This window comes from Castor canadensis, chromosome 18 (assembly GCF_047511655.1).
Source record: "Castor canadensis chromosome 18, mCasCan1.hap1v2, whole genome shotgun sequence".
In the NCBI taxonomy this organism is placed as follows: Eukaryota; Metazoa; Chordata; class Mammalia; order Rodentia; family Castoridae; genus Castor; species Castor canadensis.
This window is the reverse complement of record NC_133403.1, coordinates 38835149-39119207: the sequence shown is the minus strand read 5'-3', so window position 1 is coordinate 39119207 and position 284059 is coordinate 38835149. Positions and strand designations below refer to the sequence as shown.

At 51.9% G+C, this 284059-nt stretch overlaps 2 protein-coding genes across 10 annotated transcripts; one reads left to right on the top strand and one right to left on the bottom strand.

Moving 5' to 3' along the window:
- Positions 1–41556: 41556 nt before the first annotated feature.
- On the top strand, positions 41557–266758 carry Cux2 (cut like homeobox 2). 8 transcript variants are annotated; one of them, XM_074060940.1, is made up of 23 exons: positions 57845–58078; positions 159017–159361; positions 181728–181838; positions 185157–185204; positions 218162–218240; positions 234448–234582; positions 237277–237373; positions 239059–239135; positions 239791–239857; positions 241250–241298; positions 244961–245065; positions 247170–247361; positions 247455–247513; positions 248382–248430; positions 248504–248624; positions 249341–250009; positions 250760–250861; positions 255451–256130; positions 256583–256742; positions 259249–259518; positions 260580–260768; positions 261779–262052; positions 263746–266758. In XM_074060940.1, exons 2-23 carry the CDS (start codon positions 159242–159244, stop codon positions 264545–264547), a joined length of 4455 nt encoding a protein of 1484 aa, XP_073917041.1. In that variant the 5' UTR covers positions 57845–58078; positions 159017–159241; the 3' UTR covers positions 264548–266758. The 8 variants fall into 8 exon arrangements, with proteins under 8 accessions (XP_020033509.2, XP_073917042.1, XP_073917041.1 ...); XM_074060939.1 differs by lacking the exon at positions 57845–58078 and adding an exon at positions 88856–96167; XM_020177920.2 differs by lacking the exons at positions 57845–58078; positions 159017–159361 and adding an exon at positions 41557–41719 and having other exon boundaries at positions 248525–248624.
- Positions 266759–271419: 4661 nt separating this feature from the next.
- On the bottom strand, positions 271420–277747 carry Pheta1 (PH domain containing endocytic trafficking adaptor 1). Of its 2 annotated transcripts, XM_020177921.2 has the most exons (4): positions 277571–277747; positions 275826–275906; positions 274644–274781; positions 271420–273283 (listed from the first exon to the last, which is right to left on the bottom strand). In XM_020177921.2, the coding sequence occupies exons 2-4, from the start codon at positions 275885–275887 to the stop codon at positions 272626–272628; spliced, it is 858 nt and encodes a 285-aa protein (XP_020033510.1). In that variant the 5' UTR covers positions 275888–275906; positions 277571–277747; the 3' UTR covers positions 271420–272625. The 2 variants fall into 2 exon arrangements, with proteins under 2 accessions (XP_020033510.1, XP_073917048.1); XM_074060947.1 differs by lacking the exons at positions 275826–275906; positions 277571–277747 and adding an exon at positions 275118–275819.
- Between the last annotated feature and the right edge of the window lie 6312 nt (positions 277748–284059).

Sequence of the window (284059 nt, the reverse complement as noted above, 5' to 3'; positions counted from 1 at the left end):
CCCTCCTAGTACCATTGAGAGCTGCCTGCAGTGATGCCATTGGAGACAGAGAGGACAGGAAGGAAGGAGACCTGGGGGAATTAAAGACCTTGTGTTTTATGACAGATCTACCTCTGAACTTCCCAGCCCAGGAACCAGTAAGCATGCCCTGCGGAGGCCAGCTTGAATTGGGTCTCTGTCACTTACCATCAAGAGTCCTGGCTACTGTGTTCTGAGAATGATCATCCACCTACAAAGGGAAAGGTGCCTCTTTTTTTCCTCTAATGACACATTTGTATCTCAAACCTCTATAAAGACCTACTCTGTATGCAAGGAGCTTGTCATTTCCTAGGCAGGCACTCTACCACTTGAGCCACTCCTCCAGCACTTTTTTTGTGATGGGTATTTTTGAGATAGGGTCTCATGAACTATTTGCCCTGCTTGGCTTCAAACCTTGATTCTCCTCATCTCTGCCTCCTGAGTAGCTAGGACTATAGGTGTGAGCCACCAGCGCCCGGCCAGTTCCAGTTCTTACGAGCTGCTGAGATTAGACTAAAGAGCTGTCTGATCCCTGGGCCAGTTCCACAGGCTGAGATGACACCAACCAGATTCTGTTGAGAGTCAAAACAGAGATGGACTGAGCTGAGAGCAGGGTCACATCTGGGTAGAGGGCACACTAGATGGAGGGGCATGTGCTTGGCAGGCTGGTAACTCCCAAATTGCTCTGCTCGCACCCTTTCTAAGACCCAGGTCCTTTTAAGAAAGCACCTTAACCTTGAACTGGTTCAAGCAGGTCTGTCCTTAACAACCAAATATGCCTGGCTAAGATACTTCCAAAAGCCTGGAAAGTGTTTTATGGACCAACCAATTCTATTTCTAGGAATTCACTTCCAGAAATAATTGAAGGCTTAAGTGCAAAGATTTAGCTTTGAGTATATTTAATAAGCTTATCCTAGTAAGACGTGGGGAAGAACTAGCTACAATTCAGAGGCTTGGGTCAGGGTTTTTTTTGTTGTTTTGAGATAGGATCTCACTATGTAGCTCAGGTTGGCCTTGAACTCACCATCCTCCTGTCTCTCTCAGCCTCCTGAGTGCTAAGATTACAGGTATGTACCACCACACCCAGTGTTCCAGAGGCTCAGTCATATACCTTCTCAGGCACAAATTTAAGAACTCAGCATTTCACAGATTAAATGAATGAAATACTAACTAGCCATAAACTGTGTTGGAGAAGTACATTTAGCATGGAATATAGTCATGAAATATTAAATGAGAGAAATGATAAGAAACAGTATATTCTGTGTGACCCCAGAATTTTAAAAAAATCAATATACACATGCCTAGAAGGAGGTTCAGAAAAAGCACAGGTCAAGGTGTGCATAGCAATGTTTTCTGGGTAGGTGGAGCTGGAGGCTTTTCCCTCTGTCAGTGTTTTTTTTCTGCCTGTGTGCTTAGGGTTCACTTTGATTTTCGGTGGTAAATGGTGCTTTTGTTACAAGAAAGTACTGGGTGGCTTCCTCCTCCCTTATATAAAATTATTGAATGGTGATGTTTATATCAAAGCAGTGTTAAACCTTCCTGTGAATTTAAGATCTGGGGCAACCAAGCCAGATTTTCACTTAGTGCTGACACCTATGGAATGACATTCCCCACCCCCAGTCCCATTGCCACTGAGGCCATAGGAGTCTTACTGGTCCAGAGCCACTTCTGGGGTTCAAATACCTGCTTCACTGCATCTCTCGTGTGCAGCTGGGGCAAGTTGCAGAAGTTCTCGGTTTCTTTACCTGGAAGACAGGAGCGATATGTGCATGTTCCACAGTGAGTTCCCGGCGAGTCTGAGACACTGATCAGGATAAAGGGGCCCACGTGGGGACTGGCATGGAGCTGGGGTGCCATGACCATATTAGTGCCACTGCTGGGGGGAGGTACAGAGTGGGAAGCAGAATTCCCATATGATGGGGTTGGGGATGTAACTTATTGATGGAGCACTTGCCCAGCATGCACAAGGTGCCAGGTTGATCCCCAGCACGGTGCCCCCAAAAATCCACCCCCCAAAAAAAGCCCCAAGAATTCCCGTATGACCCAGCAGTTTCACTCCTGTGTACACATGCCCTGAGGTGGATTGAAAGCAGGGACTCCAGCCCACACCTGTTCACCATGGTCACAGCAGCACTGTGCACAGTAGCCCAAAGGTGGAATCAGTCCAAGTCCAGCAACAGATGAATGGATAAATACAATGTGGCACATCCACACAAAGGAATACTACTCACCCATCAAAAGGAATGAAGTACTGATACATGCTACCATGTGGCTGAATTTCAAAATGTTATTTAAGTAAAAGAAGCCATACACAAAAGCCACATATGATTATATGATTCCATTGGCATGAGATGTCCGGAAGAGATCAACCCCTAAAGACAGAAAAGAAAGTAGAGTAGAAGGGACAGGGATTGAGGGGTGGAAGGAAGAATGGGAGGAGTTGTTGCTTATTGCAGAGTTGCTGGTTGGGTTAAGGAAAGAGAGGTGATGGCTGGAACACTATGCATGAATTTAGTGCCACTGAATTGTGTACTCGAAATGAGGAAAAAGGTAAATATCACAGTTATTCACCATGCTAAATTCTTTCCTTCAAAAACAGCTGGAAGTTGTGTTCTAAGAGACTAATGCCTGCCTCACACCTGCTCCTTGAATTTCACAGCCCACTTGGTGACCAGATCAACACTAATTGCCAAATGCAATCGGACAGTTTACCCCAAATCAGGTCCTGGCAGTCCCTGTAGGGTAGAAACATACAATTCAGCCTCACCAGCCAGTGAGGCGTTCAATGAACGTCCATGGTGGGTGGGCACTGAGTGAGGTGCTGGAAACATGGCGGGGATGTCATGTCCTACGTGGACATCCCAGTCAGCTAAAGGAGGTGAGAATGAGCACGATCCCAGGGAAGTGGCCTGGGGGAAGCCGCTAACCTTGACCTAGATGAAGGACTGGGGTCACGGGAGGTTTGCTGGGGGAAGTTGCATTTATTCTAAAACCTACAAAACAACAAAAATTGCCTGTCACCCCCACCCCCGCCCAGCTACTCAGGAGCAGAGGTAGGGGGATCATGGCCTGTGCAAAAGCATGAGACCCTACCTGAAAAGCAACTGAAGCGAAAAGGGATGGGGCCTGGCTCAAGTGGTAGAGCACCTGTGTAGCAAGCATGAGGCCTGGGGCTCAATCCCCAGTACCACCCCCACCCCAAATGAAAGCGTAACAAAAGTGAGCCGGGAACAGTGCCAGGAGTCAGGGCCATGAAAACTAGCTCAAGTATTTGGAATCTTTAATGCACCTCTTTCCCGGCAGGAACCAGCATGGTTTACAACGTTGGAACAGAATTCCAAACGCTGGGAACAGCGAGTGCAAAGGCTCGGAGGCAAAATGGACATGGCTTCTAGGGATTTTCAGCAGGAAGAGAGAGCAGCCCGAAGGAAGCTGGGCAGGTAGGCAAGACTTGGTCACAAAGGGCTTGTAGGACATTTCAAAAGTTTCAGTTTGACCTTCAGGTGACGGGAAGTCATTGAAAGGGTTTAAGGGGCCGTGGTATTTCTGAACAAGATCCTCTTTCCCAGTGAACGTAATGCGGTATTATTAGCCACAGTGGCTAGAGAACTCATTTTAAAAAAAACCCCACAGGCGCGATTTTTAACTTGACGGCGTTTTGCAGACTTGCCGGGTCTGTTTCTGTTTTCTTAATTCGTTATGCCGACGTGAACTCTGAAACCCCATTCCCGGGAGCTCAGCTGTGTTGTAGCTGAGGGCTTGCTGACGTGTTTATTGCACACAGCACCCAATTTCCAAATCTGCAAATTTGCCCTTAACGGGAAAATACTGGGTACACAGCGCTTCCGCTCCACCCAAATTATCTGCCTGGGCGTGCGCTGGAGTCTGAGTGTGGTCGCGGCCCTGTCTTGCTGAGCCTTTGCAGAGGGACCAGGGGCCTTTCCTGCTTTCACGTTGTCAATGTCACAGGTTAGGGTCCCAGGGCAGATCAGTCACCCTCTGTCACAGACAGGAGAGCCTGGGGTGTGCCGCAGTAACAAACATCACCAGGTCTTCGTGGCTTGTCACCACACGGGCTGACCTCTGCCTCAGGCTGCAGTCATGTCCTCTGCGGGCAGACGGTGGCTCTGGTCCATGGCTGGGATGCAGGACGATGGGGTCACCTCCACCTGGGGCATCTGTGGAGCCTGATGCAGGGAAAGCACATCATTTCTCCATCTGGTGCTCTCCTTCTGGCCTTCTTAATGACATGCTGGATAATGATGATGATGGTGGTGAAAATAATTATCCGAGGCTCCGGCCACTGAAGACCTCCTTTACCCCAGATGCTGCCACAGTGCCCGTGTGCCTCATCCCCCCTTAATCCCAGTGACGGAGCTCACAGGAGCGTGGGACCGACCTCGTGCACTTCGTAACTCTCCCTCCTCTTGTCTCTGAACAAGTGAAAAAGAGGCTTGCCAAAAACCCACCACTAGGATGTGGGGCAGCCTCAGTCCAGAGTCCACACTTCCAATTTCCAAGCATCCGTCTCTTCCTTTCCATCAATTCCTCTCTCTTCCAGGCTCTTGACACCCATTGGTCACATTGTTTATGGCATCCATCACCTCCTCTCTACTTCTTCAACTAGCTCAAGACTTTTTGCTTCTTGCTTGGGCTATTGCAAAATTCTCTAACTTGGTTTGCCAACCTCCCAGCATTGCCCATCTTGTACGTACAGCTGTATTTCTCGTTGGGGAGTGTGTGGGCTTCATCATGTGTGCTCCTCTTCTGCTCAAGAACCTTCAGTGGCTCCCCATTGTCCACTAAAACAAACCCTGCATAATCTGATGCCAGCCATGTGGACCCCACTTTGTTCTTCCTGTGCTCCCGCTAGGTTGGACCGATTGTTCTGAGCTCACTTTCCTGTTCTTGCCTTTGTCCTGAGAGATCTCACCCCTCCCATTTTCCATTAAAATTTCTCATCACTGTCACTTGAGGAGGAGTCTTAGTGTCCCTCCTTGATCATACGTTCTGCCAGGGAGTGACATCATCTTGGGGGACAATATACAAACACAACTTAACCAAAAGGTTTACTTAAGAAAAAACGCTGATAGAAACAAAGAAAAATATTTTTCTGCTAGCAACGCAAAGCCAAGGTACAAAGAGGAGCAGAAAATAGAGGAAGGTCAGCACTAACTTGTGCTGGCAAGAGACTTGATTGTGTGTGTGGTTTTTTTTTTTTTTTTTTGTGGTACTGGGGATCGAACTAAGGGCCTCATGCATACTAGGCAAACACTTAACCACTGAGCTACACCCCCAGCCATGTGTGTGTTTTATTTATTTATTATTTATTTATTGGTGGGATTGGGATTTGAACTCAGAGCTTCACACTTGTAAAGCAGACACTCTACTGCTGGAGCCACACCTCCAGTCCATTTTGTTCTGGTTATTTTTTGGAGATGGGGTTTCAAGAACTATTTTCCCAGGCTGGCTTTGAACTATGATCCTTCTTATCTCAGCCTCCCAAGTAGCTAGGATTATAGGCATGGGTCACCAGTGCTAGGGTGTTTATGTGTGTTTTTTAAAATTAAAATGTAACATGCATGAAGAATGCTACTAAAGTTTCCTTTAAGAGGTAATTAGGTCATGTGCACCACCCTAGGCAGGGATTAATGCTGCCCTATCAAGACTGGGTTAGGTCTCTGTAGAGTGAGTTTCTATAGTGAGCCTGGCTCTCCCCTGGTCTCTCGCACACATGCTCCTGATTCCCCTTTTCGCTTTTACCATGCAGCTGCTCAAGGCCTTCACCAGAAGCAGAGTGTATGCCCATGCTGAGCTCTTGGACCTCCAGAACCATGATTTAGACCAACCTCTTTTCTTCGTAAATTACACAGCCTCAGGCTTTTTTGTTATAGTAACAGGAAATAGATTAAGATAAGCACATACTGAAGTGTTCAATGCCCTGAATGCTGATAAGTGTATGCACCTATGTCACCACCACTCAGATCAAGATGTCACAGGGGTGGTCTTCCCCACCTCTGCCCATCAGTGGCCACCCATCTCAACAGAGGGTGTCATCACGTGACCTGATTCCTTTCCCTGTCCTTACCCTTCCCATAAATGAAGGCATACAGTGTCTGGCTTCTTTTGCTGGACATGTCTGTCACCCATGATCTAAATGATAGCATAAAGCACAAACGTGAAAGATAAAGTTATGAAAACGATGGTTTCAGCAGGTAAGAATGTGGAGGACCCAAAGAGCAGAGGACATTTGGGGTCCCCCACAGTGTGCTGAGCAGTGATTGAGGAGACCGGAAGTTTGGGCTTCAGCTCGTAGAGGCTTCTGGAGGAGGTTAGGGTGAGAGCTGGGAGGAGGGGACAGAGGGAAGAAGGGGCTGTGGTTTTGCCACCCAAGGCCCTACAAGGAAGCTTTTCCTTCACAGGAGCCCCACTTGGGTGACGTCAGGGGAGGGAGGAACCTGGCCCAGCTGACATGAGCAGTGAGCTGGGGGCAGAGGTGGCTGCCCTTCCCGAAGGAGCCATCCCTGGCTAACAGGAGCATACTCTTTGTCACAGGGCCATCAAAAAGCCACATTGCCGTCCGGCCCTGCACCCTAGCTCTTTCTTAAATGACAGTGTTTCAGAGTGGAGATTACTGAGGAGGGATGAAGGTTGAGGCCAGGGAGTCTGGCGGCTAATGCGTGAGACTGTCTGGAGGGTAATTACAGTTGGCCTCATAGAAGGTCACTGTTTCTCCAGTCTGGGGGCAGTGCTGGGAGACAGGCCAGCTCATGTCCATGTGGGTGGTTGGGTCACACCTAGGCCTGTCCTGGTGATACATGTACTGTATGTGCCTACTACAAGCACAGGGGAGGAGGGAACACAGGTGGGAAGAGGGAAAAAATGGAGGAAGAGACACGAGGATGGAGGGAGGTGGCCAAGGCTGGTCAACCCAGCACAGGGCCAAGAGTCTCTCCTGGCAGTGCTAAGTGGCTGTAAGCCCTAGTGTCCAGGACCATGAGGGCCAGTGATGGCTCTTGCCTCACCCCTCAGTAATATGGACCTCTCTTGTCTCCTCAGGGGGCCAGCAGCCTTGTTGGCTTCCCAGGAGGTGCTCCAGCATGGAGAGGCTACATTGATCCCAAACTGCTGAGATCTGGGACAGGTTGCTTCCAGTTTTGAGCCTTTGTCTCCTCATCTGTAAAGTAAACATCCAGGGGTGGCTTCATTATGTTTTTGTTCTACCCTGAATGACAAGGGACCTACAAGAACAGTTAGGCGAGTTTGAAGGTTCTACACAGACTTTATTCAGCCCTGATGTATTCACTTTTTATTTTTTTAGCTGTACTGGGATTTGAACTCAGGGCTTCATGCTTACTAGGTATGTGCTCTACCTCTTGAGCCACTTCACCACCCTTTTTTGTGTTAAGTATTTTTGAGAAAGGGTCTCGCAAACTATTTGCCCAGGCTGGCTTCAAACTGTGATCCTCTTGATCTCTGCCTCCTGACTAGCTAGGGTTGTGGTTTATTCTTTATATGATCTTCACCAAATACTGGGCAGATTTGTTGTTTCTGGAGTATTCTGTGAAAGAGAACACTTGTTTCATTGGCTTTATAATTCAAGTGCTCTTTGATTCATATTCACTTCTCGGTTGACTGGAGCATATCTTTAAGTAGCTTTCTCAAAAGCTACTTGAGTATTACATGCTCTGAGCCCTTAATTATCTATGATTCTTCTTGGTTGCTTTCACATATGAATAATAATTTGAGTATAAAATTACTGAGTCCTCTACTTTTGCTTCCATAATTTTGAGGATGTTGAGCTTACCTATGAGAAATCTGATTTTTATTTTGCTTGGCAATCAGAATCTTTACAGGTTTGCTCCTTATTTTCAAGGGCATGTCTGTCAGTGAATGTGGGAACTCGGTTCCAAGATGGTGCCATCACTTCCTTCCTTCCCTGTCCCTTTCTCTGCTGGGAAGCAGAATCTCTTTGCCCCCCTCTCTCATTTTGGACAATAAAGTGACTGTTGGTGTGGCTTCTGAGGTGAGGGCATAAAATGTCAGAAGCCTCTGAGAACATTCATTTTGGAGAAGCCTGACATCATGGGAAAGTCCAGACACTGTGATTATGGAGGCTGCCATGCTGTGAGCAAGCCCAAGCTAGCGACACTGAGAGGTCACCTGCTAGTGTGGCTGTCCCAGCCCAGTGCCTCACATTCCAGGGAAGAAGCCTTCAGCCAGCTGCACACACAATCATAGCCTTGACCAAGGTCACCCGCTGTGCCTGGGCACCCATGGAACCATGAGAAAATTGATGCAGTTACAAAAGATAAACATAAAATAATTTCCTGAAATATGACAAATCACTTGTTCTGTGTACCTAGGCTATTTTTTCTGACCCTCAATGCTTCCCATTATTTTTATCATTGTTTGTTATTTTGTGTTAGACTTTCTTTCCCCTTGTGAATAGCCACTTTCTGAAGCCAGTAATGTCATCACAAATAATCTTTCTGCTCACTATGTCACCATCTTAACATTCTCTGTCTTACTCTACAGAAACTTCTAAGCTGGACTTCCCCATTCCTGATGGTGATTTCAACAGGGTCAGCTTTGCACTTTAACTGCCTTGACTGGGAGTTCAAGGTGTTGATGGGACTGGAGTTTGAACTCAGAGCTTTGCACTTGCAAAGCAAGTGCTCTATCACTGGAGCCACACCTCCAGTCTGTTTTGCTCTGGTTATTTTGGAGATGGGGGCTCTTGAACTATTTGCCCAAGCTGGCCTCAAACCTCAATCCTCCTGATCTCAGCCTCCCAAGTAGCTAGGATTGCAGACGTGCCCGGCTTTACTGGGAATTTAAATTCTGCCATTATAATTACAGTTATTCTTTTTTTTTCTTTCAAATTTGTCTATATTGTCTAGAAATATCTGTGCTTATTGATTCAACTTGTATCTATTTTTACATTCTATGTAGTATGCAAAAATGACTTCATTTTTTTTTTCTTCTGGGCTACATGGTAACTTTTCTTCAGATGCAGGTTCTTCCTTTTTCTCAGGGTGTAGTTATTTTTCTGTACCCTCCATTCATTTAATTTGGTAAATCCTCACTGGTCACCAACCAGGTCTTGTGGATTGTCCTTGTCTCTCATTGTTTCACCACTTTATAATCTAAACCTGGAGAGGTTTAGAAGGCCAAGCAACTAAAAACTACAACTCCCAGCATGCAGTCTGTTCCAGATCTTTCCTGGCATATAGCTTTCTGGGAGTTGTTCCTCCTTGCCTTTCATCCCTCTATCACACAATCCCCATTGTGTTCTGGAAACTTCTGCCTCTAAATGGCAGAAGTATGTGCCAGTAAGAAAAAGAGGATGTGGTCTACAAAACCAGTCGCCCTCTCCCTGCAGTGCAGAAGCCCCTGGCCTCCCTCACCCCAGTCTTCCAGCTGTCCCAGGCCCTGGGGTGATGGCAGGAAGGGTTGAGTACTCTGCTGCCTCCTGGCCTGGAGCAGCCCTGTTCCAGGAGATGGAACTTGAATAGGATTCTGGTTGTTTATCACCACCCAGCACAATCTGCCTTATATTTATGGACATTTCTCCCAGATTCTGTTGACAGGCACCTGTCAGTCTTGGGTGTCAGCTCAGTGACTTTTCAATTCCACGGTCTTCTTAAGTGTTTTAGTAAAAAGCTGGGAAAATACATAACAGAGGCGATGTTGAGGTTGCCACAGCAACTCAGCAACTCTTCCTTTATAGTTTGCCTCCTTTTTCACTCAGTCATGCATTCAATCAACAAACATCAGGTACCTAGTGTGCTGGGTATGAGACTATAGTCAGGAACAAGGAGGTTCTTGCCTGTGAGAGGAGCTATGTTTTGGAGAAACCAGATTCGTAATTTCATTAGTAGCAAAAGAGTAGTGTGCAATGCTGAGACATACATAAACTAGAGAGGTCAGGGGGCCTATAAAAGGCTGCACAGTAAATTGGAGCAGGGTCCAAAGAAAGGCCGGTGTCCCTGGTCTTCAGCCATGTCCTTCTGCTGGGTTCCCAGCCTCCTCCTTTCCATCCCTGAGTTCCCTTCTCCTTGGCCTCTGCTCCCTTCCTCACAGATATGCACAGTCCCTTTCCCTGCTATGAAAACCTTGTCCACAAACTACAGAAGGTGTCCAGAGTCCCTCCTCCCTCACCACACCTCATTTTGGTGGCTATGGCTTAACTTTTGACCCTGGAGTCCTTAGCACTCACCTGTGAAGCCCGCGATTCTGAGATCAAAGCCCTCACAGGTGTGCCCTTGACCGAGCTGCTTACTGTCTCTGATCCTCAGGCCTTCGCCTGTGGAACGGGGCAACAGCACACATTTCCCTACTGCTGTGTTTAAATGAGTGGCTTAACCATCAGCCCCGTACTCAGCATGCAGCAAGGGCTCCCTAAATGATGGCTGCTGCTGTTCTTGCCAGTGTTCTCCCTCCCCCTGTTCCACTAAGTGCCTCTGGCATGCTGAGTGCATGCGGGTTCGAGGCCACCCCGAGCACTAACCCTGCCAAGTGTTCATCCTGTGTTTTTTTTTTTTTATTATTGTTTTATTATTCATATGTGCATACAAGGCTTGGGTCATTTCTCCCCCCTGCCCCCACCCCCTCCCTTACCCCCCACTCCGCCCCCTCTCTCTCCCCCCCACCCCCTCGCTACCCGGCAGAAACTATTTTGCCCTTATTTCTAATTTTGTTGAAGAGAGTGTATAAGCAGTAATAGGAAGGACCAAGGGTTTTTGCTGGTTGAGATAAGGATAGCTATACAGGGCATTGACTCACATTAATTTCCTGTGCGTGGGTGTTACCTTGTAGGTTAATTCTTCTTGTGCTAACCTTTTCTCTAGTTCCTGGTCCCCTTTTCCTATTGGCCTCGGTTGCTTTTAAGGTATCTGCTTTAGTTTCTCTGCGTTGAGGGCAACAAATGCTAGCTAATTTTTTAGGTGTCTTACCTATCCTCACCCCTCCCTTGTGACATCCTGTGTTTTGATTGATACCGGAAGCCCCATCAAGGTGGTCAAGCTGCATTCTGAGCTGTAAGAAGTGAACTTGGAAGTCATAACCCAGTGGTTCTCCAAGTGGGATTTCTGGGACCCTCGTTCTTTAGATTGTGCTGGGGGAGAAGAATCCCCTATGCTCATCTAGTGGGGACACTGAGTCCTCTGCCCTTCTGTGGAAAGTCAAGTGAGCGTTGAAGGTGTCAAGAAGGCCGGCATGGAACAAACCTATGCAGATGTGCTGACCTGCCTGTTGTCTGTACCTTGACATGGAACCCTTTTCTCACAGGCCGTCTCTCACAGCCCACCACCTCCAGGAGCTCCCGGTGCACACCAGTCCTCAACCCCAACTTGTCCCCCACAGAACATCTGATAGGGCAAGGCACACAGCTGCAGTGTCCTTCGGGGGACGCTGCTACCGAGGGCTCTGCCATGGTCCTTCATGGGCCAGCAGCCTCCCAAGAGGCCAAATGCACAGTGGCTTCTTTTTTTCAAAACTCGGTACTTTTTTGTTTTGTTTTAATTCTCAGTTTACTGGTTTATAGTACAAACCATAAAGTGCAAATGGTTTTCTTTAGAGACAGAAGAGAGAGCACTCGAGGGCATCCACCTCAGGGCATTAGAATGACAATGAACCTTGGTCTTGCCACCATCCCTGTGAAAATCCCACGCTCTTTCACGGCTTGGTGGAAGTCTGTGCTCCTTGTCTGCTAAGAAACGTAACAAGGAAACTGCTCTGGTCAGATGAGGTTGGAAGATCCCGAATTCTCTCCTGCATCTCCCCTGTAACATCCAGCCTGGCAAATACCTGTGGGACATGGCACACACATGTCCCCACCTGGCTCTTGGCCATGCCTTGACACTTCCCCTTACCTGTGGTAGCGATAACATAAAAATAATAGTGAATAACCACCATTGGTCCGTTGTCCACTGTGGGCCAGGCTCAGCGAAGAGCTTTTTTTTTTTTTTCCTTTTTCTTTTATTATTCATATGTGCATACAAGGCTTGGTTCATTTCTCCCCCCTGCCCCCACCCCCTCCCTTACCACCCATTCCGCCCCCTCCCTCTCCCCCCCCCGCAACACCCAGCAGAAACTATTTTGCCCTTATCTCTAATTTTGTTGAAGAGAGTGTATAAGCAGTAATAGGAAGGAACAAGGGTTTTTGCTGGTTGAGATAAGGATAGCTATACAGGGCATTGACTCACATTGATTTCCTGTGCATGGGTGTTACCTTCTAGGTTAATTCTTTTTGATCTAACCTTTTCTCTAGTACCTGTTCCCCTTTTCCTGTTGGCCTCAGTTGCTTTTAAGGTATCTGCTTTAGTTTCTCTGCGTTAAGGGCAACACATGCTAGCTAGTTTTTTAGGTGTCTTTCTCAGCGAAGAGCTTTGACTTATTTAATTACTGGTTGACAGCTGGGGAAACTGAGGCAGGAGAGGCTAAGGAACTGCCTGGTTCCAGCATGCTTTCATCACCCTGGAGGACCCCGCCCCCGCAGGATCTAATCCCCCTCCTGAGAAGGAATTGTCTTTTTCTCATCATGAACAGGAGGGCTGAAGTGAGGCCACCCACTGCTCAACTTGTCACCGCTTGTGAAGTGACACCAGCCTGATGCCCCCTTGCTCCTCGCTGGGGTTTGTCTGAGACCCTGCTATGTGCTGCTGTTTGAATCCTCAAAATCACTGTAGAGGAGCCAGGAATGATGGCCTCCACCACCCAGAAGGAGAAACTGAGGCTGGGTCCTCTGTGCCATCATAGCTGCTGGTCCCTGGCCCCAAATGCCCTTGCAGCAGGTTTTCCCTCCCAAGGCCCTCGATGTCCCTCGCTCTCTCTGTGGGTCTATGTTTGCTCCTCTGGTATAAAAGGCAAAAATTCAGCTGTGCTACTCAGGAGCAGAGATCAGGAGGATCGTGGTTCGAAACCAGCCCGGGCAAATAATTTGAGAGACCCTATCTCAAAAAAAAACTCATCACAAAAAAGGGCTGGTGGAGTGGCTCAAGGCGAAGGCCCTGAGTTCAAGTTCCAGTGCTGAAAAAAAAAAAGGGCAAAAACTTGACAAAAGGTCTTCCACATTTGCCTTCCACAGGGCCACTGGGCTGTCCCCACACCCAGTGCCTGCACTCCTGGCTGGGATCCCTGTGCTTCTGCTACCCGAAAGCCCTGCTCTGCCATTTATTGTCTTTGATGAATAAAAGATGGAAAATGAATTAATTATTACTTAATAAATTCAGTTCCGTTGACGAAATTTTTTCAAAACAGAAGGCCCTGAAGTTGGAGACAGCCCAGACGTCCATCAGCGGGGGCTGGGCCAGGAGACAGCAGTGGCTTCGCCCAGCGGATGCCAGGGAGGGACGGCTGTGGGCAGTGACGGGGCGGTGGCAGGACGTCACGTCAGAAAGGGAAGAAAATCTCAGAGGAGGCTGACGGCACCGACTCACGCCTGTGGACAGAAAGGAAATACACCTGCAGGTGGATGGGAAAAGAGTCACAGAGAACATTCTAGAAGAACACCAACTTTGTACCAGATCTCTGGGTGACAGAGAGAGTAGAAACCAGAGGGAGATTTGCTGCTTTTCCCTCCTTGCGGATTATTTGTTTTAAATACTAAGTGAGAGGATCAGCGTGACGACTTTCAAACATTACAACAGTGCATAGGTTTTCAGAAATAACCCCATGCCTTAGGCAGTATAGCCATAGCCTGGAGATCTTGCTTCACAGTTCTTGCCTCGCCCACATTAACACAATGTGCACACGAGGACTGGACTATGGAACCGTGTACCTTCTTCTGTCTGTGGACAGCACCGTGCACATCTTACCAAGTCAGAGGGTGGGGTCTGCTTTGTTCCTTTTTAACTGCTCCGTAATATTCCACTGTGTACAGGCTCCAGCCCTCTAACAGGGACAGTTAGCAATTAGTTTGTTTCTAGATTATTCTTTTTCCTTTTTGCTGTTATAAACTGTGGTGAGCATTTATTTTTGCACCAAGTGAGTACAGCTAGTTGAAAGTTGCTACAGTTTGGATCTTGAATCCCCAAAAGGCCCACATGTTAAGGGCTTGGTCCCCAGGGTGGTGCTCTTGGGAGGTGGTGGAGCCTGAGCTTCTCCTTAGGTACGGATGAGCCCTTCAATGGGGTCGTGGGACCCTCTCCCCTCCCCTCTTTGCTCCCTGGCTCCTGAAGAGGGCAGCTTTTCTCTGCCACGCGCTCCTGCCATGATGTGCTATCTCGCCACAGGCCCGGAGGTACTGGGGCCAAACTGACCATGGACTGGAACCTCTAAAACTGAGCCAAGGTGAACCGTCTCTCTTTATAAGTTGAGCAGCTCAGGTGTTTTGTTACAGTAATGTGAAGCTGACTCAGACCAAAGGTAAGTTCCCAGAAACAGAATTGCTAGGTTGATATGGGTAGGTGACGCCAGACTGTCTTCAAAAAAGAGATTCTGGTGTACCCCCATCCTCTGTGTTAATGAGAGTATTTTCCCATGGAGTGTTCACCCATAGTTTGTTTGTTTTTTTTTTCTGGGGTACTGGGGTTTGAGCTCAAGGCTTCATGGTTGCTAGGCAGACGCTCTACCACGTAAGCCACTCCCAGCCCTTTTTGCTTTTAGTTATTTTTCAGGTAGGATCTCATGTTTATTTGCCTGGACCTTGGTCCTCTTACTTACACATCCTGAGTAGTTGGGATGACATGTTGGCACTACCATACTCAGCTTACTTGTTGAGATGGGGTCTCACTTCCTTTTTTCCTGGTGTCAAACCAAAATCCTCTGTAATCCTAGCTACTCAGGAGGCAGAGATCAGGAGGATCACAGTTCAAAGCCAGCCTGGGCAAAATGGTTCCAATGGACCCTATCACAAAAAAGGGCTGGTGGAGGGCTCAAGGTGAAGGTCCTGAGTTCAAGTCCCAATACCACAAAAAAAAATCCTCCAGATCTCTGCTTCCAAGGTAGCTGAGATTACATGTGTGAGCCACTGGACCTGGCCAAGACTTTTTAACTATGGTTTTCACCTGCCTTTTTTGTGTGTGGTGCTGTAGTAATGCAGGGCCTTGAGCATTCTGGGCAGGTGCCCACCACTGAGCCCACTGCTGCTTCCCATTCTAAGCAGAAGTGACTTCTTTTGTGGTTTAGCTTTCAGCTGACTTCTTTCTGTTCAGGTGACTTTTCTGAGTCCTTGGGTCTCCCTGTCTACCTGACATCATTTGCTTTCTTCTGACCCTCCCAGTGAGGGCCCAGAGGCCCTGTGACCAAACCGCCCACCCCCTGCACCAAGCAGCCAAGTGATAATCAGGAAGTCTCAGAGCCGGTTACTCAAATCACCCTGTCACCAGACGTGGGGCTCCTGAAAAACGCAGTTTTCTGCGCTTTGGGGATGACAGAATTTTGACAATGGATCGTGGACCCGTGTGGATTCTGTTTGCAGGAGGAAAAAAAAAGATTACTTTAAAATGAAACTGATAGTCACACAGGGAAGTGAATGTCAAGTGATAAGACAGGAGCAGCAGATGCGAGGGCACAGGCAGGTGCACGGTGGGGTGTTTGTGCCCTTGGGGTCAGGTGCACATGCCCACCATGGTCACATCACCTAGCAAGCACCAACCCTCTCCCTGCCACCCTCTCTCTGCCCCATGCCTGTGTCTTGGGCACAGGGTCCAGCAGGGACACCTTCCCATAAGTCCCCTCCTGCCTTTCCCTTCACTCACTCCAGGCCTGAATGCAGGTAACATTAATTGAGTCCTGGCATCCGAGCATAAGCCAGACGAGGGCCCTGATGCAAATTCTTCCCCAAAATACATCATCCCAGGTACTTCCAGGAACTGTAAAATGATTCTGCTTTAGGCTTTTGGCTGCTGTGGAATTGATAATCATAAAAGATACTTCTCCCCACAGAAATGTGTGCCTTTCATGCGTCTCCACCCACTTCCTCACTGATAAAAAGCCGTATTTTACCAAATATATCTCCTGTCAGCTGCCCTGGAGCACCGCACTAACTGACTGTGTTTATTGGGAAATGATTTTCCATTAATTTCAGGCACCTTCTTTTTTTTCACCTGCACACCCATGTTTATCAGGCCCCTTCCCAATACTGTATTTATGGCAAGGCCCTCCCTCCATCCCAAACGCTGCCTGCACAGGAAGAATCATGAAACCCAAAGAGGCCCTCTTTGGGAAATCTGTTCATCCTCCTCCAATCATGTGTCTGTGTGTCTGGAAGCTTGGAGGCCCCACCCGGCTCTGAACTCTTACCGTCCCCATTCTCATCCTAGGAGTGACCAGAGTCCTTCACGCTGGGGACACAGAGCAAAGGGGAGGGAGAGGAGATGGAGGTGCGTTTGCTCAGTGAGTCCATGTCCTGTGGCCCCAGGCAGTGAAGGTGGGCACAGCCCAGAAAGCAAACAGCCAACTGTCAAGGGGACAGTGTGGCCTTGAACCAGCCAGAGCCTCAGGATCTCCATGGAATCTTCACCTGTTGTGCAGGGCAGTGGACACTTACACACACACCACTACAGGTGCCCTGGGGAAAAGGGACAAAGGACTGTGCACCTACATGGGGCTGCTGGCTCTGGAGATAGCTGCTCCCGCCTGCTCTTCAACCCCAAGTCTGGGACCAGCACCCTCGGCCTCCCTCACCACAGCCCTACAAAACCAGGGAAGTTCATCTCAACCTTGGCTTCAAGGATGGGCAGGTGACCCAGGCCTGGCCATCACAGCATTTTCCCCACCTCTGCACCATCATTGGTTCCTGATGGCCGTGTGATTCAGGTCTGGCCAATCAGAGCATATTATCATCCTAGACACAATCGTTGGTGTCAGATCTTGCCAGTCAAGCTTGCTTACCTGCTGGCTCCAGTGATTAGTTCTGGGGTTGGCACATGACCTAAGACTGGCTAATAGGAGCAGCTCATCTGCTGGGTGCCATGGAACACACCTGTAATCCCAGCTAGTTGGCAGAAGTAAGAGATGACATTCCAGGCTGGCCCAACACCTTCTCAGAGGAGTAAACTAAAGCAAGAAGAGCCAGAGTCATAGCTCAAGTTGTAGAAAGCTTGGTGGCTGAGTGCCAGCAGGAGAGCAGGCAGGCTGGCCCTCAGGTGACCTAGCTGCCATGCCCCATTGAGCCTCAGAACTGGGAGCTAAATAAACCCCTTTTCTTTATAAAGTCATCCAGCCTCAAGTACGCCTTTATGGTAATTGAAAACTACCTATTCCATCCCTTCATCCCAGAAGACACCCTCAAGCTCCAGAGACTGCAGACACCTCCTCCCCATCCTGCAGCTCAGCACCATTGACTCCCAATGGCTTTAGCGACACTTGGTGGGACAACAGTTCCATGTGTGTCCTGTCTCCAAGATGGCCACTTGGGCACCACCCTTCCTAGTACCTCCCCAAATGAAAAACCACATTGCCATTGTCACTTATTTTATGCTTTTCTTCAAATGGACTCAGCTTCCCTTTTCTTTTAAACTGTAAGTCTGTGTATTGGGGAAGGGAACTTTATGTTGCTGCTGTAAATGAAACACCAGTTTTCCTTTGTAGAAATTGTTGGAAATGTAGGCCCCCAAAAGTGACCACGTGGAGAGGAGTGATCTGGCCAAGAGATTCTTTATTGCCGGGTGGGAGAGGGAGAGAGCCAAGAGAGCCAAGAGAGAGAAGCAGGAAGGGCAGGGGCTTAAATACCCCTCAGTGAGACTCAGCATGATCTGATTGGTTAGGATCTTATGGTTCATGCTGATTGGAGGTTGGGGCAAAAGGAGGATTCAAGCTAGACTTGAGGCAGGACTGTGACCCTGGAAAACAGAAGCTTAAGGGTGCAGTAAGAACCAAAATCTATTGGCGCCATTATTGCCAACATTCCTCCCTTTTTTCCTTGTTAAGGAAGGGGGTGTTGTGTTCGCTCTGGCTTCTTTGAGCTGGCAAGGGGCAGCGTAGGGGAAGGGAGGGTTAGTTGGCAAACAGTGTTGGGGTGGTGAGCTGACATGATGGTGTACACCCAGGCTCCGAAAATGAAAATTTCCTCTTCCCTGAAGTTGATGAAGGTCCCTTGTAGCCATAGGTCATAAAGAGTCTTGAGCCAATCCTCCGACCTCTGCATGGTGGGTATCAGCCACTATCCTGGCGTTTTGGAGAGGTTGGTATCCCTGGAGGTACAACTGGTTAAATTTTTGGTTAGCAATAGCAGACATGCAGTATGATACAAGGGAGGAGGCTTAAGAATAGGAGAGCGAGAACATAGGCATCAGGACGGGCATTGGCCAGGAGAACCACTGTGAAATGTTGTTCCCTAGACAATTTCAAGAGTCCTCCAACTACAGAGAGAGAAATGGGTAGCCATACATTATCTAAGACCCAAATAGGAATATTAGGAGGAGCATAAAAAGGTGTCTGTTCAGGGACTACCTACCTAGGGATCTAAATTCTGCAAAATCCTATAACTGCCAGGAAAGCTGTAAGCTGTCCTATGGTATGGGGGTTGGGAAACAGAAGATTGGGTTGATGCATTTATGACTCAGGGAGTGAGTCTGTCCCTTTAAGGCCACACCTAGGTAGGTGACCTGTGGGAGGCAGGGGCTGTCAGGATTTAAATGTAACACTCTTGGATAAAAGAGAGCTTTAGCTCATTATTTTATATAAATTGACACTTCTAACCTTTTAAATGTTTGTACCATATTCAGATAACACTGTTACTAAGTGGTCATTTAAGACACATAAGCAAATATGTAAATGAACTCTGATTTAATAGTACTTAAAAGCTTGACAAGATCAGCAGAAAACACAAATAATTTCTTTGATAAAATCTTTCTCTGTAATGTTTTTTGTAAATGTTACTCAGAGCAGAACAATATTAAGGCTTGAGGGGATATTGTTTTGGGTGTGGAAACTGTGAGGGATTTTTGAGTTTTATTTGAATAGGGAGGACCGTCCTGGCTCAACCTACACTCATCTCATCAGTCCACACTGTGGAATCTTCTTTGTTCCTGAAGGAGGGGGCAGCAGATTTAGCTGCCTGGGGGGAGGAGAATTTGAGCCTTTAATTGAGATAGTAAATCCCGTCCCAGCAGGGATACTGGAGTTTCAGGTACTATGAGGAAAGAGTGACAGAAGAGGAGGTCTCCCCAAGAGCAGGCCAGAGGCCAGGTAAACTAGCGCTCTAGAGGCTGGCCAGATTTGCCCGAATGATAACTTCTGTCATTGGATGGGGGACCAGGAGAAAAAGGTAAAACAGAGAAACAGGCTCCACTGTCTAGGAGGAAAATGACCTTTTGTTTTTCTGCCATTATGGCTCCTCAACATTGATGCCAAGAAGTGGAGTGTGGACGGGGGCCAGGACCCATCAATCCATAGAAGGTGGCACCTCACCTTCCATCTGGTGATGGGGGGCACTTAGACCTCCAGTGGTTACCCTTGCAGAGGGCAGGGTCCCGGTTGGGGGCGGGGCTGTCTCCCAGGCTGTCCCCCCTTAAGCATTCTCTGCAGAAGTGCCCCTCCTGTCCACCATGGTAGCAAGTTCAGGATACAGGCCCCAGTTGGGTGGGGCCCTCTCTGAGAGCAGCAATGAGGCCATGGTGTCTCTTATCTTTTTCTCTCCTGTTAGTAAGGTCCCGGACATACAGACATAGCCGTAAATACAGACATGGTTAGCTGTATTACTTGGTTCAGTGACTTTTCCCTTCAGCCACAGTCTGAGTTTTTTACGAATATCTGGGGCTGACTGTTAGAAATTTATCTTTGAGGAGAACCGCTCTCACCTGTGACTCTGAGTCCACTGTGGTATGCTTTCTGATAGCGTCCTTAAGATGCTGTAGAAAGGTAAGAGGATTTTTTTTTAAGTTGTTGCTGTAAAGTAAAGTTGTTATTTTACATTGACACCTGACACTCTGGAGAGCAGGTCTCTGAACTGTTCTGGGCCTCAGTTTCCTCACTTGAAGAACAAGGGATCTGGTCTAGGTTAAACTACGTTTTTCTTGGCTTAGAAGGTAAAAATTTGTATAGGAGACCTCAGTTTACTTGGCTACTTTTATAGAAAAGGTCTAATTTGAGTATAGTATTGTAATTTAAGGAACCCTGTGAAGGTCACTTCTCTTGGTCACCCAAGGCATACTGAGGCCAGGCCTCAGTACAAAGCTTCCGGCATCTACCAGCCAGAAGACTGGAAGATGCAGGTCCCATCTAGAAAGAACAAAACGTTAGGATCCTGTCTTTTAGCTAAAAGCAGGCAGCCTCTTTAATAAAGCCTACCTTTTTAACAAAGAAATCATTTGTAAAGTTAGAGAAGGGCATTCAGAGGGCATTTCAGGCCAATAACAGTACCATATGGGACAACTAGTGTTAATATTTGGAGGGAAACATTTATGCTGAGGCCAAAGGTATAGAAAATTCTAAATGAGAAGTTTAGAGACCACAGTAATGTCTATTTTGTTATTTCTGGAACTATAACCTCAAGCTAACAATTGGCTTACAAGGGCTGGATCTGATGCCCTGAGGTGTGAGGTGGGGCTAGGAGCAGAACTTGTGCAAGGTGCCATTCCCTCCACACACACCTGGGACAAATGACCCTGACTGCCTAGGCCTGGTCCTGCGGCCTGTCACCCCTCCCCCCTTCCTGTGTACTCTGCGTGCGTTTATTCTAGGGGAAGTGGCAGTGGGCCACAGCCATCACCATGTGTGACTGGAGCCCAGGATGTACTGGGTCCTCTCTATGGATTTTCTTAGCTATGGCAGGTGTTTTTGCTGTGTCCAGAAGCTGGCATCCTGTGCACAGGTGCGCCTGTTTGCTTTCCCTCCTCCCCTTGTGGGGGCGCAGTTAGAGTATAAGCATGGCAGCCGCAGTTTTTTGTAAGCACTTTTGTAAAGTAGCTGACTTAAAGTTACTTTAGACTGAGAGGCCTGGTAAACTAGTTGGAATAACTTAAATCATAAGGTACCATGCTACGAGTTTTTCATGGGAGGCAGGGTCCCAGTAAGCCCAGGGAGGGGAAGGCAGATAGAGACAGAGAACATGTGGTGAGACCATGGAGGAGGCAGAAAAGGTGAGCTGACATCTTAGGTACAGGAGGGGAAGGCAGAGCCTGGAGGCATGACACACGCCTGAGGGATCAGCCATCACCTGTGCCTCCAGGTTGCTCCCATTGATTGGTACTGGCAGGCTTTCAGCGAAACAAAACCTCTGTTCTCCGGTCGCCAAATAAATCCGGGGCTTGGTCTCAGCCCACAGGAAGGGAGCATGAGCTCTCCCAGAGCTGGAACCGCCTTGAGGCCAGAATTGGCAAGGAGTGGCTTGCTTAACTCCATGATGGGGAAAGTTTTTCAGGAAGATAGGAGGAGATAGGTATGGTAAGCAGTGCAAGAAGTCTGTTTATAAGGGGAAGGAGGAGGTTTGGAGAGGAATTGGCTGATTTAGAAACTGGTTTACAGGCTGATAGTATCTGCTCAGGGGAACAGAAAGTACAGAGGGCGGATTTGAAGTCAGAGAGCTGGATTTAGATGGAGGTATGAAAAGGCTTGGACATAATGGAATCTCTCCCCATCATCCCTATCACTAACAGTAGTTATATGTCCCATAAAACATTGGGATTTAAAGACCCGAAAAGGGGCCAGTGACTTTGGTTGTCTAAAGGATAAGTGGGCCAGATTTGAGTGCAAAAGTGGATTAAATTTTTTGGTTTTATGTCTGGGGTCAAACCCAAGGTGTCTAAATTATTGAGGAGGCATCTCAATGGGGAGTCAGACAGCAGAGAAGATGTAGAGGCACCCTTTATGAGGGACCTGGTCCCAGAATGGGAGAGGAGGATATTATGTACTGTGGAGTGTCCTCACGCAGCACAAATATCTGAGAAAATGTAAAGCGCATGAGAATCAGCCGTCACTGAGTTCAGGTGGTTTGCAAGGCCGCCAATGGGCCGAGGGCTATGGGTCACCTGGGCCCAGGCTTTTTGATGACGGGTCTCTGAGACCCATGACAAAATGGATCCAAGCCCGACAAGGAAGGGAATCCCTCTACAGCCTGAGCTGCCCAGAGATAGCCAAACAGGGGAAGTGTTTGAAAACCCCGGAGACACCAAAGGGAGAGACCGCACAGGGAGCCTGAGAAGGGTATGTGGACTCACCAAAGAATGTCCAGTGTTGGATGCAAGCAGGGCTATCAGGAGGATGAGTCCTGGCCAGTCACGTCCTCAGGGTGGTCGTGGGGTGAGTTGGAATGGGGTTCCCACCAGGATTAGTGGGGAGCCCCCATCCAAGTCATGGCACCAAAATGTTGGAAATATAGGCCCCAAAAGTGACCACGTGGAGAGGAGTGATTTGGCCAAGAGATTCTTTATTGCCGGGTGGGAGAGGGAGAGAGCCAAGAGAGCCAAGAGAGAGAAGCAGGAAGGGCAGGGGCTTAAATACCCCTCAGTGAGACTCAGCATGATCTGATTGGTTAGGATCTTATGGTTCATGCTGATTGGAGGTTGGGGCAGAAAGAGAATTCAAGCTAGACTTGAGGCAGGACTGTGACCCTGGAAAACAGAAGCTTAAGGGTGCATTATCGGTGCCATTATTGCCAACAGAAATAGAATGCAACCCAAAATAAATAATATTACAGTTCTAGGAGGTTTAGGATTCAGCACAGCACAGTCTTAGTGTTCCTCTATCCCCTATCGCTTTCTTATTCCCTACAGAGGGGACAAAATCATAGTGGAGGGACGTGGCCGGGGCTGCCCTATCAGAGAGGCCGGGTTTATAAACCCCAGAAACAGGACACAATGACATCAGGTGCTTCCTGCCTTGGTCAGTTTGTCACTCCTGTGGAATTCCTGCCCCAAGTGCATAACTCAAATCCAGTCTCCAGATATCTTCAGGCAAACCCAATGAGGGATATCCTCAAAAAGTGGCCCTTAACAGGTCAGGGTCAAGGACAAGAAAGATGCAGAAAGGTGGGGGAGGGGAAAGGAGCACTTCCAGACTAAGGAGACCAAGGCGGAGATGAGGCTCCTTCCAGTGCTGCTCCAAGATGAGCCGTCGTTGCTGTAAACATGGGATGAGGGCCGCTGGGGAACTCTGAAGACAGAACCCACAAGTTGGGATTATAGAACTGTCTCTTGCGGTGATTATACAGTAACGGTGGGAGGGGGACCCTGTCCCCAGCACAGGCACACTGCACTGTGTGCAGAAAGGACTGTGTGGTGACAACTGGAGGGTAGTTAACCAAGGGACAGAGGAAGCGCTGTTAAATGTTGCCCTCTGGCAAGCCTGGAGATGGTGGCTGGGGAGAGGGTCTTCCTTACTGTCTGGCAACATTTCTGGAATAATTGTTTTCCGCAAGAAAAAACATTGGGAAATGTCCTCGTGTCCACCCAAAGAAAGCAGAGTGCTGGCCATCAGCAGGGGTGGGGGACCCCATTTTGGGGTTACCATGGCTAAGTCTTCCTCTTTTGTTTCTCTTCCGTTCCTAGCTCTGCTGCTGTGCCTTCCTCTCTTGATTCATGACCCATCTTAGCATATTAAAGGCACTTAAAAGTCCTGCATTCCTGAAGATCCCTGAAGGTGGTTTTTGTTGGGGCCCCTGGGCCTGTCCTGTGCTAGGTTGAGCCCTAACAGCTATGCTGAGAGTCCTGGGAGGGGGACATGTTTCTCCCTTCCTCACTGTGTCACACCTGTTCAGGGGGGTCACAGGGAAATTGCTGGAGGAGGTCTTCCAGCCAAGAGGAGGTACTGTGCCCTACGAACCCCAGCTGAAATCCAAGTTCAAAATTCGAGCTCTCCACTTGCTGGCTGTGTGACCTGGAGCAAGTCACAGCGACTAACTCACTTAGAGCTGTGCCAGGGAGACATGGAGACTCAGAGAGGGTGGGCAACTTGGTGAAGGTCACACAGGGAGCAGCAGAGGCAAGATTTGAACCCAGAGCCCCAGCTGCAAGTCTGTGTCTTATTGACCCTGAGTTCGAGTTGGCGTGTGAGACATGTATTAAGCGAAAGAGAATAAAACAAGGACGAGGACGGCGACCACAGGGTTGAATCCATTTCCGACTAACGGGTATTTTACACAATTGGATAGGTTTGACTAAACTAATGCCTATGTATGGGGCCAGTGAATTTGCATTCAAACCAATGTAAATTCCCTTTGACCAATATATTTTCCTGGAAATCAATGCATTTTAACACGAGATAATATTTATGAAATTGAATTTTTTATTGAAGCTAATGCAATTCTATTCTATTTTATGCATTTTTATTAAACTAATGCATTTTAAATTAATCCATTGTATATTAAGTACAACAGACATTGGTACTTACAGTAAAATAATATATGCCCGCCGAAATCAATAGCTTCAAAACCTTGTGTTTTCCATTTAACTGAAGGATGTCAAGACCACACAGCTGTGAGTCCAGGGCCTGGGAATGCAAACGCTTGTCTTTTCTTTCCTCTTTTTATAAAAAAATCATTTTCGTGTCAAAGACGTCGTGCTTCAGGATGTGGCCAGAAGCCTGAGGATTTAGAATCAATTCCTGATTATAAAGCCAAAAAAATCAGACGTGGGAGTTGATTGACTTTTTGACCAAGTGGGTAAGCGATTCCTAAAATCGCTATTGTGACTAGCAAAATATTGAAATTTGCAAAAACTGACTTTGAAAAAAAAGTGTATGTTTTTGTGTTTGTTGTGTGGTACTGGGATTTGAACTCAGGGCCTTCACCTTGAGCCACTCCACTAGCCCTTTTTTTTGTGATGGATTTTTTTCGAGATAGGGTCCAGAGCACTATTTGCCTGGGTTGGCTTCAAACTGCGATCCTCCTGATCTCTGCCTCCCGAGTAGCTGGAATTAAAGATGTGAGCCACCTGGACCTGGCTCACAGGTATGTTTTGAATCAGGCTCAAGCAGGAAAAAAATGATAGGCGCTGTGATTGGGACCTACAGAAGAGCTGAGTAAAGAGACTATTAAAGCAAGGGTTAGCTCAGAAAAGGCTCGTCACCGGGAGCCACCAGGAGTGGATCCCATCTGGCTTTCCCAGGGACCCAGGGCTGGCGGAGAGGGAGGAGCTGGTAGTGGAAACACTCAGCCCCTGCAGCCGCCCAGGGACAAACACCTGCCCTCCTCCCTCCCTCTGCTCTCCTGCCCGTGCCTTCCCTTGGCCAAGTCTGCCAGAAGCCCGTGGACAAGGCAGACTGCAGGTGTGAGCCTGGAACAAGCTGGGGAAAAGTGTAGAAGGTGAGCCTGGACCCACAGATGGAGGCCATCACAGCATCCAGTGAGGGCTCAGTGTCTGCCAGGTGCTTCCATGTTTAACTCTTGCAACACCTTGTGAGCAAGATATTTCAGAGGGGAATTTAAGGCTCAGGGAGATTCAGTGCTAGAGCTGGGGTTTGGGACAGAGGTTCATCCAGTTCTGCTAAGGAGAAGATCTTTCTTGGAAGATAAGGCTTTCTTTAGCCCCACCATGTTCTCTTCCTTGCTGCATGGTCTCCAAAGGGAGGACTTGATATCTGGGGTGTGGCAGCTATCTTCTGACCATGAGGGCAGACTTCCCCATCATACTGAAGTCCAGGAGAACAGAAAAAGCAAAGGATTCTGGATCCTTGTGGACATTCTTGAGTAGTTAAACCAAGCCCAGAACCTCCCACCTTCAAGCTTCTTACTAATTAACAACAAAAACCTTTGTCTTGTAAACCGGTGTTGGTAGATTTTGCTGTATCTAGAAGCATTCACGACCGACAGACCATTCAGTACGCATGGCTTGAAAGCTTCATCGTGAATTTGTATTACCTTTGTGAACAACAGGAAATCAAAGAGTGATTGTTTAACAGTACCCCCATCCACTTCATCGAACTGACAGTGGGTTGTTTTTCCTTTCAGGACAAACCCATATGCACACGACCCTTTCCGGTTAAACTCACAGACCTATTTGAGCCCATTTTGTACAGGTTAGCAGCCTGAGTGTGCATCTCGGCGCCTGTCTCTGGGGATCCCACGTGCAGCTCTCCTGGGCACAGGGCTGCTGTTCTTGTATTTCCTGCCAGCGGCGACACAACCAGGGTCTGTCCAGAGAGACTTGGGGGGCTCCCCACCCTCCCGATCTCTCCGTCGACACCAGCACCTTCCTTCTATGAAGGGAGATTTCTGTTGTAAATTCCCATCTTGCTCCTGTCTCTGAACACTGGCTCGGAAGTCCTGAACCTCCAGTGTCTGGGACAACTTGCTCCTCCCTCCACCCTCCCCAGTGGTGAGATTCCCTGATCCCTCCTCACCCACTCGCCTGAACCTCAGTTTCCTCATCTGGAAAATGGGGGGTGAGGCTTAGGGCCTGTCTCCTGGGGTCTCCGGCTCTGGAGCTCTGGATTCTTGAGAACACCTCGGTGGTTGCCTCTCTGAGAGTTCATACAAGGTCCCCTCAGGTCCTCCCCTTGTCACAGCGGCTGCTGTCTCAGGAGAAGTCTATGTTGTCCTCATGGTGTCTAGTTTCATAATTCATCCCCAGCCCTGATGAGAGAAGGGGAACCCATGAGAGCTGAGAACTTTGACTTGAAAGCTGGAGAGACCTGGGTTCAAATCCCAGCTGTTTGACCTTGGGCAAATCACCTTGCCTCTCTGAGCCTCAGCTGCCATGCTTGGAAAATGGGCTGAAAAATTGATGCTTCCTGAGCTGGTGGGAGGCTGATGGAGGTGACATGTGGACAGCCTTGAACATGGGGCACTGTAGAGCATCTGCTGTCTCTCTTTATAGCAGTCTTTTTTTTTTTTTTCCTCTTGCCATGCCCGGAAATAAGAAGGGAAAGCGTCTGTATTCTACGTGCTGTTCTGTCTCCAGAGACAGATGGAGAGAGGAAAGAGAGCAGGAGGTTATTGGCTGAGTCGGAACTCTTTCCTTTAATAAAAGTGGTCACAAAGTTACAGAAAAGTCAGGACAGATCCGTTATTAATATTCAAATGCAGCTCTAGGTTCCAGGCTCTTTGTGGGCTGAGACTCAGCTAACGAACGACCCTTAGTCCTCTGCCCGGTGCCAGGTACACAGCAGGTGCCCAATAAACACTCATTGCTCTACACCGCTCCCTGCATCAGTCAGCTGAGGTGGCCATAGTGAAAAAACAGAGCGGGGTGGGGGGTTGGGGTGGCGCCAAACCACAGGAATTTATCTCTCAGTGTTCTGGAGGATGGAGACTTAATAGGAAGGCACTAATCCCGTCCCGGGGCCCCACCCTGGTCACCTCATCAAACCCCGATTCTTGTCCAGAGGTGTGGTCTCCATGTATATCACATGGGAGCTACGGCCGGGTGCTGGTGGCTCACGCCTGGAATCCCAGCTGCTTGGGAGGCTGAGATCAGGAGCATTTAGGTTTGAGGCCAGCCTGGGCAAATAGTTCGAGAGACCCTATCTCAAAAATAACCAGGGCAAAAAGGACTGGAGGTGTGGCTCAAGCAGTAGAGCGCCTGCTTTGCAAGTGTGAAGCCCTGAGTTCAAATCCTAGTCCCACGATTAAACAAAACGAGCAAAGAAACAAAACCCCATGAGGACTAAGGCTTTCACACAGGAATTTGGGAGGAGCACAATTCAATCCAGAGCAATGCTGCAAAGTAGACCAAACCTCAGGTCAACAAAAGTGTGTGAGGACCCTGGATCCCAAGGATGAGGAGAGAAAGGGAATTTAGTAGGAATTCCTGAGCCCTCACATCCCCTTGGCTCTCACTGCCAGGTGGTGAAATGGCTCAGAGTGCAGGAGCTGGAGGTTAGTGCTTTGTATGCACTGCTGTGCAGCCCAGGGCAAGTGTCCTGCCCTTTCTGGGCTGTCAGCACAATGAAGACTATAGGAGGCTGTGATGATTTTCCTGCACACTTTCCCTTTTCTCAGAAAAATAGCCTCTTGATTTCCTTTGTTTTATGTCCTTGTGGTTTACCCCATATTACCACCCTGCTCGCCTGTAGAACTGGACGTGTGACTTGGGTCTGGGCTTGCAGTCATGATGGGAAGGAGAAAGAAAGGAAGGAAAGGAAGGAGAGAGGGAGGAAGGGAATCCAGCATTCTCTCCATCCATCAGCCTCTTTCTCCAGTTTAGCTTAGCGCCCTGGCATGGTGACGAAGCCAGTCTGGTCAGTTTCAGGTAGCACTACCACCTTCAGCAGGAAGGAGGCGTCTATGTGTCCACAGAGGGGCAAAGTCCCCCACTGAGTCTCCCTGGGTGGCCCAGGGCCCCTTCACCAGTTGCGGGGGGGGGGGGGGGCCTTGAGGTTGCAATGACAGACCTTGGTGGTGGCGGGAGGGCAGGGGATGGTCCCAAGAAGAGAGAGAGGGCGGGGAGTGATGGATCCCAGAGAAAAGGGGCCGTGCCAGAGGCAGCTATGCTCAAGTCCAATGTCAAATGTGCTGCAGCCACACTGCCCTGTCCATGGTCCTCTCCAGCGAAGCCCACGGAGGCCCGACACACTCAGCATCCACCCCTGGGTTTGCATAAAACCCACATCCACGAAGTAGCAACTGCAATGTTTTTCAATCACACAGCAAAGATATTTAAAAATATCACCCATATGTGTTTTAAATACAGGCAAATAGCTGGCACGGCAGCCGCTTCTCACACGCGTGCCATTCTGAGTTATCTTGTTGCTTGAGCTCGGAATCCACGTTGGAGGCCAGACAAGCCCAGATCTTGTGGAGGCCGCTCCAGCTGCCCCCACCCCACAGCCCGGATTTCTCCCCTGCTGCCGTCCAGGAAGGGAACAGAGAAGTGGAACCCACCCTCTGTGACCGGCCTTAGTGCCAGCCCCCTCCAGCCCGAGCCTGCCCACCATGTGTCGTTGATTGCATCTTGGTCTGTAAAACCAACTTGCTCACGTGCCATCTTACTACTTGGGATCACCCCGTGTTCTTGCCTTGCAGGTTTATAGTTTCCTTGAATATCCAAATTCATAAATAATCGCATTCCTAGTCACACGGGCTAAAAGTGTATTTTCGTGAAACAGTCGTGCACTGCTTCATGATGGGGTGCACTGTAAGAAATGTGAGCTTAGGTGTGGTCACGATTGTGTGAACATTGAGCGTACCTGTGCTAACTAAGACAGCAGAGATGTCACAAGGCAATATAATCTTATGGAATCCTGTCTCATGTGTGCATGGTTGACTAAAACATTGTTATGTGGTACATGACTGTATTAGGAGAGAAACGTGGAGGTAGGCAAGTCCAGGTTTTGTGTGATCAAGTGGCTATGTGACATCAGCTCCCTGTATGCCTTTACCATCAGCCTGCTTTCTCCTCATGGCCTCAAGAGGGCTGCCCCAGCACCAAGTATCACAGCTGGACCCAGAAATGTCCACAATAAACCTTCCCTAGAAGCCCCTCAGCAGATCTCGCTCATCTCTCTGGCTAGGTGTAAGTCACATATCCAATCATTAGTCACCCTGCCCGGTCCCCTTCTCCTCTCCTTCAAGGGCAGGCTTCCCACTGTCCAGTGATGGGGCTACGGCCATTGCCAGGGGCTCTCACCAGCTGCTGGAGCCCATCTTGCCCACCCCAGGAGTGAGCGCCCCCCCTGGGAGCCGCCCTTGGCCATGACTCATAGCCCTGAGTGTGTAAACACCCCAGCTTCCTCACTCCTTGGGTGGGATGATGCCAAGGGGCTGTGTGACGCCACCTACCAGGGTTTCCTGGTCCATTAAACCCAGTTCAGTTGCCTGTGGTGGCGACTGGATTAGTAACCCATTGTTTTTAAGGGCTTGCTTCTCCCCAGCAAACTGCCTGCCTTTGAGTTCTCTCATCTCGGGGTCGGCTGCTGGGGCTAATCAAAACAAGACATGAAGTGTGGGCTGGCAGACTGGCTCAAGTGGTATGGCACCTGCCTACTAAGTGTGAGGCCCTGAGCGCAAATCCAGGTACTAAAAAAGAAGACAGATGGGGAGTTCTGCTGCTGGAGAATCAAGATGGAAGAGGAAGAGGGGGAGGAAGAAGGGGAGGAAGATGGGGCCGGGTCATAGAGAGGAGATTTCTCAGACATTTGAGACACCCTTATAATCCCCCCAATTCCATGCTGCAGCCTACGCGGCTCTCTCTAGACCCTTCATCCTGGCTCTAGCTTCTCCCTGCTTCCCATGCTCCAGTGCCCCATGAACTTGACCAAGCACCAGCTCTGTGCCAGCCACGCTGGGGGCTTTACCCTTCTGTCACGTAGTCCTGTTCAGTGCCACCTGCTGCACACCAGGCTCACAGCCCCCGTCTGCAATCTGACATCTCATGCTGTGGATGGAATATAAAAGGTTTTACCTTCAAGTCTGTGGCCAGTTCCTTTGGCCAAAAAATCTCGCCCGGGCTGGTGCATTCTTAGACTTTTTTTTTTTTTTTTTGGAAACCCCACTTTCTGAGAGCAGCCACACATTTTGCTTGGGAAATATCAGTGTGACTGGTCACAGGAAGCTGGTGACCCTATCACATCCTAAAAACCTGAATGGTTCTGAATTCTAGGACACAGCTGCCAGGTCCCAAGGGGTTTGGGTAACCCTGGTTATGAAGCTTGGCAGAACTATGATCACATCCATTTTCACAGATGAGAACACTGAGCTGGATAGATCGCCCAAGTTTATACAGCAAGTGAGATCTGGGTTTAAACTTGGGAGGTCCAAGGTCAAAGTCAAGGTGGTTTACCCAGCACAGCCCTTCAATCCTCCACATACACACACACGATCTCTGCCATACTCACAGACTCTCTTTTTTATTAGTTACTTAATATTTTCTCTACCCCGATCACTTCTTACTTAATTGTATTTATAAAGGAAACTTTCCTCTATGTACAAAACTGGCATCTCTTGCTGTAAATAGAGATTAGATACAGAGAAATAAACATGTAAAGAATTGAATTCCCACCTGACGGAGGAGCTGCGTCCAAAACCCGCTCTCTTTCTAGTTAAAAGAGATTTTCTGAGGGACAGAGGCAAGGCAGACTCCCCAGCGCCTGACTTAGACAGGTGCCTTGGAGAGACCAGAAAGACTCAGAGGACTGGAAATAGGGCCAGAGGAAGGGGACATCAGATGGCCACCACGGAATGTTCCATTCCGTTAGCCATGGAACGCGTTTGAAGTAGAAACTGGGTTGCCAGCCCAGTCAGTCTTCCCGTGTGGGGGCAGAGGCAGAACAAGACAAGTGAAACCTCCAGAGACACAACTGAGAGCCAGAAGCCACCACCACTGCCTCATTGCGTGGGCTAAAGCAGGTCACACGGCCCAACCCGAGACCTGGTGGCAGGAAACACACCCTACCCATGGCAGGAGGTTTCACCCTAGATACACGGCACTGGGCATGAACGGAGGACAGAAGGGTGAAGGGTTGGGATCAGGGACCACAGCTACTGCAAGTAGGTCTTGCCCTTTCCATTTTCTACAGGAGAAAGCGGAGGTCCAGAGAGGCTAAACATCTGAATGTAGCTCACACTGCCAGGCAGCCGCAGATTCAGGAGCCATCAAACCCACTACTGTGGCGCTCCACGCCTCCTCTCTCCTTTCCCGTGGCCTCTTGTCTGGGCTGCCATGTGCCCTTTGCTCTGCTGTGGTCCTTGTGCAGCGGGCAAGGCCTTGCCACCTTCTGCCACTAAGCAACATCCAGCAGACGCAAGGCTCCTGACACTGCTCCCATGGAGAGCAGATGCTCTTTAATTAGTGTAATTTTTATCATGTTTATTGCCTCCCTGAGATTGTCTTAATTCCACAGCCCCCTGGGACGCTTGAAGATTCATGTGACCCTCTCCTCCCTGGGGATTGGGAGGAAGGGGGGACTGTGGGGGACTCTCGTGGTGCAGCCCTTGACCTCTAAAATCAGACTTTAGCTCCTCAGGAAGCTTCCAGACTTGGGGATGGGGTGGGGTGGGTCAGAGTGAGTATTGTGTGGATGTGGAAAAGAAGAAATCCAGAAGGCTCTGGAATGGGCCCACTTGGATTTAACTGTGCTGTTTGGCTCCATGACCTTGGAGCTTCAGTGTACACATCTACAAAGTGGGGACAATACCTCCTGGGGATGTTGTGAAGTTACAGAGTGATGAGTGCTTAGAACAGCGCCTGGTACGGAGGGATGAATTTATAATTAATTATAATTATTACACCGGGTGCTACCACACCCAAGAATCCCTCATTCTCCCAAATATCAATGCCCATGGTGGTGGTCAGTGCCACACCCCTCCATGCACATAGAGGTCCCATTGTGCAGATGGGGAAACTGAGGTTCAGAGAGGTGGAGTGACTTCCCTAAGGCCACGGCTAACAAGTGGCAGAGCCAGGGTTCAAATCAGGTCCCTCCGCCCCTGCTTCCGCCCTGCTCCCCTCACCCCTGAACCACCTGTGTCTTCGCTTTGAGAGACATGAAACCAAGGGTGCTTTGCTTCGGTAACGTTAATTGCTCACTCCAATCACCCTGGTGGGAGTTTTGGCCACAGGCAGCTGAGGGAGCAGGGTCAGGAAGGGGTGACCTCCTGTGGTCACATACCTAGGAAAGGACAGCACCCTCGTTAGAAACTGGGGCTGGTGGCACCTCCTTCCTAGGCTGTCAGCCTGAGGTACATAGCAATTGCTTTGCACCCACAACACTGTGTGCTTCTTCCAAACATCTGTTTGCAAACTCTCCTCTGTCCTGGGAGGAGAGGCCAGCTACCGTTAGAGCCCAGAGCCGTGATTCAGGCCCTGGCCTCCCCATCTGATCCTCTTTTCCACGCCTATGCCCAGCGGGGTTGCTGCCTAGGGAGGAGACAGGAGGAAAGACAGGCGTAAAGGGTGGAGGTCGCCAAGTCTCCTGTGGGCCCACTCAGTTGTTGGCAGCCAGAAGGGGCTGCCCGGCACTCTCACACCGGGCAGGGCTCTGGGCTGTGGAGTGGGGTTGGTGGATACACAGAGGGTCCACCAGGTGGGGCTTTTGCCAAAGGCCAGGCTCCAGGAAGGAGGGACAATCTGGCACACACACCCTCCACTCCTGTGTCCACACAGTAAGTGTGGGGAGGGGTCTTTGTTCTCTTGCACCCTGGGCTCCTTAGTCTTCAAAGGCTTCTGGAGAGCCAAATTTCAGAGTTGAGATTCTAGAACCTTCATCCTGAACCCTTAATGTTCTGCTGAGCATGGCTAGAGAGTGTGGGACCAGGGAGTCAGCTGTGCACCAACCTGCCTCAGCCCTCACTAGAACCCCATGGAGGAGTCAAAGGGAAGGAGTAGCTTTAAAAGCCACGAACTTGGCAGGGCATGGTGCTCCACACCTTTAATCCCAGCTACTCAGGTGAGAGCGAGAGGATCGAAGTTTGAGACCAGCCCAGGCAAAATGTTAGCAAGACCCTATCTCAATCAATAAGCTGGGTCTGGTGGTATGCCCCTGTGATCCTAATGAGGTTGGGAGACCATGAGTAGGAATGTCATGGTCCAGGCAAAAAATGGGAGCACCTACCTGAAAAACAGTTGAAACAAAAAAGGACTGGGGTGTGGTTCAGGTGGTAGAATGCCTGCTTAGGAAGTATGAGGTGTTGAGTTCAAATCCTGTACTACAAAAAAACCAACCAACCAACCAACCAACCAAGAACTTGAACCCAGCATTGAACAAACAGGATTTGAGCTCCAGCTCCATTGCTCACAGGCTGAGTGACCTTTGGGCAAGTCTTGCCCTCTCTGAGCCCTCACATCCTGAGGAAGTTCGCAGGCAGAGCAAGCCCTGAAGACATATCTCCCCCCTGCCACCACTTCCCGGCTATTGGCTCTGATCTGTCTTGAGGGCACCTTCACCCCCTTCCCTCCTGCCCTGAGCCCAAGGCCAAGGTTACACATTTCCCAGCCAGCTTCCAAGTTGTGCTCAGCGTCGTCCTGCAGAGTGAACGTGGCCAAGTTATCCTGCCTTTCCAGCATCAGTTCGCTTATCTGTAAAACAGACAGAGCCATGCTAGGTGTGAGACTTGGGGTGGATGCTGGTGGTGCCCTGGTGCATAACAGGTGCCATTATGGTGACAGTGACCACGGCATAATGATGTTCAGACAGAGACAGAGACTCTTACAAGGGGGTAAAACAATCCTTTCTTTTTTGTCTGGCTCCCAGCCTGCTTGCTGACTAGATTAAATGTGAGAACCTCAGCTTTGAACAAGGAGGCAGGAGCTGGGGAAGATGGAGGGAAACTGAGAGTGAGCCAAGCGTGAGAAAAGACAGGTGAACAGTGGAGGGAGAGAAATTAAAAACAGAGACTGGAAGCCAGGTGTGGTGTTGCACACCTGTAATCCCAGCACTTTGGAGGCTGAGGCAGGAGGATCATGGGTTCAAGGCCAGCCTGGGCTACTTTAAGGAATGAGAGAAGCAAAAATGTCAAGAGGGAAAGCCCTGGTGCCTCACCCTTGAGAACACCTGCAGGACGCTCTGCATTTTGCACCCAGGTTTTGGGGGCCCATGTGAGGGTTTTGTTGGGGCAGACAGGTAGGGGGTACTGGGGAGCTCAAGTCTTTTCAGATCACAGCTGCCCTGGACAGGTGACTACTCAAGCCAGAGGTTGGGATCTGGGTAAGACAGGGAGCCACATGGATATCCTGGGTCCCATTGGTGGCTGTTTCTGAGGACTCCGTCACTGTGTGGTTTGAATGCTCAGCTGCTAAAATACGGACAGGAAGCCACAGGTGGGTTCCTATCCTGTGGTGTCTCTGTGACACCGAGGAAGAGCCCGTGCCCATGAGTAGCAGGCTCCTAAGAACCCTCCTAGAAGCTGCCAACAGCCAGTGGTGTTTCCAGTGGTATTCAAAGAAAATCCAGCCCAGGGTTCTGGTTACAGATTCAGGTGTGGAAGGAATCTGGGCTGTCACATGATAGGAGCTACGACACTGTTGAAAACCAAAAGGACATGGAGTTTGTGTATGAGGGACCCAGGTGTTCAGTTGAAATATGTTGGGCTGTCATTAAAAAGGACCAGGCTGGGTTTTCTGCTTTAAGTCCACGTGTGCCTGTGTGAAGTGTGAGGCAGGGATCTGATCGTGCCTTTCCCAAGTGGATGCCAGCTGGCCCGGCTTCATTTGGAAATGGAAGCTGTCCTTTCTCTAGTTCTAGTATCAGCTGTGGCATCATTTGTGTGTGCCTGTTCTATATGTATGCGAATCTGTTTTTGGGCTTTTCATTTCGTCCCTGTCCTTCTGCCTCACTCTGTGTTACCACTGCTTTATAGAAAGTCTTGATATCTGACTGGGAGAATTCGCTCCTACCTTGTCATCCTTCAAATGTGCCTCGGCTCCTCTCCACCCTTGTGTTTTCAGAAGTATTTAAAAATGGGCTTGTCAAGTTCCAGGAAAAACCTCACCGGGATTTTGATTAGAACAGCCTGAAATTTATGGACTAATTAGAGAAGTGACATCTTCACCTGTGAGCCTCCCAGCCCTTGCCCACGGCAGCTCTCTGTTTAGTCTGGTCTGTTGCAGACATGTCCGATGGGTGTGGTGTTCTGTGGGACGTGTCCAGTCAGGAGCCCAGAAGGAAGACCTCCCTCCACCCCAACCAGATGAAGAGAAAAGTAATCTGGGCTCATAAAAAATGAAGGCCTGAGGGTGGAGCTCAGGGATAGCATGCTTGCCTGGCAATTAAGACAAGAAAAGATCATGATGAGGAAATTGTAAGAGGCCTCTAAGTCTGATTTTCAGAACTAATATCTGTTGGTCACTGGATATCTAGTTTTCCTTGACTTTTTTTTTTGGATTTGAACTCAGGGCCTTGTGCTTGCTAGACAGGCACCCTGCCGCTCGACCACTCCCCAGCCCTTTGCTTTGGTTGTTTTTGAATAGAGTCTTGCCTTATGCCCAGGCCACCCTGGACTGTGATCTTCCTATTTTTACTTCCCTTGTGGCTGGGATTATAGATGTACCTAGCTTCTGTTGGTTGAGATGGGGTCTCTAGAACATTTTTGCCTGGGCTGGCCTTGAACTTCGATCCTCCCTGGTCTCTGCCAATCAGGTAGCTGGGATTACAGGTGTGAGCTACTATACCAGGCTTTGTTTTCCTTGACATTTTCTCCAATGAACCACAGTTTAGGCAAAGATGAAAATATTCTGTGATACTGTTCTATAATCTGCCTATGTCTATTTTACCATATATCATATATATATATGTGTATATATATATATATATGCCTTAACACATAAATAAATAGCCCTCATCATCATTAACAATTGAGCAGCCCCCTTAGCCAGGATTTTTTAATGAGGAGACCACATTTTCTCCCCCATCCTTGGTGTCACTTTCCATGATTTCAGTCATCCATGGTCAGCCAAGGTCTGAAAACATGAAATGGGAAATTCTGAAGTGAGTGTATTCATATAACTTTATTATAGTGTATTATTAAAATTTTTCTACTATTTTGTGATTAGTTATATTAACCTTGTACTGTGCCTCGTCAATAAATTAGGCTTTATCATAGGTATGAATGTAGAGGAAAAATGTAGCCTATGTAGTGTTCAGCCATCAAGGGGTGGGGGCAAGGCATTGTTGAGGTGTCCGGTATTAGCAAAAAGGGGAAGCCACCCCCAGATCTGAAAGGGGAGGGTAAGGGCAGTTCCTGAGGCTCAGAGAGAACAGGGGAGGGGAAGCTAGGCAGGGGCTGTGAACCTACCCAGTCACCTACCAAGACTGCAACAAAGCAGGGAGGGAGCTGGGAGAATAAATACCCCAACCTCTTTTCCTCCCACCTACTTATCTCCTTTCAGGCCTCCCATTGGCCAAACTCAACTGACAGTCAGAGTGCAAGGGAGTCTGGGAAATGTAGGCCAGTGAGGTCACTAGGGGCAGAAGGAATGGGGGCAGGGAGCCAAAAGGAGAATAATCAACACAGGAAATCCACAGTTGTTTCTTTGACTAGTCTGTGACATTGAGGGGAGTCCCCCAGAAAGCCTACCACTTATGTCTATTCTTCTGATTGGTTGTGAACAGCTGGCACATGGTTAAGGCTGCAGGCCTAGATTTCTGGCACTCTGATGTTCAGCCTGTCCTTCCTCCTCATCAGAGTCCCAGCAGCCTGAGGTGTAAAAGCCCCAGCTTGCTGTGAGTGACTCCAGTTCTGCTCCTTTGCAACCATGTGACCATGAGGCAGCCCCTTCTCTCGGGAACTCAGTCTTTCCATCTGCATTATGGGAATATGTGCTCTGCACATCGTGAGGACAGTAATGCTGACAGCTGGCAGATACTGTGCATTTACACAGCATTTTACGCAGATTAACTGACTGAGTACTCATCACTCCCACACATAGGGAGCAATTTGATCTGGCAATTCCACTATCAGGATCACTGCATAAAGAAATAAGATACAGAGAGGTAAAGTCACCTGCCTGAGGTCACAGAGATTCTAAGTGGCAGAGTTGGAATCACACCTAAACTACCATAGCCACCTCCCCTAGCCTCTGGTTTACCTGAGAACCATAGGTGCTTAAAAGTGGTAGTGTTGCTGGCCTTGTGGACGAGGAATGGCAGGCCTGGTCCTTGTTCCTTGTACGTAGTCACTCTAGTCAGCCTCAGGATTCTCAGGCCAGCCTCCCGGAGCGCATCCTGCAGGTGTCTGCCACGCAGTCCCTTGTCCCTGCCCTCCCCTTGGCTGTTAATTCTTCCAGGCTGATTTGAAGTTCAGTTGTTTCTTCCCCCTGCCTGGCAGCTTCCGTGGCCTCCCAGAGCTGGGAATAGCATTTTCTTTTGTCTCAGTTTTGATGCTGGGAGTTCTGTATGTCATTGAGCTTGTGGGTTGGGACCTACCATTATATTCCCTGGGATTGTTACTTTCTGATTTTCCTAAGGGATCCTGGCTCTCAGGTGGCTTCCCCTCTCAGGGTCCACTGCCCCAAGCTTCCCTCCCTCTGCAGACTAGGGCGACTTCTTCCCATTGCGATTCTCCAGTGCTCATCTTGGTGTGGGGCCTTTGGAGTCAGGAATCAGCCAGGAACCTGTTAAAGTTTTTGTATATCTGTGTACGTGCATTTATCAGAGAGGAGTCCACTAAAAGCATGAAAAGCAGCTTTTCATCAAAATATTTAAAAATTTGTCTCTTTAGCTCCCCAACCCAGGCCATTGTCTACAGAGAAATTCTGAATTTCCTGGCTTAGCATCTTTCATTAAGGACCACCCATAATAACATCATTTCTCCCAGCTAACTCTATTTAAGGGGTAAACACTTAACTGCTTAATTCATTATTGCTGAGTCTGAGACGATTACAGATGTCTTTGGAATACAGGCCCCCACATGTAATAAGGCTCAGTCTCACAACGCGCTTAGAATATGGTAGGGAGAGATGGCTGAAATTTATTTTGTGAATAAAGCAATAAGCTACTAAGCAAACCTAATATGTTTCAGGCCAGACAGAAAGACACGATCATTCAGTATTTATGTAGCAGACCGCTCCTCAGTGGGACTGAGTTTCTACCATTAAAATTGTCGGAATTCTTCTGAGACCAGCTGCATTAAGTCATTTAAAAATATCACAGACTTAAAACAATCTGAAGTATTGGATTTTCTCCCTGCTCCACGGTAAGCATGTTTGTGGTGGCAATTTCCTGCTTGGTCAAAGGTGGCGCCTACCTCAGTGGGGAAAGAAGAAAAGTTGCAGGCAGGATTTTTATTTGGGAACTCAATGGCGCCCAACAGCTGAAACCAAAGCAACCAAGATTTAATTAGTTTATTTTTCTGTTAACTTTTTTTTTTTTTGGTGTGTGTGGGGGTGTGTGGTATTGGAACTTGAACTCAGGGCCTTGCGGTTGCTAGACAGGTGCTCTACCAACCACTTGAGCCATGCTTCCAGCCCCCTTTTAATGTTGACATAATGTCAGATTTCCAGAAATGCCACAAGGAAGGTGTACTATCTGGGTACTCTCTATGTAGCATTCTCAAATGTTACATTTTGCAACACTTTCCTTATCAAGCTATCTATCCAGATAAATAGATACATATTATTTCCCTCTGCTCTGTGTGAGTTACCCAGAGAAATGATGTCTAGTTATCCCTGAATACTTCAGTATGCTCCCTAAAAACAAAGCTATTTTCTTATATAGCCACGGTATAATGATCACAATCAGGAAATTAACATTGATACAGTACAGTTATCTAACCTATTGACTTTGCTCTAAATTTGCCATTGGCTCCAATTAATGCACTTTATAGGAAAAGTAAATCCCGGAGCATACATTTTAATCCCTTGTCAAATCTCTTTAGTTTCCTTTAATCTGGTGTGTTCGCTCAGCCTTTCTCTCTGTTTTATGTGACATTGACATTTTGGAAGAGAACAGCCTGTTTATATTGTAGAATTTTCCCTTCATTTAGAGTTGTTTGATATTTCTTCACAATTAAATTTAGATTGTGCACTTTGGGCAGGAATACCACTGAGCAAAGTGTCCTTTTCCTTTTCAGAACATGGTGCCAATGTGTCTTTTTACTGCAAAGTCAAGGAGAAATTTAAAATAATCTTTTATCAGAAGCAGGGTTAAACTTTGCTTGGAAGGATTTCACACTCACTCTAGACTTTTTTTTTTTTTAATTACGGGTCTTTAAAAAACATTGAAAGCTGGGGAAGCTACAAACTTTACAGATACTCCGGAGAAAATGTAGCCATTAAAACCCCCCTGCAATGTGTTAGTTATGAAATTTCCCTAAATTCATTTTGTAGAATGAGAGCTATAATTTAAATGTGAAGTTACTGAGAGCTGAGCTAAACCACACATGGGGAGCAATTTAATCTGGCAGAGAAACAGGCTCCGCAGAATCCCTAATGAGGCCTAAGTCATTACATCATGGTGAACGCCACACTTTTGGTCTTAGGACTCTTTCAACTGTGGCATTGATACATTTGCCCAGACCTCGCAGAAAATGTATGGTGACGGGAACAGAAATACTGTATCCTTGTTTAAATCATATTACATTTTTAAACAGCTCGAATGATTGCTCTGAGATCACACCTTCTTCCGAAGCGTTTGTGAAACAATTATTTACATTACATTAAAAACTTTAATTGCCTCTAAGCACGTGCTTCCAGACACAAATATTGGAAAATCATCAAAAATATCCATCATGATTCTCTCTCCTTTACAACTCTTCTAAACTTCATCTTTTTTATAACCCACCATATTGATCTATTGTTCCAGACCAAGAGTGATGTCAGAAGTCCAAGCCAGGTCATAAAAAGAAATATAATTTCCATTTGCTGTCCATAAAATCAGAGAAAAGGGAAACCATGTCCCTTGTTTTGGGTGGGGAACAGAGTAGGGTGGTACCGGGTGAGGGTGGGGGCCATGCGAGAGGGTACCCCAGCGTCAGCAGGGACTTAAGTGAGTTGCGGTGTGTGTGTGCACACATGGGGGTTTGGGGTGGGGTAATTAGTCCCTGCTGGAGGGGACTGGGGGCTTTTGGATGGCACAGAAACAAAAAAGGAGGGAAAAATGTCTAATCTGGTCACCCCTATTGTCCAGGGTCCAGGGAAATGCAAAAGACCAGGACTTCTGAAGCTAGGCTACATACCCTCTCCCTAAGACGACAGTATAGCAAAGGACTCCCCAGTAATAAATATGATAACAATAGCGCGGTATCCACAGTCCTTATGGACCGGAGGTCCCCCCAATCCCAAAGGCTAAGGCCCCCTCAACACATCAGAACAATAAACATGGGCAGCCGGATGGGGGCCGAGTCAGAGGTCAGCCCAGAACCTCCTCCAGCAATAAAACAGGCCTGGTATTGCCAAGCTGTGGGAAGGACTTGCAGTTAGGTCCCCCTCCCCCAATAATGATACCAATTCCTATTGTAAAGGACCTGAAGTGTCCCCCCACCCCAGTCAAGCTATGGCACGACCACCCCTCCAATAATAACAGCATCTAATGGAGCGCAGAGCGCGCGCCTAGGTGATATTTCCCACGACTCAGTGGCGCCCCCCGGCGGTCCCCACCCGCCGGCCGGTCGGAGCGTCTATGCAGCCCCAAGTGCAGGCTGCGACCCTCGGACCCCGAGCCCAACAGGCGGAGGAGCGGCAGCAGCCGGAGGCCCGAATTGTCTGTGCTCCCATTGCAAAGGAAAAAAAAAATATATTGCAAACTATTAACTTTTTTTTTTTAAGTATGCATCGCTGGGAGCGGGGGCAGGCAGGTGCGGGGAGGGGGCAGGTGCGGGGAGGGGGCAGGCGCCCCGCACGCCTGTGCCCCCTTCCGCAGCCCCCCCTCCCAAACTTCCCTTCGCATTGATTAGCACGTTACGTCAGTATTGATAAGTTTGCAAAAAGCCAAAGTCAAGTGCAATCGCGCGCCACACCGACCCCGGACTTGGGGGGGAGATGCAGCGAGCGCTCCGCGGGCCGGGAGCCGGCTGCAGGCAGGGCAGCGGCGGCGCCGGCGCCTCTCGGAGAGGCGGCCTCCCCCCCTCGCCTCCCCTCCCACCCCGGCCCCGGCCGCCTCCCCCGGGCGGGCGCCGAGCTCCCCGCCCGGCGCGCTCCGCCCGCGCCCTCCGGGGGTCGGGGGGGCGCACGGCTCCGGGGCCCGGCGGCGACGGCGGCGCGGCGGCGCCGAGGGGCAGCGGGTGGCAGGAGGCCGGGGGCGCCGGGAGGGACCCCGGGCGGCGGCGCGCAGGGCCCGGGCGGCCGGCGGCGGCCCCGGGGCTGGGGGGAGTCCAGCCCGGATATTGAGTGCAGCCATTGAGAAAAGCCAAACTCTTGTGTGCGCGTCTCGAATAGCCCCCAAGATGGCCGCCAATGTGGGATCGATGTTTCAATATTGGAAGCGATTTGATCTACGGCGACTCCAGGTTAGTGCGGGCAGCGGCGGCGCGCGGCCCTGGGGAGCCGGGCGCGCCCCGGGCGCACCGGGGAGGTCCCCGGGCTGGCGGGCGGGCGGGCGGGTGGTCCGGGGCGGCGGGCGGCGGCCGCCGGGGCTCGCCGGGCTCGGCTGCCCGCTGCCCATCGATAGGTATTAGGAATTGATCTCGTCGCTGCTCTTTGTTCGGTTCAGTCATTGATTAGCCGCCGCGACCATGGAGAAGCGCTAGCGAGCCGGCGGCCGGAGAGCGGGCGGGGGGCCGGGCCGGGTCGGGTCGGGGGGCTGCGGCCGAGACCCCCGCGCCCTCCCCTGCGCGCCGCACTTTGCGCGCCTCCCAACTTCGCGGAGCCTGGGGAGGCCGCGGAGCGCGCCCGCCGCGTGCCTGTCCGCGCCCGGCTGGGGCTCGGCGAGGGAGGGAGGGAGGGAGGGAGCGAGAGAGCGAGAGAGCGAGCTGGCGGCTGGAGCAGGAGGAGGAGGAGAGAAGGAGGAGGCGGCCGGGGTTGGCGAGGAGGCGGCTCCGCGCCCCGCCACCCGCCGGCACCTCCGCCGCCACCACCGCCGCCCGCCTGGCTGCGCAGCCTGGACGCGCCGCCTCCCGGGGCCCGCCGCCGCCGGACCGCCCGTCCGGGCTCTCGGGGTTCGTCTTTGCTTCTTGCTCCCTCCTTGCCCCTTCCCCAAGTGCAGATGTAGGCAGACGCGGAGAGGGGGCCCGGGCGCGCAAGTTTGCGCTCCAGCCTCCGCGGCCCGGGCGAGCCGGCAGCGGCGCCGAGCAGGTGACTCCTGGCTCTCGGGCCCTTGGGAACTTTTCAATGGGAGATTCCCTCGCTCCGGGCCGCCCCAGCTTCTCCCGCCGCCCCAATCTAATCTCCTCCCCCCTACTCTCTTTTTCTTCTGGTTCCTTCTCCTTCGTTGGGGCGACGACTCCCAGCTAGACCCCAGCACTTTCTGTCCAGTCCCCTTTCCTGGGAGGCGCGATGTCTCCCCCCAGATTTGGGGGTGTTTTCTGCCCACCGTCGGCGAGCCGGGGCTGGAGGGTGGAAGCACAGGGCAGACCACACTGGAGACAGCTTTAGCCTCTGGCTTTCCCCCTCCCCCGGGGGTGTCCAGGACGCCCCTGGCCAGCACCCCAAGACCTGCAGTCAGCCAGTGCTGTTGAGAGTAAGGGGCGGGGAAATGGTGCGGATAACCGGGAGACTAGAGCATCCTGCTTTGGCCGTGACATTCGCCCACGACGTGAGAGCATCAGTCGAGATAAAAAGGGACCCACTTTTTTTTTTTTTAATTCGTCTGCAGACCTCTCCTTAAGTTTCTTTTGATAAGTGGTTCTCGCAGCCGCTCCTCCTGGCTGCTTCCCAGCCCCTCTCCTTCCTAACCCCCCCACTCCGGACTCCACTCCTCCCCCAAAGCCATTGAGCTGGAGAGAAAATCGGAGCACTCAGGCATGCAATTAATAACTGCAATTCCAGGTCCTCGCTCCAGTTGAGGCTACACAGTTTGGTGGCCGGCTGAGATGGGCAGGGCTCTGAGCAGTGCTTGCCGTTTTAAATGACGCTAAAGTGGCCTTTCTGGAAGAGTAGGGGCTGTGGGGTGAAGGGGGGAGAGAGAGAGAGAGAGAGAGAGAGAGAGAGAGAGAGAGAGAGAGAGAGAGAGAGAGAGAGTGAGTGTTGGGCAGCCACCTTGGGCTTGGCACGAAGGCCAATGGTAATCGTATTCCCTGCTAATGTTTGTAAATGAGACCCGGGCACGGCTGGGGGACAGCGTCTTTATTTATGATTGATGTTCTGTAGCATAAGGAATGACAAGAACGTGGCAGACGAGAGGAGAGGAACCAGAAGCGCTGGCGAAAGCCCTTCGCAGGGTCCTATTGTTATTCTGGGCTGGAGAAAATTTCCGCCGTGAGATTTACAGCACTGGTATTTGCTCCCGCTCGGTCGGAATGTCAGTTAACACAGTGTTCACTAGATAACTCGTTTTCAATCCGGGGAGCTAGGGCTGCCAGCAGCGGGGGAGAGGCGTGGGGGCCGGGTGCGCAGGGGTGGGTGTGGCTCCCAGGGGTCTGATTCCAGAGCTGGGGTGGAGAGGGGCTGGAAGCTCCCTCTTTTTCTTCTTTGCTCAGGGCTGTTTTGTGGAGCTGTTGAGGTCACCCCAGTGCTGATTCCAGCCGGACTCCCTCGGGTCTGGGAACCCTTTGTTAGGGTTTTAGAAGAGGCCGAGATGGAAAGGCAGATTTGAGCTAGGGAGGAAGGAGGGGAGGCCCCATGCAGGTGATGGGGCAGAGGACACCAAGACCCGTCCCCGGACAGGGGAGGGATGCAGGGGGTGCTCGTTAAGACAATGGCCTTGTTTCTGGCACAAAACGCAAAGGCTCCCCGGGAGGGGGAGCTCATTTACATCGATATTAAGTGGCGGGGGTGTCCCCCAGGGAGTTGGAAAGACACTCACAGAGCACTGGGAAATGAATGTGGCAGCCGTGGCGTGCAGACGTTTAGGCCGGCAGCGCACATCTGCCGGCTCCCCACCCCCCTCAGGAAGCTTTCCGTAGTCCCTGTTGTCCTCGTTCTCTGCCCACCAGCACAGCCCTGGATTCTCCCAGTATGTTTTTGTTGGAACCGGGCGATGGACCTCAGCAGTGGCGCTTGTATCTGCTCTGGTACCTAATGCTAATGACTCCTCCGCCACACTTGCCTTCGTCTGCCATCTCCCTCTCAGAGCTCCTCTTCTAGGGGAGGAAAACTTCTGCGGGTAGGAGACGCAGGTCCCCAGCCTGGCCCTGTGCAGACCAAGAGGAGAGCCTGGGACCCTCCGGCCTGCCTGCCTGCCTGCCCCGCAGCCCTGGCTCATGACTTTAGAGTTGGATGGTTTCTTGTAAGCCTGGTTGCTGAGAATTATAGTGGCCTATGCAGTAAAGGTGCTCCTAGTCCCTGGGCTGGACCAGTTTGCTGACACCACCGCACCGTGGGCAAGAAAGGTGACCTTGTGCCAGTCCAGCGTGCAGCTCTCCGGAAGTGCACATTTTTCAAATATGAAAGTGGCTCAGTCATTCCCTTCTGCAGACTCTGAGCCCTTCAGGGCTGGCTCCCATGGGGTGGAAGTCAGTCAACAACCTTAGGGACTTGAGGCTGGCACTCCAGGTGCTCCCACCTGGGTTTCCCACTCTGCAGTCCAGATCCTGCCTCCCCCCTTCTTCTCTTCTTTCTCTCTCTCTCCATTCTAGCAGCTCAGGAGACGAAATAAAATTCCACCCAGAGATAATGCTGGGCATATTTCATTTAGTTATAGGATTGCTTTATGGTGAACATTACTAATGCAGTATTTTTTATGGCTTTTCTGTGTATCATCCTGGTAACCAGATTTGTGCCTTTTATGAATACTTGTTCTTTTTCTGCTTTCCTTGGCCTTTTTCTTTTTTGGAGGGACTGAGGGTTTAGTGCCTCAGGACCCTCTTCCCCGCCCCCCCCCCTCCAAGAGGTTCCTTAAGCTAACAAGAGCCTAGGTGAGGTACCCAGCCCAAATTTGCGCCTGTGTTTCCAGCCCACATGGTAGCATTGGGCAGGAAAAGGGAGATTCTGCTGGAGGTGTCAGTAAAAACCAGAGGACAAGCAAGAGAGAGGCCCAACTTTCCTAAGAGTTTCCGAAACATTTGGGGTGACACGGTCTCTTAATGTAAGAGCTCCGTAAAACGGAGCTTGATGGAATGTTTTTCCCTGCTCAAAGTTTAGAAAAGAGCGTGGATGTGATTAAAATATTATAACCTTATGATATTCTGAAGTGCATAAATTTTACATATCAGCCACCGAGAGTTTAGACATCCATTAGAGCCTCTGACAGCTTGACTTATCTAAATGTGCTATCATTTAACAGTGTGTCAAAATTCCTCTTTCTATAGATGACAGCAGTAAATAAGCTATCAGCCTTGTTGGCGGGATCCTAACTTTGGAAACTTCGTTGTAATGCAGTAGCTGCGGGTGGGGAGCCGAGTAGAAAGCGCTCTGTGTGGCTCGTGGCTCCTGGCTCGGGGCCAGGAGCTGGGTGGATAGGAGGTGAGGACCTTGGAGGAGGATCGGAGGGGACAGAGGAGGGGCATCTCTCTGGGAATAAGACCAAAGCATTGGCCAGACCTCTGGACACACTGACAAGTCCAGCCCATAAGTGACCGTTCTGTCTAGTTCCTGAGGACCCCAGCTTGGGGGCCTTTTCTGCAGAAGGAGCTAGAAACAGGTGTTGAACTTATATTTAAGGATCACAGCAGTCTTTTCTGGGTATCCCTCAATTCTGCTTCCTCAGCTCGTCTGAAATTGCTTCCCAAAGCTGGGCTTCCCCTTGGAAGACACACAGTGCCTCAACGCACACCACTTTTGCTGTTGGGAGGGGTCTTGATATTTTTTTTATTGGTACCCAAGCCTGCTGTGGAAGATGGAGAAAGTCCAGACCAGCACTTCAGTGTTCCAGGGTTGTTAACCAATGGTCAGGGCTGTTGTCACCAGAAGGAGCTGTGTTTCTAATTTCTGATGGGCTTTTTTTTTTTTTAACTCCCCTTTTCTTTCTTCTTCTTTTTTAAACTTGCCTGTTAAAGAGAGGATTCTATCTTCGAACTTGACATTCTGCAGCGGTAACCTTTCTTCCTGCAGATGGGATTTCACACGCGAGCACCTTGGCTGGTGCTAAATTTGGGCCTGGTTGATGGCGGGCAGATCAGGTTGCCCAGAAACTGTGGTTTTCCAAGCTGCTCCCTGCCAGGCCTGAACTTTCAGCTGCTTGCGGACCATCCTCCTGATCCCCAGCCTGGCACAGGCAGAGCACGAGAAGGGGGCGAGGTGTGGCCAGCCTGCCTGGTGTCCTGGCCTTAGGCTGTAGGGTCTGTGTGGCCTTTCTCTCAGGGTGGAGAAACTGGTGTTTATTTACAACTTCGGCATCCCAGCCTTCCTGTGCCTGGCGTCTGCTACAGTAAAGATGAAGGATGCTGATGACCATGTGGGCCCAACCCACCCCACGTGGTTGGTGGTGGTGATGGTGAGGGGCCCTTTGCCTTTGAAGCAATTGTGGTGGTTTTTTTTTGTGTGTGTGTGTGTGTGTGACTAGGGTTTGAACTCAGGGCTTTACACTTGCAAAGCAGGTGCTGTATTGCTTGAGCCACACCTCCAGTCCATTTTGCTTTGGTTATTTTGAAGATGGGGTCTTGTGAACTGTTTGCTCTGGCTGGCCTCGAACTGCAGTCCTTCTGATCTCAGCCTTCCAAGTAGTTAAGATTACAGGTGTGAGCCTGGCTGCAATTGTGGGGTTTTTTTGATATAAGAAATTATTAGAATGGAGTTCCTTGCTTTCTAAGCCTCCTTACGCCCTTGACACATGGTTTACAGGGTTTTGTAGTTCTACCATGGCTTCTGTTAAAAATCCTAATTCCTTTCTTCTGGTGTATCCCCTGCTCTCTCCCCGGCCCCTCACTCTGCTGCAGTTATGATGCACCTTCCCACCTCAGGGCCCTTGCACTTGCTGTTCCCTCTGCCCCCATGTCCCCTTTATTTTGTTCAGTCTCACATGGCAGGACTTCTCAGCCTAAAGAAGGGTAAAGATTGCCACAGTGCTTTCCCCTTCAATATGCAAATTCGTGTCCTCATCTCTAAAGACACCACAGGTCCCCCTACCCTCAAGTGTTTTGACCTCAGAACCTTCTGGGGTGTGGTATCTCTAGACCTTCTAGGCAGTGTTGGTTTGCCATCTGACTTGGTACCTTTCTGCTGTGAGGCCTTGGATGATAATGTCTTTAGGCTTTGTGGGCTTTCTGATCTCTGAGGCAAGCAAAAGACTGTGTCGGTTGAGTGCAGTCCTAGTCAATCAGAGTGAATAAAGCTTTGTGCTAATAAAGCTTTATTTATAAAAATAAGCTGTGTGCTGTGTGCTAATAAAGCTTTATTTATAAAAATAAGCAGAGGGCCATGGAGTTGATCTGAGGACCATTGTTGCTCCCTGGTCTCCTAGCCTGTGTGATGGCTGCCATATAGGCTGTGTCATGTGTGCAGTTTTCACTTTTCAGTTGTGGTGAATAAAGCTCAGTTCCAAAAGCTTTACCCCTTCCCTGCAAGGGAAGCACAAATGCCCAGGCAGTGAGGGGACCTGCCTGGCTTTCAATCCTGTCTCCATCACACCTGCCAGCTGTGTGACCTTGGGTGAAGTCACTTAACCTCTCTTTGCCTTACTCTCTTTCTTTATAAATGGGACTGGTAATAGTCTCCACCTCTTAGTTGTTCAGGAAGATTGAACCACATTGAACATGGCTATGGTTAGCCAGTGTGGGGCACCCAGTGAGTGCTTTCTAAGTCCTTCCTTCCCCTTGATGGTTTTAGCGAGGTGCCAGCCAGCCAAGCACAGCTGCAGCTGGGACTTGCTGCCCTGAAGGCTGCTTGAGGTTTCTGGGCAAGTTTCCCCTTCTCTCTTCCCTCCCAAGGGTTCCTCTGTTAATGTAGCACTGACATTGTATACAATGTCTTGTGTTTTTGGAGCTTTGACTGCAGAGGCTGCCGACCTGAGCCGTGTCTGGCCCATAGATGTGTCTGTGTGGATTATCGCAGTGTTTAAGATCAGTTCTGTGAAAGTTGTCAGCATGTCAGAGATGGGAGATTTTACCTAAGCAATCCAGATGTCCAGTGCCCCTTACAGACAGATCTGGAGCTTTGCCACACAGCAAGTCCCACTGAATGCTGGTGAGACCTGGAAAGGGTATTCCAGGGAAAGGGAACAGCCAGTGCAAAGGCTCTGGGGTGGCAGGGGATCAAGAGGGGGTCAAGGTCACTGGTTGTCAAGGTCACTGGCTGTCTCCTGAGTATCAGAAGTGGCTGTGTTTCCAGGAAAAAACAAAAGGCTCCTAGTGCTGTGAAGGGGGATGGTTTGGGGTTACAGAGCTCCCTGTCTCTGCTTCTCCCCAGTAGCTCAGTCACCCCCAAAGTAAGCCTGGGCTGCCTGCTTGGACCCCTCCCCACCCCCAGGCTCTGCTGTCTTTCAGTTCAGCCAAACAAGACTGCACTTCCCGGAGGCACATTTGTCATTAGAAAGAAAGAAAGACAGAAACAAATCAATGTTCCTCTCCAGCCTGAGCTATAGTCAACCCCCCTCACCAACCAGCCGCCAGACTCGGGCTGTTCCTGTGGATAGCCTGGTCCAGCGGGTCTTTGGATGTGGTCACTGGGGCCACCCAGGCAGGGACAGGCCTCCTGAAGTAGGTAGTCACTCAGAGGCCGAGCTGCTGGGGCCACCAGCCCAGATCCTTGCTGTGAGGACCTGGGGTTCCGGGAGTCTGCATGAGTTCAGTGTGGGCTGTGACCCTTCCTACCACACCATCGGTTAGTATGGACTCCAGAGTTGCAGCCCTGTCCTGTCCCAGCTGTGTGGCTTGGGCTGAGTCACTTCCCCTTTCTGAGCCTCAGTTTTCTCGCACGTAAAATGGGGATCATAGCAGGAGTCACCTCCTTAAGGATGGTGGTGAGCCTGGTGTGAGATCAGTGCTCTGTGTCTGGAAGCCACATATGTAATGGTAAGACTGAAGGCTGGCGGAGTGGCTCAAGTGGTAGAGCACCTCCCTAGCAAGTGTGAGGCCCTGAGTTCAAATCCCAATACTGCCCCCCCAAAAAAGATTACTAATAAGTGCTATTATCTTAACACGGGGAATGTGTACTCACCACTGTCTGCTATTATTTATGTAATTAGTAATTATCATTACATCATATCCATCATCAATATTAATAAACTATTATCATTGTATCATTAAATCACACCGACAATAATGATTATATAAATAGTATCATATATAATAAGTAACACAAATGAAACAATGACAGTTGGATGTCGGGTGTCACAATGGACAGAGCTGGCCAGATGCCCGCTCTCACTAAGCCCACGGACAGTGGGGAAAGTGGACATGTGCTGTTGGACATCAGGTTTGCAGTCAGACTTTGGGATAACTTCTGAGACAGAAGGGCAAGGGAGCCCTTGAGTCTGGTTTCCTGGGAGGAGTGGCTCTGCAGCAGATGTCCGGGGTGAGGTCCAGGAAAAGCATTCCAGGAGAGGGAACACCGTGTGCAAAGGCCTGAGGTGGGCAGACCAACTGTGACCACAATGAGGCCCCCCATCTTCACTTTGCCATCTGTCAACTGGGGGATAAAATCAGGTAGTGTGTACATTGCTGCCAGAAACCCGCTCTTGATGGCACTTAGTAAACTATCAGACTCCAAAAAAACTTTGGGTGTCAGTTTTGTTTTCTGCTAAGCCCACTTCCTGATCCATCAGAAATACCTTTCCCCACCTCCAGTCTCTGTCCATGACCCCACCCAGCCCCTTCCTGCTCTGTGTCCTTGGGCAAGTGATTTCGCCTCTGTGGAAGATAGGTGCGGTAACGGGCCTCCCAGTGGTGGCCTTGAGAACGCATCCTTCAGAACTGACCTAGGGAGCAGGAGTGGCCCAGTGGTGTCCTGCCTGAAGCCCCAGTCCTTAGCCGGCCCGCCTGGGGACCCAGTGCTCGGGGCCTCCAGGCAGACCTGTCCCTGGGACAGCAGGGCTCATGTGCCAGCTTCCAGGAATCTTGGAGCTTCCTCCAACTACCTAGTCCTCTTTCCCTCTTTTCTCGCTGCCTCCCTGCCTCCCCCTCAGGGACTTGCTTGACCTTGACACATTTCTTTGCCACATATGCACCTCTGTCTGCTGCTCAGAGGCCCGCACACTCCCATAGGAAAGATTTCCCAGTGCCTGGGAAATGCCCAGGTGAGGTCCCTGTTATAACGCCTTGGATGTCGAGGCTGCCACTGCTGGCATCACCTCTTGCTGTGGCCTGTTCATGAGCTCATAGGCCCTGGAATTAGGTTCTTCCACCAATATCTCTCCCTTTTGTCTCCTGCCACTGTCCCCCTCTTTATTCAAGCCACTCTGGCTTCCTCACTTGTTCCTCAAATACACCAAGCTCACTCCAGCCCCCAGGCCTTTGCACTTACTGTCTCTCCTCTATCTGACATCTCCACAGCTCCTTTCCTCAGCATCTCCTGCACCCTGACTTCATCTGATGCACGTGAACCTAGTCATATGTAACTTTACTTAGTTTGCTCCCTGCCTCTCTCCCCCGGGACACCAGGGCATAATAAGTGCTCAGTAAATATTTGCACGATGAAGTGGCTGAATGCCACAGGAGTGGTGAGATAGAGCAGATGTCCCTGGACTCCACCTTGGGGGGCAGTCCTGGGGGCCTTCTCCTCCTGCCCCTCAGTTGCTTCGTCTCCCAACTGGCTCTTGAAAGTCACTTGGCCCCGGCCAGTGGTGAGCCATGGTTTATCTTCAGTTCGTTTATTCTCGCTGTAGAAACTGGTGACCCCAATTCCAGCTGGGGTTGTGGCTCCAATCCTAATTAATACTTCCATTAATTAATTGCCAGCATCTGCGAGCCATTAGCAGTGGTTTGGTGGCCTCTTATCACAGAGCATTCAAGGCAGGGTTGTGGGAGACACAGGACAGCCGGGCCACATTTCCCAACCTTCCTGACCCATGCCTGCTTCACGGCCACATGCTCAGCTCAGTGGGGTGGGGGTCTGGTGATAGTGAGATACTTTCCCTCCCAACTTTCTCCAGGCCCACATTTATAATCAGGGAGGAGGGAGACCAGGACTCCCCCACCCAACTCCCTTCTGTGGCTGAGGAAGCGCTCAGACCTCAGTTTTTCTGGGCCCATGGTAAGCCTCTCCTAAACAGTGGCTGTGAGGTGTGAGGGCCGCTCGTGCCCAGGTTCAGTTGCCCTGGGAGAAGGAAGCACGTGGTGTGAGCTGGGCGGACACTGTCACCCTGACATTGGCCGAGGCCTCGGGCAGCCCCTTGATCTCTCTAAGCCTATAGTGGTCCTTACAGATCGGGGTTAGGACCCACTGAGACTAGACACTGAAGCCTTTAGCACACGGCAGGACACGCTGCTTCCCTAGTGTCAGGACCTCTATGGGGACTGTCAGTGCTGCTGTCACTCTCCTGGTGGGCCTCTGGTCAGCTCGGAGGTGTCCTTTATGGGCTGCGTGGTGCCAGATGAGTGCAGCCAGGCCTTCATGGGTGCCTGCCACCCTTCTCCCTCAATACAGGACTCCAAACCAGCCCTTCCTTGGCAAGTGCCTGGGTCCTCATCCCAGCTCACTGTGAGCCAGCGGCCGCAGCCGTGTGGACAGGTGAGAGGCCACTCCTGGAGGCCTGCACAGGTCCCAGTTTCCTGTCCTGGCGCTTTTCCTGCCTGCCAGCCTGAGTTGCAGGACTCTGGCCGATCCCCGCTGATGCTCACACTCTGGGAAGGGACACAATTGCTGTGCCCATCTTATAGCAAACCAAGGTCTGGACAGCGCAGTCCTAGGCCATGCTGCCAGCAGACTGCAGCATGGACTCCAGCCCTGCACCAGGGCTGTCACCTCCCCATGGGCCTGCTCCTGACACACTAGTGGGCACGGTGCTGTCCCAGGGCCAAGGCTGCACTCCTGGCCCTCCCGGGGGCCCCCTAGCCACAGCCACCATGCTCACGTCCCCCCTTATTTTCTTTTTAAAGATGTCAACTCCTGTGGGTGAATTGGGCCCCAGGTTGGGCAGCGGGCGAGGGCATTTGTGGACATCCCAGAATGTTCCTGTCCACCTGGACTCATCCTGCTGCCCTCAGGTGCTGAGTCGAGCCGCTTGGCGCCCATCGCTGGGCCACGTTCCACAAGATGGAATTCTCGGCCTGGGCTGATAATAAGCAGGTATTGATTGGTGCCAGGGTCATTATCAAGATTTATTTAGTCAATATGGCCTCCCCGGTCAATAAATCGTGTCGTTGATAAAGAAGGAAGGAGATAGACTTGTAGGCTTTATTAAAAAAGTTTTTTTTTAGATTTTCTTAACAGCCAACTCCAGCCCTCCACCCTTGCCACACCACCCCTGCTACATGGCACGGCATCCTTGGCTTCAGAGCCCCTTTCTGTCACAGCATCATTTCCTTCTGGGACCTGGTTTAGAGCAAAGACAGGGAAGGGAATGGTCCTGGGCCTCAGACACCCCCTGGAGCTGGGGGTGTACCCATTCTTTCATTTAATCCTTATACCTCCTGGGTGAGCACCAGTGTCACCCCATTGTGCAGATGAGAAACTGAGGTCTAGGGAGGGCATTCACTTGCCCAAGGGCACCTAGGACTAGAACCTAGACAGTCTGGCTGGGGTCTTTGCTGTGGGTCCAACGTCCCCTCAGTAAATGGCAAGTGTTTTCCAAGTACGTGCTGTGGAGCAAGCTACACGAATGAAGGTGTAGTTGCAAAAGTGCAAAGAGTGGAGAAGGTGGCCTGAGCTGCCGTCCAGATAGAGGGCACCTGAGTATTCAAGGTGGCTGTGCAGGCCACCTGAGCAGGTGACCTTTAGGTTGTGAGAGTTGAGTGACAAGAGGGCAAAGTGCCACCCATCCACTCATTTGTCCATCCATCTCTCCCTCCCTCCCTCCCTCCATTCCTTCTTCCATCCATCCATCTCTCCCTCCATTCATCCACCCTCACTTCCTCCTTCCCTCGCTCCCTTGCTTCCTGTCTCCATCATCTCTTCCTCCCCACATCCCTTCCTTCCTCTCTCCATTCATCCTCCTCCCTCCATTCGTCTGTCCATTTGTCCATTCATCTGTCCATCTATGTATTTCATATGGAAGAGAGGGTAGGGGGTGGGTAGAGTAGGAAGAAGGTCCCCCTCGGCCCAGGCCCTCATAGACCAGGGCAGGGCGTCAGGTGCAGGAAGCAAGGGAGGACTGGATCCAGTTGATGTTTGGGTCCCCCTGAGTTCAGCCTGGTCAGGAAGGCTGAAGGGAGGTTGGGGACATTGGAGAATAGGTAACTGAGCTTCTGTGACACACCAGATGTTGTGATCTCCACCTAGGGAAGGGTCTTGGTGGTGGGAAGTCTTTGGGCACACTGGTGCATTGAGACCCGTGTTGGGGTCTGAGAAGTCACCATGGGGACAGGCTAATGCCCCCAGCAGGTGAAAGTGTGTCTCCTTGGGAGGGGAGCAGATGGTTGGCTTCCCAGCGCCCATGGCCACTGGTGTGGATTTGAAGGTCTTTGGTGGCAGGTGGGCAGCTGGTGCCAGGGCTGGGATCTGGGAAGGACTTTGCCTGCAGTCACTTAGGCCTGGTTCTAGTGTGTTCCCCAGCACCCCTTGTTAGGAAGCCCATGGGAAGATGACATGCTTTGGCTCTCAGGACCCAGGCTGTGTCCTGCTCCCGTGTGCTGTGATGCTGTGGGGCAGGAGGGAGCTGGGGTCAGGGTGTAGAGGCTGGAGTACAGATTAATGAGAAGCTTTTCTACCTCCAGTTTGTCCAAACCATGAGCACCTATGTGTGGGATGTCTTGCAGGGCCTGGGTGTCTCACAGGGGCTGAGTGATCACCCCCTACCATCTGTCCACCACACCACCCACCACCTACTACCCATCCAGTATTCTGTCATCTGTTCATTCATATATCTGCTCACCATCCATCTGTACCCATCCCCTCAACAGTTCAACTAGCTGTCTACTTTTCTGTTCCTACTGACGTTAACCCCATCTGTCCATCCATCCATTCATCCACTCAACCATCCATGTATCAATCCCATATCTATCCATCTAATTATATATCCATCCATACAATCAGTATTCACCCCCCACCCATCCATATGTCCAATTATACATGTATCTATCCATCCATCCACCCACCCACCCTCCATGTATCTAATTATATATGTAGTCATCCATCCATCCATCCATCCATTAATTTGTTTAGCCATCTAAAAACAGTCTCATCCACAGCTCCATTTATCCATACACCCAACAGTCCCTTCCTCCATGCCTGCATTCATCCAGCATCTGCTCAGCCCATACCAGGAATGCAGAGAAGAGGGAGCAACCCCTGTTCTCAAGGATTTTTCAATTAGCAGAGGAATCAACTGTAGAGAAATGACCCCAGAGCAGCAGCAGCAGCCTGGTTATCAAAGGCTGTATCAGAGCTGTGGGGTACCACCCCTGGTGCCATTGACCTGCAAACTGTGTGCAGGGCTGTTGGAAAGGCCTCTGAGCTTAAGATGGTTCTTCCTTGGCCTGGATTCAGTGACATACTCCTTGAGCCTCAGCAGTGGGGAGGTGGATGTCCCGGGGGCAGTCTGCCTCCACAAAGACCCCACAGTCATTGTTCCCAGGCCCTTGGACAAATCTAGATGGATCAACGTCTGTCCTGTGGCAGATTGGAGCCTAGCAAGGGATTTGAGAGAGATTTGGGTGGACGTGGGGGTCTGCAGCTACATAGGTGGGGCCAGTGGGTCTCCAGGTGGCTGCTGGGTGGAGCTGCCTGGTTCTGCTGTGCAACATGACTGGCAGTACCTCACCTCAGTGTGCTGCTCAGAGCCCAGCAGAAGTAGGGGCTGCAGGGAGGATGCTGAGGCACACAGTGTGTGGAGGGATGAGTTCTGCTTCCTAACCCCAAGAAGACAGGGCAGAGAAACCCACTACCATCAAGCCAGCTACATTTCTAGAACATCTGCTCACACCCTCTCCATTTTTGCATCTTCAGCCCATACTGTGCCCAATTCCAGCCTCCACTTGTCCTCTGGCCATATTCCGTTCATTCCCTATGTCTCTCCCTCCAAGGCCCGTCTCTTCTCACTCTGTCGCCTCCCTCTGTCTCTGTGTGACCTTATCTGTATTCACAACACCACTGTTCCACCCCCCTCTCCATTCTCTGTTTCTGGGTTCCAAACTTACCAACCCAATGGCTTTCTTGACCTCCTTCCCTGCTTCCCTCCCTTTCTTCCTCCTTTCTTTCTTGTACTGAGGATGGAACCCAGGGCCTGGTGCACACTAAGCAAGTGCTCTATCACTGAACTACATCCACAATCTCTCACTGTTTTTTATTTGAAACAGAGTCTTACTATGTAGCCCTGGCTGGCATCTGCCTCTCCATAGCTGTGGTGTGCCATCACACCCGGCTTTCTTTCCTTTTCTAAAAAGCCATTTTATCAGGATATTTTGAATGACTGCGCTAAAGATGTGCCAGCTCAAGATGACCAAAATTTAGCTTTCCTAACTTGGTCTCCATCTGAGGTTCACCCAGGTCTGTAGGGCAGAAACTAGAATCTGTCCTGACTGTGTCCCCTTCTCCCCATCACATCATTCTTCACTAATCCTGGGGACTTTGCCTCTTATAATCCCCTGCATTCCACCCCTTACCTCCTTCTCTGCCACTGCCACTGGACTTGTGCCCCTGTCACCTCCTGTGGACTTTGCTCCACCATTGCTTTTCTAGACTGTCACCAGCTCCCCCACTCTGTTGACACATGGCAGCTGGAGAGATTATTTACAGATCTGTTGAGAACTGTTTCCAATGGTTTCCCATCGCTTTTGAGGCAAAGTCCCCAACAGGACTTTCCAGGCTCAGCAAACACTAGTCACTGTGCTCTGATCTTGGTTTTGTTGATACCATACCTAGTTCAGTCCCCTTTTCAAAGCGGAATATTGAAGCCTCTAAGTATTCTAGTTGAATTGTGTACTTCACCCTCCATTTCTGTCAGTTTTTGCTTTGTTTTTTGACATTCTTTTATTAGGTGCATATAGGTTTATAATTATTATGTCTTCCTTTTTTTTAATTATTATCAAATGTCCCTCACTCTCTAGGAACATGTAAGAAGTTTTTAAATGTGTATTTTGTCTGACAGTTGAATATCCACTCCTACTTTCTTTTGACTGCTCTTTACATGATATATGTTTTTGGAGCCTTTTACCTCAATCTATTTGTGTGTTTGCAGCTAAAGCAACCCCTGTAACAACATATAGTTGAGTATGGTTTTTATCCTGTGTGAAAACCTCTGCCTTTTAATTAAATTGTTTAATCCATTCACATTTAATGTAGTATTGATGTAGCAGGATTTATGTCTGACTTTTTTTCTCTATGTGTTTGATGTCTTTTCTTTCTTTTTTTCATTCTTCTGTTTTACTGTTTTCTTTTGCATTGAGTGTATATTTAGCATTTTAGTTTCATTAACGATTTTTGTTTTACTAATTTTTGGGGCTTTTTTTTTTTAAGCAGTTGCACTAGAGTTTACCATATGCATCTTAACTTGTCAGAATCAGGTTCAGATATTATTAAATTCGTTTATGCCCACTATTTTTGCACATCCTGGCCAAGCATTCTACCTCTGAGCTACGCCCCCAGTCCCATGCCCTCTGTTCTTGTCTTCATCTTAAGCCATAGCCCCAGTGCCCTCCATGTTCCAGCCACAGGACTTCTTGCATATTCTCCTGCAAGAAGAGGCATGACCTACTTCTCCCTCAACATCCTCCCCACTCCCCCATCCTGCCCCCAACTTCTCTTTCACCTGGGAGCTTGCTCAGTGTCACCTCGGGGCAGCACCCCTGTTCCTCCTTGGAGAGCCCTGTGGTCTCTACAGCACTGGCCACAGTGATGTCAGACATATCTTTGTGGGTGTTATAGCCGGAATGTGAAATGTCCCCTACAGCTCATTGGTTAAAGTGTAGGTCCCTAGCTGGTGGTGCTATTTTTGGGAGGTTCTGGAATCTTCCCCCCCTCCCCAACTGGGAGTTGAACTCGGGACCTTGCATGTGCTAGACAGGCACTCTAACACTTGAGCCATTCCTCCAGACCTTTTTTGTGTTGGTTATTATTGAGATAGGGCCTTGCTTTATGCCTCGGACAGCCTGACTCCTATTTGTGCTTCCCCAAGTAGTTGGAGATGACAAGTGTGCACCACTGCGTCCAGCTGTTGATCAAGGTAGGTCTTGCACACTTTTTGCCTGTGCTGCCCTCAAACTGCAATCCTCCCAACCTCCACCTCCTAAAGTAATTTAGGATTATAGGCATGAGCCACCACGCCTGGCTGGTTCTGGAATGTTTAGCACATGGGGGCCTAACTGGAGGAACTAGGTCATGGGTGTGTGCTCTTGGGGGTATCTTTTCCCTGGCCTCTTTCTGTCTGTCTCTCTGCTTCCTGTCCACCATGGGGTGAAGAAGCTCCTTCATCACTCACTCCTACCACCATGATGTTCTGCCCAAGCATATGGGGCCAGATGACCCAAAATAGGCCCTTCCTCACTTGAGTGATTTCTGTCAGGTATGTGGTCACAGCAAGAAAAAAGTAACTTAACAGTGGTTACTGATTAATGCCTGCTTCCTCCAGGGACTTCATTCTCCCCAAGGGCACAGAAAAGATTGTCCCCAGAGCTGAGCAGCAGAGGACTGAGCACATAGTAGGCCTCCAAAATATCAGTCAGATGAACAGCAACAGACATGATGCAAGTCCTGGGTGACTGGATTTGTATACTTAAGTCTGCACGCCTGCATCTTTGTGGGTATGTACTTTGTGTGTTTGTGTTGTATCTCAGGATATTTTCGTATGTATCTGAGTGTGACTTTGAAAGTGGTACCTCCCATCTGGACATGTCTGTAGGCATATGCGTGTCACATGTGACTTTGTTCACATGTGCCGCTTGGTGTGTCTCAGTGTGAATGTGCGTGTGCTCTCCCAGGCTCAGCTCCCTTTGATGTCTTCTTGCTATGCAGTTATTTTGACTAGTTTGGCGACCTCCCTCTAGCAAAGTTTGGCACCCCAAGTATTGATCTCACTGCAGTGCAGGTGACACAGGGTGACGTGGGGCAACCGGCAGGTGCTGCCCTTGCAGAACTGGCTGTTACACCTGCTGCATGTCCTCAGCCACGACTTGGTCCCTGGGGGAAAGCCCAGGTTGGCAGCTTGGTATGGGGACAGAGTATGGCTCCTGACATACAGACTGGATCACAGCTGCATGAGGCCACTGCCCTCACCGTGCCTCAGTTTCTTCCTCTGTGAAATGTGGTCTTGATGTGGAGAAGTGAGCTAATCCGTGAAAAGGGCCGGTGCGGGGCCTGACACACCAGGTGCTGTGCAGTGTTAGAGAACACAGTACGCGCTCTGTACTGCTTGCCTCAGCAGCGGGAGGGGTGATTTCAAGTCACCTCAGTGACTTCTCTGGGGTGGCCCAAGGGCTGCAATGCTCTAGTAAAGGCAGTGTACACCCCCACCTCAAGGGGTGCCCAGAGGCATACAGCAGTTTCCAAGGACACACAGGATTTGTTCAACAGGAATAGGATTTCACTTCATGTTTCTGGTGTCTTGAGACCTGCCAGCTGCTTTCATAGTCCCCCAGCCTGAACTTTCTGTCCTGCTGCCCCTACACTCTCTGTGGCCACAGACTGCCGTAATCCTCAGCCATCCTGACCTCTGCCCTTGGCGTTCCCTCTGCCTGCAGCACTGTTCCCTGGGTTCTTTGCAGTCTCAGCCCTCCTTCCCAGCCCCAAGCTTGGCTGGGGCCCCTTCCTCCACTTCCCATGTTGACATCTCTGGTCTGGGATGTATTCCATGTCACCAGTGATCCCCGGTCCTTGCCAGTCTCCCATTCAGATGGGTTGCTGCAGGCATGGTTTGAGGATTGGCAAGCACTGAATGCCTGGTGACCTAACCAGAAGCTGTGGTTTAAAACTCATCAGGAGAGCTGGCGCCCATGGTTTGCATTTCACACAGGCCTGGGTTGCAGGGTATGGTTTTTCCATCTGCACACCCCTGAGCTGGATTGTCCTGCGGCCCCCTGGGCGGTCTCTGAGCTTATGCACATGGGCCAGCTGAGCTAGTGTTGTGACTGGGGTGGCCTTAGGGTAGCCAGTCCAGAAAATGGGCAGATTTTTTAACACATTTTAATTTAGCAAACTTTTTTTTTTTTGTGAGCACTGAGTTTGAACTCAGGGCACTGTATCACTTGAGGCACATCTCCAGTCCATTTTTTCTCTGGTTATTTTGGAGACTGGTGATATGCTAGAATTTTAGAGGCAAAAGAAATTTTTGCCCAATTCTTGATAGTCCATGGGGTCTCGTGGACTATTTGCCTGGACTGGCCTTGAACTAAGATCCTCCTGATGTCAACCTTCCAAGTAGCTAAGATTACAGGCATGAGCCATGGGCACCCAGCTAATTTAGCAAACTCTTAAGTGCTTAGTACTTCCTAAATACTACCACTTAAGTGATTGTGTTCCCATGACACTGTCACGTAGACACTGTTAACATCCCCTGTCTTCAGAAGAGGAAGCTGAGGCACAGAGAGGTTCCTCGCCCAAAGCCACACAGCAGAGCCAAGCAGTCTGACTGCAGAGTCTGTGCACATGGGCTCTCCTGCCTCTTATTTCTGTTAATGCCCAAAGTGGCTCCCCCTTCTCTCCCCTGGAGCTGCTGTGGGTACAGGTTTGTCTTATAGAGGTCTGATGCTAGGGTCAGTGGCTCGCAGGTGACAGAGCTGCTTGGCAGGAATGGGGTCATGGCCAGGCATCTTGGGCATGGACATTGGACAAGCATCAGATCCTAGACCTGAAGGCCCAGGGACCAAGGTCACCTAGCAGGAGACTCAGGGAGGAGTCAGACCATTCCCTGCCACTCAGTTCCTGGGTTGGGTGGCCCCAGGTCCCTCAGGTCAGCAGCCTGGGAGCCTCTCTGCACCAACCCTGTCCCTTGGAGGACGTCCTCTGCAGCCGGCACGAGCAAGGGGGTTGGTCCCATGGCTTGTGGCCTACTTTGAAATTCATCTCCTGCAAACAGTTATTCTCCACACAGCGCAGCGCCGAGCACTCAGCATCTCGTGCTGGGTGAGGCCTGCGGAGCTCTCTTTCTGCCTCTCCGGGGTGGCAGGGGGTCCCAGGCCCAGCTGAGGCTGTCTTGTGTGGCCACCAAGGTGGGGTCCTGAGGAAGGCAGCACCAGCTGCCCGTCTGAAGGTTTCCTTGTGCCCCACCAGGATGGTGGCCTGGGTGGGTGGGGCCAGCCTGGCCCCCCACAGGTGAGTGAGGGTCAGTGTCGTGGCCCTGTGGGCCTCTGTCCCTTGGGCTTCTGGGTCCTGTCGTGCCCTGCAGGCCTGGGGAGGAGATGGAGGCTGAGGATAGGAGTTCTTGTCCCCATGGTCACCTCCTTCTGGCCTCCTGGGCGGTGTGAGGGAAGGAAGACATCAGGGACCTGGCAGTTCCTAAAATAGTTTCAGTGGTATATGGCTGTGTGGACGGTTTTTTCATTCATTGCTGTGTAACAAGCCACCCAAACCTTGTTGGGGCAACAACTGTTTGACTCACAGGTCTTGAGTCATGAATGAGGATGGAGCAGGTGAAATCTGCTTGTCCCCACCCTGTGGCAGCTGGGCTTTAAGCAGGAAGACTCAGAATTTGGGTTGACTTGGGGTTCACTGGCTGTTGGCTGAGTCTCAGCTTCCCACAGGGGCACCAGTGCATGGCCTGTCCCAGTGGTGGCTCTGTGTGGCCCCTGGTGCCTCCAGGGAGAGGTAGGTGGAAGTAAGGCGTCTTCATGATGTGACCTTGGAGACTGATGGTCACTCTGTGTACTCTGCTGGCCAAGGAGCTGGCAGTGGTCAGGCCAAGTCCACCGGGAGGGGTCTAGACCGCGCTCCTCCACAGGAGTGTCCAGGCCACAGGCAGAGCCTGGGTGGAGGCAGCTACTGTGGCAGCCATCTTTGGCAGTGACAATCTCCTGTAGTGAGGGTGGTGGTTCAGAGTTGAGTGTGACAGGAAGTGGATGAATAGGTGTGACAGGAGTTAAGCAGGTGTGACAGGAAGTGGCCAAGTAGGGAGTGTGTGTAGGAAGTGAGTGTGACAGTAGGTTGTGAGGGGGAGAAGTGGGTGTGACAGAAGACTGTGCGTGGGGATGACAGGAAGTGTCCACAGTCTACCGTGATGGAAGTGACAGTGCCCAAGATGCCAACAACACTATCTTTCCTTGGTTTCCAAGATGCCCCTTTGAGGGCGTTGGGGTGACCTGGCTGGCTCCCACGTGGGTCTTGTGGGTCTGGCCAGTGCCCTCCGTAAGGGCCCATCTCCCTCCCTGCCCTGGCCTCCATCTCTGCCATCTCTCTTGCCACCTCTCTCCTGCCCGAGGCCGAGGCCCCGGCCTCCCCACGCCCACGCCCATGCCCACAGCAGCCTCCCCTTCTTCCGGAAAGAGCGACTCCCACCTCAGCAGCCTGGAACCCCTCCAGCTCCTGTACTTTTCTTCAAATAAAAGCAGCTAATTAACATTATTCTTTAATTATTGCCTTTATCAACAAGGGGTCTGATTTGTACCAGCAGGGTACTTGCTTTTCCTCCAACTACCCAAGTGAACGCTTCAGTTCCTGGTGCTGTTGAAATGAATTTGATGTCATCTGCCCAGAGTCACTTAATGGGGACGCCTGGGTAATGACTGAACGCGCTAACTCCGTTAGCAGCCCTGGAAGCATGTAATTTGGCCCCTCAGGCAACAGCACTTTTGAAATCTCTGGATAGTTTTGAACTCTCTGTTCTTAATTAAATATGCAATTTTTCACGGTAACCAGGTTAATTCTTTTGTGTTGTGTTGTAATACTGTTAGGAATTTTCATAGTTCTTATTAAACATTATTCAGGCATTGTGAATTCCATAATTAAAAAAAATGAAAAGAACAAAGCTTGATTCACTCCTTTCTTTTCCCTGGCTAATTTATCAAATGAATTTTGCAAATTTTTCTTTCTGTCCCCAGACAGTGTGGCAAGTGTTTTAAAGGGGAAGGATTTAATTACCCTGTAGGGATTGGCTGGTTGTGAAGGATTTGGTTGTTTGATTAGTAAACCCAGTTGGGAATGGTCTAATGCTCCATGATCTTAAAAATTGTCTGACTGCGCCCTCTCCAAGGAGGCCTCACTCTTCTGTATGTGGAGCATCGGCCTCGTGCAAGTGTGATTATGAGGGAGCTGAAAGGGAGAGAGAAACTTCACTGTAAATTGGGGATCTTGGGAGATTTCTACCCCCATTGCCTGGGTCGGGGAGGAAGGGAGAAGATGAGGGAGAGAGGTGTGTATGTGTGGGGGGAGACAAAGACAGAGACACAGAGTCACACACACACTGGCAGAGAGACAGAGACAGCAATTCTCAAATTTTAGGCACTAGAGAAGGAGGAGGTAGCGAGAGTGTGAACCCAAGGGGACATTTTAGTGTATCCTTGTAGATAATGGCCCCCACTTGGCTGGCCGGCTGGTCAGGCTGCTTGTAAGACAAGGAGACCCCACTTACAGGGCATCTGGGCAAGAGGGGAGGAGAGACTGCCATTCTGGAACTGGGCCTGGTGTTCGAAAAATGTGCAGCTCTGCCCTATGCTGGGCTGTGGGCCAAGAGGACTGGGCCCCCGAAATGTCCTCTGCCAGACTAGGAGCCCCTGCTGAAGGGGTGTTAGGCAGAGGAAGCCCTCACAGTGAGGGGCAGGACCACACCACCTCCCCCCTGAGCCTTTTTGTGTCCAGTGGGAGCCCCACTTTGACTCAGTTTCCCTAGTCAGTGTCTTAGTGGTATATATAGGGAGGGACCGGAGAGGGAAGCCTGGGTCCTGCGTGGCCTTGAGGCCATAGAGGAATTGGGGTTTTCCTAAGAGCCAAGCTGGAGGAGAGGTCTCGCCAAAGACAGGACTTGGGGCTCAGACCTGGCTGGGAAGGAGCCCAAGGGGGCCTTGGTGCAGAGGCTGAGCTCTGCCATGCAGCCCCACCCTCCTGACCAGCCCCTTCCAGACTCAAGGTTTCAGCTTTGACCTTGGACCCCAACCACACAGCATCCCTAGGAAATGGGTATGGAGGTGACCGTGACTTATGTGTATCACAGGTCAATGTCCCTGCTTGATTCTGAGGTTAAAGCCAAGACTCTTGGACTCTGACCTCCACCTTGAATGATCTTTACTGAAAGGCTAAATCAGGTCACCACACTCTCGCCTTCACTTAAAGATTTTCACCGGTTCCCTGTTGTTCATGGGAAAATGGCCAGACTTTGACCTCGACTTTGTAAGGTTTGTTATGACTGCCTCCTCCCTCATTATCCACCCCCACCTTCTCATCTCTTACTAAAACTTCCTTGTCCCCAACGCCACGGCTAGACCCAAAGTATTACCTGGCCCCCCAAATATACTTTCTGACTTCAGGACCTTTGCATATCCCACTTCCCCTGCCTGACAGGCATCTCTCATCCTTCATCTCCAGTCTGGGCTGCTTTCCTGGCCCTCCTGGCAGGGTGCAGGGCTCCCCCATGTTCACACTGCTTGCCGTCATAGGGACTGCTTGCCCGGCCTTTTTAATTCTAAGATCCATGTGGACAACCTTTGTGTCTGTCTGTCTTGTCGTCTCCAGTCACAAGTGTGGACCTCGGCATGTGCTAGATGTACCCACCCCTCTTGCTGCCCCCAGAGTTTCTGGGAGCAGATGTCTTACCCTGAAGCTGCCTGGGGTTCTTCTGCTGGCTTTCAGATGTTGACTGCGGCCAGGTCTGTTTGCCCTAGGCTCAGCTGGCCCAGCCTGAAGCTCTGGAAAGTTCTGTGGGAGCCGATGGCCTCCCTGCAGTGGGGATAAGGGAGGGTGTCTTCTCTAAGGGCCAGGTTAGTTGAAGCAGAATAAGGGAGACTTGCCATCCCATCCCTTCCTCGCCCCAGTCTGCTTGGCCCCTTGGATGGCTGGGTGCCAGGGATGGGGACCAAGAGGAGCAACACAGGTATCTCCCTTCCCAGAAGAGCCTGAGGCTTTCAGGGGTTGAGTGAGCTCTGATACCCGCCACTCCCAGCCTGGCATCCTGGGACCTGTGGCCCGCCCTGGCTTACCTGAGCCAGCCATGGGATGCATCCCACAGAGGCTACAGCTGTTGCAGAGGCCACAGCCTCCCTGACCATGAGACTCTGCTTGGCCACCTGCAGGCCCAAAGCACCCCTTGGTGCCCGTGTACACACATACATGCACACACACGAGCACACTTGCGTGTGCACACGCACATCTCAGGGATCCCCTGCGCACCACAGCTTGCTGCTCCCTTCGCTCTTTCTCCGGTCTGTTTTCCTTCCTGTTTTCGTCATCGTTAGGGGCCAAAGAGGAGCAGAACGAAGCTTTTGGGGACTTGAGTAGGAGCGAGGCCCAGACCACAGGAGGATTTTTAGGGACCCCAAGAATGCAAGGGAAAAGACTCTGTATTATTACCATCTCGTGGCTGTGTTATTGGAAGGTTTTGAACAGAGAGAAATCAGGGATGGTGATGCCTGGAACCCAGCCTTGCAGCCTTGGTGGTGGTCCCTCTCTTGTGCTCTCCTACTGCCCAGCCTGATGCTATGGCTGTGTGAAGGGACTGAGTAGGCAAGCAGATGGTGTTCACCCAGCCTGGCCCTGCCTGGCCTCTCTGGGATTTTGCTTTTATTTATTTGTTTGTTTGTTTATTTAAGCAGTTCTCAAGTTTGAATCCAGGCCTCAAGCTTGCTAGGCAGGCGTTCTGCCACTTGAGCCACTCCACCAGCCCTTTTTGCTTTGGTTATTTTTCAGGTAGGGTCTTGAATTTTTGCCCAGACTGGCCTGGACTGAGATCTTCCTACTTAAGCCTCCCAGAGTAGCTGGGATCACAGGCATGCGACCTCATCTGGCAGGATTTTGCTTTTCAATGTCCCTGTGCTCTGCTTCTGTGTCTTTGGCCCTGTTCTGGGGAAGGAAGAGAGGGTGCAAGTGGTTGAGGACCTGGCTTTTGAGTCAGGCACCAGCTGTGGGCCTCGGCTTCCTGCTCTATGAATGAACCCCTCAGAGCCTCGCTCCTGGAGACTGTGATCAGGGCCGGGGTGAGTGGTGTGGCCCGAAGCATTTAACTCAGGACCAGCACACAGTAGGCACCAAGTGTTAGCACCTCTCTCACTCCCAGTCTTCCCCTGCGCTCACTCCTTGGGTGTGGCAGGCACTCACACCACCAGGGAACATGGGTGTCGGTGCTTTCTGCCTGGGTTGGTGGGAGTTCCCGTGCACACACACATGTACTCACACAGCACACACTCAGCTAAACCAAAGGGAGCACACAGGGCTGTCCTGGTGGAGGCTTCGTGAGCATTTTATTGTGATTAAATATTTATCTGGGGCTTGTAATGTGAACGTGGCACCTCACAGCAGTGAAAACAATGTTACGTATAAAAGGCCTGAGAAGCTGACTGCACAACTCAGCACAGAGGCAGCTGGCCTTGAGGACGCGGCGGGAGGGGCCTGGGCGGGAGATCCGTTCATTCAGCTGCCTGTGGTGTATTCAACACGTTTCACCTGATACATACGAGGTGCCAGACCTAGGCCATGCACCACAAGGCCCCAGGGATCAAAATGGACATGCTGTCTGCCTTCTCATGGTGCTGTTGACCTCCACAGTGCTTAGAAGTAGAACCCTGAAGAGATCAACATAAATCACACAGTCATACTAAAGATGGCAGAGGAAATGAGTAGGGATGAGGGGCTTGTGTGACAGGGAGCAGATTTAGTCTGAGAGTCAGGGAAGGACTCCCGAGTTAGCCAAATGTTGAGGAAGCACGGCAGTCAGCTCAGAGAAAGGAAGCAGAATGTGCAAAGGTCCTGGGGCGAGAAGACAGACCTCTGATTCTAGAAAGTGAAGAGTAGCCAGTGTGGCTGGTCACAGCAGGAGTGGTGGTCAGGGTGTGGTAGGGGACAGGCCAGCTCAGATGGGGCTGGGCTGGTACCAGGTCCTGTTCAGGTCTTTGTCCTGGACAGACAGGTGACTGTGGAAGGTGGAAGGATGGAGGAGAAGGAAGACTGAAGAAGGTTGAGGGCTCAGGGCTTGGGGAGGGAGAAGTGGCCAGACGCAGAAGCCTGGCTTCTCCACCACTGTCCTCTGGCCCACCACTCATGCCTGGCTTTTCTGGACACCCCAGAAATTCCCCAGTCTATGAGAAACGGCAGGTGGGTGTAGATTTGGGAAGAATTTCTTTCCCTGGGCAGACGGGGAGAGGCTAGGGGCCAAATACATGCTTCCTTTCTGCCATTTAATTTACCTAGGGGCTTGTGAAAAAGAGAAAGATCCAAAAACCACAACCCAAATCCGACATTGCTACAGGCTCACAGCCTGAGGGGACAAGAAGTATTTCCTTCTCCAATATTTGTGCCTGTGTGCGATGCTATGCGAACACTCCAGGCTCTCCAGAACAGACAGCTCTGGGCCTTTGGGGCTGTCAGGATGGGGATACCCTTCCCCACTGGTAAAGCTGGCACAGTGGGGCTGCACTTTGCAAGATGGTGGCTTCTATTTGTCACCTGCTTGGCGTTCCAGAAGCTTGCATGTGGCTGGCCGCCTTGGGGCTGGAGACTCTCCGACTGGCTGGTGTCTGGCCTGGTGCGATTCTCTGACAAGAGTCTGGGAACAGGGACTTGGCGGCCACCCCTTGTGTGGTGGCTCCCTGTACCTCACACGTTCTTATTAGCATGGTAATCACTCCAAAATACTGATTCATGATCGCATTCCGAGCCGCAGGCGGAGGCTCTGGGTTTGATAGTTCCATGTGAGCCATTCTGGGCTGTTGAGTAAATATTGCTCATTCTGAAAAATTGGGTAAATGTGTATTTACGCTGTTGGCATGCGAGGTACCAGCCAAGTAGATAGCTGGTGTCTCTGGGCATGCGCCATGTGCCTTGATGGGGGAGAGGGGAACACACATGTTTCAAGGAATGCCCAGTTCAGCTCTGACTGGCTTTGGGATCAGCCTTCTGGACATGGAGGTTGGGATGAGGAAAGAGGTCTCACCCCAGAAGCAGGGCGGAAGGAACCTCGTGTGTCCAAGTTGTACAGACATGATTGGTTCAGAGCTGCCGGCTGGTTACTGCCAGCAGCAGGAGGCCATGTAACTGGAGGCAAGGGTGCCGGTGAGAGGGTTCCCTGTTCTGTCACTTGCTAATTGTGGGAACCCAGGCAGTTGTCCTAAGCCTCGGGGCCTCAGCTTTCTCATTTGTGAAGTGGGAATGGTGGAGAACCATCTGATCGTGGGATTTGAACAAGCACATATGTAGGATGTTTGTGTGGTGTCTGGCGTCATGCACAGGCAGCGGGGGTATGAATGTGAAGATGGCGTTGAGCTCTGGCTGTCTCTGCTGCTTTACCTTCGAGAAGCTGATGAAAGCTTGGGATTCTTTCTTCAGAAACATGATTGTAACACAGAATGTCATGCTCGAAGGATACCCCCAGCCTAGCCACGCTCCCAAGTTGAGAGTTCCTAATTGGTGCCAGGGATCACCTTGCTCTGGGGTGGAGGTGAGGTACAGTATTTAGAGACTCCTAGAACTCGGGTTCAGCCCCCGTCCTGGGCTTCATCCCCGCTCTGCCTCAGATTTGCTCTGTGCAGTTGGGCAAGTGAAGGCCCATCTCTGAGCCTTCCTCCCGCCTGATGTGGAGTGCCTTGCATGGAAAGGAAGGAGTTGAACTGTAAAGCCCTGGCCCAGTGCCTGGCACACAGTAGGTACTCATTCCTCTTTCAGACGGTCTCTGGTCTGCTCCGCTCCTGGTGACTCTGGATTCTCACACATCGTACAGCAGGGCCCCGTGTGTTTTGTAATTTTAGATTGGGAGTTCATTTTAGGTAGGATTATATCCCTGTGAGTTCTGTGTGACCTGGATCTACCCTAGTAAATCTTTTGGGCTTTGCAATCTCCATGCAGTCTCTCTTACACAACTCCTCGCTTCTGCCCTTGTGGAAAAGAAGCTGTAAACACTACAAAGACCAATGAGTGTGTCTGGGTTTGACCCACGGCCCAGGAGGTTTAGCCCAAAGGTCATAGTTTATTTACCTCTGTGCTCGAGAGATTCTGTATTTGCTTTTACTAAATGTCCAGTGGGATTACCAAGCGATGATGATTTTTTAAGTTGATTTCTTGGCTGAGGTCCTGAGACCAGTAGCATCAGCATTTCCTGGAAATCTGTTGGATGTACAAATCCTGGGGCTCCTTGTCCCCCAGGTACTGAGTCAGGAATGGTGGCAGTGGGGCCCACAGATGCACTTCAATGAACCATCTAGATGGTGCCGGCCATGCTACAGCCCAGCCATCCAGTGGTGGTATCGGTTTGAACTGCAGACCGATGTACTTACAGACCAGGTATACACAAGTGTAGGCCCGTGGTTCTACCCAGTGTAGACCCATGCACACGTAAGTGTAGAACCATGGTTCCACCCAGTGTAGACTTATGGTTCTACTGAGACCCATGGTACACACGAGTGTAGACCACGGCACCACCAAGTATAGATCCTTGGTTACACTTGGGTATAGATTCTGGCACATGTGGGTGACCTGTGTATACCCGCAGGTGTAGACCCATGGTTATAAATTCTCAGGCTTCCTTTCGATTTTCTGCTCTAGAAGCAAGGCCAACACTGGTGGAGCCATGACTCCTCTGGTGTCCATGGCAGAATGCTCTAGCTCACCGTGGCACGGCGGGGAAGGTTGCTTGACTGCCAGGAGGGGCGCATACATCAGGAAGCTGTCTACCTCGCCAAGGGTCCTGGCGCTTTCTAGTGGGAGCCGTTCCGGTTCCCTGGTCTCCGTATGACCCACACCAAAGGACTCTCGTGGCATGAAAAATTGTTTCTTCTCAGAATTCTTCATTAGAGTGTCGTGCAGTTCCTCTGCATCTCTGGTGACCAGACTCTTGCCACTTACCCTGAGGCCAGGCCCATGTTGTCACTCACAGGGATTTGGGGAAGTCAGGCTGGGGAGGTGGCAGACCCCTGGGTACCCAGAACAGCAAAAATTGGGCAACAGGAAGGGCCATTGTGTGGCAGATATGCCTTGGGGTGTCTGCCCTGCAACCCCCATTTCTATAGTGGCCTTTGTGCTTCCTACATCTTTGCTCAGTCATGTGACTGGGAGACAGGGGAACCGTCCATCCCAGTAGTCCATCCCCCTGGCTACATTGATTGGTCCAAGCGGAAGTCACATGACTCAAGGTGGGCCAATCAGAGAATTCCCTGGAATTTTTCAGCAGGAGCCAGAAAAAAAAAATCTTATTTTCTCTGTAGCTGAGATGCAAGAAAGAAGGAAGCCTAGAGCTGCCTGGAGCAAGGGTTACCAACAGCTTGGTGGGAACACAGTGAGAGCAGCCTGCAGAGAGAGGTCACTCCTGAGGCCCCCATCTCCTCTGTCTTCTTTATAGTTTAATGTCAGGAGCCACCTGTCCTTTTGCTTATTTGTTCAGATTGAGCTTCTGTCAGCTATAATTACCCTTTCCCCCAATATCTCCCCACAGAAGGTTCTGGAAACTTCTTGGGCACTTCGTTCTTCATGAGCAGATTTCTACAAAGGTGTAGACCCACTGTGCTCTGTTGTTTGAAGGATGCCATGTTGAGGACCACGGGACAGAGGGAGGCCACCCTGTGTGCCGGGGCACAGCTCGGGGCACAACTCCTTCGCCCTCGGGATTTTGAACATCTGCCTCAGGAACCTTTGGACAGTGACTTTTTCGGCAGTGTTCACGGCACAGTCCCACGCACAGCTTGGGCACAGTGGGCAGTTCTACCCTCCACTTGTCACTATCTCAGGGAAGCCCTTGGGACCCCCACACTCAGACCTCTCCCTGTCACTCTCTAGCCCAGCGGGTCTGCCTCCCTTGGCATGGATTTTGCCCCTTATTGAAAGTGGCCTGCAGACACCCACCAAGTCCCCATGTCTCCCTGAGCTCCCCACACCTGCCAGTGCTCTGCACGGTTTTTTTGATCTCAGAAAAGATTGTCTGGAACAAAATCATTTTATGCACACTTTGCGCACCTGCCCCTTTTTCTAATTTTGCCGAAGTTGCTCTCTCGCCTCTTCTTTTTATTTCTTTCTTGGATGTGCACTAAGCTTGGCTTCCTTGCACCAAAATAACTCACAATGCACAGGGAGAGGTGCTTCCTGTACACGAGTGACATGTGTATAAAAGCCAGCAAGCTGGCCGATTTCTGTCCTTTGAAGACGCTTGTCAGCGAGTGTCATGGTGAAGTGGCAGGCATCGCCCGGGGTGACTGTGGAGACGCCTGCAATAGTGAGCTTTTTTTTCCCAGAAAGCCTTCAGCGCAAACTTTGGGCTCCCCGGGGACGGGAGCTGCATCGGTTTCTGCAGACATGAAAGGCAAGGCTGGCGGGAGCAGCTGGCGTGTGCCACCATCCTCAGCAGGGCCCTGCAGCCGTGGCTTTGTAGCTCACTGGCTCTGCTCCCCCAGCTCCACTCTGCTGCCTTCTTTTCTCATTCATGTCCCCACCACAGGGCTGGCACCTCTGGGTGGAGCCCTGAGAGGGGACCTATGTCACTGTGGCTCTTCTGTGGGAAGGGAGGGGGAAGCTCAGGAGTCAGACTTGGTCTGAGTTCAAATCCCAGCCTTGCCGTCCTCACGGAGCCTCAGGGTTCCCATCTGCAGAACGGAGCTCTAGTATGTTTCAGCACGAGGCTTGACTCATGGTAAGTGCTTGGCAAATGTGAGCGCTGGTCACTGTAGGACTCCCCACAGCTGGGCACCAGCCACGATGAGGTTGGCACAGATTCCAGGAGGCGGTGTTACCCCCTTCTGTGCAGTGTCTCTGCCCACAGTAGCCAGCGGGCTCCTATTCATCTGTCAACACCTGGCGTCGGTATCCTACATCTCTGTGTAAGACTTCTCTGTTGGCAACCCCTCTGTCCCAAGGTTAACCATGACAAAAGCGTGGGGGTGGGGGTATGTGACTTGGACAATAGGAAGGCATTTTCTCATGGTGTGGAGGCCAGAAGCCAGGTGGAGGTGAGCAGAGTTGGTTTTTCCCTAGGCCTCTCTGTGGCTCGCACGTGACCTTTGTCTCCCTGCCTCTCTCTGTGCACCTCTGCGTCCTAATCTGTTCTTATAAGGACAACACCTAGATTGGATCAGGGCCTGCTGAAATGACCTCATTTTTACCTTAAATACCTCTTTAAAGGCCCGATCTCTAAATATAGTGACATTCTGAAGCAGAGGGGTCAGGACCTCAGTAGATGGAGCATTGCTGTCATCTGTTTCTACAGAGGAATTCAGTGTAGGAATTGGATGGAGGACACAGTTCAGCTCATCCCAAAACAAGGTCACCATTCATAAGTGGGCTTCAGTCCCCTCAGGACCTGAGTTTGGGTTTCTGGCAGCACAACGTCCAAAGTGGCCTCCGCTGACACTCTGCTTGGAAGAGGGGAGGGAGGAGTCACATTATGGGAGGCCCGTTGGGGGCTCCTTGCCAGCCTCTCCTGACTGACCGAGGCCTGATTCCACCTCCACGCTGTGCCTGCTGGTCTCGGAGGATTTTGTAAGTCACAGCCACCTGGAGGAGTTGGAAGACAGAATCCCAGGTACTCGGGGATTAGTCGGATCAAACTTGCTTCAATAAATTTGGCCTGCATTGTGGGGTCCCCAGTTCTCACTGCACCTATAGGGTGTCTTCAGACAATCTCTTACGTCCATGTAAGAAATAAAATGTGTTAACACCCCTCCCTCCCGTACTGAGGATTGAAATCATGGCTTTGTGCTTGCTAGGCAAGTGCCCTACCAGTGAGCTATACCTCCAACCCTTTTGCTTATAGGTTGTTTTAAGATAGGGTCTCACACTTTTGCCCAGGCTGACCTTGGACCACAGTTCTCCCACCTCTACCTCCCGAGGTTCTTGGTTTTTTTTTTTTTTTAAGACTCTGTAGAGCAGTTTTGGGTTCAAAGTATGGTCCACACTCCCATTTCTGTTTTAACTGCTGAATCCACCCTGACACATTGTAGCCATCTACACTCACATTAGGACACACTTTTGGCCTTATGCAGCCCATAGGTTTGGACAAATATATAATGACACGTGTCTAGCAGAAGTGTCACCCAGAGTAGTGTCACTACCCTCTGTGATCTGTACAGTCACACTCTCCACAACTCAGAGGCTGCCAGCCACTGATCTTTTTACTGCTCCTACGTCTTGTCTTTTCCAGAATGTCAGAGAGTTGGAATCACACAGTGGGAACCTTTTCTGCTTGTCTTTCCTGTTGGAAGGTGACTCTAAGTTTCCTTCATGTTTTTTCATGGCTTGATAGCTTCTTTCTTTCTTTCTTTTTGTTTTTTTAAGCACTGAATATTAGATCCCACTACCTGGGTGAGCCACGGTTTATGCATCCATTCACTTCTGGAGGGGACATCTTGGTTGCTCCCAAATTTGAGCAATTGTGAACAAAGCTGATATAAGTGCTGCACTCAGGCTTTTGTGTGGACAAAAGTTTTCAACTCCTTCTGGGTAAACACTAAGCATAATCACTGGATTGTGTATGAGAATGTTCCATTTTGTCAGAGGATGTCACACCGTCTTCCCTAGTGGCCGTACCAGTCTGTGCTCCCTCCAGAAATGGCTAAGAGGTCTTGTTGCTCCACGTTCTCACCACACATGATGTTGTCTAGGATCTGCATTGTGTTCACTTCAATTAATATGTGTGCAGTGATCTCTCTCGCTTTCTCTTTGTGTCTTTTTGGAAGGACTGGGGTTTGAACTCAGGGCTTCACACTTGCAAAGCAGGTGCTGTACTGCTGGAGCCACACCTCCAGTCCATTTTGCTCTGGTTATTTTGGAGATAAGGTCTCTCAAACTATTTGCCTAGACTGGCCTTAAACCACGATCCTCCCAATCTCAGCCTCCCAAGTAGCTAGGATTTCATGCATGAGCCACTGGTGCCCAGCCTTATTGTTGTTTTAATTTGCATTTTTCTGGTAAGATGTGGGGCATCTTTTCATATGCTCATTTGCATATGCTGAATATATTCTTTGGTGAGGTGTATGTTAAGGCCTTCATTCCATTTTTAATCAAATTATTTGTTTTCTTATTGTTGAGTTTGAGAGTTCTTTGTATACATTTTGGACAAAAGTCTTATGCCAGAGGTGTTTCTTGCAAATATTCTAGTTTCTTAACTTGTCTTTGCAGAGTAGAAGTTTTAAATTTTAATGAAGTCAGACTTATCAATTATTAATTTTATTGATCATGTCTTTGGTGTTTTGTCTAAAATGTCATCCCTGTGTTCAAGGTCATCCAAGCATTTTCCTGTTATCTTCTGGGAGTTTGATAAAAGTTTTGTATTTTACCTTCAGGTCTGTATCTCTCTTGAGTTTGTGAAGGGCATGAGGTCTGTGTCTAGACTGATGATTTTGCATGTGCATGTCTGGTTGTCTCCTGCACTGTCTTTGTTCCATTGTATTGCCTTTGCTATTTTGTCAAAGATCAGTTAGTTGTATTTGGGCAGTTTCTTCCGGTCTCTCTGCTACATTCCATTGATCCCCTCTGTTCTCTCTGCAGTGCCACTGTCTTCATTACTCTAGCTTTATTCTAAGCCTTGAAGTTTGGTAGTGTCAGTCACTGACTTTGTTCTACTTCAGTATTATGTGGGCTATTTTCAGTGTTTGTCTCCATATAAACTTTCCAGTCAGTTCATCAATACTCACAAAATAGCTTGCTGGGATTTTGATTGGAATTGCATTGAGTCTGTATATTAAGTTGGGAAGAGCTGACAACTTGAAAATACTGTATCTTACCAACATGAGATATCTTGCCATCTAGTTAGTCTTCTTTGATTTTATTCATCTAAGTTTTATAGTTTTCCTTTTACAGATCTGTACATATTTTGTTAGATTTAGCCTTGCTTTATTTATATGGTGGTATTTTATCCATGTGTTTGTGTTCCTGTCAAGAGAACAACTCCCCCCGCCCCCATCTACATTTCTGTATCACAGTAAGGTTCTGATGACAATATTAATTCAAGGACACTCCCAGAAACACAGGGACAGCTAAACTAACATTAATGGTGAATTTGGCACCAGTTAAAGCAGGAGGAAGTCTGTATGTATTTGGGAGGGGGGAAGTGACAGGCAGCTGGGGGGATTCAACCTGCCTTAGGGAGGGCAGATTAACTTGAACACTGGGTTGGACAGATGCAATACCCAACTGCTGGCTGAATGTGGTCCTTGAAGCTGCTTGTTTACAAACCCTGGTTGCACTCGCATCCTCTGGTTATTTTGGAGATAAGGTCTCTCAAACTATTTGCCTAGACTGGCCTTAAACCAGGATCCTCCCAATCTCAGCCTCCCAAGTAGCTAGGATTTCATGCATGAGCCACTGGTGCCCAGCCTTATTGTTGTTTTAATTTGCATTTTTCTGGTAAGATGTGGGGCATCTTTTCATATGCTCATTTGCATATGCTGAATATATTCTTTGGTGAGGTGTATGTTAAGGCCTTCATTCCATTTTTAATCAAATTATTAACCCCACAAGACTGTGACCGCCTTGAGGGCAGGAACACTCCCACCTCCCCTCCCAGTGTCCTGTGCTGAGATTAGCAAATTTTTGATGAAAGAATAACTGTATTTGCTGTCACTCGAGTCATTCATTTAAAAACTAAGATGTGCAGTGTGGCAGTCCTAGATAGAGAAGATACACAAAAAGAAGACCAAATCCATGCTGAGGTGACTGGCAGTTCCTTTAGTACCAAGCACACAGAAAAGGACACAGGTCCAGTTGTCACAGTTGGAAGCTCCTGGCCACCTAGAAGCCCCTTCAGTTCCCTTCCCTGACTTCTTATGGCCCAAATGAGTTGCCTGCTGGACCATCTGGTGTGCCGTTCTGTGTCTGACTTCTTCTAGCACTGTGTCCTTGTGGTTCACAGTGTTGGGTGGTGGTACAGCCATTCACACAGCCATTCACGCGCAGCGTGTGGTCTCAAATTCTGTTATGTGAATAGACCACAATTTGTTCAGCCAGTCTCCTGCTGACGGGTGATACTATAAGAAACAGGGGTTTCTGAGATTCTCAGGGTGCATAGGGCCACAGAGTCTCCTGGGTACAAATCAAAGTTTCTACATCTGGCGTTTGGAGCCAGGAAATTCTTTGTTGTGAGGCTGCCCTGTGCATTGTGGGATGCTGGAAAGCATCTCTGGTTTCTACCCTCTTGACACCAGCAGTTCCCCCAGGTCATGACAATCAAAATGTCAGGGTTCAAAATTAAAATCAAATGTCTCCAGGGTTCACCCAGTGTCCCCCAGAGGGCTTGCAGAGCTGTACTTGATCAAGGACCCCTGATGTATACCGAGGAGGGTCTTGCTGGGCTCTAGGCAGACACATGGTAAGCTTTGGTACAGATGCTGCCTAGTGACCTTCCAACGTGGGGCTCCACCTCTGCCACTGTGTGTCACCTCCTAGTCACCTCTGATGTGTCATATGTAATTTACATGTAAGGCTTGTGGAATGGAGTCATGCTTTAAACTCCATCTCACACCAGGCTGTATGGGCTAGTCTTTCATCTTTCATCCTTTCTTCTTTGATGAGAGAATAATACTGTAAATAGGTCTGTCCTGATACCTGACTCTGCCTCTTTCTTGCTCTGTGACTTCAGCTCAGTGGCTTCACCTTTCTGTGCCTTAGTTTCCTCATCTGTAAAGCAGGGACCCTCAGTTATTTGGAAAATTACATGAGTTAATATACATGAGTTAATTAATATCCTGGAAGCTGCGTTTTTGCCTGACAGCTGTTTGCCAACTTTGTTCTCACTGGAATCCTCTGGGAGTTTGCTAACTGTGGAGCCCTGGCTCCACCCAGGTCCCGTGAAACCCAATGCTAGAGACTGGGCTGAGGCTGAATTTCTAACCCCAGCATGGGTGGTTCAGAGCCCAGCTGAAGGGTGACTTCCTGAGGTGAGGAAATGGCAGGGTGGCCGTGGATTCGAGATATGCTGGCTGGTGACTGGCAGGCAAAGATGGGCCTGCTGTGCCGGCTCCTTTCCAAGACTCCCCAGCTTGGGGAGGGCCTGAGGTGTGGCCTCTGTGGGCTCCTGAGGCCTGCCTCAGCTCTGCCCCGCCTCTGAGGCCGCACCTCTGAACTTGGCCAGGGCAGCGGGCAGTGGCATGGGCTGCTGCATTGATCTGCAGTTCTTGGAAGGCCAACCTGAGAACAGCCAGCAGGGAGACAGCAGACGCTGGCCACAGCTATCAGGTCTACCTGGTCCTAGGACCTGGCTCACCTCGAGGGACTACCAGGGCTGTCTATCTCTGCGGGGACTTAGCAGCACTCCTTGGGCCCAGGACTGAGGCCTCCTGAGACCCTGCTGTCTGACAGGTAAGGTTGGGCCCTGAGCTCCCAGAACAGCTCTTTTACTCTGTCCCTACCTGGCTCGGACCTTGGGGACTTGGGGTTTCTTTGTTCAGCCCCCTCTGGACTGTGCCTGGGTGGTGAACAGAAGAGCTAACCAGTCCGCAGCCCTGCTGAGCGTGGCCGGCTTTGGAAGGCGGATCTAATTTCCATGTCACAGGGTAGAGGGGTAAGGGAGGGGGCGGGGGGAAGGGGGTTCGAGAAATGACACAAACATTGTATGCACATATAAATAAAAGAAAAAAATAATAAAGTATAGTGGTAGGATCTAAAAAATAATAATAATTTCCATGTCACCCCAGCAGCCACGGTGGCCCTGGAGCCACCAGCTGCAGCCAGCTGGACTGGCAGCCATCCACAGGGACTGCCGCAAAATGATGGCTCCACAGGATTGATGTGGACAGGTGGAGGGGCTGGCAGAGGAGGGCTCTGCCTTGAGGAAGGGTTGGGGGCTGTGGATCACAAATTTAAGAGAGGATTCCTCGGGTCACAGTTTGCAGGTCAGAATGTCAGCCTCTCTCTGACTTTTTGGTTGCTCCCTGGGGGCAGAACCAAAATGTCCAGGTGGCTAAGGCTGGGGTGGCCCAGTGTCCTCCCTCAGCAACCTGGGAGGAAGTCCCTGGAGGTGTGGGGAGGGATACACTCACCTTCCTGTTATGTCCTTTTGCTGCTGAGAACTCACGATGGTGCTGACATTTTCTGGGGGCTTTGAACTAATGCATTTCCTGTGGTTTATTTACTTATTTATTTGAATGTTTATTGTCGACCAGGCATTGCTCTAGATTGAGGGAGTGGGGTGTGCACTAGTCAGAAGGCGCTTACAGGTCTAGTTAGCTGCTCTGATTGGGAAGGAAGCCAGGGCTCAGAGAGGCTGTGTGTCTTGCCTAGGGTCACTCAGCAAGAGGTAGGATCAGGTTAACCTCCCACTGGTAAAAGAGCAGAATTCCCCACTGGCCAAGTGGGAAGCTGAGTTTGGGTGATGATGACGAATATGTGAGGCTTACTGTGTGCCAGGCTCTGAGCCGAATGACTTCCACGATGTTGGGATTCTTAGCATCCTTAGCTAGGAAGTAGTAGAGCTGGGCTTCAAACTGGGGCTTGGGCTTTCAAGCAAAGCCACTTGCTGGGGTCCCCGGAAGAGCCCTGTGCCCCGGTGTGCACAACCATGTCAGAGACGTGGTTGTGAATGCAGGCACAAGCATCAGGAGGGGCATGGGCAGGTGAGGATGCTGATTGGTGGCCGACTTTGTGAAGAACTCTGAGAAGTGCGGACACCTGGTGTCATCATGACAAGAAAGCCAGCCGAGGTGTGGCTCCCCTGTGCCTCCTGCCGTGTGGAGAGGGGCCTGGCCACCCCGTTGCTTTCATTCCCATGACAAGCAAGGTTGAGCGAGGTCGAGTTGCTGGCCCAAGCTCACACAGTCAGGAGGTGGCAAAGCTATTTACATGCTGGTTCTCCCAGAAGCTCCGAAGAGGGTTGAAGTGCCACCCCAGCCCCAGTCTCGTCCAGCTCCCAAGCCTGGCTTGTGACCCTCTCACCATCACCTCCTTCCACTGCCATGCCAAGGGTAAGCCGCCTGGCCACCTGTGGGTTTCCTGCGCGCTCAACAGGGTGAGAACTTTGGTGTGGACGTGTGTGTCCTCTAAAGAGAAAAGCCCCTTTCTCTGCTCTTGTTTTGATAAGATCGGGCTCTTAAAGTGGGTTTAATTCAAGGTCACAACACCTGGAAATTGGGTAGAAGGGCCCTACTGGACACAAAACCCACCGTTCAGGGACTGTTGTCAGTGTCCAGTTGCAACATAGCTGTTTCTTGCACGAGGAGGTAAAATATTTGAACTGACTGTGTTGCCTGTTCCTGTTTGCAAAATGCCACCACATGTCTCCCTCACACCCCCACCTGTCTTTGTTTATTTGTTCCCTTCCTGTAGTTCAAGGGAAATAATTTATTAACTTGGGAACTAGAAATATCCTTTGCCAAGTTCTGTGTCCCCCAAGGCCCAGACCAGGCCTGCCTGACCCACTTGGGGAGTCAGGCAAGGCCTTTTCGTCGAAGACACAGCCAAGACATAATACATGCACAGTCATGACACGCAGCCCCATGGGTCCTGAACCCCAGCCTCTGGGGACTGGCGGGGCCACGCCATCCACCTGAACCCCTGGACTCTGCCCCAGTCTAAATCCATCAGGCCGGCTGGCCTCAGTCTTGGCCCACTGAATAATTTACGGTCCCTGGGAACAGCGGGGAGAGGGTCACTGGAGTTCACGGGTTAATAACAGGTTTGGTTTTCGATGTCAGCAGCTCTCTCGATAACGTATGAAAGAATTCTATTCTGTTGATTAGATTTTGAAATGGATCAATTTTTAATCAGCCAAACACCTGACTCACTCAATAAGAGCGCATTGTGGAGACAGGATGGAGGCTGGCTTTATTTACAAGAGTGTTTGTTTTTTGGGGGCCATACGCAAATTCCCATCCTGCCCCTCCTCCCGGCACACATCGACTGGGTTATCTCCCGCCTCCAAGGGGAGCGTTTGATTCTTCTTCCGATTAGTCGGAAAATCCATGGGTCTGGTTAAGAGATAAGAACAGCAGCTAAAGGTTTGATTTAGTCATCCGTGGTTATTGATGGAAAAACCATTTATTTGCCAATGAAGAAATTTTGCTTAATGTAATAGCAAGCAAGAAAGGAAGGCACAAAGGCAATGTGCCTTTTTTTGCCGTGCCCAAAGGTGGTCAAAGCAGGTCAGTGCTGGGGGCCGGGGGTGCTGGCTGCTGGGGTGCCCAGCCCTGGTCTCTGAGATTTTACAATAATGGAAGGGAAATGGGTATTGAATTTGCCAATGAGTCATGGTAGTGGGGAGGAAGGGGTGTTGCTCCTGTCATTTTATTCATTCAACAAAATATTGCAGCTCACCCTGTGCGCCAGGCACTGTGCTAAGCAACATGGATGAAATCGTCAGTGTGGACAAGGTTCCTGCCCACCGAGTGCTTCTGTTCTAGTGAGGAAGCCAGGTGTGGAGGAAGGATGGTGGGGACAATAACAAGGCCTGCTGAGTGGGGAGGGAGGGTCTGCAGGAGGGCACAAGAGCACCCCTTTTATCCTGGGGTCAGGGAAGGGCCAGAGGAGCCAGGGAGGCTCCAGGGTCAGACAGCAACCTGAAGAGATGGGAGGTAGGGAAGGTGACCTGCACCAGGTGAAGCCTGGTTGGAGCCTGTGGTTTGTCCCCGGTGTAGAGCGGAGCACTGAAGGTGTGGCCAGCAGGGCAGTTTGGTGGAGTTTGGTTTTGGAAAGGGCTGATCTTTATGAAGTGATGGCTTTGATTTAGTGACAGTGGGCTGTGACCAGGGACAGCATGATGGAGGGTAAAAGGACAGATTCCATAGCTCTGGTCCATAGCCCCAGGTGGTGGAGGAGGAGGCCTGACCTGGCCAGCACAGCCTTCAGCATCCTTGATGTCTGTGGACGGAACCTCAGGCTTTTCTTTAAAAATCTGGGGACGTGGGCTGTGAAGTCAGAAGAGTAGCTTCCCGTCTTAGCACATCTTGTACAAGCTGGTGACCTTAAATTGTCCTTGGCATGTAACCGTTGGTATAGACCTTCTAGAAAGAGTCCACCGACTGCAGCAGTTGCCTGGGGATGGAAGTCGTGGGTAGGTGGGCAGGAGATTGTCTTTCTCCTTCTGTCAGGTAGAAACCGTCCGCACCGTTTGGGGCACGCTGCGAGACACACCATGTGGACTCATGGTGGCTTTCAAGCAGGGCCTGCGTTGTTGCCCATTTTACAGATGAGGCCCAGAGAGGGTGGTCACTTGTCTGTGCTGGCTCAGTGGTGCTAGGGCTCTGCCTACATCTCTGGCCCTCTCTCTCATCCCCCATTGCTGTGGTGGGAGCTGTGAACTTGGTGAAAGGTGGAGACCCGAGTGGTGATTTCTCATTCCTGGTGCTCAGCTCCGAGCACCATCAATCGGGTGGCTTTATTTATTAGCGTCATCTTTCTCTCACCTGCTCTGTCAGGGCACAGAGGCCTATGTGCACCTTTATGTGCATCTGTGTATTTATGTGTGCACGTACTGGAAGCCCTGAGCCTATGGGTGTCCAGTGGGAATGCCCTAACATGGCTTTGGTCCTGGGTAGAGGGGCTTCTCTCTTCACAATGCTCCATGTGACAACTTAGCTGCTACAAGCATCACTCACCTAGGGATCTCTGCAGGAAAAAAACCCATCTGATGTAGAGTTGGAAGTCCTGGCATGTCCGTCATCTGCTTTGTGACCTGAGCAAGCCACTTCTGATCTCTGGGCTTTGGTTTCTTATGTGTAATGGAAGTGACAATAATATCTGGTCTTACTTGTGAACAGGCTGAGCACATTCCTACCTCAGGGACTTTGCACTTGTCCTCCTGACTTTTCTCACACGTGAGCCGACCCTTCCCCTTCATTTCATCTGGTGATTGCTCAGTAGTCACTTTCTCAGTTTGGCCTCCCTTGTCACTGAAGCTGCACATGCACGCACCCGTGTGCACCCGTCACTTTCCTCCCCGCGGTATTTTTCTTCCTTAGCACTTGACGTGATCGAACAAGTGTTTTACCCATTTCTGTTGTTCACCAGTTCTTTCCATTAAAATGTCAGCTCTGGAAGGCTGGCAGCTTCTGGTTTTGGCTTATTGCTGTGTCCCAGGCACTGGAAAGGGCATTTGGTGCATAGTAGCTGTTGTAATAAAGATGTGTTGAGGAGTGGATGGAATCAGGAGTGGGCCTGGTACACAGCAAGCACTCAGTGAACATCAGTCATCACTGCTAATGTTGCTGCCAGCCAGCCTTCTCCAGCCTCAGTTTCCCCAGCTGGCAGGTGGCAAAACTGTTGGGAACAGCTCATAGTGGGACCTGTCGTGGTGTGGGTGTCAGGTTCTTGTGGTATTGAACCCTCAGTGGTTCCTGTAGCTGAAGGGACAAAGTGAGGAGGTTGCTGGAAAGAGGAGCTAGTTAGTATCTGTGACCCCAACAGTGACCTTCACCACCAGTCACTGTTCCTGGTTGACTACTGCAGAAGTTGGGGCATTCATTGTCTTGTTTGTCCCCAACTACTGTCCACCTGAAGGGCTCAGCCAAGGCTTGTGAACATCCCCTGGAATTCTGGTTTTCCCAGCAGCGTCTCAGGTTTTCCAAAGTTTGTTGATTTTCGTTTCTTTTTTTTTTTCAGTACTAGGAATGGAACCCAGTGCCTTGCGCATGCTGGACAGGCACTCTGCCACTGAGCTACATCCCTATCCCTGTTTGCATTTTTTAGAAAGGCTCAGGAATTTTCATGTGCCAGTGTTTAGGAGGGAGACCAGGTGACGCTACCATAAGTTAAACACTCAGAGCCTCCCTTGGGCGGGCGAATGCTGTTTGGTTACCGGCCTAGGCTTGGTTCACGAGCCTCACTGCTGGGATCCAGGAGGGACCCTGCCTGGATCTGGGTCATCAGCCATGGACCTGATCAGCTCCCCACGCCACCTATATGGAGGGGCTTTCTGCCCCCAGGAGGGGACCAAGGCTGGCTGGACTGAAAACATAACAGGTGGGTAACAGGTGGGCGACAGGTGGGCGGCTGGGGACAGGGTGAGGAGGGGCTCCCCAGTGAAAAGAAGTGGCAGTTGCTGGGTGTCACAGGAAATGGGGTCCCACAGTGTCAACCGGTGTCCTGTTCAATCAGATGGGGCAGGGAGGATTGGCAGGTGTCATCACTGTCCCCATAGTTTTTCACTGGAAGCCTGTGCCTGCTGGTGACTTTTGCTCTGTGCTGGACTTTTTCCCAAAACCACAAGAGCATTTTGCCTGGGAGCAAGGCTGGCTGGAGCATCGGGGACCCCCAGCTCTTCCCTCTTGGGATTCCCCCCCAACCATGGAAGGGTGGGAAGTCCAAGGATGATTGTAGGTTTTCAGCATTCAGAATGTATTTATTTTGTCATTTGAAATCAGTGTGCCACAAAAGAGCAGGAATGTTCCTGGGAAGGTTGGGGGTGTCTGTGGGGACGACAGGTGACTTGGTAGCATCTCTGTCACTGTTCATGTCGTGGAGAAAGTGACTGAGGCTTCTTCATGGAGCTGAGATGAGGAGGAAAGAGAAAAGTGGGAAGTCACCACACACCGGGAAGGTGAAATTGAAGGAACAGTCGTGGGCCAGAGTGGGCGTACATTCTAGAAGTTGTCTGAATTCAGACTCTGTGACCTACTGTGTGCCACGCACTGTGTAGGGTACTTTTGGGGACAGAGGAGAGTGAGACCCGGAGTCTGAGGGAAGGAGCAAACTGTAGTGCCCTGAGCTGGTGGGGGTGGCAGATGGCCTGGCTCCCACATCGGAGCAGGGATATGGGATATAGGAAGAACAGTGGGGAAAGGCAGGGCAGGCTGTCCAGGGCCTGAGCACAGCATAGGCAAAAGCCTGGGGGTGGATAACCAGGGCCACGCCTGAGACACATGGCTGGCACCATGTGAAAGAGCATTAAGGAAGGTAGACTAGGAGAGCTCAGGGGCCGTGGGAGCCATGGGGGTCATTTGAGCAGGGACAGAGATGTTTGGAGCTGCGTTCTAAGTAGTCTTTGACTGAAGGTGTCTCATTCTCCACAGAATTGGTGTTTCAGAATTTGGGGGGGGTGGGACTGTCCTATGCATTGTAGGGTGGTCACCAGTGCCCCTAGCCTCAGCAGGTTGCCTCCTGTCAAGTTCTGGCAACCAAAACTGTATCCAGATCACGAGTGTCCTCAGCTGATGCCATGGTGCTGGGTGGTGTGAGAGCTGGGGGTCAGGGGGAGGGCAGAGAGCAGCCAGGGTGAGGGGTCAGGACAGGTGGGATGAGGAAGCCGGGTTAGGAGGTAGGAGACCCTGGAGAGAGAGGCTGGAACTGCCCTTCCAGGCCCCTGGGACCAGCTCCTGGTGGGACCATGGGGCAGGGATGGGGGTAGTGGGGAAAGGGATGGGAAGAGAAGCCCTGGGGTTGGGGGACCCCTAAGCTGACCATAGGGCGACTCCAGGGTGTTACAGGTGGGTCTTTGGTGCTGGGAGGGGCATCTTGTTGAATGAAAGTGACAGATCTGAGGCTTAGAAGAAAAGGCCTGAGGTTGAGGACAGAGTTAGGAACCTTACCCTGTGACATTCAGTAGGCGCCTATTATATGCATGCTGAAGACAACCCTGGGCATCTGTCCAGGCTGGCATTCACCACTGTGGCTGAGTAGAGGAGGGCCCAGCGAGGGACACACAGGTAATGCTTGATCACGGATGGTGTCACATGCCAGTAAAGGGACACACAGGACGCATGTCAGGAGCCTGGGGCTGGCAGGGAGGCTGGGAAAAGAGGCCAGGGGCTTCCATCTCCAGAGTGACCCACTTTTGGCACAAAGAGCTCACTCAGTTAAGGTGGCTTTGGTGGGGGAAGAACCACAAGTCACTCTTGGCACAGAGAACAGAACAGAGAGCAGAGCAAGTTCCTTAAGAACTGGCAGGAGGAGGTAGTCAGGGAAGGCATCCTGGATGAGATGACCCTTGAGCTGAGAGCAGAAGTCTGCAGCAGGAAGGTCACCGAGAGCTGTGACCAACCTTGTCAGAGCCTTGACCTTAGACTGTACCAATGGTGGAAAGGGTGGTGGGGGTGTGTGGAGCATTCTCAGAACCTGGAGACAGAAAGGTCACCCCTTTCCCCATCCTCCCGTTCCTGCCCAGCACTGTCAGGTGCAGGGGCCCATGGATGTCCCTGCCAGCCTCACCCAGTGGCAACTTGAGGGTATTTCGAGAGGCGGCGTGATTTTCATTTTCAGTGCCTCTATGCACTGAGAGCAAACTTCACTCCTTTTTTTTTCTTTTCTTTTCCTTCCCCTTTTTAAGGCCAATTAAAAAGGAAGGAACAAAACCATTTCTAGAACAAGTTGCAGGCTATTATGGAAATAGTAAACAGGGGCAGAAGTGGCCTGCTTTAATTAGAGCTTTCAGGTATCTTAACGCTTACACTTTATAGTTTTGTGAACTTGATTATATAGCATTTTAAATACCTGCGAACATTTTAAAGACTCTCAGCGATGAATTATTTGCAGCTTCACAGGAAACTTCTATTTTAAAAGCAGGATGCGAGAGGGGCTGCCAGCTTGGAGGTGGCTCGCTGTATAAAGCAGGTGGCAGGGTGTGGTGGTGGGCGGGGCAGTGAGCTCTCTGGCGCCCCCTCCTGGAGAGGGGAGGCCTGGGGCCAGCCAGGGTCCCTGCTGCCACCAGTCACCCCTGAGCCTGAGGGCTCTTCCTCCTGAATGTGGCTCTCATGTCCCTCTGTCTCCCCCTTTCCTGCCCACTCTGGTGACCATGGATGCCTTCTTATAGGGCTCTCTGGCTTCTTTTGCCCCCTCCAGTTTCCTCCCCATTTAGGACCTCAAGACGTCATTTTGAAACACTCATCAGTCTTCTTGCTCAGAAACCTTCTAGGGTCTTCTTCTGTGGCTGGAGGAAACATCAAAGCTGTTGTCATGGTCCCCAAGGCCTTGGGTGATCAGTCTCGGGGGACCTTGCATAGTTTACCAGATGGGAAATAAAGAAACAGACAGACAAACAGCGTGTGTGGCCAGAGGATGAATGTTGGAGTTTGTAATGTCCCCCAAAGGTCCATGTGTTAAAGCTTGGTCCCCAGCCCATGGTGCTGTTGAGAGGTGGTGGACCCTTTAAGAGGTGAGGCCTAGTGGAAGGAGGTTAGGTCACTGGGGGCGTGACCTTGTAGGAGATACTGCCTCTGTGCCCCCACTTCCCGGCTGCCGTGAGGTGAGCAGCTCCCTCTGCCAGGAAGTTCTGTCTTGCTGTGGGTGGGCCAACCACCCAGGTACTGGAACCTCCAGAATATGGGCCTACATAAACCTTCCCTCCTTTAAGCTGATTCATCTCAGATATTTGTCATAGTAGCAGAAAGCTGGCCAATACAGTAAAAAAAGAAAAGAAAAAAAGTGAAATGGGAGGATGGAGTGGGACTGCTTTTCGTGGGGGATTTGGAGCAGTTTCTCAGAGGAGGCTGACATTTGAAGACCTGCAGCCGGCAATGCCCTGTGTGTGTTTGATTCCTGAAATACTCAAACTTTGTGCCTCAGGACCTTTGCACATGCTGTTTCCTCTGCCCAGAGTTCCAGCGGGCTCTTCTGTCAGGACCTACCTTCCCCAGGGGGCCTTCTCTGACCATTTTTGGTAAAGTCTTTATTCTTACATCAGCACCTTGATTCTCTTCCCCAGCATTTGTCTCAAGTTGAAATCAGGTATTGGGTTATTTATTTGAGGTTAGCGTCTGTCTCCTCAGTAAATTCAAGTCCTGAGACATCTTCTTGGTTCCTGCTGTGTCCTTGCTTTCAGCAAGGCCTGGGCAGAGTGGGTGCTAGGGGCACGGTCATCACATCAGGGAGGGCTGATGGAGATGGAAGATGTGACTAGCATGAGATCAGGGATCAGATCAGATACAGCGGGAGAGAACCAGAGGCTCCCGCACCCAGCCTGATTGCACCTCATCACTCCCTTCTGGCTAGCCTTCCACACGGTGGTGTGGTCTTTAACCATGGTGACTGTCCCTCACCACCCACCAAACCCTGCCAATGAGAGAGAGAGCATGCCTTCCATTCATGCCAAATGGTAAGATAAATACTCCTTTATGTGGCAGCGAGGGTCGGGGGTCAGGACTTCCCCTGTCGGGAAAGCCGTCACTGGTGCCAGTGCCAGGGACCAAATGGCCCCAGGAGTGTCCAGCAGGGAAACACTTTGATCAAAGGAGACTGGTTCAGCTAACCTGATGAGTTTTTGTTAACGATGAGAGCTTAGAACATACTGACTGAGGCTATCAGCGCTCAGATCTTTCATAGTTGATGAGGAACCATTTGATTTATGTGGGGAACAGTCCCTGTCTAGGGTGACGCCTGACACCGTGGGGCAGGGCAGAAGATGGCTCAGTTCCGCCTTACTTCCCTCGGTCCTTGGACTTCTGATCTTGGCTCTGCCCTTCCCAGCCAGTACCCTTCACGCAGTTACTCAGCCTCTTGGATCCTCTGTTTCCTCTTCTTTGAAATGGGCCTAAGTGTGTGGCTCTTGAGGGATGGTTTGTGGTCCCTGAGAGCTGCAGCCATGTGAGATCCTGTTGTCACCTGCGCTGTCGAGGGACAATGCTTCCGAAGCTGTGAAATGGAAGCACCATAGCATTTTCTGAACTTCCTAAAGAAAACGCACTGAACAGAAAGTCAGCATGGTTTCCATGCCTGCCGACCTGTTGTGTCACATCGAACTGGAGTTTTTCTTAGGAAAACGTCCTCCAAGGGGTCAGCTCTGGCCTTAGCTCACCCCAGTGGCTGCTAATTCAGTGGTCATTCAGAGTCTGTCTTGCTGTCGCACAGACTGCTGTGAATCATCTGTCCAGTGATTCGGTTCTGTGTCACATCCTCGTATCTAGAATGGCATCGTGCAAACTAATCAATATTTGTTGAATCAATGAAATTTTATGCCTGGAGAGGGGTTTAAGAACTAAACACTGTGTCCCAAAGAAATGGAACTTGAGTTCACACAGGACTCCTGCCCCGGATGCTCCCAGCAGCTTTAGGCACAAAAACTGGAGAGAGGGAACAGCCCAGCTGCTCTTCCCTGAGCTGCAGTGAAGTTGTGGTACATCCATGGCATGGAATATTGCTTAGCACTGAACAGGAACAGACCATCAGTACACGTACAGTGCAGACAAGGCAGGAAGCAATTGTGCTTCCTGTGCCCGGAAAAGCCGGGCCCAAAACAGTCACTCACTGTAGGATTCCCCTTCTGTGGCCTTTCTGAGAAGACAAAGTTAGGGACACCAAGGACAGATTCAGGGCAGGGCCGGGGGTGGGGAACAGGTGGGGTATAATAAATAACAGGGCAGTGGAGGTGGGGATGTCCCATATTGAACTGTGTCAATGTCAGTGTCTTGGCTGTGACATTATACTGCGGTGTTATAAAGTGTGCCCTCCGGGGAGATTGGGAACAAAGGGTCTCCGTTTTCTTTGTCACCACTACATGAAATCGTGATCTCAAGTCTTCATAGCAGCTGTGGGAAGTAGGTGAAGAGAAGAAAACAGGCTCTGAGAGGTCAGGGGACTTGCCTGGTCACACACAGCCAGCAAGCCGGGAGACAGGACTCAAACCCTGAGCTCTTCTTTAGACCCTCAACCCTACATCCCTGCAGTTTGGTGTTGAGCAGTCATGAAGCCTATCTGTCATGCATAGTCACCTGAAGTCTGAGTACATAGCTGGGTGCCTTCCTTTCACCCTGCGGGAGGATTGGGAGCCAGGAGTTACTCATACTTCCTGTATGAGCCACTGACATTGAGCCACGGCCCCTCTCCACTGCCCACTTCTGCCTTATGTCAGGATGTTGGTGTACAGTGTCGGAAGCTGTTATGCCTGTTTACAGCTGGGGAAACTGAGGCCCAGGGAAGGGACTGGTGTTTCAGGCAGAGATCTGCCCAGCTCTAGCTCTCTGGCTCCTTTGATTTGTCTTGGATGGTCTCGTCCTCCACGTCCCCTGCCCAGGGCACAAAGCCTGGCAGCCCTGTGATCGAGTCTTTGTCCTGCACGTTCAGACTGTGGCCTTGGGCATCTGACCTTCCTTCTCCAAGCCTCCGTTTCTTCATCAGAGAAATGAGAGTAGTAACAAAGATTCAATAAGAAAGCAAGTTCAATGACGTGTTTTGGGAACAAAGTCCCAAATGCACTTCCCTGGTAGTGCCTGAGCAGGGGAGCAGAGACTTGTCCAGATTATCATTCCCTCTTCCGCTCCCCAGGCCCGTGCGTGCCTGGAGTTGTGCTTGGCTGTGCTTTCCTGACCGGGCCGGCAGGGGAGGCTTCCTACAGCCTCAACGCCAAGCTGAAAGCAGAGACAACTGAGCGTTGCCTGGTGAGGAGGAGGGGGAGAGGCCATGACAGGTGTAAAGACTCAGAGGCCAACGAACTGACATTAAACTTGAGCATTAAACAGACACAAAACAAAACCCAGTCACTCTGGCCCTCCGTCTCTTCTTCTGTTAAAACAGCCCACCAGCTGGAGGAGTTTCAGGGGGCAGTGGGGAGCCTTGGTGGGTCTGGAGCAGAGATATGAGGTGGATGGAATTGTGGGAAGGGGGGGTGGCAGAGAGCCCTGGGTAAAGCCGTATGGGGAGGATGGGGACATATGGACATGCAGCATTGCTGGGGTGCCCTGGGGGACAGGGCAGAGTTGAGTACACACAGATGACTTCAGGATGTTCCCTGGTATGGAATTGACGGAGCTCTTCCAGGGCCAGGTGAGGGGGTCTTTGGGGGAGCAGGATTTCTACTTGGATGCTGGACTGACAGAGGGGGAGGCCCCTTCACTTTCCCATCCCTTGGGACCTATGACCTCAGTCCTGTGCGCATTCCCAGGGGATGAGGCCCTGGTGTTGGTGACACTAACTCCCTATTGGGCCATCCCCAACCTGACCAGCATATGGGATGTGGACTCAACTTGTCCTTCTCCTTCCTTGTCTTCACTGTGGAGGCTGGCATGGGGCTCTGCCCTCCCCGTCTCAGAAATGCTTCAGCAGGGCTCCAGCTTGCACCAGCGCACTCATAGAGCGCAGTCCGTGTGCTAGGACTCCAAACGTTACCTCTTGGGTCTTTCTAGTTAGGGGCACGGGTGACACAGCCAGCAGGTTTGTATCTGGCTGTGCTGCCTTGTCCTAACTAAGTGGGACCTGGGGCAGGGGCCATTAGCCACCCAGCGAAGGCTTGCACACCCATGTGAGGGATCAGTCGTCAGCTCGTGCCATGGCAGCAGTGTCAGTAGCAGACTCAGTGCCTGGCAGAGGCCAGCCTCTGTCAAAGGCAACGGGTGGGCAACAAGCAGCCCCAGGTGACCTCATTGTTCCCATTCTCAGAGGGAAGTGAGATTCACAGCCCCAGAGCTGCTGAGGTAGTGCTCCTGACTCAGCCATGCCGTTTCCACGAAGGCCTGGAGCAGACGGCTGGGGTCACGCTGACCAAGGTTAAGTATATCTGGGCGGCCTTTGCTCCTTCCCGTGCTGTCCCGAGTCCAGAGAGACACACCATGGGGCTGCTGAGGGATGCAGAGTGGCCACCTCATCCTGGTTGCCTAACTGACCAGGGTCACATTTTTATTTTTTTCCCCAACCCCACCAGGAGGCTTCAAAGGTCCGGCTAGTGTCACCTGGGTTCTATGTACTTTTATAGCTGAGCGTGATACCCATTTTGGGGGACTGCAGTAACATAGTGCCATAGGCAGGGTCTTAAAGCAGTGGATGTTTATCCTCTCGTGGGAGTGGGCGCAGGAGTCCAAACTCCATGTGTCCACAGGTCCCCGCTCTCTCTGAGGGCTCTGGGGACAGTCATCCCTGTCTCTTCTGTATCCCTGACCTTGCCTGGGATGACTCTTGTCTTTGCTTCTGTCCCCCTGCGGCCACCTTCCCTCCATGCACAGCTGTCTTAAGAAGAAGTCAGTCCTTGGACTTGGGGCCCAGCCCTGCCCCGTGTGTCTATATCTTCATTCAGCCAACTGACTGAAAAGATCCTGGGTCCAGATAAGGCCATGTCTTGGGGTTTGGGGTGGACGTGAATTTCAGGGGCCACGGTTCAACGCCGTGGGAGTGTCATTAGAGCAGCTGCGCGGAAGGCATCCTCCTCACTTGGGGCTTTGTTTCAATTTTTGTGCAGAAGAAAGGGGCTTGGCGGGAAGCAGGGGTCCATGTCTTTGTCCTAAATGGGTCACTGACTGCATGAGACTTGGGGTCTCGGCTGCCGCATGTGGTGGACCAGCAGATGATTCTGAGTGGGCTGAGCTGGGGTCCGGGTTGTCCCTGCTTCCTGGGTCTGGGTAACTCATTTCTTCTGAGCCTCTGCCTTCCTTTCCATAAAGCAGCATCTTTCCTGTGTGAAGGTCATTAAGGCATCTCTGGATTTTAGTGCTAGAGACAGACTTGCCCAGAGTCTCAGGACCTGGGACTTGGGGAGGAGCCTGTAGTGACCAGCCACTAAGAACAGAGCCCCTCCTCCCAGATCCAGCTCTGATCTTGCCAGCAGTGGGCTTTAATAATAAAGTGAATAAATTTGCGATCTGTGGGGAATGGACACTGCCACTCTGTCTTACAGGTCACGTCATCCAGGCTCAGGCAGGTCCACGTTACCTGCCTGTGGCCACACAGTGGAGGTGGCAGAACTGAGATTCAAATGCAGACATTTGAGTCCACTCCACCTTTCCCTGGGCTCCTTGGTGCCTCAGTTTCCCTGTCTGTAAGACGACATCTCCATCAGCTGTCACCAGAGGCAGCAGAACTGTGCCTGAGCTGAGGAACCTTATATAAACTCTGCTTGCCCCAGAGGCATCTCAGCTTCCCCTCTCCTGTCCCTCACACCACGGCGACATGAGACTTTTACACAGACAGGAATGGGTGTGGGGTGATGAGCAATTGTGTGTGTGAGTGTGTGTGTGTTTGCAACAAATATTTTATAATAGACTAGCCCTGTCTGCCACTTCTAAAAGTAGTGAAAAAAAACCCACTTTGAGGAAGTAAAAATAACCTAATGCCTGAGACGCTGAAGTCACCAAAGTCATCCGGAACCGGCTGCTCCAGCTCCCACAGGGACAACAGGGGGCCTGGGCCAGAAACTCGGGGGGACAAGTCCCAGAGGTAAGTTTGTGGGTGACATGACTGGCTCTCCACCTTTTATCTTTTAAGCTGTGGAGGAAACATCGCCCTGAAAGCTCATCGTTGCCGTCTTCCTCTTTTCTTGGTGACTTCACAATTGGCAATTTTGCCCTGGTGACAGCCACCTTAGAGCTTTTATTTCTTGGAGGCCAAACATTGATGTTGTGTGAAATGGGAGCTTGGCGGGGCCTTTGTGCAGATCTCAGGCTTCCTGAAAAATTTATTTACTGTGACTGTGATCCACAGGAGCGAATTGATGTTTATCTGTAGCCGGCCAAGCCAGCAAGGAGGGAGACGCATACCGCCCCTTCCCGGCTGCCGGCAAGGCTGCATCGCATCTCACAGCAGCCTCTCGATCACAGGCGGCCGCCTGACGCCCTGGGTACCATGCGATATTAACCAGGAGCGGCTTTAATCCCCCCATGTCGCCGTGAAGCTTCGGAAGCCTCCAGCCCAGGGATTCGTGAAGACCAGGTATTTCAAGCTAAGCAAAACCATCCCTGCTGTCGATAACTCAGGGAGTCGCATGAGGAAAGGCCAAGCGTGAGCGGCCCCTGCCACCATGTGAGTGCCCAAGGTCAGGAGGAGCTGGCAGGGGAGATGGGGGTAATTCTGGAGCTGTCGGAGCCGGTGGGGACGATGGAGTGAGGATTCAGGGATGCCACCTTCCCTCCACGTCCTGGTTACAGCAGAGCCTGGCTCCTGGTAACAGCCACCTCTGTAAGTAACAGAATGACAGTGTGATTATCCCATGTGGCCGGCAGCTGTCTTGTTTCCCACATGAGGCCTCATGGTCTTTGGGAGAAGGTGAAGTCCCTCTCTGTGATCCTCTCAAGTTCCGTCTGTAGTCCTTGTCACCTTGAGAGGGACAGAGCCCTCCCTGGGGCTTCATAGCAACAGCTGGAGGACTCACCTCCTTTGCCTCAGTCTCCCCAGCACCCTGGCATTTCTTATAGGCTCTGTCTCTGTTTGTTGAATGCCTGGCTGTGAGTTTTCCAGGGGAGGGAACAGCTGTGGCTAAGAACCTGAAGGTCAGATAAACTTGAAATTAAGTTCTGGTCTGTGGCTGGCTGTGTGTCCTCAGGCAAGCGGTCTCTCTGAGTTTGGGAAATGACTTTGCCGTTTTAAGTCTTGTTTCTTCATTTGTCAAATGAGAGTGATGATGCTACTTTCCTCCAGGAAGGTGGTGAGGGGCAAATGAGAGGGTGAGAAGGGCACCCAGCTCCAGGTCTGGCTGGAGCTGGTGTTAGGAAGTTAGAGCCATTCTTGTTATTAGAATTGCTATTGCTGACATTACTGTGTGACTGTCATCATTGTCTGCTCTGGACACTGTCACTCCTTCCAAAGCCATAACAGGACATGCTGGCACTGTGCCGTCAGGAAATTCTGGGCTCTACTGAGTCCTGGAGAATTGTGGGGGTGGGGGGCTCTCAAACATCTGCTTGGGGCCAATGCTGTGACCCCCCCCGCTTTGTCTTCCTCCCCCACTCCCCCCACAAGCTCAGGCCCTGTGTGAGGTTGAGCTTTCTCCAGCAGGGGCTCAGGGCCCTGCAGAGCTGGCCGTAAATCTGGAAGCAGGGAGGAGGAGGCTGTGCTGGGGGCTTGGCTGAGCCTGAGTGGTGCAACTTGTGGTGAGCAATAGCCCCAGGATACCAGTGCTTCTGACCTCTGGCAGCAGAGAGAACCGAGAGCTTCCTGTGCACAAAGCACTGTCGTTTCGAGAGCCTGGTTCACATTCTCAGGTGTAGCACTCACTGCGTGGATCATAGGCCAAGTTTCCTAACTGCTGGCTGAGGCCCTCCGTCCTCCCTGGGTGGCTGTTCCCAGATGCCAGCTGGGTCTTCCTGCATTCTTATCCCAGTGGGCACCATGTCTGGAGTGGAGTGGGAGGCCAGGCCACTTGCTGGTGCTTTCCATGTGGGATCTAAGCAGCTTTTAAAGACTTTGGCCCATTCTTCAGATGAGGAAACTGAGGCCCAGAGTGACAAAGTCACCTGCCTTTGGCCTCACAATGCTCAGGTCACCTGTCACTCTTCATGGATGTGTAAACCCCCTTCCTGCCTAGCTTTCCCTGCAGGGGGCGGGGCTGCGCTGTTGGCTGCATTCTGGGTGGAGCTAAATTGTCCAGGGGACCCTGTACTGGGAGTCAAGGGACAACAAAGATCATAGCCTCACCTCGCAATTCCCTCTTCTCAGAATAAAAAGGGTTAAATCCTAAAAGCATCCATCTGGCTGAACCCAGGACCTTCCTGCCACCTTCTTCTCCCGCAGACCCTGTGTCATGATTTCCAGATGAAGCCATGAAGGTGAAGGGGAGCCCTTGGATGTGTGTGCATCCCCGGTGCCCCCCACTGCAGCCTTGCAGTGAGATCCACGTTGCTTTGGGTTGGGCATAAGGGTCTACTATGCCAAGGCAGGCAGTCATCTACCAGAGGCTGAGGGGCAGCACCCCCCACCCTCACCTGCTGGTCCCCAGCCCCCCACCCCAGACTGGAGCCCGGGGAGCTGGGCAGGAAGCAAAGGCGCCTGGATCTTTCTTTTTGGCTTCATTTATTAAAAACTAATCTGAGAGCCGAGAGCCAGGCACCGGCAACAGAGAGAGCTTAAAAATTATATTAATCATAGCAGTGATGACTGATGCATGTTAATGTGTCTACTCCAGGCCAGATCGAGGGGATGCAGATAAATAAGACTGTCTGTTGCTCTCAGGGGGCACAGGGAGAGAAGCCCACCCTGTACGTGCAAGCTGGCATCGCCTACAGCAATGGGCACTGTGCTCAGCAGGTGCCCGGAGCTGGGATGCAGCTGCTGTGAGGCTGTTTGCAGCAGGACTTGAAGAATGAGTTTGACTGGCAGGGAATTCAGGGCTGTTTTAGTATAGCATTGGACCCTGGGCCCTGTGTGGGCATCTCACAGGGGATGAGAAGCCAGCTCATTTTATCTGGATCGTAGTAAGCATGTAGTTGTCAGTGGGTGTCGGATCAGAGAGGGCCTCTGGACTCTGCCCACTGCTCAGGGGGAGAATTGGAGGTTAATTTTGTAAGCTACTGGGGAGCCCTCTGGGGAACTGTGAAAGGGTGTAAGCTGGGGTGAAATAAGCCAGTACACTTGACCTTTTGCAAAGAGCTCTCAGGTCAGCCACAGAGGGGGCAGGTGTGGGGTAAGAGCAGTCAGGAAGCTGTTGGTCAGGCCTATGTTGTCCTAGGGTGGCACAGAGACTTCTGGGGAGAACTGATACAAGAGACATTTCACAAGGAGACTCAGAGTCCCCAGAGGGAGGATGCGGAGGCTGCCATAGCCATCTGCTGACATTTCTCTTCTCCACCCCACAATTGTATGCCCAGGGCCTGCAGAGCCCCAGTTGGTGGTAATACGCATTTGTGGCTTGGAATGGCCAAAGGGGCCAGTGCCTCCAGCCCCAGAGCAGAGTGGATGGGAGCAGGGGGCCAATGTCACCTTTCTCTCTCCAGACACCACATGCTATATCTCCTTTGCCTGGCTTCTCTCTGGAGCCCAGAGGGAGACTCTTAAGCCCTGCAGGAGGGATGGGGCCATGGCTCAAATACGCTGGCACTCGTGTATTCATTCAGCAACTGGCTGGTGGGCTGCTCTACCTGGTGCAGCAAGAATGGACCCCACAGGCTGTTCCCTGCCCCTGGGAAGCCCAAGGCAGGGACAGACCAGGGAAAAGCAGATAGAACCGGATTGGGAAGAGCTTTGGGAGGCCCCAGAGCTGAGGAAAAGTGCTCACATTGGCCTGGAAGGCCATGGCAGCTTCCCAGTGAACTGAGCTGTCCCATTAAACTTGGGATCCCAGACCCCCAGCAGTATGGAAGGAAGGCATTTGGAGGCTCAGGCCTGAGGGTAGCCAGGCACAGCTGTGGCAAAATAGCAGGCAAGTGCATTCAAGGTGGCAAAGGTGAGACGTGGGTCTTGTGAAGGCTGTGCCCACGCCCTGGGACATCCAGGGTATATGGGGCAAGGCTGGGCAGTACCTTAGGGTCTAGGCCTCAGAGTTGCAAACAGCTCTCTGGGCTTTCGTAGACCCTCCTGGCTTTGTTGTCTCTACAAGTGGTCTCCAAGGCTGGACGTCCAGGTTGGGCATTGCCAAGAGGTACAGGTGAGATGGTTTGCAGGCAGGGCAAGTTATGGGGTGACAAATGGACCCCCAGTTTGCACCTGCCCCCCTACTTGTTAGTGGGCAAATCTACCATGTGAAAGCCACCTTCCTCACCTTGGAGACCAGCAGTGGGGGCTGACTGCGGAGAGACAGAACCCCTGCGGGAAATTGAGGTGTCTCTACCAGATTGTGGGTTCTTGGCCCTCCTGACCTAGCTTCTTTAGTGGGTGTGAAACCCAGGGCCCACAGGGGTGTTGTACAATCAGACCTCGGTGGCCTGCTGGTTCTCGGCCATGCTGTGGCACAGGTGCCCTGCGTCCCCTGCACGCCCAAGCACAGCCGGCTGATGGACAGTGCTGGAGGCGAGGTACCGTCTGGCTGGAGCAAGAGCCAAAGAGGTAATGCTAATGTCTTTAAAATTAGACTGGAAATGTTTGTTGCAGAGCAGAACCTGCGTCAGCTCGGAGTCCTGTGGGAAGGGACGCCACGTCGCGCAGCCTTTCCATTTATTTTTGCACACTAGCCTTTTCTGAGCCGCTGCGGCTGCCGGCCTCGCTCGCTCCGAGGGGTCCCAGCTGCCAGGCTGGGCTGTGACCGCAGGGACACTGCTGGGGGCCTTGGACGGCTCCAGAGAGGACAGAGCTGCCCGGGTGAGAGCAAGAGGCCGTGGCCATTTGTGTATGTCCACCCGCTGTGTGTGGCACGTGAAGTCCTCTGTGGGTCTTTCTCTGTGCACACCGTGGCTGTGAGGGACACCTTCATGCAAGCCAGAGTGTGACCTTTGTCTTTGGTCATGTGTGTTTGTGAGTTGTGTCTTCTTGTGTCTGTGTGTCTTCAGGAGGCGGCAAGTGTGGGTCTGGGCCATGTGTGTCTTTTTCTATCAGTGTGTGGGTGTGAGTGAGTACCATGGGGTGGCACATAGGCGTGTGACTGTGGGTCCGTGTGGGTGGCCACGCCTCTGCGTGTGTGAGTACATGTCAGAGGGTGTGCATGCATGGGTGTGTGTGAGCGCACCTACAAGTGTGTGGCCGTGTATGTCAGTGTGTTTGGACACGTGAACACACATGGGGGTGTTGCTTGGGGAGCGTGTGGTATGCACGCACAGTGCGTGTGAGGTGCAGGGTGTGACAGCACACATGATTGTGCAAGCATGTGTGTGGTTTATGTGAGCATGTGTGTGTGCCCTTCAGTCTGGCAGAGCTGGACTGAGGAGGACACAGTGCAGTTTCCAGGACAGACTGGTCCTCCTGCACCCTCTGGGGGTCGTGTCCATTTTTAACCCACCTGCAAGGTCCTGTAGAGTGTTGCTGTCTATGGCTTGCATAGCAAAAGTGGGTGCTGTGGTTGTGGAGGGTGGTGTTTCCAAATATAAAAGATTTACAGAACATCAAGATGCACCCACCCGGGCCATAGGTTCCCTGGCTGACCGTGCCCATCTGTCCCTGTGTTCTCAGGCTGATCCTGTGAGAGTGGCTCTTCCAGCTGGGGGAAGGGGATGCTTGCTGGCCACAGCCCTGGAGACCTTAGCCCCCAACACCCCCCAATGGCCACACTGCAGTGGCCCTGAGTCCTACCACATTCAGGGTGTGACTACCCAAAGGGAACCTGCTGGGCTTCCCAGAGCCTCTTCCTAATCTCTGTTCCTGTCTTGCTTCCCACATTTTGGGGGGTCAGTGTTGTTGAGGTCTCATGCTCTACAGAACGGGGTGGCTGAGTCAGATTTTACAAAGCAGAAGCCAGGTGCTGTCAAATGCGGTAGCATCGGTGCCCGGCACAGCTCCGGGGTGTGGCTTCAAATGCTGGGTGTTCTTGTGCACGTTGCTGCTTCTCTGAGCCTCAGTCTTCTCACCTGTAAGATGGGGCAGCTGTGATAGTGCCAGACTCACAGCTGGGTCTCCCTCTCTCTCTTGCTGCCTTGGTGTCTTTCTTAAACATGGCCAGGTGGTCTGTGTTCAGGGTGTCCTAGCTATGTGTGATCTCAGGCAGGCCATTTTCTCTGTGCCTCAGTTTCCTTACCTGTAAAAAGGGCTAATGATATACCTACTGCTGCATCTGTCATGGGGTTACGTTCCTCACTGGACATAAAGGTTATAGGAAGTGCTGCAGAGCTGTTACTGTTAATTCTGGAGTGCCAATGTCCAGACACACGCATCTCATCAGCACGCAAGACCATCTTCGTCCCAACACGCAGAGCCCACTTTCTGCAGCCTTGCCCACTGGCACTGCAGACCCCTGGCCGGGCGTGCCCATGTGGCATGGTGCTGGCCATGGCCTGCATGTGTGGCAGGCTGCACCGTGCTTTTCTCTCCTCTGGCGGGTTGGCACTGCAGGCACAGCCAGGGGTGGGAGCAGCCGGCTGGCGTGAGAGCCACCTGGCAGCGTGCCCCTCCAAGGGCAGCCGCCACGAGCTTGGCTCGCAGAAGCTGTGGACACCCAGACTGTTGTGTGAGCTTTGTCTGAAGTCGACTGATATGTGCGCATCCGTGGCAGAGGGCAGAGGCTGGTGCCACCCCATGCCTGAGCCCGCCCACCTTAAACCACCCGAGGGCCATTTACTGATGAGGTCCTCCGGCTAGCAGAACAAAGTGCTGATTGTTACAGAAACTCCACAAAGGGGGTCCTACTGACCCCTGTTTTTCAAGGAGATCTTTCTACATCCTTTAGTGTAGAAATCCTGGTTCTTTCAGTTACTGGGTGACTTTGAGCCAGCTACTTAACCTCTCTGGGCCCTTATCCAGTTTATAGGATGACAGCAAGGATTCAGTGAGACAGGGTAGCTAAAACGTTTAGCTGGGCAGCTGGCATAGCAAGTCACCAGAAAAAGTTGTTATTATTGTTACATCTTTTTGCAGTGGAACAATCCTTGGAAGTTTAGCAGAGATGCTGACAAGATTCAAAGTAAAGCATTGGTGTCTACAGGGAGGGACTGTTTTGAGGAAGATTTGTTTTTTAGTACTGGGGTCAAACGCAGGGCCTGGAATTTGCTAAGCAAGCATTTTACCATGGAGCTGCAGCCCCAGCCTTAGTTTATTTTTCAGATAGGCCCTCACACTTTTGCCTAGGCCAGCTGTGCACAGACATCCTCCCGTCTTTACCTCCAGAGTAGCTGGGATTACAGGCATACACCACCACGCCTGGCCCAAGAATATTTTATTGTCAGCAACAGATAAGTGTGGTTGGAGTGATTCAGCCAGTAAGGTTGCCTGCCTAGCATACGTGAGGTGGGGAGTTCAAACCCAGCAATGTCAAAAAAAAGGTAACTAATGGTGTGGTTGTGTCCTGCACAGAGGGCTGCTTCTCTCATTCTGGGCTGTGGGGGTGTGGGGTAACCGAAAGGTGTGATGCTATAAGCAGACTCAAGGTCTGTAGACCAAGGCAAAGAGAACCGATTGACGTGGGAATTTCAAATGAATTTTCCAGGACTGGGTCATAGTGAGGGGATTCTTGGGCCACTGTCTACCATAATGAGCAGGACTCATTCTGCTTGAGAGAAGCTCCCCTGGAACCTACTTAAACCAAAAAGAACTTTTACTGGCTCAAGGGACCTGAAAGTTCCAGGGATGGATGGCTTCAGGCATGGCTGTATCCAGCCTCTCAGAGTTGTCTCACCCTGCACAGCTCCTGACTCAACTTTCTTTTGTGTGGGTGTCTCTGTTCTCAGCCTGGGCTCCCCACTGACAGCTCTTTCACCAGCTTGGCAACTCCTAGGACAAAACAGCAACTGTTTACCACTAGCTCCGATCCACACGATTGCACTGACTTTCTCCACGTACCTGGCAGCGCCGTTCTGAGCCCCCGAGTGACCCTTCTCCTGACTGTCCCAAGTCTGCCTGCACTTCAAGTCCTTTCTGGGCTCCATAGCTGCCTTTATTGTCTTCTGCACCTTTTTCCCTCTTTGGGACGACAGTCACCTTGTGTCATGCCTTGTATCCAGTTTTGTGACCTGGCTGTTCTTTGTTCATGTTTTGTAGGCCAGGGTCCTGGGAAGGCCAGAGCTTATTACTGAAACACAGTAGGTGACTAATGAGTGCTTGTTGGTGGGTTTCGTGCATCAGGAAAGATTGAATGTGGGAGCCAAGTCCTGTCATGGCTTCTGGGCCAAGAGAGTCTGAAGGAAGCCCAGGAATGTCTCGCTGGGCCTGGTCATTTATACACAGGCTCCAGGGATGTGGAAGACTCTCACAGGCTTTCCTGGGTTCAGGTCCAAGCTGCCTGTGTGACCTGGGGCAAGGAGCGCCCCATCTGCATTGCTGGTTCCATGTGTGGTAGAGGAGATCACTTACATGGTGCGTTGAGAGAAAGAGCCCAGCACACAGTGAGCTCATGTGAGCTCTTGGCCTCTGTCCTTGCTGCTGGCTGTTTGCAGGGTCACCAGGTGGGAAGGTCAGGAGAGAGTGGCCCAGGAAAGTCCCGAGATACCCCAATGTCACAGAGTCAGGAGGGTCAGAGCAGCCCTGCCTATCACCTTGACCCCAGCCACCCCTGCCCTTCACCTTGGCTGTCCCTCTTGGGATTCCCCAGGCAAGCCCAGGGGGATACTGGGGCTGATTGGGGAAGGGACAATGTGGTCCACACAGTCATGGTGGCTTTGCCTGCAGTGCCACATTTCTCCAGGTTCGGCTCTTGCTGCCACATTGTGACCTGCTCTCCTCTATGCACAGCCCTTGGCTGATTGGCCCAGTGCATCCGGCTCACTGCTGCCTCCAGATTGGCTCTGGGGCCACACTGAGGGCCAGGTGCAGAGACCATCACCTGGCTCTGTCCTCAGCCACCTTCGCTACTTCCACCTCCTCAGAAATATCTGGGGGTGATTAAAAGGAAATGTTCTTTGCGTTGTAATGGAAGGGGATCTGGGGTTCTGGAGTGATCGGCCCTGGCCTCGGGGGCTTGGTGCAGTGCTGGTTGATTTGACCGTGGAGCTGAGAGGCAGTGGGTATTGATTTCTCTGCAAGTCCTCCCAGGAAGGGGTTGGGAGGAGGTGACTCAGCGGAGGGAGATGCTTTGAAATTCAGGACAGGGCTGCTGGGCAAGGCAGGAAGCTCCGAGAGTGCGATGTGTGCATGCATGTGTGCACACACGTGTGCGTGCTCCACACCCCGCCTCCATGCCTGAGCCAGAGGTGGGCTGTGTGGATTCCACCTCCTGGCAGGCTCCTGGGGAAGAGGGAAGCCTTTCAGCCACACGGAGGCCTGCTTCTGTTACTTCTTGCTGAGGTGACCTTGTGCAAGTGTCTTTACTGCTCTATACCTCAGTTTCCTTGTCTGTCAAGTGGGCCAACAGTAAAACCCCTGCATGGGCTGTTCACAGATTGAGTAATTAACTGCACCTCTGACTTCAGGGATAATGTGAATAACTAATGATGAGTGTTTTTTTTTTTTTTCTTGTGGTGCTGGGGATGAAACCCAGGGCCTTTTGCATGCTAGGTCAGTACTCACTACTGAGCCACGCCCCAGCTCAAGTGACAGTGAGTGTCACTTGCTGGTGACACAGGAGCAAAGTGCCATGGGACTCTTAAGAAGGGAACCTAGCAGGTTCCTGGGAGGATACCTTGAATGTGACAGAAGGGGATGGGGCAGACACACTCTTCTGACTTAGGACTTTGTAGGCAGAATAGCAGGGAGGTCTGGAAGGCTGGAGGGATGGACAGACGGGAACAGCTGCTATTCAGTGTGATCTGGGGAGTTGCTGGGCTCTGTCAGGTGGCAACTCAGTGGAAGCCGTTTCTGGACAGTTGCAGTGATGGTCATAATACCACTCCCTTGGTTGACGTTGAGCATGCAGTGGGTGTCGTGCACCCCATCTCGTTGAACCCTCCCCTCTGTTTCCATTCCACAGGTGGGGAAAACATGGACGGGTACAACCAAATCGTTTTTTCTGTAACAGTGGCCCTGTCTCACTGAATCACATCCAAGGCAGGACTCTGGCAGACTTCCTGCCCTGGGACCCTTCACCCCGCCGTCTGTCTGGCCTGGGTCCTGCTTCCCAGAGTTCAGGTCATCTCCTCCTCTGCAGAAATGTCTGTAACACTCAGCTGGGGCCACCGTCCCTCCTCAGGACTCTTTGCCTAATAGAAAGGGGCAAAGGTGTCATATAGACGTCACTTAACAATTCTTTGCTGCATATTCCCAGCTGTACTTCTTCATTGCCTCTGGTTGGTCCTTGAGCTGCGGGTTCACCTAGGTAGGGCCTGAGGCGAGGCTCCCACCCTGGATCCTCCATCCTCCCTGGTGTGGGGCAGGCAGAGTTGCAGGGGCATTGGCTCTGGTGGGCAAGTTCCCTAGCAGGAACTGAGGACACAGGAAGGGGAAGATCCAGGAGAGAACTCGTGAGCTGAGAGAAGATGCAAGGAAGATACAGCTGCTGGGTGAATAGCAAATAAGCCAGGGCAAGAAGGGGAGGCCTGGCCTGTAGTTTTTTTACAAAGTGTTGCTTTCCTGTTTTTTAAGTTATTTTTTTCCAGTGCTGGGAATGGAACCTGGGGCCTTGTGCCTGCGAGGCAAGTCCTCTACCTACAAGCTACACCCTGGGCTTTAAAACTATGACTTTTTAATGTGTCATTTTGAGATCACTGCAAAAACAGGGCAAAGAAACCCCTCCCATGCCCCCACCGCCTCTGAATGTGAGCCACCCCCCCAGCCACTGAACACCAAGGAGCCTGCAAACTAAATCACAAGGGCACAACACTGCTACCTGCCCCACTCCAGCTGTGCCCTGCTCAGCTCCATCTGCCAGTTGTCCTGTTCCGCTAGTCTCCTTTATGTGGAACTGGTTCTTCAGTCATTGTTTTTCATGACTTTGATGCTCAGGAAGGGATCTGGCCATTCATTTCACAAGTGTGTGTCCATGTGAGGCCATAGGACCTTACTTGGGGTAAATCAGGTTATGCGCTTTTGGTGGCAGTGTTGCAGGAGGGAACCAGGTCCTTGGTATGTCATGTCAGGAGTCCCCACTGTCAGTCCATAGACACGGACACTGCTGATGTTAACCTTTGCCCCTCGCTTGGAGATGTTCACAGGATCTCTACTGAAAAATTACCTCTTGGCTGGGCACTGTGGCTCCTATCTGTAAGCCTAGCTACTTGGGAGGAGAGATCGGAAGGATCAAGGTTCAAGGCCAGCATAGGCAAAAAGGCCTGGTGGAGTGGCTCAAGTGGGAGAGCACCTGCCTAGCAAGCACAAGGCCCTGAGTTCAAACCTCAAGTAACACACACACACACACACACACACACATATGTTACTCTTTTCCCTTTATAATTAGTAAGTATCTTGTTGGGTGACTTTGGAGACAATGCCATGTTTCGTTTCTCATCGTCCCTTTGCCCTCTAATTTTACCATCCAGTGCTGCCGCTTGCCAAAAGTTATCTCATGCCGTTTGCCAAAAGGGAGTTTCTTGTTTCCATCTTTCCTTTGAGTGGAAGAGTTTTTCCTTTTCCCTCACTTCTTTTTCCATTCACTTGTTGATATCTCTGGACTCCTGGGTTCATATTTTAATGCTTCTCCTCCCTCCCTCTGCCCCCTATTGTCTCACTCTCCCCCTCCTCTCTGTCCTTCCCCTCTCTCTGGTCCCCATCCCATCTCCTTCTTTCTCTCTTTTTCTTTTGCAATTGTTTCCATGTCAAAGAAGCCAGACCACTTGTCCCCTAGGGTTTGTCTCCATCTGATTTGACTGTGCATGTCCCATGGTGTCATTTTATACTCTCTTCTGTCCCCAGGGTATCCTGAAAACTGCTCCTAGCTGAGAGGCTCACTCATATGCTAGCTTGGTTCGATACTTTGGCAAGCCCACATGGCAGGTGCCATTGTGTCAGAAGTCGTTCGAGGTCTGGCTGTCTCTCTTTCTGTGACATTGAGATCAATTGGTGGGTTCGGAGCTGTCTGCCTCACCCCTCATGGTCAAGTTTCTCCCTCATCAGCTCTCCATCCTCTGGGTTTGGTGCCCACTGACAGTCACTGCTGAGGTCCATTCATTAACTAAGGACTGCTCAACGCAGATCTGCTGACTCCACCTCTCCTCCTGACATTCTTAGCTGAGAGACAGCTCTGCAGAGAAACCACCCTTCATCAGTTATTTGCTTCCCTGAATGAAGGGAGTTGTGCCCAGGAAAGGGAAGATAAATGCTTAATTCTTTCTTATTATTTGCCAGTTTTCAAAATTAAAAAAAAAAGCTTGTTCTCAGGCATCCTCCCTTGGCAGCCGATGAAAGTTTTGAAAGTGTCATTTAGAAGCGTGTGGATGCCAGCGTGATGGAGGTGTCTCCATCCACTTCAGGTACCCAAATCCACTTCTGTTCCCAGCCTTACTCATGCTCAGATTGTCCATTCTCTGATGTGTGGGGCATTTGCTTGTCAGCTCCTGGACCCTGTAGACTCCTGGTGGCCTTGGCGGGCCCCCATGCTACTGGGAGGACAAACTGGTCCAGGCTCCCTGGTACATTTCCTGCCCCAGCCTGGGATTGCTAGTAGTTACAGGATACAGGCTGGGTGCTGACTGAAAATCCCCTGAGCATCCCCAACCATGCAGCGAGCCGCATCGTCCATGGGCTTAAGCAAATGGGACGATGGGCAAGGTGGTGGCTTTGAACTTGGATCTTATCTCTTTCGCAGCCCTGTCCCATGTTAATGACCCCTCAAGGGTAGAGTCTTAGTCATGGTTGGCATTTTCTTGGGGAAGGACTTTGAGGTCAAAGTTACCTGTAAAGAGGGTGGCCACCTGTGGTCTATCAATTTGCTGTGATCCACTTAGCACAGGGGGTTGTCACTGCTATTTGTCTCTCCCTATCTTTTGGGACAGGGACAACATGAAAATTCAGTGAAGGACTTCTTCCCTCATTAAATCCAGACCAGAAAAATGACACTAGTAATATCCCTACACCACAGTAACTTAAAAATTAATACAGCCTCCGAGTGCCACCCCCACTGCCATCCCAGCAGCCTGCGCTCTACATTTGAGATTAAAACTCACATTTCATTTTTATATGCTGTGCTTAATCCAATAATGATTTCATGTTACAAACAGCAATAATATCTTTCAGCATAGTTAATCAGAATAGACTTAATGCTGTCACTATTTATTAACCTTTGTTGAAAAGCAAGAAGTTTCTCTCTAATCTGTGATTGTTGATCTTGTCAGGCTCTATCAAGTGAAAAAACAGTTTTGGCATTCATTAAAGCAGTGAGAATCCTGAAATGACAATTGGAGCCGGATGGTATTTGGTGCATGAAATCTTTGCTGCGTTCGTCAGGATGACTGAGGAGGATGCTGGGGAGCAGCCAGGGAGGGGGACCCGTGCTGTCGAAAGACTGAGCGTTCACCCCCAAGCTCCTCTTGGATAAAGAGCCTGTTCTTATGAACAAGGAAAAGGGGCAAAGGAAGGGGTACAGGGGAAGAGTGGCTTTGGGTCTGCTAGTGCCTCTCTCTGACAGTCTCACCAAGGCAGTGGCTTTGAACCTGGCTTTTAGATTCCTCGTCTGTTTTTCCAGCTCCAGGTTTATGACCCACCAGGAGTCATCTGTTTCCTTTCATCCCTTCCCCATCCTCACTTGTTGTGAAACAACATTTAGGAAACAAGGGTGGCCCCTCCAGCCCTCATCTCCAACACCTATGCTGGAGACTTTCAAAACAAAATGGCAGCTGTCAGATGTCTGCTTCTGTGGAATCCGTGTGGCAAGTGGTCTTAGTCAGGGACCCTCAGACTTAGCGTGCGTAAGAATGTCCTAGAGGGTCCCTAATTCCTGAGGACTAAGTAGGTCAGGGGTGTCTTGAGACTGTTTCTAGAAAGTTCCCATGTGTTGCTGAGGCTGAGGCTGTGCAGGTTGATAGCCTGAGGGCCTCATGGTCTGGAGTTTTCTGCCCCATGCCAGGATGTCACTGCTGGGTCAGGGCCGTTGACCTTGGTTGGTGGCTGATCCGAAGGTGCTTTGCCTCAGAGTAGTGCCAGAGCAGGCAGGTGACATGAAGAGAGAGCAGCCTTCCTACCCTCTCCGTGGAGATGTCACCTCTCTGAAGTGGCCCTTCTGCCCCAACTCTTCCCAGCTTTAATGTGCATGTGGATACCGGATGTCACCAAAATGCAGACTGTCACTTACAGGACTTGGTGACCTAAGTTTCTGTGTTCCTAACAGACCCCCAGAGGGCTGGGGCACCTTACACAAATCGTGCTTTGAGTAGCAGGCTTTGCTGCATCCCAAGAAAACTCAACCATGCACTCAGCCAATTCCTGGACCTTCCAGAACTTGAATTACAGAGATGAGCCTTGCTGCTGCACCAACTCCACTAGTAGAACATCTGCCTTTATGAAAGTTGGATCTGCAGAAGCCTGGGAAAGGAAAGGAGGCCTTCTCCCCTTCCTTTTTTCACTTCCGGGAACCCCCAGACATGCTTCTCAGGCAGTCTCTGTTGGGGCATTACCTTCCACAGGTAATTCAGAGAGCAAGGTCATCCAGTAAAAAAGCCCTGGTGTCCGAGGCCCCGGAGGGCTGTTCTGGGACCAGTTGGGGGCAGCCCAGGTCTGTGGCTCATGGATCGCTCCTTTCCCTAGAGGGGTTGAGCTCTGCCAGTGTAGACTGAGGTGAGCAGGTGCTGTTAATTACGTAGGAAGAATTAAGCCGTCTGGGTGGGTGGGTTTTATGCTCTGTTGGTAATAAAGGTTGCTGCAGAAAGGAAATTTTAAAATTCAGTGTTCTCACTTGCCTCGTATTGCAAAGAAGCCAGGGCTGTCTTGACTGGTGGGAGCATCTGGAATTAATGAACCAGCCTCTTCCAGGGCAGAAATCAATGTGGACTGTATTAATTGCATGACGCTGAAACCCTGCGTTTTATTTCTGACTTGCAGAGCCTCAGCCTAAGAAATCTCTCTTAAGCAGCATTCTGGGGCTTCTCTGTTTCCTTAATCCATCTGGGCGTGGGGAAGGAATTGCTGCTTCCCCGAGGAGGTGGGACCCAGGGAGCTGTGGGGACCTGGGGGGAATGGGGCTGGCAGGTCATGGGATATTCACAGCAGGGCTTGGGGTCAGCCGTATTCAGTAGGTGCACTCTGTGGTCACTGCTGTCCCCTCACAGTCCTCAGCTGGTCATCCCTGTAGGTGAAAATAAGCCCTCCTGAGGATGTGCGTGTTTTCAGCTGGATGCATACCCTTTTGGAATATGGACCCCTGGATCCCTGATGCAGCTTGGCCCCCGTGGCCCTAAGTCCTCAGGCATTGGGTAGCGTGTATCTGCTCACCCTCGTTGGGTTTGGCATCTCTGTGGACCCAGCCTCCGTGCTTGGCCCTTTGGATGGCTACCCAACAAAGTGACATTTGGAGGAGTGGATAGGAGGAGCTGGCTGAGGAGGGAGGCAAGTAACGCCATCCCAGGTAGAGGGGAAAGCATGAGCAAAGGTCCTGGGGCATAAAGTTCCCCTTAACTTCCTGCTGGGTGCAGCAGTGTAGTATATGGGTAGGTGGAGGTTGAGGATCTGGCTGGGAACTTTCAGTTGGAATATGGATCAGCCAGTCACTCCTCCCCCTCCCCCAATTCCCTTGTGCATTCTTCTCTGTATTCAAACTTATCCTACCTTAACATCTGCAACCACCCATTTGTTCTCCGTCCTACAGTGCCAACTTTCCCCAACGGCCCTGTAAGCGCAGCAGTGCGGGGTGTTGTCTTTTGAATCTTGCTTCTTTCACTGACGACAATGACTTTAGATTCATCCATGACATCGCATGTGTCCACAGTTTGTTCCTTTTCATTGCTGAGTACTATTCCAGGGTATGGTGATGTCACAGTTTGTTCATTCGTCCACCAGTTAAAAGACATTGAATTATTTGCAGGTTCTGACAGTTACAAGAAAGCTGATACGAATGTTTGCATACAGGTTTGTGTGAAACCATAGTTTTTAACTCTGTAGGGTAAATACCTAGGAGTGACTTGATTGGTCTGTGTTTTAGTTTTTAAGAAATTGTCAAGTTTTTTTTTTTTCCCCAAAATGGCTATACCATTTGCATTCCTACTAGTAACTTAAGAGAGTTCCAGTTACTCCACACACTCACCAACACTTTGTATTATCAGAGGTTTTTTTTCCCCAAGTTTAATCATCCTAATAGGTATATAGTGGTATCCAGGGTAGTTTTAATTGCATTTCCTTCATGACTAATCATTTTGATCACTTTTTTATGTGATCGAATACATGTATCAGTTTTGTTGACGTGTCTACTCACACCTTTTGTCTGTTTTGTAATTGGGGTGTTTCCTTGTTGTTGAATTCTGAGAGTTCTTTATATATGCTAGAGATCAGTCCCTGCTCTGTCAGATGTGTGATTAGCAAGTGTTTCCTCCCAGTCTTCACTTTGGAGTAATTTGCAGTTTATCTTCACGGGTGGGGTATTTGTAAAGATCACTGCGGCTGAGTGCGCCTCCATCTCTGCTCCGCTCCTTTCTCACCACACTGCCCCAGGCTTGCCTCGCCTCCGTTCCTTAGAAAACCAAACTCTGCCTTCTCCAGGTCTTCACCCGTGCTGTGCTCATGTTTGAAACATGTTTTCACCTGTGAAAACGCTTTGCCTGTCTCCAAGTCATAAAGATACTGCGTTTTCTTTCAGTAGCTTTGATAATTCGGCATTCTCTTTGGGCCTGTGATCTGTCTCGATTTTTTGTGTATGGTATGAGGGAAGGGTTTGAGGTCTGCTTTTTTTTAATGTGGATATCCAGTTGTTGCAATAACATTTGATAAAAAGATTTCCCTTTCTCTCCTTTTAGATTGCTTTGGTTTCTTTATCCAAAAATCAAATACACATCTAAGTGGGGGTCTGTCTCTTCTTTTTCATTGATCAATATGTCTGTCCTTACAGTAGTGCTGCACTTTATTGATTATACATCTACACAGTAACTTTTGGAATCAGATACGTTAAGGTGTCCAACAGTGTTCTTTTGTCTCCAGAGTTCTTTTGATAGTCTCTGTCCTTTGAATTTCCATATGCATTTTAGAATTGACTGTTTGATTTCAACAACAAACACAGTCAACCTCCTGGGATTTTGATTGGGACTGAATTGAATCTGTAGATCCCATTAGAGAGAATAACATTCCTTACTGATAGTCTTCTGATCCATGGACATGGTATATCACCCCTTCCTTCCCTCTTTCTTCGCCCACCTTACTCCTGTCCCTCTTTCAGGTGCCAGCCTTTGCATCGTCTCCTAAAGAGGTCTTCACTGCCCCCTGGCTGCATAGTATAGCTCCTGTCATTCCCTCTGGTGCCCCTCCTTTTCCTTCTTCACACTGACCACGATGGTTATAATGGTAATAATAATTTGCATGGCTGTCTCTGTTGTGTTACTCCCACACTGAACCGTAAGTTCCATAAAGCCAGAGACTAATCTGCCTTGTCTACAGACTTGCATGCAGTAAGGTGTTCAGTAAAGGTTGGTGACTGAATGAACAAAACCTGCATAGATCTGCAGGTTACTGGCTGTTGCCCCTCTTGGGTTGATGTGACACACGTTTTACATTAAGAACTCCTGTTTGTCAGGTGGATGTGTGTGATTGTGATTTTAAAAATAATCATTTATCTACAGAGAATTTTTAGCAATGAGTATAATACTGAGATTAAATTTATTTGGGGGTGGGGAGGGAAGTGAGTTGTTTTCATAGCACTAGTCAAAGCATGAGGAAAGCAGCCGAGTCTTGATTGAATTACACTGTGCTCTTTTTTTTTTTTCCTGGTACTGAGGTTTGAACTTGGCCTCACACTTGCAAGGTAGGTGCTCTACTGCTTGAGCCACTTCACCAGTCCTTTTTTGTGAAGGGTTTTTGAGATACGGTCTTATGAACTATTTGCCCAGGCTGGCTTTGAACTGTGATCCTCCTGATCTCTGCCTCCTGAGTAGCTAGGATTACAGGTGTGAGCCACCAGCACCCAACTAGGCTGTGTTCCTAATTAGGAAGTGCCAAGGCCTGCAAAATGTGGACAGGTGGTAAGACCAAGTGATGGAATTAGGACTCCTCCCTCTCCCTCCCTCTCCACCCTCTTTAAATGTTTGAGGAGTTGCTGGCTTGGGGACATTGTGTGGTCAACTGATTGGTTTGTGGACAGTATTTGGGTATATCAGTTTCATTCTGCATTTCGATCCTAAGTCAATAGATAGGCCCAGTGTTAGTTAAATCCCCAGGGTAGGCATTTTTAAGGAAGACTGCAGGAGGCACTTCCTGAGGAAGCTGTAGAGTGTTAATGTTGCAGGTTCAGAGCGAGGTGAGAGAGAGGAAGGAGCTCAAGAGCGTGGTGTCCTGTGTGGGACTCGTAATGGAGGACGGTGGAGGTACTGCGCCCTCTCAGCTGCATCTCTAGGTTGATGCAAACCAGACAAAACTGCCACCACACTTCCCTGGGGCATGCAGGAGAGCAACAGGGAATGGACATTCTCACAAGCCCACATAGCCTGTGTTTCAGGCAGGGCTCCATCTCATTGTAGTGCAGAATGACCTGGTGAAGCAAGGGCAGATACTAGTCCCATATCACAGACCCGCAAACTGAGGCTAAAGGAACTGATGCCATCACATCAGTGCTAGAGGCTTCAGAACCAATGAGGAGGTGTCAAGTGTAGATCTTGAGACGGTTAACACCATGGTACTCTGTCAGTACATCAGCACCGGGGTTTTCTTCTTAGAGTTAGAAGATCTGGGAGAGATTTTTGGTTTGGGGCTTATTTGTGATTCTAGACTCAGCACATCATTCTGTAAAACACAATATGAGTAAACCACTGGGCATCACAGAACAGTTTGTCTTTGTAAGGTAGGAACAAGAAAATCAAGCAATAAAAGCCAAGTGGGTTAGCCCTATCCCATTCTGAGTGAGGACTTCCTCATTACACCTGACTTAGGAAGAGTTGGCTCTTCTCATTGGCTGCTGCAAATGGCCTGTTTTCAGGGAAGAAAACGGGTCTGTGTGAGTATTTACCTGTTTCCTTCAAGTTTCAGTTTGATTAAGTGGTCCTTAGCACAAGTGACTCTATTTTGGTTAGGCCTGGTCTGCTGGCACCTGTTATAGAAGGCTAGTCCAAAACTGTGGACTTCCATAAAATCTGCATTTTATTATATCCCCAGGACTTAGAAAAGCACCTGATAAATAGATGTTCAGAAAACGTGTGTGGGCTGAAGGAATGAATTAGAGTGGACAAGAGATCAAAGGCTGAAGAGTCCAGCCAAAAAGGCTCTTAAAATAGGGGACCTGGTAAAGAGGAAGAGGACTGGGGGAGGAGTGTGGCCTTGGGTCAAGGAGACTTGGATAATGGTAGTATAATTTTTTATGTTTTTGAATACTTGGTTCTTTAGCAAGTGATGGGAACCTAGAAGAAAAATTCTTCCGGAATCACTGTTTTCCTGATGTTGCTTTCAAATTATTCACAGATGAGGTAAGGAGAGAGTTTTGGTTAAGATCTTGTCATTTTGGACGATACACTGGCAGTAATAAATACCTTTCACTTAGCAATGTGCCGGTCAGTGTAGGCTCTGTGATGCTGCAGTAAGGAAAGAGCTTTCAATGGCTTAACACAACAAAGGCATATTTCTTGCTCACATGACTTGTCTACTGGCTACATGTCCATCACGTGTGGGCAGTGGTCTCCACTCATCAGAGTTATTCTGGGACCCAAACTAATAGAGGAGCCACCAGCTTTAATGTGTCAGTCACCATGCTGGAAGATAAAGACTTCTAGAAGGGCTTGCATCGGTAACCAAAGGCTTGGTCCTGGAGGTGCGTTCAGCTCGTTGTCCAAGACTAGTCACATGGCCACTCAGCCATAAGAAGCCTCGAGGTGCAGTCCTCCCTTGTACAGGGAAGGAAGAGAGGCAGAATTATTGGGCAAAGTCATGCATGTCTGGCCTCACACCAAATAAACAAGTAGTTCATCTGATCCCACCACACAGCAATGAAATAGTGAAGGCAAACGGTCATTGACTGTTTACCAACTTTAACCTGAGAGACACCCCACCACATAGATACTATGATTATTTCCATTTTACAGATGAGAAAACTGAGGTTCAGATAGGTAAAGTTAACTTGCCCAATGTTACACAGCTAGGAAGGGTAGAGCCAGTATTTGAACCCAGGACATCTTGTCTGCAGAACCCATGGTATAATAACCCCTTCAATAGAGGAGAAATCAGAGGTCCAAAGGAGCAAACCTAGTGCCCAAGTTCACACAGCCAGGAAGCAGGAAGCTTCACACCTGGCCTTAATCGTTTCCCATGGAAAAGGAGGGAGATGCCCTGTTTACTTTGTGTTTGTGGGTGCCAGTGGGAACCCCCAGCTCTTTCCTGGGTGGGCTGATACCAACTCTTGACCGCCGAGTTCCGGAAGTGAGCTTTGTGCCAGCTTACATGGGCACTAAATGTTAAATTCCCAGTACTTTTCAAACTAGTTGTTAAACTCAGACATTATTAAAAATTAAATTACATAAACTTCCTGTGGTTAAAGACAGTAATCCTGGGCTGGGATGTAGCTCGGTGGTATGGCGCTTGCCTAGCATGCGTAAAGCCCTGGGTTCGATCCCAGCACCAAAAAAGAAAAGACAAAAAAAAAAAAAAAAAAAAGACAGTAATCCTTATTCTTATCCTCAGGGGGTACAACCAGTACCCCCAGTGGATGACTGAAATCTCAGATAGTATTGAACCCTGTGTGTACCTTATTTTATCCTGTACATACATGCACACCTATGCTAGAGTTTATAAATTAGGCAGAGGAAGAGCTTAGCAACAGTGACGAAGTAGAACAATGTAGCAAGGTGTCATTTCTGGCATGGCACTCAGCTTCTTGTTATGATAGGAGATGATACAGTGGTCATGTAATGAGACAGTGACGTGTATTACACCCCCATTGTGACGGATTGCTGGGCTACTATTAAGGGTTTCTTGAACAAAGGCGTTGTGATTCTGCAACAGTTGATCTCTTTACCGTGATGGCTATGGAGTGGCCAGTGGGTGGGTAGTGTATACAGTGTGGACACGCTGGAAAAACAGAAGCTTCATTTCTTGTTTGGGACAGAGCAGGACAGTGTGAGGTTTCATCACACTAGTCAGCATAATTGTGCATTTTGAAACTTAGAAAGTGTTTATTTCTGGAATTTTCTATTTAATATTTTTGGACTGTATTGATAGCAGTTCACCGAACCCACGGAAAGCTAAATCACAGATAAGCGGGACCACTGTAGACAGTTTTTACACTGTGGGCCATATGGTCTCTGTCACAGCTGCTCAGCTCTGCCACAGTGGTACAAAAATAGCGGTAGACCATAGGCAAAGGAATGAGAATGGCTGATTTCCTATAAAGCTTTATTTACAAAGCTGGGTGAGCTGGATTTGACCCTTGGGTTACAGTTTGCCAACCCTGGTCTGTGACATGCCTTTAGATGGTGGTCTTGCCTGCCTGGAGATTGTTCTTAAAATCAGTGCTCATAGTCACCATGAATGTCCCCGCCGAGCTGACAGATGGGGTGGGCCTGTAGAATATCCTTCCAACCCCCAAATTCTTGCATCAGTTTTAGCTGTTCTTACTGAGCTGACAGGCAAACTGTTGTCATTGGGCTGGAAGTTATTCAGAGGGAAGATCCCTCCGTCTTGTTCCCTGGCTGGGTGCCTGACCTTTGGGCTTCATTTTACATTTGTTGGATAAGTAAATAACATTTACTAACTTAAAAAAAAAACTGGTACACAAAAGAAGGGAACGGTGTAGAGATTGAGGTTGCTGGTTGGGTTGTGTGTTTCCATTTCATGCAGACAGCAATGGCATTGTGCCCTGTGTCCCTCAGTGCCCGGTGGCAAGCCCAGGAGAGGAGTGCAGGCAGTTGGCGCTTAGTATGCGTGTTGGGTAAATGAAGCAAGGAAAGGAACATTTAGATGTGATTTGTAAGAGTTCTAGAGGGTTCCTTGGCTATTCAGAGATTTGGAAATGTGGTTTAAAGTCAGATCTCCCTGTCCAAACCACCGAGAGCCAGGGTGACCCCTAGAGCCTCCTTAACCATGTTGGGGTTGGACTGCGGGGGAAACCCAGAGGACCCTGCCATGGAGGGGAATGGAGTGACCCACAGTCGTTAAGGATGCCCTTTGTTCTGCCCTGTTTGACACCTCCCAGAGTCCTGGCGAGCAAGGAAGAGAGGCCACACACATGCAATTCCCATCCAACTTCAACCCTCCAAAGTCACCAGAGCATCTGTGTCGCTCCACTGCGGTCTGCAGTTTGCAGTAAGTGTAGGAGACGTGTGTCCACTTCCTGGCAGGGGATTAGGTTGCCTGCCAGGTTGGGCCTCTGTTGCTTGATCGTCCAGTATTTTCTCATGTCTCGAGCAATGAACAAAAACCAAACCACGCTGAATCCAGCCCAGGAAAGGTCCTCTGTCTCAGAAGCCCTGAAGATCTTACTTCCACTGATTTCCTGCCTACAGAGTCCTGCTTGCCTTTCTGTCTGTCTGTCCACACTAGGTAGTCAAGGGTCCTGCTACATTGGTGGTTAATTTCAGACATAAACTAATCTTGTTAAAATTATTACCAAACACCCTCCCCTCACTTATATCTTGCATTTTGGAATGAATCATTCTTTTCCCATGTCGGTTTAATGTGGGATATTAGATTTTGCTTTGATAATCTCCCATCCGTCCTCAACCAGGCTAGAGATGAAGCCAAATTTTAGATTCATTACACATGATCGCAGAGCTTAAACTGGGAGGCAGGTGATGGAACAGACGGACCTCCTAGAAATAGTGCCTTGCTTTTCTTTATCTGCTGATTGATCGGGAAGAGATACGGTGTGGAGGGAATTTCTTCCAATTTGAAAGTGACTGTATACATTAGGAGCCTCGGGGACCTTTGTGGAAGGTGTTCTTAGAGGTGAGAATTCTCACCATGGTGGTGAGAAGCTGATGGATTTTGAATGGAAGGCCTTGCCCACCCAAACGTTTCGGTTTCTCCAAGGTCTGAGTGGCCAGGAACCCATGGATCCTCTCAAATACAGGCAGTATTCTGGGCATTTCCTGTAGTCCTCAAAATTGAGCCTAGGTTGCTGAGTCTGTTTTGTAGCATGGAGTTTCTGGTTCGACTGACTGAGCCGTGATCTAAATATAGCCGTTTAAAAACAAGATTGCAGGCCCATCCACTTGGGACTGTTGAAAGGCCTTTCGTAGAAACTCTTAAGAGCTGATACACCTTTAATCTTAACTTGAATGTAAAATAAAGAAATATTCTCAACTCCTGCTCTCTTTTCTGCTTCTCCCTCCCACCCTCCCCACTCCGACACATCTTTTTAATTTGCTCCCACCCCACCTTTCGTGATGGAGGAGTCAATCTTTCCAAGTAGCTTCTGGAACAAGGATGGGCTAAGCTGTTTTAATTTCTTGTAAGGATGTTTTTATAGAAGAAAATCAAGTCGACACTCGGGAGTACACACAGCCCTTTACCAAGATGGGGGAAATTAATCAGGCCAGAAAGTTCGGAATATAAAAAGGAAGGGGCTGGGAGGGATGTTTCTTGAAACGTGCGGGCTCAGAGATGAAAGGCTCCCCTCCCCCGAGCGCCTTAAGTATTGGCAGGCAGTGAGGTCAAGATGTTGGCTTTTGTTGTTATGGAAAGCCATACAGATAATTAATGCTGTTGAAAGAAGATTGTTTTGTTGGCGTCTGCGAGGCTGGGCCCCCAGTCTGGGATCTTGTGGGAAGAAACAAGTCAGGGAAAAGAGTTAGGCCAGGGGGACCCTGCCAATTTACACGAGTAATAAATAATGTCCGGCAGGAGAGCAAACAGCCGGCCGGCTGGTGCCTCCTGGCCGCAGACATCCGATACAGGGATAAAAGTAGGTGCTGGACGTGAACTTGCCATGGGGCAGGGGACCCACCTCCCAGCCCAGCCTGCCCCGCCCCGCCCTTCCAGGCCAATGCTTTTAAACAATGCTTATTAAGGAAAGGAAGTTGTAACAGAAGCCCGAAGGTTATGCTATTTGCGGATGGTTTTCCTCCTGGATGTGTGGCACCGGCTCGCATTTAACGGTCAGGCCGTGTTTGATCCCATCCTTCGATGTTGGAGGCCTGGTCAGGCGTGCTGGGACCCTGGGATCCTCGGTGTCTCTGGTGACCTGGTCCTAGAGGAACAAGCATGCCCTGAGAAAACTCAGGGAGGCCCCAGGGTCTCAGGGGCTTCCTCCAGGTTAGCTCACTGAGTCCTCAGAACGCCCACGGAAGGGTGCTGCAGCCCCACTGTGCAGGTAAGGAAACTGCAGCCCCACATAGCTAGCAAATGTCAGAACTGGACAGGAACCCACAGTTGACACTTTACTAGAAAAAAATGAGGTGAAGTTCACATCCCGCAAAACTAACCATTTCAAAGCGGACAGTTAAGTGCCCTTAGGACAGTCACAGTGTTGTGCAATGGTCACTTGTGGGTAGTTCCAAAATGCGTTTATGTTCATTTCCCTTCCATTAAATCTCCCAGAAGGAGACCTCATGCCTGTTAGCAGTCACCCCAGTGTGCCTCTCCCTAGTCCCGGGGGACCGTGATCTGTGCTGTCACCATGGATTTACCTACTCTAGACTTTTCCTGTAAGCAGAAGTGTGCAACATTTGACCTTTCGTGTTGGCTCCTTTCATTTAGCCTGTGTGTTCAAGGTTCATGACTGCCGTAGTGCGCATCGTACCTCCTGCCTTTTCAGGGCTAATTAATATTCCATGGCATGGACATTTGGCATTTATTCACCTATTCATCTGCCTCGAGCCTTTGGATCGTGCCTGCCTTTTGGCTGTTGGGAGTAGTGCTGCCGTGGACATATGCAAGTGCAGGTATTTGTTTGAACACGAACACCTGTTTTCAGTTCTTTGGGGTGTATACCTAAGAGTGGGATTACTGGCTCCATGGAGTAATTCTATGCTTAACTTTTTGGGGAGCCCCCCCCAGACTGTTATGGGCTGACCATGTCAAGTGCCACAGTCTGCCTTGGCTGAATCCTCAGGACCCCCAGGTTGTACTGGTTTGCTCTGGAAGGAGGCTATAATGGCTGTGCCTTGGGGGCACATCTGGCCTTTTTCTTGAGTGCAGGGAAAATTTACTCATTCATTTGTTAAACATATTTTGAGCACCAGCTTCGTGGTAGATGATACACCAGATGCACTGGTGAACACATTCACAGCCTGCATTCAGGCCTCGAAGTGGAGGGGGAAGGGACACTTGAAACAGGAGCTGCAGTCACTGCTGAGGAAGCTGAGGATTAATGAGGGAGACGGAGTTGCAAGACTATAGGGAGTGGTGGTGACTGAGGCTAATGAGAGAGCGGTTGCTCGGTTAATGGCTCTGACTGATGATTCCCAGGCAGGAATACAGGCTTTGACTACAGTGTGGTCAGATCTTCCTGTTTTAAAAAAGAAAGTGGGAGTCTGGATCTAAAAATCTCTGATAGTTAAGATAGAGCAGAAACTAAGCAGAGCACAGCTCCAGAGGCCAAATGGGCCACTAGGTTAGGTTAGAAACTGCATTAGGGTTCTCCAAAAAAGAGAGTTGTGTGCTCTGTGTTGATGTTTCAGTGAGCAATGGGCCAGATAGACTACATAACAGTGGCCTCATAAAATTAGAATGGAGCTTAGAACTTCCTGTCACCTAGGATTTTGGCTGTCTTTCTGTTTAGATGCACAGAGACTTAGCACTGCGCTGTGATCTCTTACGGTGTTCTGGACACTAACGTGCGTGATGCCTGCAGCCCAGGAGCTGTGGCATGTGCCATAGGCCCTAGGGGCATAGCGTGCTGGATTACACGGAGTGTGATGTTTGTGCAATGGCGAAATCACCTGACTCAGAATATAGCCCTATAGTCAGGTGACACAAGACTGTGTACATACAGGGAGGAAAGGGAGGGGAGGGGATGGGAAGGGAGGAAAGAGGAAGGGAGGGAGGGAGGGAGGAAGGAAAGAAGGAAGGAAGATGGATTGTTAGGAGTTGACTCATGTGATCGTGGAAGCTAAGGAGTTTAAGACCTGAACGAGGCTCTATAGATGTGATTCCACTCTGAAAGCCAGCAGGCTGGAGAGCAGGAAGAGCCAGCATTTCAGTTCAAGTCCAGAGGCAGGAAGAGAGCATCATCCAGCTCAAGCAGACAGGCAGGAGCCCCTCACTGGGGGAGCGTCCCCCTTTTTGCTCTACTCAGGCCCCCAGCTGGTGGGAAGAGGCCCCTCTGCTCCCTCCCTCAGGCTGTGGAGATGCTGGTCCGGCCCAGCAGCCCTCAAGGACATGCCAAAATAGTGTCTGACCAACTCTCAAGGCACCTCTTTAACCAGCTGGGTTGACGCATAAAATTAACCATCACAAGGCCAGCCCTTGTCAACATGGTATCCGTAGACCTTTCACTAAACTATACTTAATCTGTAAATAAAGACACTCGCCAGGTCATGATTCTGCCTCAAGTGGTACAACTGTCCCTTGTACAGCCAGACATGCTCCAGCCCCTCCCCAGGGAGGCGGGGGCCTCCTGAGTGACAGTGGTGTTCTGTGTCCCGTGACTAGGGCACAAAGTTACCAGTACTTAACACTATAGTATAAATCAACACACCCTATGTCACATGATCAGGGAATGAGGAAAGAAAACAAAGGTATCTGCTGTATAATGTTCATACACGAGACAAAGTTATAACCAGATACTTGTCACCGTTACCCTCTTCACCCGCACCCACCCATGTGATCATACCTGTGTTTGAGTGACCATCTCCTGCTCCCCATTTGGGATTCCCTCCGCCTGCAGTAGGAGTCTCAGGTTGTGTTCTCTGCCAGCCCCATTTCTGGGGGGTCTGGTTCACTCCAAGTCCTACCAGGGCTGGGTTCTTATGGATTTTCATTGACCCTGATTGTGGGACATTGGAAAACTGGGTGCCACCCTTGGGGATCTCCCTCATGCCAGACATACCTGACTCTACCTCCATTGTGGAGCCGCAGTCCCATGTTCCCTAGGAGTCAGGCTCTGTCACCACAGTGATGCCCTTCTTAGCCTGTTGACTTGAAGGCATGAGGAGCCCACAGTGGCTTCATGACAATCCCAGCTTGCAGTTCAGTGGCCCCTGTGCTGCATCTCCTGGCCCAGGCACTCTTCCCTGTGGAATTGCAGCCTCTGGGTCCAAGCGCATAGTCGTGGGAACCGGAAGCAGACATTTTCTAGAGGGTCACTAGGGTTGACAGTGAGGGGTTCTGGTCCATTTCTACCTGAGAATCCTGGCCGTGTGAGACACCATTCCATCCACTGGCACTCATTCCAAGCACTGGGCTGGGGAGCTGGACTCAGCCCTGCCACCTTGCTTTGTCCTGGAGCCACATCTCCCAAAGGCCACTGCACCATTCTTTCAATTAGCTGCTGCAGATGGTGGGAACATCGTGAGGCCAGTGGATTCGGTGAGCCCGGGCCCCTCACCTCTCTGTGGCTGTGCGGTAGGTCTTTGGTCAGAAGCAACGCTGTAGGCAGTAACGACAGTGGGGACGGCCTTCAGTGAGTCCGTGCAGGGAAGGCAAATCCAAATCCAGAAAAAAACATGTCTTCCAGTGAGGATGCAGCGCAGTCCCTTCCATGTTGAATGTGACCCAGCATGATCAGCCTGCCACCAGGTCTTTGGTGGATCACCCCAGGGAATGGTTCTGTGTCTAGGGCTCAGTGCTGGTCTCTGCAGCTGACAGATTGGGCGCTCAGCAGTGGTCACAGCCAGGTCAGCCTTTATGGTGCAAGTCCGTGTTGCTGGACTGTGCATCACCTCTATCCTGCCACCACAGCCACTTTGTGCCTGAGCCCACTGGGCAACGATGGGGTAGCTGGAGAAGAGGCTGCCTGCTATATACAGAGAGTCATCTGCCCGCTCAGTTATAAAGTCCGCCTATGCTGAGGCCACCCTTTGGTGGTCCCTCACACAGAGGACAAATAGCTGCGTGTCCATTCAGCGAAGTCTCTGTGCACCTCTTCCCAAGTTTCCTGGTTATCAATTTTCTAATCGTGTTTCATCCAGTCCCTGACTGCTCATCCAAACCCTGGACCATGGCTTGAGTCGGTCTACAGTCACACACCTGGCCATTTCTCCCTCCCAGCAAAGGGAGTGGGCAGCCGCGCTGTGGGAGGCTCTGTCCCTTCAGCAGAGATGTCCCAGAGAGGGACCATCATACTGTGACTGCCCACCAGGCCATCGTGATGTGGCCCACCTGTGCTGCAGATCCATTGGTAAAGCAGGCCGGGGCTTCTGTTCCTCTCTCTGCTGACCATCAGGAACTCCCTGGGAGTCCACAGGCAGAGTTGGGAGAGAAGGCAGTGTGGTGGTAGTGGGGACCTCAGGTGTTTGGGTCACATCTTCATTTAACTGGCTTGTGCCTTCAGGGCCTGATTAATAACAGATGCTGTGGGTACACCCAGCTCTGGGGCATGGAGGGTCAGGCGATCCCCAGTTCATGCTGGGCAGCTCAGGTCACATGGCAGCTTGGTGGTCACACGTCAGACAACTGTACTAAAGCCCAGCCTGAAGACCAGCAGCTGTCTCTACAAGGGACAGAATTGACCTGCCCAGGGCAACAGGACTCTGCTCCAGGATCCTAAGGACCTGTCAACATCTCAGCTGCCATGCCACCTCCAGCACCATTGGGTCTGCTGGATAATGTGGCCCGTGTGGCACTGCAGCCTGGGCTTGTGGCAGAGCTTTCTCCTGATCCAGTTTGCTCAAAACTAGCAGCTTTGTGGGTCACTCGGTCCCTGTAGGGAGTGATACACTCGGAGGAGGAATGCTCTGTCTTCATAGACGCCACTAGGAGCAGGTGCAACAACTTACCCTTCACCTTGAAGGGTAGAATTTTGCCAAGATAGAAGGCCCCTGAATTTGAGTCAGATTTATTCCCACCCACTGACCTGCACGTGTCTTAACAGCATGTCCTGAATGGTTGTGACTTCTTGCTCACTGGGTCCAATCAGTGTGGTGCCATCTGTGTAGGACTTGTGTGGCATCTCATGCGAAGGAGAGGTGATCAAGATCCCCGCAAACTGTGATGACAGAGTTGGCTGTGTCCTGGGAAGTATGCAGGACATTGCAGGCCTTGCCAGCTGAAAGGCTGCTTCCGGTGGCCTTACAGACAGGGGTGGGGAGAAAGCCCAAGTACCAGGGACGTGTTCATCAGCTTAACAATGAACCTTCATCTGCTATGGCAGCTGCAGTTGGATTCCCCACCTGGTTAAACTCAAGACAGTCCCTGTCATGCTCTGAGGTCCCTATGTCTTCCACGAAGGCCAAGTGTGTGAGTTGAATCTGTCCTCAATAGTGGCACTCATCTCCATAGTCTCTCTGGGGATGTGGCATTGCTCTGGTTTGCAGTGTTCCTCCGAGAGGCAGTTCTAGTCATTTTTACTTGACTTTTCCCACCACAGCCCTCCCTCCATGGTCAGGGAGTTTGCAGGTTTTCTGTCAGCTGCTGAGCCCATGGGTTCCAGTTGCCTATTCCGGATCTGGGGAGATCAGCATAGGATAGCACTGGAAACCCACTGGGCCCACTCTGTGATGCACCCGAGTCAAGTCTCCATCTCTGAGTCAAGTCTCACTCTCACAGCCACTGCCCTGACCAATTTGGGGTCCCCTGGAATCAATGTCAGCTCAGAACCAGTGGCCAAAGGTCCCTGTTCTTTCCCCAGTGCACAGTCACATGGGGGAAAGGACTGTAGGTCCCTTTGGGGGAAGTTTAGGGCAAATTAACTGTACAGACTTTTGGCATTTTCCAAAGGGACGCAACCCTCTGTCATTCAGAGGGTTCTAGGTTTGTTAACTGCTGGAGTCTGTAAATTGATCCAGAGGCTGTGACTCTGGTTTTATGATACAGGTTGGACTTCCATTCACTTAATCTAGAACAAGTTGCTTCTGCAGATGAAGTGAGAATCAAGTCAGTTTCCTGTCTGTTTCACCTCTGGGACACCATGATCAATTAGCCAACCCAGGAGAAGGGGCGGGTCTGTGGGAGCCAGATCTTTCTACTTGCTTCTTTGGCTTATCTGTCCCCTTCGGTGACCATATATCTCCCGGTGATGGAGCACCAACCACTGGGTCCTACCATGCTCGTTTCTGGTTACCTGTGTTTAGGTTTTCTAACTCAGTGTCTTGGTTCCACTACCAGGACAGGCCTGCAGAGAAGAGTAATTCCAGGGTTCCTCGAAGGAGCCAAGGCCCCTCGCAAATGTATTTCATACCATGTCAGTGAATGGCATGTCTTTTGGACCCTCGCAGAGTGTGTGCATGGGTCTAGAATGATAGATTCACTCTGACCTTCCACCTGACAAGCTCTGAATCCCTGCCTGTAGATTAAGCCAAGGTGGTTCTGGCATTTCTGGATCATCACCATGGGTCACCTCCTTGTTCCTGATTTAGCCAAGCAGCAACCAACCAGTCAGAGCCCTTTCACTACCTGAGCTGCAACACGAAACACAGAATCTCTGCTTTTGGGGCCTTACCAATAAACCCAGCTCACCCCACTCCCTATATGTTCCCTCACTCATTATCTGCACCTTAATATCCATTCCCACAGTGTCTCTCAGATTTCAGTCTGCGTGAATAGAAAACGCAAGTTGTTCTTTTGGAGATTGGCAGCCTTCTCATGGATCACCTTTGTCCCTCCCCACTGGGGACCTGCAAGGACTTGAGCAGTGCAGGACTGATCCCCACAGCAGAGGATAGAACTGCTCCCACAGCCTCATCAGACCCTAGAGGCTCAGTGTTCCCAACTGCATCATGATCTCTCCACATGTCCCCATCCCAATATTCAGGGTCCCATTTCTGCCCAATCAGTGCCCTCATTGAAACTATAGACCCCCCCCTCCCCCTCCCCCGCCCATAAGGCTGGGGGTTCAGCTGTGTTATCATCCCGCCAGTTATGGAATGAGACCCTGGGCTCAGTTTTCAGCACCCTCTGCTCTTTAGCCACAGGTAAGGGTCTGTCTCAGGGCTCACATGGAAGCTCCCACATCATTCGTGTGGCACTTGATCCTTCCCTTCTCCAGAAACATCAGGAGCAACCATCCAGTCTCATGATAGCCATTAGTTTCCCTAAAATGTTTAAAGGTGTCATGTACAATGTCACCCAATTGTTGCTTCTCTTCTGAGTTGACCAGGAATATCCTGTGAGATGCTTTGTGTCTCTCTGTTGCCAGATTCTCTCATGGGCTCTCTTCATGATGGGAAATAGTCATTCATGTTTTTAAATCTAATCAGAGTAGAGAGTCAACCCCAGAAGCCCTAAAAACAACTCAGGGAACCTATGCTTAAAATTCTGTCCCTCTAGAAGAAGCCCTGGTATAAAAATCTGGTATAGTGGGGGTCCTCCAGAGAGACAGAACCAACAGGACATTTAGATGTGGTGTGTGTGTGTGTGTGTGCTGGATAAATATACACATAAGATGGACAAAATATGTACTGGAAGATGAGAGAGAGGCTTCCTGGAGCTCGTTACACTTGAGCCGTGTTGTGAAGGATAAGGGAAAGTATATCAGGAAGATTGGTGGGAAAGGGAGGCCCAGGCAGAAGGGCCACGTGTGCTTGGGTTCCTCCAGTGTGACCTAAACATAGGGCATGTGTGGAGACAGGAGGGCATAGGGCAGGTTTCCCCGAGGCCTGTGGGAGCTGGCCGAGCTTTGAGCAGAGTGGTTGGTTTGGATCACATATGAAATAAAATGTGGTTTATTGAGCACCTTCTTTCCAACCCTGGGGGTTGGGAGGAGGCATACATATTCTAGACAGAAGGACTCCCTAAAACACAGCAGCTATATTCTAAAGAGAGAGTAAGACCATAATGACATACGGAATGAGAGTGGTAAGTGCATAGAAAAGTAAAAGCAGGGAAGGGAGGGTGGGGTGGGACCAGAGAGCAAATACAGTTTTCAGTGGGCCTCCCTGAGAAGGGGCCATTTGGACCCAATCATGAGGACCTCTGGAGAGAGACCATTCCTCGTAGAGGGAGCCACTAATATACAATGTCACGTGGTGCAGGTGCTGTGGGCACCAAGCTGATAGTTTCTCAGGACATTAAACACAGATTTACCGTAGAACCCAGCAACTCTGTACCCAGAAGAAATGAGAACAAGCATTCAAACAAAACCATGTGCGTGCATCTTCACCACAGCACGGTTTACAGTAGCCAGAAGGGAGAGACACCCAGTGTCTGTCAGCTTAGGAATGCACAAACAAGATGTGTTCTGTTTAAACAGTGGACTATTACTGAGCCATAAAAAGTATGAGGCGCTGTGACGTGGATGGGCCGTGAGAACTTGATGCTGAGTGTAAGAAGCCAGGCTCAGAAGGCCACCCTCTGTATGGTTCTGTCTGAGTGACATGCCAAGAGGACAAATCCGTAGAGCCAGGAGTAGATTAGGGTAGTGTTTGCTGGGATGGGGGGTTTCCTTTTGGGGCAATGTCCTTTTGGGGCTCTAAGTACTACTAAGTCGTGCACTTAAGAGCTGTCACTTTCGTGTTTCCTGCTGTTTCCCAGTTGTGCTTGACTGGCCAGAGAAGAACAAGGGTGCCCATGTCTACAAGCTATGTGGAGACTTTGACCTCCACTCTGAGCAGAGGGCGGAGAAGGGGATGGTGACTTTGGTGCCAGTTTTACCTCCACATGGGAACAGACTGGAGAGTTGAGGAGCCAGGAAAGCCCTGAAGAGGGTACCCAGCAGTCTAAGCAAGGACAATGGTGGAGAGGGCAGAAGGTGAGATATGACAGATTCCAGCTGTAAGTTCAAGGCAGAGCCACCAGGACTTGTGTGGAGGAGCCCAGGGTTTGGCCTGAGCTCTGGGAGAGGGATGAAACTGCCCTTTCCTGAGATGGGGCCCTGGGAAGAGGAATGGGGCCTGGCATAAGGCAGGGGCTCAGGACTGGGGCTGGGAGTTATAGGGCTGCAGTGCTGACCTCACCCAAATGGACTGACCTGGGGGCAGGGGGAGTCAGGCCTGGGCAGCCTCTGAGGAAACTGGGAGGTTTGCATCCAGTGATAAAATGACGAGAACTCCAGGCCGTGTACTTGTGGCATCTCACCTAACCTGTGCAGTGACCTCTGGAAGTCACTACAGCTGTGCACCCATTTCCATTTTGGAAATGGGTGTGGAAGGCTCAGAGGAGTTGTGAGAGCCACCCAAGGTAACCAGCAAGTGCGTGGCCAGCTGAGATTTGATGTCCTAGAGGTGGCCCAGGACCCAGCCCTTATTTGTCAGGAGCCTGTGTCCTTCAGGACTGAAGAGGCATGTGCACAGGAATGTTCCATACTCTGTAGAAACGCCCGGGTGGGCAAGGCAGGGTGCAGATTTGGTCCAGGAGCCCCTGATTAAAGGACAGCAGAGGCAGCCAGGAATGAGAGCTGCCGGCCCACAGCAGGCCTGCTGCCCATTTTGCCCACAGTGAGCAGAGGTCGGTCATGCTGAAGGTGGGAGAGACCCCAAAGCATCGTAAGTGGTGGTCGTGAGTGATGGGTATGGTGGTCACACCCATGAACCCAGCAGCCTGGGCTGCATGGCAAGAAACAGACTAGTAAAACAAATCCCCTGGTCCTAACCATCCAGCGCCAGCCCTGGTCAACCTCTTGCCACCTCCACTTTTTCCCAGAGTGTTTGGTGCAGAAGCTGAGAGCTCCCGCAGGTGTAGTGGGATTTGGAGTGAGCGTTATTTTTGACTCCTCTGGTTTCCTAGTTGTGCACTGGGATTTGTTATTTATTCCCTCCCTCCCTCCCTTCCTTGCTTTGTGTCGTTCTTTTTTGGGCTGACTTTTAAAATCACTACACTTTTGAGGCTCCTAGGCGCCAGCACCTCTTTTTCTTTATCTGTGAAATGGGACTCCTTATCAGGACCCTTCTCTGCGCTCAGGTCTGGAAAATACTGGGGATGACCTGCCATTGTTTTTTAAAGGGTTTTGTTGTGGGGTGATTTTTAAATGGTGAATCCCATTGAGTTCCTGGAATCCAGCCTTCCCAAGAGGACAGTTGGGGTCTCCAGAGTCCCAGTAGGGAGATCTGCAAACTTTGTATTCCACACTCTGGCCTGACATTGGAGCTGCTGCTCAGAGCCTTCCATCCTTCCTCCCCTGGTGACCTCACAAGGCGTGTGGCAGGTGCATCCCCAGGGCTCTGCTCACAGCCAGGGACTCTGGGCAGAAGCCCAACCTCACGGAGTCTCAGCTTCCACCTCTGTAAGTCAGGCCTCTGTGGCACCTACTGCATGGGCTGTTCTGCTCCACCTGCTCACTGTGAGTAAGGTGCTGTGCAGAGTTGGCACACAGTAAGTGCCCAATAATTGCTTTCTGGCACCTTCCCTCTAGAACTTGCTTAGAAATGAACATGAGGAAGAAATGTGGTTTTTGACAGTGGAGCCATGACACAATTGGCTCACCTGGGCCCAGCCCTGCTGTGCAGCCCTAGGTGAGTGTCTTAACCTCTCTGGGTGTGTGGAAAGGGAGTTTGTGGGTGAGCTGTGTAAAAGGCCATAGCCTGGGCTGCTGTAGAGGTGGGGACTCTGCCAACTGGCCATGCCAGGCTGGCCACCAGGAGGGGCTTGGCATGAGGACCAGCAGATGTCTGTCTGGCCCTGTGCACAGATGTGCCTGCCAGTTTCTGATGGGGAGCAGCGATCTGGGAGTCGCTTACTTCATTGATAATTAAATTCAAATTAAGAGCGATTTGCATTTATCAAATGCCTGTTTGACAAGGTGTCAGTGTTCCCATCCAGCACCGGGGCGCTGGGGAACTGGCAAGGGGGAGCAGCTACAGAGTGTGTGTGGAGGGGGAGACACGGCAGAGAGGCTGCTGTTGCCCTTTCTTGTCACAGGGGGTCACAGAGTGGTGGTAAATGTGTGTGACCTCAGCCGGCCATGTAACACTTCTGGGCCTGTTTTCTCCCGGCAGTCCCCAGCTCTCCCTTGGACAGGCTGAAGTGCCACCATTTGACTTTGAATAAGACCAGGAGCCTTCCAGACCTGTCACCCTTCTCAGCTGGCTGCATGCTAGGGACAAGGAGAGTGGAACACCTCTAGGGACAGTGGCAGTGACCTGTCCAGATATCCACACGAGAGAGAACACACATCCCTCAGCTGATGATTGTCCCCTTCTCCAGGGAAGCTCAGGATGCCCCACCCCCAACTCCCAGAGAAGTTCGGGACTCCAGCTTACTCAGAGGAAGAATAGCCCTCCCTGAAGACTGGAAGGGGCAAGGGTGGGGGGCTGCCCTGCACAGCTGCCCTGGAGGCTGAGACCCTCCCAAGCAGCCACACCTCTGCCAGTGCCTCTGCTCCACTGGCTTCCTGCTCCCTTTGAGGTGGATCTGACTCCCCCAGAAGCCACTGGTACAGAAAGCCACATCTCAGCTTCTACGTGGGTCCAAGACAGGCCTCCTTGGACCCCAGGCTCATCTCTGATTGTTGTGTGGGCTCCAGCGGGCTGTTGACCTCCCTGATCTTGGCATCTTCACAGGGGTCCTGCAGATACAGGGCTCCCGCTCTTTGGGATGGTTTAGGAGGATCGGGGGACATGGACATGACCCACCTTCCTTCTCGTAAATGCCAGGTGTGGTGTAGTGTGGGAACCCTGTTCAGAGACAAGACAGACCCTGTCAGCCCAAGTGGGCCCTTGTGCTCAGTGGGAGGAGAATGGAAGAGAGGTGTATGACAGCGATAATTTCTGCCTCCCTGGCCAGGGCAGTGCTGTAGAGAGTGGCCCTACAGGGCCAGTGAAGGCCGAACAAATGGCATTTCTCGTTGAAGACTCAAGAACTGGGCTGTGTTCAGAATCGGCAGTGGCTGTAGTCAGGGTATGGAGGTGGTCATTTTTCTAGAACTGTGGGGACAGAGCCTCTGGCCCTTCAGTGAGGCTCTACTAAGGTAGTGGAGTGCTGGCTCTGTCTGATCCAACTGCCTTCAGTCCTGGGGGATTACACCCCTCCCTTAAAGGCTTTTGTGTCCTGATAGAGAAAATACAGCAAAAGAAAAGCTGCTGTGTAGAGGGTGATGAAGGGCTAGTTGTGTGCACCCCACAGCCCCCCTTCCTCCTTCCTCCTTCCTTCCCTCCTGTCCTTCCTTCCTTCCTTTCTCCCTCCCTCCCTTCCATCCTTCCTTCCCTCCCTCCTTCCCTCCCACCTTCTCTCCCTCCCTCCCTTTCCCTCCCTCCTTCTCTCCCATCCTTCCTTCGCTCCCTCCCTCCCTGCTTCCCTCATTCCTCGCTTCCTCCCTCCCTCCTTCCCTCCCTCCTTCCCTCCCTCCCATCCATCCTTAAACAAGGCTGAGCTTCCCAAGGTCATTTCAAACAGGGTAAGGTTTCTGAGAACAACTTTTCTCCAAGACACTGTGTGTCAAAGGTGGCGAGCCTGCCTTCTCTCTGCCCAAGGGCCATTCCTACTTGCAGGTCTGATGTGGAAATCAGGCAGACCTGGGTTCAAATCTCAACTCTGCTCTGAATGTGCTGTGTGACTTTAGCACAAAGCCAGTATCACAAAATGGATTATTAGTGGTGAAGAGAAACAGGGAGGTGATGATGACCCTGACCCACAGTGTCAGGGTCAATGTGTGACACTTCCAGCAACTTCTCTCTCTCTTCTTTTTTTTGACAGTACTGGGATTTGAACTCAGGGCTTCACACTTGCAAGGCAGGTACTCTACCCCTTGAGCCACACCTCCAGTCTATTTTTCTCTGATAATTTTGGAGATAGAGTCTTGAGAACTATTTACCCAGTTTGGCCTCAAACCACGATCTTCTTTATCTCAGATTCTGAGTAGCTATGATTACAGGTGTGAGCCACTGTGCCCAGCTATAGCTTCGCTTTCTTTCTCCTGTCTATCTGGCTCAGCTTCTGCCCCTCGCTGCACTCCTTAAAGATATCTTTCCCAGCATGGACACCTTCCTGTTCAGCTGTGCTGCAAAAGTGAAGGAGGATGGGTTAAGCTGGGGACCCATGTAATGACTTTTCAAGGAAAAGCTAAGCAGTGACCCAGTCCTGGGCAGAGAAAAAATGCAGCAGCTGGGGTCAGTAACATGGAGTCAGGCTTCACCTTCTCATTGGCACTGTAGTCTACACTGGCAGTGAAGGGGCTGGGGACTTCACAGAGGCTCCTTTTCTCTTTGTGAGTTACAGCACAGCCTACAAATTGATAGCCCCCCCTTTGTGGTGCTGGACAGGGAACCCAGGGCCCCGTGCACAGAGAACGCTCATGGATGTAGAAATATGCATGCAGAGGGCAATTTTATTTTCGAGCCCTGACAAAAGCAAAGGCAAAGGCAAAGCAAAGGCAGGTCATCAGTCCACAGCTTCTGGCCCACGTACTCTTCCTCTGACTGGCAGGCAGAGGAGTCTGAAGTCAGGGGAACAAGAAAGGTGAGTTTTGGGGTTTTCTTCTTCTTTTTTTTTTTTCCCATGATTAGAATGGGTAGAATCTGTAAGCCCTTGTCCTATCATGGTTGAGGCTCTACAGTGGCAGAGGCTCCTAATGTGACCTTGAAAGCTGTGTGACCTTTGGCAGGTTATACCACTTCTCTGAGCTTCGGTTTTCCCTCCGTAAAGTGATAGCATGTCTCTTTATCATGTTTCCAGTTTGACTTTTCCATGGCTCTGTTTTTCCCCTTCTCCTTGGGGGTGCTGCATGAGGGTGGGTGGGGAGCCTCTGTGATACCCACGGGGTTCATTTCTCTGGTCTCACTTTTTTTAAGCATCCTCTCAGAGGTTGAGAGGAAATGGTACATGAAGGGAGATGTTCCTTGTTGGCCATCAAACCTTGATTTCTTAGGCCTTCAGAATTAGATTATAATTTAATTGCATTTCTTAGGTATAAATTTGGGGCTTAGATCAATAAACACACACATACATACACACACACAGTAGAGCTGTCTGTCCTTCCTCCCTTCATAGGACACAATCTTTTGTGGTTGTTAAGTGGGGAGCTCTAAGCACAGATACCTGTGCCTGTCACCTGCTTGTTGGGTAACTGGGATAAACCCTTCTCTGATCCTCAGTTTCCCCATCTGTAAAATGGGTGTGATGCCATCTCCCTGGGCTGAAGGTGGTGATAATAAAGCTGGCTGACATTTGTTGAGCACGTAGCCCCATGCGATACGCACCTCTGCAGTATCTAAGCAGCAAAGAATAGCCCCACGAGGTAGGTACCAGTATCATCCCATGTGACAGGAGGGGGAAACTGAGGCTCATATATCAAGTGAGTTGTAGAGTCAGGATTTAAATCCAGTTCAGGGCTATCTCAAAGCCTGTGGCCTAGAGCTCCCAAGTTATGTGATCCCAATGAATGTCAAGGTCTTGGCTCCATGTGCCATACCCAGAAACCGTTGGCTATGATGACACCATCTCCTGCTGGGGGATCAGAGGGCCAGAATGTAGGGGGATCTCCTGGCAAGTCCTAACATGGAGTTCACAAATTCTCATCAGATTCTCAAATGAAAAGGATCTGGCTGAGACCAGCCACATGCAAAGTACAGCCCTGCCATCCAAAATAAAAGAGATGTGTTACACATGCCCGCATCTGGGCATCTCAGAAACCAGCAGAAAGTTGCAAAGCCATGTGGAATGGCATGAAATACCATCCGATTTCATCCATCTATCTCGTGTTCCATCTAATTACTATATTAGAAAAGTCTTCAGACCATGTATTGAACATTATAAATGGGAATAAAATGATTCTGGTAATGGCTTAATAAAACAGGTGAGGTAGCTCCGTCTGTCTGCCTGTGTCCTTGGACCATGGCCAGATTGATTTGTCAGGAAAGGAAAAAAAAATATAGAAGAAATGTGCACTTTGGAGATTGTCTCCATTAGGGGCCTTTGATTTTATTCTTGTTTTTTCTTTATGCGAAGTGGTTATCGGTTCCTTTTGTTAACAGCAAAATATGTAGAACGGATGGAAAAACTGACAGCTGCCGTTTCATATTTCATAAAGCCACTCCCGGCTTTGTAATTTGCCTGTTGGGATGATTCAAGGAGTCTGGGAACTCCTGGTAAATTTTCAGCTGATGATGGCAGGCTGGTCTGAGGACGTGTGCCGCCAGGATGGCACTGCTCTGAGGAGCCCTGGGTGGCATCAGCCATTTGGGACTGGAGTTGTCTAGTCAGAAGAGAGTGGAGCCTGTGCATCAAATGACCTCTGCTCCAGGTGCCTAGAAAGCTGCTGGCTTCCTTAAAATCCCAAAGCTTTCCATAGAATGAGTGTCCCTTTCTTCTGCCTTTGTCTTTGTGGGTCGAGCCTCCTGTCCCCGTTGCTACTAGGACTGGATACATCCTTACCCAAATTTGCTCCTGGCTTTGGGGCTGGCATCCAGCAGCCAGTGTCAAGAAGGCCACATGACCCATTAGTATACATCTCTCCCTGCTCTGAGGAGCCACGCCCCAATAGAGGAGGGAAGGTGCCCCCAGGTGTCCCCCAGGTACCCTGCATGTTCCCAGCCCCAGATTCATTAATTGCTTGCTCCAACTGGACGAATGGGCAGGTGTATGAGATTAAATTCCAGAGCATCTCCGACGTGCCCCTCTTTCCCTGAGCCCTGGCATTCGCACCGGGCGTCATCCGTGTTGTCATGGCAACATGGACCCAGGACCCCAGAGACAGGAGCGCAGAATTAATGGCAGTCCCAAGTAAAGGATTCCTGTCTTGGCGAGGTTGATGGATTACATTGATGCACCATTTGTCATACTGTAATTGTTCTGGCAAATGTAATACCCACTAGTATAAACATTGTGCTGCTTTGCTAATAAAACCCAAAATAGGAAGAGAAAGGATGATGCAGTGTTATGCTCACTTAAAGAGACAATGCCTCTCTGAGTTGGAGCTCGCTGCTTTTCCTGGAGGCCTCGGCGCCTGGCGCCTTCCCCATTGATGTGCGGGTGTGCTAAGCAGCCTCCGCCACCACCTTCCTGGCATGCTTGGCATCGGCCTCCTGGGCTGCACGTGCAGTTGGGTTTGTGTTTCTTCCCCTGGTGCTCATGGCCTCAGTTTCCCTGCTGGTCAGCACAAGGAATCAGGGGATCCTTCTTGGGAGCAGAACCTCTTTGTGTTTTCTTGGTGGCTAGGTGGCAGCCACTATGGAGTTCATTTGCCCACATGGACTTGGTGCTTAAGGCTCCGCTCTGGTCTGCCACTGCCTCCAAGAAGCCTTCCCTGACCAACTGGCCCTTCTCCGAGCTCTCATCTTGCTCAGATGATGTCTATACTGCATTATCATCTGTTAGCGTGAGAGGGCGTCAAAGGCCAGGACTGGGCCATAACGTCTCCATCTGTCCACCTCCCCAGAGAAGAGCAGAGCAGTGTCAGTGACCCAGATGACACTTGATGCTCAGTGAGTGACTGACTCCCGGCTCCCTGAGAGACTCCTCTGAGCAACCTTGATGGCCAGTGTCAGACTCAAGATCCCAGACGCCCACCTGCTTCTTGTGGAGCCGTTGTAACACCTGCCAGGCTTCGGTCCTCAGCGTCTGTTTCATACCCTCCCTGCCCGCAGCCTTCTCCATGCCATCTCCACTGACAAGCCCACCTGTCCCAAATCTTTGGCTGATTAACTCCCTCCCTTGTCCCTCAGCAAGCCTCCAGTCCCCACTGGAGAGGGGGCCCCAGGTGCCCCTTGCTCCTCACTAGGAAGCACTGCACACAAGGGGACCATGTGACCTCCGGGCCTCTGCTTAGCCAAGAGCACCGTTGGTCATGTGTTCACCTGGAGTCCTGTCCAGCTGGAATCCCTGTGCGCTTGGGAGGTGGATGGTGGTGGATGGATGAAGGAGTGAGTTAATGAATTAGCCAGTGAGTGACCATGAAAGTAACATGAAACCTGGAAAACGCTGCCTTAAACTCACATGGGTGCATTTATTTTTATTTTTAAATAAACTTTATATTTAGAGCAGCTTTAGGTTCACAGCAAAATTGAATGGAAAGTTCCCACGCATGCCCCACCCTCACCTATACCCAGTATCCCCACCAGGGGGCGACCTTTGTCACAGTCAGTGAACCTATGGAAACACCTCCTTGCCATCCAGACTCCATGTTTACTCCAGGGTTCACTGTTGGGGTGTGCAGGCCCTGGGTTTGGGCAGATGTATATCAACTTGTGTCCACCCTTGTAGGGTCAGGCAGAGTAGTTTGACTGCCCTACAAATCCCATGTTCTGTCCCTTCCTCCTCCACTCAAGCCCCCTGACAACACTGATTGCTTTAATGTCTCCAGAGCTTTGCCTTTTCCAGTTGGTGTCTTAGTCTTTTCTGTTGCTATAACAAAATACCCAAGACAGCTGCTTGCAGTTCTGGAGGCTGGAAGTCCAAGAGCATGCCAAGGGTTTCTTGCTATGTCAACATGGCAAAGGGGATCCCATGGTGAGGCAGAGCAAACAGATCAGCTCAGGCCTCTCTTCCTCTTCTTATGAAGCCACTAATACCATCAGGGGGGCCCCACCACCTCATCCAACCCTGATTACCACCTATAGGCCCCTCCCCCAAATAGCATCAGTAGGTGCATGTGGGGATCAAGTCTCCAACACATAGCACCTGCCAGCCATAGCAGTGGCGATCCTGGCATGAAGCCCTTCCACTTGGCATCCTTCACTTAGCAACAGTCAGTGGGTCCTTCTTGTTCCTCAGTATCCCACGTCTGCCCACCACATTCATCCACGCAGCTCCCGAGGGACACATGGGTGTCTGTTACTTGACGTCACAAAGCCAGAGGGTGGCACCTCGGCCTTTCCATTTCTATCTGGTGATCACCTTCACAGTCCCAGTGGCTGCTTCCTTCTCAGTCTCACGTCTGCAGGCCTGGAGGTGTAAGGAGGAAAGGCCAAAGGTGGGGGGCGAGGAAGGGAAGCTTTTCCTTGGGGTGAGGGTTTTACCTCTTCAGCACGGGCCGCTTTCTTAAGAGACTTTATCTCAGTGTCCAGAGCTAGCCACCATAGCTGCAAGGGAGCCAGAGGCAGATGTGCTTCTGCTGAGTTAGGTCCCCCAAAATTCATAATTGGAGATGGGGGTCTTTAAAGAGGTGATTAAGTTAACATGATCTCAGCAGGTGGCCCTAATTCAAGATGATGGCTGTCCCTGTAAGATGAGATGAGGGCACAGACACACACAGAGGGATGATGGACGCCCAAGGTCACCAAAGATGCAAATGTTGTAGGGACAGATGGAGGCAGTGGCTGCACAACAGTGTAAACATGCAATACCACAGAACCGTACGCGGCACAGCGGCTGAAATGATCACCATATGTTAGATATGTTTTACCCTAACACTGCTGCCCCTGGTAAGAAGTCACGCTATGCCAGCTCCTGTGGCTCATGCCTGTAATTGTCGCTACTTGGGAGGGAGCAAACTGGATCAGTTCCAGGCCAGCCAGGGCAAATAGTTCGAGAGACCCCCATCTCCAAAATAACCAGAGCAAATGGGCTCCAGGTGTGGCTCAAGTGGTAGAGCACCTGCTTTGTAAGTGCAAAGCCCACTCAAAACAAAACAAAACAAAACAGGGTCTCCCCTCCTTGTAGCTTGAAAGAAGGAATCAGAGGCATGGACGTCCTACATGATACCCAGCTTGCAAGCAACTGAACTGGACTTTGAACACGGGTACAAACCTAGGTGCCCAGGCTTTGGTTAAAGTGGCATTTTCAGCCTTAATGGTGGTGACATGTGGGCTGAATGATCCTTGTGGTGGGGCTGTCTGAGCCTCTCAGGTGCTCACCACCTGTCCTGGCTTCACCACCCCCCACTCCAGTGCCAGCAGCGTTGCTCAGTTGTGACCAGATGGAGATGCAATGTTTCCAGATATTGCCCAATGTTGGGAGTGGGGAGGGTGAGGAACCCCTCCCCCCGCCCCTGCCCCTGCCCCATGGTTGAGAACCACTAGATTGCCAGGGGCCTCCTGGCAGAGGATATTGGACTGTGGCTCACAGTTTAAAGCCACATCAGTCTTCTGACAAGAGGTCTTTTGGGGGGAGGTGTATGGAATATGAGTGCTTTCTTTTGCCTGTTGGAAGTTTTGCTGATGGGGGCGTTTCTTTGGGGGGATTGGGCCTGGTCTGGCCTCAAACCACAATCCTCTCCCATCTCTGCCTCTTGAGTAGCTGGGATTACAGATGTGAGCCACCGCACCTGGCCCCAGAAGGATTTCTCTACACTGTCTCCATATTCTCTTTCCCCTGAAAATATCAGGACTTGTTGACACATTTTGTCTTTTTTTTTTGGCATAGAGCTGTGTGCACAACACCTGGGGCTTGGTCTGTGCTCCTTGCAAGGTGATTGATAGTACCATAAGAAGTCCATGTAGGTTTGGGGGAGTGCAGGTGGCCTTGCCATTCCCCCTGTCCAGAGCGAGGGACAGAGTGTGGCCCCATTTTTATGAAGGAGTCTGCTGATGCGTGTACATGGTGGTTGACACATCAACAAAAACCACAGGCTTCACCCCAGCCGGCTCCAGTGGCGTTCCCTGGCGCACAGGATAGGTGCTTAATTCTTTCTCCACAGCCAAATGCCATGTGGCAAGACAGGACTGTCAGCTTTTGTCATTGCGATGTTCTTCATCGCTTGAATTTTTTAGAACAAGCATATATTAACTTGGTGGCTTTTTTAAAAAACCTCCTCCAAAAAAGGGAAATTAAAAACAAAAACTCACACCTCGAACTTGCCCAGCTCTGCCTTCTGTGGAGCTCATCACATGTGTGTCTGTCTTGGCAAAATCACGCCGGTGTTCCAGGGTCCTCGTGCAGCCGCACTGCTAACCCTGGGCTCCTGGAAAGCCGCTGGCACTGCTGCGGTCCTTTCTCTTGCTTTGGTTTTTCCCTCGGGCTCTTACAGGAGGGGAGAAAAAAAAGAAAAAACCCCGTAGGCAGGACAGGGAGGCAGACAGCAAAGGGAGCAGGGCCTGGGAGCTTCTGTCTTGCTTCTGCCCCAGGCAGAAGACCCCACGACTGAGCCCCTCTTCTGATGCCAGTCCTTCCAGACCACAAGGACCAGGGGTCTTGTCATTTTATTATTACCGTTTTTTTTTTTTTTTTCAACAGCCATATAAGGAAAGAGAACTCCCTGGCCAGCCTTCAGCTTTCCAAATATTTCCAGGATCTTTGGGTTTGTACAATTGCATCTGAAAATGTTTTTTAAAGTTTACAGCTGACCCGACTCATAGAAAAAGATAAACACGCTTCCTGTGTTTGGAGCCATATGTAATTTTTATCTCTTGACCTTTACATGTAAGCCACAGTAAAATGAAGAACTATTTCTGTCATTTAACACTCCGTCTGTGCTAACCGGTTCCTGCCTGAGCCCCGTGGTTTTAAATTGGCGAACGCAGAATACTTGCCGAGCTAATAATAATTCAGATTATTCCTGTCAGCTATTCGGGTTTCATGGGTAATTTAGTAGTTGAATAAATTTTTAAAAAAATTCATTCGTTACCATGTGCCGTTATGAATCAGTAGATGGTTTACCACTGGCAGCAGTAACTGTAAGGGGATTTAAATTGCTGCTGAAAAGGATTTGAGTGAAGGTAATGTTTTATAATGTTCTAAGCCATATGCAGTGCTTTCAGGCCTCATCAGGTTTACATTGATTCCTAGTGAAGTGTTTAATTGCATCATGAATGCAATATAATTCAGTTCTTTCTGCTAATATGGTATATATCTCAAAGTGATCTACAGTGCTGACAGGGAGAATTCGCGGCTGCGTCTGGATCTGGGAAGGCAGTGAGGATTAGGCGCCTGCTGGATGCGGGGAGGGCTGTGGCTGGACTCTGTCTTACTGAAACTGGGGGAGTTGTCATGGGTACATGCGGGGAGGGCTGGATGGTGCCTGTCACTAGCCTCCATGGTTGAGGGACAGCAGTGAAGAGTCGGGGATGACTGGAGCCATCCCTAGTTGGTGGCGAATCTGCTGTAAGCTGGCCAGTTCCATGCCTGCTGGGTGATCGGGTTCAAGTGGTTATTGGGGCCCAGGCTGCCATTTCTGTAACCATTCAGTGACTGTTCATTGAGCACTGACTATGTGCCAAGGTGGTCAGTGTCCCTTCTTGGGACATTGACCCGAACCCCATTAGTGGTTAATGTTGATGGAGGCTTTTGAAGGCTTCTGAGCTAAGGTCCAAACCTCACACTGGTGCCACCAGTGGCAGCCACACACGGAGGCCTCAGCTCAGGGGACAAGCTCCAGCCATGTCTCCATGGGCCTGGAATTGTCACAGCCTTCACTTTCCCATGAGAAGCAAGGCATCCGGATTTGTATGCAAAACCACTCGTTTTTAAAGAAAAATTAAATGTACCCACCATCCAGGCCAAGCTAAATCCAGTGTGTCTGTGGGCACAGCCTGCCCAAGGGCCACCTGCTTACAATGTCTGTTCTCAAGCAAGACGCTGCTGTTAAAGAAAGAGCATTTGCTTTCGGCCGACAAAATACATGCAGCTAGAGTTGGTGGGACGTGAAATGCCTTGACAGGCTGGGCAGGTTCTGTGGAGTACAGGATGTGGGGCAGAGAGGGAGGAAAGACCACAGGGGATTGGGGACAAGCTGCCCTGGACAGCTGCATCCCCAGAAATGTAAAGAGGGCAATTTCCCAGAGCAGAATTGAAGACAGAAGCCACAGGGCGGCAAGGCAGGCCGTGTGGAACCCCAAAAGATGGTGGTACGAGTGGTGCTATGTGCCTGTCGTCCCAGTACACAGGACGTGTAGCTCAAGACCCTATCCAAAAAACAACCATAGCTGAAAGAGCTGGAAGAGTGACTCAAGCCATAGTGCTCCTGGCTAGCAAAACCAAGGCCCTGAGTTCAAACCCTAGTACTTCAAAAAAAGAGGTGGCGGCAGGGTGGAGATGGAGGTGAAGCAGGCATCTCCCTCATGCTTTTCCTTCTGAGTCTCAGGAGGCAGCCCAAGGCCTGGCATCCCTGCTAGGAAGGCTCCTAGAAGCCTTGCAGTTGTGAATGCAAAACTCAGGCTTTTACTGGCTTTCTCTAATTTTGTCACTTCTTTGTTCGTTCAGAATATAATAGTGATGAACCGGACGTGGTGGTACACACTGTAATCTCAGCAGTTGGAGACTGGGCCAGGAGGATCAAGGGTTCAAGTGTACGTAGTGGGATCCTGTGTCCAAAACCAGAGAGAGAGAGAGAGAGAGAAGGCAGGAATGCAGGGAGGGAGGGAGGGAGGGAGGGAAAGAAGGAAGGAGCGAGAGAGGGAAGGTGATGAACCAGACCCCGTTCGAGGCCCCATTCTAGGAGACAATGTAATGCTCCAGAGTGTCCAGGCTGGTGGGGACAGACGGAGCACAGCACACATGTGATGACCTCAGGTTGACTCAGATGTGACAGCCCTCACAATGGAGGGCTCTGTTGCCGGGCCTCAGCCCAGCGTTTTCAAAAGCACATATCTGTGTGTCTTTTTGCCAGGGCTGCCATAACTGACTCCCATCCTGGCCAGCGCACAGAAGGAACTTGTCTCCTTCTGGTTCTGTCCTCGGCCCTCTTCATGGTCCCTCTGCCCCTATGCTGGGGATCTTTCTTTGAACTTTCATGGTTCTATCGCTCTGTGCTGCGTCCAGGATGTCCTCTTTTTGTAGAGACACTGATCATACCAAATTGGATTCACCCCAGTGATCTCATTTGAACTTGAGCTATAAGGACCCTATCTTCAAATAAGGTCACATTCTGAGGTCCTGGGATTTTAGGGGGTCATAGGTCAGCCCCTAACACTTCATACAGAGTGACAGCATGGGTGTGATTGAGGGGTGGACAGTGCTGTTGGCAAAGGGAACAAGAAGCCAGTATCCCATGCACTCTCCTTGGAGGCCATGTCAGCCCCAGGGGAGACACAGGTCACATTGTCCCACTGGAGTAGGACCTTCGAATAGATTTGGTGCATTTTCTGTCATCTGATACTGGCTGCTTAGCCGCAGCCTGGCCTGGACCCCGCCCTCAGCCTGGCGCCAGCAGTGTAATCAGAGTCTTCCTTTCATCCCTGCTCTCGAGGAAGGCCACCGGGCCACTTTTTTGATCATCGTAACCTTGACGCCAAAGAATAATTTATCCATGCCCCAGACGAGGAAATTGCAAACTATTATTTATGAAGGCAGGCCACCATGCTGTAATTCTGGCCCTGTATCTGTGGACGCGACCAGTAGACATGAGGAGGAAACATGGTGCCTGTGCCATGACGGTGTGGGGGCAGTGAAAAGTCAGGGTCCCACAGGAGGGGCCATGGGATAAACTGTTCTGTCCTTCCATGGGCTTCCAGGTCAGAAGTAGGACAGAAGTCTTCATGGAAACACAGGGAGGCTGGTGTGAGGGGCGGAGGTAATGACCGTGAGTTTGGAGTGGAAAAGGTGACTTTGGCTGGGTGTGGTGGTTCACACCTCTAATCCTAGCTCTCGAGGTGAAGATCGGAAGGATCATGGTTCAAGACCAGCCCAAGCAAAAAGTTTTCAAGACCCCCATCTCAGTCAATAAGAACTGGGTGTGGTGATGCATGCCTGTCATCCCAGCCATGCAGGGATAAATTAGAGATCATGGTTCAGGTCAGGGGGAACGTGAGACCCTATTCGAAATAATAACTGAAGCAAAAAGGACTGGGCTCATGGCTCAAGTGGCAGAGCACCTGCCTAGCAAGCCTGAGGCCCAGAGCCCAAATCCCAGTATTGCCCCCGCCCCAAAAATAAAGGAGTAGAGACCTCCTTCTGGGAGTTGTGGTCTTGGTTTGGGGACCTGTGTAGCACAGCGGTGACAAGCCCTGGGGTTTTGGAGCCAGCCAGCCTGGAGTTTAGGTCCCAGCTCCATTGCTTCCTGTGTGCTGTGTGCCATCTAGTGAGGTCAAATGACGTCTGTCCGTTTCATTTGACAGATCCACCCCCAGGGTTAAGGTGGTTAACTGTAATACTGCAAGTGTCATGTGCCTGTTTCATCACCAGGCCCCACTTCTTACCCAAGTGGCATTTGAGTTAAGTGATTAAGAAAGCAGCTCAGGAACCACACAGTCTGGCTTTGTATCCCTGCCCTGGTCCTCTCTGGCTGTGTGACCTTGGGCAACTCACTTTACCCTTCTGAGCCTCCATTTTCCTTATCTGCCCATTGGGTACAAAAAAGGTTCTTCTTCCCGAGAGTGATCCTAAGGGTAGAATGACTGGACGGCTGGAGTGACGTTAGAACAAGGCCTGTCTCAGAGCCCTTGCTCAGCGAGCGCTGGCTGCTGCTCCCTGGGTCACAGTTCGAGCTGCCCCAGCCTTGACTCAAACTGAGACGCAGTCTGTCCTCGTATCCTCCGTCACCACCAACGACAGGGATTCGCGTTCCCCGTGATTTATAAGCTCTTCCTAGCAGTGGCAGGTTCCTGCGGAGGGAATGTGTGTGCGTCCCCAGGACCTGTCCCCCGTCTGTCTGCACGGCCAGGCCACCCCGTTAGCTGATGTCACCGCTCCTGAAAAATCCCACGCCCTGCTCCAGAAAAGTCCTCCTCTCAGCAGTTTGAGGTCCTACTGAATTAGCATTCCTCTTCTCTAATATGATATAAAAGTGTAATCACATTAGTGACTTTTATAGTGGGTTATATTATACATTTGGAACACGTCCCCACCTGAAACAGCTTTTTAAAAAAAAAAAGGAACAACCACGGCTGAGCAGTCCTCCATCCTCACCCTCGAGGCTTGGTGTTTCACAGGCCTGCAGCAATTGTGACAAAAAACGTCCTGCTCCCTGCTTCCTGCTCCCCCCCAGAGAATGAATTGTCATTCTACCGCCCTGAGGTGAGAAGCAGGAATTTAAGACTTTAATAGTCGTTGCAAATGACTGTTTCTTTAATCCCGGGGCAGAAACACAGGCTGAGCCAGAGATGTAATTAATAGCACTAATTACTCTTTCCTGTTCGTCTCTTCTGCCCGCCCTCACTCCTGTCCCCCAAGACACCTGGCGGGAGCCCTGGAATGTCACCTCTGGTTCCCAGGTGTCCCTGGCCCAGGAAAGCAGTCCGTGAACTCAGAGCCCACGCTACTCCGGATGCCCCGTTCCACACATTTTCCCTCTCTGTCCCGTGGCTCCCCCAGCTCTGGCTGTCCAGGCTTTCTGGAAGGTTACATCCTCTAGAAATCATTTCTGGCCACTTGGGAAGGGGATGGTCCAAACTAGTGCCCAGGACCTGGCTGTCCCCAGCTTCTTTCTCTGCAGTCAGCTGCAATGATGCACTGGTCCAAACAGACAGACAGACAGACAGACAGATTTCCCAAGGCCCCCATCAGGCCTTAACAGGCCACAGTCCACTATGAAGCATCAAGGAGTAAGACGTTTCTACATGCAAGGAAGGCAAGCTGGTCCAGAGGGCCAACGTGACGTGTTGTGCACTGCCGTGTCCCCAGGTCATCAGAGGTAGGTGGAACCCCCAGGATTAGAGCAGGCTTTGCAAGGAGGCTGCAATTTGCCTGTGAACTCTGAGGACTTGCAGAGCTTCCTGGTCACAGTGCTGAGGACTCTAAAGGCCACATCTACGCCAGCAAGAACCCTCTAAGCTTTAAGTATCATACAGCACCCGCAGCACACCAGGCACTCACAGCCCCGCCCCAACCCCTCCCATGAGAAAATTCAGTCCCCTCTGGAGAGTGGAGCTGGAGCACAGGATGGAGCTGGCCTCCTGGGCTAAATACAGCGGGAGCCATTGGGTGATTTCCATGGAGGGTGGTGTTTAAAGGGTAAAAGCTATAAGGAAAAAATAAAAGCCCTCTGGGGCAGTTGTGGAGAATTGATGGAGAAGAGGAAAAGAGCAGGTTTAGCATTATTGCAGGTGTCTGAGCAAGGAAGATGGAGGATGGTAAGAGCTGGCTCGTGGATGGGTCCATAGGTGTGGATGATCATTAGTGATGTCTGCCACGGTGTGGGAGGAGGCAGTGGCCATACATATGCTATGCACTTGCTACCTTGCTTTGCAGGACCTCTGTTGGCTGATGGGAGGTTGTTGGGGAAGATGGAGGCTCACCCTGGGGTGGTAATTCATGGCTTTAGGAGTAACTCTTCTCTGGGAGGTGCAGTTGGAGAGGAATATTCCATGTTTGTTTGTGGAGCATTAAACAAAGAGATGCCACACCATCTCAACCTGAGACTGTCCCGGGATTATTCAGGCAAAGGGGACCCTTGGAGGACAGAATAGAAGAGATCCTGGGGAAGGTTGGAAAAGGCAGGACAGATAAAACAAAAGCGGTTTTCAATGCTGTCACATGAAGACAGAGGATGGGGACAGTCTTCTGCCTTTTCTCCCCAGGCCACACCAGGAAGGACCCAGCCAAGGGCACCAACAGCAGATAAGCCCTGAAGCACCTTTGGGGTCTGTCGCTATTGTTTTCTGTGAATCCTGGCTTCTGTCAGAAACTCAGCCACAGTCAGATCCTTGGACACAGTCCATGGTTGTGGACACAGTCCGTGGTCATGGGAAAAGCCCGTGATTGGGAACACCATCTGTGGTTGTGAAGGGCACTGGAAAGACAAGTTGGACTTGGGGGGACCCAGGCTTTGTGGGGGAAAGAGCTGCTCTGAGAGCCAGGGTCCCCATGTGAGAATGGGAGCAGAGTACAGCTAGTTAGGAGACTTTCTTTTTAGAACTGCTTTAGGATAAGAGAGATTTGGGGAGGTTATGGAGAATTATGCATGTAATATCTGCATTTTTTTAAAAAAGTGCAAGAACTGCCTCAGTGATTCTGGTCCAGTCCTAGAAGAATCTAGGAGAAACTGTCAAACTGTGATCCAGTCTCTACCTTGTGCTTTGGTGCTCAGCTCACAGCCAGCAGTGTTGCTTCCAGAGTGACAGATGGGATTTCCCTAGGTGACAGGAAGGCAGAGGGGCGCAGGACATGAGTCCCACCGAGGCCTGGGAAGGGGCTGCGCTGACCCCACCCTCAGCCCGGCTGATATTGCATCCTATTGTCGCTTCAGAAGGACAGCAACTCCCCCACACCCCCTCACCTCTGCTGCCAGGATTTCAGAAGCACTTCCCAAGGTCCCCGTGCTGGGACAGACTGGAGAGCATCTGGGCAGCCTTTTCCAACATGAAGCATTCAAAGATGTGCGGTTCTGTAAGCCACATGCACGGTGAGGTGTGGAAAACGAGAGCAGGTGGACAGTCTCAGCCTCAGCCTTGCCCCGCGGTGGCACCCACGCGGCCCACGCACCCTTCGTGCTGTGGGATGGAGTAAGCTTGCAGTGGGTAGACACCACACTTGGAATTTTGAATTTGCCTCTTTTCCCCAGCTAGTGACACACCATGTGGTCCTCTCTCCCAATGCTGGGCGGTGGCAGTGGACACAGCACCCTGCAACCCCATGGTCACAGGGAATAGCGACACCCTGTAGTGTGCCGAGCTGGGGCAGGTGAAGTGCGCTCAGTGTGGCATCTGCTGGCGATATTTTCACCTTGTGACATGTTCGTTATTGCGTAGCCCCGTCAGAAGCCAAGTAACGTCTGTATTTCTCATTGGCTGCTGCAGAACATGGTGTCCCTTGGCAGACATACAATTGTGGCCCCCTCTTTAAAGCAGAACAGGGTTGGGGACAGTTCCTTCTTTGCTGTCCAGGCATTCTTCCATGGACAGTCTCATAGGTGCTAGAAGGACAGACACTGGTCATGTAAACAGATCCATTGGGGACCCTTGGCCACACAAGGCCTGGGCTGCTGTCACCATGCCCAGGAAGCCAATGATAGACTTGGAGGAGCACCCGGTCTGGCGGTGTTTTCAAGGGGTTCCCTGGGACAGCACAGTGGTGGGCTCGCTGTGGCCTAGAGGAGGCTGATGGTGGCCGAGAGCAGCTTGACTCAGCCCTGGCCATGGAGCTGATGGGTTGGCCAGTGGACGGTGGGAGCTGGCAGAATGAAAGAAATGAAAAACATGTGGCAGGTGCCTGGCTGAGCAGCAGGGTGGATTTGGTGCTGCTTCCTGGGGTGGGGAGGACATGGGAGCAGGGGGAGCCAGAGTTCCCTCTCAACCTCAGGAAACCCAAGATGTCCTGGCCTCCCAGAGGTGACCTCAGGTCCACAGTGGGCACTTGAAGGAAGTCGAAGCCTGTGGTTGGGAGGTGAGACCTTGTTGGACCTCGAGAAAGGGCGGGGAAGATGGCTTTCCTGCTCTTGTATCTGGGGCCCAGCCTAAACCCACACTCACAGGGACATAAGTGAGGCTACTTTGTGACTACTTTGTCTCCAGCCAGCCATTAAAAGGCTGTTCCCTCTGGGTATCACATGACCAGAGCCACAACAGCAGCTGTGTGGGACTGGGCATTTGTGAGATCAACACTCAACACTCCACAGTATGGAGGCCCCACGACACTAGATCAACCCCTGGGGGCTGGGACCAGCTTCTGTGCTGGTGCCCGTCCCTAATCTCAGAAGACCCAGACGTGTTTCCTCTGTGAAATGACCAGGGGAATGCACACCTTGCAGCCAATGCTGAGCACTTACCGCGAGGCAGCCTGACCCCCCTCAGCTCAGCAAATCCCCCCAAACAGGCTAGAGCTGCGAATATTCCACGGCACAGGTGTGGAAGCCAAGGCTCAGCAAAGTGGCAGTTGCACAGTGGCCTGGTATGGACAGGGTTTGAAACTAAGCCAGTCCAACGACTCTGTGCCAAGCATGGCTAAAGGTGTTTTTTTTTTTTTTTTTTTTTTTTTGGCAGCACTGGGGTTAGAACTCAGGGCCTTATGCTTGCTAGGCAGTCTCTCTAGTACTCGAGCCACTACACCAGCCTTTTTTTTTTTTTTTTTTGATGGGTTTTTTTGAGATAGGGTCTGTAACTGTTTGCCCAGGCTGGCTTTGAACCATGACCCTGCTGATCTGTACCTCCTGAGTAGCTAGGATAACAGGCGTGAGCTCCCAGCTTAAAGGTCACTTCTTAAAGTCACAACTTCCTTTCCACGAGGTATTACCATGACACTCTTTTTACAAAAAGGAAACCAAGAAAAGAAAAGCTTTGCTTTGAGTTACTCAGCTAAAAGTGGCTTTGCAGGAACTGAACCCAGCCCAGACCTACCACTGACCACTAGCCACTGGTTCCATCCCTGGCAGTGAAAAATCCCTGTCTGACCCTCCAGCCCAAAGCATCCCAGTCCCAGCTTGGGGCAGGAGGTGGCCCTTGGCCCTTGGGGCTGCCCTAGCAAAAGAAAACTGCAGAGATGAATAGGCTCCTGGAGGTGGGGCAGGACCTGCTGAGACCCCATTTCCAGAGAGATGGGTTCACCCAGGGAGCCTGCGCCTGCAGCTCCTGGTGTGCAGAACCCTGAGTCCTTAAGTACTCATCACATCTAGGACCTGCCACTGGGACGCACAGCCTCAGCCAGCACATGGGGGCTGGGCGTCCCCATCCACTGGGAGAGCCTGCTGGCTCCTGGGGACAGCCCCGTCCATCAGAGCATCCATGGGACAATGACAAGCAGTTCATAAGCAGAGGAAGCCCTGTGGGAGTTACTGCTTCCTTTCAGCAAATATGTGCACGTGTGTGTCTTGAACCAGTGGCTGGAAGTCACTCATGGACTTAGAACCCCTGACCTACTAAAGCTTCCAAAAGACCTTGTTTGATTAGCAGAGCCATCGAGAGCATCCTGGGCTTGGCTGCTGAATTTGAACCCCAGCCCTGTTGCTTACTGGCTGCATGGACTCGAGATTGATCCCTCTTCAGTTCTGCATGCCTCAGTTTCCCCATCTCAGGATTGGTGTAAGAACTGTCAGGCACGCAGTGTTCACTCATTGTATGTTAGCTAAGTATTGGTTGTTGCTGTCTGAAGTAGGTCTTTCTGGAAATGTCCAGGCAGTAATTATTTTCTGTTCTAGGAGCCCTGTGGACTCCACTGCCAGGGCTCATCCCAGTCATTGGATTAGGAAAGAGACCTTGGATGAGATGTCAGTGGAAGAATGTGTTTCTGTCCCAATAAAGCTTCCATGTGACTTATATATGAATAATGGGGAGAAAAAATCCTTTTGTCAGTGGGAGGTTATGACTTTGAGGCTGCTGGTAGGACTTTTCCTAGATAACCCCAGAGAGGAAATCAGAAATGGAGGACAGGTCAGATGGAAGCAGAGCCAAGAGAAAGAAATGAAACCCTGCCCGTAGTGCTTGAACTGCTGGATCCAGCCATGCCTGAAGCTCATGCTGCACTATTCAGTTATATGGGCAGTGGTTTTGCTTTGAGGCCCCTGGAGCTGGGATTCTGTTGCAAAGGATTCTGTTGCAAAAACTAATGCAAGCCTTCTTCCTGCCCAGAGGCAGCCCTTCGTACATGACAGAAGCACATGCCATGCCCCCTTTCCTGTGGGAGTCAAGTTTCCCTTTTCCCTTCCCTGGTTGTATAGCTGTGTGCCAGTGACTTTCCATGACAGCCTCATCTATAAAATGGTGTCAGTCACTGAACCCACGGCAGAGCCAGGATTAAATGGGTTGATATTTGCAAAGCCCTTAGACTGATCTGCCACGTGGGAAGCATTGTGACCCCCTGGACCTGAGCACACGGACATGCCAGGCTTTTCCTGCTATGTGAAGGGACCCATGGCTCTCCGAGGCAGGAACTGTATCTTTCTGTGTTCCTGGCACTAGTTGGGGCTTGGCCCTGAGGGGACTTGGTGATTGCCGAACAAGAGTTAGAACAAGCCTTGGACAATGACAGAAAGTGGACACATGTAAGCCATGCAGAATGGAGTGACCTGGGAGTGTTTGTGGTGCTGAGCCAAGCTGTAAGTGCTTTGGGGATGTATAAAACCCTGAGACTTGGGAATTTGAACTTTCAGTGTGGTCTATGGTGGACCAATAGATAACGTGGTTTGGGGAGGATGCTGGTTAGACATGCAGAGACCCCTCCCCGCCCATGCCTCCTGGAACAGAACCTACCTTTAACAAATCCAGGTGAAAGTTTGAGCACCATTACTGGTGAGAGGAAGGAGCCCAGCTCAGAGGGAAGTAGAGCCAAGTGAGAGAAATTGCTGATATTACTTGAACTGCTGGATTCAGCCATGCCTGAAGCTATTGCTGCACTGTCCAGATGTATGAGCAAAGGTTGCACCTTTATGCTTAGTCCACCTTGTCGATTCTGTCAACAGGGTCCCTCAGTCCTAAGGGGCTCTTTTTTAAGGGGGTGAGGTCATGCGAGATGTGAATCTATCAGCTGTTTCATGGGGAGAACTTGTAGTTTCTGGCTGGGTGAGGAAGATATGCAGCCCCCACCGCCAGGGGAAAGAGAAGTGGAAGGTCACAGTGGACTGCGGTGGGATGGATGTCAGCGGGGCAGTAGAGTCAGACCACAGTGACCATGGAGGGACAGTCATGTGGTGTCCCACAAAGGGTCTGGAGAGGAGTGGACACATGCTGTATGCCACCTATCTCCACCTAGAAGGTCAGTGATTTGTGCTAAGGATGGGGGGCAGGGACTTGGGTCAAATTCAGAGAGATTGAACTTTGAAATCCTCACAGTTCAAGGTTCGATCCTGATGTCATGGTCACTTGTTGACTGTGTGACCCCGAGCAAGAAAATAGGTGTCTCTGAGTTTCACTGTTCTTTGTCTATGAAATGGGGATTAAGATGACACAGACCTCATGGGGAGAGTTAGTGCAACAGTGACAGGAGACCGCTGAGAACACCAGCTGTCACCTTGCTTCCCGGTCCCATGTGTGGTCACATCCAGTGGGGACATCGTGAGTGGATTGAAAACACTCACTAGCACAGTGCTGGTTAATAACAAGATGTATAAACCTGTGCCTGTTACATGTGTCATCATAGCGCCCTACAAAGTGGTTTTCATGGTTGGACTTCCCATGTGACATTTGTCTTCCTTGCACAGGAACCTTTCTGAAACCCTGTGGTTCCTTCCTGGATAGATGAGCCGACCCCTCAGCTGAGTTCTGCATACCTGAAATTAACATTCATTGAACGCAGACTAAGCGCCAGGCCCTGGGAAAGCTCTCCTTAATCTTACAGATATCCCTAATAACACGATGCGGTAGAAGTTATCAGGAACCATAGACGGATGGAGGCCCAGAGAAGTTCAGTGACTTTTCGTGGGTTGCACAGCTGCTCTGTGGAGGGGCCGGGCTTGGAACCCTCACATTTTGACCCCAGAGCCTCTGCTCTGGCCAGTGGATCCACAGAGGTTAAATGTGGAGGGAGTAGGGTTGGGTCCTTGGGGTGCGGGTCTCTCCTTGTTGGGAGGCTGCGGGGAGTGTGGTGGATGATGAGTGGGGCTGAGAAGTCCTGATGTGTCACGTGCTTTTTGGTGGCATTGGTGTGGTTTCTGGGACACATGCAGCCTCACCGTGACGGTGTGCATGTCTGTTAGAAGGGATTTTGGGCACATGCCTCCTTGGCATCAGGCTCTGGACTGCCACGTGGAGCACTGTGTGGAGGCTGTGGGAGTTATTCGGGAACCTCACGAGCGAGCTGGGATTGGAGCGTGGTGGGGCTGGTCTGGGGCACTGCCCATGTCCCTGGCAGGCTGGCACAATGAGTGATTACTGCTACCAAGAAGCTATGCCTAGCTTGCTTGCTCTCCTCCCTGCCATTCTCACTCCATCTTGAACAGAGTGACAAGTCAGCACGCATGGAGCCAATAAAAGGACAGGTGTTTGGCACTGAGGAAACCAATGTCCCATGAACCTGTTCCCCCAACTATACTAGACCTTGAGACCTTTTGTATCTGCTGTCCTCCATTTTCTTTAAGGTAAAGGTCAGACTCCTTGGTTTGGCTTGGAAACCTCTTGTAATATGACCTCTGCCTCCTGGCCCTGGTCTCTCTCCCCACATGGACAGTGCCCTTCTTGAGCAGAAAGACAGTGTCATTCTCAGTGTTTCCTTTTCTGCCACACACAGCCCGGTCCTCACTGTAACATGTGAGAGGACCTGAGAGACCCGGCTCACTTCGGAATGTGTGGTCACCATTCTCGCTACTGTTGTAAGATTTATTTTGTGCCCAGTGCTGTCTAAGGGTCTAAGGTTTTTTTCTGTTCCTTTCTCATCTCAATCCCATAACAATAGCCCTGTTAGGTAGGTTCTGTGTTATCCCTATCTTATGAATGAGGGTACTGAGGCACAGAGAGATTCCATTTCATGCCCAAGATCCCCCAGCTGGGGCCTGGTAATGGTGAGACTTGAACTCAAGCCATTCCACCCCCTAGGTTGGCTTGAGGTTTTCCTCAGAACCCTTTGTGACAGTCCACACCCACTAGCTCAGTGTTGTCCCCACCTCTGCCATCTTCTTGTGGCCTTGTCACCATAGCCCCACGCTTGCTGGCTCTCACTAGTCCTGATCTGCTGTGTCCACACACACTTGATGGATCAGTGGCCGTGACCCCAGCTCTGCTGTCACACCAGTAAACACCCAGCTTAGAAAACAGTGCTGAGGAAGGTGTAACGGGTGCCTCTCTCGGCCTGTCACGTGTCCCTTCAGATTCCTGGGCGGCTTCTTGGACATGCAGGAGAAGAGCCGGGAAGTTCTCTATGGGGTCGGAATGCAGGGACATGAGAAACAGGAGAGGCCTTCCAAGTTCACTTCTCCAAAGGGGCCGCCCTCCACACTGAAGCCTCGCCCAGCCAGTCACAGGTGGCTTTCATGGCTGTGCTCTCTGGGGACGATGAGTTCACGTGCCCCAGCCCCACACAGCGCAGCCCGGTGTTCCTGTGGCCGCGTGAGGACAGTCACATTGCGTTAGCATCCCCCTCAGAGTGTGTCATGTTGGGGGCGCATCGTGTTAGCGATCACTGTCGCTAACGTGATACGAAAGTTGCTAATCAGAGAAGACTCTTGTGTTGTATCAGGAAAAACAAATTTTAATATGAGTCGATGGAAGAGGCTAATAAGAAAGTCACATTGCTAAATGTGACATGATGGGTGGTGGCGGTGGGGAATTGGGGTCCATGCTTGAACTTTCCTGGAAGGCTTGGTGGGATTGGGGTGACCATGGGAGTTGGGGTCAACATCTGAGCCCCTTCCCCTCCCCCCCCACTGTCACCAGCACATCCAAGCCCTCACCCCTGGACTGGCTCGAGTCATGTCTTCCCCAAATTCATGGTCACCCAGAACCTCGGCATAAGCTTGGATGGAATCAGTACCTTTGGCAGGTGCCATTGGTTAAGGTGAGGTCATAGTGGGTCAGGGTGGCCCAAAATCTAATGACCGATGTCATAGTGAGAGAACCTGGTGACAGAAGAGACACAGGGAGGCAGCAGAGGCAGGGATGGGACAATGCAGTTATAAGCCTAGTGACACCCAGGCCTGCTGGGTCATTGGAAGCCGGGGGAGACAAGGGGGACCCTGGAGCCCTCAGAGCCCTGACTTTGGACTTCTGGCCTCCTACACCATGGGTGAATTTCCCATCATGCCAGAAAACCAGGGCAGGAGCACATTCTCACCAGCCTCCTCGGGCTGGCCTGGCTGCCTCACCAGGCCTGGGCATGAGGGCTCGTTCTCAGCTTGCTTCGTTCTTCGTGACGAGGACAGGCTGCTCTGTGGCAGGATGGTTGGCATATGGGCTCTGCAGCCTGCTTCATGTCACGTTAATGTGTGATTAAAAGGATCTTAAAACACCCATTACCCCCCTCTGGAATCTAATAGAGCTTTTGGATTTAGAACAGAATATTATTTACTCATTAGCTGATAATAGACCCCGTGTACACGCTGTATGCACGGGCACAATTATTAGAGTCAATTACACAATGACACGCAGTGCTACCGGGGTGGCTGGTGGTAGGACAGAGTGGCCCAGCAGCCATGAGGGTGATACAAAGTGACCTGTAGGCCCCACTAAAAGTTGTCCTGCAGCTCTCTGGATGGAAGTGAACTCCAGGTGTGATCTGAGCTCCTTGGATGGCCCGTGAGATGAGAAGGGAGGGAGGAAGACGTGAGTAACTCCCTCCAAGAACGGGGTGGCAGGACAGCCCCCCATCAGTCCAAGTCTCCCAGGGAAAGTGTGAATTAGTAACCTGAATGCTACCCCAGGATCCTGGGCCAGGTGACCTGCCCAGGACCCACAGGGCTGGATGGAAACCCAGCTCTTTGAATGACAAGGCCCGGGACCTTTCCAACACTGAGCTCTGCCCACTGCAGAGGCTTCTGATGTCCATCTGCCTTTCTCCAACGGAAAGGGAGGTTGGGCATCATTTCCTTGTGTCAGTTGTTATTGTGGAGGGGTTGATAACCTGCAGGTCCCACGCACCAAGAAGGTCCAGGTGAACAGGAGGATGGAGTGAGACTGGGAAGGAGTGGCGGGCCCTGGAAGTGGGACGAGCAGCAGTGGCCAGTAGGCTGGCATCTGGGATCAGCGACCCTGGCCAAGGCACGTGGGAAATGGAGGCAGGTAGAGTCCCGCCCTCAAGGGTTTGGGGTATCCTGTTGAGGTGTCTCCTGGTGTCAGATGGCAGGAGGAACAGGGAGAGAATGGTGGCCAACTCCACTTGGGGGCAACAGAGGTAGAGAAATTGGGGCAGCCCTGGATGCGGAACATGGAAGGTGATGTGGAGCTGACCCTCACACGTGCCTTGACCTTGGCACGCCAGACCTCCAGGTCATCCGTTTCCAGTGACTGTGCTCTCTTCAGCTCACAGTGGGGCAGTGGCCCAATAAACCTCTGAGAGATGGAAAGTATTGTGAGTGGAAGATGCATCCTGTGTCCCAGCTTGTGACAATGCACCATGGCAAGGGGCTGCCTCCTCTCCCCCTCCACCCCTCTTCAGAGATCATAGGGCAAGGGAAGATACACTGGTGGCCACCACCCAGATCCAGAGAGAGGACCAGACTGAGCACCCCTAACCCAAGAGAAGACTCAAGTTCAAAGCCCAGTACAGTTCCTACTGAACACATACTGTCTTTGCATCTCTGTAAAGTCAAAAGTCCCAAGTCAGGGCTGTCTGCACACCGGGCTGCGTGTCGTAAGTGCTGAGTGCAGGGGAGCTAAGAACAGAGCAAGCGTCAGAAATGGCTTAGTCTTTACCTGCCTGTGCTCTTCTGAAGGACAGGATAGCTTCAAGGACAGGCCTCACAAAACACTCTGAGGCAGGCAGGGAGCCCTGTTGGACAGGGGTGGTCCTGTGGTTTGTGCATATCCCAAGCACGTGACCTCAGGGACACCCAGGAATCAGAAGGTGTCACAGTCATATAGTCCAGTGTCACTTCTGTTACTGCTGGAGCCAAGAACAGACCCCAAAAGACCAATGTGTCCTTCTCCACCACCCTGCGAAGGAGCTAGGGAGAGAGAGAGAGCTCGGCAGAGGGGCCCGTCATTTCCCACACCAGGTGTGGTCCCAGGCTTCGGCCAGGCCAGGGGACCACTGCCCAGGGGCCAGTGTGCAGCAGTGTCTGTGTGTGTGTGAGTGTGTGCGAGTCTATGTGTGTCTGCGTGGGAGTCTTTCTGTGAGTAAGTGTGTGTGTCTGTGTCTCTGTATGAGTCTGTGTGCAAGTGTGTCTGTGCGTTTGTGTCTGTCTCTTTGTGAGAGTCTGCATGTGTGTGATAAGTCTGTGTGTCTGTGTGTCTGTGCATGTCTGTGTGTCTTTGTGAGTCTGCGTGTGTCTGTGTGTAAGTCTGCATGTGTGTGTCTGTGTGAGTCTGTGTGCATGTCTGTGTGTGCATATCTTTGTGTCTGTGTGTGAGTTGTGCATCTGTATGTGTGTGAGTGTGTCTGTACGTCAGTCTGTCTGTATGTGTGTCTGTGCATGAGTCTGTCTGTGTGAGCCTGTGTTTTAATAAAACTCACCAGGAGGCAGCTATCAATTTCTGTCAGACCAATGCAGAACATCTGAACCAGAACTAAATAAAAATAAACATTAAACAATTATTGGAATTTAAGTTTATTTAAAAAATCAGCAGGATTGAGGGAACAAGCCACCCATTAGCAAGGCCCAACTACCGGGCCTTTTAATGACCCGCTGGTTCTTGGCTGCCAGGGAGTTTTGGGCCGTCCAGGCTGTGGGAACCCCAGATGCTATTGATTAAAGACCATGCGGTAACAGCCCAATTATATCGTTGCGACTGCTTGCGGCACTGGCCGACCCTGCTACCCATTTGTCCTTTTGGAAATGACTTTGTTCAGGGGGCTGGGGAGGAGGCTTCGTGTCCCCATCCTGGGCAAAGCTTTCCTCCCCCTGTGGTCCCAGCAAGCGGGGCAGCTCTGGGCCCTGGGCTATCCTGGATTCTTCATTTTACCTCCCCATCCTCTCCCTAGTTCAAAAGGAGCCTGTGTCTTAGCCAAATCAATGCAAATAACCAGCGAGTCTTTCTCAACTTTTCAGTAATAATTGATCTTCCCAGAACTGATACTGTTTGGAAAATGTAAGTCAGGAGAGCAGCGGTGACTTAGAGAAAAGAAATGAGTTCCCCTCCAGCTCTAGCTCCAACAAGAGCTGAGCAACCTGCCGCGGAAGCTTCCAGTAAGCTGGGGCTTTGCCCGATGGCCTGGGCAGCTGCAGGAGCAGACTCCTCCAAGGTGACAGCAGCTTCCCGCCCGCGTTTTGCAGTCTCCTGGTTTTTATTTGGAAGCTGTCTGCACAGCCGATCACTGTTGGTGACAGAGGGAGAGAAGGGTGGCTGTTCTGCTAGAAGAGTGTTCAGGCTGAGCTGCAGAGCTGCTTTTCCAGCCACAAGAGCTTCCTCTCTGCTAGCTAAGGCTTCTTCTTTCTCCTCTTCCTCCTCCTCCTCCTGCCACCGTGCTGCCATTGGCTCCTGACTGGACCAAGGTGTTGTGTAGAAAGTGTGGTGGGATGAGATAAAATGGAGACGGGGACAATCTGCTGGTGGATGGAGGGCAGGACGCCTGGGCTGTGTCTCTGTGAGCTTCTGGCTAATTGTTCTTTTGAGCACTCATTCAATGGGCACAGACTCTGTGGGGCACCTGCCTTCCTACAGCTTCTAGTCTAGCCGTGAAGAGTCACACATGTGAGACAATTAATCACCACATCGCAGTGGCTGTCATGCTATATAGAAGTAAGGACAGGACAGTGGGAGCCCCGCATAGTAGGAACCTGGCCTTGCCATGGGATGCCAGTGTCACAGAGCAGTGTCTAAGGTAACACTTGATGGGGGGTGGGACAGAGCAAGGTTGTCAGACTTGTGTGTACATCAGTCTTGGGGGAGAGGGTTCCCTGCTCAGATTACCAGGCCCCAAACCTGGAGTTTTTAATTTCACTGAGAATTTGCATTTCTAAGAAGGTCCCTGATGACACTAATGCTGCTGGTCCAGGGGCTACAATTCATGAACCACAAGAGTGGGCAAAGGACTGGGAGAAGATGGCACCCAGTAGCACAAACAGCATACACAAAGGCCCTGGGGTTGACAGGAGCTCAGCAGTGTCCAGACACAGAATGAAGGGTCAGAAGAGCAGGATGTGGGGGACGTGTTGGAGAATTAGGCAGGGCTTTGACCACACAGGTCTGGCAAGCTAGGGGCTGCAGAACTCAGATTTGATCTGAAATGGAACTGGGTGCCTGCGGATATTTTAAGCAGGGAAGTGCCAGTCTTCACTTTGCAAATCTGGCTTCCCAGGAGGAGGGGAGGAGATGGTGGAAAATTGTATGAAGCCAGGGAGCCCCCCCATTCAGGCCTGAGTTGGCGGTGACCGGTGACCGGTTAGGCTGGTGGCAGAGGACATGGAGAGGCCCAGAAAGGGTGAGGGGTGCTCCCAAGCTCAGACAGCTGGGACAGCAAGGCTCCCACCTCAGCTTGGGGTGTCCCTGCTGAGCAGACAGGGAACTCTGATGCCTGACCCAAGGAACCTCAGACAAGCCTCCAGATGTCTCTTAAATGGTGTCCACAGCTGGTCCCCAGGAAGGTTGCCCATTCGCTAGAAACAGTATATAGATTTGGAAGAAATTGCAAAAATGGTCATAAATTGGCAGTTTGTTGGGGAGGGGAGGCTGTGTTTCCAGAAAATTCTGCCGCAGCAGGAGGAAGAAGAACAGCGTGCAATCTAAACCCTCGAAAGCCTCTTCCTGCCCCCCCCAAGAAGCTGATGAGGGCCTTAGGGGGGTGTAGCATCTTCGAATCAGTCTGTAATATAATCAATTTTGTATATCCCTGGTGAAACAGCAACATTTATTTAACGTCTTTTATAGAGCAGCTGAGTTTTATCACAAATCACAATCCATTTTCATTCACCTGGGACTCCTTGAAGGCTAAAACGCACTTACTTCCCTCGGAGGAAATTTACCAATTCCTCAATAAAAGGTCCATTTGCCTCTGTATGTAAAATTGACACATTTATTGAATATTAAACATTTAAGGTTTTGGTTTGTTTTTTTTTTTACCCAGCTTCCCAGCCCCTCACCCACACCTTCTGACATAGTCCCTGTCACCAGGCTTCCTGGGTGTGGTGAGGCATGGATTTGTGCACATGTGGTGACGTTGACGTTGGGGACTTTCTTACCTTGGGGGAAACGCTCTCGTGATGTCACAAATGCATAGCGTGGGCTCTTTGTAAGTCCTGCACTTTTCCCTTCCAGGCTCTTTGTGACCGGCTTGGTCACGCGGCGCTGTTGTGTTGGGTTTGTGACAAAAGTTTTTTTGTCTGTACTTGTAACGCTTGCAGAAGGCAGCCACTGCCTCCCTGATGATAAATTGTGCTAATTAGCATGAGGGCCTATTAATAAAGCCAGTTTTCTTTTATCTGTGTGCCTGAATGGTTGGGGACATCAGTTAAGAGTGCATTCTTGGGACAATGTCTTTTCACTGCCCGCAGCAGTGTTTTTGTTTTTAAAAAAATAATAATGAGGAGACTGGGCAGGGGACTGAGTTGATTTTTGTGTCCTTAACATGAGAGAGGGCCGAACTGTTGACCTTGGGTCTGGCGCGCTGGGTCCAGGTTTCCTACCTGTAATTCTCAATCCAGGCAGTGGTGACAGACGGCGGTGGCAGTGGGCACTCCCCCAGGGTTTCTTTTTAAGTTAAAAGTGGGGACGTGTTTTAGAGGAGAGGGAGGATGTGCTGGAAGTATGGGGTTTCTTATGAGCTTTGGAATCAGGCAGACTCAAGTTCAAATCCTGACTTCCCTACTTCTGACCTCAGAGTGAGTTGACCTCTCTGAACCTCAGTTTTCTCTTCTATTAAAAAAAAAAAAAAAAAAAAGATGACCACAGTGCCCTTGTCATAGGGCCGTTAGCAAGGTGAAATGAGACGATCTAACTGTGGAAGGTTCTAAAAGGAACCTCACACGTCATAGCTGTTGTCAGGTTTGGATGGGAAAGAGCGGTCATCGTGTTGGCATGTTGTCTGGCCCTTTTCCAAGCTCTGTGGAAACTGGATGGCCGGTCTATTCTTGGACAGTTCAGGACAGGGAGCTCACTCTGGCCAGCAGAGCTGTCTTCCTCAGGTCAGCACCTTCCTGGCCTACACAGCTCTAAGCTCCTCACCCCCATCCTGCTCCTAGCCCAGGGGTTTTGCCCTTGAGCACTGGTGACACTGAGACCTGTGCATTCGGTTGTAAGGACGTGCTATGCACTTGGAGGTATTCAGAAACATCTATGGTCTCTCCCCACTAACTGCCAGCAGTTAGTGATAACCTAGACTTTCTCTAGCCAGGCATGGTGGTGTACAGCTATAGTTCCAGCACTTGAGAAGTAGAGGCAGGAGGATCAAAAGTTGAAGGGTAGTCTGGCAAATTTTTCAATAAAAATGTCAAAGTATCTTTAGATATTGTCCATGGGAGGACAGTCACCCCCATCAAGGGCCACTGTTCAGAGTTGGGGTCTCCCCCAGGCTGGACTCCAGCCAAACACCTTTGTATCTCCTGTGTCCCTGTGACCTGCCTCTGCCTCTGGCTTATGCTTCTGGAAGGCCTTCCTTGTCTTCGTAGGAGCAGAGCCCACATGGGTCCAGCACCCTCTAAGTTAGCTGAGGTCCCGGGAACCCACAAGCAAACCTCGTGAGCAGTCAAATCAAAGGTGCCCCTTTTCCCCTACCGCTGTCCCAGGCCTGGGTGCCGCCAAGGCCTCCATATAGGAACCTCCACTCTGGGCCTCAGAATGATGAGTTTGGAGTCTGTCACACCTTTCAGCTGGGTGGGCAGAGCCAACTGTCCCTAAGAGAGAAGGATCACAGGCATAGAAGATCTTGGACTATGGCTGCCCCAGTCTGGATTAGCTGGCCTTGCTGCTGACTGACACAGAGACCATCTCTCTCTGAGCCTCAGTTTCCTTATCCATTGAATGGGTTAAGAACAGGAACTATCTCAAAGGGTTGTTGCCATGATTCAAAGAATCAAAAATCAAATGATCAAAATCATTCAAAGCTATTTTTATGCTTTTATGTATCGGTTAAAAATACATACAAATAAATAAAACCATTAAAAAGTCAGTCACTCCATACAAAGTGTCCAGTGTACAGAAAACAATAAATTATAGCTACTTTTTGTTGTCACTATTGCTTGCAAATAGAAATGCACATCCAGAGAATGAGAGGGACTCCCTTCAGGTCGCCCAGCAGGTCACAGTGACAACATGGAGCCCAGTGTTTTAGCCCAGTGTCCCTGGTGTCTCTGCAAAGCCCTGGCTGTGCGTGTGGAAGAGAACACTTGCAGATGCTCACCCCATTAGCAGCCCTCGGCCCCACCAGCATGGCCTCTCTTCAGTTTCATTTTAAAACCAGCCAGGGTAATAAATCTTACCCTGAAATCTCGGCTGTGCATCATGGCTGGGTGTATGATAAGTGTTGTTCATTGGGAGACCCTGGGACTGATCTGTGCCTGTGAGGACAACCCCATAGTCTGGCAGGGTGGCAACCTGCTCCTTCCTCTGTATTCCGTAGCCTCAGGAGAGTGGGCTCCAGAGTCTCCCTTCCTTCTGTTCCCTCCTTTCTTCTTCCCTTCTCCTTCCTTCTGCTCTAGCTGTGCCCCCTCCCCGCCGCACACACACACATTTAGATCATGGAACATGGCTCAGAACTGTGACTGGATTCGGAAGGGACTCAGCTGACATGCAGGCAGCAAGGGCCATAGTGTGTGTAGCCTTGGGGGACCGTGGGAAGGCAGGACTCCCCACTTTGCTTATTCAGCAAATATTTCTCAAGTACCTGCTGTGTGCCTGGTGTCGTGCTAAGGGCTGGGTACCCAGAGGTGAAGGAGACGGGGTCAGTGGGAGACAGGCATTTGTGAGGCCTCTCAAGATAGAGGTTAGAAGAAATCTTTTCTATCATAAGACAGGTTGGGTGGGGCAATGGTGGGAGCCCCTGAGAGGCCCCAAAGGGATCAGAGATATGAGAATAGGTTCGAGTCCTAATTCCACTGCACTGATCTGCTTGAATCCTTTCCCCTTGTCTGAGCCTCAGTTTCTCTGAGCCGCACCTGTAAAATGGACATAATCACAAAATCGCATGGATATTAGGAAAGCAATCAAGAAAACACATCTGAGGTGCACAGAGTGGGGCCTTGGCCAGCACCAGGAACATTTGAGATGGATTCTGTGTCCTCACCCCACAACCTAGGAAGGCTGACTTCACTTCTTTGAGCATCTGTTTCCCTCTCTGCAAAGCAAGGATGACAATTGTAGGATTTCACGGGGTCACTGAGAGAGCAACTGAGTCAGAGTGGAAACCAGCGTAGAGCTGGGATCGGAGTCAGCTGCTACCCTCACTGTTCTGACCTCTGCCCTTCACTTCTGCATCTCAAGGGGCAATGGGCAGAGGCCGTGATCCTTATCTCACCATGTGAGACCTGCCTCACGGGTATCCGCCTCCAGTCTCTCACACGCCCAATGTCCTGAGCAGACACACAGACACACACATGTGTGTGTTCCCTGGACCTGGCCCCGCTCGCCCAGCTATGCCAGGTCTTGGTCACAGTGAGCTCCCCAAATAAGGGGTCCTTGGGAGCCCTTGTTACCTGCCTGCATCCCTTTCTGCAGAAGGACCTTCCTCATTCCCCTCCCCCACTCTCAAGGACGCCCAAAGGTCCCTGTCACCAACTCTTGCTCCTATCATGGTGTGGCCAGCCCCTTCCTACAGGCCCAAGAGCCATCCTGGAGCCCGCAGACCTCCACCTTGACACCCACGTTCAGACCATGGGTTCAGAAGGGTCTTCCAGCTGCTGGCTGTCCCTGTAGGGGAGAACTTGGGCCTTCACAACAGGGCAGGTGACAATTTCTCCGAATTAGTGTCAATGTGGAAAAGCAAAAGAAAAGGCCCCAGGGAACCCCAGGTTGAAAAACACTGGCTTTGGCTGGCCCCTGCCTGTCTGTCTTATTCTGGAACTTGCCTCATCTCTGGCTTGTAGAATCCAGAACAAAGAGCCTTTGAGAATCTTGGGGGGACTGAGACCTCCTGTCCCCTCCTCTCCTGGATGTCTCAGCCCCAGTAGCTGAGGTGGCCTCTGGTCCTCACCTGACCACCCGGGGCTGAGGTTCCACCCCGTCCACCCCCTCTTGTCCAGGTGAGAAGGCTGCTGGGCGGGTCTCCCCACCTTAGTGAGAGAAGCAGTACAGCCTAGAACCCTTCTGTAGAAATAACCTCCTTTATGGGAAAATGAAAGTGCTTAAAATGCTTAGGGGGAATAAACAGCTTTTAATGAAGTTACATTGGCGTATAATGGCTGTCATAAAACTGCCTTCGTACTGCAGGGTCCCAGGGTGGCGTTTATTATTGACTGCACCGGCACAGACTTTGCAGAACCCCCGGCAGCTGCAGAGAGAAGAATGCCAAAGTCTCCTTAAATTACCTGATTGAAATAACGGGCAAAATATTCCGAGGGGCCACGGCGTGCCAGGGAAGCCGCCTTTGGGGTGGCCTGTCAGAGGCGGTTTGCACGTTCTGAAGAACACAGGAGTTTCATTGCTGGAAAACAGATGTTCGTCTTGTTTCTCCCTCGGCTGTTTGATGAGAAATTTATTGCTCTTCCGCTGGGCAGGAGGCCCCTCTCGGCTGTGGAGTCTATTAGACAAGCCAGCAGCTGGCGGGAAGCCAAGGTGAGGCTGTTTTCATGAAACCCATGAAAAGCTGAGGCTTCGAGGCGCCGGTAATAATGCACCGGCTGGACTCTCCTGATTGGCCCATTGACTGGCCTGATTTGATTTATTGATCAATACCCTCAAATTTGGCGTCTGAGAAGCTGCACTGATCTTTAACTGTTGTGAACATCTCTGGCTGCTGGAGAACGAGCCCCTGATAAGAAATGTATGAAAGGAATCAGGGCTTATCTTAATCACACGCCGGGCCCCAGCGCTGCCCGAGCGGGCTCGGCCTCTGCGCCGCCAGCCCCGTGGCCGGGCAGGCCTGCACAGATCTATAAATTGATGGATTCAAAGCCTCCAGCATCGATTACCGTTAGAACAAACAGTGGTGCACAGAATGTCTGATTATTTTTAGACAAAGATTCTGTACTCTCAGCAGCAATTTTGCTGAGCCTGTCACCGACTCAGATGTCTACTGTTGATTGCAATTACATGATACAAAAAAAAAAAATTAAACTCTCTGCATCCTTTTACTTCCAGTTATTAAATCTCTCTCTTTGTTTGCCGTTTCCTCATGATATCTACAGCTGGATGAAATATTTGGTTGACAGGAGAAGTCCTTGGAATCCAGCGAGGGAGGCAGTGACCCAGTGGATTCTCTCTGCTGGGGGTGACTCATCCTGGGACTGGGGGGATGAGGCTGGGCGAAGGCGCAGGCGGACGTCCACTTAAAAGTGTGCAAGGAGAAGGATGGATGCCAAAATGTCTCCAGGCTGGCTCGGGAATAAAAACCCGATCTCTGAAGCCCTGCCGAATGCTTTCCATGTGTTTAGCTGTCTTTCTGTTCGCAGCAGGCAGGACCTAGCCAGGGATGGGGCCCAGGAGATTATCGAAAGCCATTGGAGCTCAAAGGTTGACGCCACCTGAAATAATTAATTTCCTCCAAACAGAGGCTGCACTTGGGACCCCTCCACACTAAATCATATCAGGCTCCAGGTAGTTGTGGGAGGGAACGAATTAGGGAACACGCGGCCTGTGGCCGGCAGCCTGGCGATGGCTGAGCCAATTCATCATCCTGACGTTTGCCAGTTGATCTGTCTTCTTGGAGCCATTAGCCCCAGTGTCCTTGACGGTGGAACAGCTGTAAACTCAAGCCCATCGGTGGGGTGGCTGAGCTGACAATTCATTACGCAGCTGGATAGAAAAGGCGGCTCAGGTGACAGTGCCAAGGCCTCCCAGTCCCTGATAGCCAGCTCCTCCTCGGGGACTTAGCCACTGTCAGCTAATTTTAGAATGTTCCTAGTTGGGGGTGGAGGAGGGGTGGCAGCTTTGACTTTGAGGTCAGACAAACAGCCGGCAGAACTTGAGCTCAGAAAAGGCATCGATCACCAGAGTGAGTGTAGACGAGGTCATTTTTTGTGGGATGGATGGTGGTCTCTGAGCCACTCCTCCAGCAGACATTCAAATGTGCCTGAAAGGAAACTCCCCAGGAGCTAGCAGACAGGACATGAAGCCCCCCAAGGGTAGGCCAGGGTTGGTGCTGTTCAGAAATAATCAGAATAACAATGAATATACCCTAATAAAAATTTTTTAATAATAATAATAATCAGAATAAAACCTACCACCAATTGCGCCCCATCCTGCAGCTGCTTCTGCACGTGCTTACCTCCCTCCAGCTATCTGGTCACCATAGCAGGTTGTTTTGGTAAATGGAGAAACTGAGACTCAGCAGCATTGAGGGGCCTGCTCAAGGTGACAGAGGAAAGAGAGGAGGAGGCCAGAAGTCAGATTGTCTTGATTTTGGGAGTCTAGGCTCTTTGCCCTGAAGAAGCCTCCATCAGTGTTTGTTGGATGGGTGGATGGATGGATGATGGGTGGGTAGGTAGATGGATGGATGGGTGGATGGATGGATGGATGGATGGTGGGTAGATGGATGGATGAGGATGGTGGATGAGTGGATAGTGGATGGTGGATGGTGGATGGGTGGATGAGTGGATGGATGGATGGATGATGGATGGGTAGGTAGATGGATGGATGGATGAGGATGGTGGATGGGTGGATGGTGGATGAGGATGGTGGATGGGTGGATGGGTGGATGGATGATGGATGGATGGGTGGATGGATGGATGGATGATGGATGGGTGGGTGGGTGGATGAGTGGATGGATGGATGATGGATGGGTGGATGGATGGATGGATGGTGGATGATGAATGTATAGCTGGATCGTAGGTGAATGGATGGTTAGATGGTGGATGGATGGATGATGGATGGGTGGATGGATGGATGGATGGTGGGTAGATGGATGGATGAGGATGGTGGATGAGTGGATAGTGGATGGTGGATGGTGGATGGTGAATGGGTGGATGAGTGGATGGGTAGGTGGATGGATGGATGGGTGGATGGATGGGTGGATGAGTGGATGGGTGGATGGATGGGTGGATGAGTGGATGGGTGGATGGATGATGGATGGGTGGATGGTTAGATGGTGGATGGATGGATGGATGGATGGATATTGCACAAGCCTCCAGTGGAGGCTCAGCTGTGCTCCTGGGTGGCCAAGGATGGCAGACCCCATTGTCTTTCTAGAATGCCCTGGCACTTAGACCTCTGGAGCAGCTGTTTGATTCTCACAAGCACAGAGCCATGCCCAGGCCCCAGTCTTCTCCATGAAAGAACCAGTTTAATGTCCCCAGGAAGCTTCTGTGTGAGACCATCTCAGGTTGTGAGGACCCATACTAGGGTTCTGGGAAGCAGGTGAGCTACTTAGTCCCCGGCTAGGAGCTGGACAGCCTCGGCATAGTGCAGTCAGGCTGACCCCAGCTGGAATCCTGGTGTCATTGCATTCTGAGCTCTTTGTGACCTCAGACACATAACTGGGCCTCTGTGGGCATGTCCCTCTCCAGGTGACTGTGAGGACACAGTGAAGTAACGCACATCACTGCCTCAGTTCCTGGCACATGTCTCATGTGGTGATCTTGGTCTGGGGTGTTTGGGGGTACCCAAACATGTGAATAACATGCTCATTTGGCTGAGGAGAATCACAGGCCTGGACAACCTCTCTGAAGTCATAGAGCAAGCTGCTGACTACCTTCACCTCTTTCTTGTCACCCATCGTCACCTTCTTCTGGACACACTTGGGCTATCTTTGTCTCTCCTCCTTTCCACATCCTTGGAGGCCTGACCAGCTTATAAGAAGACAGGTAATCTCGGCAGGGCTATGGAGAGACAGGCTGTCCCTGATGGAGCTGGTAGGAGCAACAAGACAGTCCCTTTCGGGGAACAGGCTGGTAAAGTCACCTGCCATGTGACCAGCCTGTCTTCATCCAAGAACTTACCTTTTAGATACACCCATACAAAGAGACCAAAATGAAAGTCCTGGCGCATTGGTGCAGTAGTAAGAGCAGGTATCCACGAGTGAGAGATTAAAAAAGTCCAAGTGTCCGTGGCATGGGGACCGTGTACGCACAATAAGCCCCGTCTGCGCAGAATACTCGGCAACCATAGGACCGGATGAAATGCTCGTGTGCTGATTAAATCTGTGAAAATGACCATTGTGTAACAAGGTTTGTAAGATGCCCGAGTAACACCAAAGAGAGGAAAGAGGGAAACTGTGTGTGCCTTTTTCCTTGACCAGAAAGAGTATCTATCTGGAAGGACAGAGTAATGGCGGGCACCTTGGCAGGAAGGAATTTGAGTGTTAAATTTTGTGCCGTGACAGAGTTGAACCTGTCAACTGTGGTGCTCCAGTGGTGTGAACTTTTCTCACTCTTTGTAAACCTGATAGAATGGAAGGGACTCAGATTCCTGGAATCAAGTTTGCAAGTGCACATGGGCCGTCACCTGCTGGCTGGGTGAGCTGTGCACCTCCCTTTGTCACCTGGAAAACGGTGCCCATGTGCGGCTGTGGCAGGTGTGTGTGAGGTGTGCGCAGAAACTGCCCACCTGTCCTGGGCTTCCTCCATGGTTGCTGGCATGCTGTTGGTTAGCATTTTGGGGTGATTATGGCACCTAGAGCCCCTCAAGGACCCCACACGCCCAGGCCAGCCTCTAAGCCCAGTTGGAAAGGCTTGGGAGTGGACCCCTCCCTGGAGCCCAACTCCCCTGGTCACAGCTCCTGTAACGAGGCCCAGTCCGCAGCTCAGTGGAGCATGGTGCAGGCTCCACAGGGCCAACCTGGCTGCTACAGAGAGGGGGCTGCGGGTGGTTAGGGGCTTGTTCTCTGCCCTCCTCTTGTCCTCCATGACTCCTGTCTCCCTTCCTCTCCTGTCAATTTCTCTTTCACTTCCTGTCTTGTTTCTCTTTCCCATCCCCTACTCTCCCTTCCTGTCTATTCTCTCCCTTAAACCCTGGTCTAAAAGTCTGAGCAGTGACTACAAAAGGAAGGAATGAAGGAAGGAAAAACAGAGGAAGCTGCATCTGACACATTCTTCCTTCTCCCTGGACTTTTCCTCAAAATGCAGCTATGCCCCTGCTGCCTCAGGGCCTTTGCACTTGCTGGGCCCTCTCAATAAAAGGCCCCTCCCTCACAGCGTCCACCCCCTTCAGGTCTTCAGCAAAAGTCCCTTTCCCTGAGGCCTTCCTGGCTGTTCCAAGTGGACTCACAGCCCTCACTCCTCCCTCTTAATTTTTTCCCTCACCCCCTGAGCTGCACATAAAAGCAGGTAAGTGGCTCCTGTTATTCCTAGAGACCCACGTGGGGACTGGGCTCCCTTGCGCACTCCAGCCCTGAGGGGAGGCCACCCCTGGACAATGGTGCCTGGCAGGTCGTATCTGTACAAGACAGGCTGTGACCATCTAAGATGTCACTTGGGAAGCTCTTGCACTGAGTCCTTGCAGAGCTCAGGCCAGAAGTGGCTTCCTGGGCCCTTGCCCCAGTGACCACAGAGTGACGCCCTCCTTGCCACTGGCTTCCGTTCCCAGATGTGAGCATCCCAGGGAGGAGGTGGTAGGGTAAAGGAGTGGGAAGAACTGACCTGCCTGTGACCTAATGCAAGGCCCACCCTCTCTGAGCCTTTTTAGCCCCACCTGTAAAATGAGTGGAGCCATCCACCTGCCTCCAGCTGCCATCATAGGCCCAACGCGAAGCTGCAGCCACACACTTCCTGTCCCCCAGCTACAGATTGCAACCCTGTTTACCTGTAGGGTTGATTCCATGGGGTGATAGAGGGCTGTGGTTAATTGCTTGCATCTGGAGCCAGGCTACTTGGTGTTCAAATCCCAGTACTGCTCCTTGCTTGCTGTGTGCCTTTGGGCAAGTAACTCGACCTTTCTGTGTTTTGGCTCGCTGTGTGAGAACAGGGAGAATAATACAACTTCATAGGGTCGTGAATAGGGTGAAACGAATTTACACGTGGAAGGTGCAGGGAAGATCTCTTGGTACAGAGTAGCATTCCGTGTGTTAGGTAGGAGAAGCAAATGCTATCAGCACCCCTCACGAGGCCTTGGTGGTTTCTATGCTGGCCGATTGAGGCTGCCACAAGGTGCTGGTGACAGTCTCATGCTTCCTTCCTGCTGCCTGGTCAGATGGAATGCAGCGTTGAGTGACACAGGGTGTGGTTTGCATGGGGGGCGCACAATACAAGCTGGGCCCAGCTTTAGTTACTCAAGAATAAAGCAGGGAGCCGACTCCCTGGCCTCTTCCAGAGAGCAAGGACATGGTTTGTGGACTGCCATGACTGGATTGAAACCTCTCTGGTGGATTTCAGTCCATTGCAGTGCTGTCCTTGATCTAGTGGCCCTGGTGGCTTTCCCATCTGTTGGGGAGAAGGGATGGGAATGGGAAACTCAGTCCATTTTCAAAGTGCTCGTGAGCAGCTAGGCAGGGCTGGTGTGGGCCGTGCAGAGCCTGAGGGTCCCTGAGGTGTCTGGACTCACCCAGGGTGCTGTGACCCGCCATGGGGGAGAGACCGTCCAGGTCCAGCTGCAGTACTGACTGCCCATGTCCCTAGAGGCTATTTCTGCTCCTTTTGGGGTGGGGGGCCCCGCAGCTGAGCTCCGAGCCACATCGCATGCTTCCCACGGAGCTGCCTGGCTGCCTGGGAGGGGCCGGGCTCCCCACCACCCGCAAGCAGCAGCCTTTGATCAAGTGCTTTTAGAGGCTCTTTGATGTCAGCTTAGCCCTTGTGTCCCACTGTCTCGTGTCCTTCCAGGCAGGTTTTCAAACCCTTAAGTGGGCCAGGCAGGAGGTGGCACCGCCGCTGAAATCCATGCCAGCTGAGTGTCAGAAGCACTTGGCAAGTGCGTCTTTTGGCTCTGGAGCCCAGCTCTTGTCTCGTTCCTTCAGCAAGCATTTATTGATCACCTACTGAATGCGCTTCTCTGAGTGAGAAGCATGCATTCATGTCATGGACACAGCATGCCCACCACAACTGGAAAAGTATGTGCAAGGAGAGGCCACAGGATGGTGGGCCAGCTTTTTCCTTGTGCCCAAAGAGACAGGCACTGTGTGTGTCAGATGCTGACATATGCAGGAACACAAGAGAGACACTGATGGCCATCAACACTGGAGACAAACAGGGACAGAATCTAGATGAAGTGCTGTGAAGGAGGCCACCGGGGCCTGAGAGAGGGAGTAAGAACTGGGGTCCTTTGGGGCACAAAGGGCAGGAAAGCCCGGGAGGAGCCAGTCACAGGAAAACCTCAGAGAAGAGAAGCCCAGGCAAGGAGAACAGCGGGTGCAAAAGCCCTGAGGTAGCCAAGAAAGTCAGTGGCTATAATGTGGAGTACAGGGTGTGGAACCAAGAGGTGGGCAGGGCCAGACCATACTCGGCTCGCTGGCCCTGGGGAGGGTTTGGGACTTAAGCCTGCAGAGCAACAAGAAGTCACCCTTTTGCCGCAGCAGTTTTGGAGTGAGGAGACTTGGTTCATGTTTGTCAGCACATCTGTGGGTGCTGTGCAGAAATGAGTACAGTGAAGGAGGCAGGCAGGAAGACAGTGCAGAAACTGCACCAGTCCAAGCAGTGGTGGGAGCTTCGTGGCCGTGGATGTGGGCAAGGTGTGGACAGAAGTAAAGAGCTGATCCAGCCATTCCATCTGTGCCCCCCAGATAGAGCCATGACCATGATGTCTGACGGCCCATGTCCATTTTCCCCTGAAGTGGAACCCCACTGTGTGTGTCATTTTGCCTGTCACCTCTGGCCCCACAGTTCAGCTGCAAGACTTACCAAATCACTGCTCCTGGACGTCCCTCCGTGCCCGAGGCCTCTCTGCACCGTTCTGGAGGGTGACATATCACAGCGTTATCGTCCAGTCATGTTAATCGGCATTTGGGTTGTTTCCTGTCCATGGCTATCACGCATGGTTTCTCTGCAACATTCCAGACCCGAGTGGCTCCAACTTCAGCAATGTGCATGAGTCACTTAGAGCCTGGCTCAGTGGGTCTGGGAGGGACCTAAGTGTCTCCCTTTCCTGAAAGTTCTTGCATATGAAATCTGTGCTGCTGGCCCGTGACTTGACTTTGCACTGTCTTTATTGTGGGCGACAGATTCCTCTGGGGTGTGTGGGGACCTAGGAGGGGCATCCTGGGCACACTGAGGTGCTGGGTGCAGATCCTGCCGCTTCATGTCCCTGCCAATACTTGGTGCCATTGGTCTTTTGCTGAAGCCATTCCGGAGGGCGTGATGCACATCCCATGGTGGCTTAAAGTCGCATTGTGGCCCACCCACACCGTGGCCTTCCTGCTGTGTCACCCATTCCTTTAATTCAGCAGTTACTGCTCAGGTTTGGGGGTGCACACAGATTCCCAGTTGCCATCCTGACAGTTTACAGGGAGTGACCTGAGGGCATCCCTTTGGCTTCTCTCTCTGTCCTCCACACCCTGTCACCCCGATCTTCCTAATGGGCCGTGTCCCCAGATTCATGGTGGTTGTTCCTCCACCAGCTCCCACCGCGTCCCCGTGCTCCTAGCTGCTGGCGCCTGGGTACCCATGTCACCGTGCCCTCCCCGGATGCTTCCCAGTGCTTGGTGTTTTTGGCCATCAGAGGGGTTTGTCTTTGAGAGGTGTGTGATCAGCAGGTCACTGACCCTGTGCGGTTCACAGAGACCCACAGGAAGGCGGCGAGTGTGGCCGGGTGGGGAGTCTGCTCATCCATCTCCTGTGAGCTGGACTCAGTCCCTAGCACACCACGACCCTTCGCCTGTGCGTGGGGCCCTGACCTCGGACCCACACCCTCCAGGGTCTGTCACACCCCCCTTCACTTCCTCCTCCATGCTGGCCTCTCACCTCCTTCACACCCAGCCCACCTCTCCACAGACCCTTACTGTCCCAGTTGCCTGGGGGGCCAACCACTTCCCACCAGCATCCCCGAGGACACACAGTGGAGGGGTGAAGCCCCAGCCTCTGGGGTCTACCTGTGTCACCCTACAAGGGGCCTGCCTTGTAGACAGGCAAATGTGACCAGTCTGAGCCTCAGTTTCCCCCAGCTCCAAGCTAGGGATAATGGTGGTGCTCCCGTCGGCAGGGGTCGTGAGGATAAAGTGAACGTGCCTGGCCCACATGGGTTCACACAGCTGCTGGCCCTAATTGTTCTTTTGCTGCTGCTGCTGGTCTTGTTTTGGTGCTGGGGTTTGAACTCAGGGCCTTGCGCTTGTTAGGCAGGCACTCTACCACTTGAGCCACACCCCAGTCCTTTCTACTTCAGTTATTTCTCAGATCGGGTCTTGCATTTTTGCCAGGTTCCAGCCTTGGACTGAGATCCTCCTACCTCCGCCTCCTGCATATCTTGGATTTACAGGCGTGAGCCACCACACCCAGCCTCATAATTGTTTTAAGTCATGGTTTAAGGAATGCGCAGCCCCTTTGCCTGCCTGGCCTTTGGACTTGCTCAGCATAGGTCCCCCATTCTCCACCTGGAGGCCCTTTCTCTGTTCATGCCCCCTGGCTGGCACCCCCACCTCCTTTGGGGAGGCCGCCTGACTTCCCAGCCCTGGCATGCACGCTCTGAGCTTGCCCCGAACAGTGTGGTTTGTCTTTAGATGGTGGAGAGCAGGGCCAGCCTGTCATGATGCTGATGACAGACGAGGAAGGTGTTCACTGAGCATGTGCTTACCCAGTCCTCTGGTGAGGGCTTTTCTTTGAGAACCTCATTTGTTCCCTCAGCACCTCTGGACACCTGTGACAGACACTCGTGCCATGCAAAATCCTAGGTCAAAGCAAGACGGCTCTGACTTTGAGCCCAGCCTGGCCTGTTGGCAGAGCCATCATGTGCAGCTCCTTTTCCTCGGCCAGCCCTCAGGAGCCCATCTGACCCAGGCCCACGGGGGACCACCCTGCTCACTGTCCCTTTCCATTCAGGCCCACAAAGGCTCTCAGTCACCCCCAGGTGTCCCTGAGACCGTGGGAGAGCATTCTGCAAGATCCAGTTTTTTACATAACCATGCTAGGCTGTGATGTAACCTTCCCACTTGCCTTCTTTTGTAAATGCATGGTGGAGTTTTCCAGAAGCTGCACGAGGTATGGTTAATGGAGTGTGTGCTTGTGTCTTCCTGTGTTCTAAAAATTTCTTAGCTTTAGAGTACAGCAAGTACCGGTCCCTGTAACCCCCGCAGACAAAGCTCTTGAAACCTTCCGTCATTTTTAAGCGTGTGAAAGTGTCCCCAGACAAAGCAGCTTCAGTGACTGAGAAGGAATGAACAGTGTGTGTGCCCAGAAGGTAGAACCGGCTGTGGCTTTAAAGGATGCTGGTTTGGGGACAGTGTCCTGCTCCAGGAAGGAGAGGATCTGGGATTCCTCAAAGCCCTGACCTCCTGGCTGCACCCAGAGCCCCACCCAGCCCATGGCTAAGCAACCGTCCCAAGGTGCTTCTTGCTGTGGTGGAACGGTGTGGAACAATTAGAACCACACAGGAACGTCTTTAAACAACGGGTGACAGGCACAAGAAGACACTTGCAAGCACCAATCGGTGATCAGCAGATGATCAGTTACCCTTGTGGCTAGCTGCTGAGGGGGAGAGGACAGCAATAATAAAGCCCCTTGATTAACTGATTTGAATATCTTTGGAGAACAAATTCCAAATTTTCTATTTTCTCCCGCTATTGTACCGGCCGCACATCTGCCGGGTCGGGAGGGGTGGGAATGGTAATGAGCGTGCCGGGCTGTGACAGATCCTCGTGGGGATCTGGGGACGCAGCCCGCGGCATGGGCAAGGTCAGAGCAGGGGACCGGGTGACTGTTCAGCCCTGCCATCCGACTCGCAGCTGCATCCCAGGGAGGTGTCTAGGTCAGGGAGGAGTTAGGGGAAGCTGTTTCCAGCAGGCAGAGGGCTCAAGGAGACAGTGCCCATGTGGGAAACAGCAAATTGTCCTAAAGTCCTTAGGGCCACCTGGGTCTGGGGAAGTCCCAGGATAGAGCAGAAAGACGAGAACTGTCTCAGGTGACGCCACCCTCAGCCTTGGGCTACTTACCACCCTCTCTGGGCAACAGGTTTATAAAATGCAGGGGGATGAATGCGGACACTGTTGAGGATCCCTTGTCCCACAGGTCTTTGATCCCACAGGTCAGCATGGATGTATCACCTTAGTGGTCACCACCTTGTGCTTAAAGTGAACTAGAGCCAGCTCTGCCACCTCAGCTGTGTGACTTTAAGCCAGTGACTTAAACTCTCTGTGCTTCCTTGTAAAACAGGAGCGATAACAGTCCCCGCCCAGCAAGGTTCTCATAGCACAGGGCGATGCACAGTGCAATATGAGTGTGAGTGTGCAATCCTTCCTTGCTGTATGATTGACACTCTAGACCCCAGTTAGCAAACTGGCAGGCCGGGTCCAAATTCCGTGATAAATCTGTTTTACTTGGCACAAATCACATTGTGAGATTTTTTTTCTGAATCAGTTTCCAACAATTAAAATTTAGGAGATTTTTGCATTTAAAACACCTCACCTTATTGGAACCACAGCCCCATGTGGTGTCGGGGGCCCGGAGCTGAGTGTCAGACCCCCCACGGTGGGACATTTGTCTCCCACCCTTCTGGTTACCTCATCCCACAACTCCTCCTGCTGGGCCTCTGCTGTCCCCCCAAGTCCCCTGGTCAGCTGGGGAGGCAGACCCTGGTGCGTCCCATGGCTGTCACACACTAGCTGCTTGCAGTGTGTTTGGACAAGCATGCATCTCGACCAGAGTCTTATGTAGGGGAGCTGGTCTGTTTCCTAGGAGCCCCCGCCCCAGCACCTCACCCTGCTGATCTTGCCTGAGCCAGGGCGGCAAACTCCAGTCTAGCTGTGTCTGCCTGGGGTCCCCGGTCCCCTAGCCCCTCTCCCACCCAGTGGCCATTAGAAGACAGCCCCATTCTCTACCACTGGTCCCCGTTCATCTCATGCAGACAAGGCCCTTTTCATATTTAGTTTGAAGCTGTTCAAGAAATAAAGGCATCTGAAAACACCTTCAAATGCCCCTCCACCTTCCATCGCTTGAAAACGGCTTAACCAATTTGGATTATTTTTAGAAAAATGCCTGGCATGTTGGCTGACAACCTGTATTCTAAGTTTCAACCTGATATGGAAAAGACAGAGTTTATAAACCTCCGGGAGGAAAAAAGAATACACAAAACATTACTTTAGAACGGAAACTATCAGAAACGGACCCAAGGGTCCCTGCCAGCCAGGCTCCTGGGCAACAGCACCACTGTGAGATTGCAAGGACGTACAGCGGAGCTTGTCCTTGCCACCGTCCACCAGCATGGCCAAGGACAGGGTGCGGCATCATTCACCTGAGAGACAGACAGACACGGGCTGAATGCGTGAGTCCGGGAGGCTGCTGTGTGTGGCCCTTTCACCTCCTGATTTCTTTTGGAGATTTTCGAACGGCTTTATTGAGGTAGAATTTACACGCTCTAAAAGTCACCTATTGTGTGTGGAGTGTGCCGTGGGGTTTAGTCTGTTTATGAAGTTGTGCAGCCATCACCATTGTCCATGTTTACAGCAGGTCTTGTCACCCCAAAAAGATATTTTGTATCCATTTACGGTCCCCTTCCCACCCAACCCACGTCCAGCCTCTGACAACCAGTAGGTCCCTTCCTGTCTCTGGACATCTCATGGAACAGGATCCTGACATCTTTGGTTTGTGGTGGCAGCTCAGTCACTGAGCTCCTTCTAAGCTTTACCAGGGTCACCATGCATGGGTATTTTGTTCATTTTATTGCTGAGTGACACTCCAGTAGATGGTGTTTATCCTCTTCACATAGGTGGACACCCGAGTTGCTTCTGCATTTGGGCCTCTGTGAACACCAGTGCGTAGACCTTGCTGTGACATGTTTTCGGTTGTCCTGGCGCTGCTGAGTCACAAGGCAAACCTGTGTTGAATTTATGTAGAAACCGCCACACGCCTTCCCAGTGTCTTAAGCAGCCTGTGTGCCACCCTCCATCTCCCCCCCGCTGGCACCAGAGGGCCAAGTAGTGTCTTTCTTGGGATAGAGAGTGCATTTTTGTTCGCTGGGTTGGTCAGGGTTTGGGAACTGTGGGACCCTGAAGAGATGAAGGGCTGGCCGAGGGCAGGGGACAAAGGTACACATCTGAGACAACAGCACTGTTGTACAGACAGTGTGTGATCTGTGCGACTCACCATTCAAGATGGCAGCCACCAGTACCTGTGATTACTGGGCCTGTGTAGCTGAGGAGCTGAGTTTGATTGTATTTCATTTTAATTTGGTTTATTTGGTTTTTTTGAGATGTTGCCCAGTCTGATCTCAATCTCTTGGTCCCAAGAGGTCTTCCTACCTCAGCCTCCGAGTAACAAGGTCAATTGGTGCCACCACTCCCGGCTCATGTCCCAAGCGTCAGTACCCACAGGAGGCTCCTGGTGACCTTACTGGACAGTGCCATTCTAGAATTTAAGATCTCAGCTCAGTGCTCTGTGCCCTTGAGGACTGATCTGTGGACATAGACAGCGGAGCAGTTGTAGGGTTCTGGGGTCCAGAAAGATGGTGTCTAGGTGGCAGTCAGTACTTCCAGCAAGAGAGGGCTGGGTTGTGTCATGGAGTCACAGGAAGAATGTGCACAGCTCAGGAGCTATAGGAACACAGGGTCAAACCCCAGCCATATCACCTCCCAAGTGTGTGACCCAGGATAAGAGGTCTGTCCCCTAAGCCTTAGTTTCCTTGTCTGAAAAACAGAAGTGATAACATCACTCTTGAAGGATGCTATAAGGCTCAGCAAATAATGACAACAAATCCCCCAGCTCTGTGTCACTAGAGGGGCAGAAATGAAAGGGTTCCTTTCTTGGCCCTCGTAAAGGGTTACAAGCAATACCCCATAACAAGACAGGCCAGCAGGAGATAAGCACGGCGCGTTCATTTGTTCATATATGTTGTGTTTGAGTAACACGGGCGCCTTCAGACAGAAGACCCCGAGCCCCGGGTGGACTGTTCACTTTTATGCTCAGGTGCGGCGACACACGGACAGCAGCAGTACAGAGACCGTGATTGCACGCCCTGGGCGCCTAGCCAGGTGCACCTGTTCTCACCCTTCTCACCTGTGTGCAGTGGGGCCCCCACATCGGACAAGGTGACTCAGACAGTTGTAGGGCTGGCTTTTACACAGAGAGGGTGGGAAGGTTGAGGCCACATTTTTAGGTTTTATGGCTGGCTTTGGGGACAAGGCCTTCTAGTTTCTAAGACTCACCATGGAGGAGAGGAATTCTAGTTTCTAGGGCTGCGCTCAGGGAAGAGAGGAGCAAGAGACAGGCAAGAGCTGGGCAGGGGAAGTTTGGGCCTTCGTGTTCTGAGCAAGAACTCTGTTACCACCATTTTTATTGTCACCCTGCCTGGTCCCAGCTCAGGAAGTGCCAAGTAAGCCCCAAATCCCACATCCTCTTTCCCAGAAGAAAATTGTTACTCTCAGCACTCCTGGGACAAGGACCTTGTCTGCTGGAGCCACTGCTGGATCCCCAGCACCTAGAACAGTGTTGAGCACAAGGGGGCACTTTGTGCCTGTTTGTTGATTGAATGAACAAGTGAATGAGTGAATGCTACTGCCTTGTCTGTGAGCAGCATGGGGTTCTTGGGGAGAAGGACATTTCTTTGTAAAGTGTGGTTAAAAACAGCCCAAGTTCAATGTTAGCAGCAGATGGCTTTGTGGGCCTTATGACAGTAGGAGTGTGGCTTTAGCTGGGGCCATCCCCAAGGCACCTCCAGGCAGGTGTGGAATGGAGGAGCCTGGCACAGGCCCCACCTGACACCTTGAGCCCTGCCAGGTTTGCACAGTGGAAAACAGGACCACTAGTGCACCTGGCCCCACATCTGAGCCATCCTCGGCCACCAGGGTGGGCTAATGTTTTGAATGAGGTGACCCCCCACCAGGCCTGGTTGGGGTCACACGGTTCCGCCTCATTCATCATGATTTTCCCATCCTCTTTTCTTCCTTCTCCTCCTGTTTTTCCTGCTCTTCCCTTCCTACCTGTGTACCCCAAAGTAAGATTTCTGTTTTTATGCAATTGTTATTTTTCTTTTTATCAGCCTGAGATTTTTGTATTCCGTGTTCTCATTTAATGTACAAAGAAACTTGGTGGCGTGGAGTTAGCAGAGCAGCCAAGTCCTGCCCTCCAGGACCTTCTAGACTGAGGAAGAGAGCTTTGCCTTTGCAAGTGATGACAGACTCTCTTAGGAAAGGAGGGGGCTGACTTTGGAGTTGAGGTGAGGGGGGCCAGATCAGGGAGGGCCGCCTGGTGGAGGTGCCAGAGTTGTGATGACAGAGATTTCAGGCAGAGGGAACTGCATGTGCCAATGTCCTGGGGTGGAGAGGAGTCTGACTTTCTGAATGACCAGAAGTGAGAGCAATTGGAGTAGACAGAGTTGAAGACAGAGGGGTCCCCCAGAAGGCCAGAGCTGTGAGCAGTGACGGAGCTCCACGGATCCCAGTAAGGAGTCTGTTTTAATCCAAAATTGTGGTACGCAAATCACACACGTGTCTCAAGCAGGAAGATAAGAGCTGATTTGGGTTTGAGCAGCTCTCTCCATCAGCCATGCCATGCAAGGGTGGGCACTGAGAGAGAAGGCGGAGGCTCCAGGAATAGCCCAGGCCCAGGGAGGGGGTGGCAGCATGGACAAAGGCAGTGGCGTGTTATTTCTGGACACAGAGGTAGTTAAGACAGTAGCTGGGTTTGGTTAATGTTACTATCAGCCTTATGCTCGGGTGAAGAGTTAGGATAAAGTAAGTGTTTCTGTCTTCATGCTGACAGGGGCTCCACGCCACGTTACCAACAGTAACTTGTCCCGTTGGCTTAGGAAGAAATTGCCCCTCCACACCAATCTGGTCCTCTCTGGAGCCCCTGCTTTAAGCAATCATGGGGCAGTGGGAGACCAGGCGCTCGTCAGACTCAGCAGCCAATTCTGGTACAGGTCTGTGGGGCCCTAGCACTCCCCCCACCCAGTGCTGTGGGAGGATCTGCCCCAATCCTGCCTTTGGCCTGCCTGGCTGAGTGGCACTGGCTGATGTCCCCTCCTGGTCCTCACTCACCTTCACTCACTGGCAGTGGTTGGAGATGTGTTCCTGTTCTCCTGGCCTCCAGGTTCCTGCCACTTGACCTGCTGTGTCCCCTCTCCCACTCCCTGTTTGACAGTGGCAGATAAAAAGCTGCTGAGCCAGCCCACCCAGCTGCCCATGCACCAGCCCTGAGAAGAGGGAGTGGGGTCCCCGGCCCCCACTCCTGACCTCCTCAGCGGGAGCTGCTTTGTTTTCCTGTTTCTGTGGGATATTAAATTCTGAGAACTCCGGAATATAAAACAGCAATCAAAGCAGGAGGAAGTGATCGGATATGGCGCCTGGGTTTCCGCTTGTGCGAGATAATTAGGCGATTGACCGGCACCATCTCTCAGGGACACCACCTCCAGGTCCCGCCTGCGGCAGGACAGCCACTTTCCTGCCTGATCCTTTGGGGGTTGGAAGGTGCTGAGGGTGGGGATGGAACCCGGTGCTGGCCAGTCTCTCGTTTGTTCATTCATTTATTCATTCATTCAGTGCGTAAGTATTCTCTGACCATCAAGTCTACAGCAGACACCCAAGCAAATGCTCTGTGGAGCTAACATTGGAGGGGGGCGGACAGCAGAAACAGGCCAGCAACAAATGGACAGGTGACTGCTTAAATGTGTCAGTGACAAGTACTGTAAAGAAAAATAAGCAGAGAGGGTCAAGAGAGTAGATAGCAGGTGCGTGCTGTTTTAAATAGGAAGGTAAGATAGGCTCCTTGGAGAAGGCAATGTAAGAACAGAGACTCTAAGGAGACAAGGCATTCTGGAAAAAGAAAAATAGTAATATTAAACATTTTGGGCAAAGTCCCTGGGGCAGGAATGTGCTTGGTATCAAGAGCCACCCAAGACCCCATGCAGCCTCAGCAGAGTGAGTGCAGGAAGAAGTGAGGCCAGGAATGAATCACACAAGGTCTTGGCCCTGAGTCAGGAGGCAGCCATGGAGGGTTTGGAGCAGAGGAAGGCAGGATGTGCAGAGTTTCACAGCATCCTTATGGCTTCCGGTGGGGAATTGAGGAAAGCGGTAAAAGTCCAGAAAAGAGTCCCCCACAGTCACCCAGAGAGCCATGACAGACACCTGGCCCAGTGTAGCAGCAGTGAGTGGTTGAGAAGTTGTGGGGTCAGGCCGACAAGATTTGTGGTTTGTGTCAGCCTGAGACCAGGTTTGGGCAGGGCAGATGGCTGCCCTGCCCACACACCCCTTCCCCAGAACCTCAGGGCTGGCAACTCAAGCCCCATAGCACCCCGGGCTTCAGAGCACCTGGCACTTCCTAGCACCTTCTGTGGCCTGGACCTGCAGACCCCTGACCTCATGCTGCTGGTGCCCCCAGAGGGATGCAAAGCCATGACTCCATCTCACAGTGATGAAATAGCCAGTGACAGGCCACAAGGCAGTCAGCTAGTGAGCAAGCTGAGAGGTCCTGGTCCACCTGCCAAATGTCAGCTCTTAGCCTACCTCAAACTGCTCAAAATGCTGTCTGCATTTTTTGGAAACCAGAGCTGTGGGAGCTGTGAGCAGGGCCTGAGAGGCTGTGGTTTTCATTGTCTTTGTGTGTGACATTCTACATGGGCAGGACCAGAGTCTGTCTTGTTCTTGGCAACCTTGTATGAACCTACAAATAATTGTTGAGTGAATGAGTCAGTGGATGGAGCTGGATGGATTGGGGAATGGATGCTGAATGCTGGATGGATGGATGTGTGGATAGATGATGATGATGAATGAACGATGGATAAATGGATGAAAGATGATGGATGGATGGATGACAGATGGACAGACAGACAGATGGACAGACAGTTCAGGGAAAGGCTTCCCTTGTTAATATCTGAGGTGTAGCCTTAAGGAAACAACCCAGAAGAAAGACCAGAAGATAGAGTTCGAGTCCCTGTGGTGCCACTTCCTAGCTGGGAGCCTTTGGGTGAGTGCCTTTGTCTCTTTGAAGGCACTGTGTGTCACACGCACCTGCATCTTAGGATGGTTCATTTGTTCCCTCAACAGCTGTTTCTGGAGAATGCAGCACACTCCTGGAATTAGGTAAACTCTGTGTGCCACCCAGCATTGTGCTCCTGCCCAATAATTGCTGGCAGCCCCTCTCCGCAAAGCCATAGTTCGGGTTTGGCCACATATCCCTCGATGGCTCAGCTCATCGGGTGCCACTGGAATGCAGTGAAGCCAGCTTGGCTGGGAACTTTCGCTCAGGCACCGCCCCGTGCCCTGGCCGCCCCAGGTAATTGGCCAATCCATCGTAGCACAGGAAGTTTACATGTCCCACGGGAGTGATGGATGGCTCTGGGAAGCCGGGCTGTCTCTCAGCCTGGCTAAGTTATCCATCTCTGTGGGCTGTGGAGCCATCCGTCTTGTCTGTCTGCTTGCTAGTGGCAGGCCAGCATGTGCCCTCCATCCCAGGTCGTCCCCCGACCCCACTCCAAGCCCCCCCCACCAAGTCCCCTCTAAAGTGATACTCTCAGCCTGCCCACCACAGACAGATGGAGCCCTTTGCTCTGAGCACCCCTGAAACTTCTCTTTGGGGTTTGTCAGGACTCTGATGGCAAAGCCCTTCACCTCCTCTACCCTCTTCTTTCCCTGTGATGCAGAGGGACATTTGGATGTCACACTTACGTCCACTAACAGTCACTCGTTCCACAATTATTATTTTTTTTGAATGCCTGTGAGCACCAAGAATTGAGCTGGAACCTGCAGAGACAGCTGTGAGCAAGAAGACCCAGTCCCCGTCCCTGAGGGAGGGACACTCTGTGGGATGTCATTCACCACTCCGAAGGTCCTAGACAGGCCAGGGCACTTCCCCTGCTTACAGTCAAGATGTATTGACCCAATTAACCCAGACACAGGCCTCTGTCCCACTTTATAGTTGCCGAGACTGAGTTCCAGGGTCACTCCTCCATACTTGGTAACCTTCTGTAAGGACAGATAGCAATCTTTGTTTTCATGTACCATGTGCCCAGGATTCCGTGCTGACCAAGACTGCTTTGCAAATACAGTTTTTTAGGTTAAAGGGGAGAACTGTAGGAAAGTGAAGAACAGGCAAACTCTATGATGTGGAGGTTCAAGCAATAGCTACTTTTATGAGTCTTGGGCCTTCTGAGGTGCTGGGGACAGGAGATGAGTGTTCTGTGTTGTTTGATTTGGGCGGCAGCTATGTGGGTGTAGCAGTCCATCAGGCTTAGCATTGAACTTACAGTTATGCGTATCTTGATCAGAAAGAAAACACTAGGAGTCGATCGAGGATAAATGCTAAGTAAATAGTGATTCAGGTGTAATAGCAGTGTGGTCTTGGAGGTCTGAGTCCCGAGATGGCCCCCTCTCAGGGAAGACCCTCTCAGGGCTGGGGGCCATCCCCCACACTGGGCACCTCCATCGATTGAGTGTGGGGGGCTGCTGACCCCACCGAAGAGCCCCTTCCCCGAGGCCCTGTGTCCCGGCTGCCGCTCCGTTCCAGCTTCCTGTCTCTGCACATTGGCTCAAGCCTCAGCTGCATCTATCATCTGCTTCAAGCTCATTAAAATTACTTCTTTTTAGCTGTAAATGGGCTGTTTATGGTGCTTATTATTTGAATGGTGCACGTCGGGCTCCGGACTGTCTGTCTGCTGCTGATGGCCGGTTAATCAGATGAGTCTCATCCCTGCCTGGGCCTGGCCCAAAGTCTGGAGCTGTGTTAATCATGGCTCCCCTCGGGCTGGGGGCGCTGGGGGATGCTGAGGCTGGGCTGGGAGAGTATCCAAGTCTGGCTGGATTGTGGCAGGACAGGGTCGGTTAGCTGGGCGGATGGAGGTTTGCACACATGTTTGTGAAACTCCACTTCAGGGCTGGTTTATGTTTATGACAGAATTTTTTCCTGTTCCTTTGAAATAAATATAGTGCCTCAAGCTTTTTTATTTTAAGTGTGCTTATTTTAAAAGACCACTGTCAATTCTGTCACAGGCCCTCTTGCTGCGTTGATGTTCACATATCTGTCCTTTGCAAGTGGGAAGAGTGGTTTTTTTTGATGTCTTTGCTTGGTGTGGTACAAACTTGGCAATACTCTGTATTTCGTTTTCGTTTTCTTTTTGGTGCGACTTTTAGTGACCAGCACAACCCAGGACTGTCAGATTTCCTGATCTAGTGGGGGGCTCTCTGAGCTCTCAGCGTGCCCAAATATAAGATGGATGGCAGCCCATGTTTATTGAACACTTGGTGCTGTGTGTGGCACTGGCATGTTTAGATGACATCATTTGAAACAAGCTCCCCTGATGCCCCCAGGAGTGGGGAAGTGAAGTGAAAGACTGCTGATGGGCAAGGCGGAAAAAATTTGCCTTTGTAATCCACCAAGGAGATGGTCCCCACCTGGATTATTAAATGATTGTAATTTATTTCCTGGTCCTTGCTCAAGTCACCTTACAGGCACAGGAATGCATTTGTTCCATGTTAGGATCACCGGGTGGTCCCGATACACAATGCCCTCAGTAAATGGTAGCTGTGGTCGTTATTATTTCCTGTTGTTGTCATTAGTGTGTTTGCCACAGAAATGCAGCAAGAGCTCAGCGCTGAAGGGTGAGCCAGGCTCAGGCAAAGTTGAGGAGAATGTGGATGTCAGTGAGGTCATCCACCTCCTCCAGGACAGGGTTAGGAGGACTAGACTTATGGTCATTAAACATGGGGTGGGGCCAGGGGCTGCTGATGTCCCCTGCCTGGCTCTCAGTAGTGAGGGGGCAGCAGATAAGAACACTCTGCAGGGTGTGGTGGTGCACACTTATAATCCCAGCACTGAGGAGGTGATGAAAAGAAGGTTGTGAGTTTGAGGCCAGCCTGGGCTACATGTTGTCCTGCTACAACATAAAACCACATCTTTGTCTTCAAAAGAGATGAGAAAAACTGATCAGTGCTCTGCTACAACTTCACTGGACTGTGACACTCTGGTTCTTCCTCTCCTGCCAAATGAGACTGCCCACCTGGCAGCACCAACGGTTGGACTTTGTCACCTTTAGTGCACCCGTCTCTCCAGTCACTCTACGTTTTGGTTGTGGTCAATTGTGTTTTTCTGCTGGAAACTATGTTTTAAACGATGACAAACCAGAAGTCTTCCTTTCTTTTCTCATGACGGCTTCCCTGGGGCTTTGAGCAGAAGCCTCCCAGCGGGCGTGCCCAGTGTCAAATATTGGTTTCAGCACCTTGGAGAGCGATGTTTTTGTTTGGTTGGGGTTTTTTTGGTAGCTCTGGAGTTTGAACTCAGGGCCCTGTGCTTTCTGGGCAGGCACTCTTCCACTTAAGCCACTCTGCTGGCCCCTTTTTGTGATGGGTTGTTTTGAGATAGGGTTTCAAGGTCTCATGAACTATTTGCCCAGGCTGGCTTCAAACCACAGTCCTCCTCATCTCTGCCTCCTGAATAACTAGGATTACAGGTGTGAGCCACTGGCACCTGGCTAGACATTTTTTTTTTTTTATAAATAGAAATTTCTTCCTGGATTGCTCCAAAAGGCTCCACAGGCCAGAGCCAATTGTCCCAGGTTGGAGGCAGCAGGCCTGTGATGTCACAGTGAATTACCGTTGAACAGATCCACCGACTCTCAGACATGAGATAGGACAATTACCACACATTTCGTCTCTTAGAGGGAAAAGGATTTGCCGTGGGTTAATAGTACTTTTATTTCATTATCTAATGGAAAGTGTTTCGTTGTGTGTGTAAGATGAATGCGTATTGAATTATTTCAGCACGGTGCTGGGCCTCATCACACATATGTTAGATTAAAGAGTTCACCCTGGAAATACACATCCACGAATGTGTTTTTAATAAATCTGATTGCAGAAATTTATTGCACCACCGGATTTGGGGAATTATGGGGCCTTGATTGCTGCAAATATAATCGGGTGATATATACAGAAATGCTCGAGTTATGGGCCAGAAACAAAGCCCATGTCGGGATGGTGGCAGAAGCAGCAGGCCACAAAAACAGAGAACTGCTCGAATTATGTAAATGAACCCCATCACAACTCCTGGTGGATTGTACTCCCCCTGCTAAGCCAGTTCCTTTAAAGTGAAGAAAGCTTTAAGGGGGCGATCAGCAAATAAATATACGTGTGCAAGCAGCAGGCGATGTGTGTGACGCGTGTATGCTGCAGAGTGTCCCTTCTGCCCCTCTCCCTGCTTTCCCTCGCTGGTAAACACTGGTCTGACACCTTCCCTGTGAACGAGAGGCAAGACGCCTTTCAAGTCCATTTCTTCCAAGTCCAGGAGTCTTCCATGAAATATTTCTTCTACTCGAAGTGAACCTGAAATGATTTACTGCAGGGTATATAAAAGGTCAGCATGCTCCTTATTGGCACCTTCACTTTTCCAAAATCTACTGAAATTAAAAAGCCATCTATATCTGAAGAGGCGTATTTATGAACCCTTAAGTGTACGTAAGTCATCGTTGGAACGGTTCCCACCTCTGATCTATGAAAGCTGTCAGCAGCTCTTCCTTGCACCATAAGACACCCGTGCAATATGGCGCGCCTTACTATTTTGACACGGTTTGGAGTTGTTTTCTTCAGTTCCTGACGAGCTTATGCCATCGTTCCTTTGGAAATTTAAGAGGTGGGGCGGGAGGTGGGAGGGAGGAGAGATGGGGGGGGTTAACCCAACAACAACACCCAGCTTTAATGGAAAGTTATTGATCTAGCCTAACTTCCAGTGAGCAAAAACCAAAAACCAAAAAACAAAAATGCCTGTCCTGGATTTTTTTTTTTCAGTTTACACCCCTAATTTTGTAAATTATTCATTTGTGCCAAGAGTTACTATCTTGTCTCTCCTCAGCTTTGTAAGTTATGAAAACTTGTTCAGAATGCTATTTTAAACAATGTCTAAAAAGGAAAAAAAGGGAAAAATCTTTTTCTTTTTTTTCTCTTTCTTCTTCTTTTTTTTCTTTTTTTTTTTTTTTTTTTTTTTTTTAATTCCAGAAGGAGCTTAATTCCGTCGCTTCTGAGCTGTCTGCACGGCAGGAAGAAAGTGAACACTCTCATAAACACCTAATTGAACTCCGCCGGGAATTTAAGAAAAATGTACCTGAGGTACAGTATATTTGCTGTTATGGAATTAACTCAGTAGGAATGCAGATTTTTCTCTGTTCAAACTATATTTTGAAAACTGTAGACATAAGTGACTAACAAGAAAAGAAACTAATTAGCCACAAAGAAAAATTACAGCCCCCGGGCTCTCCATCTAGCGTGACATCTCCATTAAGGACATGATTTTTTGAAGACTCCAGAAATCAGGCCTTTCCATCAAACTTGGCCTTCACTGCAGCCACAATTTGGCCTGCATCCTTCATCTTCTTTTGCTCTCCCATTGTGATCTGGACCTTGGCAGTTCAGACTCCACCACCATCGCTGAATATCTGGTTCCCCTCTTACCTGTTTCTCCCTTGCAGCTCCAGCCCCAGCCTTTTCTTTCTCGGCTATCATGTGGTGGCCTAGAAAACGGCCCAGTGATGGACACCCCCCAACCCTCCACCCCAAGAGGAACAGACTAGCATAGACATGTTTCTGTTCTTTACAGGAGTGAATGTGAGAATTCTTTTCCCTTCTCTGTCAGAACCCCTGTTGCTTCTCAAATTAAAAAAAAAATGGTAAGAGGCAGCACAAAAATAAAAACACAGCCCTCTGACTCTGCATCACATTGGCAGAGGTGAGACACACTCAGCGCTGTAGAGGAATACACGAGGTCAGGCCTAAGCCCAGAGCCAGCTGTGTTTTGAAACTCTGGGGAGTAGAAGTTTGAAGTTCCTGTGCTCCATGCTTACCTGCTCAGGTGGGCTGGAACTTGGGAGAGGGTGGGCAGAGTCTGGTGTCAGCCACATCCAACAGGGATTCCTGTTGCCATCTTGCTACTGGAGAAGGGAGCCATGAGAAGATGAAGACAGGCAGGCCATCCAGGAGTCAGGCCTCATGGACACAGAGGAGTTTAGCCTTGTGTCCTAACTGCAAATGCTTCTCACACAGCTGAGGTTCTTCAGGAAAAGATAGGGGCAAGGATTTAGCTAGAACTTGTCTGAGGAGAAGGTCTAGAAGGAACCTTAGGTTTGAGGGCTTTGAGTGGGTATCCATGGAGAAGAGATCTGAATCTCAGGGCTGAGAACTGTCTCCCACGTCACAGCTTCAGAAAGGTCAAGTCTGGTCTGTGGTTTGACACCAAGCACTAAAAAATCTTAGGATTTTTCTGGACACTACCTAAGACTCCCCTCCCTTTTAGATAGAGCACAGCCTCAACTTCTAACTGATTTTTCGCCCCAGTTGTGAGCCCCAGATCCCCACAGCTCTGCACACCTTCCTTTCCTCTCTGGTCCACTCAGACCCTCTGTCCCAACCTCTTTCCCCCAGCAAAGTGAAGTCTACCCTCCCCACCACCCCACTCCAGTCCACATGCGAGCCCCCAGGTGATAAAAGAAATCCAGGCCAGGTTTTAAGCCTCCAAGTTTGACTTACATAATTTTAATACTGCATAATTATGCAATTATGTAATTAGGAGAAATAAGTTCCCACTCCTATTATAGTCACGGCTCTGAAAATTCTCATTTTTGGAACTGTGTCTCCTGATAGGAGAATCGTGCCAAAGCTTTATTTAAGAGTGTCGTCTGGCTGGTGTCCGTTCCCCGCCCCCCTCCCCCCACCCCGCTTACCTGCTGTTCGTGCCTCTGGCCAGCTTCCCCCCCCCCCCCACATCATTAAGCAGACAGGGCACGGGCTTCCGGGATGGCCAACATTGACCCAAAGACTGTTAGATTCTTCCGCCTGTGGCTCTCAGATTTGAATCTCCTAACCACCTGAGTGTGGGGTTATGAAAACAGACTGAGTGTGGAGTCTGGTGCCCCGGGTGTAGATTCCAGCAAGCCACCTACTTGCTATGTGACCTCAAACCAGACTGCTTCCTTCCAGAGCCTCAGTGTCCCCTTCTATAAATGTAGGGGCCTAAGCTTGGCCCCCTGTGGCTCATGCCTGTAATCCTAGCTATTTAGGAGGCTGAGATTGGGAGGATCGTGGTTTAAGGCCAGTCTGGGCAAATAGTTTGAGAGACCTTATCTCCAAAATAACCAGAGCAAAATGGACTGGAGGTGTGGCTCCAGCAGTACAGCACCTGCTTTGCAAGTGCAAAGTTCTGAGTTCAAACCCCAGGCCCTCCAAAAATAAATAAATAAATAAAATAGGGGCCTGAAATCTCCTGCCCATATAGGTTTTATTTGGTGTGTGAAGTTTTTCAATCTTTACAATAAGTCGCCAGCTTCAGCCTCTTGGATTCCCCTACAATGCCCCGAGAGCAGGAAGTTGATTTGTAGCCCAGAGGCTCCAAGCCCATTTTACCATCCTCAGATGACACTCTCATTGGACAGTGCCATTCTCCTGGCCACCCCTCTCCTGTCCACTTCCTGTCTGGCCTTGGAATGGGCATCTGGGGTCACCATTGGGACCTTAAGTCTCCTGTCACCCTTCTGCCATTGCTCAGCCTTTGGCTTCTTAGGACCAAAACCCCTGGTTGGTTCCCTGTGCTCTTTGGAACTGCTCATGTCCTTCCTGAAGGTCCCTACCTCACATCAGTGTGGCAGCAGCACCAAGAAGCCCTGGGTGACAGAAGTCGTGGGGGGAGCTCAAGGCCAGAAGAGAGGCCATCCAGGGGCAGACGCCACACAGCCCCATTTTCACGATTCGGGGTTTTCCTCTTCACCTGACCACAGGGAGTTCTCTGCTACCACCTCCTATCTGTCACCCATGCCCCCCACCCCTCCGGCCCTTGGAGCTCCTTCATGGCTGTGATTAAGTGTGACTGGAGGCAGGTCCCCAGTGAGTCTCAGAGGAAAGCGGGGGTTTTGGGGTTGGGATCTTGTGACACGTGGTTCTTGCACCCTGGGGAAAAGAGCCCTAGGAGTCAGCCAGGGGATCCCTAGGGTCTGGGAAATTCAAGGTCACTTAGGAAACTCAGGAAATTCAGGGCTGGAAATAGAAGGCTCCCGCGGCCTGAGCAAACCCTCTGTGAGATGGCTCGCTTCCATGGTGCCTATCACGTTTGCGGAGCTTGTCCTCGGAGCTGGGCGCTGCAGGCTGGGACCCCGCCAGGCCCTCAGAAACTATCTGTGCACCGGTGAGGAAGGAGAGAGACAGTGTGTAGACATGCCTTGCCTAAAGGCTCTGAAAAGTCCTGCAGGAAAGGAACCTCTTAGACTTGGCCTTTTTCCCCAGTCTGATTTGGGTTGGCACCATGTGTGTGTGTAGCATATGTGCACCAGAGTGAGAGAGGAAAGAATGAGAATGTGTGGGAATCTGTAGAGTGCAGGGGACAGCAGCCTGAGGGGTCCCCACCTTGCACTGTGGTGAACTCTTCACTGGTCTCTTTTTCAGGAAATCAGAGAGATGGTGGCTCCTGTATTAAAAAGCTTCCAAGCCGAGGTAAGACCCAAGGCCAAAGGCCTGTCAGCCAAGTGCACCCAGATGCCAGGTGCACTTGACTGCAGATGCTGGCAGCTTCTGGCAGCTCTGGTTTTGCCACATTGTAAACCACGCCCCACTCCCCCCAACTTCCTGTTCCAAGGCTGCCATGGTAAGAGTGGGTTCTGTTCGATGGGAGTCTCCAGTCTGGTCCCCAGGGATCTCCTCTGCCCTTGCTATGCCCACCGTCTGCTGATGCTGCCACATATAAGACCTGTGACCTTGAATAAGCATCAGTGTACCTTCCAGGCCCGACTGCCAATTTTAGAAATCAGAGGTCTGTGCCAGGGACCTGGGCTCCCCTGGACATTCTGCCCTGCCCTGTGTTCTAAAGCAGCCTCACAGATAGATCCAAAGTGTTCCGGCCCACTTGGAATGTCACTCCTGGTCCACGATCAATGCTGTAAACTCAGCCTGGTTTACAGCCCTTCCTGTCACCCCAGCTGGCCCTTGTGCTTGGACAGCAGCTCGCCGCCCTCAGCCAGTCCTTCCTCTTGCCTTCCTGGAGCCCTCTGGAGGGCGGAACCTCTTCATTCCCCTTGTTGCCTGGCTGTGGCGGGCAGTCTGAGAATGCCCCACTCATCCGGGAGGACATCTGGGGAGATCTAGGGTGTCTCACCGGGTCAGGGAGCCGAGGGGTGGCCAGGTCTGTGTTCTGTCTCCAGGAGCATCTCTAGGTCCTCCCTAGGCCTGAGCAGGACCCAGAAGCTCCAGCCCTCCTCAGAGCTCCCGGTGGGGGGTATGTTTTAATCCTGTCACCCACCAAGTATCACCTTGCTTTAGATCTGTGTCTTCAAAACCATGTACATGGTGGGACCGTAACAGTGACTGAATTTCTAGTCTTCATGATTACCCTAAGGAAAAAACCCCAAGACAAAAGAACACTGGGGATGTGTCCTAGCTTGGTGTTTTATAAAAACAGAGGTTCCCAGGCCGACTTGTGGTCCTGACAGGGGCCTCTGCACACAAGCCCCTCTGGCAGCTGATCTGAGCCTGTCCCTGGCGAGGGTTGGGGTGGGTGGAGCTTCTCTCAGCCTCCAAGGTCCTCAGTTTTCCTGTCTGTAACATGGGAATAAAGATACTGGGGTCCTTGGTGGTGTTTGGGGGAGTTAACGGAGACAGTGCTGGAAAAGAGGCTGGCGTGGTGTTCTCCAGAGCCTTGAAGGGGTTTGAATCCCACCTCTGCCACTCACTAGCTGTGTGGACTTAGGTGAGCTACTGAGCTCTCTGTGCCTCAGTTTCCTCATCTATAAAATGGGTTTGTAGGGTGGTGAATGAGGATGAGTGAATTCAATACCAAGATGGTGCCCAGACTGCTCAGGTGTCTTCCGTGTTGTTTTTTGTGTTTTCAGTGACCTCCAATCCAGGTTGATTTGGCCTCTGTTTTGACTGTGCTAGTCCTTCTTCCCTAACTCAAGACTTTTATGGGGTGAGGGAGGGAGTTAATGGCATTTGAACTCAGGGTCTAACGCTTGGTAGGCAGGTGCTCTACCACTTGAGCCATGCCCAAGTCCTTTCTATGTTGGTTTGTTTTTAGATAGAGTCTCAGTAACTTTGCCCAGGCTGCCCTCAAACCTCCATCCCCTTATCTCTGCCTCCTGAGCATCTGGGATTACAGGCATGAACCACCACACCTGGCTCTAACTCAAAGCTTTTTATCTGAAAGATTGGGGGATGTCTGTTCCCATAGGAAGCTGGCATGCATTAAATCACCTTTTCAATAGAAGAAAGAGTTACACAGTAGCCTGGGGTGGTGATCAGAAGACCCAAGTGTAGCCCTGAGGAATGCACTTGGAACTTCAGGCTCAGGATGGCTTTGAGTCTCAGCACTGCTCCTTCAGATGGCTGTGGGACTTAGAGGAGGTTACTTAACTTCTCTGGATTTCAGCTTGCCCCCTGTGGCAAATAAGGGCGACGATAAGGATTGGAAGAACTGAGCAGATCCGAGGCCGCCACCCAGAGTTTGGCATACTGTTGGCCCTCACTAAGTACTGTGGTGTAGAAAGTCTTCACAGAACTGACAGGGACAACAGAGCAGGTGGATTGTTTCCAAGACGCAGGCGTCATGCTGCATACACGGTGTTTTAATAGCTGGGATCGCCAAAGAACTTCATTAATTTTCCTAAGAGGGCTTTCCATCATCCCTGTAATGTACCAAAAAGACTAAATTTGTCTAGAATTTTATTCCCCAAACCGTGATCTATCGACTGAGCCTTGTTGGCTGTGCAGCCCTCCCGAGCCTGTGAGGGGGACAGCCATCAAGGAAAGGTGTTAATAACTAGCAGCTCCTCGTCCATGCAAGCCGTTCACAATCCAAATATGATTTGCATCCTAATTTTTTTAATGAGGGCTCATCCCTTCTGTGTGTCTTCCCTCTCACAGTGCACAGGAGCTGTGGGCCCCCAAGTGAGAATCAATCACTTCCCAGAAATATTCCCAGGAGTCAGCACTGTCCCAAGTCACATAAACCATAAAATGCCACTGCAGCTCCATCTCCCCCAGCACGTCTTCCTCCCGGTACCGGGCTCTGGTTGAAATCCACCATGCTCAAAATCACTGTTGAGTTTCACTGTGTACCCAGTCACGGCGTCTTTTTTATCTTCCGGTACTGCATATAAGGATTCTTTTTTCTTTCTTTCTTTTTCTTTACTTTTTTTTTCCCTGCTGATGGGAGGAGGGCGGAGAGGAGATGGATTTGCCCTGCCGTGAACCAGGCAAGCTTCTGGCTCTGCCTTCGTTGCTCAAAGCACAGACTTGACTTTTCCCTGCTCAGGGAAACAATGGCAGCTGGGGGAAGGTGGCTTCACGGAGACAGCTTGAAATGACCAAAGTTGGAATATCCTTGCGCACAGAGAAAAGAGCAAAGCCGAAAGCCCCGCTAATTACAAAAGTTGCTTTATGAAAGATAATTCAAAGCAATAATTTAGCAAACACAATCAGGTCTCACAGATGGAGCTGTTGATGGATGGATTGCAACGTGCAATTAGCGGTTCTCACAGTTACATATCATTAACCCTCCAAGCACAAAAATTATTTTCTCATTATTAGTTGAAAAGGTAAAATTAAGCTGACTAGACAGTAAAGGAACCAACTACAATTAATTACCTTCATTTATTACAGTCATTATTTTAAACTTATTTTTACTTGGAACGAGGGAGGAAAACATCTAAATTAAAAGTTTGGTTATGCTAAATCCGAGATGAGACCTTTCCGAGGAGTGTGTGTACCTGTGGCCCCGCAAGGCTGCAAGGCCTTGTGAGCTTTTCTTGCTCCCCACCTCCTTCTTCCGCCACACTGGGGACATGGCCCTTCAGTTGACCTGAAACAGAGACCTTCACCTGGGCCTGAAGGAAACACAGCACCTTGGGAATCCATAAGACTGACCTGGCCTCCATACCAGGCAGGAAAGTGTGGTGGTCACACATCTGTGATCTGAGCCTCACCCTGACTTTGTGTCTCTGAGCCACTGTTTTGATATCTGTGGACAGGGACAGCTCCCAGAAGTATGTGAGAGTCACTGAGATGCCATGTGCCGAGTGGCTGGTGACTACCAACACTCAACACGGCAGTATATATGGTTCCTGAGGCTGACAGTGTTCCTCTTCTGCCTTTCTAGGGTCTGAGTTTCATGACCTTCGAGAGTGTAGGGAGGGGACAAGGTGCCACTTCCAAGAGATGTTATGGATCATCCATTGAGGCCGTGCTGTCACTTACTCATTCAACAAATGTTTAATGAGTACCTGCAGCATGTCAGGCAGCCTTGGAGATGCTAGCCCAAGGAAGGCCACACCTGGTGGTCACCTGCCCTCCTGGCATGAGACAGAGCAAGTGTTCATGCAATACGCAGAAGCATTTCCCAGAGAAGACAGGGCTACCCTTCCATTTGGTACCCCCTGCAGGTGCATTTATGTGGTGGTGTCTTCTATATGCCAGGCTCTTGTGAAGGCTGTGGAGAGGTCCAGGGATGTTAAGACTGTCCCTCAAGGAAACACTAGAGCCCAGTCCCTCTGATTGCAATTATGTCTGCAGTCCTGGGAGGAACCTGAGGGAGGCCTGTTGTTCCCCCACCCTGCAGAGTTCCCACTTGTCGCCGAGCTTGACATTCACACATTGTCCCATAATGGCCACAGTTACCTCCCCGATCCCATACACATCTGTGTTGTGTCCTCAATTCCCCTGTCAAGACATGGAGTCTGTATAGCTGTCCTTCGAGTCTTGGGCCTACTTAGCCAAGACCACATTGGAAAAGTGACAGGGCCAGTACCGAGGATGGCCCTTGGCCTGCCTGGTAGCTTTGCCTCCTGCCACTTTGTGCCAGCTTCTGTGCTATGAGAAGCCCAAGCCTCATGGACACCAATGACAACGGCACCACACGGAGGAGCAAAGCCAGGGGCACCCGACACTGGGCATGAGCTGGAGCTGGAGCCATGCTGCCCGTCCAGCCTAGCGGAGCTCTGAGATGACAGTGGCCAAGTGCCATCGCCCATGGCCACCTAAGAGTCGACAGGAGGACTGGCCAGCTGAGCCCAGCCACCCGCAGATCCGTAAGAGAGCAAAATAAGGTGTCACTCATTTTGAGGTCCTCTGTTTGGAGGTCTTGGTTAGATGGCAGTAGATGGGCAGGACACCCCAGATTCACAGTTCCTCCCTCCCTCTGTAGATCACCCCTTCCACCTCCCCCCTTCCTCTCCACCAGCCCCTCTCCCTCAGCCTCGTCAAAAATGTCACCCCTGCCACTGTCTCCATACAGAGCATGTGCCCCTGACCCTACAGGGACAGATACAAGCATTGCTGGGAGCCACCCCGGGTGGACACCCCCACCATCCTCTGCCTGGGCCTGGCCTGGAAGGTGACCCAGATGAGGAGTTTCAACCTGGGAGTTCTGAGCCTCCCAGGTTTGTCCCCTGCCCCATGGAGCATCTTCTCCTGAGGGGCCATTTCTCCAGGGGGCTCTGAGACCCCTGGGGCTTAAGGGAGTGGACAGCCCAGCCAGAAGTGAGTTGACAAGGAGCCAAGGAAACGGGTTGAGGTCGCACGAGAAGGTGATGGGGTCCTGTGTCCCCATGGATGGTTGAGTGGGTGCAGAGCCGGCATGGGGTCGATGTGACAGCCCCACCCTGATGGATGTTTGCTGGGGGACAGGTCACACAGTCTGCCCACCGCTGTGACTGACTCTGGTGGTCAGGCAGTGGCCCTTGGCTTACCTGATCCACGTGTGTCTCAGATGCCCCCTGGTCAAAGATGTGAGTATCCGACCCTGCTGTGGTCGGTGATTTCCAGAACCTTCTCTGCAGACCTGCCAGTGCTCTACCCCAGGGCTCTCACTTGTAGGTGGCAGAGAGCTGGCATGTCCCCTCCTCTATCCATGTCTACCTGCCACTGTCCTGGTGATGGATCAGACCCGGGACAGACCAGTAGGTGACAGGGAGAGCAAGTGAAGCTGGGTGCTGACACTGCCACCTCCTAATGGGGCCTCATGTGACCTGGAGGCACCCAGTATTGTCACCTCTTAGGCAGCCGTGCTCAGCATGGAGGTGACCGCTGCCTTGCTGGGATACTGGGAAGTGAACCCCCTAGAGCCTTGCCCCAGCCTGTTTGTATTGTTTGTGTGTGTGTGTGTGTGTGTGTGTGTGTGTGTGTGTGATGGGTTTTTTCAAGATAGGGTCTTGCAAACTATTTGCCCAGGCTGGCTTCGAACCGTGATCCTCCTGATCTCTACCATCCTGAACACACCCGATTTATCTGTATTTTGTTGCTGAGACAGGGTCCTGCTACCTTTGCCAGGGCAGGCCTCAAACTCATGATCCTCCTGTCTCTGCCTACCAAGTACTGGGATTACAGGCATGCACCACCATGCTCAGCTGGGGCTGTTGCCTTTCTAGGTCTCCTGGAGTGACTCTGACTGTGTGCCACACACTTGCTGGAGATTATTTCATGTACTATTCACAATTGTTCCATCTGTGGGTATCTTTAACAGGGAAAATGAGGCTGAGAGAAGAGGTAGCTGGTGTCCATCCAAGGCTCAAGTCTCACTAGAGAACTGAGAGGATGTGAGCATTTGCCAGGAGGCTGGGGTGGGAGACTCTATCCCCTGTGAGATGGAGAAAGCCCTTGGGGCAGAAATTCAAGGCCAGGGTCCCCTGCCATCTGGCCCTGCTTGCCTCTCCCCTCAGACACAGCCTAACCTAGCTGGTTCCCACGTCAGGGAGTTGGCGCTTGCTGTTCCCTTGGCCTGGATGCCCTTCCCAGTACCGTCTCTGCCTGATGAACTCCTGTCAATACCAGGTCCTCAGAGACGGGAGCCCAGTGACACTTGTCCAGCAAAGTGTGCAGTATAATTACTCTATGCATCTCTCAGAAGGCGATGGGTGCCAGGTTCAGGCCTTGGGGCTACCGTAAGGACTTTGGCCGTGACTGTGTGTGAGGTGAGAGCCATGGGAGGCTGTAGAGCAGAACCGTGGCCAGTTCTGGCTCAGATTTTTAAAGGGCCCCTGTGGCTGCTACTCGGAGGGCCGGGAGGCCTGGACTTCCAAAGATGTCTGAGAGGAGACTGTGGCCTCTGTGTCCCCTTCCCCAGCATCTGCTCCTGACTGCATCCAGAGCCCAGGGCCTGAGGCCACCACTGACTCCCCCACCCAATCCCAGCCATGTGTTCAACTTTTTCTGAGACGCCAAAGGCTTCCTGTTTCTCCTACAGCCAGAAAGTGATAGGTGGCAAAGGGTGGGGGGTTCTTAGCCTGGACCAAGACTCCCAGGGGGTCACTACTCGCTCTTGGACTCAAGCTGCCTGAGCAGGGCATGGACGCAGAGATGAGCAATGTGGAGGGCTGAGCGGGCCTCTTCGGGGGTCCAGAGGGGGCGGAGAGGGGAGGATCGAAAGCTGAACCAGAGATCCACAGACGGTCAGGACTGGAGAGGCCCTCGTCCCTCAGCCAGGGAATCTGCCTATACAGTGGTGAGACTCGAACTCAGGGCATGGCACATAGTAGGTCTCAGTCATGGGGATGTCACTTATAATTTGAGTCAGATGCGACAAGGAGACCTTCTGTCCCTCCCTGTCACCCAACATTTGCACATGCACCTGCACACACCCTCCATGCCCCTCCTCTTTGTTGACATCACAACTCGGTGACCATGGCTCCAAGGCTGCCCATCACCAAGTCCTGGCTCTGCCATCCTTGGGCCTGAGCTGCCTGCTGGGTTTTCTATGAGGAACCTACCAAAGCGCCTTTGAAGCTGTCATGCCGTATTACAACCAAATTAAGCAGCAGCCGCCACCATCCCCTTCCTCTCGCAATCCTGCACCTTATAAAGTAAATTATTAATGTGCCTTTCCCCCAGTTAAGCGTTATTTGTGGTCATTCCGGGTATTTCTCATTAGAAATAACATCATCTAGAGAAGGCCAGGGATTGATTTTTTTAATCTTGGAATCATGGACGTGTAGCACATATTTATATGACATTCCCTTTAACTAGAATTCTCATGCTTTTTATATTATTGATCTGGTTGACACGAATTGCTTTTTAGCCTTGTGCGAGCGTTGTAAGCTTTCGGCCTGCAGAAGGATGGCTGGCCGGGGCCGGGCCGGGAAGAGTGATGGCCCAAGCTGCATGGTAGTAACATTCCTGCTCATTTAACAACAATTAGTCCCCGCTGATGCCCAGCTAGACCCTCGCGGATGAAAATTTACAAGCTCCTTAATGGACTGACTACGGGAGGCTGTGTGGGCCCGGGAGGTGGGTGCGCCCATCCATCTTGGGGCTGCATATGCCCAGTGTCTCTCAACACTCCCATCTGCCTCCTGGGTGGGGTGGGGCAGGTGGAAGCTACTGGAACCCCAGCAGTGGATGACATGTGGCCGCCACGTACACAGTCACCAATGCAGCTATCTGTAAATGTTTGCTGTGTGCTGGGCTCAGCCCTGGGTGTAAGAGAGAGAACACGGATTGCTTCTGCACCCGGCACCCAGGGTAGAGCAGAAAGGACACAAGCTCAGTCATACAGACTCAAGTTCATGTGTCAGCCCTGCCTTTTGGCCAGGTTCCTTGGTAAGCCTCAGTTTCCCTGTTTGTGAAATGGGGATGGAAATGGTGCCATCCCCCAGGGAGGCAGGCAGGATCTGTGCATTAAAGAGCCTGGTGCCTGGGAATTCATTATTTGGCATCACCTGTTGGAGTCTAGACGCCCTCCCCATTCTCACCAGGGCAGAATGTGTCAGATTCTGCTCCCAGTGGGCTCTGACCTTGTAGCTCCTGGGGTGGCACTGCCCGGCTTCCTCTTGCTACCCCTCTGTCCCCCACCAGCACGAACCCTCCAGCCATCTCCCCAGACATCCTGCCTCTCTCCTCTGTTCCACTGAGACCTCATCTACAGCATTCATTTAGCACCACTGTATACTGGGTACCAGGAAAAGTACCTTTCCTGTCCTGGGGTGCTCACATCCTCCTGGGGCACAGACACACCCCAGACCATGACAGTGGTGACAGTATGAGGGTAGGACGGATTAAACCAGCCTGCCCCCCACACCCCACTCACACAGTACTTCTTGGACCCTCCTATGAGCCATGCCCTGGGCACTGGGGATGCAGCAGGGGAGAGACACACAGAGCCTAGGTCAGTCAGCTTTTCCAGTCCTATTGCAGAACACCTAAAAAACAACTTAAAAGAAGGAAGGATTTATTCTGGCTCACAGTTCCTGCGGTTCCAGTCCGTGGTCACTTGGCTCTGTATTTCTGGATCTGTGGGGAGGCCAAGCATCATGGCGGAACGGTACAGTAGAAGAAAGTCACTGACTCCATGGTGGTGGGGAAGCAGAGAGAGAGGAGGAGAGGGAAAGAAGGAGGAGAGAGAAGTGCCACTGGGGACAAGGTCCGCCCTCCCAGGACACACCTCAGAACCAGGCCACAGCGCCTAGTGATGCACTCAGCTATGAATCCACCCGAGCCCTCCTGATCCAGCAAGGCTTCTAACGAGTCTTTCAGGAACATTCTATCCTAAATCATAATGTGACCCTTCTCCCAGGGCACCCAGAAGGCAGAGTGGACACACCCGAGTGCACCGTGCACTCGGCAGTGCTTCCCAGTGATGAGCGCGCACTTCGGAGCCAGACTACGGGGCTCCCGTCCCAGCTTCACTACTTCCTAACATGTGACCCCGTGTCCTCAAGTATAAAATGGGGCTCCTGGAAACCCTGCCTTGTGAGCTAAGGGTGAGGATAGAGGTGAAGGAGACCAGGCCTGGGGAAGTAGCTCAGGGCTGGGGCGGCACAGTGGTAAGCACTTACCTAGCGTGTGCAAGGCCCTGGGTTCCCCTGCAAAACCAAAAACCCAAAGGAGCTGAGTCAGAGCTGCAATTGTCACGATTGTTCTGATGGATGGGGAGAACACCCCACTCTGCCTCCCCTTGGTCTCGTTCACAGGCAGAGGCTGGACTGTGTGACCCTAGGGTTGTGGCTCTGAAGCCCCATCCCCAAGTTTAGTCACAGGAGGAGGGACCTTCCTGGATGGGGGGGTCCTGTGTAAGGTGGACTCCGGACAGACCCCCAGCATCTAGTGTCACAGTCACCACCCCCCAACTCCCTGAGCCTAGGAGATGGAAGGGCCCAGGTGGCCCACTGAGCCTCAGCCTCCCGTTCTGTAAAATGGGCTCTTGTCATGGCTGCCTTGTTGGTCTTGGGGTGGGTGTGACCACCCCGCCGAAAAGAACCTGTACATAGAGGTAGGGGTCCGAGCTGAGCTCCAGAGCTGAGCAGCGCGTTGCATCCTGCTGTGCCCCAGCTGCCCAGGTGTTGGCATTGCTAAACCTGGCTCCCAGCCCAGATACATGGCTCAGGATTTTACCAGCTTGTGCGGGGTGGCTCTGACGTTGGGGAGCCTCTGCCCAGTTTCCGTGGCATCCCTGTTCCCAGCTGCTGACTTGACGTCAGTGATGGGCGTGGGCCCCAGGTACTCAGGTGTAGGGAGTGCTCAGGTAGCGAACGGCAGGGAGTCAGGGAGAGGCAAGGATGACGTGTGAGGTACCTCTTTTTTTCAGTTGTTTTTGTTGTGCTAAAGTGCACACAACATAAAAAATTTGCCATCTTAGGCATTTTAAGTGGACAGTTCTGTGCCATTAAAGATATCCACATTGTCAGGCAGCTGTCCCCCATCCCTCGTCTTGCAAAACAGACTCTTAAACCCATTCAGCACTAACCTGCTCGTCCATTGCCCCAATCCCCCCACCCCTGGCCACCGCTGTTCTGCCCTCTGTGATTTTGTCCATCCAAGATGCGTGGGCTGAACAGTGCCAGCAGCAGTGGTCCTTTGGTGACTGTCTTTATTTCACCTCGCATCGTGTCCCCAAGGTCCATCTACATAGTGACTTTGTCTTTAATATAATTGTGACTTTAATATGACTTCATTTTTAGTCATTTTTAACAGCCAGTTTGCAAAATCTCTGAAAACTTAAAAGTCTGTTTTTTAGGATCTGAGATGCAGCTCAGTGGTAGAGCATTTGCCTGGAGTGCATGAAGCCCTGGGTTCCATTCCCAGCTCCACCAAAATATTTAAAAAATGAGTTTTGGTGAGCCAATCCAGGCCAACCCCCAAAATAATCCTACCTGTGAGAGTAGAGGTGCAAATGCCTTGCGCTAAGTCCGAGGGCAGCAGACTATCACCCTTGAACCGATGCCTGTTTTTGTAAATAAAGTTTTATTGGAACACAATCAGGCCCGTTGCTTAGGCATGGTCTGTGGCTGTGTTTCCAACCCCACGACAGAGCTGAGTGGTTATCCACGGAGCTGTGTGGGCCCCTAAGCTGAATGTATTTGTTGCCTGGCCCCTTGCTAAAATAGTTGGCTGATCCCTGCTTTGGGAAAGGGAAGAGAATAAACCACCTTTGTTTATTCATTCATCCTCTGCTCAGCAGGTGTTTACAGAGCCCCTACTGTGCACCAGGCATTGCTCAGGCACAGTGACAAATAAAACGGAGATGGAGCACTGGCTTCCTCTCAAGCTGGCCTTCTGATGAGAAGTCAGGCGTGATTCAGACACCCCACAGTGAGTGAATGCAGCAGGGCTGGGCCAGGGAGCGCCATGGGGTTGCAAGAGCATCTCAGGAGGTCAGGGGGCTTTGGGAAGTCCTAGAGGAAGAGCAGGGCCTCAGGAAGATGGCATCACAGGTAAAAGGAACAGCATGTGCCAATGTCCTGAGGCAGGGGGCATGGGGGCTGCAGACCCTGAGAGCCTGGGTCAAATACAATGTAACCTTGTGCCAGGCTGTCCCCGGCACGGGACCCCACTGCCTCCCCACCCTCGGAGGCCATCCTCCTGCCTGCACCACAGCAGACAGCGTTCTTGTTTTTTTCCTCCCTGAGGTTTGTAAACTCCTGCCCTGTAATAAAGTCATCCTCAGTACAAGCACAAAATGAGGTCACTTAATTAAAATACCCAAAACCAAAGACCAGCAGAGACTAGTACGGATCGGAAGCAGCCAAGTGCTGCCTCCCAGAACTGAGTTGGGGTCCCGCTCCAGCCCCAGGACTGAGACAGGGGCCTGGGGACTCAATTCCTGAGCACCCGTTGGGTGTCACACCCAGATAGGAGTGGTTATCTGAAGTGTGGGCGGCGATGGGATATTCTAGGGAATCCCACCTCATCGGGAACATGGCGTTCCTCGCAAGGGGGGAGACAGACTCAGAGAGGCTGAGACGCTGAGATCCCATGACTGGGAAGTGAGGCGCCGAGACTCGAACCCAGGTCTGTGCGTTTGTCAGAGAGGTGGTTCGTGTGGCAGCATTTTGAACCCAGTGAGGGCGTAGCACAGTCCGGAGCCGGGCTATGGGATGAGTGGGGCCCGCCCTGCCCTCCGCTGCCTCCCAGTACCCCCTTCTCGGAGGAGGTCACAGGAGCCTCCAGGGACACGCCCAGAAATGACCACATCCCTTCTGCCCACAATCTCGGGCCGCACTCTGCTACAAAACTATGCCCAGCTCCAAGGCCACGGTCTGACGTGGGGCCTGCTAGGGGGAAAACACTCGGAAGCACAGCCCCGTCTGCAGCCCTGGGGCCCCTGAGGGGCGAGGCACCTCACTTGCTCTCAGTGGGGACAGGACTAAGGCTGGCATAAGGTAGCACATTTGGACAAATGAGCAGAAAAAGAACTCAAGGCTGCCAGGTCCAGGAGGTGGCAGCACAAGAACAAGAGAGTTTTAACAGCTGGGCAGCACACCTGGGTGCACCAGAAGAGTAGTGGGTTTTAGGCAGGCAGTCAGGGAAGGCAACCTGGAGGAGGTGAGGTCCCAGCTGAGAGTGGGAAGAGTTGGGCAGGATGGGGTGTGAAGGGAAAAGCTCTGGTCTTGGCCTCAGGCTGCCCTAGTCCAAGCGTGAGTTTGGTCACAAGCTAGGAAAGCTTGGGCAAGTCACTTCTGACCCTATTTCCTTATCCATAAAAGGGAACCTGGAGTGTAGGTTTGTGGTGAGGGTGTATGAGCTGGCAGGGCGTGTACAGAGCTCAGCACGTGTGTGGCACACGGACACTGAGATGAACAATAATTGCTCCCTGGTGGGTCTTGTGGAGTGCGTTTAGGACCAGGCCAGGGAGCACGTGTGCGCTGGACACCGGCCCCTGAGTGCCGAGCAATGGTGCACGGTGTCTGTGGGCAGGGGGAGGGCTGGGAATGGCATAGGCAGAAGCCAGTTCTAGAAGGGCCTCCCTGCAGGCACAGGGGGAAAGGGGTGCTCAGGATTCAGGGCGTGCTTTGGAGCGCTGGTGTGGGAGGAGGAGGCAGCATCTGTACCATGGTTTTGGGGAGTCCAGAGGGCTGTTTTGGCCCCTCCTGCAGGGTCCAGCCTGACCCTAGGAGCCAAGGCAGCCTGGCTCACCCAAGTGCTGCCTCCGCTGGCTGCACGGCCCAGGCACGTCACCTCCCTCTTGAGCTTTGTCTCCTCCATCTGGGAAACGGGGTGACCCTTGTCCCTCTCTCATAGGGTTCTATAAGACTGTGCCCAACACGTAGGAGAAACTTCCCTTGTCACTGTCATGTGTCCTGGCGAGTGAGACCAGACGCTGAGTGACAAAAGGGATGATGCCGCACTGGTGGTCCAGCACCTGCAGACAAGAGGATGCTGGGACAGGTGACATCAGTGACCAAACCGTCAGGCCAGGTGTGCTCAGTGCCCCCCAGCCACACCTGGAAGCAGCTCTGTGCACGTGTGCTCCGTGTCATTGTCACACCCCGGAGGGGATTGTAGTGTCTAGTGTAAGCGCCAGACAAATGAGGCAGGAAGGGCAGCTGGCAAGGAGGTGGGGTGGGTGCCCAGCAGCCTCAGTTTACCCACATCAGATCTGCCTGTGAGGGGGGTGACTCTGCTTGGGCCCCAGCAGTGCCCGGGAGGGGAAGGGAATCTCAAAGAGACCAGCAGGCCATGGTGTGGTTGGCTTTGGTTCAAGAGAAAGGCCCAGAAGGTTCTCCTGCGCCTGCCACTTCGCTAGGAGTTTTGAGTCATTCACTGTGCTTTAGTATTTTCTATGACTGTAAACATAATTGTCTGGTTGGGTGTGGTGGCCACATCTGTGATCCCAGCACTTGGGAGGTGAGAGTTCAAGTCCAGCCTGGACTACATAGACAGACCCTGTCTCAAAAAAAATAAATAAATACAAGTAAAGGAAAAGAAAACACAAGTTGTCAGAAACCTGTTGCCTCCTAAAAGCAAAATCCTCTGAGCATCCAATCCAAGGAAGGGTCACTGTGTCCCCCAGCCTGCCACCATGGCCTCAAGTCCTGCTGGACACAGGCACTCAGCCCTGGCCCTTTCTGTCCTCTTCCTTCCCAATGCTTCTTGTCCCCTGGGTCCCATAGGTGCCACAGGTCCTTTAAGGCCACCCACACGGCATTGGCTATGGGGCCTTGTAACCCTCTGCTCTCCACAGCAGCACCATGGGCTGTGGCTGTCCTGCTTCTCCTGAAAATGGCCAATGCAGCCCCTTTGTCTCCCAGAGTAACTTCACGGGGCTCTGGCCAGCAGCCCGTGTGTCCTTCCAGGGCCATCAGCACAAGCCTGAGTCCCTGACTGAGGCCTCTGGTAACTTCCTTCCAGCAGGGCCCGGGATGAAATCCAGACCCCTGACTGCTCTGTTCCCCTGGCCTCTCTGTACCCTTTACTGCTGTCCCTTGACAGCTTGCTCTTGTTGCCTCAGGACCTTTGCACCTGCTCTGCCTTCTGCCCAGCCCCTTCCCACCCAGCTGGGGTGTGTCCTCAGCCTCAGCACCAGGACTCTGGACCTGGTTCTTTGTCCTGAGCTGTCCAGGGCATTGGAAAGTGCTCACCAGCATGACAGGTGTACCCACTAGACACCAGCCGAGCCTCCCTTGGTGACAACTGAAAGGAGCTCCAGACCTTACCCCACATCCCTGGCGGGGGAATTACTGGGTGACACCTGTGTGTCCTCCAGAGTTCTGGTCGCGTGTCACTTCCTTGGGAGTCATTTGTGCCCTCTCCAGCTTAATCAGGTCTCCCTGTTAGGCACACTCCCAGGACCCTTTGCCTAATTATTCAAATAGTGCTCATCCCTCCCACTTACCCAAAGGGGGGTCAGCTTGTGAGGGGGCAGCTTCGTGGACCACTGTGTGCCCTGGTCACTTGTGATCCTTCACACAAGAGGTGCTGAGAAAATGTTTATTAAACCAATGCTCACAGCAATACCAGCCACCATGGCGCCAGCTGCTTCTGCATCCCAAGCAGCATTCTCAGATACCTGTGACAAGCCTGTAAGGCAGATGTTGATATTGTCAACATTTTACAAATGAGGCCCAGAGAGGTTAGGTAACTTGCCTAAGGTCACACAGCTGCTTCTAAGCAGAGACAAGATTTGAACCCAGGCAGTCAGGCTCCAGATTCCTGGCCCTTACCCAATATATATTAAGTGCAAAGCCCTGGAGATACAGCAGTGAGCAAGAGTTACTCAGCCTTAGGTCTTAAACACACACACACACACACTGGCTGTGTTACAGGTGCACTCAGGTGCAGAGACATTCAGGTGCTAAGCAAGGTCACACAGCCAGCTGGTGACAGAATACCTTCTCCTTACACCAAGGCTCTATGTCCCTCCTGCTACACCCTGTGTCCACAGGGTAGGGACACTTCAACAATTTAACCAGTCAATTATACTAATATTTTTCTCTCTGAATGTTTAACAGAAAAAAAAAAGAGTTGGCTTGCCAAGGTATAATCACGGCTCAGAGGCCAAGCTGACATTAGTTATTAATTAGGTCATTATGCATCGCACAGTGATAATTGCTTTGCCGCGGAGTCACCAGGCATGAAACGGACCCCGCACAGAGCAGAATCTATCAATCTCCGAGCCGCAGCCCGGTCGCCTTCGCTCACCTTGAGCCTGGCGGGCGCCTCAGCAGGAAACAAAAAGAAATTAATGAAACGTCGATAGGCGATAGTGAGCCAGACCGTCCCTGTTCCCAGCCCTGGGACAGGGAGGCTTCATGGCAGGCCACAGGGACAGCATTTAAGCAAGGTGTCCATGAAAATGGCCTTTTGTCTCTGGTCTCCTGTCTGGGAGACCTTTCCATCTCCTTCCCCTCTTTTTCCTACTCTGTTGTTCGGAGAGAGGGAAGAGCCATGTCTGTCTGTCTGTCTTCCTGTTGCTTTTGGCAATGAGGAGGGTGGGGAGTGGCGACAGCCAGGCTCAGGGAAGCAGGGCAGCCTCTCTACCTGCGTTCTGTCTCCATCTGGGTTCAGTCCCAGGCCTTGCTGGAAGGAAGGAGCCCCTGCCCCACCTGAGCATATCCTGGAGGCCTCCATGTCCACAAGGGTAGCTGGGGGGGGTCGATCTTAAGAGAAATCTTGAGTGCAAGAAGCAAAGATTCACCCAGGTGGGCGCACACGAGAGCAGCAATCCCAGTGTCAGCCAGGATACTGACAGGACATCCGTTGTACGAGGACACGCTGGTCCTGGCATTCTGTTCTGGTGGTGGTCCCGTGAGGAAATGTTGCCTTGCTACCCATTTTACAGGGGAAGAAACTGAGGCCTATCCAGGTGAGGATTTGCACACGGTGCTCCAGCTAATGGTGGAGCTGGGATTTGAAACCCCAAGCTCATGCATGGGACCCATGAGAGGTAAGAAAACATAGCTGGGCTCCCAAAGGATGGGACAGGCAACCAGGAGAATAGTCCAGAACTAAGGAGTCATGTCTTCCCCTCTGGGCTGGTATTCTCCTCTTCCACACGCTTCCTGGTTGGACCTTCCTGGATGCCACCCCATAGTCACAGCTCCCGGCTCCTCTAATAGCCACACAAGCCGAAATCCCAGAAGAATCAAAACGACCAATCCCTAATTCAGTCCCAAGGTGATGCATGACACTGGCTGAGCTCAAGTTCAGCGTCGGCCCTGGATCCCATCAGCTGCTGTTGGGCAGGTGCCATGGTGCCAGCATGGCCTCTGCGGCCGACCTCCAGGGAGGGAGGAGGCACACAAACAAGCAGCCTGGCCCTCTGCCCCAGCGGCCTTGTATCTATTTCATCTGCCTGGCATAGAAACTTCTCAAACACTGGACTCGTCTCAATCCTCCCTCGCCCGCCAGTTTCTCGAAGGCATTTGGGGTTTTGCTCCATGGAAGAATGGTCCAGGGACTCTCAGCAGAGGCCCTGGTGGCCTATCAAGGGTGGCCCAGAGGTCAAGACAAAGAAAGCCACCTGTAATCCTAACTACTCAGGAGGCAGAGATCAGGAGGACCACAGTTCAAGGCCAACCGGGGCAAATAGTTCCTGAGACCCTGTCTCAAAAAATACCCAACACAAAAAAGGGCTGGTGGGGTAGCTCAAGTGATAGAGCGCCTGCCTAGCAAGTGCAAGGCCCTGAGTTCAAGCCCCAGTGCCACCAAAAAAAAAAGGAAGGAAAAAGAAAAAGATAAACGGTTGCTTCCTTACACTTTGGAGCCAAGTTCTCATGTCACCTCCCTCGCTGAAAAGGGAATGCCAACCAAGCTCCATTTTCCCAATGGCTGAGAGTATTTCCAGTCCAACCAAGATGGCAGCCAAGACTGCATGAAGACTTCCCACCTTGGCCCAGCCCTGTGGCTTCTCCAACCCACCTTCCTATCTCTGGACAAACCTGTGAGGGACACTGGAGCAGTGACGCTGATCACCAGAACTTGGGCTGGTCCTCTTCCCTGGACCACCCTTCCGGTTGACCTGTCACCCTGCCAGGATTCTGACACAGAATACTCAGCGTCCTCCTGCATGACCTCTCAGGAAGTTAGTCTCATGGCCACCAGAGTGGCAAGAAGGAGAGCCATGTCTCTGCTTCCCCTCGTTCAAGCTCACGGTGGGGAGACCCTGGTCTGTTGAAAAGCCATGGTTTTTTGGCTGGCGGGGCTCAGGCATAATCGTTCATCTCAGCAAATCTTCACTGGGCTTTTCCTGGGTGCCCGGAGCTAGCCTGAGCAGTGACCACAGCCTTCTAGCCAGGTCTGATGAATCCGTAGGGTGTCACCTGCTCCCTCCATGCGTGCATTACCCCACCAATCCCAGAATCTTCCTAATCCCTGCTCCACAGGTGTGGATTTCCTCAGGAATGCCCAATGACAGCACACCAGCAAGAAAGTACTGGAAGCCAATCCAGAGGAGAACCTTCTAGATCAGGGCTTGCTAAATCTCTCTGCCTGTCTTTATAGGGCCTGAAAGGCTGAAAATATTTAGTCTCTGTTCCTTCCCAGAAAAAGTCTGCCAGCCCATGTTCTTGATCAGACTTGTAAATTTTGAGGTGTCAAATTTGATTCAGGGTGTGTCTGTCTTCCTATGATCTTCCCTGTGTCCTTCCTGTCCTCCCTCCCTCCATCTTCCCTCCTCCTCTCCCTTCTCCTTCCCTCCCTCCCTTCCGTCCCTCATCTCGTTATTATGGAAAACCTCAAATATGTTAAAGCAAAGAAAATCAAATAATGGGCCACTTGGATCTCATTTCCTAGCTACTCAGGCCCGGCCACTTCCCTCACGGACCCCAGGGTTGTCAAGAAGCAAATTCACGTCATTGTACTGTCTCACCAGTGTCTCTCTAAATAAATAAATAAATAAATAAGGGATTTCTTTTCAAACACAATCACAATGTCATATTGCCTAAAAATGTTTGCAGTAGTTTCTTTTGTCTTTTTGATATAGCTTCTCACTGTGTACCACAGGCTGGGCCCACAGCTCTCCTCCTTAGCCTCCCAAGCGCTGGGATTACAGGTGTACAGTTTCTTAATATTAACTATCCAGTGAGTATTTCTGTCTCTCTGATTTGCTCCTTATTTTTTTAAATAGCTTTTTATTCATATCAAGACTCATTAAACAGGGCTGGTGGAGTGGCTTAAGTGGTCGAGCATCTGCCTAGCAATCATGAAGCCCTGAGTTCAAACCCCATTACCACCAAAACCATCATAAAATGAACTAAGACTCAAACAGCCAGGCACTGGTGGCTCACACCTGTAATCCTAGCTACCTGAGAGACTGAGATCGGGAAGATTTGGGTTCAAAGCCAGCCCAGGCAAACAGTTCACAAGACCTCATCTCCAAAAGAACCAGAGCAAAATGGACTGGAGGTGTGGCTGAAGCATTTGAGCTCCTGCTTTGCAAGCTCGAAGCCCTGAGTTCAACCCTCAGTCCCACCAAAAGAAAAAAAAGAAAAGAAAAAGAAATGACAGGATTGGTTGCTCTGCCTCTTTGAGTGCAGGGCCCAACCATTTTAGTTTGGCCCTGGACTGAGGGGGCTCCTGGGATACAGAACATTTGGGTTGAAATCTGAGGTCTTGAGGTGTAAAATTTTCCTTTCTAAGACCACAAATGTCGCAGGGAAAGCAGGACAAGGTGGTCACGCTGCATTGTCTCATTCGTCTGCTCCCTCTCTATCCTGTGCTCTGTGTGTGTGTATGCGCGAGTGTGTGCGTGTGTGCATGTGTCTGTGTGCATGCGTGCATGTGTCTGTGTGTGCACGTGTGTCTGTGTGTGTGCATGCATTTGTGTGCGTGCGTCTGTGTGCGCATGTGTCTGCATGTGTGCATGTGTGTCTGTGCGTGTACGCGTGTGTGCGTCTGTGTGTGTGCAGGCATCTGTGTGTGCGTGCGTCTGTGTGTGCGTGTGTCTGTGTGTGTGCAGGTGTTTGTGTGTGCGTGTGTCTGTGTGTGCGTGTGTCTGTGTGTGCGCATGTGTCTGTGTGCGTGTGTACGCACAGTGTGCACATGCTATTTGCTTTAGTGTGGCATTGCCTGGCCATTTTTCCTGAAGACTTCCTCTCATCCCGGCTGATAGGTGGACACGGTCATCCTAGGTGAACTTGGAGCTGGCTGGTTTTGATGCATCTGGGTTGATTGCTTGTGTGACTGCAGGTGCCACCTTTCCCCCAGGAAAGGTACAGAAGCTGGAAAAAATGGTCTAGAGATGGGGAGGGACCTTGTCCCCTGTGCCTGAAGCATCTGCCTTGGTTCTGGACTGTTCCCTCGGTTCTGGTTTCACCCTCTGGGACACCCAGTGTCCTTTCTCCAGCTTCTAATGAGGTTACAAAGGAGTGCTGTGCTCAGTTCCCAGCCCCATCCCTGCTGTGGGACCAAGTCACCTCACATCCAGCTGTGCTTCTGCCAGTTGTGTCCCCGGGTGAAATCAAACTTGATCTTCTGTCCCCTGTACTTGCTAACACTTAGGCAGCAGGATGTAGGGGCGTGGTCAGAGTCAGGCTGTGCTGAGCATGTCCATCAGGGGGCACCCAGGTACTGCCCAGTCAGTCCCAAGGCCAGGGTCAGCAGCCGGAGAGGACCCAGCCCAGAGATGGCTGCCTGGGGGCACCTGAGCGGGCTTAGCCCCTGTCCTCAGGTAGTTAGCAGTCATGATCAATGGAAGCCACCAGATCCCGTTGCTGTGCCAGGCAGTTAAGTTACTTATATTTGACTGGTTTGTTTCCCACCCAGCACGTGCCTCTCAGTCGTTTGCTGCCATCGCGGGCATCTGCTGGGGGCGGTGAGGCTTGTGTTAGGGGCTTCACGTGGGCCACCTGAAAAATGGCAAAAAAAAGATGGGGTTCTCCATCCAGGAGCCCCTCCACCCCTAAATGCAGAGCCTTCTCCCATGGGGGGACGTAGCAGTGCTAGATGTTTTTCTGCTCAGTCATGTGGTTTCCATGAGGTGGCAGAAGGGGACGGGGACAGAAGCATTGTTTCCTTAAACGTGATGCTGTCCTGTCCTGACAGAAAGGGAAGACGCGGGAGGCATTTGTGTAAGGTGCTGGGGACAGATCAGGATGGAGGAAAAGGAGCCGGGGCTGCCACACCCAAGTGCCCAGGAGTGGCCCCAAAACTGGGCACAGGGTGATATTTTAGTCCCTAAGGCAGGAATGCAACCTCAGATGCCCCAGGGGCCCAGCATGTAGGGCAGATGGCCAACACAGACACAGGTGAGACCGCGGAGAAGAGTGAGGACTAAGGCATGTGAGGACCCTGTGTGCCACCTAATAGAGTGGCCTCTAGGGTAAACTGATGTAGTCGAATAGCAGGGCCAAGAGTACCACCTTCAGAGTCAGAATGTTCGTCTTTGCTCTGCCCACTGTCCTTGCTGTGTGCCTTTAGGCAAGTCTCTTGGCCTCTCTGCACCTCTGTTCCCTCATCTGGGAAGTAGCAATGGGAGACTCCTATGGTGAATTCCACTGCCAAGGACCCCGGAACCTGAAAGTCACCACAGTGAGGGTATTTACAACCACAGAAATTGGCAAGTGCTACAAATCTGGATTTTTTTCCCCCAGCAGACAGTCTGCTGTGGAGCCAGCGCAGGGTGCACAGCCTCACAGGGCTCCATCACGATTGTCAGGCTTTGTCTGTGCACAGTCCTGAGCTCAGCGCCTGGCCCTGTCCATGCTCCATGTGTGTTATTCCTGTTATCGTTTGCGAGTTCTCACTGTGCAAGCTCGGAAGCCCATGCTGGCCACACGTTCCAGATTTTCCAGAGAAGCTGGAAATCTCCATTTTTTTGTGTAAAATCTCCTGCTTTAAAAATGTTACCTAACGTCTTAATATTTTGGAGACCTGAACAAAACAAACAGCATGCAGGGACTGGAACCACAGGCCCCACGTTTGCAGCCATGGATGCTCAGGTTGTCTGGCCCCGGGAGACCTCTCACCCCTGGGTTTGCACATGCCACTGCTGTCCTTCTGCTGAGCAGCAACCTGCTCGTCCTTTGCCACCAAGGCCACCTCCTCCTTGAAGCCCTCCTCTGACCAGTGCCCTGCCTGGCCCTAAATGTTGCTGTCCTTCTGGCCTTTCCCACAGTCCCTGCTGACTCTAGCACTGGGCTTGATCCAAACCACCCATGTGCACTTCAGAGAATCAGAATTAATAATCAGAGAGTTAACATCCACTCAGCCTCCTCTGCTTGGCTGGCCTTGTCACCTTGAGGTGGCCAGATCAGGTGCGGAGCCCCGGCACACAAAGCTGGGTGCTCACAGGTGCCCATGCACCCAGCCTCCTCCACAAAGATATCTGGGAAGGATGCTGCTGTATTAAAAGCATGGACCGGGGGTCAGTCCTCCTTAAAGGGCACACGTATTCTTTTAGCTTCACCCTTCTGAGCTGGCACCTTGGAGAAATTTCCAGAATCGGAAGACCCCTGCCCCTGAGTCCACTGTGGTGCACAGCCAAGAGAGCTCAGGGCCAGGCCAGAGTCGCTGGGCCAGGAGGTGTGATGTAGGCCTTGGACAGCCCTGAGGCTGGTGGTCTTCAGCACCACTGACCCTCTGCCTACATTCTGCCCTAGGCCCTCTAGAAGCTTCTAAAAGCTTCCACCTCTCACCTTCCTCCTGCATCGTGCTGACTACTAACACCCTCATAACCTTTGGCCAGAAATTCTAAGCACTGCCAACAGCTCAGCCAGGCTCAGCCCACGTTGACAGTGTCATCGCACACCAGCTGAGCCTTGGTGTCCCTGCTCTGCAGGTGGGGACACAGAGGCTCAGAGAAGGCAGTGACGGTGGCCATTCTTTCCATCATCTAGCCACCCGATGCTCGTTCCTGAAGCACTGGCTGGGCTCCACTTCGCCTTGGTCCCCCAGGCAGCTCTGTGATCACTGTCCCCAGCGCACAGATGAGGAAGCTTGGGGTCTGAGGCATGTGGAGGCCATGCAGCCAGGGATCGGGGCTCAGACCTCAGTCACTCAGACCTGACTCCAAAACCCACTTGCTTCCTGGCCCTTCCTGGAATCTACAGGCCTCTGTTAAATTCCATCTTCCTCCTGACCCCTTTCCCACCAGAGCCCACTCACTGCTCAGCCCTGCGGGGTTTGCAGCCTGGGAGCTACAGGGGCATCAGGTGCTCCCAACGGCCCTGTTCTCTGAGCCCGGGTTGGGCTGAGTGAGCAGGGCCTGGCCATGCCAGGCTCAGGGTAGAGGGTTTGTGCCATCTGAAAAGGCAGTCAGTTGGCCACATGGGCAGCCTGGAAACCAGGAAGCAGAAGCGGGACCAGCACCCAGTTCCGTCAGCACCTGTTTGCCATCTGACTCAAAATCTCTCTCTCAAGGCAGGGGACAGGGGCTGGTGATCCTCAAGAAAAGCACAGGGGACACAGAGCAGGAGGAAAGAGGTATCTGCCTAGGCCAGGGAGAAAGCACGGGGAGCTGTAGACCCGGCCCAGCCCAACAGACAGCTGCCCGCGGCTCCAGGTGACCTGATTTCCCCCAGAGAAGCCGGCAATTTGGAACTCTCCTGGTTTTGAAATACTGTCTCCATATATATGCCTGTATTTTCATGCTCACAGCACTTTACAGAGTCACCATTTCCATGCAGCAGAACGCACTGATCTGACGTATGTATCCTGATGACTTTTGACAGCTCTAATATTTTTAAAATACTAGAGAGTCCAAAAAAAAATAGGAACTTGGGGTGCATTTGGCACTGGACCTGTCATTCATGGCCTCTCATCTTCTGATGTGCCCTGTCCCCCCACCACCATGAGTGAGGTAGGACACACACACGAGTATACAGGCCAATATCCACAAGGCTGAGGACTGGCTCTGTGGAAAGCCAAATGCTAATGTATAACCTCATTATTCTCACAGCCAGAGGCTCAAGTCCTAGCTCTGCCACTTGCTGTGTGATATTGCACAGGTTGCTTTACCTCTCTGATTCTTCTCAGTGTTGTACAGGTTATGTTGTTTCACGTGATAAGCACTTGGAACAGCATCCAGCACATCATAACTGTTTTAGATGTGTTCACTATTGTGACATGTTTCTTTTAGATTTAGAATTTGAGCTGGAAGTCCAGAGTTCCCATACACCCCACCCCTGCCACCCCTTTCCCTCTGCTGAGTGTCTGGTCTGGCCGTAGCTGGTACATTTGCCACTTGTTATCCATCCTTTACAGCAGGGCTCACTCTGTGTTGTGCAGCCCTGTGGGTCGTGACTGTCCTATGATATCAAGAAAGCACAGATCATTCTGATGAATGACAGGGACATTGTGGTGTTGAACTTGAGACTGTTCTAACTTACCCAGAATGGAAGCCATTCACCCACTTTGGGTAACAGCTCACACAAATTCCAGCCCCCAATTCCCTGCCATGTTGGCTGGTTGTGAGTCAAAGACACCTCCCACCCTGCCTCTACCCTTCCTGTGTGATGTGGAGCTGCTGTCTCAGCCTCTCTGGGCTTGTAACACAAGAACCATGTCCTGCCCAGGGCTGTCCCAGGGAGTGTGTGGAAGCTCAGATGTGCCAGTTCCCTGGAACAGTCTTTGTACACTATAAAAAGCTGTAGATTAAAATTGGAAGGTATTATGATTATAATTTTATGCAGAAACACTGAACCATTGGTGATGGAGGACTGGCCTTCAGAGACTGAGCTGCCACAAGACAACCCAGCAGGCTGCACCTGGTGGCTGGTGGCAATGGTGGCTTGCCCCTTTCACTGGGTAGCTAGAAACCCAGGCACACACCTGGGACCACCTCTGGCTGCAACAGCAAGTTGAGAGCCAGAGAGCCTACTCTGGGGCTGTTCAGGTTGCATGGCCACATGCCCATTGGCCACATTGGTGACTGTCCATTGTCCAGCCTCAGCCATGGTCACACCCTGAACACGGCAGGAAGCTTAGCTTCTGGCCTGCCCTTCTCTCGATGGCCTTAGCACAAAACTGATAGCTTCTCAGCTCATTATATGAACTGATGGTTGATTTATTTTTTTCTTTATTACCCCAAAGCAAAATTTATTTGTAAGACACTGAAGAAAGCCTTGTGTCCTTTTTATGCCAGGAGCCCTTGGAAGAGAAGTGAAATTGTATATTTGCTGCTAAAAAAAGGCCCTGCTTATACAATTTTAACAATAGAAAAATGATCTTTGTGCTTTGGTGCGGGGATGCTTAGAGGGAACAGGCGGTGTGTTCAGGTGGCTGGCGGGTTACAAATGAGTGGTTCTCCTTTGTTTTGAATGACAAGCAATTTAAATGTAGCCAGGAAAATTCCCCCACCCCCCAGAAGAGCGAGAGAGAAGGTGAGGCTAGGGGATCAAAGGGAACCAACTGCCTCCTCAAACTGAGAGATTGAGTTGCCGCGGTGCGGAGGTGAGAAGTGAGAACTTGGTTTGATGATTATGAAATCAGTAGTTTGTGATCGGGCGTAATTGGTGATTACAAGTGCTTAATAGCAGGCCTGCCAGCCTCTGCTCGAGGGACACCGCGTTTCGTGGCGTGAACGCCAGCCCCACGTGGGGCACCACGCCCAGTGTCGTGGGGAGTCTGACATCCATGCATCTGGGGCCTGAATCATGTAGCAGAAAAAGTGTTCTGAGTGCCGACGTTTGAAAACACTTGGCCTTAGTTTTAGCCTGGAGACAATTACAAATATTAGAATAAAATCGTTCTGTGGTTTTTCTCCCTGTCCTCCCCCACCTCCCGGACCCACCCCTCAGGCAGGTGACCATCCTTGGCCTCATGAAAATCTCACTGGGGAGAGGCCCACGTGAGGGAGGGTAGTTTCTGTCTGTCTGTCTGCCTGGGTGAATTTGAGTCAATGTGTAATGAGATAGGAAGGGCCTTGGCCCAGGGCTTTCTTTGGAGATGGGGAAACTGAGGCTCAAAGACTGAGTGGCTTATGCATAGTGAGCAAGGAGCTGGCCCAGGCACAGATGAGAACCGGGTCCCTTTACACCAGGCTTAGCTTCCTTCCTGGTGGTGGGAGTGCCCTGAGGAGGGTCGGGGGCCTTCGTGTCCCCCCACCGTGAGTCACTCCACCATGGAGCCTGCAAGAGACCTGCACAGAACAGTCTCAATGTCAGCCCAGGTCTGGCTCTTTTCCCTGTCCTGTGTTGAGCAGGTGGAAGCTGTGCCCAGGCACCTCCTTGGTTTCTGTCTGCGCTCATCTGTGGGTTTGTTCACTTGTTGGTTGTTGATCCAGGACCCGTTCCACACCCAGCCCTGACCTGAACTCTGAGGAAGGACACTGTCACAGCAGTGGCTGTTTAAGAGCACAGAGTTGTCCAGGCCCCACTGCAGGGATTCCTCTCTTCCTCTCTGCCCCCTGTCTACTATGTGCTTTCCAGGAGCAAATCCTCGCCCAGCCTACAAAATCGATCCAAAATTCAAGTCCCTTGTCCCACCTCTGCTGCCACCACTACTCTGTGCTGCCTTGGTCACTCATCTGGACCATTGCAGTTACTACCTCCGTGGTTCTCTTGCTTCGGCCCTGGCCTTGCTATGCTTTGCTGGTGCTCAGATAAGCCAAACACACTGCTACCCCAGGGCCTTTGCACCTGCTGTGCTCTCTGCCTGAAAGACTCTTCTTCTACATCTCCACCTGTCTCACCCTCCCCTTCTGTAAATCAGCTCAATTGTCCTCTTCTCCCTGCCGTGGACTCCCGTTCCCTTTTCCTCCATTGTCCTCCTAAGCACGTGACCCGTTGCCCATGTTCTCTATTGTGACTTACTGCCCCCCTCTGCCTCTGGACCGGTCATCTCTGCTGGCTGAGTTGAGTCAGTCTCACTCAGTGCGGGCATAGTGAAGCCTATGCAGGAGATGAATAGATGGGGCAGGTGCGCTGACTTGATGTCCTGAACCCGTTGTTTTATGTGGCTTTTTAAAAATAGCGGTGTCTGCCCCTAGATGCTGTCAGTCTGGTTAGGGAAAAGGAAACAGTGGCCTAATAAAAGCCAGCACAGGGCTGGCCCCTTGTCTTTAGGTGATCTATCAGGATGCCCACGGTACAGACAGGGCACAGACGTGGTGCTCCGGCACCTTTTCAGATGTCTCTCAGAATCCAGGTGTGTTTGGGGCTGGGAGAGGGGTGGGTGCTGTGGGGCTAACGTGCTCAGTAAACTCAGCCTAAGGTTATTGAGGTCGCCCTGACCAGTGCCCGTACAGGGGGACCTGGGAAGGGGGGCCTAGAGGAAGCCAGGTCTGCACCCCCAGGGGCCTCCAACTTATACCTGAGAATTTTAAATGATTCAGTGATTTGCACCTAGAATTCAAAGTGGATTAGTGATTTATGCCTGGAATTCAAAACAGGGACAGGTGCCCAAGTTTAAGAATTCTGTTCCATCTCCTCCGTCTCCAGGACCAGCTGGTGGTAACTTCCAGTCACAGTGAGAGCGTGTCCTCTCTAGGACCCCGGGGACATTCCAGGAGTCCACAGAGGGTGTCAGGCTGTCCCCATTGTGACAGGACCAACAACAGCAAGGGAAAACAAGAGTCAGACTCATTTCTTCTTGAAGCCCTGACATTCAGTCTTGACTTTCATTTGCCCATCCACACCCAAGCCCAGGAACGGGGCCCCAGCGACACTGTGGGCCAGGCAGAGTTGGGTCCTGCTGGCCCCTCCTGGCCTCCCTGCTCCCTGCCTGACTTTCCCCCAGCTTCCAGCTCCTTCCAAGAACCCCTGCCAGAGTCCTGGGTGGGTTTTAAAAGTACGGGCTCTGGAGTCGCATACAGAGTCTGAGCCCAGCACAATGTACGCCTTTGTTCTTCTTTGCCATGAAATGGGCCAGTGATGCCACCTCTACCAGGGCTGTAAGGATTGAATAAGTTAATACACATCTGACGCTGAGCACAGTGCTCGGCATAGCGACACTATTACTGAGAATTCTCAGACCAGCCCACAAGAGAGACCAGCTGTCCAACCCATTCTTTAGGTGGGAGGGAGTTCGAATGTCACTGCACAGGAAAGGGAGCCATCAGAGCTCTGATCCTTCCGGGTGGTCCAGCGAGACCTCCCCCAGGTGTCAGGCGCCCTGAGGACCCACACAGCCTCAAAGGTAGCCAGACGGATCCTCCTCTGGCAGCCCCATGTGAGAGCCGCTTGAGCTCTCCCCACACCCAGCCCTGCTTCATCTGCCTCTGGGATCCTGGCGACCTGTGTTCACCTGTCCATCCTCTCTCCTTGCTGCTCTCCACAGCCAGGGTGCCCAATCCACCATGTGCCTGCCTCCCTCCTCCCTCTCCCCTTCCTCCTCGCTCCTCCTATTCACTGTGCACCCCATCTGCATGCCCACAGGGAGCAAGGCCTGCAGGAGTGCAAATGTTACCATGCCCCCGCCTCCCCGCTCCCTGGGCTGGTTCTCTTCTCCCCATCTCCTCCCTGCACCTTTCTCAAAGTTGTGGATTCTGAGAGCCCTCAGCACCCCCACCCCTACACCACCCACCAGTCTCAGTTCTCCCAGAAATCCTGTCCCTCACCCTTTCTCCCAGAACTACCAGGCCCCATCCTTCCCAGAGCCATGATCCAGTGACAGAGGGAAGCTGTTCTCAAAGCTTGCTCCCTGGAACCCCATTCCCTGGAGATAAATTTCTGTGGCTGAAGCATGTCTGGGGAAACACTGGAGCTGCAGAGGACTTTCCCCATGGATCTGAGTGCGCTCGGATGTCTCATGTGTGACTGTGAAGGAAGGGCATGTGGACTCCATCACAGGTTCCCCTGTTTGTGCCACAGGACTGTGACACACTTTGAAAAGTGCTGTTCCTTGTTGGAAGTCCAGGCTCTGAGGTGAGTGTGAGGTGTCTGGGCAATGGCCCCTTGTCTGCCACGAACTAGTTCTTGCCCCTTGGCTGAGTGACCAGGCTTCCCTGGACCTAGGTTTCCTGCCCTGTACAGTGGGATGGTAGCAGTGCCATGACCAGGTGTTGGTGGGCTTCTGAGCAGAGGGCACCCAGCATAGCCTCCAGAAGCTGTGGCCGGCCATTTGCTGCACAGAGCTTGGTACGAGGATCAGTGGTGGGTGTCACCACAGTGGCTGCAGACAGCTCGAGGAAGTGCAGCCTTGTATATTGCTGAGTTTAATATCCCCCACCCTGTCCCCAGCTTGGGGACAAAAGCATCCTTGCCCTGATAGCACAGAGGGCCACATAGATGCCACATGCTCCATCCGGTGCCACACCATGTTTGACAGTGACCTTATGAGGGTGGATGAAGCTGGCCCCTGCCACCTTTTCCTCCTTGCTCACATGGTCTTGAAGAGCTGCCTGTCACAACCTGGTCCTCCCATCCTTCTGTGTGGTGGGCACAGCCCTTCCTGCCGGGCTCACCTGGTCAGGGCCTGCAGGCAGTGTGTGGAGTTGAGGCCTTGGCAAAGCATCTCAGGTGGCTGGAAGAATGAAGTGATCATCTAACTGCCAACTTCCGTGGCAGAGCAGGACACTGTCACTGTCTCCTGTACCTTCTTAGGCAAGTGGAGATTATTCTACCCACCTGATGAATGGACAGAGGCCCAAAACGGGGTCACACTCAGAAATCAGGGATTTAAGGACTCGACCTTCTGAAAACAGACAGGATCATTGTTCTAGAACAAGACTGAGTGGGGCGGGACACCCAGAAGGCTACTGTCCTCAAGAGCCACGCTTACTGTGAAAAGCCCTAAACACGAACTTGTTCTAACTGAGGGCCATCCCAGGATGTCTTTGATCTCTGTCTTTGAAAGTATTGTCCAGCTTCTAGATGGATTGGCAAACTTTCTCTTGTAAGAGGCCAGAGAGTAAATATTTTTAGCTTTGTGGGTCATAGGGTCTCTCACAACAACCAGGCTCTCCCCAGGAAGCACGAAAACACCATAGATGATGTATAGCAGAATGGCTGTGTTCCAATAAAATTTTATTTACACAAACAAAGGGCCAGATTTGGTCGAAGGGCCACTGGTCAGCTCAGCACTGTCTAGTAGAAACAGAACGCATGCCACAGTAGTAATTTAAAATTCTCTAGTAGCTATATTTTTGAAATAAGAAGCAAGGGAACTTAATAGTATCTTTTATTTAACCTCTTCTGTCTATAGCATTATCATTTCAACATGTAATCAGTATCAAATAATTACTGGGCTCTTTCACATTCCTTTGTGTTGGTGGCTAAGACTTAGAAATCCTTAGAACTAGCTCAGTGTGGCATGGTCCCATTTCAAGTGATCAGTGACACCTGGATGGTGGCTGTGGTATCAGACAGCTCAGCTCTCATGGGGAGGACAGCCAGTGTAAGGAGACCATCACAGAGAAGCAGTGTGCCATTGCAAACTGATGAGTGCCACCAGAGGAAAGCAGGGGTGCTGGGAGCAGAGCCAGGCCAAACTACAGGGCTCTTGTGCACTTGTCCCCACCCCTGCTCAGAGTCCCTTTTAGAAGTCAAGGGAACATTCTTAAGCCTTTCCCAAACCCCAGTGACCACCTGCGCTCAGTGTGGACTACTGCAAAATGAAGTGGGCAAGACTTCCCGTGCTGCTCCTCGCTTTGTCTGTCCAGGGATGGAGAGTGAACTTGTCATTGTGTCCTCGGGCACCAGGTCTGCCGCTCGGCAGCCTCTAACATCGAGTGGCTGCAGAGGACGTGGAGGCAGCAGTGTCCAGGCAGGGTCCAAATGCCCAGTCCCCATGGCTGGGGTCGTTTTTCTTCCCTGGTGCCTGGATCTGAAACAGCAGTTTGAACCCACAGCCCTTCATTTGCTAACTGGATGACCTTGGGCAAGGCACACAAGGTCATTGAGCCTTGGTTTTTGCTCATCTGCACAGTGGGATAACGGCAGTGACAATTCAATGACTCATTGGTCCATGCAGGTTAATCACAAATCAAGATTCATATTAGGTGTTGTCTTTTTATCATTGCTAGCCCAAAACAGATGCACCCAAACAGCATTAATTGCCCCCCTCACAACTTCCAGGAGACCATAGTATTCATACCTACTCCTGGCTCTACAGACTGGGTCCCCAGAGCAGAAACTGTGTCTTGTCCATCCCACAAGAATTACGGTCTGAGCCAGGCATGGTGGCTCCTGTAATCGCAGCTACTTGGGAGGCAGAGACCAGGAGATTCCAGGCCAGCCCAGGCAATAAGTTCAAGAGACCCCCATCTCAACCAAAAAAGCCGGGTATGGTTGTGCACACCTGTCATCCCAGATACATGGGCCATATAAATAGGAGGATGGTGGTCCAGGATGACTAGGGCATAAAACAAGACCTTGTCTCAAAAATAACCAGCACAAAAAGGGCTGGGGAAGTAGCTCAATTGGTAGAGCATCTGCCTAGCACATTCGAGGCTCTGAGTTCAAACCCTAGTACCGCAAAAAAAAAAAAAAAAAAAAAAGACAGTTTGCCTGTGGTTGGTGGAATATTCTTGATTGTAGAATATTCTTTCTGCCCTTTCTCCTCTTCCCTGCCATGTTTCCCTTCTTGGGGAGATGATTCCTGATGTCCCGCCACAAAACTGAGTCAGCCCCCCCACCCACTGCACCCTCTCCTGCCCTCCGACTTTTCCTTCCATGCATGTAGCACTTGTAACTAAAGGGTCGCTTGGAGAATCTGCGTTGATGTTAGTGTCCCCACCAGGCTGGAAGTTCCATAAGGGGCCCAAGTATGTATCATTTCATAGCTGTTCTCAGTTCCCAGTGCTAGGTGTTGTTGAGTGAATGAGAGACTGTCTCCACTGTGGAAGGTCAGAGACCAGGGACTGTTCTCAGAAGAATGGGAGATTAAGGAGCCTTTGTAACTGGGCCTTTTAATCACTTGTTCAACATGGCCCAAACATATCTTTCTACTTCTCTTAATTAACTAGTTCTCTGCAGGCCTTGCAAAATCTTCAGACAGTGCTGTCCAGTGGAAATAAAAAGTGATTCACATTCTGAAAAAGTAAGAAGTGATTGCATGTTATCACTTTGATGTGTCATCGGTGTTCTTACAATCATGGATGAGCGAGTGTTCTATCCCTTTTTCCTGTTCTAAGTCTTTGAAGTCTTGTATAGTTCACACATCTTGATTTGGACTTGCCACAGGTCAAATTCTCTGAAGCCACACGTGTCTTGTGGCCACCATATTGGACAGCGTGGCTGCCATATTGGTTTTCTGATTCTTCTTCCCAGAGTGCACTGGGGCACATGGGGAGGTGGGGTGTTTCTTGGCTGGTTTTTAGGACCCTAGAGACAAACACAGCTAAGGTCATCACCCAGCACTGGCAGGACCTGTCACTGTTTGGGCAAGAAGGAGAAGACCTAATGCATGCTGGGAGCTTTTCAAAAGGCTTTTCCTGTGTTAAGTAACGTGATGCACTCTCCACGGAAGGGGGTCATTGTGTTATCAGTGGAGAAGTAGCTGGGACTTGAACCCAGGTGACCTGGACACAGGGCCTGTGCCATGGTCCGCCACCTCTGAAATGACTATCTCAGAAATCACCACGGGCAGGGGGGGAACAAATGTGAGACCAGGATGGCGTTCTGGTCAGGATGTGGAGTTCATTCGTTGCACACGTTCTGTTGAGTACCTACCGTGGGCCAGGTGGAGCCCAGAGCTTCCTTCACGGGGCTGGTGGCAGATCTGTGTGCTTCCCTCGGGGGAGCTATGGGCAAAGCCAAGTTATAGGAAGGAGCAATGACAAGCCAGAGCTTCCAGTAGACGCACCGCTTAGGAAACCAGTGCAAAAGGAGACATGTGGTGCCCAGGAGAATCAGGATCGCCACAGGCCACAGTGGCGCCCAGCCTCGTGTCCTGTAGATGTGGGCTTGGTGGCCTGTGTGTACCAGGCGCTCACTCCAGCCACATTCGACTCAGCCCACAGGCCAGTTCCACAGGTCTGGAACTGGAAGATGAGATGATGCTGTGGCCACCGGCCCTTCGAGAGCCACCCAGCCACCCACGTGCACATTATAGGTGACATTCATTTGCTCACAATGTCTCATTGAGCACAAAGGCAGTGGCTCACGCCTATAATCCCAGCTACTCAGGAGGCAGAGATCAGGAGGATCACAGTCTGAAGCCAACCTGAGCAAATAGTTCTGGAGACCCTATGTCAAAAATACCCATCACGAAAAAGGGCTGGTGGAGTGGCTCAAGGTGTAAGCCCTGAGTTCAAACCCCAGTACTGCAAAAAAGAAAACAGAAGAAGCAAAAAGAAAGATGGCACAAACAGAGCCCTCCTCCCTGGGTTGTCCGCCATGTGTTCATCCGTTCGGTCAGGAGGCTTTTACTGAGCGCTGATACTGTGCTGGGAACCGTTTCACAGATCTCTGGTACTCTCCGACCGTGTTGAAGCTGTTTGATATCTTTCAAGAACTTTTAACAGTTTCTCCTTAATTTTCACTAGCAGAAAACATTCCCCAGATGTGTCTGATTTTCTTTCAAAACGTGTCATATTTGAACCTCCCGCATTATCCTTTCATGATGAACAGTTATTGAACTAATAGCCTATTTGCCTATCCGTGCATTGAGCACTCAGATTTGGCTTCATTTAATCCCCACAACAGGCATAGGAGGAGGGTCCTTTTATTTATCCCCCTCCCCATTTTATAGGTGAGGAAACTGAGGATCAGAGAAGGGGAGTGACTTGTCCAAGGTCACACAGCCATGACATAGGGGAGCTGGACTTTGAACTCAGACTTCTACCATCTGAGCTCTTCCATCCAACATCTGTACTGATTTGATACAGCCCCAGGGGCCGTGGTGACACGTGACACTTTCTCTTGTTTCCAAAGGTGGTGGCCCTCAGTAAGAGGAGTCAGGAGGCGGAGGCGGCTTTTCTGAGTGTGTACAAGCAGTTAATTGAAGCACCAGGTAAGAAACACAGGGCGCTCCGGAACTGAGTGAGAGGACACAGCTGAGGGGGCCGGGGGCTTCACCCAACCTGGTGTGACATTTCCCTGTATTCCACCTGTCAGAGCCCCTCCCACGATGACAGGTGACAGAGGTAGCAGTGCTCTGCCAGCAGGGGGCACAGGAGAGGCATCTCCAAGCTTTTCTGCAGAATGGCAGTGCTAACCTCAAAACCTTGTTGAGGGGAAAGCCAGACCCCAAAGAGCCCCTGACACATGGTTCCCCTTACAGAAAACACACAGACACAGTCTGCAAGCGCTGCTTAGAGAGCCAGGGGTGAGCAACCCCGTGTCCACAGCCAAGCAAATGGATCTCAAAAATGTGGCAGGTCCATACAAGGGAGTATTATTCAGTTATGAAAATGGGTGAAGTGGTAACCCGTGGTGCACCATGGGAGAGCGTCGAAAACACGATGCTGAATGTGTCAAGGCAGACAGCGAGGACCCCAGATTGCACGATTCCCTTTACAGGAAATGTCCAGAACAGGGCGCGTTGCCGTGGCCGGGGTGGGGGCAAAGGGATTGGAAGCGTCTACTTTATGCGTATGGAGTTTCCTTTGGGGGAGATAAGAATGTTCTGGAACTGGACAGAGGTGGGGTGGCAGAGCGTGGAGAAGGCACTGGAGCCCCTGAACATTTTATGCTGTGTGACTGTTGCCAAAAAAGTGACAAAATGACCGTGTGCTGCTGGAAGCCGGGCAGTGGCCCCCTTGGAGGGTCAGATGTGCGGGTGGGGCGTCATTTCATGGACTGGTGGGGTCTCAGGCATGGTCAGTTTGAGAGTGCTCGACTGCAGTGGGGTGGGCAGGCCTGTCATTCCCTTGTGTCACACGGCCATCCCTGCCACGCTCCCATTTACTGACCCAGAACCGGAGTCAGCACTGTGTTGCTCACTGTCTGGTGGCATAGGTGACCAGAAAATGGCTCAAATAAGCTGCCATCGTACGCCCAGGGAGCCTCAGCCCGTCCACGACCCAGCATGGACGGCAGACAGAGAGGGGAACAGTGAGAAGGGGTCATGACCCCCACCTGGAATGGACGCTTCCATTCCTGGGGACACTCTGAGACCCTCTTCCTTCTGGCCGCTAAACACGGGCACAGGGCCAGCCAAGGTCCGTGTGAGCCCTGCAGCCCAGTGTGGAGCTTTCCAGGGGTCCACCTGCCCTTCTCCCTGTCCCCGAAGCCGGGGAGCACAGAGGTCACTCAGCCTGGTGCTCACTTCTTGCGTCTGCCTTCCCAGCTCTCCACTGAGGACATGGGGGAGGGGACGTCCCCAGCTGTCACCGAGTTGGACAATGAAGAGCCCTAACTGATGGAAACAAACCACACAAATGGCCCCTTCAGGGGCTGTAATTCATTTTCGAGGCATTTTAAAATAACAAAATGTTTTAATGATTTCTTAGGGGAATTAGGAAGACATATTTTTGTTCTCATTAAATTTTATCTCAGACACAAGAACCAAATGTCAGATGTGGGTTTAGTGCTCAGAGCTCCCCAGCCCACCGTGGCCTTGGCCTCTCCATCCCAGCCCTGGCCCTGAAGCCTGGACGCGTGGTCTCTCTGTCTGTAGCTTTCTTGACAGGCAAATTATTTGTCAAAACAACTGTGTCCCCCCCCCCAAGCCACACACAAGTCCTGACTCAACATTTTTGTTTTGAACGACTGCTGCCAACACAAATCTTTGGCAGAAAAAGCGATATGGGCTGATTGCTCAGCAAGTATTTTGATAAGTGTGCGGCCTGTGTGTCTGTAATTATGAAAGAAAACCGTAAATCTTTCTGATATTGTTCACACAGATGTGGCGTGAAGTGAGAAAAAAAGCAGTAAAACGTGTTAAAAGCATAATTAATGTCATCGTTGTGGAGGAAGATTTGATTTAAACCTCTCTGACTTGGGCGGCTCTGGTGACGGCTCATGTCTTCCCCGCTCACAGAGTCACTTAACTAGGTACCGACCCAGCCTCTAAAAGCTAACCTGGGAGCTGGGCGATGAGTGAAAGGGGACCAGAAGGGGACACACAGGACAAGGCGAGAGCAAGTGGGAGGGCGGGCAGACCGACAGTCCTGAGCAGCCGGGAAGAGAGGTGAGTGCTTCCGATGCCTTTTCTGCCTTGCTTTGGTTTTTTTTTTTTTTTCTTTTAATTCGAATGCAGGATTTGACAATTCCTGGTACATGTGGCTTGCTCTGTCCCCTGTCTCTGGGTAAGGCTGGTCAGCAGAGTGGTTAGGTGGGCTGTGGCTGCAGACACACCCATGTGACTCTCAGAGTGGTGTTTCCAAGCTGTGTGACCTTGGCTAGGGGCCTTAACCTCTCTGAGCTCTGGTTGCTGTATCTTAGAAGACAGGTAGTAATAGAAACTGCTCATCAGTCAGATGTGCACAGTGCTCTGTGCCCAAAAGCATTTAGCTGGGTGAGTAAACCAGCAACCAATGACATTGGTCTGAGAGTTACAAGACCTGCAACTGGTCACACGGGTTCTGTCAGGTCACCAGGTGTGGACAATAGGCTTACTGAGTCTGTAGGAAAGCAAATGGTTCCCAGCAGTTGGGGTTCTCAGCATGTCTCCACAGTTGTAAAAGAAGCAATGCACACAGTCAGCCTCGGCAGGTGCAGAAAACCTGAAGGAGGGAAAATAATCTTTCAGGCTTTTTTTCCCCCTTTTCTCTGTGTGCTTTTTCAAAACGGCAGCTGAGGCCACACGTAACCATTTTGCAGTTTGTGTCTTGCTTCTTTTCCCAGTGTGAAATCCATGTTTCCCTGTGAGGTGACAGAGCCTGGGTGACTCTGGCTTGCTGTGTCTAACAGTCTGTACTCGAATACAGACTCTCAGATTGCAGGCTACTACAACAGTAGCTGTGTTGGAATTTACCGAACCCCTTTCAACGCTGGTTTTTAGGGTGCTCAGGAGGACCTGGCTTGGGGCTACTGTGCTGGAGTTCTGAGGAGAAGGACAAAAACCCTGGAAAGAAAATATATCATGGTCATGTACTGACCACAAATCCAGGGTGTGGCGTCAGAAAGGATTGGACCGTTTTTCTCCTGCTTGAGTTTTATGACACTGTTTCATTCACTAGCTCACTAGAAATCTTTTCAGATGTGATGAATCATTCTTACTTATTTTTGTGTAAATTACCACTGGGATCCTTCATCCATTTTTTTGTCAGACTGCATTGCTCTTATTGATTTGTCACCACTCTTTGTATATTAGGGATATTAAACTTTATGCTGCTAGACGTAGTTTGTATCTTCTCCCCTAGTTTGCCTTCTGTGTTTTAACTTGTTTATAGGGTCTCTTGTAGATGGTACACAGCAGGTATTCAAAAGGTAAGCGCAGAAGGTTGGAAATCTTGCCAAACCTTGTGCTAGGCAGGCAGGCTGCCAGACCTCCACCTGCCCTACATCCTATTCTAAAAAAAAACTTTTCTTACCTCAAGATTATAGAAGTTTTTTCTTTAATACTTTTATGGTCTTAATTTTTAAAAATTTAAATCTGAAATATATTTTGATGAAACGAGGAAGTTTAAATATCTAGCAAATGATTAATTCTAGCACCATCTAGTGGATGACTCCCTTCCTAGCCACGTGTAATTAGCTGTGTCCTCCACATCTGTCCCCCCTGGGCTCCATCAGACCCGTGGAGGTCACGGGAACACCGCAGGGTAAGGCAGCATCTCCTTGCAAGGCACTCCTGCTTGTTACCACCTAAGCTTGGTTGCTCCCACTAGCTCAGAAAGTTCTAGGTGCCACACCCAGTGGGAACACAAGTTGCAATCCATCCCTGCCTTTCCTTCAAGAGTCTTGAATCCAACAAGGACAGTGTGACCCAAAGACAGACGACCAGAACACAAAGCAAAAACTGAGCTCCAAGGAGGGCCTTCTGGTGGAGGCAACCCAGGGAGGAGGGAGACCATGAGGTTTGGTAGCTGTCTGGTTGCTTCCTGTATGTCAGGCAAAGTGTTCGGTCCCTTGTGAAGCCAGTGTACGGATCCCCTCGTGTCACACACACCCTTGGAGGCAGGTTCCATCATCCTGCATGCACACTGTGCAGCTGAGGAAGTATGGGCTCAGAGAGGTCTAGGCACTTGCCTGACATCACACAGCAGAGAAGTGATAGAACCCAACAAGACCCCCAGCTGCTGACCACTGCCCTAGTTGCAGGATTCGTTTAAAAATCCAAGCAGTTTGAGCAGTAGCCGTGGATCCTGTCACCACAGTGACAGGGCCTTTGCTACTTGGAGGTCTGCAGAGTCTGGGCTGGGGGACACGGCATTGCTGGACTGCAGGAAGGACACTGGGCCCTTCATTGGCAGGAACTCACAGCCCTCCTGGTTGGATGTGGCTACTTTTACTGAGGGGAACTGAGAGCTTCAAACATGGGGGGGCAGAGGAAGGCGGAGTGGGGGGGCTCTGGACTGAAGGCACCCGGCAGAGCCGGGCCATCCCCTCTGGGCTTCCCACACACACTTGGCCTCAGTCTCCCCACATGTAAAATGTGGCTGATGATCTCCCATCATCATAGAGCCATTGAACAGATTCTGTGAGCAACAGGGAACACGAAGCCTGGTGCCTGGCTCCGATTCATTGCACGTGTGACTCTTTCCACATACATTGAGCACCTGCTGTTTGTCGCCACTCGGCTTAGGCACGGAGCACAACGTTGAACCTAACAGGCACAGCCTCCTAAAACTTACTGCACAGCTCAGCACGCAGAAATTTTATTTCCATTATAACACAAGTGGGTTTGAGTCCTGACTCTGCTGCCCGCTGGCTGGGCAGCCCTGAGCAACTGGCCAACCCTCTCTGAGCCCCTGTTACCTCCTCTGGAGAAGTAAACTCACCTCCCTGTCCCTCTGGAGCGTTCAGCGAGGGGAAGGGTAAGAAGGCTCCCTTCACAGTGGCTGCAGTTATTATGACCACTTTTGCTGCTGTGACTCTGATGTGACAGGGCTAGAGGGGAAGACCCTCATTCCCAGCCCCTCTGTCCTGAGCGAGCTGGGGTGCCCGTGGCTCCCAGCGGCGGGTAAGGGCTCTGTGCCCATCTGCTTTGGAGAACTAAACAGTAGAGGATGGGGGTGAGTGTCGCTGTCACCATCGGAGCCCGCGCCTCCCGCCCACACGGGCCCAGATGGGCGCCGGCTTCTGTCTGGGAGATATTTTGGAGGGTCGTGTGCATACTTCTGCATATATGTGTTTCTAAACAGGCTTTCAGATAGTCTTCCGGCTCAGTTTTCCTAAAAAAGCTCGGCGTACCACTTGCCTTCAGATGGACACGGGGAGGACGCCCCCCCCCCTTTACTGTGACAGCCTCGGCTGCTGGTGGTGGCAGGTGGGAGAGGCGGCTCGCACCCACCGCCCTACAGAGCCATCAGGAGCCTGGTGTGGCATTAAAACATTTCAAATCCTCCAGGGACTCAGCCCCGATGTGACCAAGGGGACTGACTGAGTGATTATTTTAGCAGTTTAGGCTCCAAGAGCCCCGAGGCTGTCAGACAAAGGCATTCCGCCTCCCCTCGTGTCCCCTCCCTGCCACCCAGCACCATGGGGACCTGCCTCTCTATTCTCTTTGAGCTCCCATGTCTGGCACTGTTGGGTTCATTAAAGCTTTGGGGTCCCCTGCTGTGGGTTTGCTAACTCCAGGTTGGACATTAGGCCCCGTGCCCCGGCCCCTGTCTCCACTGCCCTCTTTTGCATAGTCCACCCTAAGAGCAGCAGTGAAGGGAGGTGGTGAGGTCCCCTTGGCTGTGTCTCTGGACAGCCCCGGTGTCACAGGACTATTTCCACTGAGCTGCCTATCACTGCTGACACCCACGTGTGAGGCTAGAGGGAGACAGGCCATTTTGGAGTCAGGGCTGGGTGGCATCCCTGCATTTGAACAATGGGGTCAGTTGACACAAGGGGCAGCCCACTGCAGCTGGCACAAGGCTGCAACTCTGAGACATTTGAACATGACAGGTATCACCTCTCTGCTTCCTTCCAGGTAGAGCCTCTGCAGTCAGGTGTTAGCTGCACACCCCTGTAATCCCAGCACTTGGGGTGTGGAGGCAGGGTGACTGACAGTTCCAGGCCAGCCTGGGCAAACAAAAAGACCTGTGAGGAGAAACACCTCGGGCTCAGGGCTGGACGAGAAGTTAACATCAGCTTTCTTGTTTGTTTGTTTGTTTGTTTTTCTTTGTGGTGGTTGATCTTGTTTTGGTTTGGGCTTTTTGAGACAGGGTCTCGCTCTGTTGCCCAGGCTGATCTCAAACTCCTGGACTCAGGCGAGCCTCCCGCCTCTGCCTCCTGAGTAACTGGGACTATAGACATGCACCATTGCACCTGGCTTTGTGCTTACTTTTATGGTCAAAAATCCCAATTTTCTGTCTACAATAGAAAAACAAAATACAGGCTGAATATCCTTTATCCAAAATGTGTGTTTTCGGAATGCTGGTTTTTTTTTTTCAGATTTTGGACAGTGAGACCTTGCAGATGGGACACAAATTTAATTGTGCAGTTCCCTTCGTTTCATGTACCCTTTGTCCTAATTCTGTGTATGAAACAGAGTTTCCTGGTGTGGAATTTTCCACTTGTGACCTCAGATTTTCAGAGTATTGGATGCTCACTGATATATTTAAAAATATTAAACTATTTTTTAAGTTAAGAATTTGAATCAGGTCAGGACACATGCCACGCTGGCCACCTTTTAGAGTGGATGTGGATATGGCAGAAGTTGTGACACACCCATATGAAATTTGGGCTGCCCTGGTTGGGAGTGGATCCTGGATTTGAGTCCAGTGCTGCTTTTTTTTCTTGCTCTTTCCTGGCCTCAGTTTTCTCATCTGGAAAGTGGGGTGGTTGTGGAATCTCATGTGGTGTGTCAGTCAATGAGATAGAAATGTGCCAGTTGTCCTGCACACAGTGAGGAGGGTGGAGAGAGTCAAGCTTCCTCCAGATCCTGGCTCAGGATGCCGGGTGCAGGTCCCCTCTGCCTGTGCCCAGCCTCACCGATGTGCGGCCCCACCTGCTGCACTGTCCATGGTTGCTGTGTTTGGGGTGAGGACTAGAGGTACATGTTTAGATGCCAGAGCCCTCCTGAAACTGTGCTGCAGGGCGGAAAGGGGACGCTGGCCCCAGGGCTGACCTGGACATCACCAGCCTCTCTGGTCCCAAGTCCTCATCTGTGAATGGGGCCAGTGGTTGTGACAACCCATCGAGACTGTGCCTCTGTGACCACCCCAGGGGAGAGCAGCAGGGAGTGCAGCCTCCCTTCCTCATTCTGACCTGGACCACTTCTCTCCTGATGTTTTTAGAACGTTCTCTCGTCCCCTGCAGCCCCCTCATTTCCTTTAGGCTGTGCTCAGAAATGGCTGCATGGACAGGTCCTCCCTGACCGACCCTCCCCTGTCAGTGCTGTTCCCCATGACGCATGCCCTACCTGCCTCCCCCTTCCAGGCCTCACATCTGTCACAGGCTCTTTTTGTCCTTTGTCCATCTGCCAGCCCCACCCACCCTAAACGTCGGTCCCTGGAGTGCAGGGATCGCCCCTTGCTCACACCACAGGGCCTCAGATCACATTAGCCAATTGGAGATGGCGTCTGCGCTTAGTAAGTGCTCAAGGAAAATCACGGGTGGCTTGCTCAGAGACCTGTCACAATGTCCACACACATTTAATGTCCCACAGCTCTGGACATCACAAGTCCAGCACAGGTCACAGCAGCTCCGGGGAGGAGTCCGAGCTGAGCCTCTCCAGCTTCCAGAGGCCACAGGCCTTATGCCATCGTCACAGCCGGTGGGAGCCCCTTACCTCTCTGATTGGAATCCTTTTCTGAGACCCTCTATTAAACACGACTTGTCCCCGGAATCCAAAGGTCAGGCCACAGTGTGGAAAGGAGCCACTATTCTGCCTGCCACAGAGACACCTACAGAACCCCCGAGATCCCTACTGATGTCACGCTCAGGCCACCGTTCCTCACACGCTTCATACCTACTGAGCAAAGGGCCAGAGCTGGGTAGGGCGGGGGACAAGAAAGTCACGGAATGAGAAAAGCTGACCCCTCCACCATCACCACCAGCTTCTCTCCCAAACAGACAAAGGACTTTTCTTGTCCTTTCTCACTCTCTCTCAACTTGTGTCCCTAAGAGCAGCTGGTGACATTTAGCCAGTGCATCCAATAATACCATTCAACAAAGCAAATGGGAAGTGCTTGGGTCTGCAGCCACCTGGCAGAGTCTTCTGCCTCCATGGAACTTGGCAGGGGACCCCTTTGCACTCAGCCCCTGCTCCTGGCTGCTAGCAGTGTTTTTCTTCTGCAACCTTCTCCCAGCAAGGGGGTTCAGGCAGGGTCTTGGGACCCCAGGGAGTCTCCCACATGCAGGACAAGGGAAGAAATAAGTCACACTGGAGTGGAAACTATAACAGAAGATGCCCAGGGCAGTAAATGACCATTGGGCAGGGTCCTTCTCAGAGCAGGGACCCAGCCCAGCCCACAGCTCAGTTCCTCAGCAACTGGAGAGAAGGAAGGTGCCAGAGACACTCTCGTCCCTGGAGGATAGGTGAGATGGGAACAGCAGGAGGGAAGTAGGTTAGACTCGAGTGAGAACTTCCTGTCTGCTTCAGTCTTGCCTCTCTCTGTATCTAGACCACTGCCACATGTTACGGGTTGAATCGTATCACCAAAAAAAGACAGGTTGAAGTCCTCACTACAGTATCTGTGATGGGATCTTACTTGATAACAGGGACATAATCAAGTTACAATGAGGTCATTAGAGTGACCCCATTCCATTGTGACTGGTGTTCTTATAAGAAGATGGGGGAAGCCCCATCTCCTCCCAGCCTACAAGAGCACATGGCCTGTGACACCTTGGCGTCACATTTCCAGGCCACAGAAGCAGCAGCGCTTCCCAAGGCTGCTGAACAGGTTCTACGAGCCGAGCCGGGTGACTAGGGAGACACCGCAGCACTGGGGTTCGGAGGCGCCATCTGTGTTGGCAGGTCACTTCCTGTAGGGCTGCGTGGGAGTTCGGCTCCATGGCTCCCCGCAGCTCCTGTTGGTGGCCACCACCCTTATCCTTGGTTCTGGACACATCCTCAGTCTGCCTCCATCTTCACGTGGCCTTTTCTGTGGCCTTCCTTTCCTTGTAAGGACACCAGTCCCTAGATCGAGGCCACCCCACTCCGCTCACATCTGCGAAGACCCTTTTGCTATGTAAGGCCCCAGTCCAGATGAACACAAATTTGGGGCACACTGTTCAGCCCCCGCTGCCACATGTCACCCGTGCTGACTCTGAGTGTGCATGTCTGTCCTGCCTCTCCGCCACCCTGGCCAGAGCCACCATCTGTCGGACCCATGCTGTAGCCTCCCCTCGGGCGCCCTCTGCAGCCTGCTTTGTACATAGCACGTGTCGCTTGCCTCGCTTTGGGATCTACCTGCCTGCCCACTGTTCCTTCCACTCCACCCCGGCCACCAGAACCTGGTGTCACGTCCTGAGATACCACAAAGTCTCCCAGCCACCAGCTCTTTGTACATCCACAACCCCCACTAGACCCTTCCCGCAGCTCTTCCCCAAGCCCCACACACCCTTAGGTCCCAGCTCCTATGCCACCTCCTCCAAGAGGCTTTTCATGTCCCCTCCCCAACGGGCACCCAGATCCCCTGGGTGTATGATGGCAGAAACATTCTCCAGGGTCCCACCAAGCACGTTTGTAAAGGAGCAAGGTCTGTTAACCCACGGGGTGTCACTGCCCAGGGGCTGGGCGCTCATCCATCTTGTCACTGTCATCCCCACAGACACTCAGTGACTTGCACTGAATAAACAGGTGTCTGGGCTTCTCCACCTGTCTCAGACGCCTCCCTGCAGAGCACAACAGGCGTCACGTCCTAGTCTTCTCCTGGGGGGTGGAGGGAAGGGAAGGATCTGGCTTGACCCATTTTACGGATGAGAAACTGAGGCTCTGGGAGACAAAGGAGCCGACAGGCACTGGTGTGTCCTCGGGGCAGAGGCCAAGACAGTCTTAACAGATGTGAGGGAGGTCTGTCCAGGACACCTGGGGAGGATGGCAGGAAGAGAGCAACAGGGAGCAGAGACGTAGTCTGACCCCCCAGCAAGGCACACCAGCCATAACAAATACCCCAGCCCAAGACCTTTCCCCATTTCTGGAGGCTGAAAGTCCAAAGTCAAGGCTAGTTTCTGCTGAAGCCACTGTTCAGACTTGTGGACGACCACCTTCTCATTGAGTCCTCAGGTGGCCGTTTCCCTGCACCATGTGGAAAGAAGTCATTTGTGCCTCTTCCTCTTCAAGGACACCAGCCCTGTGGGATCAGGGCTCCCGTGACCTTCCCCTCCTCGGGCCCCATCTGCAGATACAGCCACACTGGGGTGAGGATCCGACATGAGGATGGAGGCCACAGGTTGCAGTTCAGTCTGTCACCCAGCTGCCTGTTGCATGTTGGGCGGAGGAACCTGGCTTGTCACCCCCGCCTTGCCCAGTCATTGGCTGGCAGCAATGTAACAGCCACACCTAGAGTCAGGTGTCGGGTACTGTCTGGAGCTCCCTGTCCATAAGACCCCTGCCAACCCTGTGTGATAGTCCCCTCATCATCCCCCCATTTACTTATGGGGAAACTGAGGCTCAGGGGCCCTAAGTGTCTCTCCTTGATGTCACAACCAGGATTTGACCTTTGGCCTTCATTCTGCTTCCCTCCCCCTTTCTCCGAGGGTGGCTTTGGGTCACTTTGGGGGTTCTCAGTGTTCACACTTCTGGATCAAGTTCAACCATGAAGGTGTTTAATAATCACCCTCCCAGCTCTGTGGGAAAGGCCCAGGGCCAAAGGTGCTTACCTCAGTAGGCCCCCACCCTATCTGATGGCCCCCAATGTCGAGTGGGTGCCTGGGATACACCTGTAACAAGAACTGGACAGGGGAATCCAGAGCGGTCACACAGCAGGCTGGTGGCAGGGCCAAGGATAGCCCTCAGTCCCTTGCTTCTGGTCTGAATAGTAAGAAATCAGGTTCCCCACACCCAGCCTCAAGGCAATCTGGCCCACACAGAGTCATCCAGCCCTGGGTTCAAATCTCCCCACCACCATTCCCGAGCTGGGTAACTTTGGGCACATAATTCTTTCCTCATCTGAAGAATGAGGACAATAGCAATGTCTACTTAACTATGTCGTCATGAAGATGATGGGAGAAAGCACGTCCCAGCACAGGGCCTGGAACGGCTGTGCCCTTAGTCTAGGGCTACCCCAAGTCCTCAGACCCTGTGTTGCCTGGTGTCAGTTAGAAAAAGTCACCCCTCCTCAGGTCATTGCCATGTGCCAAAGGTTTTGGTACCAAACGTGTAACTCTATGATGTGAATATGTCACTCCCTTGAAAGTCGTGCTGAGCACAACCCGCCCACCTGTACTGGGCAGGCCCTGGGCCCTAGGCTAGTGTTACCATTACTGTTGCTTTCCTGGCTCCCTGCCTCTGCTGAGGCTGTGCCTGCCACCAGGATGTCCTTTCCTTTCTTTCCCTCTGAAATCCCAGCCCCCGGAGACCCGCAGTGTCTCCCACTCCCACAGCCTGCTCAGATGCTATAGACGTGAATAAAAGCCAGGGCCTGCAGTCTTTGTCTGACGCTGGACCATGTTGCTGGGACCTAGGTCACCGCCCCCCTCCACCTCTGCCCCATATTCTGTCCACCCATGTATCCGGCAGCTTCCAGTTCTTGCCCTGCAGTTCCGTTGCCGGGAAAGCCGGGCAGGGCCACAGCAGGGCTGAGACGTGAGAGCAGTCCCCTTGGGACACCCCACTAATTATCTCCCACCCTTTGCTTAGCCCTTCCAGGACCCAAAATTTTATCATCGTGTCCTTGCAGTGGTAAGATGCTGCTAGTGTCTCTGGTTTACAGAGAGGAACACAGAGGCTTACAGGGACGAAACGCTTTATCTGGCCTCACGTTGAGAGGTGGGATTTCAACCCAGAACTCTGTGCCCAAGAGCTCATGTCTCAGTGCCTTCCTCCCCCTGCACTCACTTTAATCAAACATCTGCTCAGGCCAGGCCCGCCGCACCTCAGAGAGGCCTCCGGTCCTGTGCACCTGCCTCTCGTCGCTCAGTCACTCAGCAGATACTTATTTAATAAGCACCTACGATGTGTTGGTGAACACAGAGACCCTTGGGGACTTCCTTCCTCCTCCCTCCTTACATAGGGCTCCATCCTTCCCAGCCGCCCTGAGAGTCAGCCCAGACTAAGCCAATGGGTTTCCTTTGTCCCCGAACCTGTGACATTGGCCAGGAAGCCATGGTGTGCCTGGCCTCACGGTCTTCTGAGCAATTTTCGTCATTCCCTTTGTTCTGTGGTCCCTGGCTTCCCCTGCCTTGAAATGGACTTAGTGGACCTGTGATGTCTGCCACCTCCCTTTGTGAAAGTCATTCGGCACATGCATCCATCCACTAGCAAAACCATGACACAGGAAAGCGACTCAGAAGGCTGAGGTGAAGGACGACAGGGAGGCCACCAGGCTCAGGCAGCACAGAGCCTGAGCAGCTGGTAACTGGGTCTATCCAGGTTCCCAGGGCAGTGTCTGATTGGCCAGCCTGAGTCAGTTGACCTCCTGGCCAGGGAAAGGAGGGACATTTTGATTAAAATTAACACTGCGTTCCTTGTCCCCCGTCTCCCCTGTCTCCCCCGCTCCTCCGGGGAGAAATGGAGACAGTCCAACAGCCAAGCTGGAAGACCTCCCCTCCCCTGCCCTGCCAGCCTGCCTCCCAAAAGACCCCAGAGGGACGCACAGGCCATCCCTGAGAACCTCCAGGACAGAGGCCTGTGATGCTGGACAGATGCCCCAGGTACCCTGATGTGCCCTGTATAAGAACCAGCAGGGACACTCAGGGAACTCCAGGTATCCTGGGGAGGCTTTCTGGATCCAGTCCCACCCTCCTTGCCTTACCTTGGGGAAGAGCTATCACCCCATGCCTCAGTTTCCCCATTTATGAAGGGGGGTGCCGCAGTGCCTACTTCCCTCCCAGTGTGGCAGTGAAAAGAGGATGGATTCCAATTTCAGCCTGATTTTGGCCAAGCCATCTGAACAGCACCCACTCTGCTACACTGTCCCTCAACCTGAGGACCAGGAGATAGCACGGCAGAGAAAGAAGCAGCCCCAGGCCACCTCCACCTGCCACCAGCTGTCTGTCAGGCTTTGGGGACATCACCAGACCCTCAACTTCCCATTTGTACCCTGGGTAGAGGAGATGAGGGACAAATTGAGCCAGCTGGTCTTTCCCCAGGTGACCGTGTACCCTGGAACCTCTGGGTCCCAGAGTGAAGCTGGCTCAAAGGAAGATGACTAGATTCTGGGCCTCCCAGGGTCTGGTTCCAGGGTCTGGCCACACGCTGTCCCCAGACTGCCCAGAATCTGGACACCCCACCTGAGCTCCAGTGTGTTGCCTACTTTAGTATGACAGGGGCCAACACTTAGCAAGCTCTGTTCCATGCCTGGCCCTATGTTGTTCCCTGCACACCTTCCCTCTCCTAGGCCTTGTATCTGCCCTACACGCAGGGCCTTCTTTACAGACAGGGAAACAGAAGTTCCAAGTGACCTGTCGAGAGGCCACACGGCCAACTGGACCTGATACTTAAGTCACACTGCCTCTCCCTCGGTGTCTTTGCCAATCTCCCCGCAGTTCCACATGGGAAGTGAGCACAGTTTTATTGTTCCCACTTTACAAATGGGGAAACTGAGGCTCAAGCCTCACAGGACCTGGACCCAGAGCTGAGCCTCAGATTCTGTGAGTTAGCAGCTATGTTCTATGCTGGACCAGCAAACAAAGGCAAAAAGGCTGAGCCTCGCAACCCATTTAAGCTGTGTTAAGCGTCTGTCACCCATGGGTGGCCCTCCCTGGGGACCACCTGAGGCCAGCCTCCCAGGAGAGGGCACACAAGCCAGCCACGAACGACCCACAGGACTCTAGCAGAGCAAAGCGTGGACACCTGATCCCTTCGGAGGAAGGCAGGGGAAAAGTATCCCTTCCCACCCGAGTGTGGTCATTTGGCCTGGCCAATTGGACCCCTGGGCTGGGAGCTGGAACTTTCCACCACCTTTCTTGGACCGGGGCGAGCCATCTGAGGCCCACTCAGCCCTGCACCCTCGTGTGTTTTCCTAACATCCGTGACCCCTGTGGGGGCTGTTGCCTTTTTTTTTTTTTCTTCCTCCCTCAAAAACCAGGACACAATAGGAAGCGATTCCTTGAACTTATTAAAAAATCCAGACTTGTAAATTAATTTGTTCGTGTTGTACAAAGGCAGTGCAGATGGACTCATTAGCATGCACACAACAAATAATTATAGATGAATTTTTAGCTGGCCTGCCTAATGTGCTTGCTGGGTTAATTATGTCAATGTATAATTACATCAGCCCGGGGAGACATAATGGCATATTCCTGCTGAGCAGGCCAGCCTAATGGCGGGGTGTGCATGGGCGGGGGGAGAGCGGGGAGACTGCTGACGGAGGAAAGCTGAGCTGCATCCTCGCACCTGCTCACCTCCGCACACACGCCCACTGTCCAGCCTCCCGCCACCTAAACAAACAGGCTGCAGCAGAATAAAATGAGAGGCCACCTTGTTCCAGCCTGACCTGAAGGCCACCATGTGCAGACACTGCCCTGTGTCTTCTGCCAGCAAAAATGTATTGGGTTAGACCTTGTGTCAGGCTTCATTCGAGGTACAAACTGTGGTGGGAGGGGTGCTAACAGGTGCAATCTCGGCCCTCCTTTGTGGGGTTGGTTTCCTGTGTTAATTATGCAGACTTAGAGACGTAAGTTGTGGCTGTAGTGGGTGCTATGAATTGGAGGGGGACGGGGTGTGCAGGCAACTGGGAGAGTTCATGTCAGAGGGGACAGGCTAGTCAAGGAGAGCTTCCTGAAAAAGGTGGCATTTGAGTTGCAGTATGGAAGGTAAGTCTTGGCTAACTGATAGGACGGGGATAGGGGAGTGTGTTCCTGACAGAGGCTCATGTGCAAAGGCTTGAGGTGGAATGGTATGGCCAAGGGACCATGAAGAAAGCCATTGTGACTGCAGCTCAGGAGATGAGGGTTTCCATTCGCTCTGAGTTGACTAGGTCTCAGTGCCACGCTGAGCACTTTATGTGGATCCTCATCACAGCCCCAGGGAGGTTGCCACTTTTATGGCAAGGCACAGAGAGGTAGAGTCTTTTGGCAAAGTCACACAGCAATCTCAAGAAGCAAATGTGGATTAGACCAGGGTCCAGGCACATCTGGCTCCAGAGTCCACCCTCTTCATCCTCTGCTTGGAACCACTCGTATGCTGGGCTTTGTGGGTTGAAAGGGCCCCTGACACCAGGGTTTGTCAGCACCCACCCTGAGTGGGAGCTGGGGACATCCTGGAGGAAGTGACTAGGAAGGAAGTGGAAGAGCTCGAGCAGTAGACAGCGGAGAGGGAACTGCATGTTCCATTGGGAAGTCAGGAGATATCTCCATCCGTTGTGGACTTGCTCCCAGAAAAGCAACTCCTCAATCCACAACAGAAATGACAAATGACAGCACAGCCCTCAGGTGCACTGAGAGGTCGCTGGCAAGGGTTGTGTGCAAAGATGTTACTGGGAAAACAGAGAGGAAGGAGGCAGGGAGGCCTGCTGGCCCTGTGGCAGGCTTGACTACAAGAAGCAGAGAAGTAGGAGGCTCCACGGGGCCATAGGGAGCCCTCGGGCAAGGTTGGCCTGCAGAGAGGTCCTGCCTCAGTCTCTCTGTGGCATGAAGATGTTGTCTGGGAGGTGTGTGGAGAACTGGCCTCGGGATGGGTTTCAGAGCATAGCTACAGGGTCCTTGGGAAGTGACCGCTGTGGTTGGAGGCCTGTGAGGCACAGCCCCATGGCCACCACAGATGGTGTCTTCCAATCCAAAAGTGCCATAACTGTGACAATTATTATTACTGTCATTCCCAGCTGAGCAGAACACCCACAGGGAAGGCACGTGCACCCCAACAGGAGCCTGGGGAAGGCTACTGTCATGGAAAGCAAAAGTCCACACTTTTCCCTTGCCCTGTCAGAGTGACTCCTGGTGGCTTTTGTGGATGTCCTCATCTCCCCATAGAAGGTCCTACTAAGCCCCAACACCTCTCCTGGACATCACCAGTGCCCAGGCTGTCCCTCCCCTTCCTCCTCTCTCCATCTCTCTCTCTCTCTCTGTCTCTGCAGACCCCGTGCCCGCATTTGAGGTGGCACGCAGCCTAGACGACAGACTGCAGCCCCCCAGCTTCGAGCCCAGCGGGCAGCCCCGGCGAGACCTCCACACTTCCTGGAAGAGGCATCCTGAACTCCTCAGCCCCAGAGGTACTGATCAGCCAGGTGTCTGTGACAAACTCCCTAGTGGTAGAGGGCCAGTGGCCAAACTGGATTCCCTTGGTGGCTGTGGACAGAGAGCTGGATGTTATCATCATAAGTGACACACCAGTGACAGAAACACTGCTGAAATCAATGAGCCCAAATCTTAGGATCAGATCTACCACAGGGGGAAAGGGAACAGACTATCACAGGGACTGCTCCATGCTGTCACTTAGGGACCCAGGCATCAGAGGGCCTGCCATCTTCTACATGTGACATCCAGTCCCAGAGAATGACGACATCCCACCACAGGCAGAGAAAGAATGCGGTGGTCACATGAGGTGTACAGGGTGAGAGCCTGGGTGCCTGGATTCCTCCCACCCGTATCTCATTGGCCACAGCCAGCGCAAAGGATACTGGGAGATGTAGTCCAACCATGTGTCCAGGTGGAGAGGGGCAGACACCCATTAGGTGATGAGTTGAAGCCTCATTAAGACTGGCAACACCCCACTTTCCTTTCTGCCTCTCAGTTTCTAGATCAGAGCTCCCGGGGTCTAAGCAAGAGAGATGTGATTGTGCCATTGACCCCTGAAGTCTAGTTCTCTTGAAAACTAGACAGAAGCTGGCGTGGTGGCCACACTGTGATCCCAGCACTCAGGAGGCTGAGGCAGGAGGATTGTGAGTTTGAGGCCAGCCTGGGCTACGTAGTGAGACCCTGCCTCAAAAAAAGAATAGAAACAACAAGAAAGTGGGATTCAGTAACCAGGATGGAAGTTAAGCAGGAATCTCTCAGTCAAGGTGAAGAGCCAGGAATTTGGAATTCTTTGGGTCACCCGGGGGGCCCTGGGCAGGGACTCTGCAGATGTCATTCTGGAGCCAGGCTGAGCGCCAGGCTCTCAGCGCTCCACCCTACCTCCCACTTTCCTGCAGGCTGAGCCCCAGCCTGGTCCTCACCACTCCCCAGCCTGCCCACCCAGGCCTCCCAGGTGCTCCCCAGAGAGCACAGCTCAGGCTCCCAGCTTCGGTGGCCAGCCCTGACACCTCCCCACCATGATGAATGTGTGGGACACATGGGTCACTAGGATGACCACCCTGGGCCCACGGAGGACAATTCGATGTGGGCCCTGAAGGTGAGGGACTAAAGAGTGAGAGTCCAAGTGTGTGCCCTCAGCGGTGGAAAGGAACACAGCCTGGGGTTCCTCAGTAAGTTAGACGTGGACTTAACCACATCTTAACCCAGCAGTTCCACTCCAGTTCCATTCTCCAAAGAATCAAAAAAAAGAGATGTTCAAACAAAAATGTGTACACAGATGCACACCCATCCAGAGACCCAAAAGTAGATCAACAAATGCATAAACAGAATGTGGTATATCTCTGTGGTAGAATATTACTTGGCCATCCAAAGGAATTGTGTCTATATGTTTTATGTTACTACAACAAATTACCAAAGGCTGGGAACATTATAAAGAAAAGAGATTTATTTGGGCTCTGTTCTGGTCCAAGGCTGAGGGGCCCCATGTGTTGATGGCTTTCTTGCTGGCAGAGACCCAAGTGGTGCCAGGCATCACATGGAGGAGACAGGGAGCACACTTGTATTTTCCTTCTGGTCTCTCATCTTTTTCTTATAAAGCCACCAGTATTCCATCATGGGGGCTCCACGCTGAGGATCCCATCTGATCCCAGTCATCTCACAAAGGTTCCCCCTGGGGCTCGAGGTGTGGCTCAAATAGCAAAGCACCTGTTTTGCAAGCATCAAAGCTCTGAGTTCAAACTCCAGTCCCACCAAAAAAAAAAAAAAAGGTCCTACCTCTAGTCACCATAGACAGGTGAGGGTTCTCCATTTCCCCATCACACCTCACACAGGAACCCCTGGGGACACACCACAGCAGGGATGGGACACTGACACGGCTACACCATGGACAAGTCTAGAAAACATGATGCTGAGTGAAAGACCAATGCATCTGATTCTGTCCATAGGAGGTGTCCAGACAGACAGACAGCAGCTACCAGGGGCTGGGGGAAGAATGAAGAGTCGTTCAAGGAGTGTGGGGCTTTCTTGGGGTGACAAGAATGTTCTAGAACCAGCAATGATGATTGCACAGAATTTGAATGTACTAAATGTCACCTTAAAATGGTGAACTTCGCCAGGCACTGGTGGCACACACCTGTAATCCTAGGTACTCGGGAGACAGAGATCAGGAGGATCACAGTTCAAGGCCAGTCCTGGGCAAATAACTTGAACAGACCTTATCTCAAAAAACCCATCACAGGGTGGGCACTGGTGACTTACGCCTGTAATCCTAGCTACTTGGGAGACAGAGATCAGGAGGATCGAAGTTCAAAGACAGCAGAGGCAAATAGTTTACGAGACCCCGTCTCGAAAAAACCCATCACGAAAAATTGGTGGTGGAGAGGTTCAAGGCACAGAGCACCTGGCTCGCAAGCATGAAGCCCTGAGTTTAAACCCCAGTGCTGCCAAAAAAACCCAAACAACAAAGTGAATTTTGTGCTACGTATATCTCGCACAATTTTTACGATAACGAAGGCAAGATGGACCTGCGTGCGTGCCTGGGGACAGCCGGTTCCAGCAGCACTGTCCAGCACCCAGCACGGGAAGTGGATTGTGACAGTCCCACAGACTGTGCAACACCAGGGTGTCACTTGCTCCCCGGGCCATGGCTGTGTCTCCCTCTCTTCCCGCAGAGCAGAAAGACGGGACGCTGACCGAAGGCAGCCGCCTCCCCGGGAAAGCCCTCCTGACAGACGCCTTGCTGCAGAGGAATGAGGCCGAGAAACAGAAGTGAGGAGGGGCGGGGAGGGGCCTGCCCACCTGACTGGGGGACAAGGGGAAGCCCCTCAGGCCATGCAAGGGCTCAGCAGCCAGGCTGGGGAGCCCATGCCACCCTTCCCTGCCTCAGTTTCCCTACCTGGAAAATGGAGCTAGTGTTGGTTCATTGATCAGTTGGTACAGTGATCAGTTTCTTCAGAGAAACTGGGTTTTGTTTATTCTTGTTTTCACAAAGATGTGTATTTTGAGGACTTTGCTCAGTGGTCACGGGGCTGGCCAGCAAGAAGCCATTAGAGCAGGCTGGGGCATGTCCGTCAGCAAGAGTAGCTACCACAGTCCAAGGATAGTTTCTTTCTTCAGTTTGCTACTGAGACCTTCAACTAGCCAGGTATGGTGGGGCATGCCTGTAATCCCAGCATTAGGGAAGTGGAGGCAGGAGAATCACAAGCTCAAGCCCAGTGTGGGCTACATAGTGAGACCCTGTCTCCAAAAAAAACTTCAACTGATTGGATGAGGCCCACGCACATTATCAAAGCTGTCCTCCAGCTGTGACATCAGTCTCGTCTGTGGACACTCTAAAGTAGCAGGTGGTTGAACAACTCAGGAACTGCCCTTGCTAGGTGGACATGTAACACTGACTGTCACGGTGGTGTCCACTCGTGGTGAGCTGTGGAAATGCGACGAGACACGCCCATCAGCGTGTAGACCGCCCCTTTACAATGGGGTGGTGGGAGTGGCTTTGGGGCTGGGCGTTTCCAGGACACGTTGGTGGTGACCACTACACTCACTCACTCACTCGTTCCTCCATTATTCTGCATGTGTGTGGACCACGGCGTGTGGTCAGCGGGTGCTGGGCTGACAAACTCCGGTTGAAAAACAAAGTAGGGAGCTGGGACTGGGGCTCCAGTATGAAGCCCTGTGCTCCATCCCCAGCACTGCAAAAATAAAATCAAGGGGGGGAGGAAGGAGATGGGGGGTGCTACGGTCCCAGGCAGGTTTTCAGGGTGGCCTCCCTGAGGAAGTGAGGGAATGAACCCTGCAGCTCCAGGCAGGAAGGGTGTGACCGGCAACTGGAACAGCCAGTGCAAAGGTCCTGAGGTAGGAACTGCCTGGTGATTTTGAGGTCAGTGGCTGGACTGGAGTAAGCCAGAGAGGGGCAGAGATGAAGCCAGAATGAAAGGGGCTCCTTCCTTGTAGCCATGGAGTGGTGAGGCTCCACCTCTTGCTGCTGTGCTCGAGTCCCTCTTTCTCTGCTAAGAAGCCTGGCCTGATGGGCTGACTGAGCATACAGACTCCTGCCACAAATGGGACAGTGCCTCCCTGGGACATTGAGAGACTGGCACCCCAGGCACCACACCAAGCCTGCTTCTTGACCCTCATTGAGATGGAGCCTATCAGAAACCGCATTTTACAGATGAGGAAACTGAGGCCCAGAGATACAAAAGCCACTTGATACTATTGTATAAAATGCTTCCAGAGGACTGGAGATGTGGCTCAAGCAGTAGAGTACCTACTTTGCAAGGCGCGAAGGCCTGAGTTCAAGTCCCAGTCCCACAAAAAAAAGAAAGAGATGCTGACAGAAATGAACAGGCCCCCACCATGGGGCCGCACAGTCAGCAGGATGGCTGAGTGCAAAGACAGCCGTTATAGGGGTGGGAATCCGCGAGGGCCTGCACGAGCGTCCCGTCTCTCCCCAGGGGCCTTCAAGAGGTACAAATCACCTTGGCGGCCAGACTGGGGGAGGCCGAGGAGAAGATCAAGGTGCTGCATTCAGGTGCGTCCCAGTGCCCAGGTGGCCACAGCAGGGACCAGGGAGAGGCCATGCCGTTGTGAGCGCAGAGCCCCAATGGCCCTGCTGGGCTCAGGGTTCTAGAATTGGGGTCATTCGGAAAGGGAAGGGACAGTGACACGCCTGGTGGGCCCTGAGGAGGGAATGCTTGGGACAGGATTAAATGGGGGACATGCAGTGCCCACAGGCCAGGCACGTACCGAGGGACCCAGGAGGGAGGACAGTGGAGAGGGACAAAGTCCCTGGCAGAACCAGGCCTCACCAGCGAGGTGAACACTACCAGCACCACCTGGTGCCCCAGTGTGGCCTGTCCCCATTTCCCTAGAGCAGTGGAACGCTGGGCTTTCACAGGATCCCGCATTCACTGCCACTACAGCCTGTTGGCTTTGCGCTCTTCTCTGTTCCCCAGGACCTTGGGGCCCAGAATGACGAGGCACAGACACCACGGCTGTCCTCTGAGCTATCCTAGGCTACAAGAGGGGCCTCTCCTGCCCCACCCCCCGTGTCCCTCCAGGGCAGCAGGCTCACTGCCCGTCTCTAGTTCCAAGACACCCCACCGCTCTGCCCCTGGCCCACAGGACGGAGCGGGTCCCCTCCCCTCAGGATGGGGACCTCACTCCACCTTGGTACTGCTCCCCAGCTCTAAAGGCCACGCAGACAGAGCTGCTAGAACTGCGACGGAAGTACGATGAGGAGGCTGCGTCCAAGTAAGTGAGAGCCCTGCGGGGTGGGCCTCCTCCCCTGACCCTCCACGGCCTCCTCCCCTGACCCTCCACAGCCTCCTCCCTCTGAGCCTCCATGGCCTCCTCCCTCTGAGCCTCCACACGGCCTCCTCCCCTGACCCTCCACACGGCCTCCTCCCTCTGAGCCTCCACGGCCTCCAACCCTGACCCTCCATGGCCTCCTGCCCTGACCCTCCACAGCCTCCTCCCTCTGAGCCTCCATGGCCTCCTCCCTCTGAGCCTCCACACGGCCTCCTCCCCTGACCCTCCACGGCCTCCTCCCCTGACCCTCCACATGGCCTCCTCCTCTGACACCCCACATGGCCTCCTCCTCTGACCCCCCACGGCCTCCTCCCTCTGAGCCTCCACACGGCCTCCTCCCACTGAGCCTCCACACGGCCTCCTCCCACTGACCCTCAGACAGCCTCCTCTTTCTGACCTTCCTTTGACCCCCCACCACCCCCCCTCATCACACAGCTCTTCTCCTCTCCCACAGGCTCCCAGCCACCCTCTCACACACCACAGCCATAAGGAACACCCCAGGACCTGGCCAAGTGCGTCTGCTGGGCACGGGCCGCCCCCCCATACCCCATGGAGCTGCCCCCACTACTCAGCTCACAGTCTTCAGGGGCCAAGTGACATCATCTAAGCTCATTCTGTGAACATTTATTTAGCTCCTACTGTTTATCTGGAGCTGTGCTGTGTCTGAGGAAACGCAGAACCTAACCTGGTCCTTAGAGGCAGACAGTAACTGAGACAGTGACAGGTCCATTCACAGACACTCGTGAGCACTTACTGTGTGCCAGCACTGCTCTTAGTACATGGCAAATGTCCCCAAAGAGAGAGCAGAGAGCAGTGGCTCCTCCGACACAGGTGGTCAGGGAGGATTCCTAGGAGGTGGCTTCAGGTCAGAAGGGGACGGCTGTGTGAGGCAGAGAGGCCCTTCCTGAGTCCCTGGGCACTGGTGGTCTAGAGGGGTGGGCACCACAGTAGACAGGTGGCCCCCTGGGTGGGAGAAGCAGGCCTCCCCCTCCCAGGGGTAACTGGAACTGACCCCGGCCATTCTTTTGGGGAAGGGCTCTCCAGGCAGAAGGCACAGTAGGGGCAAAGCCTGGCCCCATGGCTCTGCGGAGTGGAGCACTGGGAAGACTGAAGGCCGGACGGCCTGGCAGATGTCGTGCTGAGGCCCTGGTCCTGTTTCCCCGCAGCCTGGTTTCTTTCCTTCCCAGCCTGGTTTCTCTCCAGTAGGAAGTGTGGAAGGCAGCCTCCTCGGCCCCCAACTACAAGACTCAGGTTCAGGCGGAGGGAGTCTCGGGTGTCAGGCTAGGGGCCCGGTGGCTGCCAGAACCCCCCTCAGGGCCTCCCTTTGTGTCTCAGGGCAGATGAAGTCGGCCTGATTATGACGAACCTGGAGAAAGCGAACCAGGTGAGGGGCATCGCTGCTCAACAGCGGGGAGGAGGGTCAGGCCTGACAGGGAGGGAGGGATGCTGTACCTGCGCCTCTGAAAGCTTGGCCCGGTCCCTGACCCCCGACCAAGCTCCTGGCCAGGCTGCATGGGGCTGGGGACACAGACAGAAACACCTGAAAATGCAGCCCCACGACGGAGACTGCAGGTGTCTAGGAAGATGTCCTGAGGAGAGTCATGAACAGAAACCTGAGAACATGGAGGGAGGCCAACCCAGCAAGGAAACACCCAGGAAAGGCCAGGTGGAACACTGCAGAGAGCTGCTGGGCCTCCCTGGTGACCCTGGTCTGGCAGCCTTCCCTGAGTATCTCCTGATTGTCAGTGGGGAAGCAAGGCAGGAATCCCTGTCTCACCCCAGCCACAAGAGAGCGTCCCCAGGCAAAGCTGGCACTGAGTGCAAGAGGTGGGGGCAGTGGGGACCAGCCTGAGGCTGTTGCTGCCCTCCCTGCCTGTCTGAGATCTCCTCTGCCTCCTCCCTCAGTCTCAGACACTCAGCCTTCCCTGGGACCCCATCTTCTGGTTCCGAATCCGAGTTCACGTTACAAGAGGGGCTCCCACGCCCCGCCCGCCCCTGGCCTCAGGTGTGCTGCATCACAATGAACACAGTCAGGCAGGACATTGAGAGGAAGTGACCCTGGCCATGGCGGCTCAGTCCAGTCTCATCCCCCCTCACCTCTGTCCCCGACTCCCCGCCCCGCCAGCAGCCAGGGCATGGACAAGAGGGGTCAGCAGAGCCTCAAGCCCTCTGTGGCTGGGCTCACTTTCCTGCCTTTGGGTGCAAAGACACCCCTCCATCAGTCAGCACGGTGTCAAGCCACATGGTCATTTCCTGGGGGTCACTGTGGGAGACCCCTTGAAGGAGGCTGCCTCAGGGCTGGGTTTCAGAGCCTCGGCACTGGTCCCTGGAGGAAGGGCATCCAGGCAGGAGGCAGGGTAGGGGCGTAGGGCAGGGTGTTCCCTCCTGTGGAGGATACATGGATAAGTTGGTGGATCCCCAAATCCCTGTCCCCACAGGAGACTACTGGGAAGCACAGGTGCTCCCTGGCCACCCTCCCTGCTACCTAAGGGCAGGGTTTCCAGCTGGGTCCCTCACAGTGCTGAGACCCCATAAACCCCTTCCCCTTGCCCCCAATAGGAGCAGTGTCCCCTGGGAGGAGAGAGAACCCAAAGACAGGTCCAGGTGACAATGGTGGTGGAGACCACAGTGGCCACCTGGTCTTAGCTCCTATGTATTTTAAATCATTAAATGAGTCCCATTTTTATAGCATTTTTAATTTAATTTTTTTTTTATAGAACCAGGGTTTTAACTCATGACTTCACACTCATAAAGCAGGTGTTTTACCACTTGAGCCACACCTCAGAGATGGGGGTCTCAGGAACTATTTGCCCAGGCTGGCCTCAAAACTAAATCCTCCTGACCTCAGCCTCCCAAGTAGCTAGGATTGCAGATGTGAGTCACCTGTGCTTAGCAGACTTTTTAAATACATAATCCATTCATATAGTTCAACACTCATAAGAGATCTGTAAGGGTGCATCTAGAATCCCCCTCTCTTCCTGTCCCCCCAACCCTCATAGCAGATGGCCAACCCATTCACAAGCCCATGAATTGATCGGCTCTTAACCCCTTTTTAAAACAAAACCAGTGACATGCTGTGTGTGCCATCCTGAGCTTTTTCCACATCTGTATCTCGGAGCTCCTTCCAAATCAGTAAGAACCCAGAGTCACCTTCTGGCTTGTACCTGCATTGGCGTCCACTGTGTGGGTGAACCCAGTGGACTACAAACTGTCTGTAAAGTGTCACAGAATAAATATTTTTGGCTTTGCAAGCCACACAGTCTATGGTACAGAAAGTCAGCCTTGCTGTTGCTACGGAAAAGCACAGACAGCCTGTCAATGAATGAGCACGGCTGTGTGCCAATAAAACTTTATAAGAACAGGCAGTGAGCTGTAGCTTGCCAACCCCTGGCCTAACCAGCGCCCTATTGATGAACGTTTATGGTATTTCCGATCTTTTCCCATCACAACCAATGCTTCTGTGAATTACCTCAGCATCTCTATCATTTCGTGCACGCCGGAGTCAATATTCCGGGTAAATTCCTAGAAGTAGCATTGCTGTGAGTCTGTGATATGGTAGATGCAGCCAAGCTGCCCTGCTTGGGACTGTACCGATTTATCCTCTCTCTAGCAGGGGATGATAATTCCCATTGCCCTAGAGCTGCACCAGTCCTTGTGTCCTCACACTTAGCTCTGAAAAGAGATCTTTGCTGGGTGTCGGTGCCTCACACCTGTAATCCCAGCTACTCAGGAGGCAGAGATTGGAGGATCAAGGTTCAAAGCAGCCTGGGCAGATAGTTTGCAAGACCCTATCTCTAAAAATCCCATCACAAAAAAAGGACTGGCAGAGTGGCTCAAGTGATAGAGCACCTGCCTAGCAAGTGTGAGGTCCTGAGTTCAAACCCCAGTACCACCAAAAAATAATAATAATAAAAAGAGATCTCTAAGCCAGTTCTAGCGGCTCACACCTCTGTAACCCAGGATCTCAAGTTTAAGGCCAAATATAGCGAAGTTAGCAAAATCTTATCTCAAAAACAATAAAAACAAAAGGACTGGGTACACAACGCTACTGGTAGGGTGCTTGCCTAGCAAGTGTGAGGCCCTAGGTTCAATCCTCAGCACCACAAAAAAAAAAAAAAGGAAGAATAAAAAGATAACCACAGCTCTTTTAATTTTTCAAGTTACAGCTCAAGTAGTGTTCTCTAATGATGTTAACAAAGGGAACCGACTATGGGTTCATTTAAACTTAAGTATCTTAATTTGCAAAACAACCCTATGAGAGAATCGCTTTTATGATTCCCCACCTTACAGATGGGGAAATTGAGGCTGGGGAGAGGAAGCCTCTCATCAAGGAACCAGGAAGTCGTAAAGTGAGGATTTGACCTCAGGTTTCTCTGTACAGTCATGAGACTGTATCAATAACATTTGATGACTTCCTTCCAGGTTTTTCTTAGAAATCCCTATAGGTGCAACTTAGCAGACTTCTGTATTCAGATTTTAGTGGCTAGGGCCCCTCTGATGTTTTTATTGTCCCTACTTTCACAAAGGAAAACCGAGGCCCAGGAAGGGGAAGTGACTTACCCAGGAGCCTGCAAACAGCTTGTGAGCTGGGAAGCCATTTCTGCAGGTTCCCCATCCAGAGCTCTTTCCACATCTGGTGCTGTGAGCTCTGTGACAAACTTTCCTTGTGATCACCCAGGCCGGAAGTGTGCATGGCAGACAGAAGCATCTATAGATTAGGAAAGACTTTCCAGTCCCCCTGGGAAGCCCCTCCTTCCTGCCCTAGCAGAAATGACCACTGTCACTCCTGGAATCCTGGGAGCATCTTTGGGGAGTATCCCATCCTGACCTTCCAGCTAGGAATAAGCACAGGGCTGCTGGTTCTGTTCCCAGCCTGGAGCTCTGTGACAGGTGTTGCCTCCAGGACCAAGAAAGCAGGTGCAAATCCTTAGAGACACACATCTGTCCCTCCTGAAATGGTGCAGGGAGATAAGGGAGGCACAGAGGGGTCCAGTGTGGCCCTGCTCACCTCTCGTTCGCACGCACGGGTCCCCTTCTCCTCCCCAGCGAGCTGAGGCCGCCCAGCGCGAGGTAGAAAGTCTTCGAGAACAGCTTGCATCTGTCAACAGCTCCATTCGCCTGGCCTGCTGCTCTCCCCAGGGATCCAGTGCGGTGAGGATGGGGTCTGGGAAGGGAGGAGGGTGGAGGTTCAGGGGAAAGGGTGGGTGTGAATAGGTGGAGGTGTTTATGGATGGTGTGGACTTGTGTGTGGGATGAATTATGAGCGGGCTGTCTGTGGGTGTCCAAGTGGACTTGATGTCTTCCCTGTCAAGGTCTGCGTTAGTTGCTGTGACCTATTCTGCCAGCTAAGGACAAGGATATAGCCACAGTTTTAAATTTTTAAGCTCAAGCTTCCTTATACCTTTGTTTGACCAAAGTCTAGTATCTTCCCTTCTGCTTGTCCAATGCTACCAGGAGCTTTCTCAGGCCAAAGGGACATCATTGTCATGGCCAGATGCCCCTGCAAGGAGCAGAGCTGGGGACAGAGACACTGAGCAAGGCCGCTGCAGTGCAGTTTTGATGGCTGTCACCAGATGTCTCTGTTGGACATAGTCTTATCAAGCTTGGTGGCAGCATGGGACGTTGAAGCCCAGATCTGAGGCTTGACACTTGAGTTTCTATAACAGTGGGGTTTCCCACCCCAGCCCCATGCTGTGAGAGCTGGTCTCCAGCCGTCAGCCCTGAGCACCCCGTGTTAAGCCTCTTTCCTCCCGCTCACCTCCCTTTGGGGTCCTGGTATCGTTTCCTGCTGAAGGATTTCAGTCAGAACCACTGCATTCCACCCTTCTGTCCTGTCCTAATCACCTCCGCCTCATCATTGCTTTCTTATGTCAGTCCTTCTGCCCACTTTCCACATCTCTGCATGTCAAGGACTGGATAGTGGCAGTTTTCTCCACCTTGAATCCAAAGCAGCCGGTGTAATTCCCACTCCCCTGACACAGGACCCAGCATCCCATCTCCCTGTCAGTTTGGATACTGGAGTGTGTCTCTGTGACTATGTGTTACTGCATATGTGTGTGTGTGCGTGTGTGTGCGTGTGCATGTGCGTGCGTGTGCGTGTGCTTGTGACCTGTGGGCAAGTGGCTGTGTCCTTAATCTGACTATGCCTCAGTTTCCTCATTTGTCCAAATAGCACTTACTTTGCAGGGTTAGGAAGGGATCACTGATGGCATATACGCAGTAAACATTTGATGCTGTGACCATTATTATCAGCATTTTAGCTCGTGAGAGCAAGTGACCTCTTTGAGCATACATATCTGTGTGTCATGGCGACATGTCTTTGTGAGTGTGTCTCTTTGATGCCCGGGTCTATGTGTCAGCGTGTCCTGTGACTGCAGGTGTGTCAGCACACATCTGAGTCCCAGGAAACTGTGTGCGTGAATGTGTGCGTGCATGTGTGCGTGTGTGCATGTGTGTGTGTGTGTGTGTGTGTCCTGGGTGGCTGCACAACCTAGGGGGGAATAAATATGAGGAGGGAGCCCGAGAGTGAGAGAGCTCCTTCCCAAGAATGCCTTGGAGAGGATTTGCCAATGGTTCTTAATTAACCCCTGTGGAACCTGCAAATGTCGCTAGTCAGCCACAGAGGCTTGGCTGACGTGGGAGGTGAGCCTTCCTAAGCACAACAGTGGCGCTCGATGCTAATTAATTTAATGTATTAATGGCATCCGCTTCCTGTTTTAATTGGCATTTATCTCCGCAGAAGGAAGCCAGAGTTGGTAGTGGTTGTGGTGGGGGTGGGGGCATTGTTTTCAGTACTTCTTAAGACTTATTTCCAGTTGAGACCTAAGACCAGCCTGACTTCAGGTCCCTCAAACAAAAATCTCTCCATCTTCATCCGGGACAAACCTGAGAAGCTGTGGATCTTGGGGTTCTCAGCAAATCAGGAGGAGAGAGGCTGCAAGGTCTCAAGTCCAACTCTGGGGGTCCTTCTTGCCTGGACCTCTCTCTGAGCCGTTCCCTCTGCTCTGACCACCCAGTGCCCACTGCCCAACTAGCTACTTCCTTTTGTGGTTGTTCTTTCTTAATAACCATTTTACTTGAAGTGTAGCTTATGTAAGTAAAAATGTACAGTTCACAACACAGTGAATTGTTCAGTGTGAGTACACCTCATGCCAGCATTCAGATCCACATCCGTTCTGCTTGGCTTCGGGCAGGGAGGCCGGCCTACGGCACCCGGCCCCAACCCTGCAGCCTTCAGAGCCCCCTCTGCCCGCAGGATAAGGTGAGCTTCGCGCTGTGCTCAGGGCCTCGGCTGGAGGCCGCGCTGGCCTCCAAGGACAGGGAGATCCTGCGACTGCTGAAGGACGCCCAACACCTCCGCCACTCTCTGCAGGAGCTGGAGGAGGCCTCCGCCAACCAGATCGCTGACCTGGAGCGGCAGCTCACTGCCAAGTCTGAGGCCATAGAGGCAGGTCCTGGGGGAGAGCTGGGTGGGCGCCCCAAGCAAGATGGCAGCCTCTGAGCTTGGGGCCAGCCTCATCAACTTTGTTTGCTCTTCCAGAAGCTGGAAGAGAAGCTCCAGGCCCAGTCTGACTATGAAGAGATTAAAACAGAGCTGAGGTACTGTGCGGGATGGAGGCAGAATTCGTCCCCTTTCCCTCCCATCGGTCACCGTGGTGACTGGCTGACGCTCTATCTGTTCAGACTACTCCATTTCAACCTGGGATCCCAGCACTGGGGATGTAGAGGCCCGAGGGTCACACGCTCAAGACCAGCCTGTGCGACATAGCAAGGCTCTGTCAAAAAAAAACCAAAAACTAATCTGGATCTTTTCCATCAAGAGCTGCCTGCAGGGAGACTTGCAAGGCAGCCAGCCATCTGCTCATGGGCCAAGCTCAGGCTGGGAACTTGGGGTTCACCAGACGTCTACAGCAGCCTCCAGGGAGCAGGGAGCGTCACAACCTGTTCACAAGCCTGAGACTCAGGGCCCGGGGTTGCAGTGAGTCCACGACTGGGTATCCAATGGACTTGGCTCCAGGCCACCCACAGACACCAAAATCAGATGCCAAGCCACTCGTACAAAGTGGCCTGGCATTTGCACGGAACCTGTGCACGTCCTCCCTAAGAGGACTTTCACTCGTCTCCCTAAGTCAGCGCTGCAGATATAGCATAAGGCAAATTTGAGTCTTGCTTTTTTGGAAAGTTCTGGAACTTTTTAATTTTTTCCCAATATTTTCAATCTGTGGTTGACTGAAACCACGCTGGGGGAACAGCCTAGCATTTACAAGGCCCTGGGTTCCATCCTCAGTATCACAAAAAGGAGAGGGAGGGAGGGAAAGGAAAGAGGGGAGGGGAAGGGAAGGGAAGAGAGGGAAAGAGGTGGGACCACGATGCAGAACCTGAGAGTCACATGGACAGAGGTCCCCAGGTTGAGTGAGCAGCCGGGGCCTGGGTGACCTCAGGGCCCCCACACACACTTTCTTTGCAGCATTCTCAAAGCCATGAAGCTGGCCTCCACCTCCTGCAGCCTCCCGCAGGTAAGTGTCTCCGCCACCATCCCCGTCCCCAAGGTGGGCTGCCCCAGAGCCCCTGCCAACCTCGCCCTCTCAGCCCTGCTTCCTGTCTCCTCAGGGCCTGGCCAAGCCCGACGACTCTCTGCTCTTAGCCAAGGAGGCCTTCTTCCCTGCACAGAAGTTCCTTGTGGACAAGCCCTCGCTCCTAGCCAGCCCTGGTAGGGGAGATGGGACACTGGGACCGAGGACCCCAGTTGTGGGGTGGGGGGGTCTCTGGCTTTCTCCAAGAAGAGCCAGGGGTGTGTGTTGATTGAGCACCTGCTGTGTGCATGTTCTGCAAGTTGTCTGTCCATATCCAGACCCACATTCAAAGTCACATGGCGCAATCCTAAGCCCTACCCCCACCCACCCCCGCCCAGAGGCTCCTGTCCATCGCAAGCCTTGTCAAGCAGCAGGGGCTTTAATGAAGAATTTGGAGGGGTGGGGATGCCTCAGGTGCGCCATATGTGGGGTGGTATAGACCTAGGAAGCGCAGAGAACAGGGAAGCACAGAGAGCAAGGCGGGCATTGCCAAGAAGGGGCTGCCTCTGGTGAGGGTGATGCCAGTTCCCCGCCCTGAGGGCAATGAGCTGAGCCCACAGCAGGTACTAGGTGATATTCCTGATGGGGGAAGGGCACAACTGGCATTCAAACTCAGAGTTTGAGCATTGAGGGAAAGTGCCAGTGTCAGTGCTTATGGCTGCCTATAGCCCTTCTCCCCCATCCCCCACCAACCCCCCACGCTCCCCCTACCCTCGCTCTCTCTCTCTCTCTCTCTTTCTCTCTCTATCTCTCTCTCCTCTCTATCTCTGTGCCTCTCTCTCCCCCTGGCTCTTTTTCTCCCCATCACTTCCACCTCTGTGTCCCTCTGTCTGTCTGTCCCTCGGCGTTCTAGAGGAAGACCCCTCAGAGGACGACTCTATCAAGGGCTCGCTGGGCACAGACCCATCCTACCCGTCTCCTCAGCAGATCCCACCTCCACCAGGCCCTGAAGACCCCCTGTCCCCCAGTCCCGGGCAGCCCCTGCTGGGTCCCAGCCTGGGACCTGATGGCACACGGACTTTCTCACTGTCCCCCTTCCCCAGCCTGGCCTCAGGGGAGAGGCTGGCTGGGGACACACTGCTGCCCAAACACATGATGCCCCCAACTGCCTTCAAGGGGGAGGTAGGTGGCCTGCTGGTGTTCCCACCAGCCTTCTATGGCGCCAAGCCCCCCACGGCCCCTGCCACCCCAGCGCCTGGGCCAGAGCCGCCTGGAGCCCCCGAGCCAGCCGATGGGGCTGGGACCTGCACGACAGGGACTGGGGTGGAGGAGGAGCAGCTGGACACGGCCGAGATAGCCTTCCAGGTGAAGGAGCAGCTGCTCAAACACAACATCGGGCAGCGCGTGTTTGGCCACTACGTGCTGGGGCTGTCGCAGGGCTCGGTCAGCGAGATCCTGGCTCGGCCCAAGCCCTGGCGCAAGCTCACAGTGAAGGGCAAGGAGCCCTTCATCAAGATGAAGCAGTTCCTGTCGGATGAGCAGAACGTGCTCGTCCTGAGGACCATCCAGGTGCGGCAGCGAGGTGAGTGGCCCCAAGGCCAAGTCCAGGGCCAGAGCCCAAGGCCGGGCACAGGCTCTGGGTTCTAAAGTCCAGCTCTGCTACCTCCCCACTGTGTGACTGTCCGTGCCTCTGTTTCCTCCCCTGTAAAAGAAGGGAATATGTCCTTCCTCCCACCTTCCCGGGGCCTGTGGCTGCCCCTGCCTCCCGCCAGGAATCCATGGAACAGCTTAGGCTGGTGATGGCAGGTGGTGTCTTGACAGGTTCCCCTTAAGCACCGCCAAGCCTCAGTTTCCCATTTATGGGATGGCCTGGTGGTTCTGAGGATATTCATTGTGAAGGGTCCTGGCTTTGCCCTCACAGACGCCATGTTTGCATCACTGTGACCACATACTGCAAAGGCCCAGACCCTCCACCTCTGGGCCTTGGTTTCCCCACCTGTCTGTTTGGTGGGGGGGGGGTGGAGGTGCGTCACAAGGATTAGGCAGACATGGAACACTGGCCACTGCACCTACCCTGACCTAAGTGCTGGAAAACAGTTGGCTGATGGCCGTCATTGTCGTAATCACCGTCATCATGGCTGTCTATCATCTTATTATTTCAAGCCAGAACCACTTATATGTCCTGCCACCCCCATGGACAATCTGACCCTTGTCCTTCCGGCCCTGGCTCTGGAACCCTTTAGGGAGGAGGGGAGCAGACCCCACCTCAACCAGGTCAAGGGACCAGCCCCACCCTATGGGTCCTGCAACCAGTGCCTTCTCTCCTCCCCAGGCAGCATCACCCCAAGAATCCGCACACCTGAGACAGGCTCGGACGATGCCATCAAGAGTATTTTGGAGCAGGCCAAGAAGGAGATCGAGTCTCAGAAGGGGGGTGAGTGTGACCTCAGCCAGCGAGGACTGAGGCCCCAGGGCTGCTCTGAGCACAAGATGAGGCTTCATCCACCCCAGAGAGATTCCAAATGGGTCAGAGCCTTCAGAAGCCAGAGGGGTCTTTCTAGAGCACAAACATGGTCAGGCCACTGCTCAGACACCTGTCATGGCTCCTTACTGCCTTCAAGATAAAATCCCAAGTTCACAGCAAGAACTCCTGACCCCTCCATGCTTCTCCCATAAACTCAGCCTGCTTCCTTACACGCCCTTCTGTACCCCAGTCACTTTTCACCTGACCAGTTCCCACTCAACTCACAAGGCATCTCCTCCAGGAAGCCCCCCCACCATCCACATGGACTGGGTACTGCCCTTTCTTGGTCCCCATAATTACCTGTAATTGTTGGTGTGATGGAGCCAGACTGGCTACAATTTCTGGTTCTGCAGTTCATTAGCTGTGTGATCTTGGACAAGTTACTTAGCTTCTCTGTGCCCTCATGTCTTCATCTTTAAAATGAGGACAGTATTAGCATTCCTTTTTGAAGGCTGTGTGGAGATCAAGTGAGATCATTCCCCACAAACTGAGGGCCAGCACGCAGAAGATGCTACAGAAATGTCGTTGCAACAAAAAATATCATTGTTAAATCATTCTTCACTGTTTCCAACCACCCTGCCAGTGTGGCTGTCCTTTCCATGGTTTAGGGGCTACTTGCAGCCAGGGACAGGGCTGCACCCAGCCCCCAGCACAGTGCAACTCAGCTCAGCACCTTGGCTGTCAGAGCTGGGATGCAGAGCTCAGCCTTCCCACCCCACTTTTCGGTGTCTGCTGCCCCCTGGTGGCTTCCCAGAGCAGTTGTCCCAGTTTTCAAGCCACTTGGGACGGCAGGCTGCTACTTGCCCAGAGCTGTCCTTCTGCCTGGTCCCATAGGAGAGGGGATCACATGGTTCCCTCACCCCTACGTTGTACAATTCCTTTAGACGTGGCAGTTTATTTATTCTTGAGCTAATCATGCAGTAAACATTTATTAAGCTCTTACTGGGTGCTAGACATGGACTACAGATCTGAGTGAGACATGATACTGGGGTAAAGAGAACCACTGTAGCCTCCCACTGCTCCGACCGGACAACTGAGATCAGAGAGGGAAGATGTGAGTTCAGTTGCAGGTGGGAGACCCTGGCCCCTGACCCCTGATTTTTGTGGCACTGGGATTTGAACTCAGGACCTCCTGCTTGCTAAGCGAGTGCTCTATCACTTGAGCCACTCTGCCAGCCTGCTGCAGACCCTCTGGACGATGTCTCCCCGGGTCAGAAGCGGGCATCAGGGAAATGCAGACAGTAGCATTACAGCGGAGGGGACATTTGTCCTAAGCCTCCAGCCATGGGTTTACGTCCAGGGTCTGTGAAGAGCTCTGTAAGACAGAGTTGTCCTGACAAGGGTGAATGCTCCATCCAGGGACCCAGCAGCTCCAGGGGGAATGTAGGTGGCTGAGAACCAGCACAGGAGCACTGTCCAGAAGAGGGACAAGGGTTTATACACAAGATATTCCTATGACTAGCTGGAAACAACCTACGTGTACAGCAGTGAGGACTGGGAGAGTAAAGCAGATATCCTTCAAGGTCTCATTTTGTAACCTAGGCTGACCTCAAATGGCAATCCTCCTGCCTTAGCCTCCTGAGTGCTGGGATTATAGGCAGGTTCTACCATGCCCGGCTTCGGAAGAACTTTTTTTTTTTTTTTACTTCAGTTTACTTAGAAGTGTTCCAAAGTCAACAAGACAGCTGCAACATTTTTGTCTTTTACAATTGGGGGGCATTCAGTTAACGAGCAGTTACACTGTGTAAGCTGCAGCAGAGACAAACGAGGATGAACCTCCCGCTTACAATTCTGTGCCAGTATCCAGCCCACACTGAGCCAGGCAGGGCTGTGGCTGCCAAAGTCACTACCAAGACAGGGCTACCTAAACACACATTCGGTGGTATGTTAACCATACAAAAAAGGCCAGTATACAGTTTCAAAACAAATCTTACACAGCCTTATATTTGAATTTTCTTTTCCTTAAAAGGAATGAGTTGTGTACAGGAGGGTTAAATGCTTTATAGTGAAGAAAAAGAAAGTGCAGTAGAACCAATTGAGCTGCCATCACCATCATCTCCTTCACCTCCTTTATCTGCCTCCCCTCCCTCTTCTTCCCCACCTTCCCTCTCTTCCTTCCTTTTCTTCTTTTCAGTCCTGACAACTCCCTTTTCCACCCCCCTTCCCATAGGCTTCTCCATGTTTTTCCTTCAACTTAGCCTCCTTCCGTTGCCCAGCTTCTTTGCAGGATCACAGTGGACGGCCAGGGTGTTCTCCTTCGATTTTGGGTGATACTCAGGACAGTTCAAGGAAGGAAAAGGCCACAGGGGCCTCCTGGGTACGCTGGGACCCTTGAACTTTTGTTTCCCTGAAGGAGGGACCCAGCTTGCATTTCTCTCTGGTAACAGGCCTCATCCGTGTTGCCATTTTAGAAACTCTGAGGAGCCGGTAGAAGCGTCTGGGTGCTTGGTGGATGGCACGCACCTGGCAAGTTGGATGACGTCTTGCCTCTCGGTTTCTTAGGGCCTCCTTTGTCCATCTTCAGTGTTTGTCTGGCCCTCACTTGCCCAGGCGCTGTCTCTGGAGCTCAGTGGCCATTTGCAAGAACGTGACCTGCCAGGAAAACATGCTTGTGTCGATACCCAGTGGGGAGAAGCCTGGCCGTGTTCCCACGTGTGCAGTGCGATCGTGCACGTGGGTTGTATAGAAAACAGACTCCAGGGACATACTCCAGAATGGCTCACTGCTGCCTCCAGGAGGGAGACCGGGATTTTTGTTTTCATCTTTCTTAAGCCTTTGTATTTTCTTCTTGTGACTTTCCGTGCTGTCTACAGTAGGCAAGCGCCATCTTATCTGTGGTTGCTGACCTTTTTAAAAGTTGAAGCAAGCTGGGCGCTGGTGGCTCATGCCTGTAGTCCTAGCTACTCAGGAGGCAGAGATCAGGAGGATCATGGTTCAAAGCCAGCCCAGGCAAATAGTTTGTGAGACCCTATCTAGAAAAAAACCATCACAAGAAAAGGGCTGGTGGAGTGGCTCAAGGTGAGGGTCCTGCGTTCAAACCCCAGTACCACCAAAAACAAAAACAGAAAAACTTGAAGCAAAAATAACATAAAAGTTACAAGTTTTGAAGTGTACAATTGATGACATTTCATATATTTCCAGTGTTCTACAGTCATCAGATCTAATTCTAGAACATTCTCATCACCTCAAAAGGATGACACCATCAGTCCCTCCCCAGCCCACCCTCCTCAGCCTGTCTCTGTGGATTTACCTATTCTGGGCACTTCACCTAAACGAAATTATGGAACAGGTGGCCTTTTGGATCTGGCTTCCATTGTACTTTGAAGATCCTTTTAGGTCATAGAATGGATCGGTACTGCTCCTTTTTATGACTGAATAATATTCCATTGATGAATTACCTTTTTAGTTAGAGAAACAGTAATTGTTTCTGATGGATCTGTGGGGATCGCCAGGGAGTAGGAGGCCCCAGCACCGAGACAGTGCTCAGAGGGCAGAGGGAGGCCCCTGTTCCTGTGCTGGCTAATTGTCGTTCCTCCGGGCCTCAATCTGTCCTTTCCTACACACACTCGTGGTAGCTCCCTGCAGGCCTCCTGGATCTGTATTTATGCATTCACTCATTTACTTGCTCACACAACAGAATGAGTCTCTGAGAGCCTCTGGCCATGCCCAAGATCTAGAAAATGCTGAGAACCTTCTCTCTGCCACCTGCCTCCCCCAACCCCACCTACCCTCCCAGAGGTACATTTTACCCTGTTTTTTTTTTCTGTTGTTCCTTTGTTTTTTGGGTTTTTTTTTTTAAGGGTTTTTACTAAATGACATACTTGTTTACTTTGCTTGAGAGTCTATAAAAGACATGCTGAGTGTCATCTTGCTTGTTTTTTGCCCAGTATTATGGTATACAGTCTCCTGCTTTAGCCTATAATCACAGCATTCAGGAGCTGAGACTGGAGGATTGTGAGTTCCAGGCCAGCCTAGGCTGTAAAATGAGACCCTGTGTTGAGAGAGGGGGGCAAGGGAGAGAGAGAGACAGAGACACCAAAAGGAAGAGAAGGGGAGGGGAGGAAAAGTAAAGGAAGGAAGGAAGAGAAGGGAAAGAAAAGAAAGGAAGCCTTTGTTTTGCAGGGTGGTTTCCTTCTTCACTACTGTGTAGTATTTCTTTGTGTGACCATTCCATCATTAGCCATCTTTCGTTCATGGACATTTGTGTTTGTGCCTTTATCATGTATCATAGAAAAGGCAAAGAAGTCTGTCATATGTGCTGTGGTCTTTCTTCTTTGAACATCTGCACATTGGATCACAGCACGTTTTTTTTCTTTAAAAAAAAGTATTTTCTGGCTTACCTAACCTACATAAGCAAAAATCTCACTGCTGGCCTGATTTTTAACGGCTGCCTAATGTTCCCCCGTGCGGATGGCCCAGCGTTGACCCAGCCCAGCCCCGTCCCCGACCCCTGGGCCCGCGGTGGCCTGAGTGGCGCTGAGCGGCCCTGTCCCGCGCAGGTGAGCCGAGGCCGGCGGCGCCCAGCGTGGCGAGCGTCCCGGGCGGCTCGTCGGAGGACGCCATCAAGAGCATCCTGGAGCAGGCGCGCCGCGAGATGCAGGCGCAGCAGCAGGCGCTGCGGGACCTGGAGGCGCCGCGGGCCCGCGCCGAGCCGTCGCCCCCCGCGCGCGCGGGCCCCGGGCCGGGGAAGCCGGAGGACGCGGCGGGCGGCGCGCTGTCCCCCGCCGCCTTCGTGCAGAGCATCATCCGCAAGGTCAAGTCCGAGATCGGCGACGCCGGCTACTTCGAGCAGCACTGGGCCTCGGACCGCGGCCTGCTCGGCCGCCCCTTCGCCCCCGTGTCGCCGTCGCTGTCCTCGTCGTCCTCCTCCGGCTACTCGGGCCAGCCGGGCGCCCGCGCCTGGCCCCGCGCCGACGACGGCACCGCGGGCGCCGAGGACGAGGCGGAGGACGAGCCCAGGGCCGAGGGCGCCGAGCGGGAGCGGGAGCGGGAGCGGGAGCGGCCCGCCGCCTTCCCCGCCGCCTTCGTGCCGCGCGCGCTCAAGCCCACCGTGCCGCCGCTCACGCCCGAGCAGTACGAGCTGTACATGTACCGCGACGTGGACACGCTGGAGCTCACGCGCCAGGTCAAGGAGAAGCTCGCCAAGAACGGCATCTGCCAGAGGATCTTCGGCGAGAAGGTGGGGAGGAGGAGGAGGGGGAGGAGGGGGAGGGGGAGGAGGAGGAGGGAGGAGAGGGAGGAGGGCTGAACCCCAGGAGGGACAGGAGGAGAAGGAGCAGGAGACAGGGAGGAGGAGGGAGGACAGGGAAGAGGAGGGGGAGGAGGGGGAGGGAGGGGGAGGAGGCGGAGGAGAGGGAGGAGGGCTGAGCCCCAGGAGGGGGAGGAGGAGGGAGGACAGGGAAGAGGAGGAGGAGGAGGGGGCAGGAGGAGGAGGACAGAGGCCCACCGAAGAAGACAAGGAAGTCAGAGGCCCAAGGAGGAGGAAGAGGGAGGCCAGTGGAGGAAGAGGAGGAGGGAGGCCCAGAGAGGAAGAGGAGGAGGAGGAGGGATGTGAACAGCAAAGGGCGCAGGGTGGTCCCCTCGGTCTTGGGAGGCAGCCAGCTCACCTGCCCCGCCCCCTGCCCCCTGCAGGTGCTGGGCCTGTCGCAAGGCAGCGTGAGTGATATGCTGTCCAGGCCGAAGCCCTGGAGCAAGCTGACGCAGAAGGGGCGAGAGCCCTTCATCCGCATGCAGCTGTGGCTCTCCGACCAGCTGGGCCAGGCCGCAGGCCAGCCGCCCAGCACTGCCCAGGGTAAGTCACTCCTGCCCTCCACCATTGCCGCCCTGGGGGATCATGTGTGCTGTCTCCCTGTTCCCCTGGCACAGCTGATGCACCACCCTCTTGCTTTTTACCTCTAGAGGGTGGCCTGGGGACCCAGCGTAGAGCCCCTCCCCCATCCGGCATCTGGAATCGCTGGTCACTCTCAGCTCCTTACCTAACCCTCCAGCTCACAGCCTCAGAATTTTTCTGAGGAGTCCTTTCCACAGGCAGGCTGGAGTCTGTGCTTTGCAGAGTGAAGAAACTAAGGCTATGAAAGTTGCCCAAAGTCACAGAGCCTGGGGGAGGACTGCCCTGAGCCCACTCAGCTTCCCTAGCTGTAAAGTGGGGACCAGCCGAGAGGATGAAACACAGCTGAGGTTCTCAGAAGGGAACAAGGCTGTCAGGGTTACAGACCAGAAACAATATCAAGTGACATAGCAAGCTCTAGGCGACAGAGTTGAAGTTAGCAGTCAGGACCTCCAGGATAGAAGCAGCCTTTGCAGTCTGTAGCTAGCAGCCCCTGAATGAAGGGACAGGAACCACAGAGGGAGCCCCTGCTTTTCTATTTCTTTAAAACAAGAAGGGGGCTGGGGTGTGGCCTGGTGCAGAGCGCTTGCTCAGCATGGTCAGGCCCTGGGTTCTACCCCAGCAGCCAGAGGCCGGGTGGGGGGAGTTGATTTCCTCTGGGTTTGCCCACCTCCTTGTACCACTCTCAGGCTGTAAACCCAGCCCCTCTGGAGGGGATATAGGTACGTACAGGTCCCCACAAGGCAGATGCCATCAAAACTCCTCCACTCCCTTCCAGTGGACTCCAGCTGTCCTGCTGCCCTCAGTGGGCTGACACACCAAATGGCTGTTTGGCCGTTCCCTGCCTCTGTTGTGCCCCTGCTGGTTACAGTGAAGGTGGGAGGTGTCCATGCTGACTCCAGCATCACATCATTGGTCACCTGGAGAGCCAAGCAGCTAAGCTGGGACAAGAGGGGAGGATCAGAAGAGTTCTAGGACCCTGATGGGTGCTGCCTGCACCCATTGCCCTGACGGTGCTACTCAGAGTTAGTGGACTCCATTCACCCCCTTTAGGGAGTTGAAGGGTCCAGGCCAGAACTCACTCCCTGGCTAGACATGTGCCTGGAGCCTCCCGCCTCCCAGGCTCCGGGGACTCCTCATGACTGACAGGTGGTCCTGCCTCAGGGACTCCTGATTGTGGCAGAAAAGGCAGTGGTGGACAAAAGCACACCTAAGCTCAAGGCCTGGCTTTGCCACTAATCTCTGCGATCTTGGACACCTGGTGTGACCTCTCTGAGGCTTGGCTTCCTTACCTGTAAAAAGGGATGATGTAGTACTTATTCTTAGAGGTGTTACGAGATTATGGGGATAAAGCACACAGCAGGACTGGGGATGTGGCTCGGGTGGTAGAGCACCTGCCTGGCAAGCACAAGGCTCTGAGTTCAAACCCCAGTGTGTGTGTAGCACACAGTTCACAATACTGTTGTCGTCTAGGAATGGAGAAATACGGCCCAAGCAAGGAATCGTAGTGAGGTATAACAATGTGAAGTTGGTTATATTCCACCCCAAAGGTGCAGTTGGGGAAAGGAATGTTGGGACTGAGTAGTGATGGGTGCATAGGAGTTCAAAGTTAAGAAGAACACCTTCAGGGTGACAAGACCAGTCTCAGGAAATACATGGGGACTGTGGGGTATAGCACCAGGCGTGTAAGGTGGGCAGGGTCAAGGGAGTCCAGTGTCTTAATCACCAGGGCAAGAAGGTAAATAGGTTTTTTGTAAGAGGGCAGTAGGGAGCCTTAGATGGTTCTGGAGCATGGGAGCAGTACAATCTGAGTGACTCACTTGCCTTCACAGGGAAGGGAAGCACCTGTCCTGGGCTTAGGACACCTCTTCTGGAAGCAAAGCCCAGCTCCCTTCCCCTCACCTGCACTTGCTCTAAGGAAGTTCCTGCAAATGGCAGTCAGATGCTTGGAGGGAGAGGCACACTCTCTTTTGGAGTTGCTTGGGGTTTTGGTTTTGGAGTGCTGGGGATGGAGCCAGGCATGCACTACACCACTCAGCAGGACCTCCTGCTGTGTTGAGCTGTGGGTTCCATGGTTCCTCCTTCTCTTGTGTTTTTCACATACGGTGTTTCTGCAGACACGAGGCCGGGAGCTGGGTTCCCTGTTGGGTTTGTGGGTGTCTGTGCACCTTGGCTTGAGTGTCATGGAAGTGACGCCTGTCCTTCCCTGGGTGTCACGTCAGGAGACACAAGCTGCTGATTTGTTCTGTAACTAGTGACGTTGACTTTGGCCACTGGTTGAGGGCACCTCAGGGATGGCTTTCCCCTTGTAATCACCAAGCACCTGTGGGGAGAAGAGTGGCATGTCATTAGCCTCTCCTGGGATGACACTGTAGTGGCTTAGGAGTCAGATGTATCACCTCCTGGCTCTGAGGAGCTGGCTGAGCCAGATGGCAGTGACACCCCGTCCCCGTGTCTTTGTGGCCCCCAGCCAGTCCCACAGAGCCAAGGTCCTCACCGTCACCTCCCCCGAGCCCCACGGAGCCTGAGAGAGGCTCACAGGAGCCTCTAAGCCTGTCACTGGAGAGCAGCAAGGAGAATGAGCAGCCTGAGGCCCGTTCCAGCTCTGCACTAAGCGGGAAGATGCACGCAGGCAGCCAGGCCTCGGGGGGCATCCAGCAGATTGTGGCCATGTCCCCGGAGCTGGACACCTATTCCATCACCAAGAGAGTCAAGGAGGTGCTCACGGACAACAACCTAGGTACGGGGTGGTGCGGTTGAGGACCCTGGCCCCTACTGGCTTTGAGGAAAGGACCTACAATGAGGCCCCTGTGCCTCCAGCCCAGCTCTGGTGTCCAGGACCCTGGGTGAGGCACCTAACTGACCCGGATCCCTGCAGTGAGCCAAAAGGTGGACAGCAGTCTGATATCACCTGAAGTTCTCAGCCTATGGAGCTCAAAAATGTCCCAGGGGACTTGGAGAATCCTGTCTGGGACACTGTACCAGACCCTTGCCCAGCGCTGAAACCCTTGTCCCTTGCGGCCACAGGGAAGTGAGCTCTGTGGCTCTTCCCTTCTTTGTGTCACAAACTCCTCTGAGTCTTAGATTCATGTTTCCCCTGCCAGAGGGGCATCCCCCCGAACTTCCTGTTGTGAAAACAGGCATATTTGGTGTTCTACAAAACCAAACAGTATAGATTAAAAATAAATGAGTAAATAGGATCTGGGTGTGATTTGCACTCCTATAATCCCAGCACTCAGGAGGCTGAGGAAGGAGGACCATGAGTTCAAGGCCTCATGGCTGCTTGTGGGCTACACAGTGAGACCCTGCCTCAAAAAAAAAAAACAAAAAGTCTAGGGGTAGAGCACTGGCCTAGCCTAGCATGTCAAGTTCCCTGGGTTCCATCCCCAGGGAAGGAGCGGGGAGGGAGGAAAATTAAGTCTAAATGCATTTTGTACCCTTGAGGAAACCCCAGGAGATGAGCAGGATCAGAGGATGTGCACATTTACATCTTGATAGACTCTGCCAGACAGTAGGAGTTTATGTATCTGAAGTTTGCTGATAACGCCATGGTCCCCTGGGAATGAAGAACCCCTTAACTGAAAGGCATCTTTCTTGGTTGCTATCCAGCCCCACCCCAAATCTGTGCTGTAGCTCAGTTCCCCTCAGTGTCACCCCTCCCCCCTGTGTGGGTCCCCCAGTCTCTGGCCCCCTCTGCGTTGGTGGAGATGGCCTGAGCTCTCACATCTGGCCTGCTTCTGGAATGGAGCAGGCTTCTCTGCCCAGCCTGGGTGACAGGCTGCCCTTGTCCCCTGTCCCCAGGGCAGCGGCTGTTTGGGGAGAGTATCCTGGGCCTGACGCAGGGCTCCGTGTCTGACCTGCTGTCCCGGCCCAAGCCCTGGCACAAGCTCAGCCTGAAGGGCCGGGAGCCGTTCGTCCGCATGCAGCTGTGGCTGAGTGACCCGCACAGCGTGGAGAGGCTGCGGGACATGAAGAAGCTGGAGAAGAAAGGTGAGAGCCCGTGTGCGCTCGAGTGAGGAACCATGAACCCCGAAATAGCGATCCCCAAAAACAGTACAGTTGAGAGCGACTGATATTTCCAACTCCAGGACAATCCAGCACCCCACCCACCTCTCTTGGTGGCCTTCCATACACCCAGAGGTCTTGCTGCCCTCAGCCACAGGGGTCCCCAGTGTTTCCCTTGGTCCACCTTTCCTCCGTTGCCTGCTACCCAGCAGAGGACAGGACACCCCAGCAAGCAAGAAGAAGAAGAGACTAGGCTCTCAATGGCCCCTTCAAAGGTCTGCTGCAGTGACTGAAGACCTCCCCTTAGGTCCCATCTCTTAAAGGGCCCACCACTTCCCAATAGCACCACCCTGGGAGCCTGCCTTCAGCAGAGGGGGCTCTGGGGAACATTCCATATGCAAAGTAGAGCAGTGCTTTTTTGCACATTTTCATGATTTGGAGTCAAGATGTGTCCTGCTGCCAGGCACCAGTGGCTCACATCTGTAATCCTAGCTACTCAGAAGGCAAAGATCAAGAGGATTGTGGTTCTCAGCCACCCCAGACAAAGAGTTCAAGTGACCCTATCTCAAAAAAAAAACCAACACAAAAAAGGGCTGGTGGAGTGGCTCAAGGTGTAGACCCTGAGTTCAAACCCCAGTACTACAAAAAGAAAAAAAAAGAAAGAAAGAAAAGATGTGTCCTGCCATAAATGGGCTCATTTATATCAGTGTCACTAAAGACTAAAGGCTGTCCTAAAACATGGTGACAGCTGTGGCAATGAAGAGGGGGCCACAGAGAATGGCATTGTCTTCAGTGTGCCCTGGATATGAGACCCCAGCTGATGTCAGGCCGGTGTCTTAGGGAGCCGTGGGAAAAAGTGCAGGAACAGGCCGAGGGGACAGGCCTGGGGGTGGCTGGATGTTGGGGACACGGAGGTTCGGTGTGGGGCTCCAGCTGCCCTTGGGGAGCAGTGAGTGGGGTGGGACAGTCATTCATCCTCCCACCCTCCTGGCCAGCCTACCTGAAGCGCCGCTACGGACTCATCAGCACCGGCTCAGACAGCGAGTCCTCAGCCACCCGCTCCGAGTGTCCCAGCCCGTGCCCACAACCGCCCGAGCTGGGCCTCCTGCAGGTGAAGAAGCCTCGCGTGGTGCTGGCACCCGAGGAGAAGGAGGCGTTACGGAAGGCCTACCAGCTGGAGCCATACCCCTCGCAGCAGACCATCGAGCTGCTGTCCTTCCAACTGAATCTCAAAACCAACACAGTCATCAACTGGTTCCACAATTACAGGTAGGCCTGGGGACCGGGGGCACAGGACCCTCCCTCTCCCATACTGCTGGGCGACCTTTCCCCGAGCCTCGCTGCCTCCCTAGACATTAGGGACTGTGGGCTGGGGTGTGGCTCTGTGGTCGAGGCGCCCCCAGCGTGTGCCAGGCACTACAAGAAACAAGATGGAGGTGGAGTGGCTCCAATGGTAGAGCGCCTGCCTAGCAAGCATAAAGCCCTGAGTTCAAACTGCAGTGCTCACAGAAGACACACACACACACACTCACACACGGGACTGTGATGGCCTCTGCCCCATGGAGGTGTCCAGAGGACTTGGTGGGCATCCTACCTCTTTCACCAGCACGTGGTCCATGCCAGGTCTCAGTGTTGTCAGTGTTACTTTCCCTGATCCCTGTTTGCTGTGTGTCTGCCTCTAAGAAGGAACTGGGAACAATACTTGGGGTTGAGGCCTGAGATGCCCTAACCACCCACCAGGCCTCACACTCCCAAAGCCAAAGGAAAGCCCTGTGCCCTTCTTGGCCCACCACCTCAGAAAGCAGGCAGTTCTGCGTCTGTGGCCCCTCGCCCCATAGCCCTTCCCACCCCGCAAGCCCGTGTCTCGGAAGTCCTGGCGCTGAGACCTGGCTTCCCCAGAGCCCAGTCCCAGCCAGCAGCAAGACCAAAGAGCGGTGTCCTGAGCAGGAAGTGCTTCTAGTATGCACATGGTAGCGTCCCAGGAGCAGAAGGAGGATCTCTGTCAAGGAGAAGAGGAAAAGGGAGACCAAGGGGAGACAGACACCCAGAATCTCCCCTCTTCAGCCATGCCTCAGCATCCCACAGACCTGAGTTATGGTCTGACCTTAGCTGTGTGGCCTTGGCAGGCAACTGACCTCTCTGAGTGTCATCCTTAGTCTCCAGATGTGAGCCCTAGACCCGCCCCCAACACTTAATTTTGGCCAAATGAAATCACTGTGGGTAAGTGCATTGTTCAGTATTGCTCACTTTCTGGTTCACACCAGAGCCTGCCAAAGGATGAGTGGAATAGGTCCTCACAGCCCCATTTCCCCCTTCCCTCCTGGGTGATATGGGGATGTCTTCTCCCCTCCCCTCCAAACCCCCACGGGAACCAAGCACACCATTATTGTCCAGTGTGTTCCTTCAAAAATATTTTTAAAAGAACACACAGTCAGGCAGCGTCTGGAGATACGGGGTTCAAAGCCATCGTGTTCCCCACCTAAGTAGCTTTTGTCACGAACCAGATCATTTCACCACAACTGAGTAAATGATGTAAAACAAAAGGATTAGGGGCTTAGGAAAATGGGAATACTGCCTGGAGAAGACTTTACAGAAGAAGGGGTATTTGGGCTGGATTTTGAAGGATGCATAGGAGTTTGCTCCAAGGAATGGAGAAATTGCCCTTTCAAAAGAAACACCTCTCAGAGTTATGGTTGCAGAAGGATACATTATCTCATTGGATGAGTACTGGGCACTGTGGGGAACAAGACCCAGTCCCACCCTTGGCATCTGTTTTTGACCAGTGGGTGTCCACATTAATGTCTGTGACAGACTGCAGAGGGGTCTGGGAAGAGAAATAGGAAAAGAGGCAGGGAGGCCCTGTTTGAGACCCAGGGTAAGGTCCTGGGTTGCTCACCTGGGCTGAGCACAGGGTTAACAGGGTCCCCTGCCAGCCCCAGGCTCATCTCCGTCTCTGCCCCAGGTCCAGGATGCGCCGGGAGATGTTGGTGGAGGGAACCCAGGACGAGCCAGACCTCGACCCCAATGGGGGTCCTGGTATTCTGCCACCAGACCACTCCCACCCAGACCCCACCCCCCAGAGCCCTGGCTCGGAGGCTGAGGACCAGAAGCCTGCTGTGAAGGGACTGGAGCTGCAGGAGGTCTCTGAGGACAGCACCACGCCCCCGACTGCCCCGGACAGGGCCCATGTGAGGATCAAGCAGGAACAGACTGAGGAGGACAGCGAGGAAGGGATGGGCAGCCAGCCCCATGACTTAGGGGAGTCAGACAAAGGCCACAGTCCCCCCAAAGAGGAGCATCCGGACCCTCTAGGTAGCGACGGACTCCCAGAAGTGGCCCCAGAGCCCCTCCTTGCAGGTGGGAGCACCCCAGACTGCCCCTCGCTACACCCCTCCCAGGAGAGCGAGGCTGGGGAGCGGCTTCACTCGGACCCTCTGAGTTTTAAGTCAGCCTCAGAGTCCTCTCGCTGCAGCCTGGAGGTGCCTCTGAACTCACCCTCTGCTGCCTCCTCACCGGGCCTCATGATGTCTGTGTCACCTGTCCCCTCCTCCTCGGCCCCCATCTCCCCATCTCCGCCTGGTGCCCTCCCTGCCAAAGTGCCGAGTGCCAGCCCCACTGCTGACACAGCCGGGGCCTTGCACCCCAGCACCAAGGTGAACCCCAACTTGCAGCGGCGGCATGAGAAGATGGCCAACTTGAACAGCATAATCTACCGACTGGAGAGGGCTGCCAACCGGGAGGAGGCCCTGGAGTGGGAGTTCTAAAAGTCGGGCGGGAGCGTGGGGCCCTCCTGGTGGCCCCCTTCCTTCCCTCACAGGGTATGACCAGGGAAGGACGAACTCAAACATCCAAATGTGGACAGCGAAGCTATGCCATTTACAGTTTTTGTTGTAATCCTAGTTCTATGAAGTTGTGAGTGAGCAGGCGGGGCAAATGCCACTGCCCCTTCCTTTTGGCATCCCCTGCCCCAGGGAGCACCAGAAATCCTACCCTCAACCGTCCCTCCACCCTCTGCAGGAGGCAACATGGAACCACATTTCACCCGAGAACTCCAGACTCTTTTAGAAAAATAAAGAAATATTTATAGACTTCTTTTAGATATTTTAATAAAGGATCCTTTGGAATTTATTCCCAGTCACTGCTGTTTTGATATTACAGAGAGTTATGAAATCAGGACGCTATCACAACTGTTGGGGAGTTACACACTGAAGTTGTGTCGGATTTTTTTGCCACTAGATGAGATTAAAAGAAGACAATTGTTCAAAGCCATCATAAAACACCCTAAGACTGACCAAATTTAGCTAACTTTTGAACCGAGGTTCCCCCCACACCTGTCTGTGAGACACAGTGCGTTGCTTATCTCCCTTCCAGAAAACCATGCTGAAGACAAAGTCCAAAAGACTCTAAATGAAAACGTTTATGCAGTTGAGGATGTGTTCCGCGCTGGTGGTCTGTGTGCAGCCTGGTGACACGGGATGGGTCGTGCTGGTGACACGGGATGGGTCGTGCTGGTGTAAACGCCACAGGAATGTGGGCTGCAACCCCGTTCCTATACGGGGTGTAGCATGGTACGAGACAGACTGCCTACACTCCGCTACCTAGAAATCTGCAGGCCTTGGAGGTCAGACAGCCGTGGCACCCGAGTGTAGACAAGGCGTGCTGCCAGGTCCTTTGGAAAGCTGGGTGTGGGGACAGGTGTTTGGAGAGCAACGCCTAAGACACATGATCCCACTTCCAGCTGGAATCATGGCTGCACCCAAGGAGTTCCCCTCTCAGCGCAAGCGTCGGCATTCCAGAGAGGACTGTGGTCACCGTCTTCCCTCTTCGTGTTTCCAGAAAGTGACGGTGTTGATCAACCACATAACTCACACTTAGCAACCAGCCCCCCAGAATAGAGTCATCCAACCAGAGCCCCTCAACACCCCTTGTTGCCACCTTGTATTTTGAGTTAACCCCGGAGCCTCCTTGGAAGGCAACTCCAAGTCCACGTGGGACTCAGCAAGGCCAAGTTCATCACAGCAATCTCCAAGTTCCACCCTCCTTTCCAACACATGGCCTGCTGGGGTGCAAAGACTCAGCCCCAAACTCAGAAGAGCCCCCAACATGTTTGTCACAGTTTCTAGGGGGAGAGGTCCCCACTTTGAAGAAACAGCCACCATATTGGTTGTTGAATCAATCTCTCTCTCTCTCTCTCTCTCTCTCTCTCTCTGTGTCTCTGTCTCTGTCCCGCCCCGCCCCCCCACCCCATGTCTCTCTCATTTCTTTTCCAAATTCTGTGGGGAGGCTTGTTTGGGCAACTCTGGAACGAGGATGAAAACGTGACCATAATTAGGAGAGGTGGCTGATGGATGCTGTGAGCGTTTTGAAACCACCTGAGCAAAACCTGGCGACCAGAAAGGGACAAATGAGGAACATTCCAGAAATCCCAGCTCGCATGCACCCAGCCCATGCCGCAGTCTCCTCCCCAAACAGTCCACAGCAAGCACGCTCAGAAGGAGGACGTCCTTGCACACACCCAGGCTATGCATCCAAGCGTTTTCCACTGTATACATTTTTATCCAGATGAAGGTATTTTTATATTTTGACAATAGAAAATGTGACCAATTTTCAGAGTCATCCAGTGTGGAACAAAGGAAATAGCTTTTGGCCACCGCCGCCCTGTTGCAACGAGAGGGAAGCAGAGCACTTTACTCTAAGTCAAACCCAACATGACCTGAAATCCAGGCTCCCGCAGGCTCCGACCCGTGTGGCTTCAGTGTGGCAGATTTGATCAGCACTGAGCCTGCCATTCTACCAAAAGCTCGCAGACCCAGGGACAACTCAGTCCCCATCACATCCTGCAACGGTGAAAAAACAAAACACACACACACAAAAAACCCCCACGGAACTGTTTCTATGAGAGATTGGTGAACTTTGTTTAAAATTTTAAAAAGCACATTCTGTAAACAAGTCGGTGAATACAGAATTGTGTAATATTCTGGGTGTCCGCTTCTTTGTTCTGGAGCTGGGGGTAAAGATTGGGGGTGCGATCTGGCTCTCAGGGATGTTTTACCAAACTGTATTTTTAATAACTGGGGGTCTTGATTTCTTTGTTTGTTTGTTTGTTTGGAGACACGGTCTCACTGTGGAGCCCAGGTGGCCTCGAACTCACCATCCTACACTGTCTGCATGCTGGGATCACAGGTGTGGCCACCATACCTGGCAAAAGCTAGGTTTTTCGTTACGTGCCAACATTAAAATATGGGGACATGTCACTGAAAAATCACCAGTCTGGACTTCTCTTGAAAACCCGAACATCTGGCCACATTGGGCCATAATCTGATGTGACAACAGCCAGCTGAGTTGCTCTTTGCTCAGGGCAAATGCCTGAGACGTCACCTCTCCTGGCCACTGCCTGTGGTGCCTGATGGGCCACTATGCTTTAGGCACCAGCTGCTTTGAAGGAAGGTGGAAGGACTGGAAATCATCTTATGCGTGGCCCAGCAGGTGGAAGCTGGGAGGTTGGAGTCTGGGACCCAGGACTAGGAGTCAAGGTTGTGCTGTGGCCTTTGGCCATGGCCCAAGGGCTACCAGTCTCTTACTTGGCACCATCTTTGCAAAGTAGGGAGTGGCTGGTGTCCCCAGTCCTTGATGGGACAGGCCAGGAAGGGCTTCCTGGAGACAAACAGCACCACCCCCTCCCGGATATATAACGAGGGTCTCAGTTTCCCCACCTCTAAAATGGGACCTTGCAGCAGCTGGCTCTGAGGGTCATTCTGGTAGCATGTGACATATCACACACAGACCAAGAGCACAGAGCACACAGTAGGTATGACGACTATCAGTCGTCACTGGAAGTGGATGGCTTGTTTCAGTCCCAGAGAGACTGTGCATTCCGCAGCATCTGGGGTTTCATGTGCGTGACCAGAGGTGTCCAAAGAGCCCTGGAATGGCCTGAAATGTCACTCATCCATGAGCCACAGCCACATGGTGTCCCAGACATTACTGCCCTTGTCTGAAAACTTTCCGATGGCCCCCGTTTTTCCTCATGGTGGAATTCAGTGATTAATTGTCCCCGCCTGGGCTAGGACAGCTGTTTCTCTAACCCCAGCAGGACAGCCCCTCAGGCTGCGTGGACGTCAGGTGGGGGGTGTGGCAGGTGAAGGCTAAGAGTCCCTTGCCCTTGAGATCCCAAGCCTCCTACAAGGGTGACGTTTCTGGTGAACCCAGGCTTCCCTCTGAGTCTGGGAGCCAGAAAACCTGTTTTCAATCCCAGCCCCACCCTGCCTAAACCTCTGTGTGCCTCTGTTTCCCCAGCTATAAAGAGGGGGTGATAGCAATAATGCCTTCCTCAGCAGGTGGCTGTACATTTTCAATTACAAGAGCCCCGACCTTCTGGATCCTGTCCAAAGCACGTGAGGTCAGAAGTCGGAAATCCGTTGGGCGTCAAGACACACCCAGTCATCCTTGGGAGGCTGAGGCTGGGAACCGCTTGAGCCCAGGGTTTTAAGACCAGCCTGGACACAAAGTCAGAAATCCCCATTATTATTACTATGTAGGTGGCGTGGGGCAGGGATGGGACTTGGCACACAGAAGCCACCTCTGGAACTGAAGCTCTATTTTGCAGTGTTGGTGTTGACATCTGATCTGCAGTCAGATTTGCCCTGGAGCCAAAAATGCAGGAAAAACCCAAAGGTGGAATTTGGGGGTGGGGGAGTACAGAATGAGTAGGCCTTCCCAGAGGAGGCAGAGTGAAAATGGGGCAGAGGAGAGCAGACAGCTGCAGCTGTTCATCCAGCTGTGCTTTGATAGGGGAAATACAGGGAGCTGTAGGAGCCAGGAAGGCTTCCTGGGAGAGGAGGCATTTCCCCAGGAACCTGAAAGATGAGAATTAGGGAAGCAAAGGAAGGGCATAGAGAAAACAGGTGATGACAGGTGGGATGGAGGAGAACAAAGGAAGCTGGAATATAGGATAGAGGTGTGAAAGGTAGACAAGGCCTGATGGAGAGTGGTGGGCTTTGGGGAGCCATGCAGCGTGTGAGGCAAGAGGTTGCTGTGGTCACTTTTAGGCTCTCTCTGCCTGGGGAGACCGTAGGCTGAGAGCAGTGGGCTCCACACAGGCCTCTCTCTCCCTTGACCTTCTGAGGATGGCCACCTCATCTGTCCAGTCCTGTTTAGTGGCCCCAGGTACTTGTGTCTGCCTGGTGCAGGCCAGGCAGGTGCATAGCCCTCGCCACCTGGCCAAGTGGAATGTGACTTGCCACATGCCCTGTGGCTTTGGTGAGTGGCCTGTGCTGATCTCGACAGACAAGTAGCTCTCGGGACCCTGGTGCCGTGGCAAGTCTTTTTTTAACTTTCAGGAAGTGCGGGGCTGTTGTCCTCAGAGGCTGCGCTGTGCCACCCTGCCAGCAGGGCCCGAGGGACCGCAGGATGGCATCTCCGCAGCCACGCTGCCTGGTTGGGCTCACAGCAGCCACGTGATGGCTAGGAGGTATCATGCTGTAGGTTTGCTTTGCGTTTCTCCTCTGATTAGCTCCTTAGCTCCGTGAGGCACACTGTCACATGCTTATGGGTCACCTCTGGAGCAGTGGCCACTAGCATCCTGTCCCCTTCTAATCGGTTGCCTTGTGGTTGTTTCTTTATCAGGTCACAAAGGACCTGCAAATATCTTCCCATGGGCTGCCTTTTAAAAAAAAGCTTTGTCACAAAATGCAAAACCTACAGCTGGGCCCTGGTGGCTTATTTTGCCACCATGGAAAAGTTTACTTGCTATTTGGGCGCTGGGACTTTAGAAACTGGGACAGGTGAGGTGACATGAGATGACAGTGGACAGTTGCCCCAAGATCTGGCCACATAGGGGCAAAACAGCCCCATTTAGGGCCACACATAGAGATGTGACATCCTTCAAATACCTGTTCTTTCCCGAAGAAGGGGAAAGATGGAGGCTTCCAGGGAGAGGATGAGAGGCAGTGGCCCCTCCACCATTCCAAGGAATCCTGCTGAGGTCCCAACCACATCTCCCTGAGTCGACACCACCCTGCAGTGGTCCCCCAGAGCCACCCTCCTTAGAAGGGACAGCTGTGGTCACTCTAGCTTATCCATTAGGAAGCCTCTGGCTGCAGTTAACTAAGTCCCACTCACAGCTTTGAACAAAGATATTATCCAAAAACCATTTACAAGCATTTGTCAAACTCAGCAGGGATCCTACATCATGGTCACAAGATGGCTGCCACAGCTCCAGGCATCACAGAACTCCCCAGAGAATAGCAACAAGCTTTTCATTCTTTCCATTATGTTGTATTTTAGAAGCAAGATGACCCTTCCAGTTGGCTTACAGGGCCATACTTTGGCAGCTAAAGTTTGGTCAGTCCGGGAGTCAAATGGCAGCAGCCTAACTGTTCGGACGGACTAGTCACTCAGGACAGATGGATGCTGGGCAGCCAGCCATAACCTCTGGCCACAGTGGTCCCCCAAAGGGTCTTATGCCCAAGCTGACCACATAGTGTCCCTCTTAGGCCTGTGTGCTGGACAGCTCCGTAGGTAACGAGGAGACACACTGATCACAACATGGATCAGGGACCATCGTGTCTCCCCTCTACCTTTCTGTCACCTCCACGGGAACATTCTGGCAGGTGAGGGCACTGGCGACCCTCTTGGAACTGCCTCTCCTGCTGTTTTCCACACTTCTGTACCCTATGGTGGCTGCGACCACAAATGCCACAGGCGGTGCCCTGACTCAGCCCCATCTGTCAGCTGCGGTCTCACAGGAGACAGGAAGAATTACTCACTTGCACTGGGCACTCAAATGTGCCCTGATCCCGTGATCCTGACCCGAGCGTTTTCCATCAACTTGACATGCGTCTGTAGGTGCTTCATCCTAAAGCCACATTTTCCTGACCGTGCCTGACTTTCCCAGGCTGCCGGGGAGAGCTGTGACTTGCACCCTGGGTCCACATTAGGAAAGGCTGAATCCCCACGCTGGGCCCCCTGGGATCCGCCTCTTCCCTTCCGTGGACCCCCACAGGCACCCAAAGACAGCGTGAGGAAGCAGGTGGACAGCGCGAGCCCCCCACCCAGCACTCACAGCAGACACTGCACATCAATCTCTCACACTTCCCTGTGCCACTGGGGACTGATCGGTGACGAGAGCCAGGCATTTCACTGTTTTGGGGTTATTTTTTTGAGGCAGGGTCTTGGGCTGAGATCCTCCTGCCTCAGCCTCCAGGGCATGGGATTGTGGGTGTGGCCAGCAGGCCTGGGAGAGCCAGGTTTTGACCTTTCCCTTTGCCATTCCTGGTCTAGCTCACTAACCCTCGGGCACTCTGCCCAACTGGACCGTGGAATTCTATTCTTTCTTCACACAAAGGAACTTTGTGCTCCAGTTTCCCTTGTGTTCCTCCCAAGGACACTGTCCCGACACAGGTCTTGCAGTTACACCCCTGCTCTGACACTCTAGCTGTGTGGTCTTAGCAAATGCCATAACATCTCTGAGCCCCCGCTTCCTCATCTACAAGATGACGTCATGAGAATAGAGCTGACAGAGCATCAGCCATGAGGGAAGGTGACACACTGATCACCTTCCCTGGAGAGCCTGCTCTGGGCTCTGATGGACCAATCAATACAGGATTGTGCTGGAGAGAAAAGACAGACAGCCATGATCTGACAAACTTTTATTGTGGCCCCTCCCTCTCCAGGTTGCCATCTCTCTTGCACCCCACCCCGGGGGCAGCCAGACCCCACCTTGTGCTTTGAGAGGAAGAGGGTCTCAGCTGCTCTGGGGGAGAGGAGGGCCACTGTACCTTTAGAGTCTGTAAACCAACCCCAGACTGGGGCTCGGCCAGGACCCAAAGCCATACAGGTTGTGGCCAAAAGCCACCCTCACACAGTCTGGGGACTTGGAGAGGGGACTGGGGATCGTACTGTGGTCCCAAAGGCACCTGGCGAGAGAGCAGGGCTTGCCAGGTAGCAGGCAGAGACCCAGGTGAGCCTCTCTCTGCAGGCGCCTGTGCGTGTGGAGCTGGGCCTTTCCAACCTGCCACCCCTCTTCCTGGGGACAGTGCCACCCAAGCCCAGAGCCAGGGTGCCATCCCTTCACGCCAGCCAACAGGAAAAAAAGTAGTGAAAACACTGAGTTTTGTTGCCAGAAAAACAAAACACCCTACATATTAAAAACAAAAACAAAAACAAAAGCAAACTTCCCGGCCCAGCCCAGTCCTCTGAGCCAGCAGAGAGCTGGGGGCCACTCCAGACACATCCCCCAGTGCCCCCCGCCCTGGGTCCCCCAGTACAAAGAAAGGCCAGGGCTGAGTCTCATCAACAAGGAGCAGCCTGCGGAAGTGGAGGTTGGAGTGGCGGTGTCCTCGGCCCCAGGGCGGAGCACCGAGCACTGTAAACATGACCCAGGTGAGGTGGATGAAGAAGGGCACTGCGGTGAGAGGTGAGCCAGCAGCCAGCCAAGGTCAGCTGGGGCTGGGACTGGGAGGCCCAGCTGGGGCAGAAGGGCGGGCGGGACGCTGCCTTCGGATGCAGCCGAGGAGCTCAGGAGACGCGGGGCGGAGTGCGGGCAAAGCTCTGTCTCGCAGAGCCCGGGCCTGGCGTTGGGCACCGAGCTCAGCCAGCGCCCCAGGCTGACACCTGGGCCTGCTCCCTGGGCGTGGCCTCCGCACCCGTGCGGTGGGGGCGTGGCCTCCGTGCCGCGGGGGCGTGGCCAGCGCAGGCGGGCGGGGCTGACGGGCGCAGGCCAGATGTGGAGACCCCAGATCCCTGTTCCCGGCGCCAGGCCTGCGGCCAGCGGCGTCCTGTGCTGGGTCACACGGCTCCCAGCCCCGGTGCTTCTCAGCGTCCGCGCTATGCACGACGTCCCTCAGGGCTGGGCCTGGCTGCGCCACTGGCTGCGGAGGGCGCGGACCTCCTGTCCGTACCACTCGTGCAGCCGCGCGAAGGGCGCAGCGGCGGCCGGGGGTCCGGGGGGCGCCGAGGCCCGGCGGCGGGGCGGCAGCGGGGGGCGTTCGGGGCCGGCGGGGGGCTCGGCGCTCCAGGCGGCGCGGCCGTTGGCTTTGCCGTCGCCGGGCGGCGGGGATGGCGGGGATGGCGGGGACGGCGGGGTCGTGCCGGTGCGCGCGGCCGCCAGCTGCTGCTCCAGCTCGCGCACCACCAGGCGCAGGTAGGCGAAGCTGGCACGCGACAGCGCCTTGACCCAGGCCTCGAGCGCAGCCTGGCTGTCGGCCGCGAGCACGTAGGAGCGCGCGCGCGCGCCCGCGAAGCGCACGGCGAAGGCGAAGGGGAAGCGCGCGGCCTCGGCCAGCTCCACCGTGCAGCCCTCCAGCACGATGACGCCCTGCGGCTCGCCCGCCGCCGCCTCCTCGAAGTAGAAGAGCATGTTCCCGCGCAGCACGAACCAGCGCCGCTGGAAGGTCGCGTGTCGCCCGCCCAGCTTGTGCAGGAAGCCCGCGCGGTCCACCGGCGCGTCGCACGTGGCATAGCAGGCCAGGCTGCGCTCGTTCAGCTTCATGGCCGCGGGCCTGGGCAAAGGAGGCACTGTGAGGGCGGCCACCACAGCGCTCGGGATCCCCGCGTCGCCAGGAGGACAGTGAGGCTCAGGGCGGGGGCGGCCCCGTCCACCCCCAAATACGGGGGACAGTGCCTACTGGTGAGCTCACTCCTTCTGAGAATGCTCTCAGCCCTCCAGGGGACAGGGCTGGATCGGTCAGGCCTCGCCTCGCCCGAGGTCACAGGGGAAGTGGGGCCGGGCGGGCCTGGTTTCAGGACATGACCAGCTGGACCTTGCGGGGGCCCAGCTCAGATATCGTGACTGCCTTGGTTTGTCTAGCTGCACAATAGGTAGGGATAACAACAACCTATAGCAGAGTTGCAGAGACTTAACTTCATCAGCTACTGAGCACCTACTGTGTGCACAGTTCTAGGAAGCAGAGATACAGCAATGAAGAAGACGGACTGGGTCCCTGACCCCATGGTGAGGACGCGCGGGTGTCAGGAGGAAGGAGGCAGATACTAACAGACGAGATGTCTTGACAGATGGCCCAATGTGTAGGGAGGAAAAATGAAGCGGGCAGGTGTGCTGGGGACAGAACAGTATCTGGTGGAAGCCAAACTGAGACAGTGACAGATAAAGACTCCAAGCTGGTGAGGAGGGGCCGTGTGGGGGAAGGGCATGGCAGACAGGAACAGTAAGTGCAAAGGCCCTGTGGTGGAAACCTGCTGCTGTGTTAGGAAGGGCCAGGACCTGCTGGGTACCCATTCCTGGAGGGCTCTAAGTCTGTGAACTTGGCCCTCTGCCAAGAGCTACATAATGGGGCCACACTGGCCAGGCAGTCCCAGTGAGGCTGGGCTTCCTGGGGATGTGGCTGTTTGACAGTCACTTGGAGAACCTGCACCCCACACACCCACTTCATGGTGCCACCCTGCGGAGGCTACATTTTTCAAGTATGGAATGCAGGAGGTGCTCAATTAATGTTCATTTCCCGTCTGGGTGGTGTCTTACTTGGGGCCCAGAGGAATGAGGTCTGGCGGGTGGCTCCCCTGGAAGCACAGTGGGGCCCAAATCAGCCACCTGACTAGGACAGAGGACAACAGCTGCCAACTGAATGCTTTCCTTGCCACCTCGTAGTAGTTGGAAGGGCTTCCTGCTGTGAGTTGTCCCAAGCCAGCAGCAGGGCAGAGGCCTGAGCCCCCAGAGCTCACCATGTTCAACCCCCAGCTGCGTCTCCGAGCTGTGTAATGTCACAGGGAGCTGCCCCTCCCTGAGCCGCCATTCCTGACTGCACAAGGGAACACTCACACCCCTTCCCCCAAAACAATCTCACTGAACCCTGGCTCCATTTCTCACCGGAACCTCCTAGTGGACCCCCCTTTCCCTCCTACCTCTTTGGCCACCGCTGGCCTCCCCGTGCTCTGTCCAGCTCCAGTCTTGGCTCACACAGTTCACACAGCAGCTCTGTCCTCTCCAGGCTGGGTGACCCCAGGCAAGCTATCAGCCTCTCTGGGCCTCTGTTTTGGTGTCTGTAAAATGGGATCACATGGGGGAGTGTCTAAGTCAGGGTTGTTGTGACAAGAAGACAGTGACATCCTGTGCCAGGCCCTCACTCTACAGTGAGCTGCTGACATTCATTCTTGATTTTTGAGACAGGATTGGCTGTGTGACCCAGGCTGGCCTCAAACTTACAGCCCTCCTGCCTCTGCCTCCTGAGTGCTGGGACTACAAGAGGTGCCACAATGCCTGGTGCTATTGACATTCTTCTGGGCCTCCCCAATGTTCTATCTAGTGTGCCTAACTCAGCAAATGGCCTCAGGTGTCCCTCTTGCTTTATACCTGATTACTAAGGCAGGTAATCTCACCCCAACAGCTTCCAAATCAGTAGTCTAATCTGTTGACAACGCCCCCCACTCTGGGTCCACAATGCACGGGCTGGGACAGATGCAGTAGTCTCCTGAAAGCCTTCCACTGGCCCCACTGAAATCCACACCTCACAGAGCGAGCCTGTTAAGATGAAATCTTAGTCTCTCTTCTGGTCTGAAGCCTCCCGTGGAGGCTTCAATACACCAAGCTTGGTGCCTGTAATCCTAGCTACTTGGGAGGCTGAGATCAGAAGGATCAAGGTTGGAGGCCAGCCCAGGCAAAAAGTTCACAAGACCCGATCTCCCAAATAACCAGAGCAAAATGGACTGGAGGTGTGGTTCAAGTGGTAGAGCGCCTGCTTTGCAAGCATGAACCCCCATGTTCAAACCCCAGTCCCACCAAAAAAAAATTCAGTCATCCCCAAGGCTTCCAAGTTCCTTTTCCCTACCTCTTCCTCCCCACCCCCCACCTGTTCAGCTCCAGCCATCTTGGCCACGTTTCTGTCCAAAAACGCAGGCAATGCCTACCTTAGGGTCTTTGCCCTAGCTGTTCTCTACCTCCACTGCCCTTCCCATACCTCTGCAAGGCCCACTCCTCTTCCTTCAGCCCCAGCTTGACCACACTTCCTCAGGGAGGCAGTCCTTGGCTATTCTATGGACAAGAGACCCCCACCCCAGTCACTCTTCTGTACCTTGACCTGAGGTTACCTGGGCCATTTGTGCCTGCTCAGGAGGCCAGGGGGGGTTGTCTTAATTCCAGTGTCTGGCATGCAGTAGGTCCTCAAATACCTGTGAAGCAGTCAAGCAGTTACTTTCATGGACCTCTCAGCCCCCTGGCAAGGGGTCTGTTCCCCACCCCACATTCACAGATGTGGAAACTGAGGCATGGGGGGTGGGGAGGGGTAAGTAACTGCCCAAGAAGCAGGGCTCTGGACAAACAGTGCAACTGGGGGTCTGATCTTGGGGTCTCCCCATCTTATTAAAACTGAAGGAAGAGCAAGTTCTCTTACTCTCGGCAGCTGTCCTCCCCCTCCTGCCCAGATGGGCCCAACCTGACCCTCAGTCACCAGCTAACACAAGACACAGCTCTGCTCACAGCCAGAGAGAGAGGCAGGTGAAGATCACAGGGGCACAGGCTCTAGCCTGCCTGGAGGGAGCACCTGGTTCCTGGCTGCTCAGATCAACCCATGCTGCTACCTAGCAAGTTCAGAGTCCATGTGGCTGCTGCTGGTTCAACAGCCTGCTACCAGGCAGGAAGCTGGAGGGGCCTAGCTCACTCAGCTCCCCAGAGACATGTGCCTGCCTCTGCCAGTCCATTCTGGAGAATCTCACACAAGTCACTTCACCTTCCCCAGCCTGTTTCCTCAGCTGTTAAATGGGCTGCAAAGAGGGTTCAATGAGCTAAAATATGGAAAACCACTCTATAGCTTCTGTGGACATCATGGTGGTACACACCTGTAATTCCAGCACTAGGAAAATGGAGGCAGGGCAAAGCAAGCCTGGGCTACACAGTCAGACCCTCTCTCAAAAGATTAAAAAAATAAATTTTTTTGTGGTACTGAGGTTTGAACTCAGGGCCATACCCTTGATCCACTCCACCAGCCCTTTTTTGTGTTGTTTTTTTTTTGAGATAGGGTCTCGCGAATTATTTGTCAAGCTGGCTTTGAACCTCGATCCTCCTGATCTCTGCCTTCTGAGTAGCTAGGATTTACAGGCGTGAGCCACCGGCAAAAAGAGGAGGAAAGACATTAGGTGCTGTGAGCCGGGTTCTCACAACCTCATCTGTACAGCGTGCACATTACCGGCCATCCCCTCAAGAACGGCTGTCACCCTGAAGAGTTGCTTTTGCAAAATGTCTCATGCTTAGTGAGCTGGCTTGCGGGGAAGGAACTGTCAAAGAAGCAAGCCATTAGCCTGGGGCCTCTGGGATCACAGCTGGCCCCAGAACTAGGGCCCTGGGGAAACCGAGGCAGGCATTTTCACACTTCAAGGAAAGAAGCACAAACCACAAGGTTGAGTCCAGCTGCCCCGAGTGTCCCCAGCAGTGGACGTGGGGAGAGGGTGTGGCGACCCCGCGGAGCCGCCTGCCCGTGCGGCCCAAGCCGGGACCTCAAGGAACCAGAACCATAGCCCAGGATCAAGGCAGAGGCTGTTCTCCAGGTGTGGCCTGCCCTCGCTGCCCTCTGTCGCTTTGCATGTCGCGAGTGGCAGCTCTCCCGGGTTCCTTTAGAACAGCCAGGGCCCCCGACGGGGAGGCCAACGGCAGAACGCGGCGCCCACGGGTGGTCCGCCGCCTTCTCCCGGGGGCGGGCGTCCCCTAGGGGGCTGGGGCCACGGGATCTCGTGCTCGCGGGGCGATCGAGCAGCGTGCGGGTCAAGCGGCCGATCCCTATCCCGCGTCCCCACGTCCCCGCGCAGGTCCGCGCCAGCTCTCCCCGCCAGGCCGGCCTTACCTCGCTGCGCAGGCCTCGGCGGCGGGACCGCCCGGCCATGGCCCGGGTCCCGCGCGACGGTGGTGGCGGCGTTGCTTTGTCTCCCGGGCCGCCGGGCGCGCAGCCGCGGGAGAGCCACTCGGACGGAAAGAGGCGGGACGGCCGGACAGTACGCGACCTGCGGGCGCGCCCCTTTAACCCTCCGCGGCCCGCCTGCGCAGGACCCGCCCCCTCGCCGCTCGCGCCCTCTGATTGGCCACGCCCCAGCCGGCACGCCCCTAGCTTCGCCACGCCCCAATGAGCATGCTCCCGAAACCACTCTTAAAGAGACCGCGGCGGGTTCAGGACTCCCCAGGGTCTTGTTCCAGAAAACCTGATGATTGCAGCCCAGAAAACTCAGTGCCGTTCCAAAGGTAAGGACAGGCCGCAGATTCGTCTGGAAAAAGCTTTGGGGCCCTGGAAGGAACGGGCACTTGCTGACGTCTTAGGTGGCCGCGTTCCCCACCCTGGCTAGGATTGCCAGATTTAGCAAGTTTAACTCCCAGCTCAGCTTGAAAAATAACTCTTTAATTCCCGCATTGGAAAAACAAAACTGAATATAGGACATTTCATGACAAAGTCAATACAGGTCTGTTCCTAATGTACAAGGTCCCTGGAGAGCTAAACCCTTGCCCCAGGTGAGGAGGGAAGGTTCTAAAGGTGGGCAGAGTTGGAGCCTCACTAAGTCACTCTGGCTGTGTAACCTGAGAGCAATTGCTTCACTTCTCTGGGCTTCTGTGTCCTTGTCTGTAAAGTAAAATAAGCCTAGCAAGACGAAACAAATAAACAAAAACCTGGCTACATACAAGATGAGAGAGAGAGGGAGGGAGGGAGAGAATATAAAGTACATGAGTCAACAGCAGGCACTCATGAAGTAAGAATTGCTGGGGGGGGTGATTTTTTTTTTGTTGTCGTTTTTACTTCCCCAAAATAACACAGCTCCATCTCCCTGAATCCTCCTTTACTTCCTGTTCCTGGCCACACTCCCCTCCACCTCCCAATTCACCTGCAGGCTTAGCCTGAGGACAGAAGGGAAACAGACAAATCAGGATCCTGGGCTCATTCCACAGCCTCTCACTAGTGCCTGCTGTGTGCCAGGCACTGTTTCCAAACCAGATAGAAGTAGCCAGGAGTCAATCAACAAACAATAAGATAAGCTCTAGAGGTGGCTCCTGCTAGGCAATGGGGTAGAAAGACAGAGAGCAGCCTTTAGGTAAGTGGTCAGGGAAGACCTCTTTGAGGAGCAGAGACCTGAACAAATGACAGGCAGAGGCAGGCACGTTGATGTCTACAAGAAAGGTGTCCCGGGCAGAGGGAGCAGCAGGTACAAAGGCTCTGAGATAGGACCTCCTGGGCTTGAAGTACAGTGAGACCCCACCTCCAAGTGGAGGAAGAGGAGGAAATGAGGTCAGAGATTTGGCAAAACCACGGTGAATGAGGATCTTGTGGACCTGGGAAAGATTTAGCTTTTGTGATGAGAAGAATGGGGAGGCATGCAAGGGTGTTGAGCGGGGAGGAATGTGATCTGGCTTAGGTATAACCCCATCCCTGGCTACGGTGAGGAGGATGCACTGTAAGAAACAAGGGAGAGGCCAGGAGCCCAGGAAAAGGCTACTGCAATGGGCCAAGCAAGCCAAGATGATGGCTGAGAGCAGAGAGTCAGGCAGTGTGGAGAAGCAGAGAAATGGTTACGTTTTGGATGTATAGTTTAATATCTATATAAGATTTGCTGATGGCTTAGACATGGGGAATGAGAGGTAGAAAAGGAACCAAGAATGACTCCATACCTTTGGGCCTAAGTAATGGGGGGGAAATGGAGACGTTTTGGAGGGAAAAATCCAAGCTGGAACTGGATATTCATATAGAAAAAAATAAACCCTGACTGGGCGTGGTGGTGCACATCTGTAATCCCAACTACTTGGGAGGTGGGGACAGGAGGATTGAGGCCAACCCAGGGCAAGGGTAAAGTTAGGGAGACCTTATCTGAAAAAGAGAACTCAGAATAAAAGGACTGGGGGCGTGGCTCAGGTGTAGGGACCAAGGCCCTGGGTTCAGTGCCCAGCACAGCAAAAGAAAGAGAAAGGAAACCCTGACCGTATTCACACCATTCACAGAAGTCAACTCAAAATGAGTTCCAGACCTAAACAAACGCTAAGCTACAAAGCGTGGGGCGGGGAGGAGGTGGCCCAAATAATGTATACACATGTAAGTAAACGTAAAAATGATCAAATTAAAAAATAAATAAAAGTCCCAGGGACCTGCGTGTTGCTCCTTGGTAGCGTGAGTGCTCCATGAGACCCTGACTTCCATCCCCAGGGAAAAAAGTCCCGACCTTCCAGAGAAAGAAGGAAGGAGGGCTCTGTACGGGGGGCTTCCCACTCCCTCTCTTCCACCTCAAGGCCTCTCATACCCTCCCACCATGCCGTCAGCAGACATATGTCCAGCCCAGCCTATGTGTGCCTAACATGTCACAGTCAAGACTCGGTCAACACATGGTGGCCACTGACCCCTGGGCCTGAGGAACTTAGCAATGGAGGAGTCAAGTGAGGGACTCTGGTCTGTGATCCTGGGGAACCCCCTCCTGCTCTGGGTTTCACTGTACTCAGGGGAGACAGGTCTTGTTGACTGTGGAGAATGGGTGCCCTGAGCCCTGGACAGACAGACAGACAGACACACACACACACACACACACACACACACAGTTTGACAGGAGGCATGGTCAGAGTGGTCCATGCTCCTAGCTGTGGTGATTGGTACAGGGAGAGACATGTGACCCAGACCAGGCCAATGAGGCTCAACCCTGAGACCTTGTTAAATGGGAGGAGACAAACCTCCTCCTCCCTGGGACAGAGCTGGCCTGATGGTGGAGGGGAGGGGCAGAGAGACAGCTGCCTGGTGACACCAGGGAGCCCCTGGATAGAGCTGAACCTGATGCTGGCTAGAGTCCCTGGGTGACGAAAGCAAGGCAGAATTCCCTCCCAGTCGTGGGCATTCGGACCTTGACATGGGGAAAGTCTCACAGCTCCAAGTCTTGCTTCTCAGAGCCTGTCAGGCAGGAGCTTGAGGTTGGGTGAAGGAGGCAGAACTCAAAAGAGCAGGGCTTTTTCTTTTTTCTTTCCCCCCCTCCCATTTTAATGCTGCTGAACAATTCAGATTTAGTACGGTCATAATATCATAAAATCTCTATCTCAGAGTTCTAAAACAGTTTTGATTCTTTTTGAGACAGGGCCTTACTACATAGCCTGGGATGGCTTTGAACTCACCATCCTCCTGCCTCAGCCTCCTGAGTGCTAGAATTACAGGTATGTGCTACCATACCTGGCTCCAAAACATTTTTATACATTTTATAAGGAAACCCAGTACCCATTAGCAGTCTCGCCCTATTCTGTTTCCCCAGCCCTGAGCAATTTCTGTCTCTGTGGATTTTTATCCTGGACACTTGAGGCAAATGAAGTCACAATATATGGTCATTTGTGACTGCTTTATTTCACTTACCAAGGTTTTCAAGGCTCCTCTATGCTGTGGTGTGTCAGCACCTATTCCCTTCTTATGGCTGAAATGATCCATCATCGGGATTGACAGCATTTTGTTTATCTGTCCATCCACCCATGGGCCTCAGCTGTCTCCACCTTTGGGCTACTGTGACTAGCTGGTTATCCTCGTGGCTGGGGCTGGAGAAATGTGGTGACAGGACTGTGAGTCACAGGGCTGGAAAGGGGAATTTGGGAAGCAGACTGGGTTGTGGCCACTGTTGTTAAGTTCTGGTGGGTTTGCCTCCAAACCATGTCTCAAATCTGTCACTTCTCCATCCCTACTGTCACTTCACCATCCCAGGCCATCATTATCTGTTGCCTGGTCAGCAGCAGTGGGATCTCTTTATGTTTTCCTTCTCCTGCTCAGCCTCCCTCCACCTACCCCAGAATCCATTCTCCACTGTGCAGCCTGAGGGACTCCCTTAGAACTTATGTCAAATCAAGGCACCAGTGGCTCACGCCTGTAAACCTAGCTACTCAGGAGGTAGAGATTGGGAGGATCACAGTTGGAGGCCAGCCCTGAGCAAATAGTTCAGGAGACCCTATCTTGAAAAAACCCATCACAAAAAATGGGCTGGTGGAGTGGATCAAGCAATGGAGTGCCTGCCTAGCAAGCAAGGCCCTGAGTTCAAACTCCAGTACCTCCAAAAAAAAAAAAAATTCAAGGCCTGAAACTTTCCTGCTCATAGCCCTTCTATGGCTCCCTATTGCATCAGGAGCAGGTCTAGACTTCCCCCGAGCCACAAGGCCCTCCTTGTTCTGGCTCTGGCCACTTCTGCAGCTTCCTCACACTCTGTTTCCTCTTTCCACCTTCCTAGCTCCACCACCTGCCCTCCCTCTTTTCCCAGAGTGCACTATGTTCCAGACTTTTGTAGGTCTGGTCCTGGGAGATTTCTTCCCACATCCTCCTGGCCACCCCCTCCTCATCCTTGAAGCCCTTACTCAGCCATTGCCTCTTCCAGGAGGGAAGCCTTTTTTTCCTATTGTGGATCACCTGTTCAGCCAGTGTTGTCCAAGGCACTAGGGATGCAAGTTAAAAAGACAGACAATGACATGCCAGCACTGTTCTGCAGCAGCCAGAAGTGGGGAACACCCTCAGTGTCCCTCAGTGGATGAATGGGTCAACAGAATGCAGAACATCTATATCATAGAATACTACTCAGCCCTAAAAAAGAGTTCTGACCTATGCTACGAATGGGGCAATTTCAAAAGCAGGATGCTGAGAGACAGAAGCCAGATAACAAAAGTCACATACCACATTGATCCCACTGATATGAACTGTCTGACAGATCAAGGAGACAGAAAGCATTTGGTGACTGACAGTGGCTCTCATCGGGGGACAATCCAGGGAAAAGAAAAGCATGATCAACTCCACAGACCTAGGGCTTGACTGGAGAGTAGGCAGAATGTTCAGGAAGTAGATAGAGGTGCTGGTTTCTCAACACTAGACCTATGAACACACGCTTTAAAATGGTTAGATTTGTCGGGCGCCAGTGGCTCACACCTGTAATCCTAGCTACTCAGGAGACAGAGATCAGGAGGATCGAGGTTCAAAGCCAGCCCAGGCAAATAGCTCGTGAGACCCTATTTCAAAAAAAAAAAAAAAAAAACTCACAAAAAGGGCTGGTGGAGTAGCCCAAGGTGTAGTCTCTGAGTTCAAACTTAAGTACACAAAATAAGTAAGTAAAAGATAAAAAGACAGGCACCAGTGATTCACTCCTATAGTCCTATCTACTTGGGAGACTGAGATTGGGAGGATCAAGGTTCAAGGCCAGCCTCAGGCAAATAGTTCAAGAGACCCCCATCTCCAAAATAACCAGAGCAAAATGGACTGGAGGTGCGGCTCAAGTGGTAGAGCACCTGCTTTGTAAGCACAAAGCCATGAGGTCAAACACCAGTTCCACCAAAAATAAACAGACAAGTGTCCCTGTCCCCGATTGGAGTAAGGAAGCAACCTACTGAAGGTGAAGTTAGGCTCCCAGGAGACTAAAGACTCCCAAGAGGATATGAATTACTCATGAGGATGTCATGTAGCCACTTTACCAGGAGGGGGCAAGGAAGGTCTCTCCAAGAAAGGAGCTTGTGGGCAGTGACCTGAAGGGAAGAACATCCGTGCAGGGGAACAGCAATCAGCACAGTGACTGCGTGGATCTCCCTTTTAGTGGGCCAGGCCTCTCAGGCAAGGGCCTTTGTCTGACTTTTCACAGCTAGCTCCTGAGGCCTGCCTGCAAACAGGTGCAGGGTGACTGGGATACGGGTGGCCCCACCACCTTGGATGAACATCTCAGCCCCTCCCTCTCCCTGCTGACCCCCACTGGGCCTGGCCACCAGCAGGGACAGACGGGACTTGTGTGATTTCCTTCCCCAGTGGCCACCCCCCCCCCGCCCCCGTCAGGAGTGGCTGACCAGCTCTCCCCAACGAGGAACTGAAATTGTTCTCCACTGCACACAAGCGGGTTCCGGACACATTTGGATCAGGATGCCGAGAGTAGGATCTAGGAAGACCCCGCATCCCCACTTCAGGGCCCTGGTTGGTGTACACGGGACAGATGGGGTCCATCCCTAGGCTAGGTTGCCGTGTCAGAACAGATTTTGCTGAAGGTTGGGGACTAGGAAGGTCTTGGCTTGCGTCAACCTTAAAGCCACCTTCTCTTTGTCCCCTCATCCCTGGTGACATTATGTACTCTGCTGCAAACCCCCAATTCCTGGCTGCTTTCAGGCCAATTGAAGCCTCGGTGTCACCTGCTTTTTGTGACCGCCAGACACGGCACTCCAGGCTGGGGCGTATTGCCTTTATCTGGAGCCTCACCTAGGAGGCTCAATCCAGGGCTCAGAGAGGGTGAACCTCGCATCCGGGTCCCACAGGATTGGGCGGAGCTAGGCCTGGCCGGAGCCTATTGGACACTAGAGCCATATTCTCAGCCACTCAGCGCCTGTA

Coding starts and splice junctions, on each gene's coding strand:
- Pheta1 (XM_020177921.2), bottom strand. CDS start 275,887: ATGCCAGACACTGGAATTAAGACAACCCCCCCTGGCCTCCTGAGCAGG. Junction 274,782..275,825: donor AGCAGGCACAAATGGCCCAG/GTAACCTCAGGT, acceptor CCCATTTTACAG/ACACCAAAACAGAGGCCCAG. Junction 273,284..274,643: donor GGCCAGCGGTGGCCAAAGAG/GTAGGAGGGAAA, acceptor TCCTTTGCCCAG/GCCCGCGGCCATGAAGCTGA.
- Cux2 (XM_074060940.1), top strand. CDS start 159,242: ATGTTCGTCTTGTTTCTCCCTCGGCTGTTTGATGAGAAATTTATTGCT. Junction 185,205..218,161: donor TAAAAAGCTTCCAAGCCGAG/GTAAGACCCAAG, acceptor TTGTTTCCAAAG/GTGGTGGCCCTCAGTAAGAG. Junction 250,862..255,450: donor GATCGAGTCTCAGAAGGGGG/GTGAGTGTGACC, acceptor TGTCCCGCGCAG/GTGAGCCGAGGCCGGCGGCG.